This window comes from Balaenoptera physalus, assembly GCF_965194825.1.
Source record: "Balaenoptera physalus genome assembly, chromosome: 1".
NCBI lineage: Eukaryota > Metazoa > Chordata > Mammalia > Artiodactyla > Balaenopteridae > Balaenoptera > Balaenoptera physalus.
The window spans coordinates 43175935-43464292 of NC_138882.1; the positions used below are offsets into that span (position 1 = coordinate 43175935).

The window sequence follows — 288358 nt, forward strand, 5'->3', positions numbered from 1 at the left end:
ACTCGTGATTTGAAAGGGGAGCCCACAAATGTCTCCCCAAACCCCCTGTATATGTCTCTCTTTTCTTGTCCTCCTGGGGGGACCACAGAAGACAGAGTCATGGACAGACCCTTGGCTCAGCCAGTGACCCTGTGTGGCTTCCCCTTTCTCTCCTGTGTTTCCTCAGCTATAAGACAAAAAAGATGATTTCTGGGGCTTTCCCAGCAATCACATCGATGATATTCTCTCTGAATTCCGACTTTGCCCTCCCTCCATCTTCTCACTCTCTTCTCCTTTCCTCATTATCTTCCTTTTTGTTATCAGTTTTTTTTAAATCCTCTTTCCCCTTCCCCTCCCCCTCCTGTCTGTCTCCCAGGCCTTCTGTATCACAGACTCACTTCCCTCTCCTCATTCTCTCTACCCTTGCCCCACCCCCCATACACGCACATACGCACACATACTGCTGGAACTAACACTGGCCCTTAATTAGAAACTCCCTCAATAAAACAAAGAAAGAGGGAATCCCCTGGCGGTCCAGTGGTTAGGACTCAGCGCTTTCACTGTGACGGGCCTGGGTTCGATCCCTGGTGCGGGACCTAAGATCCCGCAAGCTGTGTGGCGTGGCCTGGCCGATAAATAAATAAGTAAATAAATAAATAAAATTTTAAAAGCAAAACAAAACAGAAAAAACGCAAAAAACAAAGAAAGAAACTAGAAGAGCTCATGGCAGACGCTGCCCCGATGCAAAGGCAGATCTCCTCCCGAGCACTCACCTCCCCAATGTTACTCTTCTATTCGTATATATTAACTCTGCCCTTTTCTCTTTTATCTGGAGAGCTCTTTGCCAGCCACACAAACAAAAGATTATGCAGATTATCATAAGTATAAAGAAAAAAAATTGTCTTAACTAAACATCCCAAAACGTAAGCCCTTGAATGGGAAAACTTGGGCTTCCAGAGGCCACGAGCATCCTGCAGGATGAAAAGGGCTCTGCCCTTCGCCCCTTCCCCCTCATGGTGGGCAGCACAGAACCCCAAGAGGCAAGTGTGCTCGGAGATTTCCCAGCTTGCTGGAAACTCTGAAAGCAATTGAGAGCCCTCAAGGCTCATTAGACCTATTTATACAGTTCTTCATCGGGAAAAATTAAATCTTCCAAACACAGATAAATACACCTCTGTGACAAATGAACTAGCTAGTCACGTTTAAACCCCAGCTCCAGCACTGACAAATGTGCTACTTGAGCCCCCCAGGCAAGGTAAACATCTTTCTTTATCTTGAATTCCCTTTAGTTGGGAGAAAAGGAACACAGGGGCTACCGCAAGTCATGTAGGGATGGAGGCTGGGAATGGGGAGAGGGTGCGAGGGGGCCGTGTTGGTAGGAAAAGCTCGTGAAGGTCACCTTCTCAGCCAGGTAGTCGAACCACAACACGTCTCCCTGTCTAGCTCTGCCCAGGCCTTCTGCTAACCTTGAGGGTTTGTCAAGCCAGCTGTGCTGGCTACCAGCTGTGCTGTACAATATCCTCAGAGACTCCAACAGCGCAGAGTGACGCAGAATGCCCTCAAGATGGCTCACTGCCTGCCCCTCTGTATTTCTCAATAGGGCCTATCTTTTCCAGGAAACACTCTTTTTCTGGGAAAGGTTGGCAACATCAGAGAATGATCCTAGCAGGAAATGGCCAGTCACATCTGAGGACCTTTGAGAAGAAATAGAGATAAGATAGAAGAGAAGAAAGAGAAAGCTTTGGCTGACTCTCAGGAACCTCCATTCCTGGAGTGGCAATGGCGTGGTCTAGAGCTGCGCTCTCCAGGACCGTGGCCACTGTCCCCAGGGGCTGTTGAGCATTTGAAAGGTGACTAGCCTGAATTGAGATGTCCTGTAAACGTAAAATACACACTGAATGTTGAAGGCTTGGTACAAAAAGCAAAAGGAATGTGAACCATCTCATTCACAATCTTTTTGTACCAACTACATATTGAAATGATAATTTGAATATATGCATTGGGTTAAACAAAATATATTATTAAAATTAATGTCGCTTTTTTTTTCTTTTAAATCGTGACTACTAGAAGATTTAAAATTGCACAGAACCCATATTCTATTTCTATTAGATAGTGTCCCTCAAGAGAATTTTTAGCTTCAACACATTTGAATCCAGCTTCTCTCAAGAGCACATTTTCAGATTGTGGAATTGATTTGTGTTTTCCTTCTTCTCAGCACAGGGTCCCTAAAGTTACCCTCATCCCAAGCCATGAAATGGAAAGGTGGCTCAGAGGTTCCTCACAGCAGCACCTGGACGTCTTTGGTTGTCTAAGCTCTCTGCCTCTTCCCATCACCTCTCACTCTTGCTATCTCCCACCCTTGCCCTCAGAACACTGGCTCTTACCTGCTGGCCCTCGGTTTAGAAATAGCAGAATAAAAAGGCTGATAAGAAACTGAGGAGACCATCAGACCCATTCAAACTGGTCCACTTGACCCAACCCCAGTGAAACACAGCTGCATTGGTCTAACATTTTTTAAAAAAACAATAACTCTCATTTGTTTTCATGTAGTAAATAATACTTATTCATTGTAGAAAAATGGTGAAATAGAAACCAAAAGAAGAAAATAGAAATCATCCACAATCCCAAGCCTCGGGCTAGCCATTACTGATTTTTGAGGGTATATCCCACCAAAGTCTTACTTTAGACAACGAAAATAATTGTCACATTTATTGAGCACTTACTATGCCCAGGCACCATGCTAAGTGTTTTTAACATAGTTTTCTTCGTAAGAATCCTAAGGTAGGTTCTATTATTATCCTCATGTTGAGAAAAACTGAGACTTAGCAAGCTTAAATATCATGTCCAAAGCAGACAGCTCATAGTGACCAAAAGAGTTAAACACAGGTCCAAAGGGAATAGGACAGGAAACCCTCGGCCCCCTGCCTGTGGCTGCAGTTCTCCAAGGAGAGACGTGCTATCACCTCCCTCATGAATTTGTTCTCTTGAAGGCATCCATCTCTTCCTAACCCTCCTAAATTCACAGCGCCTGCCTCTGTCCATTCAGGCTGCATTAACAGAGTACCATAGACTGAGTGACTCGTAAATAACAGGACCTTATTTCTCACAGTTCTGGAGGCTGGGAAGTCCAAGATCAGATTCAGGGTCTGGTGAGAACCCACTTCCTGATTCATCTTCTCCCTGTGTCCTCACATGGAGGAAGGGGTGAGGGAGCATCCTGGGGTCTCTTTAATAATGGGCACTAACCCACCATGAGAGCTCTGCCCTCATGACCTAATCACCTCCCGGAGGGCCCACTTCCAAATATCATCACATTGCGAGCTAGGCTTGGAGGGACACAAACACTCAGTATGTAGCAGTGTCATTCTTTATGCATGTCCTTATCTATCAGCAACTGCTCTCTTTTTGTTTATATATTCACTTATCCAACAGATGCTCATTGGGCACTTACTTTGTGCCGGTGATATGCTAGGCAACTGGAAAATAGCAATGAACGCAATCAACAAATTTCTTTTACTCTTGTGGCACTTATATTTCAGTTTAGGGAGACAGACGATAAACAGACAAGCAAATACATATGATGTCAGATAGTAAGTGAGACAAACCAATATGAGGAGAAAACTGAGTAGTGTGAGGGGGACACACAGTGATGGGAAGGGGAGTAGTGCTAAGCATCACGTGTAGGTTGCATTATTATTTATAATTATTCCTGCCTTACATAGAAAAACCTGGCTAAGACAGATTGCTATTTTTTAGGGCGGTCAGGGAAGACCTCACAGGTAAGGTCCTTGAGCAGAGACCTTGAAAGAAGTGAGGAAACAAGCTATCAAGTTATCTGGGAGAAGAACTTTCTAGGGCTGAATGTGCAACAAAACCAAAAGCCCAGAGATTGGAGTGTGACTGGTGTGTCTGAGGAAGTCCGGGGTTTACTAGAGGAAGACAGTGGTGGAGATTAGGCTAGAGAGTTTCCCAGGATGAGATTAGACTACATAGAACCTTGAGGGCCACTGCAAAACTCTGGCTGTTGCCCAGTGAGATGGAAAGCCACTGGAAGGTTTTTAGCGGAGATGTGACATATCTGTTAAAAGGTTCACTACAACTACTGTCCTGAGACTATATTTGGGGGGCAAGTGATCTATTTGGAACCCACAGGATTTTGCTGATGGATCAAATAATGGGGTATGAGAGAAAGGGTCAAGGAGGACCCTTTTCAGCTTTGAGCAACTAGAAAGAGGGGATTACCATTAACTAGGATGGAAAAACTACAAGGAGATTTTTTTGAGGGAGTGTAGAAATCAGGGACTTATTTTGGGGTACATTAAGTTTGAGATACCTCTCAGACATCAAAGTAAGTGTGCAAGTAAAAAGTTCTATATTATCTGAGTTCAGGGAACAGTCTAGGAATTAGATATGAATTTGGAAGTTTGGAGAAGATAGATGGTATTTAAAATCATGACCCTGAATGAGGTTATCTTGGTGGTGATTAGCTATTGATACAAGAGGGATGATATCTTTGGACCAAATCCTTGGACCTTCCTGTTGAAAGATCTTGCAGAGGTGAGGAGCAAACAGCAAAGGAGACTGGGAGGGAAAAGCCAGTGAAATAAATCAATAACCAGAAGAGAGGGGTAGCCAGGCCAGGTGAGGAAAACTTTGCAAATTGATGGGAGCGCCCAATCCTGTCAACTGCTGCTGCTAGAGTGTGATATGGACTGAGAATTGGCCATTGGATTTGGCAATTTGGAGAGCACGTATATTACCAATATAAGCAAGTGAAATAAACCAAAAGATCACTGTTAAAGGGCACTGGGTAGGGGAGGCAGTGAACCTACACCTTTTCATTCTTCTTGTCTCACGGTTCTTAGGGACACCAGGCGGTTAATTAGCTTCTTTAAACTGTTCTTACTAGTCTAATTTGGCTTCTCTCATTGTCATCCTAGAAATATTGGAGACAAAATGATGAGCAAGTGATAGTTTTTAAAAAGCTAATGATGATTGATGGTGAGTTTCCTATCTGAACATCTCAGGACCCAATGCACTTTCCAAACTTTGGTGAGTCGACAACTCTTGGAAGAAGGAATACATTTTCCAGCCTTTCATGGACTTACAAAGCAGAATATTATCAGGTGATCGTGCCTATACTCAGAAGAGGATTCATCTCAACAGCAGAATATTATAACATGTATGTGGCCGATGCCTTGTTAGCAAGTATTAACATTAGGTGAAGCAGTCATAATAGAATTAAATTGTCTGGATTCCATAAATAGACTACTAACCCCAACAACTGCAAATTAACTCGAATTGTCTCATTTTTTCTCTGTCTTCTGACAATAACAAGATGGTGCTTTTCTGTCAAATTCCATCTTAAAAATACGTCTAAAGACTTATAGACTGTTGGCCTGCCAATTGCATGTATATATGATGTGTCAAGCCTATTTTTTTGCATCTAACCCATTTTGCAGAGTCCAACTTGATTCTCAAGATCTACCTCTTGGTCTTCCTTTGCCATCTTCTTACATAATCCATCCACTTGGAATTCACTCAGTCCTTCAGTGTTAAGAGCAGGCGGGAGAGGTTTGATCCAGATGGTGATGGAGGAAAAGTTCCAGAGCCTGAAGGAAGTGCTTCAGGCTTCGTTCCTCCAAGAACAAGAAAAGTTGGCTCTGGGAAAAAGCCAGACAGACCTGCTCTATTTGTATCTGAAGCCTTGTCTTCTAAATACTGAGGCCTCCAGAAGCTTTCCAGAAGCAACATGACTAAGGATATAGACTCCTCTCAAAAATAGTCATTTTAAGTAATTACAGTTTTCCCGCTCTGAAACTTCACGTGCTCTTTCAATGAACTGGGCTGCTTTTCCAGCCATCTGAAGAGGTGCAGGAGTGCTCTCTTTATCCATTGCATCCACACTGCTCTAGAAGGCTCTTTTTTCATAAAGGGCAGCTCCTTTAAAAGGTCCAGGTTAGAGTTTACATATGTGAAGCTTTTGAAAAGTTTGAGAACTGTTGAGGACCTCGGCTGCCCATTAGTACAACAACTTCACAATCTATATGCTCTATAAACAAGTTTCTCAAAGCGTAGTCTGCGTTCATTCGTTCAAGAAATCTTCACTGAGCCCTTTTTGTCCAAGGCATCATTCCAGACCCTGGAGAGTACAGCAGTGAAGAAAGCAGATAAAAGTTATTTTTCTCATGGAGTTTACCTTCCAGTGGACAAGACTAAAAACAAACAAAATAAATAAGTGGAATATATTTAGTTAGGCGGTGATAAGTGATATGGAGAAAAACAACCAGGGAAGGAGGAGAGGGAGTACCCTAGATGAAGGGGTGGAAAGAGGGCTATAATTTGCAATAAAGGGGTCAGGGAAGAGAAGAGTTAGTTGAAAATGTGTCATCTGAGCAAACACCAGAAGGCAGAAATCTGGGAGGAGAGCCGACCAGGAAAAAGGAACTACAGTAGAACAAGTCCTGAGGTTAGAGTGTGCCTGAGATGTTCAAGTTCCAACAAGAAGGCCAGTGTGGCCTGCGTAGAGTGAACGGGGGAGTGAGTAGGAGGAGGGAGGTAGTAGGGACCCAAATCATTCAAGTCTCTCTCAGTAGGGACTTGAGCTTTTGCGCTAGTGTGATGGGGACCCACTGGAGGATTTTGAGTAACTGAGTGACATATTCTAACTTACATTTTAATTCCAACTTATATTGTAACTTATATTTCACACTTGGCTGTTGTGTGAAAAATAGATGATACCAGGGCCATCAGTTAATAGGGTACTGCAATAATCCAAGTGAATATTGATGGTAGCAGATCACCCATTAAAATGATAGAATGCCTACAAAGTTCAGAGTCAAACTTAGATCCACTAATCCAGGATGGGGGTCCGCAGGACTCTGAAGTTTTCACAAGTACTCCCCAGGTATTGCTTAAGTATGCTAGAGTTTAAAAACCTTACTTCTATAATATACCATTTATCAATTTATTGCCTCTCAGCTCCAAATTCATCCTTCACTGCCTGCTCTGCAAAAAATAGATCTGGGCCCTTTAAATATTTTTCCTTCACCAGCTGTCACAATGTTAAGCCTTGTCAGGAGAGAGCACTAGAGAGGCACTGCAGTAGGAAGAGGACTTCCATCCCGGTTCTGGTGTTCTGGTTCAGCAGGCTCCTGCGGCACCAGCATCTTCTCCATTGTCCCACTTCTGCACATGCAGGGTTTCCCCAGTAGCCAGTTCCTGTGGTACAGACACCTCCTCCAGCACCAGGGTCTTACAGCACATGTGGCTTTCCCAGCACACAGTTCCTGCTGGGTGGGCAGTTTCTTCAGTGCCAAACTCCTGCAGTACAGGCAGAAGTACAGGTGGCTTCTCAAGCATCCAGTTCCTTCAGTGCATGGCAGCCGGTCATACTTCACATCCAGAAGCTTCCCCAGTACCAGATAATTTCATACTAAGTGCCTTCAGAGAGACTCCACCTCTTGCACAACTTCCCCTGCATCCTAGAAAACAGATTTACAAGTTCCACAGGGCAAATATCCAGCAAATTCCATTGATGCAGCTACTCCTCTTCCATCCATTGGGCCATAGCCACATCCAGTGGGCCGTTCTCCAACAATGTCCCTCAATGACTTGAGGGAGGGTGGCAGGAAGGGGCAGTAGTGGGGAGGTGATCTTCCGTGGGCTTCTGTCTCAGTCCTGGGTGTAATAGCTGCTCCTTATATCTGCTATGCCTATATCTTACAGTGCTCTTTACTTATTCCTAGCCAACACTGTTACAGTTAATTTTTATATTAACTCTTTCATGTTTAAATTATTCTGTAGCTTCTCTTTCCTGATTGGAACTTGACTGATACATACAGCATCACACATTTGGAAGGAAATTTAAAAATCCAGTCTCTAAATTGCCCAACCTGAACGTTTGGAAATGGTTGGATAGTAGAGACAAACCTCCCAGTTTTCACCCAACTTCTTGGTAGAGTTTTGTGCATGGTAAATAATTCTATTTGCCTCGCTGCTGTTTGTCTTCAGCTGAAGAACCTAGAACTCTCCAAACTGCTGGGATGCAGAGCCCAGTGGAGCACTTCTGCCTGAGGGGCAGATAATGATGGACAAGCCCTTCAAGATGTATATTGGGTTGGCCAAAAAGTTCGTTCGGGTTTTCCGTATTGTTTTCCGTAACATCTTCTGGGAAAACTCAAACTTTGTGGCCAACCCAATAAATAACCCCTGAGCAGAATCAGGGACCTTCTGGAGGTTGCTCCAGTACCAATATCATTTCCACAAAGCAGATGCTTTTTCCTACTTTCCACCTGGTTACAACTGGAGAACCTGAGACCACTTGGATTAGGTGATATTACCTAACAATTACAAATTAAGCTTTTGAGTCAGATACACTTATCACTAACTAGCTCTATGGTCTTGGGCAGGTTACTTAACCTTTTCTGAACCTCAGTTTATCATCCGTAAAATCTGCATAATAGTAGAACTGATTTCCATTGGCCTGTTGTGAGGATTAAATGAAATTGTCCGTTTGGTAAAGAATTATGTACATGGTCGAGAATTTCACCTGGCACCTGTAAATGTGATGGTGGTTGTGTTTGCTGAAAAATGCAAAACTACATTCGTATTTGTTTGTTCCATCAATGTGCTGTCAAGTACAAGTCTGTTGTAACCAAGTTGAGTGACCAGTTTGGGTCTCAATAGTGAAGCTTGAGCCATTTCCAGGGGTGGCTCTTGCAGTGTCTGCGTTTTCCCCCTCAGCCTTGGTTCCTACTCTCATCACCAACTCCAGACATGACAAGTCATAAAGAAACGTAGTAAGTCCCCTACATACGAACCTTCAAGTTGCAAACTTCAAAGATGTGAACGTGCGTTCACATGTCCAATCACATAAGTTAGTTCAAATATCTGGCATATATTGTCACGTACGTGCATCCTCTACAAGTGGCTGTGTTTTTGTGTACTTTACTGTACAGTACTGTATAGAGTACAGTAGTACAGTATCTTTATTTCAAGCCCAGGAAGTCTGGAAGCAAGCGTAAAACACCAGTGATATAGCTGGTACTGCTAAGAAGCACCAGTTGTTGTACTACTGCACTACTGTACTTTTCAAGGTATTGTACTGTAAGATTAAAAATGTTTTCTTTATTTTTTACATTTGTTTTTTATGTATTATTGGTGTGAAAAGTATTTTAAACCTATTACAGTACAGTACTATATATCCAATTGTGTTAGTTGGGTACCTAGTCTGACTTTGATGGACTTACGAACAAATTGGACTCAGGAACACACTCTTGGAACAGAACTCATTCATATATAGGGGACTTACTGTATCAATTCTTGAGACACATGTCCTCTGGAGACAATCTATTAGAAAAAATCTAGAAAGCACCCTTCCATAGAAAAATAATGTGAGCCACGCATGTAACTTTAAATGTTCTACTAGCCATATTTTTTAAAGTAAAAATAAACAGGTAAAATGATTTTTAATAATATAGTTTATTTAAACATATATATGCAATGTGTATATAAATTATCATTTATATAAAATGTAATATTGATTAAAATGTAATCAATATTTAAAATACTAGTGGGATAGCTCACATTCTTCTTTCTAGTCTTTGAAATTCAGTATGTATTGTACACTTACAACCATTCTCAATTCAGGCCAGCCACATCAAGTGCTCAAAAGCCACATGTGACAAGTAACCACCTTATTGGACAGAGTAGTTCTAGACCATCTAGCCCAGCCGCCTCATATTTAGAAGAGGACACAGAGGCTCAAACAAGTTTTTTGAGTTGTTCTTTCTAAGTCACAAAATCAGGACTAGAATCCAAGGTAACTGACACCTGGGTTTAAACCCAGTCCTGCCCTTTATTAGCTGTGTGACACAGGGCAACTTTCCTTACCTCTCTGAGCTTCAACTCCCTTTTCTATAATATAGATATAATAAGTCCTCAAGAGTTGTGGTGAGGATTAAATAAGGGAATGGATGTAAAGCACTTAGCCCACAGCAAGCACTGGCTAAACGGAGGAATAAATGATCATAATGGACTTCACCGAGCACACTGCCTGCCTTTCATCCAACCTCAGCCTAATCTAGCAGGAGGCAGACAAGGGGCAGCCCCCATTCCACACCACTCGCTTTGGATGTGGCCTTAGACTAACCAGCAAAAGCAATGTCATGATACTACAAATGCCCATCAAAGCTTTAGCACAGCTCTTCTCTGTTTCCAAGTTAGACAATGGAAAGGTGATTTTCAAGATTCTCCTTGTAAAAGAACCATGATGAATGTTTAAAATTTCAGCGAGAAAAACAGTTATAGGGAGAAGGTCATTGTCATTACGTGCCACACCCATCCCAGTCCCTGGTGACCCTGAGGGCCCCTGACTCACCTGGCTTCCCTGTTGACCCTCTTTGCCCAACCAGGAGCCACAATGGTTGCTCAGAAGGAGATAACGTCATTTGTTGACATTTCCCAGGTGACAACAAAGTCAAGCCTTCTTTTAGGTATCTGAGTCTTTGCATATAATTAGCTGATCAAATTACCCTCAGGGAATTGAGGCTTGACATTCCTCATTGTCTAGAGGAACCACAGCCTTCAGAGAAAGGGGGTGGAGACAACCACCTACACTCCTTTGGGCCTTTCTTCATTTAAGGATCTCAAATGGAGTCAGGGCTCCAGGTTCTACTTCTCCTTTATCTTAAAAACTTACTTCCGAGGACATGTACTCTGCAAGTTAGAGCATAAACTTTCAAGTAACAGGTATCTTCAGGCATCCTACCATTTGTAAAATACTTGGCTAAGAATTATTATTATTATTTTTTGGCCTTGCTGTGAGGCTTTTGGGATCTGAGTTCCCCAACCGGGGATCAAACCCGGGCCCTCAGCAGTGAAAGCGCGGAGTCCTAACCGCTGGACCTCCAGGGAATTCCCTAAAAATTATTTTTAAATTTCAAGAAATGTAAGATCTATTTCGGAAGAAAATATAGAAGAAATAGGTTTACATAATATAGATGGCAATATGATATAATATGTATCATATATGATACATATTATTGGTATATAATTATATCTATGCAATTACTAATAGAATATTTGATTATTAATTAGGAGAACTAAAGATCTTCTACCACAGTACTTAGGAAAGAAGAGGTATGAAATGACATTGCACGGGAGGGGTTTTTTGTTTGTTTGTTTTCAACTTGTAAAATGTGATATATTTATAAATTACAATGTATTCAGCTTTAAACAGGAAGGAAATTTTGACACAGGCTGTAAAATGCATGAACCTTGAAGATATTATGCTAAGTGAAATAAAGCCAGTCTCAAAAAGAAAAATACACTACCATCCCACTCACATAGATACTTAGGGGTGTCCAATCTATATAGACAGAAAGAATGGCGGTTGCCAGGGGCTGGGAATTGGTGTAAACAGTTATTCTTTAATGGGTAAATGGGTACAGAGGTTTTTTGCAAGACAAAAGACATAGGGAAAAACTTTAGGGAGGAGGTAGCGTTTGAAACATCAGTTGAGTTTAAATGAGTTGGAAGGAAATTCCAGGGGAGTGAGTGTAGAGGGGACTACAAGTGAAGGTCAAAGGAAGGAAAGTTGTGGCACGTGTGGGAGATTGAGGTAAGGTTGATGGGAAGTGGGCGGTGGGAGCACATTGGAGAGGTGGGTTGTGCCCTGTTTTGTCAATGGGTGGTTTTAACACCCGCTCCATGCCCGATCCTAAATTTGGCCATGGAGAGGGAGTTGTTTGCAAAGCCTCCGCAAGACCCCTGCCCCAGCCTGAAGGCCAGGCTTCCGGGTACGGTCGCAGATTTTAATTTTCTGGTACCAGCCTTCACACTGGGAGACTTGTGACAGGGGACACCTGACCCTTCCTCTCATAGTTCCTGCCATGCAGAGACTAGCCTGACAATGGAGTGATTTGACCTTGAAGTACAGAATCAATAGCAGGAACAAGAAGAATGAAGGTGAAGAGTGGGAGAAGATACATTGGAAGTTGTCTAAGAATCATTGCCACTAGGGTCTTGGGAATCTGAGAGCTTTTAATAAATGTCATCTTACTGCATTGACACCCTGGGCTTGGCTTACCGAAGAGCACGTTATGCAGTGTCTGTGAAACCCAGGAACTAATGCACAGGCCTCCTCCACAAAACTAGAGGCAGTTTTAGCTATATTGACTTTTAATTCACCCAGGGTATTTTGTCTCACACTTTATTGTACTGAGAGCTGCTTTACCTGGTTTTGCAAAATAAATAACCATCACAGTAGCTGATCCTAAGTACCTTTTGCCCTTTGGATACCTTATTTATGGCCCCTCAATTTTTTTTAAGTTAAGTTTTATTGGAGTATAGTTGCTTCACAATATTGTGCTAGTTTCTGCTGTAGCCCCCTCTTTTAAATAACGTTTGCACTTTCAGACTTCTCTTTTCCTTCTTACAGAGTTTTTCTTAAGAGTCTAGCAGGATTCTTTAAAAAAGAAAATTTAAAAGCAAACTTATCTATTTAGTTGCCTTGGGCCTTAAAAATCCTCCCAATGAATCTTCTCTAATTCCCTGACAAACTTCTTTGCTATCTGTAAATGGTGCCGACCAAGGAAAATCAAATTAAGTGTTATTCCCGGAATTCCATCACCTGAGTGTGCTTGAGTGGCTTCTTCATCCTCAGACTGGGATCCTGCTTGAGCCATTAGCACTTTCCCTAAGAGTAGACAACTTTCTGAAGTTACACCTGAAACAGAAAAAGCTGGTGTCAGCTGAAGGCTGTCATTCGTCATGGGTTGTCTTTCCCTTTGCTAAAGAACTGAAATCAGATGAGTTGCTGACATCTGGTGGTTACTAAGCAGAGTGTAAGCTCAGTCTTAGGAGGACTTCCACCTCAGATTACAATAAACTCCCCAGCCACCAATTTTTGGAGGCCTCCTCTTGAACTAAGAATGTTTTTGTATCCAAAAGGAAAGCAAAGATGCAAACTAAGAAGCAAAGGAAACAATTGGCACCAAGAAGAGACATGCTGGCTACCAGAATGAAAAGTGAAAAGTCACCTTCCCTGGAAGCGACTTCCAGGATTTTGACAAAGATTTGACTTGGTCCCAACATACCTGATGAGTCACGGAAGGGGAATAACACAGGAGATCCCTTTTGGGTTGAAGGTAACATTTTTGTCGCAGCTGGAAATAATTCTACTTCTATTCATTTTCCCGTTGTCACTCAAATATTTTAAAAAGCTCTCCATTTGTTTGAGGCCATAGACTGGAAAGTGTCTTCCAGAGCATTCTGAATTCTTCTACTCTTCTGTCTCTCAGCACACTGAGTGAGACCAGGAGCTGGTGGAAGTGTCCTGTGCCTCAGATCTTGCTCACAGAAGTTTTTTGAACTCCATCTTCAGGGAAGTAACGCGGAATCTTGGCTCTGGATGGGACAAAGGCATCCACCAATGAGAGTCCCAGAGCCCAGAAGTATGTCAGTAACTCCAAAATTAAAGGTTGGAGAGGGAGGCTTCCCAAAACCTGCAGACAGAAAGGAGATTAGTTGCTCTTCTAAAATGCTATTTGATTTCATCATAGCTCATCACTAAATAAACGTATTTTGTTCATTTATTTGCTTTCTTGGTTTTTGTGTTACCTACTCTTTTTTTTTTTTTTTTTTAATGGTGGACTTTGGTTCCACCAAATCTTCCAGTGATCTTTTTTTTCAATTTATTTATTTATTTATTTATTTATTTATGTCTGTGTCTGATCTTAGTGCGGCACACAGGATCTTCATTGCGGCATGTGGGATCTTCCACTGTAGCTCATGGGCTCCTCTCTAGTTGTGGCGTGTGGGCTCCAGAGCACATGGGCTCAGTAGTTGTGGCGTGCGGGCTTAGTTGCCCCTGAGGCATGTGGGGTCCTAGTTCCCCGACCAGGAATCGAACCTGCATCCCCTGCATTGGAAGGTAGATTCTTAACCAGTGGACCACCAGGGAAGTCCCCGTGTTACCTACTCTTGATTTTGCCTTCTCTCCTCAACACTCCTGCCCCCTAAACTAGAAAGTAAACTTGAGAGCAGGAACTTTGCCTTGTTCACCATTTATATCCCCAGCATCTGAAACATTGTTTAGTACCTGGTAAAATTCTCAAATATTTGTTCAATGAAAAGAATGACAACAAACTCCCATAGTTCCTCCTAAAATCAGCTGGGAGTCCCTACTTTACCTTCCTTTACTTTAGAAAGCCCACAGATGGTCATGTCCAGGGACACCATGGAAGTGCCATAATGACTCTGTATTTGCCTCATTGATTGACAGTCTGGAGCAAAGGGCAGACACCCAGGGGCCAACCTGAGTGCCTCCAAGGGTTCCTGGCTGGTGACTGGTGTTAGCAGGGTTGAAGGCTGCCTTCACCGCAAGGCCTTCCAAATGCTCCAGAGAACTGGAGACAGAAATCTTTAGGGGCAAGGCTGAGTACATCGCAACATATGTCCTCGGTGCTAAGCTTCTCTCTGGGTATGCATGAGTCTGTAGGGGCTTGGGGGAAGTGTGTTGGAAAACTTTCCCTCTGTCTCCAACTAAATGGTTTCCTGAGGAAATGAGAAATGGAGGTGGGGTGGGTGGGAAGGAATGAAAAAATTCCAGTAAGGAAAAAAAAATGACTTTTTTTTCTTTGGAACAGGGTGAGTTATTGGCAGATCTGAAATTCCAGGATCTGTGTGTATTAGAAATACAAAAGGCTCTTTAAAATTTTTTTTTTTTAGTTTTAAACATGGGGTATGAGATGCTAGAGTGAACACTTGAAGGATAACACTTCTGAATTGAGGGGTTTGGGGAAGCTTGGCCCAGAGTGATCTGGACCCAGGGTTCATGCCCCTCCCCACAGAGCCCGGCAGAGCAGGTACTTTCTGGTATCCATTAATATAGTTTACGGTTAAATTGCTGGACCCCATGTGGACTGAAAGGGCCTCTTTATCTTTAAACAAACAGATGAGGAAGGAGAATCTCCCCCACCCCAGCCTAGACCTGGATTTGTGAGGCCACACCATGGGTTTTTCCATTCCAGCTATCAATCTTCCCTTGTTTGTGGTTCCAGAGGAAAAAAGAGAAGTACAGGAGAAGGGAGGTGTAATCAGAAAGGTAACTCAGCTCTGTTTTAGCAGACCTTGAAATAAGTAACTTGGTCTGACTCTTCCTGAATGTCGGGTGGAAATTGAGAGTATCCAGGATTTGTGGGGACTCTCTGAATCTCCCGCTGCCCAAAACACCACCATCGAGTTTCCTATAACACTCAGGCTGGCGCTTGTGTGCGGGGTCCCTGCCTATAGGCCATGTCTGAGGTTACAGCTTAGAGTGTCATCAACAACGACAGTCACAGGTGGAACAGAAAGCCTTTATTAAGTGTCTTCTGCACATAGCACCCTGCTAGATGGTGTAGCAAAAAATCACAGCCACAGCTCTGTCACCTTAGAGTTTATGGTCTAAGAATAACCTACTAGCCTTCTCAGGGAATATGGAGTAATGCTAATGACAAGGTTATTTTTGCTTTGTTTTCTTTGTTTTTATCACAGTGCCATGTGGAGGGGAAGATCACAAGCTTTTGTGTCAGACAAACCGGGTTAGAATCCCAGCTCTTTCACTCATCATTGTGTGACCTTGAGCCAATTGTGGAAATTCTCTGTGCCTCTCTTTTCTCATCTATGAAATGGGGGTGAATATAACTATCACATAGAGTTGTTGTCAGGATAAAATATCCATAACAAGTTTAACATGGTGCCTGCCACATAGCAAATTTTCAATAAATGACTGCTATTGGTATTGGGTGTAGAAAACCAATTTGCTGAGGACCAGCTACGTGTAAGACACTGTGTTAAGCTCTTTGCCTGTATTCTTCACTTTTCCTCATACGAATTCTATGTGGTAAATGCTACTCTTATTCTCGTTTTATATACATGAGGAAACTGAGGCACACACATCCATGATCACATAGTTAGTAATGGTGAACCCAAGTTGTCTGGCTCTAGACGCTTCCTCAGAAAGGAAGGTCTAGTGTTTGGACTAAATAGCTGAGCTGCCATTTTTGCCTAAAACACCTGAGTGGAAAATTTCATCACTATCCCTCTCATTTGCTGACACCACTCAGTGAACATCCAACATCAATTGGACTCTGTCTCCTTGGATGGGCCTCAGGCTCAACATGGACGGATGACCTCTAAGAACAGTTACCCTTGCCCTGGTCTCCCAACTGAAAACAAAAAAGGGGACGGTTACATAAAGTAATACTGACCTATATTCTTGACACTCTAAGTTGTTTCTGGTTCTCCAGCGCAAACACAGATGTTCACTAGGAGAGAAGCACAAACTAATGTTCGAGTCACTCTTACCCCTCAGATGCCCTGCCATAAGCCCAGCTGGGCTGAGATCAGTGGATATTGACTGATTTGGTTTTGCTACCCATGTTCCCTCAGGGGAAGAACAGCTCTCTAAACATCAACCCAAACCAAACAAAACAAAACACATAGGCTAGACAAAAGTTTATAATTTCAGATTTTTATGGAAAAAATAAGTTTGCAAAAGGCTGGTGAGAGTAATTACAGACGAGTTCTTTAAAGAAATTGCTTACTTTTTAAACATTTAAACACCATCAAATAAGAGTATTGCTAAATGGGTTTCTGGAGACTAGTTTTAATGAACAAGTGATAAAATCTTATAAATTTTTCATTCCATACATATATTATTTGTATAGATAAAGTTTGGCTCCTCAAGTAATTAAACACCGAGCCCTGCAAGCTTGTTTTGCTAATTGGCTTAGGAGACATTGTTTCAAAATAAAAAACAAATCAGATTTTTTTCATGTAAATTATCCGAATTAGCTATCTTATTACTAAAGTGTTATGGTTATTAGTTTTAAAATTGTTGTTTTATTTTTCTTTAAAGGATACTTGAAAAATCTACTGACTAAATCTCTTCTGGAGCCATTAGCATCTGACAAACAAAAGCAGTGATTTGGGGAATTCCCTGGTGGTCCAGTGGTTAGGACTCCTGGCTTTCACCGCCAAGGGCGAGGGTTCAATTCCAGGTCAGGGAACTAAGATCCTGTAAACTGTGTGGAGAGACCAAAAAAAGAAAGGAGTGACTGATAGCCAGGGTTATCAATGCTGGTTTTTTTTTTGTTTTTGTTTTTTTTCTTTTTTAATATTTATTTGTTTATTTATTTTTGGCTGTGTTGGGTCTTCGTTTCTGTGCGAGGGCTTTCTCTCCTTGCGGCAAGCGGGGGCCACTCTTCATCGCGGTGCGCGGGCCTCTCACTATCGCGGCCTCTCTTTTTGCGGAGCACAGGCTCCAGACGCGCAGGCTCAGTAGTTGTGGCTCACGGGCCTAGTTGCACCACGGCATGTGGGATCTTCCCAGACCAGGGCTCGAACCCGTGTGCCCTGCATTGGCAGGCAGATTCTCAACCACCGCACCACCAGGGAAGCCCTATCAATGCTGTTTTAATACATGGCCCATTCCTTACAATGTCCCCAAACCACTCCATCATAGTTCCCCAGTAGGAGTCAGAAGTCCAGGTTCAAATACAGAACTATCACTGAATTATTTAGGGACAACCAAAACATCACTTAAATTACCCAGGCCTTGGTTTCCTATCTCCTGTAGATAATTGAACCATTTCCATAGGTTCCTCAGAGATGATGATGATGATGATGTTGATGGCAATGATGGTGGTGATGACAGCAGCTGCTGTTTATTGAGTCTTATCATATACCAAAGGACTATTTTAAGCCTTTGACTTGAATTAACTCGCAACATACTTCTGGAAACCCTGGACCGGGGATCTCCTCCCAAATCCCTGTCCATTGTGCACTCTTGAGCAGGGAACACTGTGGCAGATTGCATTTTCAAAAAGTACCCTCAACAATATCTTTCATCCCACAGGCCCTTTGTACAATATGTTTTTGACACTTTTCGCATCAATAAGTGAGGTCTATGTTTCCTCCGCTTGAATCTGCATGGGTTGGTAACTGTGGCAGAAGTGGTGCCATGTGACTTCCAAGAATAGGTCATAAAATGCGTAACAGCTCCTCAGAGCTCCTGCCTGGTTCTTTTTGAGATGCTTACCCTCGAACCCAGCCACGAGGCTGTGAGGATCTATGGCCACAGGGAGAAGCCCCGTGTAAATGCTACAGCTGGCAACCCCAGTGGGTTCCCCGCTACCAACATCAATTGCCAAATGGGTGAGTGAGGGTGTCTTCAGAGACTCTAGTCCCCAGCCACTGAGTCACCTTCAAGTCTTACCAGTGGAGTTCTCAGACATCAAGGCTCTGTCCCTGTTCTGGGTCCATTCTGAATTTCTGATCCACAAAACTGGTGAACCTAACAAATCATTGGTTTTAGGTCTCTGAGTTTGGAGTGTCTTGTTATCACCAATATAGGCTTTGCTCTCTGAGACCCTAGACAAGAGCCAGATCTAGGACCTCTTTGTTCCTACTCCTAACGTGTGGGGTCTGTGGCAAAATCAGACAGAGCCCCACGTACTGTATGTCTGAGGTTTGAAACGCTATAAATCAAGCTAAAACACTTTTTTTAACAAATAAATTTGTGGGCTTCCCTGGTGGCGCAGTGGTTGAGAATCTGCCTGCCAATGCAGGGGACACGGGTTCGAGCCCCGGTCTGGGAAGATCCCACATGCCGCAGAGCAACTGGGCCTGTGAGCCACAATTACTGAGCCTGCGCGTCTGGAGCCTGTGCTCCTCAACAAGAGAGGCCGCAATAATGAGAGGCCCACGCACCGCGATGAAGAGTGGTCCCCACTTGCCGCAACTAGAGAAAGCCCTCGCACAGAAGACCCAACACAGCCATAAATAAATAAATAAATTTAAAAGTTCTTCTATAAAAATAAATAAATAAATAAATAAATAAATTTGTTTATTTATTTATTTATTTTTGGCTGCGTTGGGTCTTTGTTGCTGCACACGGGTTTTCTCTAGTTGTGGCGAGAGGGGGCTACTCTTCATTGAGGTGCGCGGGCTTCTCATTGTTGTGGCTTCTCTTGTTGCGGAGCATGGGCTCTAGGTGCGCGAGCTTCAGTAGTTGTGGCTCGCGGGCTCAGTAGTTGTGGCTCGCGGGCTCTCGAGCGCAGGCTCAGTAGTTGTGGTGCAGGGGCTTAGTTGCTCCATGGCATGTGGGATCTTCCCCAGCCAGGGCTCGAACCCGTGTCCCTTGCATTGGCAGGCAGATTCTTAACCACTGCGCCACCAGGGAAGCCCTAACAATCTATTAAGTAAAATATGCTCTGTCTTCCTACATAAATATACCTTTATAACAACCTGAAAGATTCTAATTAAAAATTCCCATGCTCCTCAGAGCTTTGTCCTGGAACATGGGCTTCTGGGACAACTGGCCACCAGCCTGTGGTTTGCTCACTTCCCTTCTCCATCCTCCATCTCCACCCTACGCCGCAATGTTGCAACCCCAGCTGAAAAGTGTATTCCTCAGTTCTACACACAAGTGGCATGACCCCACCTCAGGGCAGGGGGCATGAGCAGGAGGACAGACACCTACCAGCCTACCGAGGTAGAAGCCCACAAACACCCTGGGGTCGTCTCAGGGCCATTTGAGCAGGAAGCTCCCAAGGAGGGTGTGGTCTTGGGATGGGCCCCTCCTCTTGTCCCATGGGAAAGGGCACTGCCAGAGGAGGGCCAGAGCAGGGTCCTCTAGAGCACAGGGCCTAGGGCAGGGGTCTAAGACAGCACTGCTCCTGGGCCTTCCCTCCACAGTTGCTCAGAACTGAAGAGGCTGTAGTAGACATACCCAACCTGACTTCTTCCTGTAGCAGCACGAGAAGAGGAAAGAATGTGCAAGGGTTTCTGGAATCGCTTTACTCCTTCACCAGAGGTTCTATCCCCACACCCATACCAGGCTCAGGAGAAGGATTGGAGGGACATTGCTAGATTGTGTCCAATGTCTCTTAACCCTCATTCTCTTGGACCTTTCTGTTTTTAAAGAGCACGCACATCCTGCTGTGTTCTTCCATCCAGCTTTGCCATCAATAAAGCCAGGAAACATATTTTGATACCCGTTTGCCTCCTTATCTATAATTATCAGTTGGTTCGAACTAAAGAAAGAAAGAGTAGCTCTGGAGATTGATTAGCATCCCAAATCTCCAACAACAAGCAACTCTCAAGAATTCACATCTTTGGCTCCCCTACCCTTGCCCCCTTCTGAACTACGAATTTCAGAGTCCCGAAGAGACAAGTAAACTGGAAGATCCTTCCAAGAATTATGCATCAGATGGGGAATGGGAAAGAAACATCAATATCTGGATTTTTCTAAACCAGGGGTCCCCAACCCCCGGGGCTATGGACCGGAACCGGTCCGTGGCCTGTTAGGAACCAGGCTGCACAGCAGGAGGTAAGTGTTGGGTGAGCGAGTGAAGCTTCATCTGTATTTACAGCTGCTCCCCATTGCTTGCATCCCTGCCTGAGCTCCACCTCCTGTCAGATCAGCGGCAGCATTAGATTCTCATAGGAGCGTGAACCCTACTGTGAACTGCGCATGTGAGGGATCTAGGTTGTTCACTCCTTATGAGAATCTAATGCCTGATGATCTGAGGTGGAGCTGAGGCAGTGATACTAATGCTGGGGAGTGGCTGCAAGTACAGATTATCATTAGCAGAGAGGTTTGACTGCACAGAGACCATAATAAATCAATTGCTTGCACACTCATATCAAAACGCTATCATTGAGGAGCAAGTGAAAACAAGCTCAGGGCTCCCACTGATTCTGCATCGTGGTGAGTTGTATAATTATTTCATTATATATTACAATATAATAATAATAGAAATAAAGTGCACACAAACGTTATGTGCGTGAATCATCCTGAAACCATCCCCCCACCCCCCGGTGCATGGAAAAATTGTCTTCCACGAAACCGATCCCTGGTGCCAAGAAGGTTGGGAACCGCTGCTGTAAACTGTTTACCTCAGGTGTACGTATTCTAAAATGTGAAGGTGTTAAGATGATGAAAAGACCGGGAATTGGTAAGATGGAGGAATAGACTTACAAAGGAAACAATGGAAAATTATTTAGGGGATGGGGGCCAGATTAAGAATCGAGAACCAGAATCTCCAGCACATGCTATGGCTGTCCTTCAACAGCACTCCTATTCACTACCATAAGGTCAGGAGGCAAGAGGGGAATAAAGAGCATGGTCTATTCTGTTGGTGGGCCTAAGGAGAGCACAAGAAAATTCCACTAAGGATGAAATTTGGCTCACTGTCACCCTTTCTGTCACCAGCCCCATCACCACCAGACTCCCTCCCAAAGCAAATTCCAATTGACTAGTTAACTTGTGTGCACATTATAAGTTACTGGAAGCAGGCATTGCCCAGCCTGAACAATTTAGGTGGAAATTCAGCTGCATTACACTTATTAAAATTATCAGATTACAGAATTGTTTAAGGTTAAGCTACATTATAAAGTTACAATAACAGTAGGGTCAAATTAATGTGCTGACATTAGTGAAAGAACTCGTTAGTTCTTTGCAAGTGATTAGCAAAATGATGTCCTAAATATGTACACATGTGTATAAATATACATTTCACATGAACATACATATCTGTAAGAGAAGTTGGGCTGTATGTATGTTTTAGAACCCAAGCAGTAGGCAATGGAGAAATTAGTTTGCAAAGAGGTTTTCATTACTCCCCACTGTTTTTAATGACTTGTATCCTGAAAACACCTTCTACTTAGACAGATGTGACCTGGCAGTGACCTTTGCTTAAACATTATTTTGGTTTTCTGGGAAATTTGTTTAACTGGTTGAGATTTTGAATGAGGGAGGTAACTGTGAACTCAAAACCAATTAAATGCTGAGCTATCGAGAAACCCTGGCTCCCAAAGCTACAAAAAGACAGGACAACGGTGGGTGAAATGGAATTTGGGAAACTTCACTGCATTCAAGTCGGGAGGTTAATGGAAAGAATGGGAGCCAGAAGAGAAGGCTCCTTGTGTAGGTTCTGCCACTTAGTAGCCATGTGACCTTGGACAAGTCACCTGACTTCTCTGAGCTTCCCTTACCTCCTCCATAAAATTGTGATAATAAGTCGGTCTTCCCTGCATCAACAAATGGTAGAAAAATGGTGAAAAGGATGAAAAGTTCCTTTTTAAATACAAAATGTACAGTATTAGGCTCCATGCCTAATTTACTTGACGTGTAATTTAATTTTCCCTGTGTGTTGTGTCTGAGGTTCTCCACCAGATTGTAAGTTCCATCCGCACAGGAAACAGGTGTATCATAGCACTGGCTCTGTCCATACTGGCATTCTATAACACCTCTGAATAAATACTTGTGAATGACTAGAGAATCAGGTATTTACTTCTTCACCCTTGAAACTTAAGCACTGTTGGGGCACAAAGAATGTGTGCTCTTTCATAGAGGGCAAAGCAACCTATGTCATTGAGATAAACATCAAGCTGTTTTGGAACAATTACTGGTGACTTCCTCTGTCCCTTCCTGGAGATTCTTGGCTTGTTGTTTTGGTGGTGGTGGTTGTTTTCATCTTCTCTCCCTCTATTTTCCCTTCACTCTTCTCCCCTCATCTACGCTCTGATGTTTCCCATCTCTCCCTTTTCCTGTGGGCCCGTTAATGGCCTTCCGGGTTAGAAGGTTACAGCATCGTGCTCTAACACCTCTGAAACCATGGTGCTCAGACCAGCAGCCATGGCATCACCTGCAAGCTGTTGGCAATGCAGAATCTCATCAACCACTGTCCACCCCACCACAAGATCCTGAGTGATTGGTGTGCACATTAAAATTTGGTAAGCACTGCTCTACAGTGCACACACACACACACACACACACACACAGAGAACTAGCTCTTTGCTAACTCACTGACCAAACTTAATTATTGTGTGCTGATTGTCAGTTTATCCCATTATACCAGTTGTTTCTCTCTTCCTTAATTTGATTCTCTCTTGTGTTTATCTTGTTCCTCTCTAGCACCTCCTCATAAGGCCTGGGGATGGCAATTAAGTAGAAGCAGTATCAAAACTATTCTTTTCAGCAAGTTGGGTAAAAAGTTTAGTGAGGAAAGGGTTACGAAGCATATTCTTAAGAGGATTTTTGAGTTTTCGAGTGCAACCCAGATGTCAGCTGCCGTCACCCCATCACATGAGGTTTGGGTTAAATTAGCTCAAGCTGACTCTGCGATGTCCTGCAGGAACCTGAACGCCTTCCTCAAGACTGCACATTCCTGAGGGCGGACCTCTCAGGACCACATCGACCTCCAAGCTTGCGTTCAATAAGCCCCTGACCTTACTCCTCTTTTTAGCCGGCTTCTCTCCTCTGGACTCCTCACCAACTTGGACTTCGAAAGGCTGCTCTGCCCTTGATCTCTCTCCTCCCAAACAGTGTGTACGAAAGGCATAGATGTTCAGAAGCCTTAACTGAAAGTTGGGAGATGGAGATGGTTTACACCCCAAGTAATTTAAAATGGCCACTGGGCACACTTGTTCTTAAGTTCCTTCTCCAGGGCTCCACTTTGCAGGTCCAGGTGCCCACCTTGCTGCCTCATCCAGCCTCTTTCTTCTCTACCTCCCTCCCTTTGTCCCTGCTCTTTCCTCCCCCAAATTCAAGTTCAAGTTCTTATGTGTGACACTCCGGCAATTTTGTTCTGTTTTGCAGGCATCTTTTAACCCATAACCTCAAGTTTTCAAATTGTTTTCCTGAGCAAATTTTCTCCCCTACAAAGCTGCCTGGTTACAGCTGTTTCAATGATAATTTGGGGCCGGCGGGGGGGAGGTTATTGAAGTATAGTTGATTTACAATATTATTTTAGTTTCAGGTGTACAGCATTGTGATTCAGTATTTTTACAGGTTATATGCCATTAAAAGTTACTACAAATAATGGCTACAATTTCCTGTGCTATACAGTATATCCTTGCGGCTTACCTATTTCATACATAGGAGTTTGTGTCTCTTAATCCCATACCCCTAATTTGCCCCCCACCCTTCCCTCTCCCCTATGGTAACCACTAGTTTGTTTTCTATATTTGTGAGTCTGTTTCTGTTTTGCATATACATTTGTTTGTACTATTTTTTAGATTCCACATATAAGTGATACTATATACTATTTGTCTTTGTCTGACTTATTTCATTAAGCATAATATCCACATTACTGCAAATGGCAGAATTTCATACTTTTCTGGCTAATATTCCATTATACACACACACACACACACATACACACACACACCCCTTATCTTCTTTATCCATTCGTCTGTTGATGGGCACTTGCGTTGCTTCCATATCTTGGCTATTGTAAATAATGCTGCTATGAACATTGGAGCTCACACATCTTTTCAAATTAGTGTTTTTGTTTTTTTCCAGATATATATCCAGGAGTGGAATTGCTGGATCATACAGTAGTTTTATTTTTAGTTTTTTGAAGAACCACCATACTGTTTTCTATAGTGGCTGTACCAATTTACATTCCCACCAACAGTGTAGGAGGGTTCCCTTTTCTCCACACCCTCTCCAGCATTTATTTGTAGACTTTTTGATGATAGCCATTCTGATAGGTGTGTGGTGATACCTCATTGTTGTTTTGACTTGCATTTCTCTGATAATTAGTGATGTTGAGCATCTTTTCACGAACCTGTTGGCCTTCTGTATGTCTTCTTTGGAAAAATGTCTATTCAGGTCTTCTGCCTATTTTTAATCTTTTTTTTTTTTTATATTGAGTTGTATGTACTGTTTATATATTTTGGATATTAACCCCTTGTCAACCATATCATTTGCAAATATTTTCTCCCATTCCGTAAGTTGTCTTTTCATTTTGTCAATGATTTCCTTTGTTGTGCAAAAGCTTTTAAGTTTACCTGGGTCCCATTTGTTTATTTTTGCTTTTATTTCTTTTGACCTGGGAGACAGATTCAGAAAAATGTCACGTGGTCCTTCCCTCCCATGTCCTCCACCTGCCTTTTGTCTGTAGAAAAACTTTAGTCAAAAAATAAGTTTAATCAGAGAAGTGAGAAAATGCAGAAACAAAGGAAAACAGTCAAATGAGACCAAATAATAATAGTTTAGTCATTAAAGTCAAGGACCTTTAGTTCCTCCTCAAGGGTTACAGATAAAATTCTGAGCCATATCCTTTGAACTGTTTTGTAGGTACTGAAACCCCTACCAGGTGGAAGAAGTTAACTACATGATAACCAGACTGTAGCCATGACATAAGCTGCCACAGTTCTGAGAACTGGCCTCAAAGAAATGGGAACAAACCAACCCTGGAACTGAAGACTAACTGTACTTAATCAACATGACACCGATCAGACCACTGCATGACCAATTTCAAGATGACGTCAGAGCTGACCGTACTATTTCTGCATGTAGCCCCCTCCCTCCACCTATAAAATCTCTTGCCCACTGATTGTCAGTGGGGGGAGTTGGCCTTTGGATATCAGTCCGCCCTCCCCGCCCCAGTTGCCAGCCTCTGAAATAAACCAAACTTTCCTTTCCACCAGTTTTCTCTCTTTATTGGCTTTTGAGCAGCAAGCAGCCAGACCCCACTTTTGGTAACAAGGAAACCCATGGAAGCTAGTGAAGAGTAAATTTATCAAGTTCTTGGGAGCAAATGGCCCGTGTTGCCTGACTCTTGCCTGAAAAAAACCTAAGACTAGAGTCTGGTTAAGGCTTCCTCTCATGACAAAGCAAGTAAGAGGGCCATGGGGGAGTAGGGGAGCAGCCAGCCCTTCCAGCTTTCAGTGGAGGAAGGATGCTGAGTTTTCCTGTGGATGAGGCTTGAATCATCAAAGGACGCTGCCCAAGAGGACTCACCATGCCTGTCTTGAATGGCAGGGTGAGATAACTCTAGCAGAAAAAGGCTTGGATGTGCCTGTAGATGCAGAAGGGGAGTGAGTGTCACATAGAGTCAGCTAGAAGGTGACTCACTATGCCAAGGAGTGGCACCATGAGAGGTCCCTGCTGGGGGAAACAGTATCTCTAGATGACCCACCCAGATGCCTAAGGAGGAAAAGAGCCAGCACCGGGGCCATGCATGGAGCCAACCTCAGATTACAAACCATTGGAAGACATTGTTTTTTCCCTCTACTCATTTTTTGCCTCCTTGGGGAAATCAGATTTAGCAGATGTGAGTGATGAGGAAGAAGAAAAGAAACTAGCCAAGTCACCTTTCTCTGAAGGGAGTGAAGAATCTCATCACCCACCACCCACCCACCACAAGATCCTTACTCCAATCATGTGTGCCATTCCTGGGCATGCAGGAAGACTTCTTTCCCAACTTCATTTGGCAGTTAATCTGGCTTCTGATGCCTAAATTCTGGGCAATGGAATACAAGTGAGAGTGTTATGGGCCTAGCCACAAAATCCCCTGCATGATCCTCCACTATTTGTCTTCTCCTCCAAGGGTGAACATGGAGGCCACAGGCTGAAGATGGCAGAGCCACAAGATGGAAGGGGCCTGGATCCCTGAGTCACTGCCTGGAGGAGAGCTGCCCTACCCTCGATGGACGTAAGTGACAAAGGACTTTTTTATGCTAAAGTACCAAAATTTCAGGGATTTTTTTGTTTTGTTTTTTCTTTTATTAGTACAGCATGGCTTAGCCTGCCCTAATAATGCAGTGGAGGCTGGAGCAGGCCTGACCTGGCAGTGCTAGGGAGGGGAGAAGCTCTGCTTCTTGAATTCAGCTCCCTCTGAATATAAGATGAGATATTAAAGTTTTTATATGACACTGGAAAGTAATGCTTCATACTGAAAGATGCATTATTTTATTTTCTATTTTTAATTTTGAAATAATTATAGATTCACAGGAAGTTGTAAAGATAGTACAGAGTTCTCAGGTTTTCTTCATCCAGTTTCTTCAATGGTTACCTGTGACATAACTATAGTACAGTATCAAACCAGGACACTGACATTGGTGCATTGTGTTTGTATAGTGCTGAATCATTTTATCACACATGTAAATTCATGTAAATACCAGCTACCAGAGATCTCCCTGGGGCTACCCCTTTCTAGTCACACCCACCTCCCTCATCACTCCCCTTCCTCCCATTTCTAATCCCTGACAACCACTAATTTGTTCTCCATCTCCATAATTTTGTCATTTTAAGACTGTTATAGAAATACAATCATACCTCTTATGACCTTTGGAGATTGGCTTTTTTTTAAATCAGCATAAAGCCCTTGAGATCCATCCAAGTTGTTGGGTGTATCAATAGTTCATTCCCTTTTATTTCAAGGTATGGATGTAACACTTTTGTTTAACCATTCACTTATTGTAGAACGTTGATTGTTTCCACTTTTGGACCAAAAAGTAAACAAATAAAAATGCTGTGAACAATCATGTATAGGTTTTATGTGGACATGTTTCATTTTTCCAGTATAAATGCCCAGGAGTGTGATGGTGTGATTGTATGGTAAGTCTATGTTTAGTTTTCTTTTTTTTTTTTTAAGAAACTGTCAAGCTATTTTCCAGAGTGTCTGCAACATTTTAAATTTCCGCCAGCAATGTGTGAGAGACCCAGATTCTCCACATCCTTGCCAGCATTTTGTAGTCTCACTACTTTTTAATTTTAGTTGTTCTAATAGGTGTATAGTAAAATCTCATTATGATCTTAATTTTCACTTGCCTGATGGCTGGTGATGGTGAACATCTTTTCATGTGCTCATTTGTCATCATACATCTTCTTTAGTAAATGTTTCTTCATGACATTTGTCCATTTTATAATTGAATGGTTTGTTTGCTTTTTAACTGCTGAGTTTTGAGAGTTTTTTATATATTCTAAATACGAGTCTATTTCCAGATATGTGGTTTGCAAATATTTTCTCCCAGTCTGTAGTTTGTCTTTCATCCAATTTATCAATTTTTTTTCTTTTATGGATCATGCTTTGGTGTCATGTCTAAAAACTCTTCACCAAATCCTAGGTCTCAAAGACTTTCTCCTAAGTTTTCTTCTAAAAGTGTTATAGTTTTACATTTAAATATATGAGATAATTTTTGTAAAAGGTGTGAAATTTAGGTTGGTTCATTTTTGCCTGTGGATGTCCAATTGCTCCAACACCGTTTGTTGAAAAGGCTCTCCTTCCAGTTAATTGCTTTTGCACCCTCAAAAATCAATTGGTTGTTCTTGTGTAGGGCTATTTCTGGGTTGAATATTTTGTTCCATTGATCTAGGTACCTATCCTTCTGCCAGTATTGCACTGTCTTGACTGATATTATTTTCTAATATGTGAAAGTGGCTAGCCCAGGTTATGGATCTGCCTAACTTATTAGCCAGTAGGAAGGAAAGTGATCCAACGGTGTTTGGAGAGAGTGGTGAAAAAGAGTAAGTTTTCTATCTGCCAAAATCTCACCAAGTTCAGTTTGTTCAATAGGCAATTATAATTATCCACTTCTTGGAGGGTTTGTGTTTTCATTTTGTTTTTTGTTTCAAATTTGTTTAGGTTTTTTTTTTGGTGCATCATATATAAGAAGCATTTAACATTGTATCTAGTACATTGTAAGTCTTCAATTATATTGTTTGTCCTCAGTATTCAGCATATCATCCTCTGCCTCACCCATGCTCCTCTCTGAACCCCTTGTAACAGTTACACAGGGAAGCTAGCTTTTCTATCCCTCGAATACATCTCTCACTTATACCTAGAAGTTAAAAATTGCCTTAAGGTAAAAACAAAAATCTTGCTGGTTAGCCTTTTTCACCCACCTTGAATGAAAGGGAAATTTATCTAGACAGGGAACAGACCTCAGAGGTGAACAGAGGTGAGCTTCCTGACCTTCACAGCTACGCACCTGCCTTGTGCTTTTTCAGGTAAGGAGAGCAAGCTGAGCACCTGTGCCCAGGGCCGGCCTCCTGGGTGGTCCATGGCACGTTCAGGGCCCCATGACAGCCAAGGCAGAGGGCTTGAGGGAACGGAGGAGCAAAGAAGGGAAGTCGCACATGTCCTTCAAGCCCTCCTCTGAGCCCTCCAGCACAGATCTCCGGGATCTAAATTGGGAATCCCTGAAGCTTAGCCAACCCCACAATGGCCTGGCTTAGATCTCCCAGCTGAGGACCGGCCTGGAGCCCACACTAATCAATGGGTTAAGAAGGATTTTGCGGGCTGGGGAAGTCAGGGTTGCGGCAGCTGGGGTGAGGAAAGGGAGCATCATTATTTTTAATTTCAGCCAGTCAATGTGTTAATAAAGGAGTTGGATAAAATGTGAGGATGGTGGTGATTGCGGGTGGGGAGGAGGTGAGAGAAAAGCCCATCACTTTCTAAATGTTTGCCTGCAAGGGCAGCCTGATCTTTGAAATCAGAGTAGAGAATTCTTCAAGTCTGGTAATAGCAAACACTCTTCATCATGCCCTTCAGTGGCTGCTGACTGCAGACAGCTTTTTTTCCCTTCAACAATAGAAGAGATGGGAAAGAAAAGGCAAGCTTTTGGCCTCAGGGTTTTTTTTTTTTTAACCACGGCTCTTTCCGCTCCAACCTACATCTAAGAGGGAGGGAAACTATCTTTTGTTATCACTCAATCTCCCTTAAATTTAAGAACAGCTGGGGATATTTTTCATGATTCATTAAATTCACATCATTCCAAAGAAATCTTCCTGCCGATTTATCTTTGCCTCAGCAGTTGGGGCTCCAAGAGTGAGCAGTTTCCTGAATGCCATCAACCTGGGTCCACTGTTTTGGGCTGAGTCTGTGATCTTTCATGCTGGAATATCTTTTTTTGAGGGTGAAAGAGAGCAGGAAAGGAATCAAGGTATTGAAATGAATCTTTCCAGTCAATTTTTCCCTTTCTGGAGCTAAGGAGAAAGTCGTGTGTCTGTCACAGCTAAAGACTAAACCCCAGCTAATATCCTCAGCGGGGAAGAATAATTAGTAAATTCTCTAATTAGAGTCCTGTTTACATTTCTCTTTTCATAGAGGCTAATCCTTGTGTTTAAAGAAGATATTCTGCCTTGATTAAAACCATTGGTTTTAATCGGAGTCACAGTAGAATCCATGGTAAATGCAAATGGGCTTGAGTTCCATAGGTATTCATTCATTCAATCATTCATTCATTGAAGACCAGCTATATACTTAGCACTAATACAAATACAACAAGATCTCTACCCCCCTGTGGTCTAGGGCAAGCATAACAAACAAGTTTCATCCCCCATGCCAACTGTCATTCACTGGAGGTGACTTTCTAGAGGATTCTGAGGCCGTTTCCTTGTTCAAGAGAAAGGATAGCTTTACTGGATTATTGACATTCATCAAGAGGGCAGGAAGGTGGGGGAGACTAGAGAGAGGACTCCTCCCAAGCAGGTTATCTGTTGAACACCAGGCAGTACAAACCACTGTATGAATGGCTTTCAAATACTCTCCTGTGATCCTCACACAGGCACACAAATGCAAGTTTGGGCATGATGAGAGAAGTGGTTGGTGCAGCCCTGTGAGAACCCATGGCTTCCTGAGCCCTGCCTTTTCCCTCTCGTTGTCTATATTCAAGTGACACAAGGGGCCAGGCTTAGGAAGTCACTGTGCTACCTGGGCAACACAGCACAGAGATGAGGAGCTCAGATTCTGGAAACAGCTCTCTGGGTCACACACTGGCTCTGCTATTTGTGGCTGAGGAAAATTAGACAAATTACCTAACTTCTCTGTGCCACAGTTTTCTCATCTGTAAAGTGGGGAGAAGAGTACCTACTATTGGATTGTTAGGAGAATTAAAAGAATTCCCATGGCGTCTGGCTCCTAGTAAGTGCCAGTGCGTGTGATCATTGGAGATGTTGTGGTTGTCATTGCTGAGGACCAGGCCTGGTCGGACACAGCTGAACAGTTCCACTCTCCTTCCACTCTCTCTCTTTTGGTTTCTCCTTTCTAATAGAATTATGTGCAAGTAGGAAAAAAGAGAAAAAAGAAAAAATTTGCATTTCTCTACGTTTAAAGTTAAGGAGAGCCCCACATCCTGAGAGATTTGCGTAGGACTCTTCTACAAAAATCGAGTGTAAACACATCTGCCTCTTCTGGAATGAAGAACAGTAAGCTTGTATTTCAACAAGTTTTCGAGGAACTCAAAAATGGTGATACATGAACTGATAAATAAGAAGCCATGGGCACAGTCACGAGCCCTGAATAAGCATAAAATAAAAAACTTAAAGAATTCTGGTGAATTATTATTTCATTAACATTAATGGTGGGAAACTATCCAGTCCCCTCCACATTATATGTGCCCTTTCCTGATGGCCGATGAATGCTACATTTGTGACTTTCCTTCTTTATAAAGTCCCCTGTAGTGGACACTGTAGGATATTTAAAGAATTTATGACACTTGGCTTCTGCCCCCAAGGAGCCTGACTGGGGAGGTTCCTAATACACACATCAAAAAGAGTAAAATCATTTCCAAAGTCAGGCATTACCATGGGGCCTCTGATTACTGAAGGGACATAGAGTGGAGAGGGATCTGGGTCAGGGAAGTTCATGAGGACAGATGGTAGATTTGAGAGAAATGTTAGATGGGCAAGGCCCTTGAACTGAGGTCTCAGTTGGAAGGAAGGAAATAGAACCAACCAGCTGGTAACCTACAAGAGACCAAGTCGTCTCAAATACTTTGTCTCATTTAGTCCCTAGCAAACCTTCTGGGTGGACACTAACATTTTTATAATGAGGATATGGAGCCCTTGAGGTCAAAGTTTCCTGAGACTTGAACCCAGTTATGGTAGACCCCCAAAGCACTTTCCACTTGATCATGCTATTCCTCTGAAAGCACAAAAGTTGAGAACATCAGGTACCAAAGGTCTCAGAGATGAAAAGACAGTGTCCCCTGGAAAAAGCTATAAGGGGGGAGGTTGACATGGTGGATGGAGAATCCGTCAAGGAAGTTTGGAAAGGAAGTGCCAGGTAGAAAATACCCCGTGTAAGAAACGGAAGGCAGAGGGGCAAGATTATAGAGTTTTTTTTACTTGATTTTTATTTTATTTGTGTGTTTTGTTTTATTTATGTGTTTATTTTTACTGAATTTTGTGAGGCTCTGTGAGGACTTAATTTTTTTAATTACACAAGGAAAATTACCATTTGGGATCATTTTATTTCTTGTCTTACGTATATCAGCCTGCAATATAGAGATAATTCTCCATAATGAGGCTGAACCACTACAGACAAACTAGGATCTTCATTTCCAGCCTTGAGTTCCATGGTCTGCCCCACCTAATTTTATCTAGTTTCCCATTAGAAATCAAGATGACCAGTTTGGGCTTCTTTGCCTCTTTTAGGCTCCAAAAAGTAGGCCAGAGAAGAAAGAAGGCAAAGCAATAGTCCATCAATTGAAAAAATGAACCCTAGAATCATTTAATGAAACTCAGAGTGTTGTAGCCAGAAATACAAAGCTCTGTCACCTGATGTTTAAAATCCTTTAATAATTTCACATTTCTTTAAGATTAAAGTCCAAATTTCTTAACCACGTGATACATTGGTTTGGGACCCTGACCTTGTGAAGAGACACATCTGCATTTGAATCCTAATTCTACAATTTACTAGCGACATTACCTTGGGCAAGTTACCTCATCTGAGTCACAGTTTCCTCCTCTGTAAAATGGGGTTGACAACTGGCCCTATCCTATCCATAAGGTCGTTGTGAGGATGAAATGATATAGTGCATGCAAAGCCATTAATTAGTTCTGTGGTCTACTGAAATGGTCACTATGAGATCTATCTTTTATAACTTATGAGCCCCATCTGTGACCTTACTCCTATCTACCTCTCCACAGTAATCTCTTAACACTCCCACTACCCCTGGCATTTACAGCCACACTGAGCTTCATTTCATTTCCTCTAAGGCAGTTTTCTCTCTCGTGCCCCTGTGCCTTTGCACATGCCACTCCCTCTCTCTAGGATATTCTAATTTTCCTCTTTGCATGGCCAATTGCTAGATATCCTTCTATCTGAGCATAAACATCCTGTCTTCCCTGACCCTGGCAAGTTGAGTTAGATGCCCTTGTATGGTATTCCCATGGCATCTCATACATTCTATGCCATAGCACTTTCCCCAGGTGATTGTGGTTGACTGTCTCCCTGCTAAGTGTGTGCTCCATGACGGCTTAGTATGACATCCCGTGTTTAGCCTAGTGCCAGTCTTATAGTTGGCCCTTGGTCAATATTTGTCAATGAACAATTGTCCACAATGTTATTGTAGGATAGAGATGGCACCATATATGCCCTCCTAAGATCCCTCGGTAATAGTGGGTGTTTGCCTAAGCCCCTCATCTCTCGATACTTGCAGCCACAGGGACTCTAGTCCTTCCATGGGTCTCACAACTCTTTCTCTCTCTCCGAGTTTGAGGGATTCAAATAGATGCTCTGTGGCTTCATATTAGTAAAGAATTAGAAATCTTCCATCAGAACACCTATATGCAAGCAAGTCAAACAATGGAGTCTCGAAATGCAAATATTAGACTGCTATAACAGATACTCAGGGATAACAGAATGCCATGTGATTTCGGAATATACTATATTTCGCTGGTTCTCAACCCTGTCTGCTCATTAGAATCACTTTGGTAAGCTTCTAGAACACTGAGGCTTGGGGTCCAGATCAACTGAATCAAAATTTCCAGAACTGTGGCTGGGGCACCAGTAGTCTGTAAAGCTCTCCAGGTGGTTCACATGTGCCGCAGAGTGAGAACCACTGCCCTGGCTGGACGGGTTCAGTGACAGGTGCAGGCATTCCTGAAATGCAGATTGAAGTGTTGTCAGTTGAACCTCAATCAGAAGGTGATGAAAATCACGTGCTGTTTAATAGCCCATTAATTTAAATCCACACACAAGGAGGAAAGTATGCTCCCTTCAACCGTCACTATTAAATATTTGAAAGCAGTGAAATCCCTTCACAAAAAAAAAGATTCTCCCTCAAGCCTTAAAATCAATAAAATAGAATATCAATTTCATTCTATGGTACAAATCCCAATTTCCACTGAAAACCGCCTGACCCTAAAATATGTCAGGAGCTCGTTCTAATCACAGGAGATGTGTTCTGAATAAGTCCCCTCTTTTGGGGATGGGTAAGTCTGCAAGTCACTGTTTTTACTGTAGCTGAAAAATTAATTCCTTTTCAGAAATATTCTCATCTTCTCCAAAAAGAAAAAAAAAGGCTTTTTTGATGTAGAGTGACAGGATTATGAAGTGACCCTCTAGGTCAGAAGGAGACTTTTCTTTTTCTCATCAAGGAAATCAATTTCTAAGTCCAAGTCTCTTAAAATAATATATTCTTGTGGCACGCACACAGCTTTTTTGATCTGCTATGAAAAGAATAAGAGGTAAAGAGGATCAGGGGTGGCAATAGAATATTATAATCTGCCACACTCACACATCAGTCTTTCACTAAGTAATTCCAGATAAATTGAGGATTTACATATTTAAGATTAAATGGGAGAAAGAGTAGCTGATGCATAAATATAGGAATACAAAGATATAACTGAAGCAAGTTAACTCTTAAAACTTAGTTACTTGGTGCTTTTTTATTGCTCTACTTGGAAGTTTAAGGTTTATTAGCGACTAACCAAGATAATCTCTTTCAGATCAATTGAACTGACAACCCACCCTTAGGGAGTTTTTTTTCCCTGTCCTCAGTAAAATCCCAATTACACCGACAAGCAACAGTTAAATGCATACAAAGATGCAAAAATGCAGCAGATGGAAAACAGGAGGAAGCAGCTGGAAGTGTGTTTCCCTCAGAACTGTTTTTAACAGCCTGTGCACAAATAATGCCTCTCTAATACAGAGATAAAAATAAAACACAAATATTGAAAAGGTGACTGGTCACAACAACAAGATGGCATGAGGCTCTGTTATCTTCCCTGATTCTATTACCCTTGGATCATTCTAGATATTTGCCTGCTTTGGGGCTTCTGAGAAGTCCTGAAAATCGGATTCAACCTCAGGATCCCGATTTTGCTGGGAGCACAATTACAGCCTGAATCCTTCCCTGTCACCATTCCCAAGAATCAGGTGCCTGCGTGGCTCTTGTTAGGGCCCCATTAGAGCCCCACCCCCAGGGAGCCACTATTTCTCTCTCACTTTCTGACAGCTCAGAACACCATTTAACAAAGCCGTGCCTTTCCTTGCTCAGGACTTTGATCCCATGTCGCTGAGCATGCGTCTCCCTGTAGGTGCTCCTTAAATAACAACCATGAGCGCAGGATATGCAACTTTCACATATGAAGAGAATTCTCACCCACCATGGAGCAGGGAGTGAAGTTCGGACCCTTTTTCCAGTGATGATAATGAATTCAGCTGATGTTTCTTCAGGCTGCATCTACCTTGTCATCTGTTCGTCCATCCTTCAAGCATTTCCTGACCACTTGCTAAGCCCAAGCTTCCATGGCAGGTGCTAAAGAGGAGAAAGAAATGAATATGGTGGAGGGAGGAAGAAGGGGCACATGGGGGCAAATGATGGGGGCTTCAAAGGTATTGGCAATATTTTATTTCTTGACCTGGGTGCTGGTTACTTGCTGTTTTCTTTGTAATAATGTATTAGACAATATATTTAGGTTATGTGCACTTTTATAGCCATGGGCTGTTTCACAATAAAAAGTGAAAGAAAGAAAAAAAAAAAGGCAAATATGAAAGGTCCAGTCAAGCAGTTTTCAATCTAGTAGAAAAGATACTATACAAAGCAATCTTTTTTACAATGCAAGAGGAGGTATGATCAATGCTGTAATTTATATAAAGATAATAATTCTAGATAAATACAATCATTTATCCACATTATATAGTTAATTAATTAGCTACATAATTATTTATCTACATAAATATAATTATTTCTCTACCTAAATAAGTATAAATAATTTAAAATAATGCTAGATAAGTAGAAATTGCTATAGGAATTCAAAGATCCATCAGGATAGATCAAGGTTTTCAGATAAGACATCAGATGGCAATAGTTGAAATAGGGCTTGAAAGATGGGCAAGAATTCAACAGCACGGCTGGAGCCCCTGGAAGGCGGGCATGGATCAGGAAGGAAGATCAGGAGGAAAGAGTCCAGGGAGGAACTTCTTAGTCAATGGAAAGCAGGTCGTTTAACTAAAGCACAGAGAAGAATGTATAGAGCTAGAAAAGTATTTTATTTGGTGGACAGAGGAGACCCATGGAAGAATTGTGAGCAAGAAATCATTTTATATTAGGACTGTGTTTAGGAGAGTTAATTTGGTGGTGATCTGCTGAGTGAATTGAAGGGAAGAGAGCATGGAGAGAGGAAGGCATTAGGTTATGTAGATCATCCTTGGCCTTCAGAATAGCAGGGTCGGGGAGAGGTGGCCCTCTGGAGGCTCAGGAGCTCAGGACTCTACGTCCATATTGGTTTGAAGCCCTTCCATCACATAACATCCCCTTGGCCCCTCTTGAAATCAATTCCTCATTAATGTTGTCATTTGTCTCCCTTGGTTTCTTTCCTATGTTCATTCTGTGAGTCCTGTAAAAGCTTTCAATGTGGGAAACATATTATTCCCCCAAAATAACCTTGTAAGATTACAGAGGAAAGTTATAACTATGAGTAGCCAATTTGAACAATGCAACACCCAAATTACATTGTTTTTCTTTCTGCTTCTGAGTTTAACTTTCCCTTTCCCTTTGCCTTTGTCAACACAGTCTCTGTTGGTGGGTGGACTCTCATGAGGGTGTGTGTGTGTGTTTGGGGGGGGTGGTGCGTGTGCACCCATGTGACTACCTCTGTCTTTTACTGAGTTCTTGGTGCTTCTCTTTTTTTTTAAATAAATTTATTTATTTTATTTATTTATTTTTGGCTGCATTAGGTCTTAGCTGATGTGCACGGGCTTTCTCTAGTGGCGGCAAGCAGGGGCTACTCTTCGTTGTGGTGCGCAGGCTTCTCATTGCGGTGGCTTCTCTTGTTGCAGAGCACGGGCTCTAGGGGCATGGACTTCAGTAGTTGTGGCTCACTGGCTCAGTAGTTGTGGCTCGCGGGCTCTAGAGCACAGGCTCAGTAGTTGTGGTGCACGGGCTTAGTTGCTCCACGGCATGTGGTATCTTCCTGGACCAGGACTCGAACCCATATCCCCTGCATTGGCAGGCGGGTTCTTAACCACTGTGCCACCAGGGAAGCTCTCTTGGTGCTTCTTTATAAAAGTTTTGTTTGGTCCTACTAGGGTTTCTGGTAATTCAAAACTGTTGGCTACCTTACTACTTTTCACAGCTGGAACTAGGGCAGCTGTTAGGATGATAAGAAACAGATATAACACCACTCACTTGGCTGCCATGGGTTTCTCTTTCTTGAGCACCATCACAATGTGTCAGAAACATGAACAACACTTAATGGTCTATTTGGTGTGTTTATCTTTTTTAAATTATGGATGAACTGGAGCATTCAAAAGTGGGTCAAAGGAGATGAAGGCATCACCTCTACTGTTTGTTTACCCTCATCAAATGCTTTTAGAGGACCCAGAATTGGTGCATTTTCTAAATTGCACATCCGTCTTTATTGCTTTTCTTGCAGTGGAATAGTTGTTCCCTATCTCATTCTGAGGTCTGTTGTTTTAGATGGCTGATGCACAGCGTTCTGTTACTTATTCTCTTCGGCTTCTGGGACACTGCATTTATCAAATAAGGACAGTTTGAGGAAGGTCAAGGTTCAAAAGGACTCGATGCCAATAGGAAATAAACCTTCTCCCTCCCTTTACACAGGCTTGCTCACACCCCACAGCTGGGTCGGGTTTATGGCTGAAGGGAAGCTTATCATTGTTGGCTGGCTGGGTAACCAACCCTCGATTTACACATATAGCTGTCACCATTCCCCACTGTGTTTCCCCTGTGACTCATTTATTTCAAGTGCTATAGCAACAGGTCTGGGATGTGCACATGGTGAACTCAAGTTCCTCTCCAGACTGAGTTCAAAACACCTCTTGCCCTTCTATGGACCAGAAGAAATGTTCTTTTTAAATCTCTACCAGCTGACCCAGAGATGGCCAACATGAGAGGGAATTTCCATCAGGACTTAGGAGGATCTTGGGAACTTCTTTCAGAAGAACTTAGTGTGTTGAGTTGGAAAAAGCTTTTTTGTGAGTCAGAGCTTGGATTGTAGTTCTAGATCTATCAGAATGAGGGAAAACACTTTCTGAAGCTGGAAAATCTCAGTGGCGCACGGTCCAGGTTGCATTGAAGTTGCCATGGAGAAGTGAGAAAAATGGGAAGAATGCAGTAAAGTTTTCATTAAGCTAAATTATTTCATCAAAGGTGCTATCCTTTATTTTAAATGTTCTACTTCTCTGATGTTAAAAAACCCATCATTCATAGCCTAGTTCAACAATTAGTGTCTCTCAGAATCCTGTTATGATATTCTCAATATATCTCAATGGCTCTTTTAATTCCCATAGTACTTGATATTTATCTTACCCAATGATGTTAAAAAGCCACTTTTTCTGTAAAATGCTAATGATGGGTTTTTGAGTCCATACTTGAGTTTAGAAAAAGGTCAGCGGGCTGACCCAGAGTATGAGACTTTTTATTTTTTCAGTTCACCCATCTATCCTTAAACCCATCTATGAAATCCACCACCACTGGGCCAGATAAATCCTAAGGATCATTCCAGACCAACAGCCTTTAAAGTCTCAGTGAGCATTTATGCCTGTTATCTGAAGTTATCTCCACAAAATCCCAGCAAAGCAGCTAGTACAGAGATGGTCCATGTATATTCATTCATCCATCCCACCAGGAGAGATGCCTACTGTGTGCTAAGTGATAATTACTGCCCTTGGGGGACTCACAGTTCAGTCCTGGGTAAGCGATGTTTATGCAAAAATATAGTAAAAATATATGTGTGTTCATATATATATACATGACTTAATATGAAACACATGATCATCAGAGAACAATGCAAAGCTCTTCCTCTCTCCTCTCTGTAATCAACCTTCTTAAAGTCTATCCTTCCATTCATTTGAATGTGTTCTTGCAAAATATATATTGCTGGTTCCTGTGAATGTTTCTAATTTTGCAAGTGATATTCTTACGTATCAAAGTCTGTTTTCTACTTTTTTTCCCACTCCTCAGATCCATCCATGTTGCTGGCATACATCTAACTTGGATGAAATCAATTTCATCTTTTGGTGGGGGGGCCTTAAAGTTTGTGTTTTGACATTTGTTTAAAGACCTTTCTCATCCCTAATCACAGGGATATTCTCTTGAACATTCTTCTATAAATTTATAATTTAATCTTTCTCATTTAGGAATTTAATGCATCTAGTGACCTTATGTGAAGATCTAGTTTTATTTTCCTCCACAGACTGAACCAGTTTTCCCAATATTATCTGCATGCAATCCACACTTCACCTCTTGATTTGTAGTGCCTCCTTTATTATATAATAAGTGCCTGCATGTACATGTGTGTGTCTCTGAGGTAGGTATTTTTAGAGTGACTTTCCCAAGGTCACTCAGTCTGAAGGCAGCTTAGCTGAGATTACATGCTCTCTAGTACATTTGATCACATTGTTCTTTTAAGATTAATAAAGCTTACTCAGAAGTCACAGGATGTTACAGCCAGAAAGGAATCTAGGGGTTCTAGGCTAACTCTTTTATTTTCTATCTGATACCTTGGGCCCAGAGAGGCTGAGTGACTTGCCTGAGTCAGAGCAAGAGAGCCAGAGCTCATATGCATTTCAACTCTAGTGATTTCAAGTCTTCTGCTGTTTTCACTGCACTTAGAGCTATTTAAATAGAATTTGAGGGCCTAGACACAGAGCCATGTGGAAAAACCTGTACCCCACATACATTTGGTGTTCACATTTAAAACATACATTTGACCTAAACGATTCAGTACCATTGTGAAACTAGAGAATAGGTGAAAAACAGGAAGTAAGAAATAGAAGAAGAGAAGGAGATTTTTCTGCATAGTCAAAAATTGGTATTACAAGATTCGCTTTATTTACTGGAGTGAATCTCAGATCTTTACTCAGTTCCTCTTTGCTTTTACTTCATGAACAGGCTGACCAAACTTGGTTATCTGATTACTAGGACAGAGCAGAATACAAACAGTAAACTAGAGGTGAGGAGAGGAGGTTATTAAAGACACCACGAGGAAATAAATTAGAAAGATTACAAAAAGCCAGAACAGAATTCTAATGGCACAATAACATGGCGCTGTGGTGTATGAACAGTCTTTCAAAGCTTCTGAGGGGCTGAGGGCAATCACTGTATCATGGTCAAATAACCATCATTCAAGACAATACTTGAGATCCCAAGAACAGGTTAAACTATGTTGATTATTCAGATATACACTACTATATATAAAATAGGTATACAACAAGGAACTACTGTACAGCACAAGGAACTATATTCAACATCTTATAATACCTATAATGGAAAAGAATCTGAAAAAGAATATATATATGTGTGTGTGTGTGTGTGTGTGTATATATATATAATTTAATCACTTTGCTTTATACCTGAAACATTGCAAACCAAATATACTTCAATACAAAAATAAAAATATTAACATCACCAGAAAAATTATGTTGATTGTATTCTGTTACTGAACGCAGGAAAGTGCAGAATATATTTTATATATTTTTTCATTCAAAATGTCTAAAATAGTAATCAAATTCAAGGGCCTAAATGCAATGACACCCCCATAGCAACAAACACACTTAGCACCTATATCATGATTTCTAATAACATTCTCCAATAAAAGGAACCAGGGATGCTTGGAGGAATGGCTGATTCTAGGACTCAGGCAGGAAATATGCAAGATGAGCCTGAGCAATTTGTAGAGCCAGAAAATAAAGAAGAGCTCAAAAACAAACCAAAAAACCCACAATGATGTGTGACTACTGTGAAGGGACACAGGAGACAGCTAAAAGAGCTCCTGACAGCCAGAGCTGGAACAATTTCAGCAACAAAATAAATAAAGTAGTGCTAGATTATGACCCAAGGTATAAAATAAATAAATATAAATAAAAACTCATGGTATATATTTTATATATAAATAAAATATATAATAAAATATCATAAAATATTATAAAATATAAAATATTATATAATAAAATATTAATTTTATTATATAAATAAGTGATTGGATAAATAAATCTGAGAGAAGAAGCAGGTCTCCCATGCAGAAGAATTCCAAATAATTTATGTAGATAACCACCCTCAAGGAGAGGACATCTTGTGATACTCTTCCTTCCAAAGAGTACAGTAGACAAAGAGGGGAAGAAAGAGTAACCTTACAGTAGAGAAACATGACCAAAACGACCTCAGCTAAGCAATCCAGGTCAACATCAGCAGTGACACACTGATTGTATCCTTGATGTGATGTGATGAAAATTCATTTTACCTCTCTGACCTTCCTCCCCAAAACCCATAACCTCAGTCTAATCATGAGAAAATCATCAGACAAGTCCCAGTAGAGAAACATTCTACAAAATAGCTGACCAGTACTCCTAAATCTGTCAAGGTCATCAAAAACAAGGAAAGTCTGAGAAACTGTCACAATCAATAAGAGCTTAAGGAAAAATGCCAATTACATGCAATGTGGTGTCCTAGATGGGAATTTTGGAACAGAAATAGACATTAGGTAAAAATTAGGAAAATCTGAGCAGAGTGTGGATTAATAATAATCTATCAATATTGGTTCATTAATTGTAACAAATGTACGATACTAATGAAAGATGTTAATGATAGGGTTTGGGATTTATGGGAACTCACTATACTAACTTTGTAGTAAATCTAAAAGATAAAGTTTATTAAAAAAAAAATAAGCGAAGGGCCTATAGAGTCAAGACCTCATGTATCCAGAGAATTTGGGTTTCTAGGAGTAAGAATTTCAGGGTCCTGTATAATTAAGCTTTTGTCTTACACAATTTAAATGATGATATTTTCAAATGTAGCTATAAATGGGATAATTTATACCTTTGGGTAACAAAGCACCATAATTATATGCTATGTGACCAAATTCAACCTTGAATTCTACTCATGAGGATGTTCCAGCACCTAGGACAGTAGCTGGCACATGCTGGGCCATCTACTTGAAGGCTGATAAATAAAGGAATGAAGAAATTCAAAATGACAGAATCAAGTCTATTTAATGTGGCAAAAATTGTGTTTTGAAGGTGAAAATTAATTGAGACATATGGAAGACTAACACAAAAACTGAACCATTCAAAAATTCAGTGACCTACTTCACATTCGTTAGGAAAGCTATTTAAAAAAAAAAAAAGAAGATCAGATGACACCTTCAAGATGGCGGAGGAGTAAGACATGGAGATCACCTTCCTCCCCACAAATACATCAGAAATACATCTACATGTGGAACAACTCCTACAGAACACCTACTGAACGCTGGCAGAAGACCTCAGACTTCCCAAAAGGCAAGAAACTTCCCACGTACCTGGCCGTGTGGCTGACAGGGTCTTGGTGCTCTGGCCAGGTGTCAGGCCTGTACCTCTGAGGTGGGAGAGCCAAGTTCAGGACATTGGTCTACCAGAGACATCCTGGATCGACGTACAATCAAACAGTGAAAGCTCTCCCAGAGATCTCCATCTCAACGCTAAGACCCAGCTCCACTCAATGACCAGCAAGCTACAGTGCTGGACACCCTATGCCAAACAACTAGCAAGACAGGAACACACCCCACCCACTAGCAGAGAAGCTGTCTAAAGTCATAATAAGGTCACAGACACCCCAAAACACACCAGTGGACGCAGTCCTGCCCACCAGAAAGACAAGACCCAGACTCATCCACCAGAACACAGGCACCAGTCCCCTCCGCCAGGAAGCCTACACAACACACTGAACCAACCCTAGCCACTGGGGGCAGACACCAAAAGCAACAGGAAATATGAACCTGCAGCCTGCGGAAAGGAGACCCCAAACACAGTAAGTTAAGCAAAATGAGGAGACAGAGAAACACACAGCAGATGAAGGAGCAAGGAAAAAACCCACCAGACCAAACAAATGAAGAGGAAAGAGGCAGTCTACCTGAAAAAGAATTCAGAGAAATGATAGTAAAGATGATCCAAAATCTTGGAAAAAGAATGGAGAAAATACAAGAAACGATTAACAAGGACCTAGAAGAAATAAAGAGCAAACAATGATGAACAACAAAATAATTGAAATTAAAAATTCTCTAGAAGGAATCAATAGCAGAATAACTGAGGCAGAACAATGGATAAGTGACCTGGAAGATAAACTAGTGGAAATAACTACCGCAGAACAGAATAAAGAAAAAAGAATGAAAAGAATTGAGGACAGTCTCAAAGACTTCTGGGGCAACATTAAATGCACCAACATTCGAATTATAGGGGTCCCAGAAGAAGAAGAGAAAAAGAAAGGGACAGAGAAAATATTTCAAGAGATCATAGTTGAAAACTTCCCTAATATGGGAAAGGAAATAGGCAATCAAGTCCAGGAAGCACAGAGAGTCCCATATAGGATAAATCCAAGGAAAAACGCACCAAGACAGATATTAATCAAACTATCAAAAATTAAATACAAAGAAAAAATGTTAAAAGCAGCAAGGGAAAAGCAACAAATAACATACAAGGAATACCCATAAGGTTAACAGCTGATCTTTCAGCAGAAACTCTGCAAGCCAGAAGGGAATGGCAGTATATATTTAAAATGATGAAAGGCAAAAACCTACAACAAATATTACTCTACCCAACAAGGATCTCATTCAGATTTGACAGAGAAATTAAAACCTTTACAGACAAGCAAAAGCTAAGAGAATTCAGCACCACCAAACCAGCTTTAAAACAAATGCTAAAGGAACTTCTCTAGGCAGGAAACACAAGGGAAAGAAAAGGCCTACAAAAACAAACCCCAAACAATTAAGAAAATGGTAATAAGAACATACATATTGATAACTACCTTAAATGTAAAAGGATTAAATGCTCCCACCAAAAGACATAGACTGGCTGAATGGATACAAAAACAAAGCCCATATATATGCTGTCTACAAGAGACCCACTTCAGACCTAGGGACACATACAGACTGAAAGTGAGGGGAAGGAAAAAGATATTCCATGAAAATGGAAATTAAAAGAAACCTGGAGTAGCAATTCTCATATCAGACAAAATAGACTTTAAAATAAAGACTATTACCAGAGACAAAGAAGGACACTACATAATGATCAAGGGATCAATCCAAGAAGAAGATATAACAATTGTAAATATTTATGCACCCAGCATAGGAGCAGCTCAATACATAAGGCAAATGCTAACAGCCATAAAAGGGGAAATTGACAGTAACATAATCATACTAGGGGACTTTAACACCCCACTTTCCCTAATGGAGAGATCATCCAAAATGAAAATAAGGAAAAACAATCTTTAAATGATGCATTAAACAAGATGGAATTAATTGATATTTACAGGACATTCCTTCCAAAGACAACAGAATACACTTTCTTCTCAAGTGCTCATGGAACATTGTCCAGGATAGATCATATCTTGGGTCACAAATCAAGCCTTGGTAAATTTAAGAAAATTGAAATCATATCAAGTATCTTTTCAGACCACAACGCTATGAGACTAGTTATCAATAACAGGGAAAAAACTGTAAAAAATACAAACACATGAAGGCTAAACAATACACTACTAAATAACCAAGAGATCACTGAAGAAATCAAAGAGGAAATCAAAAAATACTTAGAAACAAATGACAATGAAAACACGATGACCCAAAACCTATGGGATGCCTCATCCAACAGAAGGCAGACAGCAGAAGCAAGAAGAACTACAATCCTGTAGCCTGTGGAACAAAAACCACATTCAAGGAAAGATAGACAAGATGAAAAGGCAGAGGGCTATGTACCAGATGAAGGAACAAGATAAAACCCCCGAAAAACAACTAAATGAAGTGGAGATAGGCAACCTTCCAGAAAAAGAATTCAGAATAATGATAGTGAACATGATCCAGGACCTTGGGAAAAGAATGGAGGCAAAGATCGAGGAGATGCAAGAAATGTTTAACAAAGACCTAGAAGAATTAAAGGACAAATACCTAGAACAACTAAAGAACAAACAGAGACGAACAATACAATAACTGAAATGAAAAATACACTAGAAGGAATCAATAGCAGAATTACTGAGGCAGAAGAATGGATAAGAGACCTGGAAGACAGGATGGTGGAATTCACTGCCATGGAACAGAATAAAGAAAAAAGAATGAAAAGAAATGAAGACAGCCTAAGAGACCTCTGGGACAATGCTAAATGGAACAACATTCTCATTATAGGGGTCCCAGAAGGAGAAGTGAGAGAGAAAGGACCTGAGAAAATATTTGAAGAGATTATAACATGGGAAAGGAAATAGCCTAACATGGGAAAGGAAATAGCCACCCAAGTCCAGGAAGCACAGAGAGTCCCAGGCAGGATAAACCCAAGGAGAAACAGGCCAAGACACATAGTAATCACGTTGACAAGAATTAAAAGCAAAGAAAAATTATGGAAAACAACAAGGGAAAAATGACAAATAACATATGAGGGAAATCCCATAATGTTAACAGCTGATTTCTCAGCAGAAACTCTGCAAGACAGAAGGAAGTGGCATAACATATTTAAAGTGATGAAAGGGAAAAACCTACAACCAAGATTATTCTACCCAGCAAGGATCTCATTCAGATTCGATAGAGAAATCAAAAGCTTTACAGAGAAGCAAAAGCTAAGAGAATTCAGCATCACCAAACCAGCTCTACAACAAATGCTAAAGGAACTTCTCTAAATGGGAAACACAAGAGAAGAAAAGCACCTACAAAAACAAACCCATAACAATTAAGAAAATGGTAATGTGAACATACATATCGATAATTACCTTAAAAGTGAATGGATTAAATGCTCCAACCAAAAGACACAGGATCGCTGAATGCACACAAAAACTAGACCCATATATATGCTGTGTACAAGAGACCCACTTGAGACCTAGGGACACATACAGACTGAAAGTGATGGGATGGAAAAACATATTCCATGCAAATGGAAATCAAAAGAAAGCTGGAGTAGCAATACTCATATCGGATAAAATAGACTTGAAAATAAAGGATGTTACAAGAGACAAGGAAGGACACTACATAATGAACAAGGGATCACACCAAGAAGAAGATATAACAATTATAAATATATATGCACCCAACATAGGGGCACCTCAATACATAAGGCAACTACTAACAGCTATAAAAGAGGAAATCGACAGAAACACAATAATAGTTGGGGAGCACCTCACTTACATCAATGGACAGATCATCCAAACAGAAAATGAATAAGGAAACACAGGCTTTAAATGACACAATAGACCAGATAGATTTAAATGATATTTATAGGACATTCCATCCAAAAACAACAGATTACACTTTCTCCTCAAGCGCACATGGAACATTATCCAGGACAGATCACATCTTGGGTCACAAATCAAGCCTCAATTAATTAAAGAAAACTGAAATCATACCAAGCATCTTTTCTGACCACAATGCTATGAAATTAGAAATCAATTACAGGGAAATAAACGTAAAAAACACAAACACATGGAAGCTAAACAGTATGTTACTATATAACCAAGAGAGCACTGAAGAAATCAAAGAGGAAATCAAAAAATACCTAGAGACAAATGACAACGAAAACATGATGATCCAAAACCTATGGGATGCAGCAAAAGCAGATCTAAGAGGGAAGATTATTGCAATACAAGCCTACCTCAAGAAAAAAGAAAAATCTCAAATAAACAATCTAACACCTGATTAGTGTTAACTAACACCTCTAGTTCCTGACACCTAAAGGAACTAGAGAAAGAAGAACAAACAAAACCCAAAGTTAACAGAAGGAAACAAATCATAAAGATCAGAGCAGAAATAAATGAAATAGAAACAAAGAAAACAATAGCAAGGATCAATAAAACTAAAAGCTGGTTCTTTGAGAAGATAAACAAAATTGATAAACCATTAGCCAGACTCATCAAGAAAAAAAGGGAGAAGACCCAAATCAATAGAATTAAAAATGAAAAAGGGGAAGTAACAACTGACGCTGCAGAAATACAAAGGATCATGAGAGATTACTACAAGCAATTATATGTCAATAAAATGGACAACTTGGAAGAAATGGACAAATTCTTAGAAATGCATAACCTTCCAAGACTGAACCAGGAAGAAATACAAAATATGAACAGACCAATCACAAGCACTGAAATTGAAACTGTGATTAAAAATCTTCCAACAAACAAAAGTCCAGGACCAGATGGCTTCACAGGTGAATTCAATCAAACATTTAGAGAAGAGCTAACAACAATCCTTCTCAAACTCTTCCAAAAAATTGCAGAAGTAGGAACACTCCCAAACTCATGCTATGAGGCCACCATCACCCTGATACCAAAACAAAGATACTAGAAAAAAAGAAAATTACAGACCAATATCACTGATGAATATAGATGCAAAAATCCTCAACAAAATACTAGCAAACAGAATCCAACAGCAGATCAAAAGGATCATACACCATGATCAAGTGGGATTTATCCCAGGGATGCAAGGATTCTTCAATATATGCAAATCAATCAATGTGATACACCATATTAACAAACTGAAGAATAAAAACCATATGATCATCTCAATAGATGCAGAAAAAGCTTTTGATAAAATTCAACACTCATTTATGATAAAAACTCTCCAGAAAATGGGCGTACAGTGAACCTACCTCAACATAATAAGGGCCATATATGAAAAACTCACAGCAAACATCATTGTCAATGGTGAAAAAATTAAGCATTTCCTCTAAGATCAGGAACAAGACAAGGTTGTCCACTCTCACCACTATTTTTCAACATAGTTTTGGAAGTCCTAGCCATGGCAATCAGAGAAGAAACAGAAATAAAAGGAATCCAAATTGGAAAAGAAGAAGTAAAACTGTCACTGCTTGCAGATGACATGATACTATACATAGAGAATCCTAAAGATGCCACCAGAAAACTACTAGAGCTAATCAATGAATTTGGTAAAGTTGTTGGATACAAAATTAATGCACAAAAATCTCTTGCATTCCCATCCACTAATGATGGAAAATCTGAAAGAGGAATTAAGGAAACATTCCCATTTACCATTGCAACAAAAAGAATAAAATACCTAGGAATAAACCTACCTAAGGAGACAAAAGACCTGTATGCAGAAAATTATAAGACACTGATGAAAGAAATTAAAGATGATACAAACAGATGGAGAGATATACCATGTTCTTGGATTGGAAGAATCAACATTGTGAAAATGACTACACTACCCAAAGCAATCTACAGATTCAATGCAATCCCTATCAAACTACCAATGGCATTTTTCACAGAACTAGAACAAAAAATTTCACAATTTGTATGGAAACACAAAAGACTCCAAATAGCCAAAGCAATCTTGAGAAAGAAAAACGGAACTGGAGAAATCAGGCTCCTGGACTTCAGACTATACTACAGAGCTACAGTAATCAAGACAGTATGGCACTGGGACAAAAACAGAAATATAGATCAATGGAACAGGATAGAAAGCCCAGAGATAAACCCATGCACATATGGTCACCTTATCTTTGATAAAGGAGGCAAGAATATACAATGGAGAAAAGACAGCCTCTTCAATAAGTTGTGCCTGGAAAACTGGGCAGCTACATGTAAAAGAATGAAATTAGAACACTCCCTAACACCATACACAAAAAGAAACTCAAAATGGATTAAAGACCTAAATGTAAGGCCAGACGCTATCAAACTCTTAGAGGAAAACATAGGCAGAACACTCTATGACATAAATCACAGCAAGATCCTTTTTGACCCACCTCCTAGAGAAATGGAAATAAAAACAAAAACAAATGGGACCTAATGAAACTTAAAAGCTTTTGCATAGCAAAGGAAACCATCAACAAGACGAAAAGGCATCCCTCAGAATGGGAGAAAATATTTGCAAATGAAGCCACTGACAAAGGATTAATCTCCAAAATTTACAAGCAGCTCATGCAGCTCAATATCAAAAAAACAAACAACCCAATCCAAAAATGGGCAGAAGACCTAAATAGGCATTTCTCCAAAGAAGATATACAGATTGCCAACAAACACATGAAAGGATGCTCAACATCACTAATCATTAGAGAAATGCAAATCAAAACTACAATGAGGTATCACTTCTGTCAGGATGGCCATCATCAAAAAATCTACAAACAATAAATGCTGGAGAGGGTGTGGAGAAAAGGGAACCCTCTTGCACTCTTGGTGGGAATGTAAATTGATACAGCCATTGTGGAGAACAGTATGGAGTTTCCTTAAAAAACTAAAAATAGAATTACCATATGACCCAGCAATCCCACTCCTGGGCATATACCCTGAGAAAACCATAATTCAAAAAGAGTCATGTACCACAATGTTCATTGCAGCTCTATTTACAATAGCCAGGACATGGAAGCAACCTAAGTGTCCATCAACAGATGAATAGATAAAGAAGATGTGGCACATATATACAATGGAATATTACTCAGCCATAAAAAGAAATGAAATTGAGTCATTTGTAGTGAGGTGGATGGACCTAGAGACTGTCATACAGAGTAAAGTAAGTCAGAAAGAGAAAAACAAATACCGTATACTAACACATATATATAGAATCTAAAAAAAAATGGTTCTGAAGAACCTAAGGGCAGGACAGGAACAAAGACACAGACATAGAGAATGGACTTGAGGACACAGGGAGGGGGAATGGTAGACTGGGACGAAGTGAGAGAGTGGCACAGACATATGTACACTACCAAATGTAAAATTGATAGCTAGTGGGAAGCAGCCACAGAGCACAGGGAGATTAGCTCGGTGCTTTGTGACCACCTAGAGGGCTGGGATAGGGAGGGTGGGAGGGAGATGCAAGAGGGAGGAGATATGGGGATATATGTATATGTATAGCTGATTCCCTTTGTTATAAAGCAGAAACTAACACACCATTGCAAAGCAATTATACTCCAATAAAGATGTTAATCGAAAGAAAGAACAGAAAATAGCAGGTGTTGATGAAGATACAGAGAAATTGGAACTCTTGTTCACTGCTGGTGGGAATGTAAAGTGGTGCAGCTGCTGTGGAAAATGGTTTCATGGTTCCTCAAAAAATTAAAAATAGAATTACCATATGATCCAGCAATTCCACTGCTAGGTATATACCCAAAAGAACTGAAACACAGACTCAGACAGATATTTGTACTCCCATGTTCATAGCAGTGTTATGCACAATAGCCGAAAGTGGAAGCAACCTAAGTGTCCATTCACAGATGGATGGATAAGCAAAGTGTGGTATACACACACACACATATAATATTATTCAGCCTTTTAAAAAATGAAATTCTGATACATGCTACAACATGGATAAATCTTGAAGACATTATGCTAAGTGAAATAAGCCAGTCACATAAGCATAAATACTGTATTATTCCACTTATATGAGTCACCTAGAGTAGTCAAATTCATAGAAACAGAAAGTAGAATGGTGGTTTCCAGGGCCTGGGGAAGAGGAAAAAGATAGTTATTGTTTAATGGGTACAAAGTTTCCATTTTGGAAGATGAAAAATCTTCTGGAGATGATGGATGGTAGCAATGGTTACACAATATGAAAGTACTTAATGCCACTGAACTTTACAGCAAAAATAATAAACTTTATGTCTATTTTACCACCATTTTAAAAAAATTGTTTTATTTATTTATTTTTGGCTGCATTGGGTCTTTGTTGGGCACGCGGGCTGTCTCTATTTGCAGTGAGCAGGGGCTACTCTTCGTTGTGGTGCATGGGGTTCTCATTGCGGTGGCTTCTCTTGTTGTGGAGCACGGGCTCTAGGAGTGCGGGCTCCAGTAATTGTGGTGCACAGCCTCAGTAGTTGTGGCTCGTGGGCTCTAGAGTGCAGGCTCAGTAGTTGTGGCGCATGGGCTTAGTTGCTCCACAGCATGTGGGATCTTCCCGGACCAGGGCTCAAACCTGTGTCCCCTGCATTGGCAGGCGGATTCTTAACCACAGCAGGGAAACCCCACTACAATTTTTAAAAATAGAAAATAAAAGAAATACAATGTTTTAAAAAAAAAAATAAGAAAAAATTCAGAGTGAGATTGAAGCAAAGATTGTCCAGATATCATTAACCTAAAAGTTTGGCAGGGGGTCAAAAAGAAGTCTAGAAATCTGTGAGTCATTTCATAGAGCATTTACAAAACTGCCCAAGAACAGATGGTGAATATTTTCATAGATGCTTCTTTAACTATGTTCTAGACATTTCTACTTTCATTGTCATTAAAAATATTTAATTATAACAATAAGCTGTAAGTGCTTATTGCTTTTTCATTATAAGCACCCTCACACCCATTTTGACTTGCTTCTCAGAACAACCCTTTTTGTGAGCGGACAGGCAGAAAGCCCCATCCACAGATTTGCCCACTTCTGCAACATTTGCTGTGCTCTCCAACATGCAAGCACCAGGCAGCCCTGAGAGGCCATGGGTACAGATAGTGGGACAGGAGTTAATTGACTGCATTCAGATGCTGACCACCCCACCTCCCACCTGTATGACTTTGGACCTATTGACTTAATTCTGTATGCCTCAGCTTCCTCATCTGTAAAATGGGTTGTTTGAGGTTGAAATGAGTTCATTAATGTCACACCTCTAGAGCAGTGCCTGGCCCGTAATGGATCCTCAGCAGATGTTAGTTGCATTATGATTGCTGTGGATGTAGAGAGGCATGCAGCATAGACAGGATAACAGGACAGGCTGGAATGAGGTTGTAGACAGAGGGGCACAAACAAAGGGGGAGGGATTCTGCCCAGGAAGATCAGGGAACATTTCATGCAGAAGTGGGCATGTGAGCCTTGAGTACAGAAAAGGGGAACAAGGAAAGTGGGACTTAAATAAAATGAAGTAGCTGCAGGTCTGTCCCCACCAATGGCAACACCCAACACTTATCTAACCCCTCACGGTTTTCAAAGCGTTACCACATCCCCCTTTCTGCTGCCCTACAGAGAAACAGGCCAAATGAGGTCATGTCAATCCCCGTCTTAGGGCTGAGGATCTGTCAGCTCAGAGAGTTTAAACAGTTGGTCAAAGGTCTTAAATGTGTGGTGGCTTCCATATGGCTGAGTCAGCACAAACCTAATTCCTTCACCTTCTAGTCTAAGACCCTTCCATTGTGCTACAGAGACAGTCCTTCAACCCCCAGATTCATTCCTTTGTTCAGCGCCTGCCAGGGGCGCTGTCCTAAGCACGTCCGTGCATGGAGATCCATCGTGGTGCTTACATTCTAGCAGGGGAGACAGAAAAGAAGCAGTAGACAAGTTAAATGAGTGAAGGCCCTAGCACGCTAAAAGCTGAGATGTGCAATGTGAGGAACAAACATAGAGGCGGGCAGGGAGGGGCAGGGCAGCCTGAAGCACGAATTAGGATGCCAGGCTGAGAAGGGGAGATTCCTCATGGCTCCACTGAGTTCTGAAATCGTGTTCTAACATAGCGTTGCTTGACTTTCCTGTACCCTGTCTCCAGCACTCACGTAGGATGGATCCTACCTCCACCGCCACCCCCCCCCCAGGGGATGATGGACTCAGGGGGCAGTGTCTCTCCCCACCTGGGGTCTGTAGGGTACAAAGTGGCCCAGAATCCCATCCCAACTCTCGTCCTCCTCCTTGACAGAGAATCAGCATTTCATCCTCCAAACCCTCACCATCTTCCTCTCTCACCCATTGCTCCCCTTGATCTTTCTCTGCCCCTGAAATCTTTGGGAAGGAAAAATGAATGGTGGTTTTCTTTCATCAGCAATAAGCAAGACTTCATGTGCTCGTGCTATGAAACAAGAAGGTTTTGTGTCTGGCCCATTGGAGTCCCTGCATTGGGGGCTGTTCAGTCTTGGTATGGGTCCAGTTAGGACAAGGAGAAGGTCACTTTAGTCCCAAAAGTAGTGGTCCATTTGGAGTTGTTCTATGTTCCAAAGCAGACCAGGAAATTGCCTGGTTCCTTCCTCGGTCTTTACTCAAATGCAAAGCCTCTTTTTTTTTTTTTTTTAACATCTTTATTGGAGTATAATTGCTTTACAATGGTGTGTTAGTTTCTGCTTTATAACAAAGTGAATCAGTTATACATATACGTATGTTCCCATATCTCTTCCCTCTTGCATCTCCCTCCCTCGCACCCTCCCTATCCCACCCCGATAGCAAAGCCTCTTTTATACCAGGACAGCGTTGACACGTCCAGATTGAGGGAGGGAGAGGAGTGAAAGGGCGTTCCTGAAAGTCAGAGGGGATGGCTGACTGGAGGGGCTTCCCCCAGGGGAGCTGGGAAGGGCATGAGTGGAGGAGATCCCTCACTAGCCCATGGCCTTGGTCAGGTACATCTGTCCCGGAGGGGTCCTTCTCTGCCTCACCTCTGCACACTGCTTCTGGAAACAAGGAGTGGTGATGTTAGGAAGTCACTCTGCATCCACAGGTGGGTGTGGCCATCCAGACAGAGAAGGGCTCAGCACAGGCCCCAGCCCTGGGCCGTCTCCACGGCCCCAAGTTCAAGCAGAGCCATGAAAGAGGAGCCCAGCTGTAAAAGAAAGCCCAAGGCAAACCCCTAAATCACCACGCCCGGGGGCGACCTCCCGAATATCCAACCTCAATAAAACCTACTTCCTGACAGATCACAAAGGAAAGCCAGCATTTCGGGGAGGAGCAGGCTTTTCTTCCGCGTGTCTGCTTTCATTTCTGGCAGTCTTTGATTCGAGCTGAATAAGCAATGCCAATGCCCGGTGTGGGCAATTTGAAAAGACTTTGGTGCAAGATACCACACGTGCCCAGTAACAGAACCGGCAGCTACATTTTAAATCCCTACTACTCCGCCGCAGTCCGGTTTCTTAGAACTGTTCTAGGGGAGCGACAACTAAAGAGAACTTCCATCTTCCTCTGACCCTGCTGGCCTTCGCAGCTGGAAAGTGCTGGGAATCACGTCTGGCACTGAAAAGGTTAATTGTCTCCTGCTGCGAAGTAGAAGCTGAGAATAGGGTCCTGGGCAGGCGAGGAATTATGGTAAATGAGGTCTTCTTTATAGTACTGCTCATTCTCAACATGCTGAAAGGGCATTAGTTCACAGTCACTTTCTGTGGAATTACCAAATCTGCTCAGAAGCCGTCATTAGGATATTAAACAAGATTTAATAAGTGAAAGTGATTTGCATCGCTGATAATCGTGGGCATTAATCAAGACGGCTTCTGTCTCTCTCCCTGCAATATGTTCCATGTTCCACTGTAAAGCCCCTTTAATTCTGGAGGGCTTCTTAAAAGGGAAATATTACATTTAGAAAGCCATTTTTAAAATGATTTACTTAGCAAAGATGACTATAAATAACGTTCCACTCTCTTGCCAGCTTTAACTATCTGAATACTGGGAGGTTTGTGTTGTTGATGGAGCCAGATGTGATCCCATTTATCAGACAGGGGTTGCACTTATTCTAATAAACGCTTCAGCCTTTAAAAAGAACTTTGAGTATGACTCGAAATCAAATGACCACAGTTTGTGCTTCTACCTGAAGTCACACGTTGGGGCCACGTTCCACGTCACTCCAGGGACAGATGCCACCCACGTTAACTTCCATGCTGCACAGAAACCTTAGATTGTAAGTGGTAGAATATAGCAACCTGCTTGTGGTGGTCAATAAAATGAGAAACAAAAGCAAAGCTCTTGAAGAGTGCGGCTGCTTTCTTTATAAGGCAGCTGTCTCTTGTTAAAACCAGTGGCTTCAGAGTAAAGGGGCTTCCATCCAGAGGAAGCTCATTTTATGACTATTAGAAAAGAGAGAAACAAGAGTTAATACTTTGGTTTAGGCAAGTGAAACACCAAGGGTTGGGTTTTTTTTCCCTTTTCTTTTCCTTTCTTTTTTTTTCTTTTCAATTCCTGGTTTTCAGCTTCACAAATGGATTATTTTTCAAGGCTTTCCGAACAAAAGATCAAGGCAATCTTGTTACTTTTCATGGTTTAAAACAGTGTGGGAGACATAGGTTTTCTGTATCAAAAGGAATGTAAGTCAAGGGCAGGAGGAAGAGAGGAGAGGAGGTTGAAGTCTCCAACCTACACCGGTGTCTACAATTCAGGGCTACGGTCTCACCACTCCCCTTCATCCTTACTCCCTCCTCAATCTCTCCCATGACCGTCCTGCTAGAGCTGCCTGTGGCGGGGACGTGTGTGTCTTCATGGGTTTAACATAAACACACACACGCAGAGTTTATATATAGATGTGCACACACACCCAAAGTCATTGTTCCATTGAGAGGTCTCAAATCTCTTGGCATATTTGACTGCTGCTTCTGCCCTACTTAATGTGATCGCATGTACTCTCTCCTTCTCCCTTCAGTTCAGGCAGCCTCATTTGTTGTGTCTCTACTAAAATTAACTCCACGTTAATTTCTGGAGGCTTTGGAGTTTATTGCTGGAAATAAAAGGTTATTCGCTGGCAGTGACGAGGGACATGATTGTTCTCAGGCACTAGGGCTCAGCACACTATTTAAATGAAGCTCAAGAGATGAGCTTCTGTGAAGCAGAGGAGACTTGATCCATCCTAATGGACTGCAACACGAATTATATGCCCTATTTCACCACCTCCCTGCTTCACTAATCTGGGATACTTCACATGGAACCATTTATCCAGGAGGGAGAATATATCATTCCCAACTGAGATCTCTCTCTCTTCCTTTTCTTGTTATTCTTTTTCTTTTTTTCTTTTCTTCCTAGACCTTGCATCCCCAAGCTACTTTGTATATTTCTCTAGCCCAGGAGGGGAAATCGACTCATATTCTTGTGAGACATCTCCATGTGTTTGCCCACCACCATAATAACCTAACAGCTACCTCTCCCTGGGCACTTGGTAAGTGTGAGACATTATGCTGGCAGATTTACAAACCGTGTCTCTAATCCTTCCAAGAAGATGTTATTGTTCTTAATATACGGAGCAGGAGGTGCAGCTCAGAGCCGCTAAGTAGCTAGTACTAACCTACGTGGCGATTCAACGATGGAGCCGGAAGTTGAATTGTGGTCGTCTAGGTCTGTGTGATGCCAAATCTCACACACTTTTCCAAGATCACCCCTTCCTCTGATGCTCTTCTAGGCTAAAGAATGATGCATGTTGAGGGGCAATGTCATTTCCCTTGAGACACTTCAGCGAGCATGTGAATCCTGGAAATTTGGGTGCCGCTTAATCTGGCAGGTTTATTATTATTGTCACAGGCTCAAGTTTTCTATCTCTTCTTCTGACTAAAGAGAAAAGCCACACAGCCACGGGCATGTGTTCTGCAACCCCAGGAACGACATGGCAACTTCTATACTTATTTTCAGGGCCACTAACCAAGGTCAGACAGTTTAAAAAGCAGAGTTTTCAAGTTTTTTCCTCCTAAATATTTCATAATGCCAGCAAACGAACAAACAAACAAAAAAGCTGTGCAAGCTGTACAAGCTTCAGTGTTCAGATCTAGTTTTCACTTGTTAATCCTCTAAAATGTTAGATATAGTCACATTTAAGTAATTCAAGAGGAGATCACTGAGTCTGGGGATGAACTAGTTCCCATCCGTGTTCTTCCTCCTTCCCTCTACAAGGCACACACTGGCTTTTAAAGTTCAAAAGCGCTCTGCTCGGCTTAGAGCACAAGCTTATGGTTACCGGGAAGAGGGTGGGGGGAGGGAGAATCAGGCGTTTGGGATCGACATGCACACACTGCTGTATTTAAAATAGATAAGAACAAGGACCTGCTGTACAGCACAGGGAACTCTGTTCAATATTATGTAACAACCTAAATAGGAAAAGAATATGAAAAAGAATAGATACATGTATATGTATACCTGTATCACTTTGCTGTACACATGAAACTAACACAATATTGTTAATCAACTACACTCCAATATAAAAGAAAAAGTTAAAAAAAGAAAAAAGGAAAAAAAGCACTCTGCTAGAAGAAAAAAAAGATAACATTTTAGAAATGACATTTAAATTAGATAACTGCACTGCTTCTTAATTTTTGAAGGATTATGGGGAGGAAAAGTAAAGAAAGGGTTAAAGCTACTTGTTTAAAATAATTTGAGAGGCCTAAAATTAGCTGTTAAAGATAGCAATTGAATACATGCATTGAATCTCTGCTTCCTTCAGAATCTCCACTAATGTAACAGACACAAGGATTTTTTTTTAAGGAATAAACCCACTAGGACAAATAAAATGGGGAAATAAGACAAAACAATATTTTGGAATCTGGAAAGCAGATGTCCAAGTAATAACTTACAGCCAATTCAAGAAAACTGCATCTTTACCCCAAAGTAAGGAAAGCCCCAGAAGTAACCTGATTTTAACTCAGATCCTAGGCAGATTGATGAGTTGGTGGAATCAGGTACCTCTGGATGTAGGGGTTGAAGGTAGGTCTGAAAAAGGCGGATTGGTAGAAAGTCTACTTGGGAAGCACAAATCTCGTCCATACAACTGCCCTTCCCCACAGAAACCAGCAGAGGACTGAAGGCTTATTCTCTAAAGAAAACTTCTGGTCTAGGGACAGGGAGAACATGGGAGGTTGGGGGTAGTGCAGTGAAAAGATAAGGACCAGGAAATGGTTCCTGTAGTGAATGCTCAGATCCACCTGCTCTGCCTCTTCAGCCCTCCTCCTTCCCCACTGGGCTCCCAGAGTACCAGAAGCAGGAAATTGGAAGACTCTTTTCTAGGGGATCTGATCAGCCTAACAGAAAGGACCTAAAAGTACTGACATCCGGGTTTCCCCAAAGAAAAGTCCCAACCAGCTCACCCTAAAGGGAAGCCCTCTAGCTTCACAGTTTCCATGTGGAGTTTTATAGTTCCATTCTAGAGTGTGAACAGACAGCCAAGAGTCACCAGATCTTTGAGAAAATCATCTAAAATGAAGTCAGAGAACAAAACAACCAGGAGAAAAGCAACTCGAAGGAAGCAGAGACCATACTAGAAGAAACAACAAACAAACCACCAAGGAAGCACTAAAATCTTCACAGAGATAAGGCAGACCCAAGCAGGATGCTCTAAAAAAGGAACATTCAAAGAACGAAAGAGAGAGAGAAAGAGAGAGATATCTCTGAAAATTTTTTTAAAATCTGATGGCAGAAAAAAAAAATCAGAGATGTTAAAATATGAAGTTGAGGCAAAAGATGAAAAATAGCAGAAAAAAAACTATAAAATTAGAGAGGAGTTTCAAGATGGCAGAAGAATAAGACATGGAGATCACCTTCCTCCCCACAAATACATCAGAAATACATCTACATGTGGAACAACTCCTACAGAACACCTACTGAATGCTGGCAGAAGACCTCAGACCTCCCAAAAGGCAAGAAACTCCCCACATACCTGGGTAGGGCAAAAGAAAAAATAAAAAACAGAGACAAAAGAATAGGGATGGCACCTGCACCTCTGAGAGGGAGTTGTGAAGGAGGAAAGGTTTCCACACACTAGAAGCCCCTTCGTGGGTGGAGACTGCGGGTGGCAGAAGGGGGAAGCTGGAGCCAGGGAGGGGAGCGCAGCCACAGGGGTGCGGAGGGCAAAGCGGAGAGATTCCCACACAGAGGATCGGAGCCGACCAGCACTCACCAGCCCGAGAGGCTGTCTGCTCACCCGCCGGGGCGCCCGGGAGGGGGCTGGGAGCTGAGGCTCGGGCTTCGGAGGTCGGATCCCAGGGAGAGGACTGGGGTTGACAGCATGAACACAGCCTGAAGGGGCTAGGGCGCCACAGCTAGCCAGGAGGGAGTCCGAGAAAAGGTCTGGAGCTGCCAAAGAGGCAAGAGACTTTTTCTTTTTCCTGGTGCGCGAGGAGAGGGGATTCAGAGTGCCGCCTAAACAAGCTCCAGAGACGGGCGTGAGCCGCAGCTATCAGCGCGGACCCCAGAGACGGGCATGAGGCGCTAAGGCTGCTGCTGCCGCCACCAAGAAGCCTGTGTGCAAGCACAGGTCACTCTCCACACCGCCCCTCCCGGGAGCCTGTGCAGCCCGCCACTGCCAGGGTCCCGTGATCCAGGGACAACTTCCCCAGGAGAATGCACGGCGCGCCTCAGGCTGGTGCAATGTCATGCCGGTCTCTGCCGCTGCAGGCTCGCCCCGCATCCGTACCCCTGCCTCCCCCCGGCCTGAGTGAGCCAGAGCCCCCTAATCAGCTGCTCCTTTAACCCCGTCCTGTCTGAGCAAAGAACAGACGCCTTCAGGCGACCTACATGCAGAGGCAGGTCCAAATCCAAAGCTGAACCCTGGGAGCTGTGCGAATAAAGAAGAGAAAGGGAAATCTCTCCCGGCAGCCTCAGGAACAGCGGGTTAAATCTCCACAATCAACTTGATGTACCTGCATCTGTGGAATACCTGAATAGACAACGAATCATCCCAAATTGAGGAGGTGGACTTTGGGAGCAACGATATATATATTTTTTTTCCTTTTTTCGCTTTTTGTGAGTGTGTATGTATACGCTTCTGTGTGTGATTTTGTCTGTATAGCTTTGCTTTTACCATTTGTCCTAGGATTCTGTCTGTCCTTTTTTTTTTTTTTTTTTTTTTTTTTAGTATAGTTTTCACAGCTTGTTATCATTGGTGGATTTGATTTTTGGTTTGGTTGTTCTCTTCTTTCTTTCTTTCCTTTTTTTAAATCACTTAAATTTTTTTTTAATAATTATTTTTTATTTTAATAACTTTTTTATTTTATTTTATTTTATCTTTTTCTTTCTTTCCTTCTTTCTCCTTTTTATTCTGAGCTGTGTGGATGACAGGCTCTTGGTGTTCCAGCCAGGTGTCAAGGCTGTGCCTCTGAGGTGGGAGAGCCAAGTTCAGGACAATGGTGCATCAGAAACCTCACAGCTCCACGTAATATCAAATGGTGGAAATCTCCCAGAGATCTCCATCTCAACACCAAGACCCAGCTCCACTCAACGAACAGCAAGCTACAGTGCTGGACACCCTATGCCAAACAACTAACAAGACAGGAACACAACCCCATCCATTAGCAGAGAGGCTGCCTAAAATTATAATAAGGTCACAGACACCCCAAAACACACCACCAGACGTGGACCTGCCCACCAGAAAGACAAGATCCAGCCTCATCAACCAGAAGACAGGCACTAGTCCCCTACACCAGGAAACCTACACAACCCACTGAACCAACCTTAGCCACTGGGGACAGACACCAAAAACAATGGAAACTACGAACCTGCAGCCTGTGAAAAGGAGACCCCAAACACAGTAAGTTAAGCAAAATGAGAAGACAGAGAAATACAGAGCAGATGAAGGAGCAAGGCAAAAACCCACCAGACCTAACAAATGAAGAGGAAATAGGCAGTCTACCTGAAAAAGAATTCAGAATAATGATAGTAAAGATGATCGAAAATCTTGGAAAAAGAATAGACAAAATGCAAGAAACGTTTCATAAGGACCTAGAAGAACTAATGAGCAAACAGTGATGAACAACACAATAAATGAAATTAAAATTTCTCTAGAAGGGATCAATAGCAGAATAACTGAGGCAGAAGAACGGATAAGTGACCTGGAAGATAAAATAGTGGAAATAATTACCGCAGAGCAGAATTAAGAAAAAAGAATGAAAAGAATTGAGGGCAGTCTCAGAGACCTCTGGGACAATATTAAACACACCAATATTCAAATTATAGGGGTCCCAGAGGAAGAAGAGAAAAAGAAAGGGACTGAGAAAATATTGGAAGAGATTATAGTTGAAAACTTCCCTAATATGGGAAAGGAAATAGTTAATCAAGTCCAGGAAGAACAGAGAGTCCCATACAGGATAAATCCAAGGGGAAACATGCCAAGACACATATTAATCAAACTATCAAAAATTAAATACAAAGAAAAAATATCAAAAGCAGCAAGGGAAAAACAACAAATAACATACAAGGGAATCCCCAAAAGGTTAACAGCTGATCTTTCAGCAGTAACTCGGCAAGCCAGAAGGGAGTGGCAGGACATATTTAAAGTGATGAAAGGGAAAAACCTACAACCAAGATTACTCTATCCAGCAAGGATCTCATTCAGATTCGACAGAGAAATTTAAACCTTTACAGACAAGCAAAAGCTAAGAGAATTCAGCACCACCAAACCAGCTTTACAACAAATGCTAAAGGAACTTCTCTAGCCAGGAAATACAAGAGAAGGAAAAGACCTACAATAACAAACCCAAAACAATTAAGAAAATGGTAATAGGAACATACATATTGATAATTACCTTAAACGTAAATGGATTAAATACTCCCACCAAAAGACATAGACTGGCTGAATGGATACAAAAACAAGACCCATATATATGCTGTCTACAAGAGACCCACTTCAGACCTAGGGATACATACAGACTGAAAGTGAGGGTATGGAAAAAGATATTCCATGCAAATGGAAATCAAAAGAAAGCTGGAGTAGCAATTCTCATATCAGACAAAATAGACTTTAAAATAAAGACTATTACAAGAGACAAAGGAGGACACTACATAATGATCAAGGGATCAATCCAAGAAGAAAATATAACAGTTGTAAATATTTATGCACCCAACATAGGAACACCTCAATACATAAGGCAAATACTAACAGCCATAAAAGGGGAAATCAACAGTAACACAATCATAGGAGGGGACTTTAACACCCCACTTTCACCAATGGGCAGAGTATCCAAAATGAAAATAAATAAGGAAACACAAGCTTTAAATGATACATTAAACAAGATGCACTTAATTGATATTTACAGGACATTCCATCCAAAAACAACAGAATACGCTTCCTTCTCAAGTGCTCATGGAACATTGTCCAGGATAGATCATATCTTGGGTCACAAATCAAGCCTTGGTAAATTTAAGAAAATTGAAATCAGATCAAGTATCTTCTCTGAGCACAACGCTATGAGACTAGATACCAATTACAGGAAAAAATCTGTAAAAAATCCAAACACATGGAGGCTAAACAATACACTACATAATAACCAAGAGATCACTGAAGAAATCAAAGAGGAAATTTAAAAATACCTGGAAACAAATGACAATGAAAACACAATGACTCAAAACCTATGGGATGTAACAAAAGCAGTTGTAGGAGGGAAGTTTATAGCAATACAATCCTACCTCAAGAAGCAAGAAACACCTCAAATAAACAACCTAACCTTACATCTAAAGCAATTAGAGAAAGAAGAACAAAACAATGCCAAAGCTAGCAGAAGGAAGGAAATCATAAAGATCAGATTAGAAATAAATGAAAAAGAAATGAAGGAAACGATAGCAAAGATAAATAAAACTAAAAGCTGGTTGTTTGAGAAGATAAACAAAATTGATAAACCATTAGCCAGACTCATCAAGAAAAAAAGGGAGAAGACTCAAATCAATAGAATTAAAAGTGAAAAAGGGGAAGTAACAACTAACACTGCAGAAATACAAAGGATCATAAGAGGTTACTACAAGCAATTATATGCCAATAAAATGGACAACCTGGAAGAAATGGAAAAATTCTTAGAAATGCACAACCTTCCAAGACTGAACCAGGAAGAAATAGAAAATATGAACAGACCAATCACAAGCACTGAAATTGAAAGTGTGATTTAAACTCTTCCAAGAAACAAAAGCCCAGGACCAGATGGCTTCACATGTGAATTCTATCAAACATTTAGAGAATAGCTAACACCCATCCTTCTCAAACTCTTCCAAAAAATTATGGAGGAAGGAACACTCCCAAACTCATTCTACGAGGCCACCATCACCCAGATACCAAAACCAGACAAAGATGTCACAAAAAAAGAAAACTACAGGCCAATATCACTGATGAACATAGATGCAAAAATCCTCAACAAAATACTAGCAAACAGAATCCAACAGCACATTAAAAGGATCATACACCATGATCAAGTGGGGTTTATCCCAGGAATGCAAGGATTCTTCAATATACACAAATCAATCAATGTGATACACCATATTAACAAATTGAAGGAGAAAAAACATATGATCGTCTCAATAGATGCAGAGAAAGCTTTTGACAAAATTCAACACCCGTTTATGATAAAAACCTTCCAGAAAGAAGGCCTAGAGGGAACATACCTCAACATAATAAAGGCCATATATGACAAACCCACAGCTAACATCGTTCTCAATGGTGAAAAAGTGAAACCATTTCCACTAAGATTAGGAACAAGACAAGGCCCACGCTCACCACTGTTATTCAGCATAGTTTTGGAAGTTTTAGCCACAGCAATCAGAGAAGAAATAAAAGGAATCCAAATCAGAAAAGAAGAAGTAAAGCTGTCACTGTTTGCAGATGACATGATACTATACATAGAGAATCCTAAAGGTGCTACCAGGAAACTACTAGAGATAATCAATGAATTTGGTAAAGTTGTCAGATACAAAATTAATGCACAGAAGTCTCTTGCATTCCTATACACTAATGATGGAAAATATGAAAGAGAAATTAAAGAAACACTCCCATTTACCATTGCAACAAAAAGAATAAAATACCTAGGAATAAACCTACCTAAGGAGACAAAAGACCTGTATGCAGAAAATTTTAAGACACTGATGAAAGAAACTAACGATGATACAAATAGATGGAGAGACACATCATGTTCTTGGATTGGAAGAATCAACATTGTGAAAATGATTATACTACCTAAAGCAATCTACAGATTCAATGCAATCCCTATCAAACTACCAATGGCATTTTTCACAGAACTAGAACAAAAAATTTCACAATTTGTATGGAAACACAAAAGACCCCGAATAGCCAAAGAAATCTTGAGAAAGAAAAACGGAGCTGGAGGATTCAGGCTCCCTGACTTCACACTATACTACAAAGCTATAGTAATCAAGACAGTATGGTACTCACACAGAAACAGAAATATAGATCAATGGAACAGGATAGAAAGCCCAGAGATAAACCCACACACATATGGTCACCTTATCTTTGATAAAGGAGGCAAGAATATACAATGGAGAAAAGACAGCCTCTTCAATAAGTTGTGCCTGGAAAACTGGGCAGCTACATGTAAAAGAATGAAATTAGAACACTCCCTAACACCATACACAAAAAGAAACTCAAAATGGATTAAAGACCTAAATGTAAGGCCAGACACTATCAAACTCTTAGAGGAAAACATAGGCAGAACACTCTATGACATAAATCACAGCAAGATCCTTTTTGTCCCACCTCCTAGAGAAATGGAAATAAAAACAAAAATAAACAAATGGGACCTAATGAAACTTAAAAGCTTTTGCACAGCAAAGGAAACCATAAACAAGACAAAAAGACAACCCTCAGAATGGGAGAAAATATTTGCAAATGAAGCCACTGACAAAGGATTAACCTCCAAAATTTACAAGCAGCTCATGCAGCTCAATATCAAAAAAAAACAAGCAACCCAATCCAAAAATAAGCAGAAGACCTAAATAGACATTTCTCCAAAGAAGATATACAGATTGCCAACAAACACATGAAAGAATGCTCAACATCATTAATCATTAGAGAAATGTAACTCAAAACTACAATGCGATATCATCTCACACCAGTCAGAATGGCTTTCATCAAAAAATCTACAAACAATAAATGCTGGAGAAGGTGTGGAGAAAAGGGAACCCTCATACACTGTTGGTGGGAATGTAAATTGATACAGCCACTATGGAGAACAGTATGGAGGTTCCTTAAAAAACTAAAAATAGAACTACCATATGACCCAGCAATCCCACTCCTGGGCATATATCCTGAGAAAACCATAATTCAAAAAGAGTCATGTACCACAATGTTCATTGCAGCTCTATTTACAATAGCCAGGACATGGAAGCAACCTAAGTGTCCATCAACAGATGAATGGATAAAGAAGATGTGGCACACATACACAATGGAATATTACTCAGCCATAAAAAGAAATGAAATTGAGTTATTTGTAGTGAGGTGGATGAACCTAGAGTCTCTCGTACAGAGTGAAGTAAATCAGAAAGAGAAAAACAAATACCGTATGCTGACACATATATATGGAATCTAAAAACAAACAAACAAAAAAAATGGTTGTGAAGAACCTAGTGGCAAGACAGGAATAAAGACGCAGACCTACTAGAGAATGAACTTGAGGACACGGGGAAGGGTAAGCTGGAACAAAGTGAGAGCATAATAGTGTATTTATGGACATACATACACTACCAAATGTAAAATAGATAGCTAGTGGGAAGCAGTCGCATAGCACAGGGAGATCAGGTCAGTGCTCTGTGACCATCTAGAAGGGTGGGATAGGGAGGGTGGGAGGGAGGGAGATGCAAGAGGGAAGACATATGGGGATATATGTATATGTATAACTGATTCACTTTGTTATAAAGCAGAAACTAACACACCATTGTAAAGCAATTACACTCCAATAAAAATGCTTAAAAAATTATAAAATTAAAAGACTAGTCCATGAGCTCAAATATAATAACAGAGTTCAAAAAAGGGAGAACAGAGCAAAATGAAGGGAGAAAATAATTAATAAAGTAATGGTAGAAAGTATTCCAGGAAGAAAAGGATGTGATTCTCCAGACTTATAAGATCCACTGAGAGCTCCCAACAATGAATAAACATAGATGCACACCAAAGCATGCCATTGTAAGATTTCAGCACGCTGAAGACAAAGAGAATGCTTACAAACTTCCAGAGACAAAAGCCAGGTTCCTTCACAGGATCAAGCATCAGAATAGTACCAGACTTCTCAGCAACTCCGAAGCCTAGAAAACAATGGAGGAATATCTCCAATATTTTGAAGGAAAATTATTCCTAACCTAGAATATTATGTCCAACCAAACTAAGAATTGTGTGAAAGTCGAATGAAGATATTTTCAAACATGCAAGACCTCAGTGCATTTATTTAACCTACAACCTTGTTCAGGTAGTTGCTGGAGGATATGCTCCACTGGAATGAAGCAGTAAAAAAAAAAAAAAAGGAAGACAACTGTTATCCCAAAAACAGTGTATCCAACAGATGAGGGAGTTGGAAGGAATACCTAAGATGATGGTAAAGGAAGAACCTGAAATAATATCTATGCAGCTCTTCTAGAGAACCAGATTGGGGCAGATCAGAAGACTCTGGGAAATTTTCCTTCAAGAAGATGAAATTAATGCAATACCTGATATGTTTGAAAGTATTGAGTGGAGATTTATATAACCGGGAGGAGAACTGGGGGATGAACAAATAATAAGTACATAGAGCTTTAAATAAATTTTTAGAAAAGACAGTAACAAGAATATACAAAAGATTGTCCAAGAAAGAAAATTAAGCCTAGGAAAATACATGGAACAGCTGTGAATTAATTTGCATATTCATAATAATGTAAATACTGAATCCTGATCTAACCAAAATTATGATTAACTACATTGGAAATTTGAAAGGATAAGATGTGTAGGGTAGGGAGTAAGGGGCAGAGGGAGGTGGGGAATCCTCATTTATTATGGTGGGAAATCAACATATATTGCTTAAAACTAACAGACCACATAGTAGAAATATAAACCTGTTCTATGAATATATGGAGTAAATATCAAGAGTTGAAAACGGTAGCATCCCAGAAGTAAGAAACTGAAGATGAGAGTTAGGAATGATTGGGGTACTTGCAATTCTATTTGAGCCTACAAATTCTGTGCTTGTATAACTTTGGTAAAAATGAAAACTAGCTAGTAATTTCCCTGGTGGTCCAGTGGTTAAGACTCCAGGCTTCCCACACAGGTGGCATGGGTTCGATCCCTGGTTGGGGAAGTTCCGTGTGGTGCAGCCAAAAAAATAACAAGAAAACTAGCTAAAATATCAATAGTATTTTCAGTGTATCTTTTTAAAAATTCCTCCTGGTAAAATTATTTATAATATGTAGCCTACTATACTTCAGGATAATGATTTTAAAGCTGCATGTTGTCGCTAATTAGTGGCTTATGAAACCAATTTACTAGGTAGCCATGAGCAAGTCTGGGATGAAATGAAAAGGAACTAGTGGAACACCACTACTTTTTAACAAGTAGTCCTTCACTCTTTATCCTTCTAGAAATACATCCTGAGTTTTAGCTAGACATATGACTACAAGCTAGGATAAATTTGCAGATATTGCCACATGGTTACATTTGCACCAGTGAGATGTGGGAAGAAGCAATGTGTATGTAACTTCCAGGCCATTCCCTTAAAGACACAAATATTTGGTCTGGACTTTCACTTTTTCCTCCCTGTAGGCTAGAACCTGGATGTGCAGGTGAACCAAATTCAACCAACTCAGTAAGCGCACCCCCTAGAAATAGGAGACCAACCAAATAGAAGGAACTATGCCCACAAATACCCTTGTCAGGCAAAGCCATCCAGCCAGTCCCAAATTACTCATAACTGAATTATTCCATGAGAAAAAAATCAACTTCTATCTTATTTAAGGCCGGGATTTTGGATTTCTGTGCTACAGCACCTAACGTGTACTTAAGACAGGAATGGAAAACAGAAAAGTGTACCACTTGTTGTAAGGGTATATATGGTTTTGTGAAATTTTTTGTTTCATTACATATGGGCTTGATCATATATGTGTTTATCCGTACTGAATGGCAGTCAAAAAGTTCTAAAACCACTGCTTAGGGTATAAATCTCTTACGCTTAATAAACAATGGTTAGTTGAACAAAGTAATGGTGTTTTAGGATGAGGCCTCTGAGTAGAAGGGAATGGAAACTGTGTGTCTTTGGGTTAGTTATCCGGGTCTCAGTTTCCTAACATGCAAACATGGCAGTTTGAGTAAATGATACTTCTATCCCATTCACGTCTAACATTTTGCTATTCAGCTGGCCTGTGATTCAAGTCAATGTTCTTTAACATTGGTAGGTATCCAAACAGCTAAAAAAAACTACAGGCCCTTCATGTCACAAGCTGGGGACAGAGGGGTGGAGAAAGCTAGGTGAGCATGACTTACTTTTACTTGGCTCCTCTTTGAATAAAGATCCCCTTATTCAGATTTGGAAGATGCAGCAAAATGAAAAGCTACTACAGAGGTAGATGGAAACCTATGCTGGGGCGTAATCACCTAAACTAGACAATTTAACAGTGACAACTGGGCCCAGTTGTTCCCCAAATCTGGGGAGAAATAAGAAAGGATCCACAGGTGTAATAACAATTATGGAGAGGTGGCAAAAATACAACCTACAAGGAAGTGGGAATGTTTACTCTTGAAGAAGCCTGGGGGTCATTGAATAATTATTTCTTAGGAACAGCAGCAGTGCAATTCTAAACAAAGTGATGGTCAACGTAGTCTTGATATAGAGCCGTGATTTTCAAACTTTATTTAGAAGCAGAATGGTTTCTCCAAATGAAATTTTATGCAGTACCCCCAATACATAAAACAACAGAAAAAGAATTTTTTAATGGTGGAACCAGTGATGAGGACTTCCTACCTTCCAACCACCTCGAGCACCTTTTTCTGGAACCCTAAAGTTTGAGGAACATAATTTTAAAGCAAGTTGTTTAAATCAGTGTTTTTCAGATATTTTCACCATGATCCGCAGGACTATACGTCCTCCCAGTAAACACACACCCACACACACACACACACACACCCTTGAAAGAAAGTTCTGCAAGACAATTTTACATTTTGTAGTCTATCTCATTCAATTCCATTTCTTTTCTTTAAATGCCAACCATGATTCACTTAATTGACTTCAACACCCACAAATGAATATGTTGCAACTCACAGTTGAAAAACACCAATTTATATTGAGAACAGATGGATTCAAATTGGCCAAAAAATTATGTTAAATTTCTTCATTGTAAACGTGATTAATTGGAACAGGTAATCATCTGTGATTATTGATTTGTCACTTTTGAAATCTAAGAACAGAAGCAACTCCTTGTCTGAAATAACTTGGAATGGGAGAAGTTGAACATTTGGCTGTACCTTCCACCTCCGGAATTCTCTCCGCGGCAACAGGGGCCCCGGTGGGTGGGGATGGATAGTGGAGATGTGGGTGGAAAATGATTCCTATTTCTTAAACTGTGTTAATGAGAGAAATATTACATAGAAGGCCCAGATGATCTGCTGTGTAATTATACAATGAAAAAAAAACAAAACAAAACTAAGAAGGGCATAGAAACTATGACTAACAGTTTAACCTAGTTAAAGAAATGCTCCTTTCAACAATCCTTTATTCGTCAAAAAGCCATTTAGAAAAAATTTAAAAGTCAATAAGAAAAATAAGTCATTTAGGATCTGAGAAAGAAAGGATAAACCTTGCAAGTGATTCACAAACTATTTCATAATTCATATGGAAAAGAAAAGAAGAATCAAATGACAAGTGAGAAGGAGTCGTGAATTCTGACAAAATTTTAGTTGATATACAAAAGAATTTAAATACTGAATGTACTGCAATTCTTTTTAAAGCTGATGTTTAAAATTGAACCTCTTTCCCTATACTTACAGTAGAAGCAGTAAGTATGCAAAAATCTCTAATAATAATAACAGCTCATTTTTGTGCTGTAACCCCACGTTTATGACGTGCCTTAAAGGAACCAATCCACGTGCAGCTTCAGTAGTTAAGAAGAACCCTGGCTGCAGGAAGGCCGAGCAGCCCAAAGAGCCCTCTGCCCCTGTAAGCTGGGGGTGATGAGGCTCTTTGCTCTTACTGAAAAGGGATAGAAACAGCTAGAGAATTCGAAAAAGTCAGGACGAGCACACTGCCCTTCAAGCACCTGTAAATAGAAGATCTGGGCACGCTTTGGAATTAGTCTATCAGCTACATTTTAGAAAGTAACCAACGCTGTATGACTCGGCCACACACAGAACCAAAATAATGAATGGGTCTGAAAGGGGGGAAAGTGGTGGGGTGGGGGGATGAATTCGGAGATTGGGATTGACATGTATACACTAATATGTATAAAATGGATGACTAATAAGAACCTGCTGTATAAATAATAAAATAAAGTTCAAAAATTCAAAAACAAATACAAAAACAAAATGAATGGGTCTGAGACAGGGGCGTGTCATAGATGAGGGGTTTTATGGCACGCAAGAGGAGAGGAAGTGGGAATCGGCAAGGCCACACTACTGAGTCCTGAGTATTATTCGGAATTTTATGTATTCAGAGGGTTTTTTTTTTTTTTTGAGTGTTTAAGTTGCTTTCTGTAACTTTATCTTGGTTCATTCCATTGTATTACTTCTTCCCAAATAGCTCTTTAATTTCATTATAAAGTTTCAAACTAAGATAACCTCCAGAATACTTGGTGCTCAGTAAATGGTCATTCTTTATCTTCTTCCCTTCCAAAGTGATATTTCAGGAAAGGTAGGTAGATGAGATTCTGGGATAATGGCTTTACCTGGCAACCTATTTTACAACTGAAGAGGAAAAGGTGAACACTTGGTGGACCTATGGCACCTGAAAAAATCAAGCAGTCATAAAGGATGGGAAATTGACATGATAATGAGCTCATTTGTATTCCTGTTCATGGCCTTCCACTGCCTTGGTCTTGGACTGCTTAGCCAAATCCTTTTGATAGAGTCTGACACAGCCTCTGCAATCTGGAGGGTTTTGTTTTTCTATTACGGTGATCCCAAAACCCATTACAATTCACCATTTCTGCCATATCTGTCCTTTGAGAGAAATTAAAAGAAGACGGGGAGCAGTTTCAGAGAAATGAACTTCGGGAGAAACATTAATACTCAAAAATGGGAAAACTTCCTTAATTTAAACTAATTAGGTATGAAGGTCAATATGAATTATAGCTGACTTTATGTAGAAAAGTTGTTTTATAAAAACCCCTCGAATCTTTTTGGGAATGAAATGGGATATAAATAAGATTTTTTAAAATACTAATGGTTGCAAGAAACTAAATATTAAATGATTTTCAGATAGAGAAGCTGCTTAAATGAATAGCTAAGGCTACATCATAATATACAGCAATTATGGTATTTGTATGCAGACAATTTAAGGTACAAAGTCATTGGGCTCAGTTCTTCATAAGGTAACAGCAACAATATTTTCGTAGTGGTTCTTAGCCAGAGCTGTTCACCAAAATTACCCAAGGTGTTGTCACAATACAGAAACCCAGTCTCTCTCCAAATATCCTCCATAAGGACACTTGCAGAAGGACAGGGAAAGGATGAGGTGGTACATTTAGAAAAAAACTCCCATGTTGATTGTTACCAACACCCTTAGCCAAACACATGAGTTTATTGAACACTGGCTGTCTTATAAGGATTTTGCTTAAGATGATCTTACAGATGGGGAATCCTAAGAAGTTACACAGACAGAATTTGGAATATCTGGTTCCAAACTCAGTGTTTTGTCCTTCGCACCACATGCTGTATAAGGTGATGTCAAGGAAGCGTATATATACCTTCCAGTTAATAAGGTTTAACTACAAGTTAAGAAATGGGTGCTGATTCCAAATAAAAATGTGCTAATCCCTGGATGCTTAGAGAACCAAGCGCATACCAAGCTCCCCCCGGGTGTGCAGAGCTGGGAAACATATTGTTCCCATAGGGAGAAAAGGCAGTGGCATCGTTAACCAGCTTGCGGTTCTCTCTTCCTACACATGTGGTAGGAATTGTCACCTACCCCAGAGCCATATTTTATACCTGAACAAGCCTTTGTCCAAACATGTAGTGTTTCCTTGCTAGGACACATCTGGCCTGTTCCTTGAACTGGAGCTCTGAGATTAGCTGGCCAGATTCCAACAGAGAAGGCCTTTTATCTTTCTCACGGTGACAGGCAGCATTTGGAAGCCCCAGAGATGAGGCTCAGGAAGGATGCTGATGGTACTGTGGACCGTGTTGCTGCTGTTATCTAAGGGACTCATCGTCCTAGAGTGCCATGGCGTTCATCACACTGTCAAGACCCCTGCAGCAGTCTCTACTGCTTGTCACATCTAGTCTCAGTCTCTCAGCTGTCTCCAAGAGCCCTCCACCAATTTGCCACCCCGTGTTGCCCACCACTTCTGTCATCTTTTTAACCTGACACGTCCTTTCCACCAGAGATGGCCAGGTTCTTAACCCACCCCTATTCACAGTGGACATTTTTTTTTTTTTTTTTTTGGCCGTGCCGTGCAGCATGTGGGATCTTAGTTCCCCGACCAGGGATCGAACACTGCAATGCAAGCGGGGAGTCTTAACCACTGGACCACCAGGGAAGTCTCTCACAGTGGACTTCATTTGGGGAGAGCACCATCCTAGTGGTCCTCTGTCACGTGACCCTTCATCAACACAGTGGCCCTGGGAGCAGCTCACAGGAACAGGCAACACACATTTGGGAGACAGATAACCGGGTTTGCACCCTGCCTCTGGGGAAGGCATTTAACTTCATAGAACCTCCATTTTCTTACCTGCAAATGGGCATGATTACACCTGCCCTGCCTGCCTACCTCCCGGATCAGTGGTAAGGATCAAAAGATCTGGCTGGGAGAGTACTTTAAGGGTTTCAGCAGTGGATTCTATAACAAGAGAACTGAATCAGATGAGATCATAGACTGAAATTGCAATGCATAGGCTGGAGGTCTCATCTTCTTTATTTTTTTTTCATCTTCACTAAGTACGAGGGAGATGATGAATTAGTGCAAGTTATCAAGTTAGTTGGTTATCCATTGTCCACACTTAGAATCTCCCTAATGATGGCAGATGCCCTGAGAATGAGTCTCTGTCACCTCCCAGAAGCACGTCCCTGGGAGAGTATGTTCTGATTATTACCCTAACCCTCTCCCAACACTTTCAGCCCCTTTCTCATCTTTTTTTTTTTTTTTTTTTTTTTTAAAGGGAAGCATAGTCACTACCCACTGTAACGGAGGACTTCTTGGAACTGAAGACACCATGTGCCTGTATTCACATCCCTTCCCATTGTGGGGTGTGGAAGAGCTACAGATTAGGGAAGAATTTTGACACCTTGATGTAACACAGGAAGCATGGCAAAGAGAGTGGGCACCAGACTGGGAATCAGGATCCCTGACACCCACCCCGACTCTGCCACTCACTAAACCTTCCCTCACACAAGCCACTGTCTTCGCTGTTCCTCAGTTGTGGCTTCTACAACATGAGGGGGTTGACTAGAGAATCTCTAAGGTCCCTTCAAGCCAGAATATTCTGTGATCTAGGTAAATGCTGCTTATTAGCAATGCAGTAATTGCATTGTTGTATATCATCTTTATGAAACTGTATCTGTCGCAACAGTTTCATATACTGCACATCTTTTTGGTAACAGAAAAAAAATCACAAGTCTCCGATCGGTAGAAGGAAGCCTCGAGGAATATATCCACAAGAAAAAGCCTTCTTCAGGCCTGTAGAGTGACTGAATCGGGGCCCTAATTACGAAAGACTGGTTCAGCCTCGAAGCACCATCCTTTCTTCATGTTTACGTAATAACATAATGCTACCTTGGACCCCTGCCCATCTCTCTCTCTCTCTCTCTCTCTCTCTCTCTCTCTCTCTCTCCTCCCCCCCCTCCACCTTCCCTCCCTCCCTCCCTCCTCCTCTCTTTCTGCCAGAAAAGAGAGAAATCTTAGGAATTTTGCTATTTTGGAGCTTGAAAAATCCCTTTGTATGATCCTTTCACACCACCACCAATACATAGAGCAATACTGAGCCTAGATCTAATTTTTTTTTTTAAAAAAAAGAATGTTCTATGTTCTTCAAAGCAACTTTTCTTTCAAAAATATATATTCAGCTGGTCATTCCCACCACCTTCTTGTGCACCTCTAATTTTTTGTGGGACAGATTTATACACTCCAGATGCTGAGCTGGAGCTGCTATAATTCCACCTGCCACATCTGGCTCTTTGGCACACCAGGCCAGAAGCTTCAAAGTTGCATCTCTGTGCTGTACATGGTTAGACCGCTGGCTGCTGCTTTATCTCCTTGGATGTAATTTTCCTTTGATTCACCTATAATTCTGAAGAATTGATGCATTTGTATCCATTTTGAATAAGGTTCTATACAAATGCTTCATTTGATCTCTGAGCAGACCCTTTCATTTCCTCTTATGTGGCCTCGCCTTTAATTCAAGCGAGGGCCTTAGAGCAACTCGGAGCCACTCTGCCTGATTCTTTGCACAAGCAGTTTTGTTTGTCCCAAGTGCTCTGCTTCTTGTTCTTGGAGGGAAAAAAGAAAGTGATGGAGAGAGAGGAGCCATTCGTGCTCCTGCATTTGAGAAGGGAAGGGACAGACAGTGGGGTCAGTGATTTCTATTCCACCCCTTTCTCATACAGGTGCTGCCTTAATATTTACACTCCCTATTTTTTTCAAGCAACCGGCTTGGTTTGGGGGGATACACTATGAAATATGAAGTGTTACTGCAAAGCATCATTCCTCAAAGTGTGTTCCACAGAAAATTCATCAGCTACACATCTTGAAAAATCCCCTGCCGAGATCACAGCACCCATTAACATACTAAATGTTCTGATAAGTCCTGCGGCATAGGGGAATACACACATTTGACTTTTTCAAGCAGTGTTCTCCAAATTCATTAGAACACAAACCCTTTTTTCATGCAACACGCATTACCCTCCCATCAGAGACCAGTCCATAGATGCTGCTGTGAAGGAATGTTCTCCATTCCCCTTAATGAGTGCTCCAGCACTGACATAGCCCAGTGGCTCCTGCAGTCACGTTGGGCAGCTAGACGTTTACCCCGCAACGATGATGTCATTGTTCAAAACAACTGGGGTCAAAAGAGGGAGTGTTTCTGGAATAGAACCAATTTTCCTAAGCTTCTCAAACACCAGCAGAAATAAACCCCCCAAACCTGGCTCCAAATATCAGAAGAATTCCAGAATAATATCTCCAGGAGAAATATCATTTAAATAAAGTTAAGTAAGGAACAAGGGTGTGGTATCCTAACATATTTACTTGGGGGAAATTTTTATTTAAGTGCCTAAATTCTGGTTCATTTACCTCAAAGCTTGTGCCCATCTTTTTACTTACACATCCAATGGTCAATATATAGATATGATTAACAAATTCAGTTACACACAAGACACCACAAGGGTCCATGCCATTTAGTACTTTTCCAATCTGCCAAGACCCGTAAATAACTGAGTAGCACACATTAATCACTGTTCTCTTTCTAGTGACTGAACCCAAATGACCACCAGCATCCATATGTGTATGAAGTTTGTTTCTCTTCCTTCCATAGGCAGAAATTATACGGAAAATATAAAAGTTTTCAGATTAAGATGAATGTATATTTCGGCTCACTACTCTTTTTTTTTTAACTTATTTATTTTATTTTATTTATTTTTGGCTGTGTTGGGTCTTCATTTCTGTGCGAGGGCTTTCTCTAGCTGTGGCAAGCGGGGGCACTCTTCATCGCGGTGCGCGGGCCTCTCACTATCACGGCCTCTCTTGTTGCGGAGCACAGGCTCCAGACGCGCAGGCTCAGTAATTGTGGCTCACGGGCCCAGGTGCTCCGCGGCATGTGGGATCTTCCCAGACCAGGGCTCGAACCCGTGTCCCCTGAGTTGGCAGGCAGATTCTCAACCACTGCACCACCAGGGAAGCTCCCGCTCACTACTCTTAACAATATAATGTAGAGTTGCCAGGACAGACTTTTAAAGTAACTTTATAAATTATGTGTCTTTTTCTAAAATCATTGAGGGTCTGAGGGGAGCTTAAATGTTTTAGTTATTCATTACTGCATTTTATTAGAAAAAATATGCACTGTATTTTGTAAATTTGGGGTTTTTAAGGACTACGGATCTCTATCCCCCGCAATTTTTGAGCTACTCATCTGATTTGCAATTGGTATTTATCTGATTTTTCATTGGTTCATCTCATAATATTTTTCTATTTCTTCCACAAACCAAATCAAATTAGTAGACCTTGAGATCACTTGAAGTACCAAGAATATATTAAAAGAAATTTTTGCATTGAGCTATATGACCTATGATATTTGTTCTAACACATAGATCAGATTCATCTCCAGTCAAACCTTTGAATAGTTTTTACAAAGCAATAATGATAACTGAAGTTTTCAAGATCAATTTTCTATTTACACCATGAACTCCAGCAAGACATAAATTCACAAAGCCCTAACTCTTTTTTTTTTTTTTTTTAATTTTTATTTATTTATTTATGGCTGTGTTGGGTCTTCGTTTCTGTGCGAGGGCTTTCTCTAGTTGTGGCAAGCGGGGCCCACTCTTCATCGCGGTGCGCGGGCCTCTCACTATCGCGGCCTCTCTTGTTGCGGAGCACAGGCTCCAGACGCGCAGGCTCAGTAATTGTGGCTCACGGGCCCAGCTGCTCCGCGGCATGTGGGATCTTCCCAGACCAGGGCTCGAACCCGTGTCCCCTGCATTGGCAGGCGGATTCTCAACCACTGCGCCACCAGGGAAGCCCAGCCCTAACTCTTATATAAGGAGTTGGAAGGCAAGAATTCTACCATCAAGCTAACAATGCAGATGCGGCATATGTTATAACAAGTATCCAAAAGTTAAAACCTTCACAAACTATGGATAAACATGGCAGTATACCCGATATGTACTTTGTGGTTTACAAAATACAAGTCAGACTGCCTGGGTTCAAATCACATCGCCACCATTTATTAGCTGTGTGGCCTTGGGTAAGTTACTAACCTTTCTATGCCTCAATTCCCTCATCTATAAAATGGGGACAATAATAGTACTACCTCCTAGGGTTGTTGCAATGCTTAAAGAGGTAATAAATAGCACACAATCGGCATAAAAGGTATGTGTTGTTACTGCTGCTATCATCATCATCATCACCACCACCACCATCATCATCATCATCATCACCACCACCACCATCATCATCATCATTATCATCACCACCACCACCATCATCATCATCATTATCATCACCACCACCACCACCATCATCATCATCATTATCATCACCACCACCACCGTCATCATCATCATTATCATCACCACCACCACCATCATCATCATCATTATCATCACCACCACCATCATCATCATCATCACTATCATCATCTCAGCTGATTTTCAAAACAACCCTAAGAGACAAGTGGGTAAGATATCATAAACCTACATATGGGAGATATGAGTTTCAGGGAAATTTGGTGATTTGCTCGAGATGACACAGCTGGTAAGAGGCAAAGTACTGTCTCAAAAATGGTCCTTCTGACCAAGGACACCTCTATTACCTGCAAGGTCTGGGACAAGTGAAGGCCTACTTAACTGTAAATCTAAATATTGAAACGTTATAAGTCAAGCTAACAAACTTTTAAATGCAATATGCTCTAGCCTCCTACTTTGACAGACATTTCTTCATAACAACAACATTGAAAGGCGTGTGTAAAGTTAAAATTTATACACACACAAACACACAAAACTAGTTTAAATATCAGATAGCAAATTACTATTGAGCATGTCTAGATCGAGGGGTCAGAAATATTTGGGTTAGTAATAAAGATATATATTGCATACATTATTTATATTCATTCATAAAATTTATTTTTCTTACCATCATTTCAGCAAAATCACAAATTAATCGCTAAATCAATATTTTCACATAATTTATGTTCTATTTTTAGTAATACCAAATTAGATAACTTTTCTTAAGCCATTGTTATTCTTAAATCATTTTTTAAATTAATTTCAATTTGGAAAAACTTTGCAGTAGTAAGTGGAATTGTCAGTAAAAGATGCTTGAAGTGATACTTAGATTCAAAAGTGCACCATGAATTTTTACATATTACATGTAAACATTATAATGGAGTCATATATGAGAATTATCTTCATTGCAGAACATATTATGAAATACATTAAGTTTATCATATAAATTGTTATCACTCATATTGCAGTTTTCATCATTCCATAGAGTATTATCTGAAGTGATACATTGTTTCTTAGGTTTTTTTCAAATTTTCCATGTTTGGAAATTTAAAGAAAAAAACATTTTGATATATTGCTCAATGTATGCAAGTCATTTTTCAATTGAAAGTATATCTTGTTTCTTCTTTTCCATAGTCATGCAAAGGTTTTCCTTTCCTTGTTCTTTTTCCCCTATTTTTAAGTTGAAATGTCACTTTTGTTGCATATATCCCATGTAGTTCCAATAAAGAAAAATTACTTTCTCCATAATTTAAAATATATTTTTAGTCATTTAAAAAATGAAATAGCCAAATGTATCTATTTGAGTGTTTTGCAACCTTTTATGACAGTAACAGCAATTTATAATTTATACCAAATAACCATACATACCAAAAATTCAAAATTAATTTCATTCCTACCAAAGTCTACAATTTGCTTTTCATTTGAGGATTTTCTATTGTTTTGTTCAACTCTTCTAGTGAATCTCATATCCTGTCTAAATTAAATCTAATTACTTTAACAACATTTGGTTAGCATTCCCATTGTGAGTCTAAGAGTAGATCTCAAAAAAAATAAAAAATAAAAAAAATAAGAGTAGATCTCAGGCCAAATTTTATATTTTCTACCAAGATGTTTCATCTTCAGACGGATCTAGAAAATGTAATAGTACATAATCTTGGAAGTGTTCCAAAGAATGTCATTGTCATCAGCTGAGGTCATGTCTCCTAGTAACAAATTCAAGCTATGTAAGCAACATGACAGAATGTATTTGGATTATCAGGAATACTGGCTTGCATACCTTTTTCTAGAAAACCATGTTAGTTCCATTATAATGGGCTTCCCCTTGACAACCTTTTAAATTAGTGCCTAACATTAAAAGACGTTTTCTCTAAAAGCAAACCCTCCTACACTTTTGGTGGGGATGTAAGTTGGTGCAGCAGCCACTATGGAAAACAGTATGAAGGTTCCTCAGAAAACTAAAAATAGAATTACCATATGACCCAGCAATCTCACTCCTGGACATATATCCAGACAAAACTATAATTCAAAAAGATACATGCACCCCTATGTTCATAGCAGCACTATTCACAGTAGCCAAGTCATGGAAACAACCAAAATGTCCATCAACAGACGAACGTATAAAAAAGATGTGGTACATATATACAATGGAATACTACTCAGCCATAAAAAAGAATGAAATAATGCCATTTGCAGCAACATGGATGGAACTAGGGATTATCATACTAAGTGAAGTAAGTCAGAAAGATAAAGATAAATACCATATGATATCACTTATATGTGAATTTAAAATATGACACAAATGAACCTACCTACTAAACAGAAACATACTCACAGACATAGAGAACAGACTTGTGGTTGCCAAGGGAGGTGGGGGGAGGGATGGAGTGGGAGGTTGGGGTTAGTAGATGCAAACTATTATATATAGAATGGGTAAACAACAAGGTCCTACTGTATAGCACAGGGAACTATATTCAATATCCTGTGATAAACCATAATGGAAAAGAATATGAAAAAGAATGTATGTATATGAATAACTGAATCACTTTGCTGTACAGCAGAAATTAACACAACATTGTAAATCAACTATACTTTTATAAAAAAATAACAAGATGCTCTAATTGAAACATGGAAGAAAAAAAGATGTTTTCTCCAGTTCTTCAATTAAATTTATATTTCAGATATAAAATCAATGAAATTTTCATCTCTTTTTATTTTCTTGTTTTGTTCCTTAGGTAGCTCAGCAATTACATGTAATAAATGTAAGACTTCAACATGATTTCGGTTTCTTGCACAATCTAGTTGATTTGCATAATATTTTCTTTTTCTGTTTAATATATGATTTCTTCTCATTTTATAATCTCTGGTAGTAGTCAGTTTTTGCTACAACAACAAACAACCCCCCAATCTCAGTTCCTTGAAAGAATAAACACTTACTTTTGGCTCACAGAGGTCTGACATAAGGCTGTGACCATGCTGGGCCTCTCTGAGGTCATAATCTCATTATGAATTCTCCATTCTAGACAGTGACAATTTGTTTCATATATATGCTTTCTGTATACATATACATAACTGACATTAGGTTCCTTAGTGTTAAGAGCAGGCAGGAAAGGCTAGATCCTGATGGGGATGGAGGACAAACTCCAGAGACTGAAGAAGTGCCTGTCACAAGCATACTTACTTCAGTTTCTATACTTCTCTCCTCATGCACCAGCTGCCAACATTGTGCAGGCTGGCACCAGCCATAAACTGTACTTCTCTACAATGTAAACCTGAGTGGCTGTTAAATATACGGGTTAACAGCAGCTATCTGGATTAGGGCAACAAGATTAATTCCAGACCTATCCCTGAGGGGATCCAACCTCCTACTAAAGGTTTTCAGTGAGGACCAGAGTGCAGGGGGGAAGCCTACAGTGAAGGAGAGGGAAACGGAGACACAGAGAGTGAGTGGGTGAGTGCACCCCAGAGAAACACAGAGAAGGTTCAGGGATAAGAGGAGGACTTGAGTATCCTCAGGATTCTAGAGAGGAAATAGTTTTAAGAAGGTTGATCAGCACTGAGAAATTTCACCTTGAGTTAAAGGATAATGAAGAACATTGGGTCAGATTAGCAGAAGCCTATTGTCAAATTTGGATATTTTCCTAAGAGATAGAACATATTCATAACCATTTCCATGTTCACTAATTCCTAAATTTGTGATGGTGGACATGACAAGCAAATGTTGCCATTTATTGGAGAGGATGAGGCAAGATCAAAAGCCTGGAAAGGGACTTCCCTTGTGGCGCTGTGGTTAAGAATCCACCTGCCAATGCAGGGGACACAGGTTCAAGCCCTGGTCTGGGAAGATCCCACATGCCGCAGAGCAGCTAAGCCCATGCACCACAGCTACTGAGCCTGCGCTCTAGAGCCCGCGAGCCACAACTACTGAGCCCACGTGCCTAGAGCCCGTGCTCCACAACAAGAGAAACCACTGCAATGAGAAGCCAGCGCATCGCAACAAAGAGTAGCCCCCGCTCGCCACAACAAGAGAAAGCCCGTGCGCAGCAACGAAGACCCTATGCAGCTCCCCACCAAAATAAATAAATAAATAAGTTAAAAAAAAAAAAAAGAAAAGCCTGGAAAGAGGGCCCTGCTTGGCTGTTCTCTGTCCTGAAGGCCATGGTGACCAAAGGTCACCATGAGAGCTCTGTGAACATGGACATGGCCAAAGGGCCCAGGAGACAACAAAAGCAGAGGTGGAGAGACTAGGGTGTTAAAACACACTTGGCCTACCTCACAGTCTCAGGTCAAGGAACATCCTAAAAGGCTTTATCTTTTAGTTATGTTGCAGGTGATTTGAGCAAGGCATAGCTAAAACATAGGCGTTCTCAAAATATGTTGTATCTGATTTCTGCTGTTCCCATTCTTCTCTGCTAGGAAAGTTTTGATATAAATAACCTAAAACACTTCACAGAGATAGGGAAGTGATGATCATTATATTCTCTCACTGGCCCTCACAGATTCAAAGCCTCTTCACAATTGCCATACAGCAAGCAGTTGACCCAGAAATACAAAGACTGACTTGCTAAACCATCATTACCCTTATTTGAGGAAAAACCTTGCTAAATATTAAACCAAGAGTGAAACCTGTGTCTCACAATTCACTCCATGGTCAAACAGCCTTACCAGGTGGAACTTGTGTTATAGCATTTGAGGTCTAAAAGGTATCTTATGGATAGTGTGACCATATAATTTATCATCCAAACCAAAACAACTTTGAGAGTAAAGGGGGAGTGCTATTAATTACTGCAGGACAATGGACATAAACCAGGATGATCCCGAGCAAACCAGGATGGTTCCCTGGATGCATGAACATTAATCTCCAAAGATGGTCTCCCTTCTATAGTCTATGCACATACTGCTTCTCCTATTGAGAGATGGAAACTATTTCCCTTCCCCTTGAATCCTGGGCTAGCCTTGTGACTTTCTTTAACCAATAGAATGCAGTGGAAGTAATGCCATTTGCAGGCCCAGCTTAAGTTTGGCAGCCACTGCTTTTGCTCTCTTGGAACTCAGTAGCCATGTTATAAAGAAGCCCAGGCCCCAAAGGATGCAAGCATATGAGGGATTCCCAGATAAGACCATGTGGAGCAGAAGAATCACCCTGCTAAAGTAGAGAATCATTAGAAATAAGAAATTATTGGTTTAATATATTAACTTTTGGGATGGTTTGTTAGGCAGCAATAGATAACAGGTCACCCTCCTTGTAGGTAATATGGTTCCCCATCCCACACACAATACTGCTTAAAATAGTATCAGCCCATAAGAACCTCACATTCAATTTCAGCACAATTTGACACTTCTTACAGAGGTAAAACCAAAATGATCTGAAAACATAGGTTACAGAAGCCAGATATATAAGTCATGTGAACCTGAACACAGTCAGCTACATTTAGAAAGTGATCCTCAATGATTTCTTTGGAGTTTAAAAGAGAGACATGTTAATGTTTTCATTGACCTCTCTTTCTACTCATTTTTTCTTTTCCAATATCTTGATCAAATGTTTCTGGTAACTAGAATACCTTTGGATCTTCAGGTATCTGCAAACTTCGTATCTTAGTTGTTAGGTAGTTTGAAAAGTCAGATAAATCTCTCTTTTCCAGAGCTCTTTGAAATTCTCAGCAACAAAGTTCTGAAAAACTTGCCTATTCAGCCACACAGTATGTTAGTCCTGCTGGATGGTCATGACATTCAATAAGATGATTGTAACAGGGAAGAAATGGGGAACCGAGAACAGCCTCTGCTGACACAGGAGACGCTGAGACTCATATCTGTCTGATGCTTCCAGAAACAGCCAATAAAACAAAACTCTGAAAATCCATGGCAAGCTTTATGAATCCAAGTCTCCCCTTCAGCAGAATGGAGTTTCGTCTGGGAGGTGATAGCATTCAGAGACAAACTATGTTATAATGCAAGTTCAAATCACTTCTACAAGACTCTAAACATAGCAAAGTACCAATATGTGGTCTGACGAGGAAGAAGGACAAGTATGACCTAGTGAAAAGTCTTCATGTAAGAATATTTTTAATAAATAATACCTTGGTTGTTTGCTCTAAAGGAAATTTTCAAGTAGAAGTCATTTGAGTAATGGCTTTAATGAGTAGATAAACATAATTTGAAATTATCAGAGAGAATGGGTGCTTCTACCTGATCAACAAATCCTTAACAAATACAACAAAAGTAAACTTAAACACAGACATTTTTGCTATTATCAGAATTTTTAAGTTAGGGCTGCCTGATTTATTCCAGTTAATACTATTTGAGTCAGCCAGCCTAAAACAGTGAACAACAACAACACTAAAGAGAAGTAGCGGTAGTGATTCCTAATGCAATCTACATATCGTCAGTGACCATCAAAATAGCATCATTGTCTTAAACTCTTTGGGAAGAAGCACTTCAGGATGCGTGTTTGATCTACCAAGCAAATATCTACAGCATTATTTTTTCAACCAGCCACCTTAATATTTCTATGTTGCCTATTAGGAAGCTATGAATTTACAGTATTGAAAGGTAATCTGGTAATCCCACCTATTATGTATGTTCCCATTCCTTCCTATTATTATCTTTTCACTTAGTACTTGTCTGTAAACTCAGTTATTTGATCTTCTTTGGCGAGTGAGCCCTTAATAATTTGCACAGTCACTTTATTCAGATTATAAGGCATTTCATTCATATGACCTCTAATTCCTGTAGTCTACAAGACCAGTGTGAATTGCCCTGTGATGTGGTTAGGAAAAAGAGCATGGGCTCTGGACACTCACAGCCCTTGGCTTGAATGTGCACTCTGTCATGTGCCAAATGTGTGATCTTGAGTTTATACAAAAGAACAAAACAGATTTCTTCCTGGGGGAATTTTCTGGACTGCAGTGCAAGGAAGGGGTACCAAAGGAGATCATAACAATCAAACTGAGTAGAGGAGGCAGAGATAAGCGTTCAGGGAAGGTGAAGCAGCTAGAATGTATAGAGCAGAATACCAAAGAGGAGGGAACAATTCAGAAAAAGAGCTAAAGGTATCTGCATAGGCGACCTCTTGAATCTGTTCCTGGAGAATATGCTACTTATACATAGGGTGAAAATCCACAAGGCCAGGTGAAGAAAAACTTGGAAAATGTAGTTTTCCTTGGAAAGTTTTCAGATTTCAAACACTGCTGGAAGAATTTTAAGTTCTGGCCAGCCAAAATGGAGAGATCTTGTTGAAGACTTAGTTCATTCAAGACTTTGTATAGATTTTAGAAATGTCTCATCTAGTAGGAGACCTAAATTTGCCTTAGAGTAAAAACGACTCTAGACCAGCCCTTTAAAAATTTAAAAATAAACTCCAAAAAAATCAAGGTGATCCTCAGTTAACTTAATTGTCAGACCAGAAGCCTATGCTATTTAAAGAGAGACAATGAAAATCAGACTTTCAACAACATAAGATTAAACAATGTCCAGCACTCAATCAATAATACAAGAAATACTAACAAGCAAGAAAATGTGATTGGTAACAGGAGGAAAACAAGTTGATAGAAATAGATGCAGAAATGACAGAGATAATGTAATTAGTAAAAAGGAACAATAAAACAGCTTTTATAAATATGCCCAAGAATTTAAAGAAATATATATAATAAGGAGATAAATGGAAGATTAGAAAAAAAATGAAATGAAACTTCTCTCACTGAAATATACATCTGAAATGAAAATTCACTGGGTGGAGTTATCAGCAGTTTGGATACTGAAGAATAAAGTCAGTGAACTTTAGGACAGAGAAATATAAACTATCCAAAATAAAACCTAGAAAAAAAATTACAAAAAAACAAAACAAAAAAGAGTTTCAGTGACTGTGAAACTACATCAAGTAGTGTAACATATGTGTAACTAAAGCGTCAGGGAAGAGCACAAAAATATCTGAAGAAATAATGATCAGAATTTTCAACATACCCCAAGGAAGAGAAACAAAATTACATCACGGTATAACATAATCAAATGGGAAAAAAAGAAAAAAAAAGACACTGAAAAAGAGAAAATCTTAAAAAGGAGTCAGTGAAGGTTTCCCTGGTGGTGCAGTGGTTAAGAATCCACCTGCCAATTCATGGGATGTGGGTTCGAGCCCTGGTCCGGGAAGATCCCACATGCCACGTGGGATCCCACAACTACTGAGCCCGTGTGCCACAACTACTGAAGCCCGCGTGCCTAGAGCCCATGCTCCTCAACAAGAGAAGCCACGGCAAAGAGAAACATGCACACAGCAACAAAGAGTAGCCCCCACTCACCACAACTAGAGAAGAACCTGCGCACAGCAATGAAGGCCCAATGCAGGCAAAAATAAAATAAATAAAATTTTTTTAAAAAAGAATCAGTGCAAAAAGACACATCACAAACTGAGAAACAAAAATTAAAATGACTGCACACTTCATAACAAGACAATGAAAACTAGAAGACAACATAATGATATTTTTAACATGCAGAAAGAAAAATACCTGTTAACCTAAAATTCTATATCCAGTGAAAATAACCATCAGAAATTAAGATGAAGTAAAGAGTTTACAAAAGGAAGTATTTCAGAATGGAGGAACAGAGTGCTGAAAATAAGTATATGAGTACATATAAAATACTTTTTTCGTATTTTAATTTCATTACAACATAAATGACTGCTCATAACAAAAACAAAAATGTATTGTGGGATTTATAACATATGTATAAATAAAATGAATGTCAAAATAGTACAAAGAAAGAAAGAATGAAATGGAAGTATATTTTTGTAATGTCCTTACATTATGCATGAAATGGTAAGATAGTATTTGAAGGTAGACAGTGGTAAGTTAAATTACATAGGGCAACCCCTAAAGCAATCACTAAAAACAGTAAAATGAAGAGGTGTAGCTAATAAGCCAATGATGGAGATTAAATGGAATATTCAAAAATAGTCAATTTTTTGAAAAGAAATTAAGAAAAGAGGAAATAAAAGAGAGCTAAATTGACAAACAGGAAACAAATCGTAAGATGGTATATTAAAATACAACTATATCAATAATTACATTAAATATAAATGATCTACATATTACAAATAAAATGCTGAGATTAATCAGTCTGAAAAAGAGGTCAGGACCCAAGTATATGCTGCTTGCAAGTAACACATGTTAGATACAAAGACACAAATAGGTAAAAATTAAGAGTGAAAAAAATGCATACCAAGAGTATACCTATCAGAATAACTTGGAGTAGCTATATTAATATTACACAAAATATACTACTGGACAAAAAATATGCCTGGGATAAAAAATGTCATTTTATAATAATAACCATCTTATGTATTTTTGGGTACTCACTAAGAATACATAAATATCTTAAATATATGTGCACCCAATCAAGTTTCAAGATGCATTAAAGCAAAAGCTGACAGAACTGAAAGGAGAAGACAAATCCACATCTAGAGTTGATTTCAACACTCCTCTCAGTGATTGATAGAGTGAGAGAAAAACCAATAAAGATATAGATTACTTAAACAACACTATTAACTAAATTCATATAATTTAAATGTACTGAATGCTTTGCTAAGAGCAGCAGAATACAAATTCTTTTCAAGCGTATGTTGACCATTGATTCAGTTAGACCATGTGCTGAATCATAAAACTCGATGACTTTAAAGGGATTTATCTCTTGCCACAATAAAATCAAGCTATAAATCAATAACAAAGAGATATTTGGAAAATATTTAAATATTTGGAAATTAAAAAACATACCTTTAAATGCCAATGGGTCAAAAAAGAAATCACATAGGAAGTTAGAAAATATTTTGGAATAAATGAAAATGATAATGCAACACATCCAAATGTCTAAGATGTAACTAAGGTAATGTTTAGAGAAAAACGTATAGTTGCACATGCATATATTGGAAAAGAAAAACAGTCTAAAATCAATTATCTAACTTTCTACTATAAGAATTAGCCAAAGAAGAATACACTAAACCCAAAGGAAGTAGAAAGAAGAAATAATAAAGGTAAGAATGAAAATCAATAAACTAGCACAGGCAAACAATACAGGAAATCAATAAATCCAAAAGTTGGTTCTATGAAAAGATTAATAAAATTTATTAAACTCTAACCAGACTTATTGAAAAAAAAGAGAAATGATACAAATGGAGGAAACATCATTAAAAATCATGCACACATTAAATGGACAATAATAGAATATTATAAACAACTTTATGCCAATAAATTATACAATTTAGATGAAACACACAAATTTCTTGAATGATAAGAACTACCAAAACTGACACTAGAAGAAATAGATTCCTAAATAGTTCTATATAAATAAAATACATTGAATTAATAATTAAAACCTTCCACACAAAGAAAATTTTGGACCCAGTTTGTTTCTCTGGTGAATTCTATCAAGCATTTATGAAACAAATCATATCAATCCTACACAAACTCTTAAAGAAAATGAAGAAGGAAGAAACACTTCCCAACTCATTTTGTGAAAACTTGATATAACACCAAAGACAAAACATGACAAAAAAACTGCAGACCAGTATCTCTCATTTACAGAAATACAAAAATCCTTAACAAAATTTTAACAAAAAGAATCTAACAATATATAAAATATATTGTACATTTGACAAAGTTGAGGTCATGCCAGAATTGCTAACTTGATATAAGATTCAAAGATGAATCAATGAAATTCACCACATTAATAGACTAAAAAGAAAAAGGCAAGTAATCTTATCAAGATGCAATGAAAATATTTGACAAAACTCAACATCCATTTATGATTAAAAATAAATATCAAGAAATGAGAAATAGAAGAAACTTCTTAACTTGAGATAATGGATATCTTCAGAAAATCTAAAGCTAATATCCTACATCATAGTAGAAGACTGAATGCTTCCTGTATAAGATTGGGAACAAGGCAAGGCTGCCCACTCTCACAAATATTCAACTTTGTACTGGAGTCCCTAGCCAGAGCAATAAAGAAAGTGAAAAAAAACAAACAAGCCCATAATTGTGTTCATTTAAAAATTCTAAGAAATCTTCAAAAATGGTACTTGAAACAATAAGACAAATTTCACATGGTCACAGAATACAAGTTCAGTGCACAAAAATCAATTTGTTTCTACATATGAGCAACAAACAAATGCAAAAGGAAATTTAAAAATCAATGCCATTACAATCACATCAAAAACATGAACTACTCAGGGATATGTTTAACAAAGGTGCACAAGATCTATACACTGAAAACTAGAAAACAGTCTGATAGAAGTTTTTAAATCCCTAAATAACTGAAAAGATATACCATATTCATGGACTAGAAAACCCAATGTTATTGTATTAGTTTACTAGGGCTCCCATAACAAAATACAACAAACTGGTTGACTTACACAACAAAAGTTTATTGTCTCACAGATCTGGGAATCAAGCTGTCAGCAGGGTTAGTTCCTTCTTAGGGCTGTGAGGAAGGATCTGTTTCATGCCTCTCCTCTAGCTTCTGCTGCTTTGCTGGCAATCTTTGTCATTCCTTGACTTTTAGAAGCATCACCCCAATTTCTGCCCTCTTCACATGGCATTCTTCCTGTATATGTGTCTCTGTGTTCAAATTTCTACCTTTTTGTAAGGACACCAGTCAGATTGATTTAGGGGCCTGCCTTTCTCTAGTATGACCTCATCTTAACTAATTAAATCTGCAATTTTCCTTTTTCCAAATAAGATCACAACCTGAGGTTATAAGGGTTAGGATTTCAACATATGAATTTTGGAGGGACACAGTTCAACCCATAACAAATATTGAGATATCAATTATATTCAAATCGATCTGTATATTCAACACCATCCAATTAAAATCCCAGAAGTCTTTTTTTTTTTATTTACAAGCTGAATCTAAAATTAATATGAAAATGCAATGAACCTAGACTATTCAATGCATTCTGATTAGGAGATTTATACTACCTGACTTTAATACTTACTATAAAATTTCAATAATAAAAACCACCATAGGCAAAATTAATTCTACTGTTAAGTGAGGCTCATAGTAACTTAGGGCTTCAAGAATGTCAATTTCATCTGGATCCAACAAGAGTCCATGTTTCAGGATCCTTCTCTTTACCAATTAATGCCCTAACTTTCACTCAAGTAATTTGGTGAGACACAAATTCAACTGTCTTTGTAATTCAGCAAACCATCCAATTAAATCTGTGTTTGATTTTCAGCACTATCTGGCTTTAATTACAATAAATAAGATTCTCTCTTAGGTCTGTCATGGGAACTCTCTGATTCTCAGACCATGACCTGAGCTAAGAGTTATTGGATCTGAGCCTGACATTTTCTCCTTGTTGTCACTTAAGTGCACTCAGAAAAATTCACTCCATACCACAGTTGTTAGTCATCATTTTTGGCATAATGGTCAACTTCAGCCACTTGGGCTCCCAAAGCATGTGTTTTTGTTGGCATTTCATCACAATCAACCACAGATGACAGCTTAAGGATGAGATCATTGCATGATGTAGATTGCTATCATCCCATTTCCCATTGGCAAGGAAGATCAGCATTGCACTCAAACCCAAGGATATGACCAGGCCAAACCCAAGATCCTGTATTGCCAGTTTATCTTCTGAGACCACTCCTGGTACCAATTCTGTGTCAATCAGGGGTCCAATCAAGAAATAGAAAACCTCACTGTGATTTGAACAGGAAAAGTTTAATATAAAAAAATTATTAACTATTACTGAGAATTGGAGTAACGAGGCATCGGCTAGTAAAAATAAAGAGAACTTTAAAGAATATAGGAATAACAGATATAAAGAGCAGCCCTTAGCACCCCCCCCCCACCAAGGGCTGAGACAGAGTGCCCAAGGAGGAGTCCCTGCTCATAGCTGAGATTCAGATATTTTAGAGTGGGCATGTTTGTGGCTCATTGAGTGGCAGAGAAGTCACTGTGGTGCTACACTGATGGAGCTTGCTAGAAATCTACCTTCTAGAGTTCCAGGAGACGATGTCCATGATGAAGTGTTTCATTAGAGGCACATCACTACAGAACTGTCCAAAGGAGTTTCTAAGAGAAACTGATGGCCTCTTAGTGTCACATGTCACCATGCACTGCAGGAGCCAAGCAGTAAAGAAGTCGTGAGTACTGCAGAAGCCTGGTGCTGGAGAAACTGCCCACTCTGTTGATATGGGGCACTTAGGAGGTACATATGCTGCAGATATACAGTGCTAGACAAGCTGAAAGAACTACAAGAGCCTGCCTGGAGAGCAAGTACAGGGGAACCAGGAAGCAAAATCCTTCCTGCCTGCAAAATCTTTCCTGTGTCCTCTACTAGTAAAATGTAACACTGTGCCAGCTGGCAAAGGAAAAATATTTTAAGGGCCTATCTCCCCTTTTTTGCAGAGCACGCAATGAAAGGTGAAGTTGGAGCTAAGAATCAAGAAACTGATAACTGACACACAATGTTTTAAGATGACAGAGAAAGTCAGTGTGGCTATATAGCATAGTAAGAAAGCTAAATGACATTAAATGATGTTAGAGAAGTTGAGTAGGGGAACAGATCATGTAGATCCTTATAAGACATATTATTAATTGTTATTTTAAGTGCAATATTAAGGTATTAAAGAATTTTAAGCAGGAGCATGACTTTATTTACATCTTAAGGAAATTCCTATGACCGAGTGGAGAAAGGATTCAAGGAGAAATAAGTGAATGCAAGGAGTCTAGTTAAGCTACTGCAGAAGTCTAAATGATACATGAGGGTGGTTTGGATGAGAGTGGTGGCACAAAAGATAAGTGAAGAGGACAGATTCAACACTATTTTAAAAGTGTAAAAGGTATAACATTTCTAAGAATCTGCCTGCCAATGCAGGGGACACGGATTCGAGCCCTGGTCCGGGAAGATCCCACATGCCGTGGAGCAACTAAGCCCATGTGCCACAACTACTGAGCCTATGCTCTAGAGCCTGCGAGCCACACTACTGAGCCCACTTGCCACAACTACTGAAGCCCGTGCGCCTAGAGCCTGTGCTCCACAACAAGAGAAGCCACGACAATGGGAAGCCTGCACACCACAACAAAGAGTAGCTCCCGCTTGCTGCAACTAAAGAAAGCCTGCACAGCAACGAAGACCCAACGCAGCCAAAAATAAAAATTTAAAATTTAAAAAAAGGTACAACATTTTGATTGATCAGATATGCAGTTCAGGGAGATGTACAAAACATGACTCCTAGGTTTCTAGTATGAATAACTGGGTGGGAAAGGAGCCATTATCTGAAGTGAGTGAAGACTAGAAGATAAATAGCTTAAATCTGAGATATCCAAAGGGAAATGGCAAAAAAGCAAATAAATCTACAAGCCAAAAGAGAATAAAGAAAGAGCAGAAAATAAAATTCAGGAGTCATCCACATGGAAATGGAATTAAATGCAGAAAATAGATGAATTCACCTAGAAAGAGAAGATAGAATGATTAAGTCCTGTCACACCCTGAAATTTGGAAGTAGACCAGAGGAGAAGTAGATAGAAATTAACAGACATGAAAGATAAAATGAAAAGGTTTTGCATACATCTAATTAGATTTCCAGAGGAAAACATACAGACAATGTGAGAGAGAAAATAATAGTATCTGCTTACTTTCCAGACTTGATGATACATTTGAGTCTTCAGATCTCAACAAATCTCCAGCAAAAATAAGAAGAAATCCTCAACTAGAGATATCATGATAAAACATCAAACACAAAAATAAATTCTTAAAAACAACCACAGAGAAAGGACAGACTAATCACAAGGGAATGATAATTAGATTGATCATACACTTTTTAACAGCAGCAATGGAAATCAAAATCAACGGAACAATATGTTACACAATGCTGAAGGAAAATAACCATCAAGGTATAACTATAGATTCAGCTAAATCATTATTTAAGAGAAAAAAAAAGACATTTTTAGAAAAAGAAAAGTAAATACATAAAAATATCCAAGAAAATTCTTCAAAGAAAAAATAATTGAGTAACTAATGCTGCCAAATATAAAACAATAATTAAAACACTGGGTAATGGCACAAGATTAAGAACACATAAATAGAACAGTAAATAGCACCAGAAATAGACCCAAATACATAGAGGACTGTAAGTTCTAATTTTTTATTTTCATGAATATATCCCACTATGTTCTAATGAGTGGCTTTTTTAAAATTAATTTATTAATTAATTTATTTATTTTTGGCTCCGTTGGGTCTTCATTGCTGCACGTGGGCTTTCTCTAGTTGTGGTGAGCAGGGGTTACTCTTCATTGCAGTGCATGGGTTTCTCACTGCAGGGGCTTCTCTTGTTGCAGAGCACGGGCTCTAGGCACACGGGCTTCAGTAGTTGAGGTGCATGGGCTTAGTAGTTGTGGCTCGCAGGCTCTAGAGCACAGGCTTCGTAGTTGTGGTTCACAGGTTTAGCTGCTCCATGGCATGTGGGATCTTCCCAGACCAGGGATTGAACTCACGTCCCCTGCATTGGCAGGCAGATTCTTAACCACTGTGCCACCAGGGAAGTCCCGAGGACTGTAATTTCTAAAGAAGTTAGCCATGACATTCAGTGGTTAAATGATAAATTATTTGATAAAATTACCAAGACAACTGGATAGACATCTTAAAAAGGAATTAAGTTATTTGAGTTATATCACCAAGATGACAAGATAGGAGACTCCTGACTTTCTCTCCTCCCGCAGATGCACAGAATAGACAGCTATACATGGATCCAGCCCCTTTGAAAGAAATCCAGAAGCTGGTTGGGCAACTTCTACACATCAGGCATCTGAGAAAATACCAACATCAAAAAGAGTGGGAAAAACCAAGAAACATTCTCGTCATAAACCCCACCTCTGCCACAGCACCTTACAATCTGGACAGAACTTCCAAATCCAATTTTCTCCCTCAGTCAGGATGGAACTTCCAAATCCCAGCTTCTCCCTGAGGAGCAAAAAGCTTGGGACACACAATTAGAACTCCTACCTTTAATGTTGCCACCCAAGCAATGGGCCCCCAAATCACCCAGCTTTGAGAGCCAGTGAGGATTGTGTTCACAAGTCCCATGGGGATAGAGCAAACAAAGAAGCAGTTTTTAAACAGATAAGCAAGAACTTCCCACAGCTACCCACCCAGGTGCACTGAAGAGGAAGCAGACAAAAATGCCCATCTCCCAGTTTCTCCCTGGAAGGGGTTTGACTGTATGTTTTTCCAGCTGCTGCCTGAGGGTACAGCTTCTAATCAGACTGCATCTGAGAGCTGACTGGAATCCTCCCATGAACCTGAAAGAGTCAGTGGGCACTGCAACTACCTTCTCCCTCCAGCTTGCTTCAACAATAAAACCAAGTGACCAGCTTCTCCTTGAAAGGAGGTTGTCCACACAACTAGTGCCCTAACTTTTGCAGCTGCCACCTGAGGGATGGACCCTCAGTCACCTAGCTCTGATAGCCAATGGAGCTGGGCATTCATGAGTCTCGCAGGACCATATTAAACAAAGAAGCAGTTGTTAAACAGGAGCATAAGCATTTCCTGCATCTCTCCCTTGCCAGGCTGGGTAGAGAGTGAATAGGCAAAAATGCCAATCTCCCAGTTTCTCCCTGTAAGAGAATTGACTACATACATTTCCAACTGCTAGATGAGGTTTCTGGCTTCTAATAAGCCTGCATCTGAGAGCTGACTGGGATCCTCCTGGGAACCTGGGTCGGTGGGCACATTGCCTGCTGCCTCCCCCTGTGTCACTCCAATAATAAAATCAACTCTCTAGCTTCTTGCTGGAAAGAGCTTGTCCACACTTCTACCATTCCAACTCGGGTTATGGCTACCACCCGAGAAACTGGCTCCCAAATCACCTACATCTGGGAGCTGATGAGGCTCAACGTTCATGAATCCCCCAGACCACACAAAATAAAGAGGCAGTTCTACTTGATATACAAGCACTCCCTGCAACTATCCCCTCTGACTCAGCACAGAGTGAGTAGGAAAAGAACACCCAGCTCCTGTTTTTTTCCTGATAGGGGCTAGACCGCATATCTAATGCTCTGAATTTCCCAGCTGCTGCCTGAAGGACTGGCTTCCAATTAGCCTGCATCAGGGAGCTGAAGAAGCAGATAACTAATAGTCCTCTGGGAGCATAAACAGTTGTGTGGGCATTTCCCATGCCTTTGGGGCACACCTACTGGGAGTCACTAAGAATAAAGACATTGACTTGGACAACCACAAAGGTTTAGAGGCCACTAGGAGCTCAGGCCAAGCTGATTGATGAGGTTCATCTCTTACATTAGGCCAATCTCTCAAGACTGCAAGAGGTGACTTTTTTATCTAATGTGCAGAAACCAGCACAGAGAGAAAAAAAACAGAAGAAATAGGAGAGTATTTTCCAAACAAAAGAACAAGATAAATCCCCAGAAACTGACTTTATTGAAACAGAGAAAAATGATTTACTCAACAGAGAGTTCAAAATAATGGTTGTAAAGATGAACACCGAGGTTAAGACACCAAGGCATGAACAAGGTGAGAATTTCAACAAAGAGATAGAAAGTATTTTTTTTAAATTACCAAACAGAAATCATAGAACTGAAGAATAAAAGAACTGAACTAAAGATTTTAATAGAGGGTTCCAACAGCAGACTAGATCAAGTGGAATAAAGGATTAGCTAATGCAAAGACAAGGCAGTGAAATCATCCAGTCAGAGGAACAAAAAGAAAAAGAATGAAAAAAAGTGAAGATAGCTAAAAATACATATGGGACAGCATCAAGTGGACTGATATACACATTATAGGTGTTCCAGGAGGAAAAGGAGCAGAAAGCTTATTCAAAGAAATAATGGCTGAAATTTTTACAAACCTAGGGAAGGAAACAGACATGCAGATCCATAAAGACCAGAGAGGTCCAAACGAGATGAATCCAAAGATGCTCAACCAAGACACATTACAATTAAATTGTCAAAATGTAAAGACAAGCAAAGAATCTTAAAAGCAGCAAGAGAAAAGCAATTGTTACATACAAGGGAACCCCAAAAAAATTATCAGCAGATTTTTCAGCAGAAATCTTGCAGACAGAGGGATGAGATGTTCAAAGGGCTGGGGGGGAAATTGCCAACCAAGAATATTCTACCCAGCAAACTTGTCCTTTGGAATTGAAGGAGAGCTAGAGAATTTCTCAGACAAACAGAAGTTGAAGAAATTCAACACCACTAGACCAGCCTTACAAGAGGTGTTAAAGGGAGTTTTTCAGGTTGAAACGAAAGGACACTAATTAGCAACATGAAAACATAAGAAAGTACAAAACTCACTGGTAGATAAATATATAGTTAAATTCAAGATGCTCTAATATTGTAATGGTGATGCGTAGATCACTTATAACTCTACTGTAAATTTTAAAATAACTATACCTATAATAATTTGTTAATAAATACACAATATAAAAAGATGTAAATTGTGACATAAAAACATAAAATGGGGGAGTATAAAAATGTAGAACTTCTGTATATGTTCAAAATTAAGTTGTTATCAGCTTAAAATAGACCGTTATAACTATAAGATGTTTTATGTAAGCCTCATGGTAACTTCAAAACAAAAACCTATAGTAAATACATAAAGGATAAAAGCATACCACTACAAAAAATTATCAAATCACAAAAGAAGTGAGCAAGGGAGGAAAAAAAGAAAAAAGGAATTATAAAACAACCATAAAACAATGAACAAAATAGCAATAGTAAGTCCATATCTATCTATAATTACTATAAATGTAAATGAACTAAAATTCTCCAGTCAAAAGATATAGAATGGCTTAATGGATTAAAAAAATAAGAATCTACTGTATGCTACTTAAAAGAGACTCACTTCAGCTTTAAGGATGCACATAGAGGAGGACCTCCAAAATGGTGGAGGAGTAAGACGTGGAGATCACCTTCCTCCCTACAAATACATCAAAAATACATCTACATGTGGAACAACTCCTACAGAACACCTACTGAATGCTGGCAGAAGACCTCAGACCTCCCAAAAGGCAAGGAACTCCCCACGTACCTGGGTAGGGCAAAAGATAAAAGAAAAAAAAGAGACAAAAGAATAGGGACAGGACCTGCACCTCTGGGAGGGAGTTGTGAAGGAGGAAAAGTTTCCACACACTGGGAAGCCCATTCGCTCGTGGAAAGGGGGGGTGGAGTTTTGCAGCCACAGAGGAGAGCACAGCAACAAGGGTGCAGAGGGCAAAGTGGAGAGATTCCCGCACAGAGGATCAGTGCCAACCAGCACTCACCAGCCTGAGAGGCTTGTCTGCTCACCCACTGGGACAGGTGGGGGCTGGGAGCTGAGGCTCGGGCTTCAGATGTTGGATCCCAGGGAGAGGACTGGGGTTGGCTGCGTGAACACAGCCTGAAAGGGGCTAGTGCACCACAGCTAGCCAGGAGGGAGTTCGGGAAAAAGTCTGGACCTGCCTGAGAGTCAAGAGACCATTGTTTCAGGGTGCGCAAGGAGAGGGGATTCAGAGCACCGCCTAAATGAGCTCCAGAGATGGGTGCGAGCCACAGCTATCAGTGCAAACACCAGAGACGGGCATGAAATGCTAAGGCTGCTGTTGCAGCCACCAAGAAGCCTGCGTGCAAGCACAGGTCACTATCCACACCTCCCCTCCTGGGAGCCTGTGCAGCCCGCCACTGCCAGGGTACCATGATCCAGGGACAACTTCTCCAGGAGGACACACGGTGCACCTCACGCTGTTGCAACATCACTCCAGCCTCTGCCACTGCAGGCTTGACCCGCATTCTGTACCCCTCCCTCCCCCCAGCCTGAGTGAGCCACAGCCCCCTAATCAGCCAATCCCTTAACCCCCTCCTATCTGGGCGAAGAACAGACGCCAGAGGGCACCTACATGCAAATGCGGGGCCATATCCAAATCTGAACCTCAGGAGCTGTGCGAACAAAGAAGAGAAAGGGAAATTTCTCCATGCAGCCTCAGGAGCAGCGGATTAAATCTCCACAGTCAACTTGATGTACCCTGCATCTGTGGAATACCTGAATAGACAATGAATCATCCCAAAATTGAAGTGGTGGACTTTGGGAGCTACTGTAGACCTGGGGTTTGCTATATGGGACTGACTAGTTTCTGATTTATATGTTTATCTTAGTTTACTTTTTGGCACTTGTTATCACTGGTGGATTTGTTTATTGGTCTGGTTGCTCTCTTCTTTTTCTTTATTATTTTTTATTTTAATAATATTTTTTATTTTAATAACTTTATTTTATTATTTTTTTCTTTCTTTCTTTTTTCTTTCTCCCTTTTCTTCTGAGCCATGTGGCTGATGGGGTCTTGGTGCTCCGGCCGGCTGCCAGGCCTGAGCCTCGGAGGTGGGAGAGTCGAGTTGTGAGTTCAGTACATTTGACCACCAGAGACCTCCCAGCCCCACATAATATCAATCGGTGAGACCTCTCCCAGAGATCTGTGTCTCAACGCTAAGACCCAGCTCCACTCAATGACCAGCAAGCTCCAGTGCTGGACACCCCATGCCAAACAACTAACAAGACAGGAACACAAACCCACCCATTAGCAGAGAGGCTGCCTAAAATCATAATAAGTTCACAGACACCCCGAAACACACAACCGGACACAGTCCTCTCCACCAGAAAGAAAAGATCCAGCCTTATCCACCAGAACACAGGCACCAATCCCCTCCAACAGGAAGCCTACACAACCCATTGAACCAACTTTAGCCACTGGGGCAGACACTAAAAACAATGGGAACTACGAACCTGCAGCCTGCGAAAAGGAGACCCCAAACGCAGTAAGTTAAGCAAAATTAGAAGACAGAAATACACAGTAGATGAAGGAGCAAGGTAAAAACCCACCAGACCAAACAAATGAAGAGAAAATAGACAGCCTACCTGAAAAAGAATTCAGAGTAATGACAGTAAAGATGATCCAAAACCTTGGAAATAGAGTGGAGAAAATACAAGAAGTGTTCAACAAGGACCTAGAAGAACTAAAGAGCAAACAAACAATGATGAACGACAAAATAAATGAAATTAAAAACTCTCTAAAAGGAATCAATAGGAGAAAAACTAAGGCAGAAAACGGATAAGTTATCTGGAAGATAAAATAGTGGAAATACTACCACAGAATAAAGACAAAAAAATGAAAAGAATGGGGACAGTTTCAGAGACCTCTGAGACAACATTAAACACACCAACATTTGAATTATAGGGGTCCCAGAAGAAGAAGAGAAAAAGAAAGGGACTGAGAAAATATTTGAAGAGATTATAGTTGAAAACTTCCCTAATATGGGAAAGGAAATAGTCAATCAAGTCCAGGAACACAGAGAGTCCCATACAGGATAAATCCAAGGAGAAACAGGCCAACACACATATTAACCAAACTATCAAAAATTACATACAAAGAAAAACTATTAAAAGCAGCAAGGGAAAAACAACAAATAAAATACAAGGGAATTCCCACATGGTTAACAGCTGATTTCTCAGCAGAAACTCTGCAAGCCAGAAGGGTGTGGCAGGACATATTTAAAGTGATGAAAGGGAAAAACCTACAACCAAGATTACTCTACCCAGCAAGGATCTCATTCAGATTTGACAGAGAAATTAAAACCTTTACAGACAAGCAAAAGCTAAGAGAATTCAGCACCACCAAACCAGCTTTACAACAAATGCTAAAGGAACTTCTCTAGGCAGGAAACACAAGAGAAGGAAAAGACCTACAAAACAAACCCAAAACAATTAAGAAAATGGTAATAGGAACAAACATACCGATAATTACTTTAAATGTGAATGGATTAAATGCTCCAATCAAAAGACATAGACTGGCTGAATGGACACAAAAACAAGACCCGTATATATGTTGTCTACAAGAGACCCATTTCAGACCTAGGGACACATATAGACTGAATGTGAGGTGATGGAAAAAGATATTCCATGCAAATGGAAAACAAAAGAAAGCTGGAGTAGCAATTCTCATATCAGAAAAAATAGACTTTAAAATAAAGACTATTACAAGAGACAAAGAAAGACACTACATAATGATCAAGGGATCAATCCAAGAAGAAGATATAACAATTGTAAATATTTATGCACCCAACATAGGAACACCTCAATACATAAGGCAATTGCTAACAGCAATAAAAGGGGAAATTGACAGTAACATAATCATACTAGGGGACTTTAACACCCCACTGTCACCAATGGACAGATCATCCAAAATGAAAATAAATAAGGAAACACAAGCTTCAAATGATACTTTAAACAAGATGCACTTAATTGATATTTATAGGACATTCCAACCAAAAACAACAGAATACGCTTTCTTCTCAAGTGCTCATGGAACATTGTCCAGGATAGATCATATCTTGGGTCACAAATCAAGCCTTGGTAAATTTAAGAAAATTGAAATCATATCAAGTATCTTTTCAGACCACAACGCTATGAGACTAGATATCAATTACTGGAAAAAATCTGTAAAAAATACAAACACATGGAGGCTAAACAATACACTACTAAATAATCAAGAGATCACAGAAGAAATCAGAGGAAATCAAAAAATACCTAGAAACAAATGACAATGAAAACACGACAACCCAAAACCTATGGGATGCAGCAAAAGCAGTTCTAAGAGAGAAGATTATAGCAATACAATCATACCTCAAGAAACAAGAAACATCTCAAATAAACAACCTAAGCTTACACCTAAAGCAATTAGAGAAAGGAGAACAAAAAAAAACCCCAAAGTTACCAGAAGGAAAGTAATCATAAAGATCAGAACAGAAAGAAATGAAAAAGAAATGAAGGAAATGATAGCAAAGATCAATAAGACTAAAGCCTGGTTTTTTGAGAAGATGAACAAAATTGATAAACCATTAGCCAGACTCATAAAGAATAAAAGGGAGAAGACTCAAATCAATAGAATTAGAAATGAAAAAGGAGAAGTAACAACTGACAATGCAGAAATACAAAGGATCATGAGAGATTACGATCAGCAACTATATGCCAATAAAATGGACAACCTGGAAGAAGTGGACAAATTCTTAGAAAAGCACAACTTTCTGAGACTGAACTAGGAAGAAATAGAAAATATGAACAGACCAATCACAAGCACTGAACTTGAAATTGTGATTAAGAATCTTCCAACAAACAAAAGCCCAGGTCCACATGGTTCACAGGTGAATTCTATCAAACATTTAGAGAAGAGTTAACACCTATCCTTCTCAAACTCTTCCAAAATATAGCAGAGGGAGGAACACTCCCAAACGCATTCTACAAGGCCACCATCACCCTGATACCAAAATCAGGCAAAGATGTCACAAAAAAAGAAAACTTCAGGCCAGTATCACTGCTGAATATAGATGCAAATATCCTCAACAAAACACTAGCAAATAGAATCCAATAGCACATTAAAAGGATCATATACCATGATCAAGTGGTGTTTATCCCAGAAATGCAAGGGTTCTTCAATATACGCAAATCAATCAATCTGACAAACCATATTAACAAATTGAAGGAGAAAAAATATATTATCATCACAATAGATGCAGAGAAAGCTTTCGACAAAATTCAACACCCATTTATGATAAAAACCCTCCAGAAAGTAGGCATAGAGGGAACTTACCTCAACATAATAAAGGCCATATATGACAAACCCACAGCCAACATCTTTCTCAATGGTGAAAAACTGAAACCATTTCCTCTAAGATCAGGAACAAGACAAGGTTGCCCACTCTCACCACTATTATTCAACATAGTTTTGGAAGTTTTAGCCACAGCAATCAGAAAAGAAAAAGAAATAAAAGGAATCCAAATTGGAAAAGAAGTAAAGCTGTCACTGTTTGCAGATGACATGATACTACACATAGAGAATCCTAAAGATGCTACCAGAAAACTACTAGAGCTAATCAATGAATTTGGTAAAGTAGCAGGATACAAAATTAATGCACAGAAATCTCTTGCATTCTTATACACTAATGATGAAAAATCTGAAAGAGAAGTTAAGGAAACACTGCCATTTACCATTGCAACAAAAAGAATAAAATACCTAGGAATAAACCTACCTAGGGAGAAAAGACCTGTATGCAGAAAACTATAAGACACAGATGAAAGAAATTAAAGATGATACAAACAGATGGAGAGATATACCATGTTCTTGGATTGGAAGAATCAACATTGTGAAAATGACTATACTACCCAAAGCAATCTACAGATTCAATGCAATCCCTATCAAACTACCACTGGCATTTTTCACAGAACTAGAACAAAAAATTTCACAATTTTTATGGAAACACAAAAGAACCCGAATCACCAAAGCAATCTTGAGAAAGAAAAATGGAGCTGGAGGAATCAGGCTCCCTGACTTCACACTATACTACAAAGCTACAGTATTCAAGACAGTTTGGTACTGGCACAAAAACAGAAATATAGATCAATGGAACAGGATAGAAAGCCCAGCAATAAACCCACGCACATATGGTCACCTTATCTTTGATAAAGGAGGCAAGAATATACAATGGAGAAAAGACAGTCTCTTCAATAGTGGTGCTGGGAAAACTGGACAGCTACATGTAAAAGAATGAAATTAGAACACTCCCTAACACCATACACAAAAAGAAACTCAAAATGGATTAAAGACCTAATTGTAAGGCCAGACACTATAAAGCTCTTAGAGGAAAACATAGGCAGAACACTCTATGACATAAATCACTGCAAGATCCTTTTTGACCCACCTCCTAGAGAAATGGAAATAAAAACAAAAATAAACAAATGGGACCTAATGAAACTTAAAAGCTTTTGCACAGCAAAGAAAACCATAAACAAGATGAAAAGACAACCCTCAGAATGCGAGAAAATATTTGCAAATGAAGCAACTGACAAAGGATTAATCTCCAAAATTTACAAGCAGCTCATGCAGCTCAATATCAAAAAAACAAACAACCCAATCCAAAAATGGGCAGAAGACCTAAATAGACATTTCTCCAAAGAAGATATACAGATTGCCAACAAACACATGAAAGGATGCTCAACATCACTAATCATTAGAGAAATGCAAATCAAAACTACAATGAGGTATCACTTCACACCTGTCTGGATGGCCATCATCAAAAAATCTACAAACAATAAGTGCTGGAGAGGGTGTGGAGAAAAGGGAACCCTCTTGCACTGTTGGTGGGAATGTAAATTGATACAGCTACTATGTAGAACATTATGGAGGTTCCTTAAAAAACTAAAAATAGAACTACCATATGACCCAGCAATCCCACTACTGGGCATTTACCCTGGGAAAACCGTAATTCAAAAAAGTCATGTACCACAATGTTCATTGCAGCTCTATTTACAATGGCCAGGATATGGAAGCAACCTAAGTGTCCTTCGACAGATGAATGGATAAAGAATATGTGGCACATATGTACAAAGGAATATTACTCAGCAATAAAAAGGAACGAAATTGAGTTATTTGTAGTGAGGTTGTTGGACCTGGAGACTGTCATACAGAGTGAAGTGATTCAGAAAGAGAAAAACAAATACCTTATGCTAACACATATATATGGAATCTAAAAAACAAACAAACAAAAAAAAAGGTTCTGAAGAACCTAGCGGCAGGGCAGGAATAAAGACGCAGATGTAGAGAACAGGCTTGAGGACACAGGGAGGGGGAAGGGTAAGCTGGGACGAAGTGAGAGAGTGGCATAGACATATATACACTACCAAATGTAAAATTGATAGCTAATGGGAAGCAGTCACATAGCACAGGGAGATCAGCTCGGTGCTTTGTGAACACCTAGAAGGGTGGGATAGGGAGGGTGGGAGGGAGATGCAAGAGGTAGGAGATATGGGGTTATATGTATATGTATAGCTGATTCACTTTGTTATAAAGCAGAAACTAAAACACCATTGTAAAGCAATTATACTACAATAAAGATGTTAAAAAAAAAATAAGGATGCACATAGACTGAAAGTGAAGGGATGGAAAAAGTTATTCCATGCAAATGGAAACCTGAAGAAAGAAGGGGTAGCTATACTTACATCAGACAAAACAGACTTTAAGCCAAAAACTGTAACAAGATACAAAAGAGGTCATCATATAATGATAAGGGATCAATTCATTAAGAAGGTATAACAATTGTAAATATATATGCATCCAACTTGGAGTTCCTAAATACGTAAAGCAAATATTAACAGATTTGGAGGGAGAAACAGACTGCAATACAATAATAGTAGGGGATGTCAATACCTCACTTTAAACAATGGATAGACTATCCAGACAGAAAATCAAGAGCAAACAAACAAACAAACAACTAACCCCATTAAAAATGGATAAAGGACCTGCATAGACATTTTTCCAGAGAAGACATACAAATGGCCAACAGGTACATAAAATGGTGCTCAACATCACTAATCATCAGGAGAATGCAAATCAAAACCGCAATGAAATGTCACCTCACACTTGTTAGGATGTCTGTTATCAAAAAGATTAGAGATATGAAATGCTTGTGAGGATTTGGAGAAAAGGGAACACTTGTGCACTATTATTGGGAATGTAAACTGTTATAGCCACTATGAAAAACAGTATGGAGGTTCCTCAAAAAATTAAAAATAGAACTACCATATGATCCAGCAATCACACTTCTGTGTATATAAAAGGAAGTGAAATCACTATCTTGAAAAGCTATCTGTACTCCCGTGTTCATTACAACATTATTCACAAAAGCCCAATAAGGAAATAATCTACGTGTCCGTCGATGGATAAACAGATAAAGAAGATGTGGTACGTATATACACACGCCCACACACACACAGTGGAATATTATTCGCCCTTACAAAGACTGAAATATGAAATCCTGCCATTTACAACAAAATGGATCAACCTGGAGGACATTATGCTACGAGAAAAAGCTAGAGAGAGAAACACAAATACCGCATGGTGTCACTTATACGTAGGATTTAAAAAAGAAAGTTGAACTCCTAGAAACAGAGAACAGAATGGTTGTTACAAAGAGCTGGGCGTGGAGGAAATAGGGAGAGTTTGGTAAAAGGGTACAAACTTTTGGTTATAAGTCTGAGGATCTAATGGATAACATAGTGACTGTAGTTGGTAATATTGTATTGTATAATTTAAATTTTCTATGAGAGTACACCTTAAGTGTTCTCACCAAAAATAAATAAATAAAGGTAACTATGTAAGGTGACAGATGTGTTAATTAACTTGGTTGTGGAAACTCTTTCACAATGTATATATTTATCTGATCATCAGGTTGTACACTTTAAATAAATTACAATTTTATGTGTTAATTTTACCTAATAAAGCTGGGGAAAAAAAGGAATCAAGTTGGTTCTCTACCATTTTATACCAAAAATAATTTCCAGATAGATCAAACATCTAGAATGTAAAAAATGAAACCTTAAAAGTACCAGGAAAAAAAGAATTTTTTTTAGGGCAGTGAAAATACTCTGTATGATATTATAATGATGGATGACATTATACATTTGTCCAAACCCACAGAATGTACTAGGAGTATGGGGCGGGAGGGATAAATAGGCAGAGCACAGAGGAGTTTTAGGGCAGTGAAACTACTCTGTATGATACTGTAATGGTGGCTACAAGTCGCACTTTTGTCAAAACCCATAGAATGTACAACACCAAGAGTGAACCCTAATGTAAACTATGGACTTTGGGGGATAATAATGTGTCAATGTAAGTTCATCAGTTGTGACAAATGTACCACGTGGGTGAGTGATGTTGGTGATGGGGGACGCTCTGCGTGTGTGAAATCAAGGAATATACGGGAAATATACGCAACTTCCATTCAATTTTGCTGTGAACCTCAAATTGCTCTAAAAAAAAAAAGTCCTTTAAATAAAACCAATTGACACTTTTTAAAATATCAGGAGAAAAGCTTAATCATGACCCAATCCTAGAAACCATAAAAAAAATAATAATAATAATAAATTTGACTCTGTAAAAATTAAAAAGTTCTACAAGGAAAAGAAACACCATAAACTACATAAAGAAACCAACTACGTAGGAAAAAATGTTTACAATACACAGTCACGAGTGTTGAAGTCTTTGGGGAGCCCAATCGGTGGCAGTCCTCTACCTTGCTTAGTTCTGAACAAACTGAGAAATAAAACAATAGAATGGCACGTAGAGGTCAAAACAACAACTTTATTTCTGGTGAAGACTTGGTTGTAATACACTGCTTAGTGTGAGAGCCAAATGGGCTGGCTAACAGGACCCCAGACTAAGACAGGTCACAGAAAGTATAAGACATTCCCGGTACACAAGCTACAGTGGCTTTTTTTTTTGTCTTGGAACACCCCAACCTTGTTCCTACCTCAGAGACTTTGTGCTCGTTTTCTCCTCTTTTGCATATGGAATGACTTTTAACTAGATATTCTTGGACTGGCCTCTTATTATTCATACATCAGCTCAACGTGATCTCCTGACAGAGACCTTACCTCAACACCCTACTTAAGTGGGCCATTCTTCCCCATCCGAGTGACCACAATCACAAATTGCCTTATTTATTTATTTCCTTACTTATATGAACAGTTATGCTGTGTTTATTTTCCTCCACCAAAATACAAGCTCCGTTAGAATATAGATCTCTCTTGTTCATCCTTATATCCCCAGAACAGTACTTGGCACATAGTAAATGCTCAATAAATATTCACTGACTGAAAGAGGCCTGTCACTGAAATGAACAGAGCATGCACTGTGAGAGCTTAGAAGAGTCTACAGTTTGGAAGAGTTAGAGAATACTTCCAAAAAGATGTGAAAGGGTGATTTTTTTTTTTGATGAATTCATAAGTAATAACTAGGGTGGCCTTTGACTCAAACTGAGGAAAAGGGGAAAGAGATCTTCCAAGGACTGAGACTAAAAAGCCACATTTTTGGGGGGGAAAGTGAGGAATAAAATGGTCCTTTGGCTAGGGTCAGGGCCTGTATAAATAGTCCAATATAGCTGGAAATCAGATTGATGGTAAAAGAAGGTGAATGTTGAGGCTGGAAATGTAAACAGAGGGGAAGATCATGAAAGGGTTTTGCACCAGATTAAGGAATTTGGATTTTATCTTAAAGATGGTAAGAGACTATTGAAAGAATTGAGCTTGAAAATAGATGATCAGATTTATGTTCTGTAAAGATCTCGTGTTCCTAACACCTAATACAGTCTGTGGTCAGGCTAATTCCTCAAAAAGCCAACAAATGAACTCTACGTGGAGAATGGGTTTGAGAGGAGCAATACCAGAGGCAGAAGGACCAGCAGGGAAGCTTCTGCAGTGCCCCAGGTGAGAAATGATGTTGGCTGGCTTCAGGAAGGGCCTTGCAGTGGAGAGAAGAGCTTGGGTATTTTGCTGCATCTGCCTGCAAAGGCTTCTCTCCCACTCCTCTCCCCTATGGTCCTGACCGTGCAATCTCCACCCTGCAGGTATGTTATCCGCTTTGGCAGAAGGGCAGAAGACATCATCTGGATTCTCCATGCCCCCAATTCCCACCTGTTTATCCCCTCACATTTGGGGAAATCACAGAGTAAAAGGAGTCTCCTAGGAAAGAGAAGAAGAGCATTGGGAGAGGGGGTGTTGGGTCTGGGATACAGGAAGTGGGGTGGGGGAGATCCCTCACCAGGTGGTGCTACTGGAGCCGGTCATCTACCCTTCCTTAGCAACTGCCCAGGTTCCTTAAGGACAGGGGAGGGAAGGTGAACAGATTTTTCTTTGGTGTCCCTTACTCTTCCCTCAACTCAATTGTCAAGGTCTCTTTCAGATTTCTGCAACCTTACCATTAGCCCTAGACATCCTGTGAGCACGTGCCTGTCTTTCAAACAAAAGCCTGAAAAGGAAATAGCAAGAACCACTCAACTGAATCCTTTGGCAAGTATACAGAGTCTCATTTCCCTCACGGAGGAGGGCTCATTAAATAAGACCCTACATTCAGCCAGGGCCCTTGTTTACTAAAAACTAAAGAGGAAAAACTGTACAAAGCCAGCTCCGGAAAGAGGTGAGTCCATCCCATGTCAAACCACAATCCTGGAAATTGAATGTTTAATTCATAAAGTAAATTATAAGAGATTACTTGTACAAGTAGCTGCAATGTCCTTAAAATTATTCTTTAACTGAGGAAAAGTTTTTTGACCTTTGGAGAAAATGCTTGCTTCTAGCTATGACTAAAAAGAGATTTCCTTCTTTCTCTGTTGTGTTAAGAATCTTTTCTTCTTATAAAGAAGGCACCACAGTGATTTATAACTGTCATAAAAGCCTGGAATCCTTTTGAGGTTAAGCTACTCAGCTATTCAACTTTTACTACAGAAACTTTGAAATTCAAAAAGAAAAAATAATGTAAGTTTTTGAAGGACATGTGTTGCTGTAGGTGATCCCGTTAATTAAAAGTGATTGCCTGCTAGGAAATCATACTTTAAAAAGTTTCATGAATTTATTAGAACCCTGAAGTTATCTTTGTATGCACAGAGCTTTACATGCCATTTATGCAATTTTGTTTCAGATCTGCTTAAAGTCTTGCTGACACTCCCAGAGCAGGGAACAGCGCTGCTAGCATGCGTATGTGTTTTGGCTAATTGAATTATGTGAAAATACATACTAATGAAGCTTCAGCAGAGGTGTTTGTTGAGTAGACTCTGCCGCTAATTTCTTCTAAATTAGGAGCATCTTTTTGCAGCAGATTAATGTTTTAGGAAAGGCTGCCTTGATATAGAAAAATAGCACATTGTCTAATACTGTGATTCCTTTTTGCATGTTAAAAAGCTCTCTGCACACCTGATGTGCACATTGCACGGGAGAAATCTAAAAGGCACTTTTAGTTTAAAAACTGCACGACTCTGGAAAGACCAATGATGAGTCATTATCCAATAAAATTAATGAACAAATTATTAATCTTCTCAAAACATTTTGGTGTTTTCCCTCTAATACACTTTTAAGAACGATTGCGTTTGGGTTGGTTTGGTTTTAATGAGGATGATTATTTAATGGTCCTATTTGGATTCTTTTTCCGCCTGTCTATTTGGAAATGGCACCTCGTAACATTTGTTGCTGTAATTCTGCAATCCCCTGCTGCCGGTATTTGAGAAATACGCTACGGAAAGGCTGTGGTTGTTTTTCACAGGAACCCAGGGAGCTATCAAAGTCGGAGAACGTGCCTGTATTTGCAGTAGAGACAGGCAGGCAGTCCAGTCCCCGCGCACCGCTCAGGCTGCAAGCAATCAGCTAATTGCCTGATAGGAGTGTAGCGGATGCCCGCGCTCCGAGGTCGCCCATCGGGTCACAGACACCAGAGAGCGGCGTGTTTGCTCTCAACATGCTCGTACCCGATGTGGTCTGTTGCAGGAGAAGGGCCGAGCTGGACCAGCAGGAAGGCGGCGAGCGGTACATCCCGAAAGAAAACTGCCTGTTTGCCTGTGACTTGCGGCTCGGGGGCCAAAAGGAAGGCAGCTTCGGGAGGAGAGGAAACCGTGAGAAAACTTGGGCTGGCCGCGCTGTGCTCTAATGTGCATGTTTCGAACACACAGAAATACGTTAGAAATACCTGTAATCTGAGACTAAGCTGGAAGTGGTCCATGCAGCTACAACACTGGATGCTTGGAAGAGAGCTTGCAGGAAAATAGCCATAAAAGTGACTGGTGGGGGGAAAATTACATATATATGGTATACAATTATATATATAATATAAAAATTTATATGTGTATTTTGAGTGACCAAAAAAGAGAATTATTCTTTGTTATCAAAAGACTAACATATTGACCGACAGAAATGGTGTGATTCATGTAGGACCATAGAATCCTGCACAGGAAATTTGCTTTTCAGTTTGGGGTTAGAGCTACCAATCTCAGAAACTGTCACCAGATCTCTTTCACTTTTCACCTCAGAGAGGGGGACGTATCCTCAACGATCCTCTCCCTGCATCTCCACCATCCCTGAGGACCGCCCCCCGCCCAGGTTCCCACCCCCAGCTGACATTGCCACTGCTGCAACTTTCCATGGTTACACATCTATGCCATACTGTTTGTACTTCAGTAAATCCTTATAGCAATTCTCCTGCCTCCCTGCTGGTGGTGTCCCCATAAATCCCCATCTTTTTTTTTTTAGGACAGTCCCATTTTCAGATATTTTATAAGGGTAGTAAACCAGGAATCAAAAGAGTTCAAAGTCCCGGGGCTTCCCTGGTGGCGCAGTGGTTGAGAATCTGCCTGCCAATGCAGGGGACACGGGTTCGAGCCCTGGTCTGGGAAGATCCCACATGCCGCGGAGCAAATGGGCCCATGAGCCACAATTACTGAGCCTGCGCGTCTGGAGCCTGTGCTCCGCAGCAGGAGAGGCTGCAATAGTGAGACGCCCGCGTACCGCAATGAAGAGTGGCCCCCGCTTGCCACAACTAGAGAAAGCCCTCGCACAGAAACGAAGACCCAACACAGCCATAAATTAATTAATTAATTAATTTTTTTTAAAAAAAGAGTTCAAAGTCCCTATTCTGCCACTTATAGTCATGGATTCTTGTTCATGTCAGTAACCCTCAGTTAGCATTGGTTTCCAAATCTGTAAAATGGGGGGGGGGGGGGGAGGAACCACTGTCCCACCTACCTCACAAGGTCGTTGAGATGATCAAAGCCTTGTAGGAAAAGTTTTGAAAATTTAAAGTGAGCTGATAATATTATCACAGAGCAAAATGACCTTCACACCATGTTGTCAAACTATTGTGACCCTTTAATAGAGGTGGAGCAGGTGCGCAGCCAGTTAGCGCAAGACCATCAGTGCGAGACTTGGTAGCCCGAGACTGTTAGCGAGAGACCCTTGGCGCCCGGTGGTTAGCAGTACCGCCCTGCCAACAGTCAGCATCGCGGTGGTCATGGCATTGACAGTCACCCTGGGTCGCAGTCCGTGGAACCTGGCCCTCTTTGGGTGGCCTGAGGAACCTCAGGGCTGGCTGGGTCCTGGGCGCCTGGCTCCCTCAGTGATGACGGCTGGGCGGGGTCTGGGCACCTGGCCCCCAGGGCACCACCAGCTGAGATCTGCCTCTTCAGCCAGGTCTGCGCACTGGCGAGAGGACCCAGAATGGGTGCTAGAAGAACGTTCTGGGGCAGGGTAACCAGCGTGTGAAGGGAACCCCTCCTCTTAGCCAGGGCCTGGACCTCAGAGGGAGAAAGTCAAGCCTTGGGACATTGAACAACTAAAATGAGGGGTAATGGTGTCTCTTTGCTTATTCTCAAGGCTATGACCTTTAAGAGCATTACACCTTTAGATAAAAAGTTGTAGAACACTCAACAACAACAAAAACAACAATCGAAAAATGGGCAGAAGACCTAAATAGACATCTCTCCAAAGAAGACATACAGATGGCCAAGAGGCACATGAAAAGATGCTCAACATCGCTAATTATTAGAGAAATGCAAATCAAAACTACATTGAGGTACCACCTCACACCAGTCAGAATGGCCATCATTAAAAAGTCTATAGATAACAAATGCTGGAGAGGGTATGGAGAAAAGGGAACCCTCCTTCACTGTTGGTGGGAATGTAAGTTGATGTAATGTAAGCAGCCACTATAAAAAATAGTATGGAGACTAAAAATAGAATTACCATATGATCCAGCAATCCCACTCCTGGGTGCATATCCAGACAAAACTATAGTTCAAAAAGATACCCCTATGTTCATAGCAGCACTATTCACAGTAGCCAAGATGTGGAAACAACCTAAATGTCCATCAAGAGATGAATGGGTAAAGAAGATGTGGTACATATATACAAAGGAATAGTACTCAGCCATAAAAAAGAATGAAATAATGCCATTTGCAGCAACATGGATGGAACTAGAGATTATCATACTAAGTGAATCAAGTCAGACAGAGAAAGACAAATACCATATGATATCACTTATATGTGGAATCTAAAATATGACACAAATGAACCTATCTATGAAACAGAAACAGAATCACAGACATAGAGAACAGATTGGTGGTTGCCAAGGGGGAGGGGGTTGGGGAAAGATGGAGTGGAAGGTTGGGGTCAGCAGATGTAAGCTTTTATATATAGAATGAGTGAACAACAAGGTTCTACTGTATAGCACAGAGAACTATATTCAATATCGTGTGAGAAACCATAACAGAAAAGAATATTAAAAAAACAATGTATATGTATGTATAACTGAATCACTTTGCTGTACAGCAGAAATTAATACAACATTGTAAATCAACTATACTTCAATAAAAAGAATTTTTTAATTAAAAAAAGTTGCGGAACAGAGAATAACATTTGTTTTGGGTGGAGGTTTACAGGAAATTCATGACCTGACCGTGACCTGACCTCCTCCGCAGACAGCTGCAAGAACAAAGGACGTGACACCAAGAGGTTTGCAACAACTAACCACACCCCTCCCTCACCTTTCCTATAAAACGGATTTGCTGAAAGCCTTCTAAGAGTTTGGGGTTTTTAAGGCATGAGTCACCGTCTCCTTGCATGGCCCTGTAATAAACCTTTCTCTGCTCCAAGCTCTGACGTTTCTGTATTGCTTGGCCTCGCTGTGCGTCAGGCACACAGACTTGCGTTCGGTAACAACCCCAGTCTCCTGGAAGACAAGTTGACTGTCAGCCAGAGCAGATCCTGGGAAACAGACTCTGAGATGGTGATTAGCTTTCAGGGCTCAACACCTGCAAAAGAAAAGAGAAGGAAGCAGAAAGGAGCTGGGATATTCTCAACGCAGTCCCCAACCAGTCGTACATGGTCCTCTGAAGCAGGGGTGACCTTTCAAAATAGCTCCAAGTTGTCAGAGGGGCCCATACCTTTATTCTCCTTTGAGTCATTGGATTCAGGCTATCTGGGAAAGGATTTCTTCAGCAGAGACAGTTGCCTGGAAGCAGCTGACAGCCTGGGGTCTTCCAGGCGGGGAATCAGTCCTCTCTTCCTGGACAGGGGTCAGGGTGGTGGCCATCACATCCACCACACTGACCTTTGGCTTTTGACGTGTGCTTCTGGAACATGCTCAGAACAGTGTCCTGCTGGCAGAATGTGTTGACTTTTTGTGTGGCTTTTAGAAATTACGTAGGAGTCAGAACACCCAAGCTCTAGGTGTGATTCTGCACTTGTCAGAACTAGCTGACCATATTTACAGACTGGCCAGCTGGTCCCTGGTAAAAAAAGTTCTCACTCTCTCCCTCTCTCTCTTCACTCTTTCTGCAGTGTTGTTTCGGGAATCCCTCCTGGATCTGCCTCCACCCTATCCTAACTTCCGCCAAGCTCTTAGACTTGACCCTTTAGACTACCGTTACTGGGACTCAGACTTGCCACCCCTGGCCTGGAACCACATACCACTTCTGTCCACTCACCCACCCTGAACAGGCTCCTGGACTCCAGCCTCAGTCAGAGCCCTGGACCCCCCCAGGAAGCCTTTAAGGGAAGTCAGACATGGCTAATCTGCTGTGTTGCCCGAAGCCATCACTCAACATCTCTCTTCAACTGTAAAACAAGAAGGTCTGTTCTTTCTGAATTTACCTCAAAATTACTGGTTTTTATAATCAAACCAGGTAGTAGGAATATATGTTGTGTGTGTAGGTATGTGTGTATATGTGTGTGTGTTTAGAGTTTTTCATAGTAAGTGAATTTCTATGACCTGTCACACATGCTACTTCTACCTCCACCCCCAGCAATCTGATAACAACTCTCTTAGCTTGTCTGCAGCCTGTGTGATTATTAAAGTGATTAGTGATATGTATCAATTTATGTGAATTGCAGATTAAATAGGACTCCTATGAACCCAAGGTCTCAATTTGTCAAACACCAGGATACAGTTCAAACTCTATAATCTGGCCTACTTCCTACTTGTTACTAATTGCTTGAAATTTTTGAAATTGTTTCCTATTTTAAGGAGTATTTGTAAATTCCCTTGTGTATCTTGAAACATATTATAGGCAACAAATAAGTATTTGCCTTTAGTGCTCCACCAGAGCATTATTATCTTACAACCTGAAAAGAAGACATTTTTAGCCAGCAAACAAGAGGCAGGAAGCTTAATTTTCAACAGCTGGGCTGGCCCATTTCACTACAACCCAGGGAACTTGCCCTAATCTTGCGCCCTGGGTAGACACTGAACACAGCCTGCCACCTGTAAAAGCCTCAGAGGCCAGAGCAGCGGGAGAGGTAGCCAACAGCCTGGCAGGAGATGAAGTGGCTGCGGGACCGGCACTCCCTTCTCCCCCAGCCTTAATGCTCCCCTCCTCCAGAAAGCCCTCCCTGATCAATCAAATTCCTTTCTTTACCTTAAATTCCTCCAGCTTTTTCATGGGAAGTAACCACAAAATGCCCACACTACAGTGTTAAATGAAAAAATAAAAGAAAATCAGCCAACAAAACTGTATGCACAGATTTATTTTCATGAGATCATTCACAAAATAATCCGAAAGGAAAAGGCATTTGATACCTTTGATATAATTTTGTCTTTATAAATTGAAACCCTAATGCTGCATACATACATACCTATACAATACTTGTATTCACGTGGAAAAAGGCTGGAAGGATAACCAGTAAAATTTAATTTATTAGTGTTAGATAATGTTTTATTCTAAGTTTTCTGTATTGAACATGGATTATTTTTGATACTGGGAAAAAACATTACTTATAAAAATAAATATAATCAAAAAGCTATCATATCCATGTATATGCGTCTTTTTAAAAAGATCTGAATTTTGTTGCACAACGAGAATGTGCTTAACGCTACTGCACACTGTTTTTTAAAAAAAGAATACATAGAGAATGAGTGAAGTACTCTTCTACAAATAAAGTCTACAAGCTTAAAAAAAAAAAGATGAGAAATAATTGCAGTAAAATGTTGTGACTGCTTTTCTTTGCCCTGAGTGGTGGATCCCAGTTAATAGTTATTTTTATCTTTATTATTTTATGTATTCTTAAATTTATATAGCATAATTAATGTTACTCTTCAAATAATTAATTCCATGATTTCAAAACTACTAAATAAACATAGTGACTGTGTATATCCATTTGTCCATTACGGCATGTTGTTTGGTATTTATTTTCACATTGTTTCATGTGCAGATTTTATCTCCTCAAGGGGACTGAAGATTGCTAGTGGGTCTTGTTGTTTTGCTGTCTTCAGAAAAATTAAAATTAAAAACATTAAAATTTGCCTGTCCATCCATGATACTTTTCATCCACTCAAATAAAGGAGAGAGAAGCCTGCTTGGACCAAATCTTGACTTCTTGTGTTGCATTTTTTCCACAAGTGCAAATATCTGATCATAAGACTATATGAAACATACTAAGTTGGTCAAAAACAAGACAGACATGTGAGTCACTCTTACTGTTGTCAATGTGCTCATTTTGGGTCTGAAAGCTCACCGATGTTAAGTGTGACCAGGGTTCCCATCCTCCGTCTCTAGGCACAGACTACACACTGAGCTGGCATCCTTGCTGTGGGAAGGACAAAGCAATTTATTGATACTGGCAAGTTGGCCAATTTCATCATTAATCGATCATTCGCTTTTTCCAGTGTGGTCCTGAGGCGTTCCTCTAGGGAGCAGAGGGAGAAAGCAGGACTTACTCGGTTGGGCATGGCAGCAACAGACTGTGAAAGAAATTTTCAAGGTATTTCATCAACAAAGGAAGGTCACTTGCCTTTGCAACAGCATGCGTTTCAAACCAAAGGAAAATCAGGCCTAGGATTTCCATCAGTTTAAACTTTTCAGTGAGAGTTTTTGTTATTAACATTCTTACGAGGCTGCAAATGCTTCCCCCAGAGGGATGCAGCATAATTTTCCTATTAGAGGAAAAGGGACTGGGGACACTGAGTGTCCTGTCCCTTCAGCTGTTTTGCCCTCTCTGTGACTCTGTTCTCAGTTGTCACTTCATCTGGAGGCAGCAGGTTGGAGGAGAAGGCAGCCTGGCATCCCAGGTCTAGAACACCAAGGACCTCACTGAGATGCAGACGATAGCTCCTGGCTCCTTTTTATTGTTGCAAGTCCCAGGCTCTGGAGAGTATTGATAAGGGGCCAGAACAGACACGAAGTCAAGGCCTGGGGAGTAAGAGGACTTTGAATCTTAGTCGCTATCAAATTTACAAATAACTCCAGTGAACCTTTTAAGGAAAACTGGAGAGAAGAAATGAGATTTTGATCCATTTTGGACACATCATGGCTCTCAGGAGAAAAGGCTCTTCTGAACAGTCATGTTCCCTAATCAGGGTTTATCAGTCACCATTCCATGCAAAGGCCCCATGGAGGGAGGCACCACCTGGCCTGTGGCCCTGATCATCAAACGCTGTATCCAAGAAGCAGGTGGCTAGTCTCCTCATGTATGTGGCCAGATCACTACCTTACTTTGCATCTCATATTCTAGTAAATCACAATAGCACGTTAAATATAATTGTGCCTTCTAGCCCCTCATACACAGGGCTTAAGACAGAGGAAAAAATGTATTTTCTCCTTCCAACTCCTTTTCCTAAAAACCACAAAACTACAACAACAAAAACCACAGTATCACTCCCTGTTTCACTTTTAATTCCTTATGTCATCAACTTGAGCTGATTGTCAATATCTTAAGGGTAGGAACCAAGTCTTTCATGTAATTTGTCTCCACCATAGTGCCTAATCTTACCATGTGCTCTGTGCACAATGCATGCTTATGAAATTAATGGAAGCTAGCATGTGCATAGCATGTTTTCCTCTTCACAACACATCTGGGCACATCTCATTGTGTCCTGCTGAGCAGAGAGGAGGAAATTGAAGCCCCAGAAGGTTGACTTGTCCCATATTGTAGAGGAAGCGTGATGGGGTTGGAACCAGAACGCAGGTTCTACTTTTGCTCATATTTTTATTGTCCCCTGAGATTATGAGTTTCCCACTTTGAAACTACAAAAGTGGTAAGAAGGTAGTGCTGAGAAGCTGATTGAGCTAAGAAGTGATTTCAAGACTTGGGGCAGCAATTGGTTCTGAAAGTGTCCAAGTCATCTTGTCAGAGTCAAAATAGGGAAAGAAAGATGTGTCCACATATTTGAAATGATCCAAATCATTGATTTGGGAGAGTCCAGGCTTTCTGAATACAATATACATAGCTCATCTTGGTATGTCAAATGGAAAGTTGGACTACTCAGACGTCTTGGTAGACTTTTAGACTTTTTGAGGACAGTGAAACAAACATGTCAAACAAGATGACCTTCATTTACACATTACACCTGACTCAGAGTAATTCTTGCATGAATTTCCAAAGTTAATTTCATGGAAAATTGACAAGTTGCTTCTTGTACTCATCTTGTTAGGAAGATCAGAACTATAGAATGAACACTCTTACCATAAGGTAATACTAAAAGATTTAATTAAAGTGCTATTCTCTAATTTCCTGATAGAATGAAGTTCTACAAGGGAAGTGACAAAGATTCTCTTCTTGACCAAACTCTGGTCAGTTTCTCCTCTGAGCCCTCTTCTGGATTAGTCCTCAACCTCAGCCTAGAAAGACTTGAAGAAACACTAATATAGTTTCTAACAGCTTAAGGCCACACCCCTAAGATGACCCCAGCCCCTTAAAGTGCCTGCCTGGGAAAATTCAAGGCTGCCAAAAGAATTCATTATTTGTTCCAGCCAACACCTATCTCTATGGGAGAATAGGAGCGTATCTGTGATAAACACCAGTTAGCAAACCCAGATGGCTTTCCCACGGACCAACCTCTCTTCCTTCTCTTTGCAAGTTTTCACTTCCTTGACTCCGCTGAGCCCCCACTCACTTCTCACCCTACTCCCCCATTCTCCCTTTAAAATATACAGTCACCTCTGTACAGATCGAACCAGAGTTCAGTTCATGCTGGACTCTTTTCCCCATTGCAACAGTTATTTCTGGTTAAATTCTGTCCTTCCCACTTTAACTAGTATCCAGCTTTGTTTATCTTTGATGAAAGGGACACTTCTGCCTTGCTACCTCTGTATTTCCCATGTTTGTGCAATGTTTGTTCACAGCATGGGCTCGATGGCTATTTGTTAAAAGAATGAATGAATACATATAGTGAGTATTCACTGTGGAGAGCTCAGTCTACAAAACACATTCACCTCATCTACAACCCCTGATGTACTCCTTTCCCATGTTAGCACATAGGTCCACTGCTTCAGAATTCCACTTCTCGGCTCTCCCAGAATGTCATTCCTGGGTGGATTTCTGCCATGACCTGACCTACTGGACATCTCCTGACTGGCCTTGCAGTTCTTTCCCTCCTCAGAACACATACTTGTCTAAGATGACCATCCTATTCCAAGCATGGCCTCTGAGTGAATTTGCAGGGAGAATGGATTTTACTGGCACAATGACTCACTCAAGGTTGTGGGTTCCAAATTTGAAGCTGAACTTGAGCTTCTCTCAGTTCATGTTGCAATGAGCACTGGCAAAAATGTGACCTCCTCGTTCAAGAATAAAGTCTCCGGGGGTTTCTGAGCTCTCAAGTTGCTCTTACAAAAGAAGATTCTGATGAGTCAAGTGTAAAAGAATCAGAGTCTAAAGGATTTAATTTCTCTTGAAATATTTGATGGTTTCATGGTGAAGGAGGCATTTATTTAGCATTATGCATGTGGAATCTCATCATCTCAAAATGTTTGAAACAGAGATGAAGATATTTTTCCAGTATCACAATCTTGCTGGCCCTCTCTTCCTTTTCCTTTTTGACTAGAAAGTCTGAAAAGGTGTACTGAATATTCCCAGGCTAATTCCTGCACCATCTAGAAACCAACATTATCCTAAGTAAGACAAATTCAGGACATAGCAATGAAGCAGAACTTAAGTTCAAATATCATTACTAAAAAAATGAAAGCAATCAAGACAAAGAAAAACTTAAAGTTGCCTAAATTCATGAGTCCTGTTGGAATTAGCACTCCTAAAACATGGACCTGGTTAGAACTTGGAAAATGTATAGTTTCTTTTTAATGCTATTTGTTGAAAAAGAGTTTGCCTATAGCTATAAATATTTCTTATTACCATCTCAGAAAGTTCCAGAGGCCCTGGCCTTTCCAACCAAATATGGGATTCTTCTGGGTTCAGAACTGTCATTTACCTTTACACTTTTACTACCTGGAATGTTTCAGGGAAATGTTCTGAAACACCATGAGCTCTCTGGGCTCCAATAACACCCTAATTCCAACAATTAAGAAATACATAATTATTAAAAGTTTACTCTCTGCTTATTGAGCTACGAAATACAGAAGAGAGAGAAACAGTCTCTACTCACAAGAAGTTTATAATCTGGGATCAGAGACAAGACTCACACAGATGGAAGAATTTGTAAGTGAGGCCATAATAATAATAATAATATCAACAGCTAATATTTGGCATGTATTCCCTAGTGAAAGGGATTGTTCTAAGTGCTTTACATGTATTATATCATTTTATTCTGACAACTGTCTTACAAGAGAGATGCTAGCATCATCCCAGTTATATAAGAGAATACCTAAATAAGGTAGGTTGAAAACCTTGACCAAGATCACACAGCTGGATGGTGATAAACCTGAGATTCAAAGCCCAGGCAGGCAGGTCCAGAGCCTGAATGCCAAACCTCTACCCACCACTGCCTTCAAATACATGTGCACATGTAAAGCTTAACACACGTGTGTGTGCATATGGGAATATCTGTGTGATCATTACAAACTGAGAGCAGAGCTTACCAACAGTCCAAATAGACTCAGTACTTCAAGATCTTCCATGCATTTTAATCTATATTTGATTCGAAAGTATGTATTAGGTACTTGTTACAGGCAAGTGAAAAAGAGCTAAGGCATAATCTCTGCCCACAAAGAGTATAAGACAAGGCTGAAAATGCTCTCACAGTGGAAGGAAGGAGAACATCACACACTGCTGGGGACACAGAAAAGCCAGGATAATTGAGCTGGGTCAGAATTTCACAGGGATGGGAATTTGGGAGAGTGGGATGGCATTATTTATGTGTGTTTATCTATAAACTGAGGGAAACCATTTCCATATCACAGTTTTGTTCTATTACTTTCCTTCATGTTATTTTTCTGTACACCCTCTCAATTGTTTACTACACCTGGCCGGGTCTCATTCACCAAAATGGAAAAAGCAGTTGATCAGGACAAAAGAGGAAGACAGACTTTCATCCAGAACCTACGATGGACCAGTTTCAAGAACACCAAGAGGGTCAGATATGGACAAGTTCAGGGCAGCAGCTTCCCCAAAATAAGCATCCGTTTCATAATAACTTACCAGCACTCGCACTTTCTCCATTCAATTCCTCCATTCCTGCCTCGCAGCCTCCTCTCCCCCTGCACACTCTGCCAGTTAGAAGGTCCCCTTTATCTGAGCAGTTTCTGAAATCTCACTCCTTGCAAATCATCATTCCTAATATGAGAACATTGGCAAATTCCCCTTTGCCTCTCTCCCTCTAACCATGAACCTTTCAAAACAACCTACTATCAGGACATCCAGTTTTTAAAACTATTCCCCCCACCATCCAAATGTAATTCTAATATACTATCAGAACAACAGAGGCCTTCAAAAGCGAAAAAAGCAAAAAATAACAGTAGTAATAGATTTTAATAAAAGTCAAATCTAAACAAGCCTGGGGAACCCATCCGAGACTTGGAAGGCCAGTGGTCCCATTACTCTCAAGCCCAATTCCCTAAAATGAACCACTGTATTTATGTTTTAGCTCTTAGGTCATCCCTCTGCCCCAACCTTGTTTTTAAAAACACATATTCCTCCTGAAACACATCTTCAGTACGTCTACTGTTCATTCATTATTTCTTCCACTAGCCGTGATTTCTCCACCTTTCTAACCACCTCGACTCTCTGTACTAAATTTTACTGCCACACTATGTGTCTCTACTCTGTGTTACTGGATCCTATATGTTGAAAGCCCCTTGCTTCTTTGATGGGGCCCAGGTCAACTTGTGTAATAAAAGGGGAAGGCTGATAGACGCATCATAAAAGCAGAAGATGTTATTAAAAATGTTTTTTCACTAAGTAGATACATCCCCAAAACACACACAGGGAAGATAAATAAGTGTGTGGCTCTGGAAAAGGAAATGAAACAAATATGGAGATTTGGAGACATCAAAGGAAAGCTTGCTATCATGTCGAGAATGGGAGAGCTGGGCAGAAACAACTTAAACATCAGAAGAAGGGCAAAATTCACTATGCATTTCTCTCAGATCAGAATCTTATACTTCTGGACACCTGATGCATAACTAAGACATTTGCTTTTCAACAATGGGTGGTGAAATGTACCTGGCTTACCCCATACCGGTTTAACACGTGAAGACCACATTGGAGTCCACATTAATTACAATGTGTCACGTACTCTGCTAGACCTGGATTACTGGGAAAAGTAAATGTACAATACCTAGTGGAGGCAAAACAATGTTTTGAATATATTCTGATTTTCTGTCTCCAACAAGAGATCACTTAACAAAATGGAATGTGATCTCTCGGCAAGTAAATTATCCAGCAGCAAGTTCTGAAGAAGGGAGTTTACCCATCCTCATTTTAAGAAGGAAAAATGGATTCAGTAAGTATGGACGTTCATGTGCCCTAAACAATGAAAAGTAGAAAGTAAGAAAATTAATGGCCACAAGTAAGGAAATAACTAGCAAGTTTTATCCGAATCATGCTGATAACTGTCATCAAAAGAGAATGAAGCAACCAAGAGATAAAGGGAAGATAATGATCTTCCTCAGATATATATAAAGAAAGCAAAGGTTATGTAAACCCCACTCAGGGGAGTAGCAAGGATACTTTATTTACACTTAGGAGTTTAGTTTTCTATCTTTGTTCAGTGACATTATATTCTACTAGTGCAAAAAGTGCTGAAATTAATTATAAAAACTCATTGCTACAAATAAATAGGGAGAAATTGGGTAAAAAAAGATTACTTCGTAAAGAATTATATTTTTGTAGAACAAATACAAATGAATATTTTAAATTCTGGTTCCCTAAATTATGCTGAAAGAAAGCTTAAGACCTAAGTGGTAATAACAATTAAATGGATGATCACAACCACCTGAAAAAGAAGGCAACCTCAGCCAACAACCTATTCATTTCCTTAGGGCTAACCTTTCACCCTTCTACTATTCTGTTAACAGAACTCGTCATTGACTTATTCAGTTAAAACACTGTCTTATCTGGTCACTTTGGGAGGCAACAGTATTTCATGAAATTGCCTAGGTTTTGAAAAAGCAGATGGATTCTAATGAGGGAGCTGCCATTTTCTTACCCAACAACCTTGAGAAATTTCTATAAACTCACCGTTTCCCCACATGCAAACTAAAGGTGATGAGACCTTGAGAGTGTGTTTGGAGGTTCTAGCAGGGGAGCACAGGGGCTTGTATACCCTTGACTGAAGAATGGTCCTCCTCTATCAGGGAAGGGCATCCTCGTCAACAAGGCACATACGTGGAGCAGTGAGGGAGGAAACGGGCACCCGCCTAGCCAGCCGGATCAGCTGAATCAACCCCGGTGATCAATGGGGGGACAGATGTCATTTAAGGGTACAAACTTACAATTACTAGATAACTAAGTTCTGGAGATCTAATGCACAGCATAGTGATTATAGTCAACAATACGGTGTTATAAACCTCAAAGCTGGCAAGAGACTAGATCTTAATTGTTCTCACCATGAAAAAGAATTTACAATTGTGTGTCATATTAGAGGTATTAGCTAATGCTATGGTGGCAATCACACTGAAATATATAAATGTATCAAATCAACACTTTGCACATCTTAAACTTACAAAAGGTTATATGTCAATTATATCTCAATAAAATTAAAAAATAAGACCACCGTGCAGGATTCATCTCAGGCTGAAATTAGATAAATACTTACAACATAGCACTTAGCACAGGATAGGTAGTAAATATTACTTAATTTTTTTCTTTCAATATCTTGCATTCCCAACATGATAAAGTCAAAATTCCATTCTAGGGCATTCAAGATGCTTCCAAACGCAGTACTGGCCAACCAGGCCTGGAAAATGCTTTGCAATATTAGCTGATGTTTTCCCTGCATTTTTTAATATGTTGGACCTTTTTCAATACTATGCTTGATCCTGACTACAGTTACAATCTGCTGGGGAGCCAGTTAAATAACACCAATGTCTGTGCTCTACCCCAGGCCAATTAAATCAGAAGCTCAGGAAGAAGACCTACTGCATTTGTATTCGTTTTTAAGCACTCAGAGTGATGGTAACGTGCAGCTGCAATTGAGAACCCTGATCTAGACCTTTGTAGATCCTTTACCTTAGGAAAAGAATTATAAGGTAGAAAACAGGGAAGAATGGAATCTGTTATTGGCTTTTGGGTTTCAAAAGCTTAGCCTTCAGAAGGGATGAAAAAAAACACAGAACAACATTGCAGCACTATTTACAATAGCCAGGTCACGGAAGCAACCTAAATGCCCATCGACAGACGAATGGATAAAGAAGATGTGGTACATATATACAATGGAATATTACTCAGCCATAATGAAACTGGGTCGTTCGTAGAGACGTGGATGGACCTAGAGACTGTCATACATAGTGAAGTAAGTCAGAAAGAGAAAAACAAATATGGTATATTAATGCATGTATGTGGAATCTAGAAAAATGGTACAGATGAACCAGTTTGCAACGCACAGATGTAGACTTTCTTTGGAAAAACTCACCACTCTTCCTCCACACTCCCCTCACAGGACTCCCCTATCCCCTTAGAAAACTGTAAACTACGTTCACCCAAATGGCTGGGAAGGGGAGCCATTAAACATTATATATACATTATATATGAATATATGCATTTATATATGAATGTATACATGAATATATATACATTCATATATAATATATATACGTATACATATACATAGGTTTGTATATATGGCCACAAAAACACTTATCACATCATGTAGTATCTGGATGTTTGCCTGTCTCCTCCACTAAATTGTGAGCCCTTTGAAGGCTGGGATCATGTCACTCTCAACTTTATATTCCAGCATCTTGCACATAAGAAGTGCTCAACAGTTTGCTAAATGAATGAACAAAATCATTAATTAATATAATAAATAGTTATCACACGCAAGCCACAGTGCTACTTTTTCAAAATAATAGAAATTTTTCCAGAGTGTTACCTTTGGCAAAGATTGAAACGGAGCAGGACCTTATGGCCCTTGCCCCCGCCCCATGTCCTCAGCCTGCCTTTTGTCTGTGGTAAAACTTTAGCCAAAGAATAAGTTTAATCAGAGAAGTGAGAACCTGCAGAAACAAAGGAAAACAGTCAAAGGAGACCAAGTAATAATAGTTTAGTCATTAAGCATAGTCAATGACCTTTAGTTCCTCCTTAAGGGCTATAGATAATATTCTGAGCCATATCTTGTGAGCTGTCTTATAGATACTGAGGCCTCCACCAGGTGGAAGAAGTTAACTACATGATGACCTGACTGTAACCATGACACAAGCTGCCACAATTCCAAGAATTGGCCTCAAGGGAATGGAAACAAATCGAACCTGGAACTGAAGATTAACTGTACCTAAAACAGTCAGGATGACCCTGGTCAGACAACTGATGACCAATTTCAAGAATACTGTCAGAGCTGACTATTGTTTCTGCGTTTAGCCGCCTCCCTCTGTCTATAAAAGCTCTTGCCCCCTGATTGTTGGTGGGAGGGTGGAGCCAGCCTTTGGACAGGCGTCTGCCCTCCCCCCTGTCCCCGGTTCCTGGCATCGAAAATAAAGCAAACTTTCCTTTTCCACCAACCTGGCCTCGTTATTGACTTTTGAGCGGTGCGCAGCTGGACCCCACTTTCAGTTACAAGATCACTTGTAATATCCCTGAAAATATATGAGATCATCCTCCTCATTGACATCTTTCCTTATAATCACATCTACAATTGTAAACTGTGTCTACTTTAATCAGAATAGATGAACTAGCTAGGTAATCAAATCCCAAGAAAATCATTTCCATGTTGCCTCTTTAGGCTAAATGGAAGTTATTTCCATAGTTATATGTAATGCTTCTGCCTTTCATCCATCAGTAGAATACCAATTGAGTAACTGACTATAACATGGGATTCAAGAGTGGTAAATGCCTAATTTGCACCCAGTAGCAAACAAACAAATTTGCTCCATGAAATAGCCATACAGCGGCTGCATACCCTCAAAATTCAATTGAATTGTTAAAACATGTGTAGTGTCTTTTTTATGTTTTGAGTTCAAGGAATTAGCCAAAGTGATAAATATGACCACCATGTATACAAAAGCAAACTACACCCTAAATGAAGTAAATAAAATGGAAACAGAACATTAAACCAGCTTCAGAGGGAAAATGTCTATTTATTCGAGATATTAAGAGTGGAAAGGTGGTGTACGCACAAAGGCTGAAGGATTCATTCTTTTTAACAGGCTACTATAAAACGACTAGATTGGATCATCTAACTTTCAAACTGAGGTACCTTTGAGATATTCCACGTAACTTTGCGTTTGTTGTAATGGAGACACAATCATAAGCTCCAAGTCCCAATTGTCAATAGTAACTTCTTTCATCCCCAGCTGGCCCCAAACTGTACCCTGTCCTTCAGGATGAAGATCTCACCTCTCTGATTCACCCTGGTCATCCCTCTGGCCTGGGAAGTGTCAGTTCTAATGAACAGGAGGAGAAGGACCGGGATTCTTCAATGAGCATGGGAGAATGGAGGAGCGCCTGTTACATGCCATTCCTGGCTCTAAAGAGCCATTCAGATTAGTGGCCTTGGTTCCTAAAGGATGGGTCCCACACTGATGTGTGTGCAGACCCCTTTCAAGGTCAGTGATCCATGCAACTTGAGTGGTAATGGGATCCGACCCTTAGTGTTGAAACCTGCACCTGTTAGGCTCGGAACAATGGGTCATTCTGAAGTCAGCCAGTGCAACTTGCTCTTTTCCAGACCCGTGAAAAGAATTTCATTTCTCTTGGAACTTGGCGATCACCAAGTAAAATACTTTGGCACTATTTGCAAAATAGCATACAAGCCGTGAAAACGATGCTCTTACAAATGTAACACCACAGACCTGCTAGCCTCACATTATGAGAATAATGCACATTAATCATGTCTTCCTTCCGTTTCAGTGGACTGTGAATTAAACTCACATGAATGACTTGGAAGAGGAGCATGAATGTATATAGTGTACACGGCAGGGGGAGGTGGAGCGGGCTAATTAAAAATATGTGAAGCGCACATTGACTCATAATTTGAAGCACTGGGCCCCAGTCTCACTTCCCTCAGTAGGTGTGTGACCTTGGGTAAGTCACACCATTATGCTTCCCCGTGGAATGGAGAGAGTTTGACCTCAGAGCGCTGTCAGAGCTCAGGAAAAGTACCTTCCCTCTGCTTTGCTTTCAGTTTTATCATCTATTAAAGCTTTGGATTAAATCATTTCTAAACTTTCTTCTACTCCTAAATTCTGTGTATTTAGTTCTTTGCTTTATTCTATGATTCAAAACAGTCTTAAAAAACCAATCCACACACTTCTTACCACTCAGCAGAATTCTACCCCTATAGTACACCATTCATTAAAATTTATATCAAGTAGTCATCTGAATCAGTATTTTCTAATTTTTCTAAAATGAGCATTGACTATTTGTGTCATTTTTAATTGGCTTAAGAAGCCAACAGCTTCAACCAGCATGCTCTGAAGTAAAAGAAAAAGAATAATCTTGCAATACTAATTTTGAGGAATGACGATTCCACATCTTCGCTTCATAGTTGGTATTAGTTTGTAGTCACACTTCAGCACAGACTGGCTGAACCTTCACAGTCCTGTTTCCCTTTTCTTTCTGGTAGCAAACTAGACTGCATTTCCTAGACTCCCTTGCACTTGGGCACAGTCATGTGACTTAGTTTTGGCCAGTAGAATGTGGGTGAGTGTGATGTGTGCGTCTTCTAGTTCTGCCCCATAAAATCCTCTCATGTGTAATCCTCCACTCTAACTGTGTGTTTAATGAAGAGGATTCCAAGGACCTCAAGAGACACAACCACAAGACGGAGGGTTCCCGTGTCCCCTTTGAGCTTTGAGGAGAGCTACCCAGGAAAGCTGCGTGACAAGGAACATCCCTGTTGGATTGTTGTTGAGCAAAATTAGAGTCTGTTAAACCTCTTAAATTGGGGAGTTATTACCAGCATTGAATAACCCTGATTAATGCTGTCGTATTAAAGGGAAATTACTTTGATGCATTGGTAGCCTCCAAGTATGTTACCAGACAAACTACCTTTGAGATCGTAGAACAGAAAGACTCACAGAGCAAGCTAACATGTTCCAATCATGTGGTTTATTGAATTAATTTAAAACACACAGGGAGAAGCAAGGAGAAAAGAGAGGGGGTAAAGATTGGGGCCATACTAACTAAATCTCGGGGTCCATGAAATTCCTATGTCCTGCCTCTATCTCTGCTTCAGCAAGCTCCCCTGTTGTGATGTGGTCATGAGGACCAGAGCTGGGGTTCAAACAACCCTCTCACTGAACCCTCTCCGGAGCCCACACACTGCCCAAAGGACCCTCATTGCTCCCTTCTCCTTTGGAACCAACCACTTGATTTACCAAAGCCAATCATAGGAAACATCTAGGCCCAAGCCTTGCCACCCAAAAAATTTGAAGATGAAAGGAGAAAGGAGATATGAGGGCCCTAAGTCATCAAACCTCCCTCTAATTTCTCCTAGTCCTGAAGAAAGGGTCCAGAAGATGTGCCATGCAGTTCTTTTGCCAATAGCTAATGTTCCACCAAATATCAAGGAGGTGGCCCCTTCCTGTCATGAAATATTGTCTATTATTTTCTTCCCTGTTAGCACAGTGAAACCCTCTAGAAAGCCTTCTGTCATCTGCAGCTTCTTTCCTCAAGACAAGTCAAAGTATAATAAATGGTGTTTTGCATATTGAGAGGACCACGGCAATTGCCCAGAAATTCCTCTTTAAATTATTCTAAGTTAACCTAATTTACGTGCCTTTATTAAGATGGGAGTTTATAAGAAATTACTCACCCTGCTATTAGAGTTTGCTCAGGAATCTAAACTTATATCATTGGTGTGGCCTTCTTTAAGAAAAACTCCATTTTTAAAAGATCTTATTTTTGCAAATTTACGGGACCGTGTGAATACACTGGTAGGCCCCCTCTCAGGACCTTGAAAGCCGCCTATAAAAATGAGAAGCTCCGGGGCTTCCCTGGTGGCGCAGTGGTTGAGAATCTGCCTGCCAATGCAGGGGACACGGGTTCGAGCCCTGGTCCAGGAAGATCCCACATGCCGCGGAGCAACTAAGCCTGTGGGCCACAACTACTGAGCCTGTGCTCCACAACAAGAGAGGCTGCGATAGTGAGAGACCCGCACACTGCGATGAAGAGTGGCCCCCGCTTGCCGCAACTAGAGAAAGCCCTCACACAGAAACGAAGACCCAACACAGCCAAAAATAAATTAAATAAATAATTAAGTTTTTTAAAAAAAGAGAAGCTCCGAAGCTTAAGCTTAATTCATTCACGGTAAATCCACCTCTGACTGAGGGGCTTCTTGAGTGGCAGATTTATTCTACAAGTATTTGGAGTTCTGTCTCTTCCTGCAAAGGAAGCCTGAAGAGAAAGTGCCAGGAAGAGAGACAGTCTGGAAATTTAAAAACTGAACTTCCATATTTCCAAGCAATTAAAATCACAGCTGAAAATGGATATTTCAATAACATTCAGTTCACAGCTATCCTTTATTCCTCAGAAATAACCAGATAACCAGATGATATTTAAAACGCCTTCAGCAAAACTGTTGGTGGGCGGGTGGAAGGTTGACATCTCCAACTCCTAGGAAACAGACTTTGCGTTCTGCTTTGTGACACTGTCTGAGGTATGACACACACACATTCATTATGCCTCAGAAATTAACCTGAGAAGAAAATGTGAGGGCTGCAAAGGTATTCGCTTTCTCAGCATAACTCCTTTCCAAGCTCGCCTGCCCCCGTCCCAGGGCTACTCACAGGCGGCGGGGCTATGGGAAGGAGACCAGGCACCAGGTGGACCAGGTCATTTTCCTGGTGCTTTGTCCCTGGCTTTTATTTTCTGGGAATCCCACAGAGTCAGCACAATCAGGGTAAGCTGAGCTCATGTGCAGACAAAGAGCAGACTTAGTCCCCTGGGTGCAGGGCTCTCCCATTTCCTTGACGTGCTCCTGATGGGAATGGCAGGGAAAGGTGGGAGATGAACGTTAGAGAAAAAACCTTGGGTGCCTCTATCATTCAGCCCAGATCAATTCTTCACATCTGAAAGCAAACGTGATAGAAGAACAGACCAGTGACTCCAGAACAATCGGATGGGAAGTGCGACAAAGAGGTGGCTTTGTCTTCCCAGTGGCAAACTTCTGTGTGTGTGGAAACATCTGGAGAGATGACTGAACTCAGTTTTGAACCAGATGTTAGACATTGTGTCGATGTGGCCTCTACCACCATCCTCCATTTCCGTATCCGATGGTTTACCTAGATCCTCCCAAGGGACCTGGTACCCGAGCCCTGCAGCAGCTCAGTCCTTGCTTGCTGTGTGGAGAGGGTGCGGCTGGGGAGACGCACAACGGCGGCTCCATCAGAAGTGAGACTGGCACTGGGGTTGCACCGCACGACTGTCCCCTTTCTTCCAAAGGGCAGTCTAAAAACGACGGCGTCTCACTCTCCTGGCAGAGCATCAGTCCTTCATGGAAGGGATCTACTGTCGGGACAACTCAGCAGCTTCAAAGGCCTGAGGGTTCCTGCGGCTGAGAGCAGCCCCGTGCATGCGAACTCCAGGTCACCCCGCAGTGGCGAGCACGCTTGTTCAGCTCCTCGCTGGCTGCCCGGCCCTAGCGGAGGAAAGCGAGTCCCCGCTTTTAAGCCAGAGGAACACAATTACCTCCTTATCCATTTTTAAACAGCCTCTTCCCTTGCAAATCTCTGCTAATAAGCACAGCTTATCTTTATTTACCAGGTAGCTCCTTTCTCTTCGGAGATACCACCAGGCCCGATGAAGGGAAGCAGACAGAAAAGCATTTCCTACAAAATGACAAGGAGACAGCACTTTTCTATCTAAAAATACACAGATGTCCTTCTCCTTGGTGGATGCTGACTTGCCATAGACAGTAGGAGACAGCGTTGGAAGAAGTCTTAAGAGAACTCTGTGTGGTCTGTAATTGACGGGCGTCCCCATTTAACTGTTCTGGGTCCTGTTCATCCTTCCACCAAATGAGCTAAACAGCATAAGGCAAAAGAAACTTGAAAGCCAACTGGTCTAGCCCCTGCCTCTGAGCAGAGAGTTACACTTCACCCTTCAAAATTCTTAGATTAAAGGCTCTTGTTAAGGATGCATGGTTTTTGTTTTGTTTTGTTTTGTTTTGTTTCCTTTTCTTTCTCATAAACCGGGAGTGAAAGCCCTTATCCTGAGTTCAGATACTAGAAATTCCTTTTACTGAAGCATGCACTTCATGACTTTTATGCCACTTTTATGCTAAAAATGCTACTTCCCTAATTAGGTGATTCCTATGCAGTATAATAACAGCTCTGTCATATTTTATTTTATGGATCTTTAGAATACCCTGGAATATACAAACCACAGCCACATGCATGAAATATATATTAAAGGATACAGCAAGTTGGGACCCCTAATCTCTAAATCTGTCCATTTGCATCATTATAAAGACTGAACAAGATAAGTTTCAGTCCTGTAAAACCCATAGACCTAGTAAAGACTCAAACCTCCGTCTCAATTTCACGGGGAGCTCGAGGGAAGCACATTCCCAAAGTGGGTGTCGTTAAGGGAAAGTAAATACCCTCCTCTAGGTCAAAGTATTGCTAATTTCCTAGGCAAAAATTTTTTTTTCCCATTCTAGGAAAATAGCCTATATTCTGCCTAGCTTACCTACAAAAGGCTTCAAAGATCAGAAATGGTCCCAGGATGACCTGAACTGTGAAGTGCTCGGGGGGAAGGAAATGTATCTTATTCGTTTTTTTTAAATCCCTGACATTGCATAGAGACTGGTGGTGGTGATATGATAATGATTATGACAGCAACTATGCTTTGTTCCGCATTTACAGTGTGCCAAGGAGTTTGCTACATCCTTTATGTGCGTTAATTCATTTATTCCTCACAGCAACCTGTGAGGCAGGTACTATTAACAACCTTATTCTATAAACTCAGAGTGTCTGTTAAGTAGCTTCCCAAAATCACACCTCTAGTAAGTGACAGAGATGGGATTGAAACCCAGATCTTTCTCCAGAACCTGTGAACTGAACTACTCTGATAACATAGCCTGGTGCATGTTAGATGCTTAATAAATGTATGTTGAAGAAAACTGAGCAGATGTAATGGAATTTGGTGGAATGCTTCTCTCCCTACTTCAAACTCCTGTCTGACTTGCAAAGGCATTGTTTGTTACAGGTCACATTACTGTGATTATTATTATAGTCTTAGCACTCCAAACTAGACTACAATTTCCCTGAGGGCAAGGCAATATATTCTTCATAATAATAATAGGTATTGTACCAAGCTCCATCCTTTATATATATTTTTTAATCCTTATAATTCTGAAAGTAATATATTATTATCCCCATTTTTCAGATGAGTAGACAAATGCAGAGAGGTGAATGAAGGCTACAAAGCTGGTAGTGGGAGACTTAAACACCCTCTGTCCGCCTCCAAAGCCAGTGCAATTTCCACTCTGACCCGTGGCCACTTTTTTGACCTTTGTGTCCTCCAGGTGGCATAGAATACAATGCTGTAGCAAGCATGAATCAGAGAGTCACCATCAGATATATGCAAAATAAGAATCAGTTTTATTTTTCAACTTTGCTCTCCTGAGAGTAGACATCTTACATTATCCAAGTCTTGAAATTCACCATGATCCAGGAAATTTGGGTATTATCACCTCCATTCATAGCTCTGTCTCCTTGTTGGCCTTGTCAAAATCATGGAACTCTTGTTGAGAGGAGGAGAGGAGCTGGAATGTTATCCTCTTGGTCTGGTCTGGCCTGGTTCTCTGCCTGATCTCATTTGCTTGGAAGGGCTACAGAAGGTCAGCTGGTTGGAGGTCAGAGTCTGTTTATCTGAGAGGGCTAGACATAGAAGGAAACCCTTCATTTTTTTTTTTTTGGAAGATAATATATTGAATAGAAGAATATCTTTATTAACTTGGAGCTGTAGAAAGATATCTTAGATAAGACAAAGATGTCTATATATTAAGGAAAATGATAAATCCAACTGCAGTAAGATTCAGTGTTCCCAATTGTCAGAAAACACAATAAAGAGATAAAAGCCAAAGAATGGGAGAGAATATTTTACAATTCATAGGACCAATAAAAGACTTGCATATGGAATATTTACCAAACAATGTTTTTTAAAAAGAAAAACCAATAGAAATATGGACCAAATATTTAAACGGGCACTTCACAGAAGAGTAAATCTAAATGATCAATAAAAATAAGTGAAAGTACTCAATTTCAATAGTAAATCAAATTTAAAACCACAGCCACCAGATTGTCGAACATTAAAAATGAGGATGTAGAGCAATAGGAATTTTCATATGCTGCAATATAATGTGTAAATTGGAGGAAACCCTTCACTATCTCGGTCCTGTCTACTCTGTATCCCAGGGCTGGCACCGCATCACTGCTAACATTTACAGCATCTGTTGGCTCGGCTAACATGTGGTTTCCATGGCTTTGATGTCCTTGAGGGAGCCAGACCAATTTCTCTAGCAGCTCCAGCTCCCAGAGGGACAACAGTGGTTTCCTAGATCCTAACACTGTCACGTGCTACGTCCACTTCCGAGGTTAGGGTGTTCTCCCAGAATCCCCACCCCATCTGGCCATCCAGTCCCACCTCCCTACAAGCCTGAGGATGGATGTCTGGCACAAGGCAAGGGTGCTTCTTTGTTAGACTGTAAAGATGTACCACTTCTATCCTCAGTTGAGGACTTTCTCCTTGGGGTAATGACCAGCCACTAGCGGGGGGTATGAGGAAGGCTACCTTTCCTTGATACTTGGTCACTTTTTATGAAAGAATGCAAGAGTTAACCTCAAAACAAGAAAGATCTGAAAGAGTGATAGATTCCTTGGCCAATCAGCCCCTTCATGTCTGAAATCCTTAAAAGAGATCTACCTAAAAAAATATTTTAGTTGAGTTCTCTGAGGACCTCCATGCAATGCATTTAAATAACAAACCCAGTTTAAACCAAGCCCTCCAAACTGACTGATATCACTTAGTGCTCGTCCGTGCAGTTGACTTTCCACTTGGACATAAGGAAGAGGACAGGAACCATACCTTCCCTGCACTCCCAGCCCTCTGTGTGTCCCATAGTAGGTACTCAATAAGCATTTGTTGAATGAATATTGAAAGTCATCAAAGAGTCTCATTTGGCCTCCAGGAATAAAGTATACTGAGTGATAGAGGGTAACAGAATAAAGGCACCCACGTGGTCCCTGGCTCTCTGTGGAGCTAGGCTCTTAGTACCTAATAAAAAGTAACAGGGCTCATTTGCAGCTACATGGATGGACTTAGAAATTATCATGCTAAGTGAAGTAAGTCAGAAAAAGAAAGACAAATATCATACGATATCACTTACCTGTGGTGTCTAAAATATGACACAAATAAACTCATCTATGAAACAGAAATAGATTCACAGACATAGAAAACAGACTTGTGGTTGCCAAGGGAGAAGGAGACTGGGGGAAGGTGGATTGGGAAGTTGGGATTAGCAGATGCAAAGTATTATATATAGGATGGATAAAAAAACAAGGTCCTATTGTGTGGCACAGGGACTTATATTCAATATCCTGTAATAAACCATAATGGAAAAGAAAAAAGAATGATTAAAAAAAAAGTAACAGGGCTCTTCTGACAGGACCATTTGGCTTCTTGACAATTACAAGTGAGTTTTGGGAATAAATATTTTGACGTCTAGACCCGAAGCACTAGTCATTTGAGAACAAGTGAGATTGACAATCTATGATGGGAGAGCAGAAATTAGGAACTTGGCATTAGGTTGTGAGAATGCAGTTCAGTAGGAGTTGGATGAGGCATGGAAGCCAGAAGACCAGCTTCAGACGTGAACCTTTCTTCCAAGTCCCACCAAAATCAGCCTCAGCCTGTAGCTCCTGTGCACATGGGCTGAGGGTGAGCCTTGCTCCCCAGTGTAGTTGCTTTATTCCCCTTCGTGTACATCTTGGCCTGGCAAAGTCCCCAGCTCTACCTGGTCCCATTGAAACCTAGTCCCAGCTCTACCATCCCATTTCTTGTGGGGCAAGTCACTCAATTCCTCATCTATAGAATGGGCAAAATTCATATCTGCTGTACTTGACTCAGTGTTCCTGAGGGAAATCATATGAGATTATTCATTCATCCTCTCAACAAATATTTATTGAGCAGTTGCCAAATAACATCATACTGTGAGAGAGATTGTGAGAGACACAATGATGAATCAGACTGGCTCCTTCCCTCGGGGATCCAGGCAATGTGCGTGGCAAGGCAGGTCTATATTCCAAGGTGGAAATCATTAGTCCAAGAGAGGTCTCGATTCTGGGCTATGGGAGCTCAGAGGGAAGATGGATTATTCCAGAAGGAGGTATGAAGGAAGGCTTCAGAATGGAAGCTGCAGCTTTTGAGCTGAATCTCAAGAGTTAAAGTGGAAGCAGTTTGGAAACAAAATTCCTATGCAAACATTGGGCATAGGTTATAAATAATAACTAATTTATGAAATTCACTGTGTTCCAAAGTAACACCTGCCTAAACCTACACAGACTTCAAGCAAATGATAGATAGCATTTATCAAGAGCTTGCGAGGCACCAGTTACTGTATGCTTTACATTTGAGAGCTCATGTCATATGAGCCAAAACCCTGTGGAGCAAGGTCTAGTATTATCCCCACGTTACAAACAAGGAAGCTGCGGCTCTGAGAAGTTGAGTTTCTTTTCCATGGTCACACAGACGATAAATCGTAGAGCCAAGATTTAAACTCAGATGGTCAGAATTCAAATATTGCCTCTCCGACAAAGGAAAATAATAATAATAAATAATTATATAATAAAATATTATATTATAATATTATATATATTATTATATTATATTATACATATAATATTATAATATAATATTATAAAATAATAATAAATAAAAAATAATAATAAAGTGACTGCTCAGATAATTCAGTCCCCTCAGAACTGTGATTTTGAGAGATATGCATTTTGGATCCTGGTGAATTACAGCACAACCTATCCGGGAAATTACATTTCAGACTGGGAAGGTACGGGAAGAAAACGCCCTTCCTCACGCGTATCATCTCAAGGAACTCCGGAGTAATTTGCACTGTGGCCAGTAGATGGCGGAAAGTGACAAGAAAAGGACTGGAAACCACAGCGGGACACCCAGCTGGCTCCCAGTTTGCATCACAAAGTGTATTTTGCCTACAGTACGGTTTGTTTAAAGTAACAATTTTTTTCCTCAGAGCGAGCTAGCTCCCGAGTACAAACTGTAATTGATTGAAACTCTCCAGTCACGGAGTCCCAGTACCATGAGGAGGGACTACCTCAGCAGCTTCCTCTATAAAACTTTCGTCCGCCTCTGGTCAGTGCTGACCAAGCCACCCCGGGCATCACCCCCAGCCTCTTTCTTTCCTGCAGGAAATCTTGGGGCTGTGCAAGTGATAATGTCTGGAAAGTACTTGGCAACATCTGAAGAGCTCTATGCCTGTTGAGTTAAGACAAAAGCCAGCAGTGTATTCCTTCAAAGAGGTGTGTTAAGCCCCTATTATGGGCCAGGCTCTAGTTTCAACCCAAAGCTTGCGGTTGCTATATATCTCCTCCTGGTTCCCCTGCTGTTCACTACTGCAAAATGAGCTAGGAAAGTTAGTTCTGTGGATTCATTTCCTGAGTAGCTCTGCCACAAAAATAGGAGAAACCAAAGATATCCTGGAAACTTTAAAAGAATTACAAAAAATCTGATTGTCATCTTAGATGATAAAAGACCTAATTATTAAAAAAAAATTAGCATTCAGAAGCTATAAAGGAAAGTATATTATTAAACTTGATTATATAAACATTTTACTCTTCTGAACTGCAAAAAGCATTTTAAAATTCTAAAGAAAAAGACTGCAAAACATGACAAAGAACTAATATTCTTAAATACAAATATGCTAAGAACTCATAAATTAATAAAATTTGTATATCAGTAACCCTTCTAAGATCAGTAATATGGGAAAAGGCAGGCAGGTCACAGGATTTTTTAAAAAATGAGAAAACAGCCAATAAAATGTTGGAAATTGGCTCAATTTCATTTATAACTAAATAAATGCACATTTAAATAGCTTACTTTTGAGTGTAGTCCTCTCTCAGGCTATTGATAAGTATAAATTAGCAAAACTTTTTCAAGAGCAATTTGACAGCATTTAGAAACATGTCTGCATGGCCTTGACTCAGAAATCTCAGTTTTCTCTGCTTCCCTCTCTCCCTGGGTGCACTCACCCAGTCCCATATTTTTAAACATGTCCTATAAGCCAATGATGCCCAAACTAGCCAGTCCTGACCACTCCTCTGCCCCAGGCTCCTTTCTGAACCGGTCCCCCAGCTGTGTGATAGACACAGAAAGCCTCAGTCCACACAGGGACTCTTCTTCCCTGCCCCACCTCCTCAAACTTGTCCTTCCTGGCCCCCTCTCTCCACCCCCCCCCCCCTCAGTAAATAAGCATTTTAGCAAAGTCTCCAGACCCAGGAGTCATCCTTGATACTCCTTTCTCTCTTTGATGATGACAGAAACATTTTCGTTTTGGGACCTTTGCGCTTGCCGTTCTAGAATGTTCTCTCCCTCGCTGTGTGATGGGAGCTCAGATGTTCAGCCCAATGTTCAGGTCTCTCATCAGAGAAGCCTTCCCTGACAACCCTCTCTGAAACAGCAGCCCTATTGCCCTCCACTTCCTCGCCCTGCTTTGTTGTTCTTAGCACACATTTTGACATATATTTGCCTATTTATTATCTTTCTATCCACTAGCAGGTAAATACCGTTAAAACAGGACCCTTATCTGTCTTCAATGCAGTGTTCCTAGTACCTAAAACATTTCCTGGCACATAGCAAGTTCTCAAAAATAGGTGTGGAATAAGTGAATCTAGGACTTTATCCTACAGATGCTCATTGCAGACTATATATATATATATATATATATAATATTTATAAATAATATGTGATAATATTTAATATATATTCAATTAAATGTGCCTTAATAGGGACTAGTTAACAATTAAATGAATTATAATTTTTTTAAAAAAACTTCCATTTCTTCATATGGAATATAGAGGGGATAGAAGTACCTACCTCATGTGGTTTTTGTGAAACTAAAATAAAATGATGCCCAGTAGTTGGTACATAGACACACTCAATAAATGCCAGTCACTGCTTAGCAGCCATTTTTTAAAAATGAGTGAAATCAAATGTCCTGATGTGGAAGACGTCCACAGCATGTCATTAAATAAAAAAACTAAAGTTGCAAAGAAGTATGAATACTAATATGATGCTAGAACAAAGCCCAGAAAATATCTAGGAACCACCCCCCAAGCCGATGATGACTGTGGCAGCTACCTATTGCAAATAAAGTTCTCAGAGAAAGACCTGGGGAAGAGAGCAGGAACCAGGCACATTACTATTTTATTTAAATATACTTCTGTACTGTTTGAATGTTTTGCAAAACATATTTACTACTTCTACAATACATATTTTTTTAGCTTTGAAAGAAGATGGTACATGGAAACCAGAGGAGTCAGAGCTTCTCAGAGAACCACTCCATTGTTAGGCTGCAAGAGGGAAATGCGTTGACCTTCCAGAAAGCTGAAGTCAGCTAGTAAAGGGATTTTGACCCCAACTTGACTTGCATTTTCATAGATGAAATCTGATACTATACTAAAAGTTTGAGACAAATACATTCCACTCAAGGCTGGTGAGAAAATTTTAATTGTTAGATTTGAATTTGAAGCAAGCTCACAGGATGTCTATGAGGATTAAATGAACTAACAAGTTTGAAACACAGAGCCTTGTACTCAATGAATGTCCATTAAATACCAGCTGTGTCAGAATCTGATGCAGAGAGGAACATGTGTAAGGACCGGAGAGAGTTATTAAACTACATTTACTGTTTGCTTCTTTCACTGAACAAATGATAATTGAGCATCTACTATGTACAAGGCACTGGGGCAGGTATAGGACAGAGCAGACAGACTTCTTCTTTGCCCTCTGGAGAATGCCTTCTCTTAGTTCTTTCTTATACAGCTGCAGGGCTCCCAGGACTTGGGGAAGCTTGGTTATTCAAGTATCATGCTGTATTTTTTTGTCTACAATTAAGTATATAAATTGATAGAAACTCAATGGCTATCTTTACGTTTAGAAACTTAATCGGTGTCACAAGTGTTTTCTTGAGCAATGAAATGGCATGAAAGTTGTCCCTAAACAGCAGTATTCCAGAAGGGTAATTTGGATGAAATAACATACTTCACAAATGCCAACAGGTTTTTTGAACCGTTCATGTAGCAGAAATGGCAACTATGAGGGCTCTAAGGAGACAGGTCCACACTTGTGGTGTAAAGTAACCCATTACCTAAGGAGGGGACTCTCTACAAGTAAAATTGAAACTCAAGTTGCTACACCCATGTAAGAGAGTCAAGGTTCCCATGGACCCTTCTGGAACATTGTTTACTTGAAGAGGCCCATGCATCCCAAGCACCAGCCCAGGGAGGAGGCATCAATGGGGGGAGGCAGATTGGGATACAATTTCAACGTAACCTCCCTGAGCAGCTTCCCAGGTCCAAACTTGGGGGACTCTCCCAGAAAGAGCGTAGTCTGCACAAAAAATCATACACATTTGCAACTGTCTGCTTACATGAGTTTGTTGTGTTGGCCCTCCATCCACTCATTTCACAAGAATTTCTTTAGAATCACTGCCATTCACCTTTTTGACTCCTCTCATAGGGAACAATCCAGCACCATGCTCAGAGTGGATGCTCCCAAAACCATCTGTAGATGTTCAGAACAAAAACAAGGGGGCTTGAAAAAAATTTAGATAACTCCTTTGAACCACAGAAAACATTCTAGAGCTTTGCTCTGTGTTTCCTCCACACTACCTTGTGCTCAAGCAAAGCACTGAACGGAGGACACGGCAATAGCAAGGTTGGCCATGTTATTAATATTTGTGGAAGGGGACTGAGCAAGACTAAATTGAAGGCCATTGAGACCCACAATTTTGGGATGGCTTCTGTGGAAGCAGGAGACAGACAGCTAGTTCTGGTTGCCCAGTTTTGGTGATGCTTCAGAACTAACCTAATCCCATCAGCTGCTGTTCTTTATGGGGTGTCCTTTCTACCTTTGGTTTAAACTAAACCAGATCTCACCAAAAGTTGGTTTTGTTTTAAATCTTCTCCCTTCTTTCAGATAATGAGCTAAGTCCATATCACCTGATATAGGAAGTTGCCCCCAAAGACACTCAGTAAAACTCAACAATAAGAAAATAAACAACCCAGTTAAAAGATATACACCCATTTGGTGTATGCTTTCACCAAAGAAGACATAAAGATGGAATACGAAAAAATACATCATATGTCATCGGGGAAATGAAAATTAAAAGAACAATTTTCCACACCTATTAGAATGGCTAAAATCACTGACAACGCCAACTGCTGGCAAAGATGTGGAGCAACAGGAACTCTCATTCATCGCTGGTAGGAATGCAAAGTAGTACAGCCACTCTAGAGGTCACTTCGACAAGTTTTTTACAAAACTAAACATACTCTTCCCATAAGATCAAGCAATTGCACTCTTCGGTATTTACCCAAAGGAATTGAAAACTTATATCCACAGGAAAAAAAAAAAAAACCTGCACATGGATGTTTATAGCAGCTTTATTTATAATTGCTAAAACTTGGAAGCAATCAAGATAACCTTCAGGAGGGGAAAATATAAACTCATAAGCATCCCAAAGGATTTCCATTTAAATTAAGCAATTCCTGCATTTAACCTTCATTTCTTTGGATTTTCCCGACAGGGCTGCACATCATTTCCGGCCCTACCCTCAACTCAAGTCTCTCCCAGCCATCTGTATCTGTCTTAGCAGGCAGTTCTTTCTAAGGGCAGGTCAGACAGGAAAAGCTTCCATCAACTCAGCAGGAAACTGGTAGACTCATGTTCTACCTCCTTCCTCGACCACCACTTTCCCCCATGCCCCCAGCATGGAAAATCCAGCATAATTGTGGGAAGAGATGGAGAAGGATGAGTTAGCTGTGGAGGAATACTTCACGGGAAAGTTATGGGAGGTCTGGGAGCATTCATATTACGAGGTAGTCAGTCATTCTACAATCGGGCTCTACAGGGTCCTTAGATGGGATAAGAGGTCATCAGCTGAGTCAGTCACTCAATACTCTGATCATCTATCTTGTGCCTTTGCTGATGCACGTCAGAAGTATCATCATAGATTTAATCTGGAAGACTTAAACTTTGCAAGAAGCTTATTTCAATTGGATTCATTTTACTACAGTTGTTGAGTACCATTTTAGCAGATGCCTGGTGCTATTGCTAAAGTGCTGGCAGTGTAAAGATGAATTTAAACAAAAAGATTTTTTTTTTTTTTTTTTGTTGCCTTATGGAAACTAAGAAACTCCAGGCTACTGTTCTGAAAAAGTCTCTTCCGGAGGAAATCATCATAGAAATAGTTTAGAAAATTTAGGACAGTAGAAGAAAATAACCAACACGAGGCTCATCCTGGTAAAATTTCAGAATACTGGGGGCTAAGAGAAGATCCTAAAATTGTCTAGGAATGGGGGAAAACAGAGGATGTATTTATAATGTAATAATACTTATTAAGAAGGTTCAGGAGTGTTGTATGAAAGGGGAGAAGGTTAGCACTCCCCTTGACAAGGATGGAAGAGGCCTTCGGGCCTAACAACATGCATACGGTTAAGGCATTGCCACTTACTTCATGGCATCTAACCACTGTTTTTCATCAGATGAATGGATAAAGAAGATGTGGCACATATATACAATGGAATATTACTCAGCCATAAAAAGAAATGAAATGGAGGTATTTGTAGTGAGGTGGATGGAGTTAGAGTCTGTCATACAGAGTGAAGTAAGTCCGAAAGAGAAAAACAAATACAGTATGCTAACACATATATATGGAATCTAAGGGGAAAAAAAAAAAAAAAAAGGTCATGAAGAACCTAGTGGCAAGACGGGAATAAAGACACAGACCTACTAGAGAATGGACTTGAGGATATGGGGAGGGGGAGGGTTAAGATGTGACAGGGTGAGAGAGTGGCATGGACATATATACACTACCAAATGTAAAATAGATAGCTAGTGGGAAGCAGCCGCATAGCACAGGGAGATCAGCTCGGTGCTTTGTGACCACCTAGAGGGGTGGGATAGGGAAGGTGGGAGGGAGGGAGATGCAAGAGGGAAGAGAGATGGGAACATATGTATATGTATAACTGATTCACTTTGTTATAAAGCAGAAACTAACACACCATTGTAAAGCAATTATACTCCAATAAAGATGTTTAAAAAAAAAAAAAAAAAGAAGGTTCAGGAATCATTGTAGGACAGTAGTGTAATGCTTCAAAATTCTGAGGGAAAAATATTTCCAGCCCAGAATTCTCTACCCAGTTTGAAACTAACAAACAGATATGAGGATAGGAAAAAGACATATTTAGACATACAAGGTCTCAGAATTTTCCTTCCATGCACCCTTTCTCAGGAAGTTTCTATATCAAGGAAAAGGAAGATGATGGATCCATGAAGAGGGGGATCTAACTCAGGAGGGACACAAAGGGAATCCCCAACATGTTGGTGAAAGAAAATTCCAGGATGACAGCTCTGCCCCAGCTCAGAATGCAGCAGGTCAGAATGTCCTCAGAGAGCTGTCTCCTAGAAGAAATGGACAGAATTCCTGGTGTGTTTGAAGGAAAACCAGTCACGCAAGAAAAGAAACATAATAATGATATACTATATAGCTGATGTGTGAATGCCATTCGTATAGTCAAAATAATGTAAATACTGGATGTGGATCTAAACCAAAGTGTGATTTAACTATACTGGGAAAGTGAGTGGGCAGGAAGCAATAAGTGTATGATAGAGGTGAACAGTCTTCCATGGTGAGAATTCACTGGATGATGCCTAACTGAAAAATTAAGAAGTCGATGAAAATAAGAAAGGAAAAGCCAAATAAGCTGAAAGTGGTTAACAGGGAATGGTAAATAAAGAGAGAAATGGGGAAGGCATTGGTGGCTTTTGTAATAAGCTTTGCAGAACCATCTGACTTTTACACTATGTGTGTGTATCTTTTGTTAAAAAAATAAAAATATTTTAAGGACACATTGTCTTCTAGAGAAATTTCCATCTTCAATGGCCTAGAACCACTGCTATAGTTTTAGAAAGACCACATAAAGTAGCAATTAAAGCATGAGTTTTGAGTCAGGCATAAATCCTGGACTCAAATCCTAGAGTGGCCAGCTAGTAAATTGTGACCTTAGGAAAGTTAGTCAACATTTTGAGCCACAATTTCCTCATCTGTAAAGTGAGGATATTATTATTGTCATTGATAAGGAAGTGGGTAAATGAATAGAGAAGATCTAAATAATGGAAATAAAGTCTTAGCTGTGAATTCACTTATCTGACTTTCTGAAGCCTGCTGCCCTTCATAATTCAGCACCTAGTACCTTGCCTGGCACAGAGGAATGGCTCAATGAGTACTTGTAGAACAAATGAATGAGTGAGTGAATGAATGCATACATGTATACAACTGAGCCCCAAGCCTCTCTGGATATCCTAGAACTAGTTCAACCACAGGGAGAGGAAATGCCATGAACCCTAGACTCATGGACTTAGTACCTGGGGCAGAATTCATTAATTGCCAACAAATAATGTATCTTTCATTCCTTAATATTTGAATTTCAAGTTTTAGCCAGGCACATGGTTGCCCTTGTGGAGGCTACATTTCTCTCCTGCTGGCACTTCTTATCTTGTGCTATTAGGATTTCCGGCAACACTGCTTCTTCTTTACCTGTTTAGTCTCCTTTTCCTGGCCTCCAAAGGCAAACTCATCCCACTATTGACTGAGCCCTGTTTTGATGTGCTGCCTTCAGTTGTGATGGGGCCAATATATTGGGAAGATAAGCAATTCCAGGGGAAATGGACATCTGGCTGGTGTCATTGGGGACTTCTAGATTGAGCCACATGTTGGTGTCTATCCCAACAGATGTTTTAAAAATGTCCTTTGGAGGTTTATGGCTAAATACAGTAATACAGGTGACTTTTACCCAAAGTAGAACTAAATGATCTAATTCCTTGGTTGCTTTACTAGTTTGTCTATTGAAAAATCTCTATTCCTAAAATGTATTTTAAAATAGGCTAGGTGTCTAGGAAGGTTTTAAGGATTTCTCTTCGTCACACATTGAGAATACTAGGATTCAAGTTGCAGGCCAGCTCATCCACATACCAACTCAAGCCTCTGGAACTCTTCAATATATCCATGACTGTAGAAGTAATAAAACTGATAAGAACTACAAAATGGATAGAATCCCGATGGGAAAGTGACAAAGAATCATTTTAGTAGGAAAATCTCTTCCTATAAAGTTTTCCTACATCAAACCTAAAGACAAAAACCATAGAAATCTACTAGACCCTTCTGTGTCATTCACTAGATACCACTTTCAAAGAATAGATTCTATTTAAAACAGAAAACTTTCTTCTCCACTGTGTTAGTTTCCTAGGGCTGCCATGACAAAGTACCACAGACTGGGTGGCTTAAACAACAGAAACTTATCTTCTCACAGTTCTGGAGGCTGGAAACCCAAGATCAAGGTGTAGGCAGAGTTGTTACTTCTAGGCATCTCCCCTTGGCTTGCAAACAGCCCCTTCTTGTTGTGTCCTCACATGGTCTTTCCTCTGTGCACTCACATCCCTGCTGTCTCTTTGTGTATGAAAATTTCCTTATCTTACAAGGACACCAATCACAATAAATTAGGACCCACCCTAACAGCCTCATTTAACCTTAACCTTAATTATCTCTATAAAGGTCTTATCTCCAGACTCACATTCTGCGGTACTGGAATACCTGGGGGTTAGGGCTTCAACATTTGAACTGGGGAGGGGACACAATTCAGTCCATAACATGCACTTTTCCTCGCTAAGTGAATAACTGGGATCCTTCAACATATGGAGAAGCAAGAAGGTCATTTCACTCACAGGAAGCAGTGAGAAAACCTTGAGCACTAGAATGTGAAATGTTGGAGTCTGTGTGACAAATGGCAAGAAGTGACATGCCCAGAGTATCAGATGCCCGAAGAAGAGGAAATCATGGGAGAGAGGAGTGGTTTGTAACCAGATCCTGGAAGGTAAGGAATTGGAACATAGGTTTTTAGGCCAGGAGTGGTGAACTCAAATGTTTGTGAGGCCCAGGGAGGTTATGCAAATGGATGGAGCTGGGAAGTGATGCAGGTGCTTGTGTACAGTTAGAGTATGATGGAGACAGTGGATGCACATCACACAAAAAGGCGGTGCCCTCACTAAACAGGAAAGGAGCTGCTCAGCTCCAAGCAGGCCCAGTGGCAGCCATTATCACCAGGCCTTGATATTCTCCCAAGAAGCCAAAATCCATGAGAATGTAAGTTGGTGCAGTCACTGTGGAAAACAGTATGGAGGTTCCTCAAAAAACTAAAAATAGATTTGCCATGTGACCCAGCAATCCCACTCCCGAGCATATACCTAGAGAAAACCATAATTCAAAAAGATACATGCACCCCTATGTTCATAGCAGTACTATTTACAATAGCCAGGTCATGGAAGCAACCTAAATGTTCATTGATAAATGAATCAATAAAGAAGATATTATATATATATATACACATACATACATACACACAATGGAATATTACTCAGCCATAAAAAAAGAACAGAATAATGCCATTTGCAGCAACATGGATGGAACTAGAGGTTATCATACTAAGTGACGTAAGTCAGACAAAGACAAATACCATATGATATCACTTATATGTGGAATCTAAAATATGATACAAATGAACCTAACTATGAAACAGAAACAGACTCACAGACATAGAGAACAGACTTGTGGTTGCCAAGGCATAGGGGGAGTGGAGGAATGATGGATTGGGAGTTTGGGGTTATACTATGTAAAATATTATACATAGCATGGATAAACAACAAGGTCCTACTGTTTAGCACAGGGAACTATATTCAATATCCTGTGATAAACCATAATGGAAAAGAATATAAAAAAGAATATATATATAACTGAATCATGTTGCTGTACAGCAGAAATTAACACAATATTATAAATCAACTATACTTCAATATAAAGAAGGCAAAATCTAGATTTTTCTTTAAAATAAAAATCTAGATTTTTCTTTTTATTTTCCAGATGTTTAAATGAGAGCTTAAAATTTTTTTAAATATTATTCCAGTCAATCAAAACTCATTTGCTGACCAAATTTGGACCACAAATCATGAGTTTTAATCTTGCTCTAGATGCTTCTGAGTTAGAAAGTAACATGAGGGGAAAGAATAAATACTTATATATACCTAGCACTGTTTTAGGTACTGAACACAATTTATTTTAATTAAGCCTTACAATTCTAAGAGGGAGGTATTAGTATCCTTTATTCTAATGGATGAGAAAACTGAAGCTCAGATAGTCAGGAGCTAAGGCTACCTGGCCAGTCAATGGAAGAACCAGATTCAAACCCAGGATGTATTGGCTACAAGGCCCTTGCACTTCCACACCAACATTCCGTCTTCTATATTAGCTCTTCTCGACACTGGCTGGCACATGGAAATCACCTGGGGAGCTTTTAAAACTCTCCATGCCCAGATCACACCTAAATCAGATAAATCAGAATCTTTGGTGGTAGGACCCAGGCAACAGAATGTTTTTAGACCTCTTCAAGGTGATTCAAGGGGAATCAAAAACAATAATCTAAGACCAGCACTGGCATCACCTGAGATCTTGTTCAAAATGCACCCCAGATCTACTACATCAGAATCTGCATTTAACAAGAGCTCCATGCAATTTGAATGCACATTAAAATTTGGGAAAGATGGATCTAGGAGGGAAGCAATGAGAGCCTAAAGTAGGCTTCAAAAGTCTGGCTTCATCTTCAAAATTTTGCATTTATTAATTATGCCAACTTGGGGGCTGGAGGAGAGAGAGGATTGGTGGGGGAGAACAGGAAAGAGAGAAGAGGAATTTACAGTACCACAATGAGTAAAACACACCCTTGGGTCTGAATGCTATGCTTTTACTTCTAGTGAGTTCTTGGGTGCCTCGTTTCACTTCATTTGCTTTTGCTTTTGTTTTTTCCTCAGATTATCAGAAGATAACTGGCCCTCTCCTCTGTGAAAGAAAAAATTATTCATGATACTCACTAAAACAACAGGGTAGACTTTATTCAGGGGGCCTATTAAGATAGATATGGGGACTACTGCATTGGGGGTTTTGCAGTAAGGGAGAGAGATGAGCTCAACTCTGAATGCAATAAGGAAAATGGAGATTTTGTAGTCAAAGAGGAGGAAGTGGTGGAGCGGGGAGGGGGAGGGGGGAGGGGGTGGAAATTTACTAAGAGGAACCGTCACAGGTAAGAGGGGATTCTGGCTAAATCAACCTAACAAGGTACTTGCTGAAGGCAGGTCAGGGTAATCAGACGTCACCTGGGGGATGGTGGGGACTGAGGGATTTGGTTAGATATCAGGGGTGATCAGGTGGGGGATTCTGCTAAATCAGCTTGACAGGAAAAGTCCAGGCCTAGTTGGGAAGAGAATTCAGAGGAGCCTGTCTAAAGTTCAGACAAGGAGAGATGGTCACTTCCCAGCCTCAGACTCTTGTCTTGAGAATAAGGAAGCAGAGAAATGACCATCAGTTAGGTTTCAACTAAATGTGGGCCCAACTTCATACAAACAACTGGCATCCCACAGACATTCACCACTCTCTTTGGGCCACTTAATCATCTGGGAGGCAGGTGAAAAGAGAAAAGGATGACGGCCTGTCCAGAGCAGGCAATGCGGCCCAGCTTTGCAGGCCCTTCACCTCTTCAGCCCTCTAGGTTTCCCATGTGGATATGGAGTAAATGAAATCTGGAGCACATTTGATTCTCGGGTTCTCTTCTCAGTTACAGCCTCACTCACACGGCCCAGCACCTGCTCCTTGCACCCCTCCTGATACCCCTGCTCTTACCCCTCACTTCACCCTCCTCATCCTCCTTTTCCTCCTAGTTAGGGGCCAGGAGGCCTGGCTCTGGGGAGACACCCGTACTGTGTGTTTTCAGCTCTTTAATTCTGCCTCATTATCCTCTGTTCCTACAACCAAGGTCTTTGACTGCTGCTTTCATTGTGTTGTCAGGTTCCCCTTTGATGCCTAAATTAATACTAATGGGAAGCCGTCTCAGTCTCAGTAAGCTGTGTGCTTACTTTCCTTTCTGCTCAGTTTCTCCCAGTTGAATATTCCTCAGTCTGTGCTGTGTGCTCATCTGTCAGCCCTTTCTTGGCTCCATCTTAAAAGAAACCTGAACGTCTTACACATGGTTTGCCACTCTAGGGCCTGGTAATTCAGAAAGGGGTAAGAAAGAAAATTATACTGAAACCTACCTGATTAGCCATCAGGACTCAGCCCACTTGAAACTGCAGACCACTGGCTTTGCCCCTTTGCCTTGGGTTGAATGAGTGTGCCCTCCAAACTTGCTAGTGTTTCTTATTAAAGGACTCTTCTAGGGGTCAGTCCCTGTCATTTGAGGAGCTCACCAAAGGCTCACCTAACCCCAAAAACTTTCTTTCGTGTCTGATAATACCTGAAATTTTACCTCTTTAGAAGATGTTCTTTTAGGGTTGTTTTTGTTTGTTTTTATTTTTGTTTTTATTTTTTTAGATTTGAACCAAAGGAATGAACACAGTCAGCGTTGGGATGGTTTGCATATGAAAGTAATGATTAGTATTTATTTGGATTGGGGGACTCTGTTGACAGATAGTGAGAGCAAGACAGAGGAAGAAGTTTTAAGTGCTAATGCGGGGATGGGTGAGTGGGTAGGTGGGGACCAAGTGCCACTTCACAACTTTGCCTGTGAAGGAGGCAGCTGTGACCTTAAGGAAAAAAATATTAGCCTCTCCCACTCCCCAAGATCATCTCTCATGTTTTCTTTCCCTCCCCAGGCAGCCAATATTCAATAAATACACATTAAAGGCTGAAAGTTATGGCCAGAAAATGAAGAGAAAGTGCAACAGAGGGGTAAAAGTGAGAGTAAATTGGTCACCAATCTTAAATACCTTTTAGGTTCAGAGATATGAGCCACCACAGAACACAAACATACAGATCTTGCCTTTAAACTTACAGTTCAAGGTAGGAGGAGACACAGAAGTGAGACAGGGAGGGGAGAGCATACAAATATATATATATATATATATATATATATATATATATATATATATACACACACCACATATATATACACATACACTCACATATAGTAATACATATTATATATGTATATTTCTCCTCATATGTCTCTTCATACCTTAGACTGTAAGTTTATACACATACATACACATAGTGTTCAATACATAGAAAGTCAAAATAATCACCTCTCTATCATTACTGATCAAAGTCTGAATCTCATGGGCTAGAGGAACTGCCCATCACTCACTATCTCCTGTTAGATTCCTTTAACAGCCTCAGCTCAGCACAACTATCTCCTATTGTTTTATTATTGATTCTCCTCCGTCTTTTCTGTTTTGCCTTATATTCCTTAGTCACATGTTAACCATCCAGGATCTGTCCTCCAAGTCTCTTATCTTTTCCCTCATGATTGTCTTTTCTGTGTTTTTGTTTTAGGTGGTTGGCTTTTATTTTTTGCTTTAAGATTTTTTCTTCCACCTGGTCTTCCAAATTATTCAGTTGAGTATCAACAGTGTCCATCCTCTCCTTCAAATTGTCTACCTAGCATTTTGGCTCACAAATCATAGTTTTTAGCTGGAAATTCTTTTTTGAGCTATCCTTGAATTCCCTTAAGTGGTCTTATCTTCTTCATTAAAGTGGGTAAATATCTCCCAGGCTGCTCTACTTTGCTCCCATTGTTCTATTTGATCTTCACCTATTTGGCTGAGGGGTGCCCTTGTATGTGTTATTTTTCTTTGTCTGCTCTTTGTGACCTCTCCCAGTTGTTGGAACTCCCATGGAGACTAAAGTCTTAATTGCTCTGAGCTGCCTGCCAGTCTGGCAGCTATTTGAATCAGGACTGACAGCTAGGTTTAGTGTTGGGAATGATGAGTAAGTGGGACGAAGTCAGGCTGCCATCTGCCCCAAATCCCCTAGAAATCTAGGGGAACTGAGTATTTAAATCACACTCCACTGTATTTTCAAGAATCCTGAACTTACAGTCAATGATCTGGATTTGAATGCAGTGTTTTCTTCACCATCTGAGTGATCTTGAGTGTGTCCTTCAAAACACAGGGTTCCACTTCCTCATGTATAAATTCAAGATTAACCATACTGCCCTACTTGCCTCTAAGGGTTTGTTATGAGGATCAGGTAAACCAGTAACTATCAATTGTAAACATTGATATGTCTTTGTGATTGCTACTATTCCCAATTCTAGCTCTTTTTCTTTCTTTGACTAAAGTAATAAGGATGGAAGAGTAAAGCACCTGAAAAAAATTTGAAATACATGCAGCTCCTAGAATTCTACGGAGAAATGCCTACAAACAGAACAATCATAACATGTTTTTCAGAGAACTGCTAATTTACCTCTTTAGCACAAACTGAAGACAGGGAGAAGGCAGAAGAAAGGCAACTGCAGAAACACACCAATGCCTGCTCCCTCCCTCCTTATAAAACAGGGAGCAGGAAAGATAAGAGGAAGTGGGGAAGAGGAGAGGACAGAGATTAGTATAGCAGTTTGGGGATCAGAGAGATGATCTTGCACACCAGTTACCATTTATGTGAACTTGGGCAAGCTGTTTTATCTCTCTGAACCTATTTTCTCTTTCGTAAAAAGGGCAAATAATATACTAGTATTGCCATAAGGGTTTTGTGAAAATAAAGCCAAATTCCTGACATCATTAAATTCTCCATAAATGGGATTAAATCGTATATGTATTTCCTTTTTCAGACTGCTCACACTACATATGCTTGACTTTACAGACTAACCTTTTTTCCTTTTTTTAACTTAAACCCTCAACCCATTAGTTGCAGTCTAAGGTGGGAGTGGGGGGTGGAGAGGATCCCTTTCTTAAGTTATAAAACGACAGCCCTTCTGTGATGAGCCTTTCCTCTGTCAAGAATAAAAATAACACGAAATGAACATTCCCATTAGCTGAATACAGGCCCCAGAGAGACTGGCATCTGTCACTACGTCATTGTGAGGACACATTGACAAGCAGGGACACAGAGTGCCTGGTGCAACACTGTAGGTCTAATTATAGAATCTTTACTTCCCTGGCCTATTTTGGTAGAGTTGGCCCCCAACACAGATTTGTGCAGACAAATAAAGCTTCTGCATCTTAACACTTGGCTTGACAGCCAACAAGTCTTACTGAACACCTGCTTAGTGCTAAGTACCGAGCATTAGAGGGAATCAAAAGAAATTAAAGAGACGGTCAGTGCCCTTGAAGAGCTTATGGTCTGCGAGGTCAAATTGCTTCTATAGTCTTGCCTTAAAAAATATATACATACATATTTTTCACACAATTTGGATTTTGCAGGCGCTTATTTTAAAAACCTTCAATTTTGTTATTCGATCCTCTCCATTTCATAGTTTAGGGAACTATGAGGCCTGCAGAGTATGTGTAGCTTGTTTATGCAAAAATTATATTATTTAAGGGACTAGAATAACTAAATGATATTTTCTGAGTACAGATCTAGTAGAGTTCTTAACAATCGTACTAGCATCCTTCAGGCAGGCCAAATTGGGCTTGTGACCCAGTATTTATCACATCTTTGTTTTCCTTTGCACCACACACAGATACAGAAGACTGGCTTAAAGGAAAAAAGGGAAGCCTTTTCCAAAGGTGACAGTGCGTGAGCCAGCAGCCAGCCCCTGTGGTGGTGGTGGGAGATGTATTGACCCCTGGGGTCTCAGTCAGCAGCAGCCTGGCATCCACGCCCTTCCCCTCTCGTGGAAGAGCTTCATGGAGTTGCTCCATCTCAGACCCTCTGAGCGATCATCCCTGAAATAGCAGGTGGAGGGTAAGCTCCCTGAGGAGGGGGTCTATCTTATGAACTTTTCTGGCTGAGGCATTAGAAAAAGATAATAACAATTTTCTTGCAGAAACTCATCCAAAGCCTTCAAAAGGTTTTATTTTATTTAATCCAAACATCCATACCACCGTTAACTCCCCGTCCTCAGAACTCTCCATTCTTCCTCTCACTCGGGCTGTAACTAAGTACGCCAAGCAATGAGTGATGCCTGCAGTAGGATAGACGTTTCCACACTGATTGGTTCTGTGACCAATTGCTTTAGACTCATCACTGAACCACTCCCACTGAAAGTTTCCTAGTCTGCAAAGTTGGGATCACAATTCCTTCTCCAGGGACATTGCCTTGAGGGAGAAAAGGACCTGGCAGGAGGAGGCATTCAGGGAATGGCAGGACTTCTTTCCTCTTCACCTTGGTTTTCCCAGGTGACCTTCGTGTTGTGAGAGAAGTAGGTTCCCTTCTGGGGTTCTTAGTAGAAGTGTGCAGAGAAGCTCCAGGAAACCGCTGCAAACAAGGGCTGCCGAGTTCAACGTTATGCTCAGAATCACACAGCCCTGGATGGTACTTAACAGTCACCTGGACTTTTCCAGATGTGAAACCTTGGGCAAGTGCTGTAGACTGAATGTGTGCGTCCTCCCAAATGCATATGTTAAAACCTAACCCCAAGAGGATGGTATTTGGAGGTGGGACCTGTGGGAGGTGCTTAGGTCATGAGAGCTCTGCCTTGTCATGTCCCATGTCATGACGGGATTAGCGCACTCATAAAAGAGCCCCCAGAGAGCTCTGTCACTCCTTCCTCATGTGAGGAGACAGTGAGAGGAAGGCTGTCTGTGAACCAGGAAGCAGGCCCTCACCAGACATTGAATCTGCTGGTGCCCTGATCTTCTACTTCTAGCTTCCAGAACTGTGAAAAATAAATGTTTGCTGTTTAAACCACTCAGTCTACGGTATTTTTGTGATAGCATCCCGAACAGACTAATTAACTTTCAAATGGAGAAAGTAGTAGCGAGACTACATCAAGAGGTTATTACAAGGGTTTAAAGGAGTTCACTTACGCAGTGTTTAGAACGGTGCCTGGAGCAGGGCACTCGCCAGGCCAGTGTTACTCTTAGTGCCATGTCTCCAGGCTCAACAAAGGGAGCTGCTGGTGGAGATGCAGCTGGACACAGATCTGATTTCTTGCCCAGTGCTTTTCCCCAGACCCTGTGACTCAACTTTCCTAAAATGCACATTCCTAGCTCTTTCTCTTAACTTGGAGAGGAATTAGATTTATTTCATGTAGCAGGGTAAATCGCCAGGTATAAATTTCCCATTGTCTGCAAATCTATGATGAAATGTTAGCCCTAATCTGAATTAGGATTTAATCTAATTACATACAATTTTTTTCAAGATATAGTTTTGAAAATATTAAGATGGTAATAAGAATTTAAGCAGTATACTGTGGAGGAAAGAATGATGTAGCTCATATTTTATGCAGGTAGCCAGAAAGGAATTATAACATCTAAAAAATATGATCAAATTAGTGCCCTGAAGCCTTAAAAGTTTGGTTAATCACCATTTGCATTAAATTTCCCAAGTCTTACAGAAGAGCGTATCAGGTTCAGCCCAACTTCTTCATGCCCAAGTGATGGGCATGACTGCCTTGGTCTTGGCCTTGGTTTGGAAGGACAAGCCAATTTAAAAATGGGCAGAGGATCTGAAGAACATCTTTCCAAAGAAGACATACAGATGGGCAACAGGTACATGAAGAGATGCTCAATATCCCTAATCATGAGGGAAATGCAAATCAAAACAACGAGATACCATCTCACACCTGTTAGAATGGATGTTATCAAAAAGATAAGAGAAAGGCCGGCGAGGATGTGAAGGAAAGGCAATCCTTGTGCACTGTTAGTGGGAACGTAAATTGGTGCAACCACTATGGAAAACAGTATGGAGGTTCTTAAAAAAACTAAAAATGGAACTACCATGTGATCCAACAATTCCACGTCCAGGCATTTATTCAAAGAAAATGAAAATACTAACTTGAATAGATATATGTACCCCCAGGTTCACTGCAGCATTATTTACAATAGCCAAGATATGGAAACATCTAAGTGTCCATCAATGGATAAATGGATAAAGAAAATATGGTGTGTGTGTGTGTGTGTGTGTCTGTGTGTGTGTGTGTGTGTGATATGGAATATTATTAAGCCATAAAAAAGAATGAAATCTTGCCATTTGCAACAACCTTGAGGTCATTATACTAAGTAAAACAAGTCAGAGAAAGACAAATACTGTATGATCTCATGTATATGTGGAATCAAAAAAAAACAAAAAAAAGCTTATAGATTCAGAGAACACATTGGTGGTTACCAGAGGCCCAGGGGGGCAGGTAGGTGAAATGGGTGCAGGGAGTTAAAAGGTACAAACTTCCGGTTATAAAATAAATAAGTCATGGGTAATACTGTATCATATATTTGAAAGTTGCTAAGAGAGTAGATCTTAAATGTTTTATCAAATCATTACAATGTATACCTTAAACTTGTGCAATATTAAATGTCAATTACATCTCAATAAAACTGGAAAGGGAAAAAAATCCTTATTATGGACTAAATTGTGTTTCCCCCCTCCACCTGCCCAGTTCATATGTTGAAGCCCTAACCCCCAACCTGACTTTATTTGGAGGTAGTTCCTTTAATGAGGTAATTAAGGTTAAATGAGGTCCTAAGTGTGGAGCCCTAATCCAAAAGAACTTCTGTGCTTATAAGAAGAGGAAGAGACACCAGAAGCACATGCAAAGGCCATGAGGACACAGCAAGAAGGTGGCCATCTGCAAGGAGAGAGGCCTCAGGAGAGACTAAGCCATCAACACTTTGATCTTGGACTCCCAGCCTCCAGAACTGTGAGGAAAGAAATTTCCATTGCTGTGGTCCCCCATCTACAGTACTTTGTTATTAGCTGACTAATACTAATCCCAGCTGTGCCCTGAACTCTTTACCTTTCCTGATCTTGAGAGTAAAAACACTAACATGCATACATGTATCACGGAGTGGGAACCATGAAAATAGTCACTATTTCCAGCAACATAGAGAGTGCTTAAAATCATTTACATTAACAAAAAGGAAAAAAAGAAGTTCTGCAAGGTCTTGCAAGTTTTATGTAAAGAAGGAGGAAGTATAACTGAGGTATCTATCACCTATTTTTTAAATTCATTTGAGTAACAAATGAAAAAGTCCATTTTGATGTTCAGAGGTGAAAAATAAGTTGTTGTTTTGCACTATATTTCCTGTTATATTTCCAGTTAGGATGTAAAATCTTGGGAATAAAGTGTTGGTTTTCCCAAGTGTTCATTTCATTCAAAGCAAATTAGTCAAAGAATCACAACCTGTATAAATCCATCATCATCAGGACCCTTGATCTCAGAACACTACTGTGCTGAATCCTGAGATAAATCTTCATGCCAGAAATCCTATTATTTAGAAGTAGAACAAAAATAACAATCGGAGATGACATCAGGACGGTGAGAACATTACACCCTTCTTCTTTGCGTATCAGAAGAAGCTAACATCCGCTCATCACTGGCTGAAGCGACAGTACAGGAGCCTGAGAAATATCTGGTTGGCTCCAACATAAATAATCTTCTGTCCTCTGGGAAAAAAAATCTTTTTTTCACTCCATGGCTTTAGAAAGACCATTGACATGGGCACACAAACATCTTCTGGAGATGGCATGGAAATATCATTCAGTGAGTTGAGGACAGATAAGGATGTGTGTTTACACTTGTGAAGTAGATCCTGCTTGGAGTATACCCAACACTTTTGTCAACACATCCCTTCTCAATCCTTGGCCTCTGGCTTATTTAAAGGCTTTAGAGAGAGTATTGGTTGAGGGTGAGGGAAGTGAGCAGTTAGGTAGAAGAAATTGGCAAGAGTTCAATACAGATAAAACCGAAGAGATGAGACAAGGCGAGAGGAAACATCTGGAGCACCTGGCAGGGGTCGTTTTAGGCTCCTCGCCTGAAGTAACTCATTACTGACTCTTCTTCATTGTTGGCTTGTAATCTGGTTTTTCCTGCTATTGCAGATTTGTCTAAAAACAATAGGATAAGAGCAAACATTACCCTTTGTTTTTAAGATTCACAAGATGTCCTCTCATATCTCACATGGAGATCCTACTTCAGTCATTCACAGCTAGCTGGGGTTTCTACTTAAACTGCCTCTCAAAATACCACTTAACTTGGAGAACATGTAACAGGGAAACTACGCAGGGTCTCTCCGGGTCACTCATACCTGATCCCAAATCTATGAGAAATCCCTGCAACTGTGTTCCTTGGGCCTGACTAGACTGAGTCAAGAGACAGTACATTTACCTGGAATGTTCAGAGAAAGGAGTTGTTTAAAAATATATATATAGGGCTTCCCTGGTGGCGCGGTGGTTGAGAATCTGCCTGCCAATGCAGGGGACACGGGTTCGAGCCCTGGTCTGGGAAGATCCCACATGCCGGGGAGCAACCGGGCCCGTGAGCCACAACTACTGAGCCTGCGCATCTGGAGCCTGTGCTCCGCAACAGGAGAGGCCGCGATAGTGAGAGGCCCACGCACCGCAGTGAAGAGTGACCCCCGCTTGCCGCAACTGGAGAAAGCCCTCGCACAGAAATGAAGACCCAACACAGCTAAAATAAATAAATAAATAAATTTATTTTAAAAAAATATATATATATATATATTTTGTGTGTGTGTGTGTTAAGAACACTTTACCCTCTCAAATTTTAAGTATACGATATAGTTTTGTTAACTGTAGATACGTTGTACAGCAGATCTCTAGAACTTAATCATCTTGCTTAACTTAGATTTTACGCCTATGAGTTAGCAACTCTCCAATTTCCCCCTCACTCCAGCCCCTGGAAACCACCTTTTCTCTCTTTGATTCTATGAATTTGACTATGTTAGATACCTCTTGTAAGTGGAATCATGTAATAGTTATCCGACTGGCTTATTTCACTTAGCATAATGTCCTCTAGGTTCATCCATGTGACTTGGAATATGGATGTTTCAATCGGTAGAATCAAGATCCATTGGATACTGAAGCCCTGTGAACACAGGTAGACCTCTCCAGGCTCATCTAGCAGATGTTTTTAAGTCTCAGAGAAAGTCGGGCTCTAATGCTGACCTTCAGTCAACCATGGAGCAATTACATAGAAGTAAGTTTAATTGACTCATCATAGACATTGCTTTAGAGAACAAGTTTCAATGTCTTTTTGTCATCCTTTTCTTTTTATTTACTTTCTAAAAAATGAAAAATTTAGATACTTTTGTGACCCTTATCCCTTCCCTCCAATTCAGTTACCAATTTCTGTGGACATTTCAATCCCAATATGTCAATCCTAATATATATATAAATATAGCTCTCTGGTGACTAAATTAATTAAGTGGACACTTTATTAATAGCAAGAATAAGAAAAAGGGGTTCATGGGGATTTCAGTTTCAACCAATATCACTTTACACTTAATTACACATAGAGCCAAGATGAAATTTATACCTATATATCTTTTACCATATGTTTTCAAGGCATTTCTTACAAAATATTCTCTATACCACACACAATTTCTATTCATAAATTACTGAATCAAAACAGGTCTCAGCAAATTCCCAACTCTCTATTTCATTGGAATGTTAGTATACAAAAGAGGTCCTAAAGTAAGTCGGCAATTAGCTTACACTTGAAGATCCATTTTGGATATCAGAGATGTTAACTTTAGTCCTATTTGTTGTAATAGCTCCAGTTGAATTTTTCTTTTGTACAGATACCATTTTTATGGAATAAGTCGTTCTGTAAAAATAGACTTTATTTTTTAATGAAAATTAAATTATAATAAAATACATCAATCTTCCTCTTTAATCTGCTCATAAACTATAAAAGTATTAAATAACTGTTACGTTACCTTCTTTCTCTGTCAGTCTCATTTATTTTAGAAGACTGGCTTTTTTATTAAAACAATATTATTTTACTTAGAAATGAGTGGTAATTGTGGGGATAGAACAGGCTGGATAGGACCCCATTAGGACTGATGATACAACACTGTCTGGGTACAAATAATCCCTCCTCTGCTACATAATGATGCTGGTGGGCTACGACTTCTCAGTCAAGGACACAACCCATATTAATAACAGCTATCAACGTTGAGTGCTCACCTGGAGCCATGCAGTGGTATTTATGTACACTATTCATTGAATATTAACACCAAACCTACAAGAAGACACTATTATACATATTTTAAGATGAGGAAACTGAATCCTAGTGAGATTAAGCAACTTGGTCAGTTAGTAAGCGACAGAGCCAGAATTTGAACCATAATAACAGGGGTTCTCATTATAGCAATGAGCGTCTCTGTGACCAAAAACTATTTTCATAATAATAATACTAATACTTTTTTTTTACTTTATTTCATGAATATACAGTCAAGTTTTCCAGAAGCTATGCACTGACAGCAGTACTCTAAAGGCTAATAGAATGTGGACTTGTGTATTCTTGTATGTAAAAATTATCAGTTTTAATTTCCAATATCCATTCATAGAAATAACCCAAAAAACAAAAGCTCTTTGGAGTCCTCAATAATTTTTAAGAGTGTGTAAAGCAGTTCTGAGACCAGAGAGCTTGAGAAACAAAGAATTATATTGGACCACCTTCCACAGATCAAAGATACTCCAACTTCAGATTTCAAGTAGCCTAGTAAAAAACAGTGATCAAACTAAGGAAACCTAGTCAATAAGGTATTACCAAAATTAGCAAACAAACAAACAAAAACACAAGGGTTTGTGTTATATTTTATGTGGTGAGAATTTTTCATTTCAAGGTTGAAGAGAAATGGTGGGTTGCTTCCCATAGTTTCATGGCAGATTTTCATTGAATCATTGATTCTCATTGAGATGCCAAATGAGCTATCCTTGTGAGCCTCCACCTTGATGTCTAACAGAGCATTCCCTCCTCCTTGGGACACAAGTATAAAGCTTAACAGCCAAGGGGGAAGGTGGGGAGGGATAAACTAGGAGTTTGGGATTAACAGATACACACTAATATATATAAAATAGAAGAACAACAAGGACCTACTGGATAGCACAGGGAACTATATTCAATATCTTGTAATAACCTATAATGGAAAACAATCTGAAAAAGAATATATGTATATATAAGACTCAATCACTTGGCTGTACACCTGAAACTAGCACAGCATTGTGAATCAGCTATACTTCAATATGAAAAAAATATGCAAGGGGAAAAAATTTTTTTTAAAAAAGCCTGGTTAAGGATCCAGACTCAGACTGCCTGGTTTCAAATTCTGGCCTATCAGCTATGAAAGCAGAGGCAAGTTATACTTACCCTGTCTGAACCCATCTACTCATCTACAATGTATAATAACACATGTTATTACAACTATAATAATATGTTATGAGGTTATTAGGAGGATTAAATGAGATAATGCTTCTCAAAAGTGAATGAAATAGGGCTTCCCTGGTGGCTCAGTGGTTAAGAATCTGCCTGCCAATGCAGGGAACACAGGTTCAAGCCCTGGTCCAGGAAGATCCCACATGCTGCGGAGCACCTAAGCCCATGCGCCACAACTACTGAGCCTGTGCTCTAGAGCCCACGAGCCGCAACTACTGAGCCCACGTGTCAGAACTACTGAAGTCCATGTGCCTAGAGCCCATGCTCCACAACAAGAGAAGCCACCACAATGAGAAGCCTGCGCACCACAATGAAGAGTAGCCCCCGCTCGCCACAACTAGGGAAAGCCCACGCACAGCAACAAAGACTCAACACAGCCAAAAATAAATAAATAAATAAATTTATTTTTTTTTAAAGTGAATGAAATAAAAATCATTTAAAATGTTTAGTACATAGTAAACGATCAATGCATTTCAGTTATCATTACTGTTATTTTTGAGTCAGTTGGTAGCTACAATGTGGTCTTATTTTTTTTCTTAAACTCCATGCGGGCTTCAGTGAACAGTTGGTTCTTTCTACAGCAAGGAATTAATTCTTCCTCTTCTATCACATTTTTAGCGATAAAAAGTGACAAAATAATCAGGAAAATTTCAAGAGGCAGCTTAGCTGGTTGCTTCTCCCTTTTGAAGAACCATCTGTCAAAGATGGTGATTGTGGAGAAGATATAAATTATGGGCCTCACACTAAGACCATCTGCTGAGAACTATGGGTATGATGCAGAGTAGATCTCATCCTCCTCTGAGCCTCATTTTCCCTTATGAAAAGGAAGGGTTTTTTGTACAAAGTTTATAAAGATCTTTGCCACTGCGTCATTCCATGATTATATACTTTCAGAGGTAAGCATTATTTCCCCCCTTAAAAATCAACAGACTATCCAATGTGTTCATGGAATTATTCTATGATATTATATTTAAATAAAACTGAGTAAAATTTGCAACAAGAATTACAAGTATTACAAAATATCAACATAAATGTATCGTTCCTCACATTTTCCAGATAATACACAGATTTTTTTTTTTTTTTAATTTACTTATTTATTTATTTATTTTTGGCTGTGTTGGGTCTTCGTTTCTGTGCGAGGGCCCTCTCCAGCTGTGGCAAGCGGGGGCCACTCTTCATCGCGGTGCACGGGCCTCTCACTATCGCGGCTTCTCTTGTTGCGGAGCACAGGCTCCAGACGCGCAGGCTCAGCAGCCGTGGCTCACGGGCCCAGTCGCTCCGCGGCATGTGGGATCCTCCCAGACCAGGGCTCGAACCCGTGTCCGCTGCATTGGCAGGCAGACTCTCAACCACTGCACCACCAGGGAAGCCCAATACACAGATTTTAATATGTGCATGGTGTTTTATCCATTTTCTTGAGAATTTCTGATTTATCATAGGAACATAATCTAATCCTAGACTGATTTCCCTAAGGGATTAGTCAACATTTATTTTAATGCCTTTTAAATCTTTAGGTTCATAAAATCTTACATCTCTCAATTTGAATCCAATCTTAATTTCCTAGAAATCCTGGTTAATGTCAACAATCCCTTGAGTCCTTAAAGAGTAGCTGATAACTTGTGGAAATGTTGGAAACAGATTAATTTTTAGTGATCACAGCTTTCCCACATGGAGAGCAGTATATATATATATATATTTTTTTTTTTTTTTAAATATTGATTTATTTTTTTATTTGGTTGCACCAGGTCTTAGTTGGGGCTCCCTGGCTCCTTAGTTGCGGCATGCATGTGGGATCTAGTTCCGTGACCAGGGATCGAATCCAGGCTCCCTGCATTGTGAGTGCGGAGTCTTATCCACTGCGCCACCAGGGAAATCACCGAGAGCAACATATTTTTAGCTTTGTTTATTCACACATTTTAATAAGAAAAACAAACTTTTCAGTAAGTCAGTCATCAAATATTCATTGAGCACTTTCTGTTTTATGATGTTACAATATTAATAGGCTAATTTATTCAATTCTTAATCCCATGAATCTAAATGGTGTAAATCTTTCCTTTGTTTTTTTCCTCCAGACCATTGTTATTTATAGAGATTGCATTTAGACTCATTCATTCATAAATGTTCTTTGGAGCATTTCTATTCCAGCTTTCTATCAAGCTGTCTTATATTTATTATACAACTTCCTCCCTCCCATCTCTCATGGGATAATAATGCTCTGCACATTGGGAGAGGAATAACCATCACTGACTTATTGCTGCCATTTTGGATAGCAGAGCACCAGTGCTAAAGTACTGAACCCAATCTATGACATTTAGAGGGAGGCTCTGGTGGCATTAGGCAGACATTATGGGGTAATAAACATTTACCATCATCACCATTATCATCATTGAAATTATCATCAATCAATTGTAGTGATCTGGGAACTCCCTGGGTGGGCTATCCTAGGATGACATTTGGGTCTGATTTGTTCATTTGTGTTCCTCTATTCAGGGAGGCTGTAGGGGCAGAAGATCATGGAAAAGAAGACAGCCCTATAGTCAGGCCTCTTCTCCGTGGTTTTTAGAAATATCCCCAGAAGCTCCTTTTTTGAGAACTGGTAAAAGCCTGGAAGAGGGGAAAGTGAGAAAACACATAAAGATGTAAAAAAGAATTTGCAAAACAGAATGGCGATCATTTGAACAAGAGAATTCTAACAGAAGACAATGAGAGAGGGAAAAAGAGAAGAGAAGAGGAAAAGTATGCAAGGAAACCTGGGAAGGAAGTGGACAGATGGAAGCAAAAGGTAAGCTTGCAGGCCTTCTTCCAGTGTCTCAACGCCAGTGTGGCTTGGTGTATGCAAAATGAGAATTCTGTGGAGTAATTATAACACCATACCCTCAGAAATCTTAGTTTAGACCTCTAACACTCTCTTCTATAGACTTTGAAATAATTTTAAATAGAAACTGGGTCTAAAATTGTACAAGAAAATGTTTGGAGATTTTGACTTGCTGCCTATAAATAAGAAAAGCCCCTGTTTAATTAGGAATTGTCTACATGGCCAACAGGGCCAATCAGATCAGAACAGAAAAACCACCAAAGCAGAATTTCCCCGAGGTAACATGAGTCTAAGTTCTTATTCACCCCACAAATGTCTAGGACCCCTTTGACCTTGAGAAAATGCTAGGCCTCCCCTCATCACCACCCTACAAACCAAGTGACTATGGTTCTCCAATGAACAGCAGCTTTGATGTCAAGGACCAGCCTTAAAGGCAGCATCAAAAGATGCAGTAGTTCTTGGCTGATGATAAACTATGCCTGGAAATAGGTATCAAGCATTCTTGTTTCATGCCCTAAAGCACTACGTAGATGATAAAATAGAGTGTGCACCAGAATTTCCCAGGTTGCTTATTGAAACTGAAGATTGCTTAGAACTCCCCGCCCACTTGCCAACCCATCCCCCACCTATTGATTCCTCAGGTCTGGAGTGGGTCTAAGAATCTGCACTTTAATTAACCTGTCCAGGTGATTTTGATGCAGATGATCTAAACACTTGCAGAAATATTGCAGGCATAGCCCCAGCATCTTTTTTTAATGTCTTGCTGTCTTAATGTTTGCCACATTTTAGGTTTTTCAAATCTATAAAACTTAACCCTAGGAAATCAAAATCTTTACCATAGACACTAAACCCTCGTGTCAACTTCAAGGAAAATGTGTGTGAGTGTGTGTGTGTGTGTGTGTGTGTAGAGAGGGAGAGATTAGTGCAGAAAATAAACCATTCAGAGTCCCTTCAATTGGGTTCCTTGTGACTTCACATTTGGACTGTTCTCTAGCTGCCCCTGGTGTTATGGGAGGAGAAATACACTTCCCAAAGTGATAGCTCTGCATGAGGGAAATTAAAGCATTATTGCCTGGGCATGGAACCACATTAGTAATTCAAAGTGATGTCAAAAGGGAAGGATTATGGCTATTTCTATTTCCTGAAGGTAAACAAGCTAATTTACATTAGAAAAGATGACTTTTCCCAAGGACAGCCTGAAAAAATATATATCTATAAAAACAACGTGTTGGTTTCCCTTCCTTCATTCACACCGCACTCAGAGGAAGAGTGCAGGAAGTCGGCTGCGGACATGTCTCTGGGCCTCGGTTCTGTGGTGACAGCGTGTGTCTCCAGGCTCTCTGTGGTTAGGGCTGAGGACCCACCTGGGAGAAGCTTGTGTGTCTGCCTAGATGTGACAGAACAGGGAGCTTGGGCACTGCTGCCTGCCCAAAAGCTAGGAAAGTGCCCGGCACATAATAGGTTCTCAATCAATATTTGCTGAATGAATTAATTAACTCTCTGATTCTTTGGTTGTTTATGCTCTTTTTAAAAAGAACTTAAAATTTTAAGATCTTTGTGCATGTACACATACACACACACAAACACACACAAGAAATTTGAAATTTTTTATACCATTCTAAAGTTCCCCCACTGTGTTAGTGTAGACACAGATATTTTCATATGGTTGTAATTGAGTGTGTGCTATTTACAATTCAAAGGTTATTTCATGAATCTGGGTTTCTTCTCCAAGAATGTTCTCCATGGGCTCCAGGAGGCCTTTTTTTTCTCTCATCCATCCATGACTTCCTCTTCCACCTCCAGGACAGATGCTGCTCTCCTCCAGACCTCCAAGAGGCTCATGTCCACCTGTCCACAGCCTGTGGCTTTCAGAACACTTCTCCATAAAACCGTATCTCCAGAGAATAAAGAGGAAAGAGCTTATTTCACTTGCCTTAGGGCTGCCTGGGAATTTTCCTTGGGTACATCTAGCCAAAGTGACTTTGTAACCCTTTCCTCCTCCTGTGAAGCTATGTGAGTTTTAAGAAAGACTGGTCACCCTCTCTCCTCAGCTCACCTGCTGTCCCCCAAACATACGCATGCACACACACACACATACACACACACACACACCCCGTACCTGTCCAAGACAAGGTCTAATTAATTGCCTCTGGGAATATCCCCCCAAACCTTCATCTTTCCTTCAGAAACATTCTCACCTGATCTTGCCATCAGTGACAAAAACTGTTTCCCCAATTCAAAACAAAAACAAACCAAAAAACCCTTCTGTTTCCTGTTTTCTTGGCTGTAGCTCCTTTCTAGTTTTTATTTTTTATTTAATGTAGTTTTAAATCCAAAGTGGTCCACACTATATTCATTTAAAAAGAAAGGAAAGTGACTTCCCTGGTGGCTCAGTGGGTAAGAATCCGCCTGCCAATGCAGAGAACACAGGTTCGAGCCCTGGTCCGGGAAGATCCCACATGCCGTGGAGCCAGCTGAGCCTGTGCACCACAACTACTGAGTCTGTGCTCTAGAGTTCATGTGCCACAATTACTGAAGCCTGGGCGCCTGGAGCCCGTGCTCCGCAACAAGAGAAGCCACCGCAATGAGAAGCCCACGCACCACAACGAAGAGTAGCCCCCGCTCACCGCAACTAGAGAAAGCCCGCATGCAGCAATGAAGACCCAATGCAGCCAAAAATAAATTAATTAATTAATTTAAAAAAAAAAATATATATATATATATATATAAAGAAAGGAAAAGCTGGCGTTTTCATCTCAGATTGTATATTTTTAAAAATCTTCATTAATAGTAATTTCCATCCCATGTGACTTTATCAGGTCCTGTCTGGAATCTTGCCCTCTACCTGTCACAACTGCCCAGAAGGCCCAGCAGTGTCCCTGTGGTGAAAACAATCTAGTGTGACTCCAAATTTTCCTATTTAAGAAGGACAGAAGTCACCATCTAATTATCAACGATGGCAAGAAAGCTGCTGGGTAAACGTGGCTCATTCAGGTAAGACGCACAACTACAAATTTCCAAATTACAATTAGCTAGAAGACTAACAATATGAAAATCCCATAATGACCAGAAGAATCAAATATGCTACCTCTTGCAGTTCTTTGCTCTGTGTTTTGACTCCTTTGCTTCTCTCCTCTCTGACCTGTCAGTGTGAGTCTCAGAAGACAAACATAATGGGGATGGGGAGAATTATTGTGAAAAACCACACAAGATGATGAGACAAAGCCACACAGCACACAAATGCAAGAGATTACAACAATAGTCACTGCTTCCTCTGAAAAGTGTAAAAACAGTATTGTAAACCAAGCATGATTTTTTTTGCCTTACATGATCATTTCAAAGATGCATTCTCTGTACTTCTAACAGGTAAAATCTTGAAAACTCCCATGTCCTTACTTAGCTGTCAGAGAGTTAATGCTAAATAAACACTTAAAAGTATTAAAGGAGCTTTTGATCTTAGAGATTCTTGCAGATGGAAGGGTCTTCAGAGCTCATCTAGTCCACTGGTTCTCAAACCTGCTTTTGCTGGACCCGCAACTAGAGACCTGATTATGTGTACGGGGCAGCAGGCTGGGAGTGAGTTCATTTAAAAAGCCCAGAGTTGATCTGATATCCAGCCAAGGTGGACAAATTGAGTCCAGACATCTTATTTTTTTATATGAGAAACAGAGAAACTAAATGAATTGTTAATGAGACATTTGAATCTCTCCTGAAACAAAATAAAGAGTTTTCATTATTCAATGAACATTTATCACATGCCCACCATGTGCTCTGCTCTGTATTAGGCAATGATAGGATGAAGACAAACAAGATGTGAACTTTGCTCTCAATCATCTTATCTTGTCAAAGCAAATAATCACCCTCTAGTTATTAAATGAGTTAACACATTTTAAAAACATTTGCACACAGTGAAGGTTAGGGAGATATAATGTGTAATTATGGCTTGTCTGCATTTGGACCATGGAATTCTATGTAAAGCAAATACCTCTGCACTGCTTTTTCTTTGCAGGAAATTGTGGTAACCGTTTTAACACGTAACCAAACACCTAAGGCATCCATATCCCCGATTTGAGAAGATTGATAAATAACTTCTGTATAGCCACTGAACTAACCAGCCAGAAACCACCGTGGTCTTACCCCAGTTGACCTTTGTAAATAGACTTGCTCATCAATGCAGAGAAGGGCAAATGAAGAGACTGTAGGCTTCAACCTCTCCAGAACTGTTCTGCTGCCCCTCTGCAGAGGACATACGGGAACAACCATCTCGGTATGTGTTGAGATTCTGAACATGGATGTCTTTCCAACAACAAATCAATGCTTCTGCTCAGTACTATCGTCTCAACTGCCCCATTTCTACTAACAGGCTCCACTGTGGAAACTATGCTGCTTTGGGTATTGAGCTGGCCAGCCCTTGAGTCACCTTTGCATTCCTGTGGCTAGTGCGGATGCATTTACTCCATAAGAGAGTGCTCTGGAAGATTAGGAAAGGCATTCATTTTCCGCTAATTGCACAGAAACACTGCTGAGCCAGCTCGGGCTCACTGACGCCTGACAGTTCTGTCACCCAAGTTTGCTTCTCACTCTTCTATGTCTTTTCTTGTGCCATTTGGCACAGTGACTCAACTCCGTGAGATCGAGAGCCAGCTAACTTTTGGATTTTTTTCATTTATCTTTAGATGCTCTTGTTTTCCATTTGGGGCAGAATTTTCCTAATAAATGGTTAAACAGCAACTCCAGAGTTTCAAGTGATTTTTCTATGCCAGAATAAACTCTGACCAAGTAGTTATATGAGTTGGCCCTTGACTGGCTTAGGAAAAGTTCATTTTATTGTTAAGAACAAATGATAGAAGGAAAATTCCATGCTGACAGAACCATAATGCTCAATAAGGGAGCATTAGGGATATTATATTTTGGGGTACACTGCTAACATTTTGAGAACAGCATCCCAAAAGATGATAATCATCCTCTTCTACAAATTATCCTTGTGTTCCATTTTCTAAGAAAAATCCTGGGAGGGATGGACCATAAGTCTCACTTAAAATTGCCCAATGTGCTTGTTTTTATGAAGGGATATAGATATAAATATAGACTTCAGGCTCCCCAGAGGTGAATGACTTATGGGTTTATGAGGTTCAGTTACCCTACAGTTGAATTTGCTCACTTCTTTATTCTTGTCTGTATTCAAGATGAATTAAACATAAATGAAATTACCCCAGACTAGGATGTGGTGGAAAGTTTAGCCTCATGACAAGGAATCCTTTTCACAGCAGTTTAATCATGCATTCCCCCCTAGAGGCAGAGTGTGGAGATGGAGAAGCCTCCTCAGTGACAATTCCTCCATCGGTCACTCTCCCAGAGCCAAGGTCTTATCTCAACTTCGCTCTCCAACATGATGTACCAAGCATCCGTGGCCATCTTTCAAGCTCTTTTCCTGTTTATTGACTTAAAACTGGGAAATGGCTCGCGGAACAAAGGCAGTTCCCCAAGGCCAAGCAGTAATAAATATTCAAGCCAATGTCTTTCAAATGCTATTGTGAATCATCTTTCCCTCCTTCCTTCCCATGGTTCAGTCATCTTGCTGGCTCCAAATGTTCACCTTTTGTGTCAGGCCTCAGCTGCCTTCAGTTTACTGCCTAGGACTGCAATTGTCTTTGTCTCCTTTATCCGCTTCACTGTGTCTTGTTTTCCTAAAGTATCTGGCACCCACTTTTCCACAACATTGTTCCTTTGTTCCAGGAAAAAAAAAATAATCTGGGGAGGCAGCAGAAATACAGTTCCAAAGGCCACAGGGTGACATCCTCTCTCACCTGATCTTTATTCATATCTGGGTTTTAATTGCATTTTTTTTTCCATTTCTCAAGCACCAGACACCTCCCTTCCTCCCTGACAGGAAGGAACATTTTATTTCTCATTCAAAATGCTTTCCTACTGATCCCTATTCTTCAGAAGCTCCAGAGGCCCCTTGTTACCTGTTGGTTTTTCTCATGTTGGTTGATCTGTTGGCCTTGCTGTAGTTTATTACCTTTTCAACCTTTTTTATTTTATTTTTTGCCTCTTTCCGAACTTAGGCCAGAACTTACAACCTGCTGTCTTTTCTCATCTCCACTATCATTATCCCCAGACCGAGTCTTCCCAAAACGGATTTTTTTTTTTTTTTTTTTTTAACCAACCCCGTGCTCTTTAAAGAAACAAAGAGGAGAATTATGCGATGGTTTCCACCGTCGGAGCGTCTGTGGCTTTGTTTGAGCGAGAGCTTCAAATCCAAAGCTAAACCTTGACTTAACACACAAACCCAATTGAGGAGAGGAGTACCCGTGTTGAAGCCCACCCATTGGCCGAGGACACAATCAGAGGGTTATTGGCAGGTATCTTCTTATCTCCCTGGTGCACTGAAAAAACTCAATTCATTAAAATAATAAAAAAAGATCTTGGTCCCTCATGTGAGCGGCATGTGATTTTTCCATGAACGTTCGGCTCAGAAGGCATCGTGCCTATTATACATTCCATTTATAAATCAAACGCCCCTCGCCCAGCGGCTGCACGCTGACATGTCAGCGAGGTTTGGGTCAGCCGCATACACTTCCACGTGCACAGTAGATTAAGGCAAAGAGACAGAGAAGCGGCTCTTTTTTGCCCCCCTTTTCCACCAGTAATAGGCAGCTTGAACGTTAAAATTGGGCTGAGACTCCAAAACCAAAGTCCCATGAACCATAGAAGCAAAGCGACTTGAGATAAAAGAATCTGTCTGTTCTCTGGGATCCATCACCTTCCTTTCTCTCGCCTTCATCATGTTCGCTGGAAAGGAAAGGATACGTGTGTGTGTGAATTAAAGAATATATCTAGGAAAAGATGGGATCAAACCTAGCCCAAGAAAGACTTTGGTTTCTAAAGCTTGGGAAGGTGGTTTGGGGGCTGGAGTCTAGGTCTCTGTCCATGCCCGGAAATGAAAACAGAAAGAAGACTTGCAGGTGGCCCATCAGAAGGCCGTGAGGGCCCTGCTGAGTAGCTCCACCATGAAGGCAGCAACTTCCAAGTCAGCCCTGCCAGCTTGTAAGTCACTCAGCTGTTCCTCACTTTCACGTGGAACTAGTTTCATCTCATAGCCTCCCAACCATGTTAAAGGCAGGCGATTCACCAAGACCCGCTGGGGAGAAGATTTTGTTAAAAAAATTTCCTACCCAACAAAGTCCATCAAAACTTTCCAGTCTTTGCTCCCTTGCCCTCATTCCCAACACCCATTTCCCTATTACCTTTCGTCATGAATAATAGAAAACAAAATGAGAGGGGAGCAAAGGAGAAGAAATCTACTTGTAATCTGTATTTCCTTTGGACTTTTTTACCCACTGTACTCTGAATGAACAGGGAAGAAATGAGTTCAGGGGATTTAAAAATCTACAAAAAAAAAAAAGTGAGATTCTGAAATTGTACAGTATCTTTGGAAAATGACTACATATGATGGGTATTGATCCTACGTATAAATGAGGGAAAGCCAAAGGGGGAAATGAGATATTGAAAAGTGGTGGTAACATAATTTATTACCTACTTTTTTCATATGTCATGTCCTAAGACATGGATCTCCCTGTTCCCCATGCTTTGAGGGATATAGAATAAATAATTCAGTAAAACCTCTTCAAAAGGAAAAACAATGAAGATGATTAAAATAGACTATAACAAATTATTTTCCTTAAAACAATGAAATACTGTCAAAACAAGTAGCCCATGGCTTGGTAAGCTAACAGGGTATATCTCTGACATTTTCCTCCCAAAGACCCTAGAGTAGTGGTCTAGAATTCAGATAGATTTTAAGGTAAATTGGTCATGTCAGAAATGTTTCGTTGAAGAGTTTAATTATCATATAAACCAGTCTTTTTCATCTTTGGTTGATAGTAGAACCAGCATTTAATGTAGTTTTCAAAAAATATAGATTCTAGACAGATTGAACAAAACATCAAGGGATAGGGTTTGGGAAACATGAATCTGATAATAAAAAACCTCAGACTGTTGCAGTGTATATCAAAAGGTGAAAACCATTGAGGTAATGACTTGGCCTATGTACAATTTAAGGGCTTTAAATAATAAATCATGTGTGATTACTTGAACATGTGGTTGACATTTCAGCTTACTTCTCCTAATAACAGGAGTGGATCAATGTTTTCACCTGGTTCCCTTTTATGGCATGACATTTGCTAAAAGTGGTAGAACTGAGGAAGGAAAAGCTGGTTGTCCTCTAACTGGAGGTCAACTCCCCACCAGCAGAGAGAGATTATATAGCCTGGACTCACCAAACAAAGCAAGCACAGTATGACCTGCCTCATTCTTTAAGGCCTTTTAGAGCTGGCGCAACTCTTAGTATTAGAGGCAATGTTTATTACTGTTTTCATTAAATACAGTAACTGAAATGAGGATATTTTTCTTAGATGGTACATTATGTATATCCACTGAGCATTTTTATGTTATAATCTGACATCATTTTCAGGATAGTTTCTAATTCTTTAGTTAACTGAGTATAGATGACTTATGTTTTCAAGGCAGTTATTCATCCAGTTTTGCAAAATCAGCTTCTGACTTGGCTGGCGACCTCACAGAGTACATAAAACAAGCAGCGATAGTTGTGGCAGAATAAAATCCAGTGGATTAATATTTAAAGTAATTAATTTGATGAGACGTAATGTTTAGAAACATAGAATATATGTCCTATTCACTCACAAATGTGCTGCAACTAGTCAAGAAGCATTTATCCCTAGAATATCATGCTACACACACCAGTATAGATAGAACACAATGTTAATATTGTTCTTTACTTTAAAGAATTGTGTGTGCTCTTTACCCATATATTTCCTTCGTCCAGTGACTTAAGTCTATCTGGCTCTTTCCTTCAAGTCCTTATTTGTCAACCTATTACACACACTGATAATCACAGCTTTATAAAAAAAAAAGTCCTAAGTTGTTCATACTATGATTTAATCTTGTAATAAAGCCTTTAGATAAATGCATATGCCCAGAATCATACAATATTGTAACTGTTAGATGCCTTAGAGAGCTTCTATTCTAAATTTTTCCATCAAGAAGTGAGAAAACTATGGTACAGAGAGGTAAGACACTCAGATGGCCCAGCTTGGATAAGAATCAAGTCTCCTGATTCCTGGTCCAGTGTTTTTCCCATTAAACCATGCTGCCCTGATAGTTACTAATTAACAGGGTTCAGATTAATTAAGAACTGGGAGATGCTGACTCTTGACTAACAAATCTCATCCACCAACCTACAACTAACATAAGATGTGAGCAGAGGAAAAAGAACCCACAAAGAGGTAATCAACCACAAGGGATGAAGATTGATCTGCAAACTATATGAAGGAGAAAACTTTGGGGATGACTAAAAGCCCAGCCAGTCATGATTACTAACATGCAGAAAGGTGGAAATAATTCAAGCTATAAATGCCTTCATTAATAAAATATTTAGACAGAAAGTTTTTCATTTCTACATATTTTGGGTAAGATTATATCTGAACCAAATACAAAAATTCACTTTCAATAACAACACAGAAGATCTCTTTCTTAGTTTAGTCTAACTCCATAAGAGTAATAGGCCTATAGTGTACAGTGTGTCACATCTGGTGTATTATGTTTGCCACTAGAAAATTATTCCTGAGAGTCAACAAAATATGGAATGTAATAAATTATGATTATATTTATTTTTTTGAACATTTTGTTTTCCTTAGAGTTATTATTTCATTGTTTTCATTTGTACTGTTTTCTAAATGTTTATCACAAATTCATCCACAGATTGTTCTCTAAAAGTATAAATCTCTGAAAGAAATCAAGATCAGAAATACTCCCCGTTTCACAACTGATTAGTTGCAATCTGAACTGGGTCCTCTGATGTCTATTGCACAGCTGATGCCCTGTGATCCTCCATCACTAGCATCCTAGGAAACGTCTTTCTCCTTGTGTATGTGTCCTAGATAACATATCATTCCCTTTGATTTATTTCCTTATTTTGGTATACCACATCCCCTAGTTAGTTCTGGGCAAAGGATTCATAGACTTCATATTTTTTGAGAACTTCTATGTCAGAAAATATCTTTACTCTGAATGATAGTATGGCAGGATATAAAATTCCAGGTTGGAAATCATTTGCCCTCACACTTTTTACATTAGTCCATTCTCTTCTAACTTCTGGTGTTATTATTATTAACTCAAATGCTATTCTGACCTTCTTTGTATGTGACTTGGTCCCCACCTTCCACTCCCTCTGGAAGCTTTATGGTTTTCTCTTTGTCTCCAGTGTACTAAAACTTTATGGTGATCTCTCATAATGTAGATAGATCTATTTTCATCCATTATGCGAGGCTCTTGGTGGGTTCATTCAATTAATAGTAGAAAATTTCATGTTTCTCTGCTGATTTCTATTTCTTATGTTTGTTTATTTTCTCTTTCTGGAACTCCTATTATTTAAACATGGGAATTCCTAGACGGATATTCTAAATTTAAAAACATTTTTCTATGTCTTGTCTTGTCTAATTTTTCTCCTCACAGCTTTCTTCTCTACACATGGTCTCTATTTCCTCCACATTTCTTTCTCAGTTATTTGGTCTGTCTTTCCTGTTAGAAGTTTTCCTCAAATGTATCTGTTCATACCTTATAATGGAGAACGAAAAAAAAAAAACAAATTGGAAGTTGTAAGAGAGCAAGGCTTCATGAATGATGGACTTCAATCTAAGATAATTGTTCTTGGCCTTTTCATTAAGGGATGCTATAAATACTTATGAGTCTGTGCTCTTGGGCTAGTCAGATTCCTCAGAGAAAGGACTTCCAATCTCCTGCCTGGCTTCTGGCATTTATCCCCTGTTGAGGGGATAAAGCTGAGATTCTCTCCTTTTTTATGATCATTCTAATCATCTGTTTTTAGAGGTTACCCCTCCCCTCAGCTGTGCTGGTGTCCTCCAGTCCAGAGCTCCTTGGGTTCACCTCTTCAGAAAATAAAACTCTTCCCTTCATATTATGGTGTGGAGGAATGGAGAAGGGGGGCAATAGTCAGTATGAGAATACTGATCTGGGGCTTAACTGATTCTTTAACAGCCTTGCAAACAATTCTGTTCTCAGCCCCATCTATACCTTAACTTTCAAAGACACCTTGTACTGCCAGCTCCTGCGCCTTTTGTGGTTTGGAAGTTCAAATCCAGTTGCTTCTGTGCTTTTTTCCACTGCAAACTTTCAGTTTTCATGGTCTAATACCTGTGCGTTGCCTTTCTAACTTCCAACATTGCGTCATTGTTGTTATCTGCTCTCATGTTCTCTATGTCCTTGATGATCTATGCCTTTAAAAACACCTTTATTTTCATTTTAGTATCATTTTTGGAGGAAGCTGTGGTAATCACATATGTTCAATTCATCAACTAGTTGAAGCCTCCTCTCTCCCATTAAACTGTGACATAAATATGATGTCTTTCTCCGAATCACCTATATAATGAAACTTGAAGGTGTCAGAAATAAGCTTCTATCATAAAAATTTGTTAAACAACATCAGTGACAGAGAAATGCTCATATAAAAAGGATTTTATGTATCTGTTGCTCTGGTAACAGAAAAAAACAAGGACATTATAGATGCAACAAAGACATTCTCTAGAGACGCAACAAGGCATTGACTGTTTATATTGACTAGTAGATGAGGAAAAGTAAAAGTTTTTCCTCTTGTCTATGTCTCCTGAGTTTTAGTTAAATTTTTTTTCATAACTAGACATAGTCGGTTTTCTGTCACTACCAAGTGGAGAAAGGCCCTGAGCGAGAGAAATACAGTCAAGGTTAGGAAGCTGAGTCTCAACAATAAATCAAAGTGGAGCATCTGTCAAGTCTGTACCATCTGGATGATTCAGACCCATAGATTTTCTGTGATGACTGTCTGCCCAACAACGTGCCACTCCACCCCTGCTATGTAGCAGCCCACGTGCTTCAAAGGGCATTGACCCCACTGACATCTCCAAAGATGTAAACAAGTCAAGGGAATCCGATCCCTGGGTCACTGAGTGACCTGGGCCTTAACACCATCATCACATGGCATTCTACTGGTCACAAGGATTGACACTAAGCTCTCACTTGCCTACTAACTGAAGAAGGCATTCCTTCTCCTGAGGCATTTTCAAGAAAGCAAATAGCCTAGCTATTTTGGCAGCCTCTCTAGGCCTGTCAAGAAAGCCAGCTTTGGGTTGAAGATGATACATTGGATGGCAGAGCAGAGAGGCAAGAAAAACCCCAATAGTAGAGTTTTGATAAACAAACCCAGAAGCCTGACTACCTCCATATTTTCTATTATACATGGGTCAGTAAACTCCCTTATTTTTAAAGTTGGTTGAGTTTGGGTTTTTCTTTATCTTATCACATGCTTATGTTTTCTAGATTGCCTAACCACTATTATACAGTTCATTATGAAAAAAAAAAAATGCTCCTGAACTTGCCCATATTTACCCAATTAACTATAAAAGAGTATAAAAATAGTTCTGACATTAAAATTCAGATCTTGACAAAATGTATTTATGCCATGGGCTTATTTGCAGTTGAGTGAACTCTTCATCTTCATGAATTGTCTTTATTAGATAAAACAACAAATATGTTTACATATTTTTATCTTTGCCTGGAGACAGCATTTCCTTCTCTCCCCCTCTCTCTCTCTCTCCTTGATTAGTAGTAGTTCTGCTCAGGCAAAACTTTTAGAAGCCATTTACTATATCATCAAAATGAGAACTGTCAAGTCATAAGCATTAGAAAGTGAGGAAACGATAATCATATTCCAACAAAACATTTTATTTAAATTCAGAAAATAAATACAGATGAGGATTACTCCACCTCAAGGTTTACTTGAAAACATTTCTGAACTTTACTGCCCTAAAGATGAATATATTATTGATTAAATAACACTAGTCTAAAGCAGTTCAAATTGTAGCTGTCCTAGTGTCTGAATAATGCTGACATTTATAGAAAATCAAACCAGATAATGGATGAAAGTTAATATATTTTGCAAATGTAATTATTTGATGGACTATCTTCAGTAATTTAGGTAACTGTCAACTTTCCCTTTTATTTTGTGCAGTGTAATATTTTTCTAAACAAAATGAGAAACAAAACAAGTATAAACACATAAAACAGAATATTCCAAGGCACAGTCCTTAATATTCTTCTCTTCTCTATTCACACTCACTGTCTTGGTGATCATACCCAGGCTCATGGCTTTAAATAACATTTGTACACCAATTATGAGCAGTTTTAAATCCCCACCCCTGACCTCTCTCCAATCTCACAACTTCTGTCTCCAAATACCTTTTTGACATCTCCATCTGGATGTCTACTCGTTTAAACTCAGCACGACCAAAACTCAACTCTTGCTCTTCCCCCTCAAAATCTGTCTGACTTTCGTCTTCCCTATTTCAGTGCAAGGCAACTTCATTTTTCCAGTTACTCAGGACAGAATACTGAGTCACCCTTGACTCATCTCTTTCTCCCAAACACAACATCTAATTTATCAGTAAATCTTTCCTGTTGGCTCTACCATCAAAATATACCCAGAATTGGATCACATCTCTCCACCACCAATTCCATTTGCCTATGTGGAGTCACTGTCACCTCTTGCTTGGATCATTGCAATAGCCTCCTAATTGGGGACCCTGCTCCCACCTTTGTCTCATAACTTACAAGATAGATCCTTTTCAATGTTAAGTCACGTCATGTCAATTCTCAGCTCAAAATCATCCATGGCTTCCTATTTTTACTCAGCATGAAAACCAGCACCTTCATAATGACCTCTATGCATAGCCCTCTACTTCCTCTCTGACTTCATATCCTTCTATGCATTCCCCCTTGATCACTCAGCTCCAGCCGCACCAGGCACACCCTCAGCTTTGATGGTCTTTCTTCCCTTTCTTCCACTTTCCTTCCAGATCATTGTGAGGTCATATTTGAATGAAACCCACCCTGGGGAGCCTATTTAAAATCGCAAACTCTCTTCTCTGCAACCACCTGTTCCAATTTCCTGCCACACTGTTCTATTTTTCTACTTTTCCTTGGCACTATCACTGTCTAACATTCTCTGCACTTTACTTAGTTATCATGTTTATTGTCTCTCTCTCCTGTCAGAAGATAAGCGCCATGCATTTAGGGATCTTGGTGTGTCCACTTGTGTATCTCAAACACCTTGATCAGTGCCTGGAAGATGGTGAACATGCAATACATATTTCCTGAACAAATAAATAGGAAACATAGACTACTATACATGCCTTACTTGTTGGTGACAAAAATGGAACAATTCTAAGACTGAAATTAGACCTTTTTTAGTTTTATAAAGGGCTTTACAATTTGCTTTATTTATTTGCCATTGCATGGAAACATGAATATTTTTTGAAAATACATACTGATGCATGTAATACTAGTACTAATAGAAACTCATTAATAAATAAGCTTTAACATCTCGTACACCCACACATAACACATGTCTACAGATTTCAAAGCTTGCCTATGGGTTCCAACCCCAGCACACTTCTCTCATTTGTCCTAACTCAGTCCAGGCAGATATATTGGCTATATCCTTGGCTGGATTTTATCTTGAGATGAAGTTTATTTCTCCTCTAATTTTTACTCCCCAAATTCTAAACCTACAAAAAAGTTTTTAAAATAGTATATACCCCTTTATCTATTGTTGCCAATTTTTAACATTTGCCACATTTGCTTTCTTTCTTTCTTGTATATATTTTAATTTTTTTCCTGAACCCTTTGATAGCAATTTGCTGATATCATGATATTTCACCCTAAAATACTTCATTGAGCATCACTTAAGAACAAGAACATATCCTATATCACCACAATAAATGAATCATACTCAAGGAATTTTAACATTAATATAATATTTTTACCCAATATAGTCCATATCAAAATTTCCTCAATTTCCCAGTAATGTTGTTTGTAGTCTTGTTTTTTATATTTAGGATATAACCATAGACTCTGCATTATATTTAGATGCCATATCTTTAAAATAGTTCCTCCTCCCTCTCGCCTTCTCCCTCCTCCTATGCCTCTCCTCCCTCTTCTCCTTTTCCTCCTTTTTTGTCTGTGATGTCATTGACATTTCAAAAGTGTCCAAGCCAGTCACTTCCTCATTACTAGATTCAGGTTAAAGATTTTCAGCAAAACCTCTCCCTTAAAATTAGGCTCTTGATGGATACTTTAATAGCTATAAAAGTGGCAGTTCAATGAAGTGGTTACAAGCCTAGATCATGCAGTTACACATACCTGGGTTTAAATCCAGCTCTACCACTCATGTACTGTGACAAATACTTAATAGTTTTTTGCTTCAGCTCCCCTATTAGATGGAGATGATCATGTTACTCATAGTGTTATGTAAACTAAATAGGTTAGTGTATGGGAAGCACTTAAATAGTACCTGGCATTTGGCAAATGCTCTGTGTTAGCTCTACTTATAGTTTTCAAAAAATCTGGACTGATTTCTATTTAGTGGCTGAGAGGGGGACACAGGAAAACTATGAAAGGCCTAGCTTAGAATTTAATTGTCCCATTATTGTTTCTGGAAGTTCAGAGCGTTTTTTACCTCATCCCCTCTTGACAAATGGCATTGGTTGGAGATTCAGAAAGGAGAGTAAGGGTGGCATGTGTGTGTAACCCAGGGGAAAGGTTCAGAGATGAGCTGTCATCATCTGACACGCCTCTAGAGGGCAGCAGAGGCACTAGCGGCTCTCGGCTCGTTGCGAGCGAACCCCACGTGAGTCACTCCGTAACCGGGGTAGGAGGTCGGCTGTACTTAACAGAATAAAGAGGTGTGCGATTCTTTACTTGGGAGATGAAGCAAATAACCACAAGTAACACCGACGTACATTATCATTTTGGTAAGAAAGCTAAGCTTAGATTTAACTGTTTCCAAGACTAAATATATCACACTAGTGTGCATGCCTCATCCAAACCATGGTAACATGAAACTCACTAGGTCTGGTTCCAGCAATTTAATTCTTAGCAAGCAGCTGAGTGTTAAGAGTGACTCTGATATAATTGCTGCCAGTGCCAACTCCCCATGGGCAGGGAATACCATCCTCTCCCAGCAGAACAGAGAGCCCATCGGCACGACTGCCACCTCTTCTTCTTTAGTTTCCAAACATGTACAGGGGTTTTCTACTTCATATCAACTTTGACCTCACGGTTAATGTTTCTAACTATCAGAATTCAAGTGTTCTCCTATAGCTTAAGCTATTTCCAAGTGCTGAAATAGAGGCCTCCTAAAAATCTTTCAGAGCATTCAAAAATTGACTAAACTACAAATAATTAATTATCAGCAACATTCTTAGCACATTCTCAGCATTTCAGATGGGCAGTACAGGGTCATGGGTAAGGTCATGGACTGTGAAAGCAGATAACCTGGGTGTGAATCTCAGCTCCACAACTAACTAGCTGTGTGGTCTTGAACAAGTTAATCTCTCTGTACCTCAGTTTCCTCTTCTGTAAAATGGGGATATTGATAGTACCTACCTCATAGCGTTGTTAGGAATATTTAAGGAGTTAATATATGTAAAACTCTTCGAACAGTCCCTTGTACTTAATAAGCACCATAGAAGTGTTAACATTTATTAGCTAGGGTCTCAGGATCTTTGCCAAGCATTCAAGCCTTTCCCTGCCCCCTTCTCCCCTTCTCAACAACCATGGTGGCAGAGCAGCAACTGGGATTCAACGCACCCACAGAGCATTACTCTGCACAGGTATCTGCAGAAAAAGGAGCATTTCTCCTTTCACCCAAAACACACGGGAAGACAACTGTACAACTTCAGCATCTCCTAAGCCTTCTCCTTTAAGTGCCCTTGATCCATCTAAGTCCCTTTCCATAGGCTCTGCATCATCTTCTCTGGACCAGCAAGGTTCTGGCTGATTTTCTTGATGCAGGTTTGGTTACCACTTGTTTCTCTCTTGATCACCTGCTCTAGCACAGCCATTCTAACCTCTTGAGGGAATACTTAATTGGTCACCCACAACTATGCACAAGCTTTTCCCCGCGTTTAACCGAGCGGAAAGAGATAGACAAGAATTATACATATTCCCCATGTTAAAACAGAAAAATAGAGTTCCTTTAGTAAAAATAAAGTGAACTCTTTTAAAGTTTAAAAAAAGAATTTAAAAATGTTTTGGAAAACAGATATTGTTACACCAAAACCAAAAAAAAAAATCACTTTAGTGATTTGGAGAGGAAAATAAACTTTGTTTAAAAAATAGGAGATTAAGAGGATGATGATGAATATATAGAAAATCATATCAGCATTTTAAACTGACATCATCTTATGTAAAAACAGGATCTGTGTGAGTACATCTTGTTAAGAAAGACTTGTGGAATCACTTTTTACATAATTTTCTGAGAACCAGGCAGGTTCCATTGCTTAGAGTGGTTTGGGAGCAGTACAAATACACCAATTGTCTAGTTTTTTAGTCTGTCCTCTGAGCTTACCTTAGGCTTGCGGGCTTGGGTATCTGAAGCTTAGTTCAACAAATTATTGATTGCTCCTCAGACATACTTTCAGCACTTCTAGAAACCCAATGAAATCAAAATAGTTTGTGCTATATAGTCCATTGTGAAAACTGTAGAAAATTGTAATAATACCATAGCACACTGTAAAGGTATGATCTTTCCATTGTAACATAGTGGTTTAAGCACGTGGCATTTGGAATCGAACTGCAGCGTTTCAAATCCCATCTGTTCCACTTACAAGCTTTGAGATCTTGGGCAAGACTCAGTGGCCTCAACTGTCCCATGGAGATAATAGTACAGACATACCTCGTTTTATTGTGCTTTGTTTTATTGTGCTTTGCAGATATTGTGTTTTTTACAAACTGAAGGTTTGTGGCAACCCTTCCTTGAGCAAGTCTATTGGCGCCATTTTCCAACAGCATTATTTTTAAATTAAGGTATGTATTATACGTTGTCTTTTTAGATATAATGCTACTGCACACATAAAAGACTCCAGTAGAGTGTAAGCATAACTTTTATATGCACTGGGAAGCCAAATAATTTGTGTGCCTCACTTTGTTGCAATATCTGCTTTATTGCAGTGGTCTGGAACTGAACCCACAACATCTCCGAAGTATGCCTGTACCTACCTGTAGCAGACAATGGAGGAGTTTCCGACCCATCGCCTTTGGTAAGCAGCTGATGCTCTTCCTTCATGGATTCTCCCTCCACCCCACATTCCTTGCCACTCCTGTTGGTTGTTAACTAATAACTCTGGGGGAGGGTGGAAGCCAAGCTCCCTTTCCTAGCAGTTACCCCAGAGTTGCCCCTTAAAGACTTTGGCCTGATATGCATCCTTCCTTGGCTCAACTCCATTTCCTGTCCTGCTTCCCTCACTCCGTACTGGTCTCTTCTGGGGCCACCTCAGGGATAAATCCCTTGCATTTGAACCTCATCTCAGTATCTGCTTCTGGGGACCTAGGACTTCACATTTAACCCTCGCAGAGTTTAGAAAGGATAGAGGAGGATAATACACCCAAAGCACCTAAAACAGCATCTGGCATATCGTGAGTGCTGTGTAAGTGTTAGCTATTGCTCTTATCTGAGGTTGGACCTCTAGTACCAAGAAAAGCCGAGGGAGCCGTATAAGGACTTCAACCTAACATAAGGCCACAAACATACAACCGCTTGAGAATTGTTGAGGGAACTGAATAATCCACACAACTGCTTTCATTTGCATCACTGGTTGCACCCTTGGCCTTAATTACAAGGGAATAAGTGCTTCTGGCTGAGTTGTAATATAAAGAGGCTGCCACTGTGTGCTCCCAAGAGACCCACCACAGGCATTCAATTTAGTTAATAAGTATGGGTACTGAAGACTTGAACGTTCTCACTCCCATGTGCTACTTTTTTTTTCTTTATAAGTGGAAAGTCTTTGGTTCCTCCTTTAACTGGGTTTCACGGAGTAGTTTCAAGGTTGCTTGTCTGAAGGTAAACAGCAGGAGTCTTAAGAACTTAATTTTAAGAAATTCAAAGAGCAAAGGATGCACTTTGTTCTTCGAGTTTCTTAAACCTATATTTCATATCCTTTCATAATAATTTGTCTTTTATGGATAAAATATACACAAATTACTTAGAAAAAAAGACATCTAAAATGACCTTGGGAGACCAAGTTCTGTTTTTAAATGGCAGGCACAGGGTATATTATTAAGATTTCTATATGGCAGCATTTCTAGCACAGCTCAGAAAGAGCATTTACCATTTCTTTATTATTCAGTTCAAATATAAGGGCAAAGAAAGTTACTCATAGGATTTCTTTTTTCATGGTTTTCATTTATCAGCTCCTGGAAAAAAAAAAAAAATGATATAGGCAAAAATCCCAACATGATAAAACCAGAACTAAAGTAATAGTGGTTGGGGGGAACCTCTAAGTGAATTATTATGATCCTAGGTCCTAAAAAAAATTATTCTTCTCTGCTTCTCTCATCTGACCCCACTACAGACTGGCTTTTGTCCACTTCACAGCACTTGAGCCATTAATGATCTCTTCCAGGACAAATGGAATGTTCTCTCTTCTACCCTTATTCACTTTAATCTATTTGTCGCCTTTGTTCGACTCAACCACTATCTTCCTCCTCCTCCATAAGCCTCTCTTCTCCTAATTTTGTCTGATCCTTTAGTATTTCCTTTCTTTTCAATTTTATTATACATTTTAAAAATAAAAATGAAAATGACAATTAGAGGTGAGGGGAAAAAACACCCCCCCGCCACAAGCCAAACACTGTTATTTCATTGGATTCCTCAGGTTTTTTTCTTATTGGTTTCACGTACTATGTATAGGATTTTGTAATCTTTTTCTACCCAATTTTTATTTTAATTATTTCACATGTTGCCATATAATCTCCATAACCTCCATCCTTAATTCCTTTGAATAATTTCATCTCTTTCTTTGACTCGCTCCTCTCCCCAACAAATCTGCTGATGAACAAAAGACTACTTTATATCCCACATTCTCCTTTTACATTCAACTCTCTCTTTTGTTCTAATGATATGAATACTATTAAGGAAACAAAACTCCAGGGTCCCACCAAAATACTTGTACCAAAATACTACTTATTCTGAAACTTAATCGGGCAATTCAGATCAAAGATGTAATCTTCTGAAATGCCTAAAACATAGGCATTTCTTTCTCTAAACAAACAAACAAAAAAAAAAATCCCAAGATTTTTTCAGAGTTCCTAGAAAAATGACAGGTAGGTACAGGCACTTAATTAGTAGTTTTTAACAAGATACTAGATTAGCACTTTTGAAATTCTGCTCCAGATAAAATCAGTGAAATATTAGTAGATGTTCTACTTTAAAAAGAGGAAGGGAGTGAGAGGAATTTCCATTATTAAAAAAAAGTTGGAAAATCTTAAATTAAAAATAAAATTAAAGGGTTTCCTTACTGAGAGAATTTTCAGAGCCTTTACTATGTTAATCCCAGCACCTAGCACAGTTGGTAGGTGCCCAATAAGTATTTGCTTAATACATGAATGTGCACTGTGAATCTCCAAGAAATAATACTACATGTGACATGTACATTGCTAAAGAAAAGCAATTTATTTATTTGAGATATTTAAACAACTATTTAAAAGATTGTTTATTGCGGCATTGTTTAGACGAATTAAAAACTCCAAACAACCCTAACGTCCATCAACTTAGAGGTTGGTTGAATGAATTATGGTGCAATAAAAGGCCATGTAGCCATGACAAATTATAAGTTAATATTTATTGACACTAAAAGATGTCAACGACATATGAGAAAAAGTAGATTCTAGAACACTATGAAATTTTGTATGCTATCTGTCTAAATAGACAGATATATCATATATACATATTATATATATATATATGATGACAAGGATATATACCAAAAAGCTTATAGTAATTATTTTTGGTTGGTGCAATGATTTTCACTTTGTATTTTATATCTTTATTATTGTGTATGATGGTTTGTGCAATGAACATGTCTTATTTAGTCAGAAAATGCAATAAAGCTATTTCAATATTTAAACAATAAATAAATATAAGCAGCATCGATTGAATGGAATTACACAGCACTTGGTGGCCATCAGTATAAAACTGCAGATAATAAACCAACCTTTTAGAAAGCTTTTCCAAGCTGAAAACTTTCATCACAAAATTATTTTTCAATACTCTATCTTGCTAATAGCAGCAATAACAAAATTAGTGGTGAAACTTATACTTATCTATTTACTTCCTTGTATCCCAATTCTCAGTGTTACTTGAATATCTAAAGAACAACTTGAACTTCAGTGAACACCTTGGGAGCAGAAGACAGTACCTGGGGCCAGGATTGGATTGGCTCTCTCCTTGTTAACTATTACTGTGAAGAGGATCTGTAACAACTTTAGCCTCAATTTCCTGAACTCTAGAATAAAGCTTAGGGACCAGATGATATGTAGGATTCCTTTAGCCAAAGTTGTATGATTTTATCTAAGATGTCTCATCTTAACTGTAATGAAATGCAGGGAATGCTATACAATGATTTAAATTATTTTTCTATCCTCTTCACCGATGGTAAACATTACAATAAATCATCAAATAAATATATATGCATATTTTTACATCAGTTTCACACAATGTATCAAAAGTTTTATAAATTTGTATGTGCTTTACCCAGCAATTCCACTTTTAGGATTTATCCTAATGAATTATTCAAGAATGTATATAAAGATTTAATTTGACAAAGATGTTCATTTCAAGATTACAATAGAAAAAAAAGAAACAACGGACATCGACAGTGTCCAACGGGATACTAATCTATACTAATAGATTACTGTACATTATAGGATACCACAATAGTCATTAAAATGATGTAGAAAAATATTTGTCATAGAAAGAGATTTACAACACATTTTTAGGTTGAAAAAGCAGGTTATAAAACAGCATTTACAATATAATCCGTATTTGTTGTAAAATATTTATATGTTCATAAACAAAGGTATGGAAGGATCTACAACAAGATTTTACCTGACAATCACTGGGTTTATATGTGTTTTATAAACTTTATAAAGTTAATATACATTGCTTATCTAGCATTACAATCAGTGGACTTATGAATTTTTTCCATAGTTTGTTTCCCTTAGCACTCTGGATAACATAAATAAATCACTTATTGTCAAAAAAAATATGACTCAATAAAACTATATCAGTAAATTCTTGCTTAAAATGGTAATGTTAATAACACCATCATCAAAGATGCCTAATCACTTTTCTAAAAATAATAAAATTGTGATAAGCACAGAAGTGAATTTTTAAAATGCCTTTGAAGAAATGATAGTTTCAACTGAACGTGGCCTTATATTTCTTGATCCACAGTAGTCTGTACATTAGATGGTACAGACAAGCCCCAGGGTCCATGACCAAGAGGAAAATAAAGAAAATCAAGGTGCCGTAATTCTGAATACTTAGCATTGGGTTATTTGAAGACTCACCATTCTGCACTAAGGAATAATTCCAAGTAGTCTCTGAAATGACACTGTAAAGCCCTGCTTAACATTCACACCTCTAAATTTCACAAAATAGTATAATTTATTAAAAAGCTGATGGGATCCCCAGAAGACTGACAATTTTTATTTTGCCTAGAATATTCTAAAGAATATCACTTACAAATATTTGCAAATGAAGCAACTGACAAAGGATTAATCTCCAAAATTTACAAGCAGCTCATGCAGCTCAATATCAAAAAAACAAATAACCCAATCCAAAAATGGGCAGAAGACCTAAATAGACATTTCTCCAAAGAAGATATACAGATGGCCAACAAACACATGAAAGGATGCTCAACATCACTAATCATTAGAGAAATGCAAATCAAAACTACAACGAGATATCATCTCACACCGGTCAGAATGGCCATCATCAAAAAATCTACAAACAATAAATGCTGGAGAGGGTGTGGAGAAAAGGGAACCCTCTTGCACTGTTGGTGGGAATGTAAATTGATACAGCCACTATGGAGAACAGTATGGAGGTTCCTTAAAAAACTACAAATAGAACTACCATATGACCCAGCAATCCCACTACTGGGCATATACCCTGAGAAAACCATAATTCAAAAAGAGTCATGTACCAAAATGTTCATTACAGCTCTATTTACAATAGCCAGGACATGGAAGCAACCTAAGTGTCCATCAACAGATGAATGGATAAAGAAGATGTGGTACATATATACAATGGAATATTACTCAGCCATAAAAAGGAATGAAACTGAGTTATTTGTAGTGAGGTGGATGGACCTAGAGAGTGTCATACAGAGTGAAGTAAGTAAGTCAGAAAGAGAAAAACAAATACCGTATGCTAACACATATACATGGAATCTTAAAAAAAAAAAAAAAAGGTCATGAAGAACCTAGTGGCAAGATAGGAATAAAGATGCAGACCTACTAGAGAATGGACTTGAGGATACGGGGAGGGGGAAGGGTAAGCTGGGACAAAGTGAGAGAGTGGCATGGACATATATACACTATCAAACGTGAAATAGATAGCCAGTGGGAAGCAGCGCATAGCATAGGGAGATCAGCTCGGTGCTTTGTGACCACCTAGAGGGGTGGGATAGGGAGGGTGGGAGGGAAGGAGACTCAAGAGGGAAGAGATATGGGGACATATGTATATGTATAACTGATTCACTTTGTTATAAAGCAGAAACTAACACACCATTGTAAAGCAATTATACTCCAATAAAGATGTTAAAAAAAAAAAAGAATATCACTTACAGCCTCCATCATTTAAAAAGAAAAGATATTCTAAACTTAAAAAGATCCTAACCTCAGATTTTTTTTTAAGTCCTTTAGGAAAAGTCACTTTAGCTTTATAAATATAAGCAGTACATTGTTCGTGTTTGTCTCATTTTACTATAGACTGGTGAAAGTTGAGCAGGCACTAGCACTGCTTTTTGAGTCAGTTATCTAGTAAAGAGGTTCCTGTTTAAAAAAAAAAAAAAAAAACCCAGGACAAACAAACACTATGTGTATTTAGTCAACTATTCAGAAAGTTGTTGAGAAACAATTCAGAAGATTTAAGAAAGTGAACTAAGTTTAGTATTATTTAGATTAGATAAGGACAATTTTTTTTCCACTTGAAGTTCATTTAAATAACAATACAGTAAAACTAAAATGAACTTAATCATCTTTCTTCCCATTTCCCAAACATGTCATTTATGTTTTGTATTTACAAGGTTTGTCATATTTGCATAACACCTCTACTATAATTCATTAATTATTTTTCCTTTCAGCCTCTCTCCTAGGCAATAATACCTATGAAACCAGAGATCTGATGGGCAAGTGTACACATTTAACCGTTCTGCCATCTAAAGGATCTTGCATATTTGTCTCCACAAACACTCACCTAGTCTAACTTCCTCATTTCACTGAGGAGCAGCATGTTAAATAGTGTGCTTTTTACTTATGTGTTCATGATCTTACTTGAAGAGGATGGCAGAGCAGTTGATGGACTTGAAAAACGATAGCAATGCACAGAATCTCTTCATGGCCTGTCAGCTTAATTGTCTGTAAGATACATGTATAATTTTAAAGATACTGCAAGTTGACCTAACTCTCCTATTATCAATTTCAATTTTTTTATGGTTCTTAAATGGCTCAGCACTCTCTACCTGGTATTATCCATTCATCCAACAAATATTTCTTGGGTGCCCAACTTGTATATGGCACTGCCTGGGTAAAGCAGTTGGCAGAACAGACAACATTCCTTGCCCTCATGAGGCTTACACTGTAGTAGATTTTTGTTGCTTTCTAAGTATATGTCATGTTTCCTCTTCTAGATTCTAAGTCCCTAGAGAACAAGATCTGGGTCTAATTTAACTTTGACTCCTCCATAGCACCCAAGGGAGCGCTTTGCACTGTTATATCAGTAAATAATTGACTAGGGAAAGGATGCATAGCTCTTTGGTCTGTTTGACACTTTGACCCTGAGAACCACACTTATTAATCATTTTCCCTTTTTTCCACTTAATCTATTCTTTTTTCAGTTTTCAATTTTTCTGATTTCAATTTACAAAATGCTGAAGATGAGAAAAAACAGAGAGAAGGCTTGTGGTAGAGGAAAGCTAGCAAATGATGGAGCAAAAATGCACATTTCATCTGTTGCATTCAAAGTGCTATAATTCAGAAATGTGTCCGTGAAATAAATGCCTGAATGTTTAAATTTTCATAAAAAGTAGCCTTTAAAATATACTCAGATAAGAAAATGTTTTGACCTGTGTATACTTTCCAAAGTCATTCAAAAAATTATTGGGGTCTTAACTTTGCTGTATTTAAAAACACTGTTGCATACATTCATTTTGTATCAAGTAAAGTCACAAATCCTCTTTTTCCAGCTTAAGAAAATATATTGTATTTACCTTAAATTTTCATGATTCAATAAACATTTAACCTTACTAATTTTTAATGCTTAATAGGAAAGAAAACTAAACCAAAGTTTTTTTTCAAAGTGTTGCCATAGCTCGCAGTTGAGATGATGACAGTCATTTTTGCACGGATTCTTCCTCAAGAATTCAATTCACAGCTATCGACTTTTTCCTCCTGTATTTTTCTCCCCTCTTATAAAAGAAATAAACTATACTGATATATTCAAATTCTGTGTAAAGATTAAACCTATAAGAGGGGTAGACTCAGGCTTTAAGGCTTTAAATATCATATCTCATCTCTTTTTTTGGTGAAACTCTTCTGCCCTCACATAAATCGGTGGGGATTTTACACGTAGCGCAAAACCCTGAAAATCTGGCTCCAGAGGAGTTGCTCAAGGTCATGGGCCTTTGGTAACAAGTCAAATTCTGTACCCAGCACCCCTCCTCCAGCCAGAGACACTGCTTCCCCCAAAATAAGGAAGTTGTTAACAGTTCTCAGTAAGACGGAAGTATGCAAAACCTCTAAACTTTGTTACAGTCAGTACTTTTTTTAAATGGGGAAAAAAAGGTAGCAAGAGATAAAGAAAAAAGTTTACTAGTCTAGATCAGGACCAACTATGTCAGTAATGGGCCTTTTCTTGGGTCTTTGCTGCCTTTTTTTTTTTTCTAATTTATTTTATTGAAGTATACTTGATTCTTAACCACTGCGCCATCAGGGAAGTCCCTTGTGAAGACTCTCGTGATTGCATTGAGGGCCCACCTGGATAATCCAAGACAATCCCGCCACTCAAGATCCTCAATTTAACACATCTGCGAGACCCTATTAAACCACAGAAGGTAACATTTACAGGTTCCAGGGATTTGGGCCTAATATCTTTGGATGCCATGATTCAGCTACTACAGAACTGCTTGCATGTGTGTTGGTCTTTTCACCTTTGTATAATAAGGGTCTCTCACAGTGTAAGCACATCATGTGTAGTCAATAAATGAAATACACGCAGAGGTATAGTGGTATAGGCTAGGGGTCCACTATCAGTGGTCATTGGTATTCCTGCTTTGCTAAGGCTTTATTTCCCCAGGCCAGAGTTATTTCTTTTATGTGCTAATCTGTGGTTGGAAGGATATTTTACTCATGAATCAGATCAACTTATAGGTTAGAGAAATTAAGTGAAGGGGGCCTTCATGCTCTCATGGCTTCTTCTGAGCTATGGTGAGGCAAAGTAACCAAAAAACTCCGTTCAAACTCCATTCCTTCCAAGCCGTGGGGTGGGAGGTAGTGGAAAATGTGGAGGGGCCCTGGCAGCTGAATGGCGACTTTCCCAGAATGTGAGAATGCGGTGTAGCTGTCTGACAAGCATGAGCTGCATTAAGAGTTCTGTCATCGGTCTACGGGGCTGGTGAGTTACCATTCCTTGGCAGTTTATTTTAAACACAGTATTCTTCATAAGCTAAGCTCCTAAATTCATGGCTATTACTTAACTGACCATTTCTCCATCTCGAGTCATTTGAGTTCAGTACAGGCATTTTTCTGAAATGAGGCTGTTTCTTTTCCAGTGTTCTTAAAATCATAGCCACCTTCACCATAAGAATAAGTCTGTTCCAGCCACCACTCACTTGGAAAGACAACTCAGGGGTTACACGATTGTTTTGCTCAGCTGTTGGAAATCTTTCTCAGTGAAAGAGGAAAAAATGACTTGCAATAAAGTAAACAAGCAGATTACTTTGCACAAGTAATCCTTGAAACAGTCAATTGTTTACTGCATTATAATTGTTTGTTTACTTCTATGTCGGTCTTTTCATCTTTGTGCTGGTTAGAGCTTCCAGAAATCAGAAAGTTAAAAAAACCAGAGTCCCCAAATTTATCCAAGATTTGCCCAGGGAGGTGTGTATTTGGAAACTTCTGAGGCCTGAGAAAATTCTTTCATTAACATACAACATCCATCTGTCATAAAACACAATTGTCAAAATCGATTTAGGTGAAGGCGACTGGCATAAAGCTCATCTAACGTAGTCTGGCATCTGCCAGAGGCTTTTTTCATCAGAGTGGACTCCTTGTAGGTTGTCCAACAGGACCTACTTACCTCCTAAAATCATCTAGAACAACACTCTCCCTCTAGCCCTGCTCTAGTCACCCTTTCATGGAGGTCATACTTCTTGCAATCAATGAAACTTCGGACATGTGTTTCTAAACCAAACTTGGATCTGCTCGCCCATGCACCATAAAGCCAATCTACTGATACTGGGTTGTGGTGGAGGAAAGTGCAGCATTTATTGCAGGGTGCCAAGCAAGGAGTCTGGGTAGCTAGTGCTCAAAAGGCCTGAACTCTCCAGTGGCTTTCAGGGAAAGGTTTTTAAAGGTGGGGGCGTTGCGGTTGTGGGGATGCATGCTAGTGGACATTCTTCTGATTGGTTGGTGGTGAGGTGATCAGGAGTCAACATCATCAACTTCCTGGTTCCAACCAGTCTGGAGTCCACGTGCTTGTGGTGAGCATGAAGTTAACTAACTTCTTCTACCTGGTAGGGATTTCTGTATCTGCAAAGCAGCCCAGAGGATATGGCTCAGAATATTATCTATGTTCCTTGAGAAAGAACTAAAGATCCTTGACTTTGTTTAATGGCTAAACTATTATTATTTTGTCTTGCTTGACTGTTTTCCTTTCTTTCTGCATTTTCTCGCTTCTCTGATTAAATTTACTGGGAGAAGGCCTAGGAGGCTAAAGTTTTTCTACAGACAAGAGGCAGGCAGGGGACCCTGTGGGGGTGGGGTCTGTTCTGAGAAGGCCCCATAGGGTCCTGCTCGATTACACACGCTGTTCTCTCTGCTTACAATGCTTGTCCCTCCTCCTCTTCTCTTGATTAAGTTCTATTCATCCTTCAGATCTTAGTTCAGTCATTACTCTCTCTGAAAAGCATTCCTAGATTAGGTCATATCCTCTAAGCACTGCCCTAGCACTTGAGACTGTTGACAGTTTGTATTTGTTTATGTGATTGTCTGATTAATGTCTGCTTCCTCTGCCAGACTGTACAAAGCTCCGTGAGGACAGGGAATAAGTCAGTATTTTTTTGTTGTTGTTGTTACCGTTATATCGCCAGCCTTTATCACTGTTGCTGGAACACAGTAAGCATATCATAAATATTTAAATGTTGAATGAATATGTCATGGAATCTCACACTAGCTCTGCCACTGGGTTATTAGGCAACTTATTTAACTTCACAGGGCCTCACTTTCCTCATTAGTAAGAAAATGCCTCTTACATTCCCCAAACTCTAGGATATTTATGGTTCCTGTTTTGAGCCTACAAGATTTACTAGGCTAGAAAGCCAGCACTGTTATCTGCCTGCCATGGAGAAGCCATATGCCAAGCTAGAAATTAAAATTACCCTCGACACCTTTGCCTTTTTCCCTAATGCCACCGCCCTGATTCCAGCTTTCTTCCACTCTCATTTAAAATACTGCAACTGCTCTCTTTACTGGTGGTCCTGTGTTTGGTCCTCTCTTCTTCCAGTCTATCTGCAAAGCTGCCAGCAGAACTGTCTGTAACACTGGACTGATCGTGGCGCCCCTCTGCTTAAACACTTTCAGTGACTTCAACACCACCTGGGACAAAACTCACCCCTTGAGAAGATGCCCTTCCACTGCTCCTGCTTCACCTCCTGCCCTCTCCTTGAGAACTCATGCTCCACTCAGAACTCCTCAGGGGGCTGCAACTAGACACCTGTTTCCCATGCAATTCTCTCAGCCTGGAAAACTCTCCTCTTCTCCTGCACTTACAAAGTCCCATCTATCTTTTAGACTCAGCTCAAACGTTACTGGAATGTGGCCCCCGCCTTGACCAAACCCTCATTCTCCAGGCAGAGTTTGTCACTCCCTGCCTGTATTCCCACAGAACACTTTGTACAATCCACCATAACACTTAGAGAGCTGTCTTTGTTTGCAGAGGGACATTTGGGTTAAGTGCATGGGTCTCAAATTCAGACTGCCTGGAGGCTGAAACCGAATTCTGCAACCTAGTTGTGTGGCCTTGGAAATTATTCTGAGTTTTAGTTTCCTAGTTTTGGAAATGGGAGATATATAACACCTACCTCATTGGGCAGTTGGAATTACAGATTAAATGGGATAATGTGTTTAAGGCACTTAGCACAATGCCTGGCCCATAATGTTCAATAACTAAGGGTAATTGTTGTTGGATTGCGAACATGTCAGATGCAAAGAACCAGGCCTACATTTTGCCCATCTTTGTACCCCAGCAACTGGCCATAGTGGATGCTCAGTGAATGCTTCTTGAAGTGCCTAAATGGGAAAGTATCCATGATTTTTTTTTTTTTTCAGGTAGGCCAGAGGCTTATTCATTTTAGGAATTTTATTGATGTGTCAAAAATTCTACTAACCTTATGACATACTCCAAATCACATTTATCTTTCCCTTTGCTAAACCAGTCCTTAACTTACACATGCAACGTAATGAGATCAAACGTGAGTTTTAAGTATTAGTGTTTTTTGCTAAATTCTCTCTTCATACATTGAGTCCTTACTGCATGCACATCAATTTCAGCCTTTACACACTCCTCGGTGAAACAGATTATATCCTTCTTTCTCATATCGCATGCAAGTGTATAGGACTTACGTGCTCAGCCCTGTTCTATGAGCTTTGCGTGTCTTAAATCCTCTATGAGACTTATAACCTAATTGACTTTTCTAAGATGACAGTGCGTGGTCAAACCGATTAGAATCACAGCAAATTCTAGCCGTGTGTTCTGGCCACAGCATGGCATCGCCCCAACAAGTCTAAGTTCCTTGACTGCAAGGTTATCTCCTTCCTTCTCCGCATCGCTGCCTGTATGCAGAGACTGAGTGAGCAAGCCTGACCAGTGCATTTCCTTTTCCGTCTACGTAAGTAACTTCCACCAGAGGGGCAGAGGCAGAGTAGGTTCACAATGAATACTTGAGAGACTCTCTGGAAGGTTTGAAGTCTCACAGGGTTTAAACACCTTTAACCTTGGGGAAGCACCCTTTAACCCTCAGCACATCAAACTTTGCTACTGCGGTTTCTCTTCGGTGTCCCCCGAGGACTCCTTCTAGGGCCCTTGACAAGGACAGAGGAACTGAACTTAAAGTTGAGAAACATCTTGGGCCCCCCCCTTCAATTAACCAAGCGCGGGTCACGCTACGGGATTCTCCGGGAGGCGTTGGATATCTGACCCCCGGGCGACCCCATCCCGCCCACCGGAAAGCCGGCAGCGTCCAGCGCTCTCCGTGGAGACGCCGCGGAGGCGCAGACGCCTCCCGCCCTCCTTCCAGGAGCCGCCTGGGATGCAGCTCCCCGCGGCTGCCACACCGGAAGCGGCCCCGGGCGCGTGCGGGGCGGCAGCCGAGGGTCCCGCACCCGGGGCGGGGCCACCGGGCAGGTCCCCCGCCTCCCGGGGGCGCGCGAGGACCGGGCGGGGCCGCCGTCCCTTCCGGGGAGCGGTGGCCGCCGCCGCCGCGTCCGCCGGGCAGCTTCCCACCCCGCCCCCCCGCGGCTCTGGGTGACGCTTCTCCAATAACAGCTCGCGGGGAGCCGTAGCTGGGGGCTCCGCCGGCGCCAGGGCCCCTCCGCGCCAGCCCGGCCGCCGGCATGAGGGCCGAGGGCGACGGCGGTTTGGAGCGCTTCTGCAGCCCCGGCAAGGGCCGGGGGCTGCGGGCCCTGCAGTCCTTCCAGGTGGGGGACTTGCTCTTCTCCTGCCCGGCCTACGCCTACGTGCTCACGGTCAACGAGCGGGGCAACCACTGCGAGTTTTGCTTCGCCAGGTAGGGCGGTGCGCGCGGGCGGCGGCGGCGGCGGCGGCGGGCGGGAGCCGGGGGTGCCGCACGGACGGGCGGGCGGACCGCGGCGGGAGGAAGTGCGTCCGGCCCGCGGGGTCCTAGCGCCGGCGGCTCGTGGGGGAGGGGGCGGGCTGCTCCCTTGAACCCCGGGCCGGCTGTGCCACGTGCGTTAGAAAGGACCAGCCAAGTTCCCGCCGCACGTCCTGCACGGCATGTTTTCCGACTCGCTCCCGCGGGATGTGCAAACTGGCGAGGGGCAGGGTCCTGCCCTCACACGTGGGCTTGGAGCCAGGCTTGCTCCCAGCGCTGGCACGCACTGCCCACTCGGTGCGTTGCCAGCGGGGCCCCAGGTTCGCGCAGCCACAGCCTGTCACCTTTAACTTGTGCTTCCTGCGGTGTGTTCTGTGCCCCACAGTCTCTTCTGCCGCAGACTTGTCGTGTTTCCTCCAAGGAACTTAATGACACTTAATATTTCATGTAAAGTACATGGCCCCTCTTCTTTCTTGTCACCCTTTGCACTTGGTATTTGGAGAGAAGCCAGAGGAGTACTGACCACACACCCGTGGTTCAGAGGGGCTGCACTGGTGGGACGTATCTAGCCCTGGTTTGGGATTGGGAAAACATGGCTGCTGGGGGGATGAGGCAAAACGTATGGCTGGAATTGGTATTTAATTGTAGCATATCATGTATGTGTGTATATGTGTATATTTTCACATACACCAACACATAATTGTATCTTCAAGCCTTATGATAGTTTCAGACCTGAAAGTCACGTTAGAAATCATGAATGCAACACTCTTTCCATTTCACAGGGGAGAAAACTAATGCCCAGAGAGGAAGTGTCACTGTGTATGTATAGTCACACCTGTAGTTAAGAAAATGAAGTCTGGTGTCTTCAGTTCTGCCCATTTCCTACCTAGTTAAGTGCTCAATAAAATTACTGAGGCAGCAAGCATGGCATTGGAGTTAAGTTTGTACAGGGCCTTCCAGGACCCTGCTTTACTTTCTTTGAACCTCAGTTTCTTCATCTTTGAAGTGGAGAGTCCTGGGCTAGATTAAGCCCACCTGAGGTCCTGCGGGTACCTTTGGAATACAGGTCTCAAGTCCAACACACGCTGAAGTACTCAATCTCCGAGACGTGTTCCTCTCATTCCACGGTAAGACAGAGCAAAAGAAGGGACAAAAGCTAAATACTATAGTAGTCTTGTCCAGACTCCCTGCCAGAGCTGTCTTCCGCTTGGGGGGACCTGGAAAGGAACTAGACACAGAATCATGCCGTGGGCAGCTTAAGGGCTGTATGTGATGTGGCTCTTTGAATTGGTGAGCCAAGAGCTAAAGGGTCATGGCACCACTTTGCGACGTTTGAGTGAAGTGAGCATTGGGTTTTCCCAAAGTTAAAAAGGCTGCTGTGTCTGGTCCCTTGATCTTCTGAGCCTTGCTGTGGCTCAGAGTCTGAAGCAGTGTGGGTGTCTGGAGTGGCAGGAGCAAAGCAAGGTCACCCAGCACAGAAGGGACCTCCCTCCATCAGGGATCCTGGTGATTCCTGGGGTCCATCGTGGGAGAGAAGACTGCGGTACCAGGCACATAGTAGGTGCTCAGATGGTAGTTACCTGACCACTCCTCTAGTGAATTAAAGATCAAATCCAGCTGGGTTCTCAGTGGAGAAGCAGAGCTGAGAGATTCTTCTCTTTTGCTGTGAGCCTCCAAACTCTATCTACTACACACACCCCCGACCTTAGAACAGGAAGGTAGAGTCAGGTGCAACTTGGCAAATCACCCTGCCGCATGGGACAGTGTTTGCCTTTGTTTTCCCTTTTTCTGAATGACATTCATCAGTGTCACTGTTGCCTTAGATCCCTCACCAGGGCTACCCCCTGCATTGGGGTGGGACTGCTGCACCTCCCCCCGCTTTTCTCTGGCTTAGGTGAACTTCTGTCAACATCCACAGCTCCTTTCCTCTCTCTCCCCAAGGACTCATTTGAAATCAACTAAAATAACACACAAGAAATGATGACATCATGATACCTGTGAAATTAGAAATATATTTGTACTTCACTCTGTGGTTTCCATTAAATGCGATTAGTTTGGAATTAGTGGCTAGATCATTCTCATAGATTTAGCACCATTTCCTCTGTCAATTGTCTGTATAGACCGAGGACAAATTATTCTGTCCAGCTGTACTAGAGGAACGCATATATGTCCCCACGGTTCCCCCAGGGGGTAGGAGCAGAATTCTCACATACTGAAGCATACAGGGCAAAATCCATGACTTCCCCTCCCCTCCCATAAAAAGAAAACTACACCTTATCGTTTCTTGTGCCAGAAGCTGAAGGTAAATAATGTTGCTTAAGACAAATGAGCCACTACAGATCTCCCCTATCATATTAATTGTATCAGGGTTTGACTTATTTTGAAGGAAAGTAAGTGATTTTTTTCAGGAATAAGTATGTTCTATAAGTTGAAAAATAATGGGAATTCTCTTAAGTCACAGTGGAGTGGGATTCTTACTGTCAGGGCAATGCAGACAAAAGTTTGTATTTGTATCACATTTTCTCAGGGTGACACTTGGGAAGATGTGTATCTTGCCTCAGCTGCTAGAAGGCAGCCCCTAAAAATATAAATGTCTTCCAGTTGGGAGCTGTCCTCATCAGACCTCTCAGAGGCGTTTTATGCACACACGCGCGCGCACACACACACACACACACACACACACACACACACACGTTGGCCTGGCCAACATTTTGTGGCACATTTTTTACATTATATTTCACTTGGTATTTGACATATTTTAACACTTGCTAGTATTTGTCTCAGGGAAAAATCTGTAACCCTGGGTTCCATCTGAACATTCATTGTGTGTGCAGTTCCTCAGGAGGGCGGATGTATCCCTCTTGATCTTTCATTCTCTTGGCTCATGGGTCATTTAAAGGCAGGAATATTGTCTTTTTTGTCTGTTTGTTCAGAGAATCGGGGCAAAGTAGGAAGGCCCACTTCACCTCCTTGGACTAGAGCTGTTCGAACCTGGTTTCAGGAAATTTATATTCTGTCTGGCTCAGTCAGAGCGGTTGACTTAAATATTAAACTGTTTGCGCGATCAAAATACTGTGATTGAGATGGCCTATTTCAGCAGTTATACAGGTGTAACGTCCCCCCGATTTTTTTCCTGTAGCAGCATTCATCTCTTCCCCACTGTTTTACCAAACTGAAGTCATCTTTAGTTGATCTTAATCAGTATTAAGAGATGTGAACCCTTGATCCTGTTCTTAAGGTTCTCTGAGAGAGACCTGGGCCTGAAGCTGCTGTCAGAAGAGGGTGTCATCCCCACGGCTGCTGTGATTCTGCTTATTCCGAGAACATTCTCTGAGACTTGGAGAGTCTCTGAGGAGAGAAATGGCTTCAGATTGTTCTCAAATTATCTTGTTCTGTGAATGAAAAATTGGACACACGTGCTCCAATGCAGGATTCCCTCCATCTTTTTACATGTATTTTTAAGAAATGGGTAGGAAGATTAAAATACACAGACAACAGATTTCCTCTAAAAAGTTACATTAAAGAATATAAAGTTAAGCCATCTGTACAGTAGATAATGAGGTATTGGGTTGCCATTTTCAACATTTCAGTATTTCAAGTTTTTCGTTTATTTAGAGACTACAAAGGAGGGACTTTGGGGCCAGATTGACTGGGTTTGAATTCTGGCTTCATCCCTTCCCGATGGTTTGTCTTGAGGCAAATTATTTAAGCTCTCTGAACTCCCGGGTTCCCTTATCTGTAGACTGTGCACATTAACACCCACCTACTGAGCTGGCCCTGAGACAGTGAAGTCAAGTGCCTAGCACGGCCCGGACACTTCGGGAGCTGTCAGAATTGGCCCCGTGTCTCGCTTGTATGGACGTGTTTGATAAGCTCTCTTGGCTAAATGTTAAATAGTGTGATAACATAGTCTCACTTCAGGGGAATTTTTTTGTGGTGGTGGCATTGGGGTGGAGAAAACTGGGAAGGAGACACTGTACCTTGTTGGCTAGTGGAGTCATCATTCAGATGGCATGTTGACCCAGAGTTAAAAGTGGCAGTTCTCAACCTCGGGTCCCCCAGCATAATAATGGGTGTCTGGGATCAATTTTCAGTATTTTTCGAAACCTGACAGAACTGATATGATTAGCGTACACAGATAAAGCTTTTTGAAGAAAATGAGCCTCGTGTAGCTCCAAAGTGCTTAGATACTTTAATATTCTTTTACCGTGGGATTAAACAAATGTTTGAAAAGAGAAATGGAGGAAAACAGAATTTTCCACCTAGCAAGGATACCATGGCTCCTCTCTGCTCTTTGCTTCCAGCATGATTCTTTCAGCTGTGGCAAGGAGCTGTCCTGCAAGACTTCAGATGTGCCGAGTGCCAGAACACGCACATTTTTCATACGCGGGAGCATAATTTCTGTTATAGCTTATCAGGGCTCAGTGACCAAGCTGCACATTTGGAAACGATTTGAGATGAAAGAGAACGGCAGCAGGGTATCCTGAAGTGAAATTCAAACCCTGGTGAGTTAAAACCACCATCTAACACCTTTCCCTCCCAAAAGCAATTGCACAAAATCCTCTCACAAAAATTTGAAGATCCCATATAAAATGACGTTCCTTTAAATCGTGTTGCTCTTAGCAGCTCATAAAGCATTTCCAGATACATTCTTATTTTGATCCTCCCAAGGATGGCTTGTGTAGAGAAGACCTTATCCCATTTTATGTAGGAAGTAACTGAGTGCTGGAAAGGTTGTTTCCTTGAATTTCACATTTTTGGGGTCAGATATTTATTGAGCGCGTCCTACGGCCAGCGTCTGTGTCCTTCATGGAGGGAACCATGTCTTCCTATTCTGAGTGTTGTTTTCCTTCCCTGCCCCTTTTGACCTGAATCTACCGTGTGGTTCACACCTGGACACCAGGACTTAATTCACTTCGGATTTCTCCTCAAGTGAATGCAATTTTTATCACCTCTTTTCTTTTGCTTCCCCTTCCCCCAAGAGATAATTCAACAGATTAATGCATTGTTTCTAAAAGTTCAACAAATAAATTGATCCAGCTGTCTTGTATCTTGTGCTGCTTTGGGTTCAGAGGTTTTTTATTCCAATGCTTTGGAATTTGCATAAGAGCTACATATATTCTTCTGTATTATCCACTATTACCTGATAAAATGTAAAAAGAAATACAAGGCTTTGGTCCTTTTGTGGGTTTGGGACATTTTTCAATATGCTTGAGTTATTTAAGACGAGTTGAGCATCTTAGTCTTTATAGCTACGTATAAAGAGTTTGTTTCTGTGCCCTCTGGTAGGGCAGCATGAGAGTATAAACCCCCTGTCCTTTTTTTTCCTTAAACGTACCCAGTCTTCAGAACTCTACTCTGTGCAAGGTTAAATGGGCATGGTTTGGAAACAGAATTCATGGTGCAGCTGTGCTAAGAGGCCCCAGGATGGTATTCCTGTAGGACAAGCATATGGCACACTATCTGTCAGAAGATTCTTTAAAAAATCCTCAGAAATGTCTTAAATTTCTTTGGGAAGATCCAGGGCTCAGGGCTGTAGTTTGGCAGCAGCTGGTCTTCAGGAGAACTCAGAACGGGTGAGAACCTGGGACAGTGAAGTTGTCTGTTACAGAACTTGAAATAGAAAAATGCAAAGAAAGTTTCTACTTGATTTTGGTGTTTGAGACGTACCTCTTTTGCCTGAGGTTATCATCCCCTTTCTTTTTCTTGCCAACATAAAGAAAATATGAAATAATTACAATTTTAAGCCACTTTATTTCTGCTTCCCAAGGAGGCAATCAATAATTACAAATATCCCTTATGTAATTGGAATCATCAATAATAACTAAGGTCACTCCCACCATACACACACCTTGTTTTCTGAACGTCAGATGTGGAGTAATCACATTTCTCAGTTCAAGGCATGCTTTCATCTGATCCGCATAAGGACAATTTGACAGAAACGAATTTCTCCTCTGTTATTGATTCTGCATTCCCATTTCCTGTTGTCTCACAGACAACCCCTCTCTGGGTTTGCCTACTTGTCTTTGCACCTGTGAGTATATATGTCCTGATCACCTCCAGGGAGCTAGACAGACCTGGAACAGGCCACCCTGATTGTACTTGACCAGATGCAGACTTTGCGCCGTCCTTTGGTCAGCCTGGCGGCTAGGTGGTTTCTGGAGCGGTCCTCTTGCCCTGGAGAGGGGCCAGCTCTGGCACTAGAGGTCTCTCTGTCCCCTCTCAAGGGATTCACAATATCAGCCTCTGTACACCACCATCACTCTCTCGCTCACATCCCCAACCCTTGCATCTCTGGATTTCTAGCAAATCTGTGGTAGTTTAGGGGTGCAGCCCTCCAGCAGGGAATTGACTGAAGTAACTGCCTTTTCAGGGGCTGAACCCATGACCTTGGCCTCATTAGCACAGGCGCTCTAACCAGCCACAAAGCCACACACCTCACTTTGTGTAACTTCTGCTGACTCTGTTCCTACCACCCTCGGAGGCCTCCTTTTCAATTGCAAAGGCGTTCACACCAACACAATAGAACAGAAGGAAACCAGATCTCTTCTAGACTTCTCTGAAGGCCAGAAATATGCAATTTAGCAGGAAAATAATACCAAAACGTCTTGAGGGTTCAGGAAAAAACAACTTATCTTTCTAGTCCATGCACTTGCTGAGAATCCAGCTGTGTGTCTCAGATTTTTCTTCAGTCAAAAATTTAAAAATACTATGGAACTCCCTGTGCCAATTTATTAACGTAAAATCTAGGGACAAAGTGGAAGGTTTCAGATGACTGAGTGGAAATATGGCATGTATGTGATTAACATGGATTGGGTTTGCTTTTTAAAGAAGGAGAATCCATAAGTGCTTATCTTTGGCAAGTTTATAGTCCCTAGAAACCAAAATAAATGCTCGCTGTGATAGCTGAGACACCGGTGTGTATCAGCAAGTGCACTATGACGAACTAGGCGTCTCAGAGCCCCGGGAATCTGCAGTCACCGTGGGGGAGAGGAAAAACAAGGGCGACTCGCTTACCAAGAAGCAAATTTCACACTGAGGCCTGAAGACATAGGCATATATCCTGGGGGGAGAGGTGGAAAGAAACTGGCTGACCAACAAGATGCAGTTTTTCCTCTGAGTCAAGTAAAATCTCAAGGATTTTATATCCAGGCACTTGAAAGGAGTTATGTTGCCATCTGTGGCAGAATGAAAAGATCTTGGACAGGAGGAGCTCTTTCTCTTCAGTCTGTGAGGACCAGGAAACGCTCTTCAAGGGATGTGGGCCCTGGGCTCACATCTTGTTGATTTTCCTCACCACAGCAATGTTTGTATAGGAAGCACCCTTGTGCAAACCGAAAAATCTCTTATCTGTCAGTTGCACAGATCTGTAACAGAGCGATGATTGCTGTTCACAGTGATAGCGTCACATGTTCTTAAAACCTCAACAGTAAGAGACATTTAATTATGAACAGATGGTAAACTCCCTGAGAGCAGGGATTCTGTTTTTAATGTATTCAGCAAATATTTATATTTATGGAGCCCTCGCTGAGTTCTGAATCCCTAGGAAACAACCGTGAAGAAAAGCAACACCCTCCCCTCCACAGAGCTTATATTCCAGTAGGTTTTATTCATCTTTATAAACCCGTTGTCGACTGAAAAAAAGCACAACATGAGAGTTAAGTTTTATTTGGGGCAAAATGAGGACTGTAGTCCGGGAGACAGCCTCTCAGAGAGCTCTGAGGAACTGCTCTTGGGAGGTGGGGTGTGAGAAGGTCAGTGTATATGCGATTTTGGTGAAGGGGCGGACATGCAGTCAAGCACACATTTTGGCAGAAGGTTCCTGCCAGCCTCAGGAAGGTTGCTGCGAGTCACGGCGAGCACATGTCTCTGTTAATCGTTTCAGTGCTTTTCTGGATATGAGAAGGTGTCAGAAATTGGGCTCATAAGATCTTCTGAACATTTCTAACTATCCGAAGGCCTGTTCTGCCGGTTCTTTCTAGAGCACAGAGTGCCTCATTCCTGATCTCCAGCCTGAACTCCTTTCGGGGGTGTCGAAGGTCAGCGACTGCAGTGGCTAGTGACTTCATCCTTGTAGAGGCAGATGGCAAGTGACAGTTTTTAGTTGACACTGTAGTGCATTGAACTTTGTCATTTTAGCAGATTTTTTGTGAAAGGCAGTAAGGTTTTGTATTGAGTGTTTTCTTTTTCTTTTATGGAACACTGATAATGTATGTCATAAAGAAAACTCTTAACACAGAAGTTTAACCACACACGCCGGTTCATGACTTATGCAAACTAAGGGAGGGCTTTGATCAGATAATAGTATGGTCTAATAAAATTGTGGCATCCCTGCATTGTGTTAAAATAGCAGCACTTTGGGTAGACATTTTTTAGAAGTTGATGAAATTTAGTCTACTCATACACCTGAATAAATATTTCTAAATACTACTTAAAAAAAAAACCTTTAGGGTTTTTTCACCTTAAAAACTTTCAGGCTCACAAAGTAGTAGAGATTTAGAAACAGTCTACTTATTTCACTCAATATTTAATTGATTTCGGCACGTGTTCGGGCCTTTCAAGACACCTAGCTGCTAAATATTTTCTAGGCACAGAGGGGGAGAGCAGCCCACTGCCACCTTCTCTTTCTGTGCGTCTTCAGAGAGCGGCCCTGGTAGAACTCCACTGCAGGGTCAGTGCTGCCTGCTGGCACGCTCCCAGGGCTGGGCATCTGGGGTGATGTTGGGGTCCAGCTTGCTCTGCAGTGTTAGTTTCATTCCAGCAGCTCCAAACTGCTTATAATGGTACATAGACACACACACACACACACACACACACACACACACACACACTCACGTGTCTTTGCACCCATAGCACCTTGTGCATACTTCCTTCATCACACTCACTCCTTGACTGCAGGAACCAGGTCTTACTCAACTTTGTAGCCTAGCATTTAGCCTGAGGCCTGGCACCCCATAACCTCAGTAAATATTTATTAAATGAATAGTCGCATTTCTGCAACTTATTTTACTAGCGGTTCTTTGGACAGACCTCATCACCTATCTATATATGTACATCACGTACCAATATATGTACAGCTCTGCTTGTTCTTGGAAATGAATCCTTATAAATAACCGCAGAACCCTTCATTGATCACTCTTTTCTTCAGGACAAAATCTTGACTGCTCAGGTCCTCCGTATTCAGTGCTCTTCCTACGCTGTTTAGCGTTATCCCTTGCTACTTTTTCATTTAAACCCTAAACAAAGTCTGAGTGGTCTTTCCAGTACCCCACAACGGTGCTGTGTCATTCCTCACTCTTCCCAATGTCCTCTTGAACCAGGAGTGCTCCTCTGTGCATTATTCCCCTACTTACCCTCTGCCTTCTTCCCTGGTAAGGCCTCCTACTCTAAGTCTGTTCATCCTGAACAGAGACCCAGCTCAAATTGCATCTCTTTTTTTTTCTCTTTCTGGCCTCACCATGAGGCTTGCAGAGGCGGGGGGTGGGGGGGGGGTGGTCTTAGTTCTCTGACCAGGGATTGAACCTGGGCCACAGCAGTGAAAACGCCAAGTCGTAACCACTGGACCACAGGGAACTCCGCACATTGCATCTCTTTTTATGAAGCTTCCTCTTCAATACTTCAGCCCACAATCTCTTCATTTTATTTAGTTAGTACTTTATATTTATTTGACAGGAGTTTACTATTTACTATTTAGAGTTTATTTATATCTGTTCAAACGATATGTAAGTTTGAGTTATCAGGGTCCAGTCCAAAATTGGGGTAATTCACCTAAGTAAATTGACAATTCGATTTTTTATTGTTTGACTGTGGGAAAATGAAATGAAGAGGATGGGAGTGTCACCTCTTAAAATTCTTCTGTAACCAGTTAAGGTGCACTTTCTTGCAAGATTTAGAGCAGATCACATGTTTCTTGGGCCAGAAGTTAATGCTCGTGTTTGGCTGCAGAGGGCCTGACCATATTCTGGAACTTAGGTTTATCATTAGGTTATAAAGGTAGTTTTACATGGTCTATTTCTATTCTGTGGCCAGAATGTTGAAGTGAGGGATATTGTTAGGAGCATTTTAAGCTTTTAAATAGTTACATTTGTATGACTTTGATTTTGTCCTTTTCCTTGATATTTAATCACCTAGGTGTTGTAGAACTTAGGGCAACAGCAGTCATAGGAGAATCTAGTATTGTGTTCGTTACAAAGTACTGTTGCTAACGTCTGTCATTTATTGTACCATTGGAAGAAATGGTGGCTGTTACTTATTGTCAGTTCCTATATGAGAGAACTCATTCGTTGTTTCTTTCCTTTTTTTTCTTGTTTAAATTGCATATTTATTTTTTCAGCTTTAAAAAAAGCTTTAAAATATACATAAAACTTAAGCATTTTTAATGCTTTACCATCAGTGGTATTAAGTAAATTTGTGTAACCATCACCACTATCCATGTCCAGAATGTGTATCCATCACCCCAGACAGAAATTTTCTATCCTCTAAACATAACTTCCCATCACCCCAACCCGAGGGGCCGATCTGAGAAGGGTCGCTCTGGAGGGAAGCCCCTCCTCAGGGCCCTGCCTTTCCCCAGGACCCGGTGCCCCACTCGGCTGGCACCCACCAGACGCAACACCAAAACGCAGCCCCCAGCAGAGCCTACACCCTAGCATTTTCTCAGACTTAAAGTCGAGAACGAGTTAAGCAATTATGTGCTTCTTTAACCTCCTCTCTCAATACTGCACGTTCAGAATGAAAAAGTGAGGTGGACAGTTACATGTGATGTAGTATCCTTGATGGGATCCTGACACAGAAGAAACACATGAGGGAAAAACTAAGAAACTCTGAACAAACTATGGACTCTAGTTAATAATGTATCAATATCATTTCCTCAATTGTAGCAAATGTACAACTAATGTAAGATGTTAACAATAAAGGAAATTGTGTGTGTGCGCGGGTGTATGTGTGTATGTGGGGGGCTGTAATGAGGGCACTCCGTACTCTTAACTTTTCAGTAAATCTGAAACTTATTGATTGCCACGTTGCAGGGTGTGCGGGATCTTCGTTCCCCACCAGGGTTGGAACCCGTGCCCCCTGCAGTGGAAGCTCGGAGTCTTAATCACTGGACTGCCAGGGAAGTCCCTAAAACTGTGTTTTTGTTTTTGTTTTTTTTTCTTAATATAGTCTATTAACAAAGAAAGTGAGGCAGGTCTGTTGTGATGATCTCGTGTTTCAGAGAACCTCTCTTCTTGAGGGCCAGACATCCTAACGGGCGGTGGGTGGCTTAGGTTCTGGGGTAAAGGATCCCGACGTGGCCATGCCTAGACTGCCCAGGGGCAGGCCCCGCCCTGTACGGTGAAACTCACAACTCTGGGCCCGTGGTTCCAGCATCCTAAGTATGCTCCCAGAACACCACGGGCCTGTTAAGGTTTTCCAGACACTGGGGCTGATGGTGGAAACGGGACACGAGTGACGGGTGGGTCTCATGGACGAGGGCCGAGTCCCTTCTGGAGGCGCGGCACAGGCCCCCTTGGGGTGCAGGAACCACCTGCTGGAAGGCCTGCGGGTTGAGCAGATTGATGCCTGGGTCCAACCCCGGCTCCTTCACTCCAGGCTGTGCGGCCTCAGCAAAGTCTCCCCGTCTACAACACTGACCCCACACGGCTGTTGGAAAGATCTAGTAAGACAGCAAAAGTCAAGTGGTTCGCACCCAGAGGGTGCACGCCCGCCGCATACCCACTCTCTAGGGCTGGTCCCTGAAGTCAGCCGAGGAGAGGGGCGCTGCTCGGCTCAGCACGTGATCCACTGCCAGCTCTCTGGGCAGATGAACGGGGTGCCCACTTCCCCGGGCCGCTGCGTCCTGCCAGGCCTTCACCCCGCTTCTTACTTGGCAGGGCATTCCGTGCACCCTGCCTTACCTAGGCCTGAGGCAACCCTGTTCCCCCGGTAACACTGTACCCATGTCACAGGCGAGGAAACTGAGGGCCAGATCACGTTTTAGGCGGGCTCTTTATTCAGCACGTGTTCGAACTTCACTTGCCCACGGCCGTGTGCGGAGGCCGAGACGGGCGGCAGCCTGCGAGCTTCTGAGTTTAGGTCTCTCCGGCCCTTCGCACCTGTTCAAAGACGCCGCCGTCACCTCGGTCAAGTACCCGGGAGTTGGCTCGGTCACGTGCCCCGTGGCCCCTGTTTCTTTCCTTTTGACTTCCCAATTGGTAGGCATCAGAGAAGTCAAAGGCAAATTGCAAGGAAGTGTCATTCTCATCTCCCACAAAAGTTGATATAAAGAGTTTCAGAGGAGAATGTTAAATTCAAAAGCGCAGACATCTGTTCTTCTGGCAGGCTTCAACTGTTAGGGATTTTACAGGGCCTGCAAGATGAGGCTTGGTTGTAGGTATTGTCCAGTGGCTGAAAAGAGTAATATAATGTTCATTGTTCTGTAGGGTCAGTAGTTCTCTGCTCTGTCCATAAGCCTCATGAATTTTTTTCCTTCTAAGGCAAAGGTAAATTTCATCTCAGTTAGAGCCTGCATTAAAACAAATCCTAAATCAGCATCCTCACCGTTTTTTCATTGCTGAGCCTGACTTTTCATGAACCAGTGATGTGGAGAGTCATGTCTACAGTATTTCTTTAGCTTTATTGAGGAATAATTGACAAATATGATTGTATTTAAAGTGTACAGTATGATTATCTGATATACACAGAGGTTGTAGAATGATTACTAAGATCAAGATAATCAACACATCCATCACCTCACCTAGGTAACTTCCTTTTGTGTGGCAAGAATGCTTAAGCTCAGCTCTTAGCAACTTTCAAGCATACAATACTGTATTATTATTTTTTAAATTAATTAATTTATTTATTTATATTTTTGGCTGTGTTGGGTCTTCGTTTCTGTGCGAGGGCTTTCTCTAGCTGCGGCAAGCGGGGGCCACTCTTCATCGCGGTGCGCGGGCCTCTCACTATCGTGGCCTCTCTTGTTGTGGAGCACAGGCTCCAGACGCGCAGGCTCAATAGTTGTGGCTCACGGGCCTAGTTGCTGTATTATTAACTGTAGTGACTGTGCTGTACCGTAGATCCTCAGACCTTATTCTTCCTACAACCGAAACTATACCCTTTGACCTGCATCACCCCATTTCCCCCAGGGTCATCGTTTTATAACAGGGTCAACCATTCAGTGCTGACCACCAAGCCCAGCTTTCTCCTTGTAAATCACAGCTCCTATTCCAATATTGGGGAAAACCTATTAGTTGCTGCCTTACTGCCCTAAATATTTCCCGCCTCCCCGGGCGGCCCTGGGCTCTAACTTTTAACAAGCCTCAGAACAAAGCCCGATGCCCAGGGGAAGGTTCAGCCCTGCTCTGGGAAGACGCTCCCACAGCAAGTGGTCCCATTTTCACTGTTACATTGTGGATTAAAGTGCTATGTGGAGCATCTTTCACTCTTACACAAAAACCAGTACCCTGAATATTATGCTTGTCCCCTGACCGGGGTTATAATAGGGTTCTGCCACAATTTCTCCCATTTGTATTTCTCTCAAATAGAAATTTGCTAGTGTAACCACTCTCTCTGGGTGGGAGGCTAACTTTGTTTCTGATTGTCTTATTTCAACCCGCGGAGAAGTTACATTGCGCCACTGGGGCTTTTTTCCTTTTCTCTTTTTCATTTGGCCGGGACTGCCTCTGTTCAACAGAGCCAACTTGTCATTTCTTCTGTCACCATTAGTTAAAAGTAATTGTTATTGCAAACCCACTCCATGCCAGTATCATTCTCTTTCATGGGGAAAACCCACGAAGCATTCATTTCAGTAGCAGAAAGGAGGGAGCTTGCAGGATCAAATCCTTTTGATCTCCACCAACAGCGCCTGTGGCAACACATTAACTAGCACGAGTTGTTAATTACAACCCTAACTTGTTGATCTTCCTGGCTTCTGAATTTTAAAAGCAAGAAAATTAATCACTGCCTGTGTCTCCTCCAGTAGAAAATGACAGGAGTGTGTCTTCTAAGTTCCGTCCCAGTCACCAATAATCAGATAGTTGCATTTTCCTGTAACATTTCTTTCCTCCCTTTGTGGATAGAACCATTTCTTAAGTTCAAAGAGCCCTTCCATTCACAGCAGGGTAGATGTTTGCCTGTAAAACAAAGGCTTTAGAAGCATAAATCCTCTGACTATGAGTCTGAGTGACATTGTACTGAAGATATTTCAGGAATTGACATCACTTAAAAAAAAAAAAAAAGAATGAAGGCTAATTAAAAGTCTAGTAGTCGCAGGCTTCACGGGTTATTTTCTCATTTAATTTGCATAACAAACCTATGAGGTAGAAACTGTATCTTTACAGTGGAGGAAACAGGTTCAGAAAGGATTAATAATTTGCCCAAGATCACACAGCACCTCAAGCACCAGAAAGAAAAAAGGACTTGAGATAGGGAAGAAGGAAAAGTAACTCATCATTTTCATCCAACATTGTGAAGCGGGAATCAGGAGGAGGCAGAAAGAAAGCTGAGCCTTTCTTTTTTAAAATTTGCACTTGGCTTCTAGCATATTTGCTTGTCATAGTTAGAAAATACGGTGTCTGCCACTTTATTCTGACCATCATCAAGGTAGCTAAACAACCTAATACATCCTGTGTGTGCCAGTCATTCTTAAGAAGAGTTACATTGTAAAGTCTGCACTGCAGAGAAGAATGCTTCAGCACTCTTCTTCAGCAAATTCAGCACTCAGAAACACTCAACCCAAATGGATGACCAGAGGCCTAGGCCAGTGGGTCTGCATTCTGGAAGCACGTTAGATCCGGGTAGTTCTCTAAAACTCCCAACACACGTCAGTCTGATGAGAATTGCTAGACACAACCCCACCCCCAGACGGGCACATGCAGCCGAGGTTGAGAGCCACTCCAAGAGGTTATGAGTGATTCACCAGTAACTTTCCTTTAGTTCCCTTCCTTTTCAGTTATGTCACTTCATTCCTCCAAATGACCTTTATTAATCTTTTCTTTGAGGGCAGTTTTCTTTTCTTGGTTTTTGCAGTCTTTCCCCAAACCTCCTGGACAATTCAGATCAGGTTACATTGCAAATGAAAGATTTACAGCTATGTCTTCTGCAGGAACAAGAGTGTATTCTAAAAGCCTGTATATTCGTACAGTGAAAATGGATCTCCCATATGAAGTTTCCCTCTGGCTAAACTTTGCAGTCAGCAATAGTCACACTCTCACAGGAGCTCTCTCTTTCTCTCTCAAACACATACACAGTGCACGTGCCGGCTCAGCAAATTTTAGTTTGGGTTTCAACCATTAGACTTATGAAACGTGTGCATCTCTCCCTATGAAAAGCTATGGGAAAAACTGAAGCACGTATCAGGATAATTGAAACAGAGCTCCCATCCCTACCCCATTTCATCGCAAACTGCTATTACCAAATAGATCAAAGTAGACTCTTATGCTATTCACTCTCCGTAACTGGCTTAGCTTCTCTCCTTTTCTATTGTGAAGGCAGTTTGGCTCAGGAGAATCTTTGCTAAGAAAATTCACATGTAGCCAGGTAGATGACTCCATAAGCATATATATATACAGTAAAATCTGCCTCTGAGTCAGGCAAGACTTTTCTGTTGTTTGTGAGAGCTGCAGTGTTCTATCACCCAGTTCCCAGAGGACACAGGCCTGCTTGGACTGGCCCAGTGTCTGAGAAACACCTGGATTTAGCACACTGAATGAGACAGAGGGACCTTCTTTGCACAGACTGAATACAAAATGAATCCTTATTTTATTCCAGTCTGCTTCAGGTGATATTGATTCCTCTGGAGTAGCTGATTGAGAGACCCTCTGTGGGGATGCTTCCTCCCCAGATCTCATTTTCAGAAATGATCCTGGATTCTCCCCATTGCATCTTTGAAGCCAAGTAGCATTAATGGGATACCATTGGAGCTGGGACATTATGCAGACCAGAGTAAAGAATGCCTCTATTTACACTTTGTTATTACTGTTATCCAGACACATAGATTATTTTTGTTTCATGTCACAGTACTCAAAGAAGGATATTTTTGCACGATGGAGACATAGTACGTACCTTGATGTGTGAATTCTGATTCTGCTACCTACCTTCTGAATGACCACGTTGGGTTAGATATTTCACCTCTAGGATCCTCAATATCTTCATTTGAAAAGCGGGAATAATAACTTCTTCACAGCTGATGGAATTATTGCAAGAGATCAGTTTTCAAACTTTTTGGTCTTTTTTTTATTGGAGTATAGTTGCTTCACAGTATTCTGTTAGTTTATACTGTACAGCAAAGTGAATCAGCTATATGTATACATATATCCCCTCTTTTTTGGATTTCCTTCTCATTTAGGTCACCACAGAGCACTGAATAAAGATCCCTGTGCTATACAGTAGGTTCTCATTAGTTATCTATTTTATACGTAGTCTTAATAGTGTATGTATGTCAATCCCAGTCTCCCAAATCATCCCACCCCCACCCTTCCCCCTTGGTATCCATATGTTTGTTCTCTAAGTGTGTGTCTCTATTTCTGCTTTGTAAATAAGATCGTCTGTACCAATTTCAGATTCCACATATATGCGTTAATATACGATATTTGTTTTTCTCTTTCTGACTTACTTCACTCTGTATGATAGTCTCTATGTCCATCCATGTCTCTACAAATGACCCAATTTCGTTCCTTTTTATGGCTGAGTAATATTCCATTGTATATATGTATAACGGAGGTCTTAAGAGCCCTCGCTACCCTTAGAAATTGAGAACTCCAAAGAGCTTTTTTTATTTACCTTGGTATTTATCAATACCATATTTGTATTAATAATTAAAAATAAAGAATATTATAAAGCATTGATTTATTTTAAAATGACAGCAACCATTACTGTTAATGTAACATTTTTTTTTATGAGGACTGTTTTCCAGAGCAAAAGAATTAATGAGAATAGTGGTGTTTTACAGTTGTGCAAATCTCTTTAATGTCTGGATTTCCAGAAAACAAGTGGATTCTCAGATATGCTTCTGAATTCAGTCTGGAGAATTATGTAGTTTTGGTTGAAGTATGTGAAGGAAATCTGGCCTCAAATAAATACGTAATTGGAAGGGAAGGAGTATTTTAATAGCCTTTTCAGCTAATTGCGGATATTCTTTGATTCAACACTAGATAGAACTCAGTAAGTGATTTTGTCTTAAAGACTAGTTGTAATGTGCAATCTGAAGCCATCTGTGAATTTTATGTACTCTGGTACGTAAAATCCCTTAGTCTGTCTTGTACTTTGAATGACTTTTTTACCCATGTGTAATTTTTAAAACATCATACACTGGTCATTTGGAAAACATTGGTTCACTAAATTATGTAGACCTTCTAAAACGTTATTTCATCGAACCATATCAAAAAATCATAATTATGAAAACCACCACCAGTCTCATCAGACAAGAGACTGTCAAGCCTAGGGCGGCAGATGTATGTTCCGAAATTTTAATTTTTGCTCAAAAGCCCAAATTTTATCATTGGTAACAAACACTGCTAGTTATTTTCCTTGATGTGATGGGCTCACTTCATTCATTTCCATAATATAGCTGCCAGATACACAAGTCTGAATAACCAGTTTGTCTAAAGTTGTTCTTTCAGGTAAAAGTGGTATTTCAAGAAAACAGTGGCTAGTTCAGCTTACGGCTCCAGGATTGGCCAAGAGCTCTTCCTTGAGACAGCCCTCATCCTTCAGTAGGAGCAGAAACGCTTCCTGCCTTCTTCCCATTTCATCTCAGGATGTCAAAAAAAACACATACCAAAGAGTTGAGGTTTAGTGACGTTAATATTTGTTACTGCTTCATTAGGGACATTCTTTTTTTTTTAAATTTATTCAAGTATAATTGATTTACAGTGTTGTGTTAATTTCTGCTGTATAACAGTAATTCCGAGATGTATATATATATATATATATATATATATATATGTATATATATATACATTCTTTTTCATATTCTTTTCCGTTATGGTTTATCACAGGATATTGAATATAGTTCTCTGTGCTATACAGTAGGACCTTGTTGTTTATCCATTCTGTATATAATAATTTGCATCTATTCATCCCAAACTCCCAATCCATTTCTCTCCCACCCCTCCGCCCCTGTTGGCAACCACAAGTCTGTTTTCTATGTCTGTGAGTCTGTTTCGTAAGTAAGTTCATTTGTGTCATATTTTCGATTTCATTAGGGACATTCTTAAGTGATACTGGCTTTCCCCCCCTTGCTATAGTGTGTGGAAGTGAGGAATACAATGACCACTCGGACAGTTTGGTGCCGCTGCTTTGACTTGAACTAAAGCATCGCAGGTTTCATCCTCCAGGCACCTTACACCTTCTAGAGCACAGATGTCAAGACAGAAAAGGCAGTAGTAGTAGTCTGGAAATAGTTTTCACCTCACAGACTCCCTGAAAGGGTCTCCGGGCCCCCAGTAGTCTACAGACCACATCTTGGGAACCACTGGGGTGGACAGTAGGAATTATGTAACCTCTCACCAATCCTGACAAGTTAACTCTTTCTCCCTGATCTTCATTGTTTGTGGCCGTGGACTTGGTGACTGGCTGGGCTGAATGAAACCTGGCCTTTGGGAGATTTATCATGTTGATGTAATCCCACTAGAGTTCTTCCCGAGCTCACCAGAGCCCAATTGCTTTTTTTCTCTCTGAGATGTTACCTTGAAACTGAAAACAAACCTTGGTTTCATGTTAGCTTTACTGCTGGCATCTGTGCAGGAAGATCTCTATATATAATCCTTGTCTTTTTGTATGGTGTAAAGCTAATAAAGACGTTATTGTTATAATTTCCTAATCTTTTATATCAAGGGGTCTTAACTCTAGTTTCAGAGACTCTTCACTAGTCCATGTATAGACTTTAGGTGACTCGTGAGCCCTTGAAATTTCATAAAATTTTCTGTTGTTTTTTGGGGGTTGGGGAGAAGGTGGGTTGTTGGGGAGAGTTAATAGCTTCAGATTCTCAGAGAGATTTTTTGTGACCTCCCCCCCTGCAAAACCAAACCTTAACTAATGGTTGTTTCAGATGGACATTGTTATGGGTGGCACCTACCCATCCATTGTCCATTTCCAAACGCACTTCTTTTTGGAAAGAATTTTCAAAGTTCCCTCCTTGGCTTTGCCCGTCTGTACTTGCCATCCCTTTGGCATTCCTTCACGGTCCATGTCACTTAGCACTTGCTCATGACTCCCTTCACAGCTGTCTTCATGCGCATCATCTGTCCTTTTCCTCTTGACATAAAATGCAGGAGAGCAGGGACTGTGCATCTCGTCCAGATGCATCTCCTCGGAGGGTATTTCAGGCCGGAGAATACACTCAGCCAAATCAGTGGGTTCCTTTTTGAACCACTGAGATGTGCAAACTTGGAACATTTATTTATACCTCAACCGCAAGATGCGTTTTTCTCCCACACATTCTTCAGTCTGCTTCTTGGAACCCAAGCGCTGTCATGAAAACTGCAAGGCAGTCTGTTTCGTTCCAACAGTAGCATTTTTGGAACACTTTCCCGATTCCGTGGGAGTAGTGTGGTGACTACCACTTGCTGACGAGACGCAGAGGAGGACTCTGCAGCGCGATTATATGTATATCACGAAATATCAGCTCTCCCGGGAAGCTGCAGAAGGGGTGGGGGTGAGGGGGCTCCGCTGCAGGGCAGGGGGCATCCCTGACGGTAGCAAGAGTGCTCTTCGCGACATCAGCATTTCTGTACGTCAGGAAGCTGGCTTCAGTGTGGTGGGTGAGAATCAGACAGCGGGCTTTACAGATAGCGCTCTGATTCAACCATGTGGTGGTTCCCCACCTCAAAAAAATTTCTAAGAGTTCTATCGTATGTGGTTTAACTTAGTGGCTTCACAGTTTTTGAAAAAACTGTGGCTTGTCTAATGCAGCAAACACACCAGCACCTAACAGTTGGGAAACAACAAATATCCCCGTCCTGTGTGGGAAGCAGGAAGATAAATAATATGGCAGTGAACAGGGAGGACTGACCTAATTATGATGAGGCAGAAGAATCGCTCAGTTAGGATACCGACAAGGTGGATGTGTGTACCAATCAGATCTGGGACTAGTTTATTCAGGAATATGTTCCCACTTGCTGGGTTGCACTGTGTTTAAGCTTAGCTTCCCGGACAACATTTGAGTTACTGACATCCTCCATCCTATCTTCTGCATCACTTGCGTCTCTAAATACTAGAAGTTGCCACTCACAGTGCATTTTCACCAGTGTGGGTGGACCCCAGTCCTCCATCTGTACAGACTCAGACTTCCAAGATGGCTTTGTTTATTTCCGTCCCTGTCTAGCAGGTGAGAAAATCAGGACATAAGAGCCTTTGACTTGCCCCAAACTATTGAATGATGGTGCAGGTGATGGTAACAGCTGTGGTGTCCCAGGCCAGGCTCATGAGTCAAAGAGTGTGTCATTCGCCTCTTTGGAAAGTGCCTTTCATGCTGTCGGGGTCGGTAAATGTCGGTGCGTGTCCTCTTTGACTAACTCACTCCTACTCAAGGGCTGAATCTGGTCAAACTCTCCTTTGGGAAATTGCCACCTATCAGTGGGAGAGCAAGGTAAGGTGACTCTTGGCTCTGCTTTCGGACCAGATGGCTGTTGCTACTGCATGATAAAATGTGCAGCTTCACGTTTCCCTGCCTCTCGATACTACAGTGCCCTTTCTGTTTTTTAAGGAAAGAAGGATTGTCCAAATGTGGAAGATGCAAGCAGGCATTTTACTGCAATGTGGAGTGTCAGGTAGGTGTTGGGCCAGCTGGCAGGGAGGGCCTTGTTTCCTCGGCAGATCGGGACCCAACAGCCTTCTCGTCCTTGTCACGGCATCCCAGAGCCCTCCTGCAGCCAGAGCTACAAAGCCTCCTTGTGGCGTAGGAAGTGGCTGGGTCCCCCTGTGTGCTGGCCCGGGGCTGACGGGCAGCCAGTGATGGGCAGTAGCATTTTGGGGCCACACAGAAGATCAAAAATAAGGGAGCCATGTTGGATACAGGCATGTGTATCACTAAGGTCGACAGTCTGCCCCCCAAGGCTACCAGCAACAGACGGAACATGCAAAGATGACCAGTGAAAACTGTTAAAATGCTATCTTTAAAATTGTTTAATCTTTACTATCACAGGTCTGTATTTGTATATGTTCCTCTAGCAGGCCACACGTTGCCCTTGGGCTGGTCTAACCCAGCCTGATTCCAGCTAGACTTAGGTGAGCCCCTGGCACAGCCTTTGTACAGCCAGAGGCGAGCTGCTCTGAACTTGGACCTGGAGACTTGGGGATGGTGCCTCGGCAGCAGTCGGGGCTGAGTGGGTTCCGGAGGCGGGTTGCATGTAGACCATGGGCCATCTGGCTTGATGGGTACGTCTCAAGGGAGTCTCGTAACACGGGACTGGGAAGCTCAAGGGGGAGTTTGGAGGAGCTCTTGGTAGATTCTTTGAGGCACGAGGAGTGGTGTTTTCCAGACTTTTCTACTTGATACTATATAGTTACACAAAATGTTCATAGATATTTTACAGAAAAAGTGTTCCATGTTCCAGCAATTTGAATTTGGGGAGAATATGATCTTCGACTTCAGTATACCCTCCCCAATCTGTTTTTTTTAATGGAAACCTGCTGATACTCCTTGGGAAATGCTGATGCCATTAAACAATGGCTCTATATGACGGGGAGGATTTTCAATATATCTGTACCTATTTTTGTTGTTGTTCTTCCCATACTTGGTGTCATTCCCCTCTGTCCCCTCCTCCCTCCCTGGTCTGCCTCATTACCCACGATTTCATTTTTTTCTCTCTCTCTTCTCCCTATGCAGCTGGTCTCTGAAAGTCTCCAAAGGGCGTTATTTGGCAGTGGGAGAGGTTGCTAAGCTCCGATGTCTAGCATGTCAGTGTCATCTAACCGTAGAGCTCCTGTCACAGGGGCCCTGGCGAGAATGAAACACAGGCTGAGCCACTGGCTTGGGAAGGTCAGCCTTGGTTCTGAAGGCCACGTACATGGTCCCTCTCCCTGTGGGCTTCCGGAGACTGTCAGCCTGTGGGGCAGTGAGAATATAGATGGGTTTGTCGTTGAGTTTTTAGGGAGTGTGGCTTCTTTTGAAGAGGAGAGGTCATACTTTGCTCCTACTAATCGTAGACAGAGAACGCTGTGGTTAGATTGCTGCGACATGGGAGAGATCAGTGAGCCCTGGAATGACATGATTTGGTTCCAGGCCTGATAAGTTAGCTGTTTCTATATTTAAGTTAAACACTCCTAGAAGAAATAACTCATGACGTTCTGGTTCTTTAAAGAAGCAAGCTAGTAACTCACAGACAGTTCAGACTATTGAAACACAGAAGAGTAGGAGGACATGGTCCCAGCTCTGCAAATGACTAGCTCTAGGAACTTCATAGGACATAGGCAATTCAAAGGACATCTCAGAGTCTCCATTTCTTTAAATGTAAATGAGGACAGTGGCCCCTGTCTTGATGAATTATAAGGACCAAATGATTTGACAGATATGAAAGTTCTATGTAAACTGTAATGCTGTGTACAGGCGTGAGGGCTTATAAATAGTAACATTACAGTAATTCAGGCTGGACTGAAGCTTAGCTCTATGCAGAGAATAAAGTACACAGCATATGTTAGATTTAAGGGGCTTGTTTTTTTCTTTTTTAACTTTTTATCTTATCTTGGAGTATAGCCGATTAACAATGTTGTGATAGTTTCAGGTGCACAGCAGAGCGACTCAGCCATATAGATACACGTATCCAATCTCCCCCAGACTGTCCTCCCATCCAGGCTGCCACATAACGTTGAGCAGAGTTCACTGTGCTCTACAGCAGGTCCTTGTTGGTTATCCATCTTAAATATAGCAGCGTGTACATGTCGATCCCAAGCTCCCTGACTGTCCCTTCCCCCCACCCGAGGGGCTTGTTTTTTCTCACCTGAGAGAATGGATGGTTTCTAAGAACTTGAGATCCGTAATGGTGTACATTGTATGAGTAATGCTTGTTACAAAAGGCTTGTTAACTTCCCTGATGAACTGTAAGCTCCGCATTAACATAAAATATGAGACTCTGAGATGCTGAGCTACCTCTGGGTCTCCTGAGCGTGCCGCTGAGCTGTCTTCCATTAGGCCTCACCAGGTGGTATTATTCTGATGAGTCATCGTGGTCCAGGTTGGGGTCTTGAGGTGGCCATTGTGGTCCCCCTGCCTTTAGGACCTAGTCTCCCGGATTTGCACACTCAACAGTAATGGGTGCCCTGCCTCGGGAGGTTCACAATGATCGAGTTCATCAACCCATGTTAACCAGAATGCCTCTTTTTTCTTTTCTTCTTCTTTTTTTTTTTTAAAGAAGGTTTTCTTTTCTTTTTTGAATTTTTTGGCCGTGCAGCGCGGCATGCGTGATCTTGGTTCCCCCATCAGGGATCGAACCCATGACCCCTGCAGTGGAAGCGAGGAGTCTTAACCACTGGACCACCAGGGAAGCCCCCCCAGAATGCCTCTTTATTACTTTACAGCAAGCAGCTTGAAGTCTGTACATTCTCCTCTTATAGACAAATTGTACAGGTTAAAGCATAATGCGATTGCTTGTATCAGGGAATCCCAGGATGGGGGATACAGTGCTGTGACTGTAAGTCACGTTGAAGGTCTGGGCCAAGACAGCTTGCTGTGTCCAGCCTCGTGATGCGTAGTCTTCCCTGCGTCTCGCCCAGTTTCTGTGCTAGGACACCCTCAGTCCTGGAGAGCACTTCTGCAATTCAGTTTTCCTGTGCTCTGTGAAGTATCTCTCGTGACAGAAGTAGCCTCCTAGAGGACAAGTGATAACACAGCTCCCAGAGCCACTCGTTTTCTAGAGGTGAGGCTGGATTTGACCTGTAAGTTTCGTTTTTGTTTCATCTCTCTCCTGTTGTGGAAGGAAGAGGCGAATAGTCATTAAGGTGTTCTGTCCGACGGTACTGAAGAACTGAATAAGTGCAGGACACTGTATTACAATGAGATAGAATGGTCATAAAGTTTTAAAGTAAGTGCCTAGAAATAAATGGCTGTATAAGGGCTTCATCCATAAAATCATTAGGGAGGAATCTGGGGCATTTGCTCCAGATAAAAATGTATTCAGGGTTCTGCCCAAGGGACTGCTTGGATAGGATCAAAGTGGAGACTCTGCTGCAAGTGGCACAGAACAAGAGCAGCGACGAAGAAGGTAAATGAGTGATTCTCCGCCTAAGAAAGCATGGCCCTCAGCTGCTAGTCATTTACTGGGCCTTCTTCAAAGGCAGACCCCACCCACCTGGAGTCACCAGGGGGTCGGTACCACACATCAGATGATGGGGTTGGAAAGGAGGTTATCAGTAGATAAGAAAACAGTGTCCACATTGATTGGGTGACCCACCCAAGGGGACACAACAGCAGAACCGAGACCAGACTGTGCAGACTGCCTGGGGAGGGCTTTCACTGCTTTCCAACACCGTGCTTGGGGGAGCTGAGGACCCTCCAGGAGAAGAGGCACTGTGGGAATGTGTCAGAGACTGAGAAGTGGCCTTTCATTGAGGTGAAAGGGAAGACCCCTTCCCAGTGGTGTTGTCTTTCCAGAAACCTCTCCACGAGTGTAAGGCGCACATCCTTCCACAAACGCAGCATCTCAGGAGACCCTCAGCACTGTGTTTACTCTCCCCGGGCCCTCCTCTCTTAATTGCAGGGCTTTAGGACCGTGCTTTGTTGTATACAGTTTGGCTCTGTCTTGTCCCATTTCCTTTCCTCTTCATTCACTTGGCTCAGTGTGATCCTGCCAGAGGAAAGATTTTAATTGACGATGCATGAAAGGGTAATGGGAGGAAATATAAAAGAAATAGGAATTCCTTTTTAGTTAGGCTTGGTTTGTAACCTGTGTGTTTTAATGAACTATATTTATTTTTATAAATACGCCTGGAAAGCTAAGTGTGTTATTCACTCACTTAAGACTTTTTCATTAAATCGTACTATGACACGTTGAAGAGAATAGTTTTAGAAAGTTATTAACCTAGAGGAATTGCGGAGTAGAACTTTCTAGGGTATTATTTCTTAACATTAACAAATAGAAGAAAACGATTTGTGTTTTGTAAATAGAGGTGATAGGATTATGAGTGTGCTTTTGAAAGTAGGAAGGGGCATATCCCAATGGAGATTTTAAAAAGCATGTGTGAGGAGCTTGTGATCAAAGATTCGAGAACATTCTTGACTTTTATCATCGATTAGAAAGTAACTGAAGTGTAGAAAGTGTCCAAGAAATGCTCCCATGACCCTGTCGTTGTTTGGGTGATTAGTGAATGGGGCCAGAGTCATAGGTTTAGTCCTGGTTAAATTCGCTTTGTCCTCTTAACCCAGACACAGGAACCGTCTTCAACAGAGCCACTCTTTTTTCTAAATGGTTAATATCACCAGTAGGAAAAAACGTGTAGGAATGAATGAGTGCATCCCAATCACTCTTTTATGGGACGAGAAAACAAAGCAGATGTCCTTGTGACGGGGGCTCAGCAGTGTCTGTCATCTTGGTGTGAGATGGTCTCTAAGCCCCTGATTCCCTCTTCATTCTTCCTCTCACAGAGGATGGCAGTAGAGAGCAGCAAGCCTGACATTTTCTTAACTATTCCACATTTTAAGAAATCACCTCCGCATGCTGCTCCACATTTCAGGAAATCACCTATGCGTGTGTACAAGTAGACATGGTCTAGATTGAAAGCCCCATTAGAACAAGAGAAACACCAAATGCGAGAGTTAGAAAAGGGGACGTCACAATAAAAATCTGGTCTCCTTATGCAGGGAGGCAATATATCGTTTGCTCAGCAGAAAACTGGATGACATAGCAATCACTCTTTTCTTCCAGTGTTGGAAGTGCCGATGTACCATGAAACAATTTTGCAACTCTCTTTACGCATCTTTAAGCACTTTTGTCCATGCACAAAAAGGAAAGTCATGCAGAGCTGTTATTACATTGGCTGAAAATGAACTAGACGTTTAAAAAGTGTACCAAAAAATTCCCTATCTTACTTTTACAATAGATTTAAGTGTTCAAATGTATTGCACGAATAATCTGTGCTCAACATAGAAAAATCAGAAAGTAAAGACTGAAAGAAGAACAGAAAGAGTAGCCATACTTCATAATTTTATCCTTCCAGAGAAAATCACTAGTAACACTTTGGCATGTGTCTTTCTGAACCCTTCCTGTGCATTTATTTGTATATTACTTTCCTGGGAAATGGGATCCATTTGAGTTTACATAAAATTTTATAAAGATTGCAGTCAGGCAAGGAGTAACAGCTTGAATTTTGAAGAAAACTAGTAGAGAAAGTTTTGGAAAAATGGGCAAAAATATTTTTAAAAGCATAAAGGGTTGCAAAATCATTCTGTGTACAATGAAACTGCCAGTGCTAAAAAACAAAACAAAACACAAATAAAGCACTATTAATTGATAAGACTTATTCCTATCCATCAGGTTAGCTTAATTTTTTGTTTCAGTTTTGTCCAATCTGATTGTTTATAATTTCTTATGGGCAAAATTGGGGCAGATTATATCAGGGTATGCTCAGAACCTATCTGACATTTCTACCAGATGTTCTTCCCCCCCCTCCACACCGTTTTTTTTTTTTTTTAAGAATTAAAACCGAGTAGTACCATTGTGGCACATCTCTGTCATTTCCACCTTCTGACAGAAAGTGAAAACTTCTTATTACCTAGTAAATTTCCCTTGATGAAACTTATATGATTCTGCACGTCCTTGAATTTACCCAGCTCTCTGATTTAACTGCTCTGTGTGGGGCTGTATCACATTCTAGGTGCTCTTACTTTTACCTTGTGTTCCGATATAGTCATAAGCTTCTTGAAGTCAAAGACTGCATCTCCCACCTCTGCCTCTACGGTCAGTCGAGGGCTTACTGGATGAATGAAAGAACCGGTAAATGAACAGTTACTAGCATTTGTTGAGAGCGCAGTGTGTGCCAGGCGCTGGTCTGAATGCTTCTTGTGGGTTAGCTTATTTGCTGGATACCCACAATGACCCTTTGTGGTTGGTTGCATGAATGCCTAATTATCCCATTTGAAGGTCCTATATTTGTTGGTAGTCTTCAAGCTTTTGTGTCTGATTATCACTGTTGGAAGGCATAAAATCATAGACTCAAGAATTCTGGACCTGCTAAATAACTTAGGGATCATGTTATTCACAGCCAAGGATATGGATGCAGAGGGATTAAGAGGCCTGCCTGGTGTCACATAGCTGCTTCGCTGCAGAGCCGGGGTGAGAATGCAGGTCTCCCCGAGCCCCAAACCAGTGTCCTCTTACTTCACAGCACTCTGCTCGCCCCCAGACCGCGCCCTGTAGTTCGGTTCCCTTCCCTTTGAGGACATTAACGTCAATAAATGTCTACATTGTATGTTACTTTTTATTCACATTAATTTGACATTAATTCTATTAATAATATGTAAGTCATATTAAGAAATGTTAGCATTCAACTTATTTCTCCCAGGAGCTCATTGTTAAACACCAAAAGACACCACCTACAATTCAGAAAACTAGCATCTTCAAGGCCCTGCAGAGACCTTGTATTAGCGTTCCTGGGGTCATAGTGGACACGTGTGTGTTCCTAGTTGTCAGTTATCCATCTGTCCCCAGCTGGTGGTCCTCACTTCCCTTGGCTATCCCAAGGCCAGGCTTGAAGCCCTCTTTGACTTTCCCTTTCTGCCTTGCATCTGGGGAGGGAGCTGGTTTGTCGGCTGGGAGCTAGACCCACCTGCCCCTACCACGTTGCCTCATCACCGTGCTCTCCTTTTAGGCTTTGGCTAAAAACAGATCCTCTTCTTCCCTGTGCATATCTTGTCATTTCTTTCTCCCCCTGTTCTTAGCTATATTTGGCATGGTGTTATTTAACACTGCAGAACATCTTGGCACAGAACTTGAGCCAAGGGTCTGTGCCACGGGCTGCCTTAAATCACTGTGACATCGTGTCTTTCCTTCTTGGCACGGGGGAGGGCAGAGAGACATCTTCATTCATTCAACAGCTTTATTGAGTGCCCAGTAAATACCAGGCACTGTTCTAGGTTCTGGGGTAACAGGCGTACACAAAACAGACTAATAAGGTCCTTTATTTTAGTGGGAGCAGGAGGGAGACATAGTAAACCAAACAACTAATCAATGTGTAATATGTCAGGTGGTGAGAAGTCCTAAGAAGAAACATAAAAGCAAGGAAAGGGAGAGTGTTGGGGAGAGTGCTGGTTTTGATAGGGTATTCATGGCAGGTACCTTGAAAAGGGGCATCTGAGCAGAGACGTGGAGGAGGGAGGGAGCGAGGTGGATGTCTAGGGGAAGAGGCGTCTAGCCAGGAAATACCGCAAGTGCCAAAGATCTCCTGGCAGGAGCAAGCATGGTCTGTTCAGGGAGCAGCAAGGAGACGTGGTGGCCAGCGTGGAGTGAGGTGAGGGAGCATGGTGGTGGTGATGAGCTCAGAGCAGTGGAAGCGGGGGGGCTCCTACCACATGTAGCCTCACGGGTCATCTTTAAGTCTTGGCCTTTCGCTCTGAGGTGAGAAGTCATTAGAAGGTGCTGAGCTGAGAAATGGCAGGATCTGAGTTGTGTTTTGCAGAATCAGTTACTCTGGCTGCTCTCTGGAGCAGAGTCGGGTGGGGGCAGAAGCAGGTGTCCAGGTAGAAGACGAGCAGACACGGGGTGAGGTGTCGGGTCTGCACACCCAGTAGAAAGGTGGGGGGAGGTGAGGCAAGAAGTAATGAGAGGCTAGGTGTATTCTGCAGGCAGACAGGATGGATTTGCCAGGGAGATGAATGCGGAGTGGGAAGGAGAGAAGAGAGGCAGCCAGGAGGATTCCAGGGTTCTGGCCTGAGCACCTAAACCATCAGACTTGCCATTTTCTGAGGCAGGAAAGGCGGAGGGGAGAACACGACAGTACCCAGTTCCGTTGCGGCAAAGAGTGTCTGCAGACTCCCACGGAGTCCTCTCCCACAGCCTCTCAGCCCCATCACGCCACCGCGGTGGGCTTTTATTGGAGCCCGTGTGGTCCAGGCAGTTCCCAGTCACCCCACGCTAACCCTGTCGCTGGCGCCGGCATCATGCTTTATGCCCGGTGCTCAGTGCCTTCCTCCACGGCACCCGCGTCCTCCTACTTCCTCAGCCTTCCCGTCTCGAAGGGGGGCATCTCCACCCTTCCAGGAGTGAGCACACGCCCTTTACCCCCCAACCTGGGGCAGAAAGCTTCGAGACAAGTGATAGAAAGGAGTACAGTTTTCCTCTTCTATCAAATGACTCTTCAGGAAGTCTGTGTTCCTAAATATTCCCAAGAGTTGCCCTGGCCAGACTCTTAGAGGGCCCTTGACAAGGCCCTCATTTGTGTTTTGTTTCTATCACCTGTAAAAGGGTGCTGTGCTGTGTCTGTGTAGACACACACAGACTAGGTGCTGCGTATATGTCACTTCTCGGTTATTTGCCCTGAAGTGAGAACAGAGCCAGGACAGAGCCGTAGGGAGCAGAGCCAAACCAATGGCTAATGCCCAAGTCACTCACCCCTGTGACTTGACAGCGACCACAGATAATGGAAAGGTGTGTGTGTTGTTTGGAATGATGAGGGGCACGAGATGCTTGATGAAACAACACAAAGCAGATTTTCTCTTGCCAACGACCTTGGCCAGGCCTGAGTCAAGGTTATACAGCCACAGCTATCTTAAAGGATGTTTTCGTCTCTAGCTTTTGTGAGCATCGTCGTGTTTTCCAAAAGGAAACATATTTCACTTGACCTTAGTAGGACTTACTGCATCCTCTCTTCTCGAACTTTATTGCAGTATGTGTGTGTGTGTGTGTGTGTGTGTGTGTGTGTGTGTAATAATTGTTTTTTTAACTTTCCCAGAGAGAAGATTGGCCCATGCACAAGCTGGAATGTTCTCCCATGGTTGTTTTGGGGGAAAACTGGAATCCCTCAGAGACGGTAAGGCTGACTGCAAGGATTCTGGCCAAACAGGTGAGGAACTGGGATCATGTTCAAGTGTGTTTTATTTTTATTTTTCTTAAAGGTCAGAAAGATGAGTGAGTGGCCCATGGTGATCATCTCTCGTTAAGTGTCCTGGGACCCCATTTCCGGTCCCATCCATATGGATGGGGTTGGGAACAATGCTGCAGGTGTGCGCTGGTTGGTTTGACCTGTGCAGCTAGGATGTTACTCACCCCAGGCCAGGAACGTAGCCACAGTTACTAAATTCTGAGCTTTTTATGAGACAGGTTTACGTAGAAAAATATGGCCTTTCAGGGCCTGAAAACCTGACTGACAATAATTGGAGCGTCCTAGGGAACCAGACTGGCCTTCGAAGCTTTGCACTGTTCCCGTCTTTCCCCAGACACAGAGTGCACACTGCTCCCCCCTCCCTCCGCCTCTGTCCTGGGCTGGGTCCTGCTCCTCCCTGTCTCGTTATTCACCCTGCCTTGGCAGGCGGGGAGTGGGGTAGAACAACCAGCATGGCATGTGCAAGGAGAGGAGAACGAGAAGGAGCGGAAAAGTAGGAATCGAGGCAAGGGGGGAGGGGAGGAGGGTGGGGATGACGACAGCCATCAACAGTTTCCTCCAAAGAGGAATCCGGGGCTGGTTGTCCTGACCCCTTGTTTGCTCAGGCCTTATTGATTGCATGATAATAAGACGCCTGATCTTGACAGGACCAAACTGAAAGGAGGGGCGGAAAATGCCGTAGCACTTGTCCTTGTGACACGATGACATTGGCGGCACGGAGCTTAGAAGGTGTATGTCCACGGAGCTGCTTGCTAGTGATAAGCTGCGGGCAGGGCCTCTGTACTGTAACTCTTTTAAAGCTGAAATTTCATCTGCCTTTTCTTTCTGTCTTCCCCCACCCCACCTCCCTCCGTTTAAAACTTTGTTTTTTCCTTCATCGAAACCAGATGTGATCATGACCAGCTCATATCTGTCCCCAGACCAAGTTAGGCTCCTCGGCATCGTAAACAGAAGAAGAACATTTCTCACCTCTGAGGTCATGCTTCTGTTATGTTCAGCCTGGGTCAGGTGCTTGCAGACATGCCCCTTCGCCGGCTCAGCGTAACCGCAGGCATCAGGGCTGGCCTGTAGAGTGAGACCGAAAAATCAGAATGCTTTTTTGCTGGAGGAGGTTAACTTTTGGGTCCTTACTAAGTGTCGTCTTTAAATGTATGCCAAGTACTTGGTCGGAAGGAAAGGGTAGGAGAAAATGGTGTGACTGGGTGAGGTGTCAGGGTAAGGAAGCCATCCGATTTGATCCGTAAGCATCTTGGGAGGATTGGGTGACCAGTCTGCTGGTTCCCCCCCAGCCCCACCTCCCGATGTTATTGAAAATGTGGTGTTTAAGAATTCAGAAGGAGCAGGTGCCCTTTCTGAATGAAAAGTTTTCCCAGGCAAAATGACTTACTAATCTTATAGAAATGGATCCTGTGAATGGGAAGATTTCGGCTCTAAAAAAGAACTATTGAAATGTTTTGGCACCAGGAGGGTAGTCTGAAAGCTGTGATGAGTTTATACCAGTTTCATTCAACTTTTATTATAATTACTACTATGAGTAATAGTCTGTTAAATGAAAAGTTACCTGGCCATCTTTTCATCCCTATAGGACTTGATGATTAAAAAACCAGACCATTTGTATTCTAGTCACTTGCAAAGGATTCGGGGAGACAGGCTACCCAACTACCAGGGGGAAGCGTAGCATGTTAACTAGGGAGGTGAGAGCGCCCGGCTGGACCACCTGTATACCCAAGTTGAATAGCCCGATTACAAAGACACGGCCTTGGGCCAGCTCTTGAGCTCTGCGTTTGAACTCTTGTCAACACCAAGTTTATTCATGTTCTCAAAGCCTGGCGGGTTTACTATTGTCAGCTCCTCTTGGGGTGTCTAGAACAAAGCTGGCAACACGTTTCAAGTGAATCTGGGCTCACGGATACAACCGAAAGTGTTCTTTTTAAAACATGGAATTTGAGATCATTTTAGCCTATGCTTAAAGAAAGTGTAAAATGGCTGGGGGGTTTGATTTTGTTCCTTTTTAGAAGGAGAAATAATAAATGGGATGGTTCATCTGTAGACTAGGTCCTTTTAAGTCAGGGACCTAAAAAGTTGTTTTCCAGCCACCGTTCTTTCCCATAACAAGCATTTTTGAGCCTACTGTGTGCATAGCATTATCAGGGTGTTAAGAACGTGGCAGATGCTTTTAAAAGCTTTTCAAAAGAGTCCTTTGGATTTGGATGTTAGGCAAACGCTCTCAGAGCCCAAATGGCAGACTCCTTGGCTAGCTCTCTTTACTTCATTCAGAACTATTGCCTTTTTCTTCATGTTGATGTACAAGTGAAAGCACTGTTTTTTGCACTAGGTGTTGAAATCTGTGTCTGTGTGATTTCTTCCCCAATTACTAGAAAATCCACCCAGAGAGAACACCTTCAGAGAAATTGTTAGCCGTGAAGGAGTTTGAATCACGTAAGTCTCCCTGTGACTGGCTGAGGAGTTGTCTTACCCACACATTATCTGTGAATTAGACAGGATTGAGGAAAGGAAGAGATAGCTGGATTCTTAGTGGTGGTGGGGATTTTACAATTACCAGTTTTTATTTTGACTTGTGTGCTGTTTTGAAAAATGAATATAACTTTTTTTTTCTGAGTTGCTAGGACTGCTAGGAAATAATTAAGGGGAAGTAGGAACTTACAGGATGAATTATTACATCCCACGCTATCTCCTGCTGGCTCTCCTGGCATGCTGAGTATTTTTTGGATCTTTGCTGAATTGCAGTCCCGTAAACAGCTGACGTCCTTACTGAAAGGCATTAAATCAGGGGCTGTCCACTTTCTCGATCATGACATAGACTCCAGGGCCAATCGGGGGGCCCTTGACTTGACCAAGCTAGTTATCAGTCATCGCCACTCATTCCTGACCTTGTTGCTAATGGTCGGTTGAAATTCCCTGTCCTGAGTGACTTCCAGATGTCAGAGGAAGAGAAGAAAGAAATGGCACGCTTTTCTTGCCCTAGGGTTTATCAATTAGACCAAATGAGGAGGAGGAGTATTTCCTGGGGGCTCCACGTATTTTTTTCTGCCGTTTCATGCCATTTACAGTACCAAAAGGATATAGCTAGAAATCCAGAGTTTTCTACCAGCTGAATAATGGTTTATCCACAGATCTGGATAAATTAGACAATGAGAAGAAGGATTTGATTCAGAGTGACATTGCTGCTCTCCATCACTTTTACTCCAAGCACCTTGAGTTCCCTGACAACCATAGCCTGGTAGTCCTCTTCGCACAGGTAAGAATGGGAGCATCAGGTGACACTTAGTCTAACTTTTCCCTGCCTGAGTCCCTCTCCCCAGCACGTGGTCGGTGAAGATGAACGAAAGTAGAATGATGGCATCTACTTGGCAACATGGTTCTTGACCTGTTGGGCCCTGTTTTGCATAACCTTGCTAGGTGACCTTGAGCAGATCAGGGTCCTGTCTGTGCTGGCCCTCACTGATGGTGGCACATAGGAAATTCGCCCTACCTCTGCCTCTTGCTGCAGGAAGGGTTTATGAAAACAGAGGAGTTGCCAGTGCCCCAGTACCATGGCATACTGGAAACTCTTTGGATAGAAAAGACCATTTGAGGTTCCTACATTAAATTTTACTCTTCTCTTAAACCTTCCCTTCTGACAGTAGTGGGCTGTTTTTGGTTGTTTGTTTTTGTTTTGTTTTGTTTTTTTACTCCTACCAACACTGTATTGATAAATAGAGGCAAACACAGACGGCCCCAGGAAGGATAGTCACCACGGAGAGGAGCCCAAGTGGGTCTACGTACAGGAAGTCTTTCCTGATGGCTGTGAAGAAATCCTATTTAGAGGAGCCTAGGTTTACCAAAATCAGATATGATAAAAAAAAAAATTAAAGAGGCTTCTAGACAAGAGCAACTTAAAGGCGCTAAGGAACTGGCAGCCAGCCATTTGGAAAGGCCGAGGCTCCGTTGGGCATGGCTAGGACATGAGAAGACAGTGCGGCCGGCACCCTTTGGCTGGACACAGTCTGGCTGCATCAGTCTTCCTGTTACCGTGAGGGTGGCTCCTCTGGCATGACTTGCCAGATCGGATTTCTCTCCCTAACGTACCCTTGCGTTTTCCCCTCCAAGCTGAACGTGTAGTTGAAGGTGACCTTCCCAGAAGGAGAGATGCTGGGATACTGCTCTGTGGGCACAAGTAGTTAACATTCCCCTGCCAGAGCCTTCAGTGCCTCGATGGATAAAAGAGCTTGGGTAGATACTTACACATTTTCATCTTAGAACAGAGTAAGCGTCGCCTATATACCCCTTGACCCACTAATTCCATTTTTAGGGATTTAGCCTAAGGAGGTATTCAGAGATTATGGACAGAAATTGACATGCAAATTGTTTATTGCGTGGTTCTTTTAAAACCAAAAATAAAAAAGAAAAGTAAAAAAAAGAGAAAAAGAAAAGGAAGTACATATTATAAATGGTCAGCAGTAGGAGTCTGGTAAATAAATTTTGGCTTAGCCTTACGATGGAAGGTTATGTAACCTTCATAAATTACATTTCAAAGAATATCTGAAGATGTGAAAAGCGTTGACGATATAACATTAAGTGTAAGAGCAGGGGAATGTGTAATATGAAAATTTACTTACGTAAAAAAAAAAGTTGAAATGGTAGTTCACTGTTGGTTATCTCCTGAGTTGTGGAAAATTTTTGCTTTTTTGTTGGACGATTTTTCTGGATTTTCTACAATGAGCATGGATAACTTAAGAAAATACTAAAAAGAAGAAAAGATGAAAAGCACCCATAGTTCTCCCACTTTAAAAATTGCACATATCAAGAAAGAAAGTGAGTCATCACCACTTCATTCACCTACTTCAGCCCCTCCGTGAGAAACACTGCGAACAGTTTGATGAGTTCCTTGATAGACTTTATGTTTATATGGATATATTTCTACTGTGTGACTGTCATAATCAGAAAAAAATGCTGTTCTCGGTAAAAGAAAAAATGGGTTCAAGTTATGAGTGTTAACAGACATAATGAAAAACCTTCCTGATTTCATTATATGATCCTGGGATTATTGCAGCATATTTCCCTAAGCATCCTAAGACAGTGGATTTGGGTGACAGTACAAAGTTGAGGAATTGACTTCTCTTCCATTTTTTAAAAAGCTAGATACATGACTTCTTTTCTGGATTAGATGAGGCATGGTTCTGTGAGAAAGCAAGAGAGATGAAATATATATAGGTACCTTTTCACTGCTAGCTGTGGAAAAAATAACTTTTTTCCAACACAGTAATGCATGCTGATGGGACTTCTTAATGTTGACATAGTAGATATGGGACCATAGTTACCAAAACTCAAGGCACTTGGTGTCACAAGCAGAAATATATTTGTGCTGAAAATGACTCAGAGTCCTTGAAATTTGGACTGACTCAGAAAATCCAGGAGATAGATACAGATATATATATATATATATACACACACGCACACACACACACATATATAACTATAGATAATTAATTCCTTGAAAGACTTTATACTTATCAAATCATAATACCCACTCTGAGATTGTGTGTGTACACATAGGTGCACATATACGCACACATACATATCTTTTTTCCATATATAAATTTGAAAAGGGACATTCAGTACCCTCAAAGACAACTCTAAAGCAAAACTGAAAAGTGCTGTTCCAGCCCCATGCCACCTTCTGGTCCTGCCTTTCAGCCCTCAGCTGCCTGTCTGCTATTCCAGCCTCTGAGCCCTTTCCTCTCTCTGGTTCGTGGGAGGGTGTTGTGGGTTAACTCGTGGCCCAGCAGCAGCTGGCCGCAGAAGGTGACTGCACTCCTTCGGCAGCACTGAGGTGCATTTTAATCACCGGGAACATATGCATGGTTGGGAAATGTATTTTTGGTGTGCAGCCTACATCTAGTCTAAATGCTGATTGTGAGAATAGCTTCAGTAAGGCACTTAGGCCTGATTTGACTTGGAAAAAAAGCACGATGGCCCATGCATCTCTCTTAACAGGCAAGTTCACTTTTCTTCCCTAGGGATATTTCAGAAGGGAGGGAAAGCTAGCAGGCAAATTGCTATGCAAGTTGGCTTAAACACCATTGCCACCCACCTCCAGGAAAGGAACAGTGATGACACTTTTGCTCACAGGAGCCGTTCTTTGCAATGAAGAAACACACTCTCTCCTCCACAGTGAGAGGAGGGCGGCAGAGGGAATAAAGCCGACCAGTGGTCGTGCAGCATTGAAGCCTGAAAGCATTTGGAGTCATAGACAGTCCAGCTGAGAACCTCGAAGAGGAAGAGATTACGAAGCAAAGGGGCAAGTCTCCTACCCCGACCCCCCAAAGCTAGTCAGGACCTGTCGGTTCCTAGATCAGTTGTAAAATTGCTAAATTCTCTCATTCGTTCTTCCACTTTGCAGACGTTTGTTGTCATCCTGTGGGTACCAGCCACTGCTGAGGCATGTTAGTATCCAATCTGAGACTGGGTATAGATCATTCAGTTCCTAGTATGGTGCAGGACGCATACTTCATGCTCCAGTAAATTTTGTTGAATAAATGAAGGTGCTGATTTCCTCTTAACATAATGTTTGTTGATGGTCACTGATTAATGATAGTTGGTTGATGTCCTGATGACAGAATAGGTTAGAGTACCTGAAGCTGGCACAAAAAATAGTATGCTAAGTCTTCTACATAAAAATACCCAACACCTCAGGATTTCAAAAACTGTATATTGTTCTACTAACCTACAGTCGTCTCTTTTTATGTTGAAAATTGTAAATACTGATGGTAAATGTGTTGAATTGTAAAAACTGCAAGTCAAACCCATCATAGCCTTTACTTCTCTAGGTACCAAGATTTCCAAGCCTTTGACACTGGCCCTTCAATTTTAAGTAAAATTGCAACATTAAGAATCAGAGATCAGAACAATTTTAAAAGAAGCATGGTACAGTGAAAAGAAATACTTGTGTTTATGACGGCTTTGCTATCAGAATGTCTAGTTTGAATTTTGACTCCTGTTCTGCCACTTGCTACTTATATGGCCTTGCACAAGTCACTTAATCATTGACTTCCCTGAACCTCAGTTTCCCCATCTGTAAAATGGGTTATGCCAGAGTAGTATTATGGATTTATGAGAGGGTGAATATGCAGCACCCAGCCCAGATGCCTAGCCCAGAGTAAGTGCTCGGTGGGTGCTAGTTTTAAAAAGCCCATCCTTTGGCCTGAAATGCGCCAATGTGGTGTGTCTGGTAGGAAGGAGCCTGACTGCAGCTCACGGGGTGAAATCATTCAGCATGCGGGCTTCACAGACAACCTCATAGCAGTGGGGGAGAGCAGGGCTCTCAGCCTTTGCCACTGGCTTTGGGTGAGTCACTGCCCCTCTCTGACCTTATTTTCGTCATCTGAAAAGTAAAGCGACCGAGTCCCCTTCCAGCTGTGACGTTTTAGATCCAAATGAAAAACACCCACCGAATTAACTGTCTCCCGGGAGCCTGGGTGTTCCTAGAGAGCACAGATTTTGGCCCGTTCTTCCTTCTCTGCACAGTGCCCAACATATAAGGGTTCCTCGGTGGATGTTTGTGGAAAGAGTGAGTTTATGAAACAGCCTGAAATTGGGGAAGTATAGTCCTTATTTTCAGCCTATGAGCTCTAAATTAGACTTCCAGGATGTTGAGAGCTGCCCTTGGTGATTTTCAATGTAATATTTCTTTTCAAAGATGAACAAGTGGCCAGTGGTTGATGTGGCTGAGGCATGAAGGAACATTCTCAGTCCCAAGTAGCTTCAGGGCCTTGGTCCCCCTGCCTCTCAAGGGGATGGACGGCAGTTGGATTAGCTATGTAAAGGCTTCATATTTGCCGCCTCACCTTATGAGCTAGGTACCAGGTTAAGTGACTCCTTTTTTTAATGGAGGAAAACCGAGGGCAGAGGGACACGGTGATGGGCTTAAGATCCCACACCAGGTCTGTGGCGTAATTAGGATTAGAGTGCAGATGTCCTGACTCCCGTGCAGATCTGCAGACTTCAATCCTTGGAGCCTCAGTGGTTTGTTGTGCTCTTGGGCTACCATGGGCAGGTGGGCAGGTGGGCTAGATTAAGGGTGCTTCAGCCCTGACAGTTCTGCTTATATTTGTTTACACATGAGACTGATCTGTAAGCTGTGTTTGAACATAAGATACCTTGGCCAGAAGAAAGGTTTTCAAATCACTAAACCAAGCATCTTCCTAGTTAATTTGTTAAAGGTCAAAATTAAAGAAATGATTTCTATCCAGAGAGAAGCTTTAGCTCATTTTTTTTTTTTCTTTCTCTCTCCCCCTCCTTTCTCACTGCAGGTTAACTGTAATGGCTTCACAATTGAAGATGAAGAACTTTCTCATCTGGGATCAGCAATATTTCCTGAGTAGGCTGAGTGTGACTTCGTTTCTTTTCTTTTTACTTATTTATCACTAATTTGAATTTTTTTTTGATTTTTAAATAACCTCCCTAACTGCATGTGGCAGACATGAAACTCCAAGTGAATTAAGTCCCCTTTTTAATTATGCCAGATCTCAAAATATTTCCCCTGCATTTAAGGATCTGAAGGTAGTAGTTAAGACAACAGTTGCTTGTTAAGTCCTGCTAGGTAGAGAGTTGTTATTAAAGAATATTTTAGAGTGTGCATAGAAGGAACAGCCCAGGCCCTGCTGAGAAATTTGCTTTTTGCATGTCTGTGGTTCTGGGAATCTTTGGGTTTCTTCCACTCAAAGGAAAACATTAATTGCCAAGAATTGGCTGTAGACTTATGTAGAGACTATGTAAGCTTCTTGCCCATCTGTCCTTTTTGAAAAATACCAGTATAGAAACAGCACATTTTGGAGGGAGAATATGCTAAAGTAGTGAACTAGGGAAAAATTTCAAAGAACTATAGGATTTTTCTTTATGTTAGGAATACTCAAGAAATTCAAGAAAGGCCAGCCAGTTGAGCAACGGAGATCATTATAGCTGTGATTGTCATGGACTGCCAAGCATGGCTTTGCCGTTATCTATTTGATGGACAGGATAGTCTCCAAATGCGTCAGTCCCCTGACATCAAGCCCTGGCTTCACAGATGGAGCAAAGGAGCCCTTCCTGCATCCCCTGTCTTGAGTTCCTCCACATTGTAGATTAGTTTCATCTAAAGGGATGTTGCTTAATATAAACTACAGGAGCCTGTGCCTCTAGGTTGAAGCGATCGCAGGAAACCCTTAACACCCACGCTTTGGCCGTGGATGGCACGTGAGCCCTGTCTGTTGCTGCCCAGCTCTGTGCATCGTACGGGTCTGAAAGAGAAGAATCTGTTCAGGTCCATGTCCCCTGATCAGCTGTCACAGGCTTTCTTGAACCAGAGAAACAAAATGTTTATTCCCATAGTAGTATTACTGTTTCTGTGGCCAAAATGGTGTCATCCGCAGTTTGAATTCTGATGGTGAGGAAAGAAGTGGTTTGGGGATAGGTTCTTTGGGACCTTTGCCCTTGGGAAAAGGAATGAGAAAAAGAGAAAGGTGATTAGACCCTCTTTAGAAGGCTCATCTTGACATCTTCAGCCCTGAAATGAGCTCTGGAATGTCTGCCCTTGGTACGTGAAAGGTCGAAAGCAAGGCTAAGAGTGGTGGTGCTTGAGGTTTCACCCTGTCCAGCAGTTGCCGAGAGAACGGCGGTACCAAGAGCGTGAGTTGTGATAGATGTCCTGCCTTCGGGCAGCTCCCCTGCCTTCATGAGAAAGATCGCCAGGAGTCTGTCTTGAAATGAGTTACTTAATACTTCTGCAAAATAGTTCTAGAAACCTGCTCTTCCACTAAGAACAACCTCTGGTGCCTTTCTTTATCAGATTTCCTAGGGCCTGATTCCCTGTGCATGACTTGCCGGGAAGCAGGGTGGAGGTGACCCTCCCCACGGACAAGACAGAGAAGCCGCCGCATGGCCCTGCCCGTGGCAGCAACCCCCTTCACCCAGACCTCTAGCAGCCGCTCCCCTGGTACACGACAATCTGGGGGCAGCTCCTCTGCATCAGGCTCTCCAACCCCCTTGCTTTTTTGTGATCGTGGAGCAAACAGGAGAAGGGGTTTTGGTCATTGAGGGTCAGGCAAGTCACACCGGCCACCAGAGCCATGATGCACAGGGATGTGAGTGCCCATCTGAGCCCCAGTTTGGATCCAGGCAGTTTTAATTGGAGGGAAAAAAATCCCTTTGGCAGAAATCATATCAGCATTGTGATTTCCAAGGCAGCATTTTCAGAGATCAAGCACTTTTCCCCTGTAGTTTAGAAATTTCTGTTCTCAGAACTTTGACCTTGATATAATCAGAAAGCTCAAAGCCCTCGCATAGGCGACTCTCTCTGTCCTCGCCGTCCCTGTAAAGCAGACCGCAAGCAGCAGGAGCAGCAATGTCCCAATTTTCCAGATGAGGAAATTGAGGTGCAGAGACTCAGACGGGCTCCTCCAGGTCTCTCAGGGGATCACACACCCTCACTCAGGAAGCCGGCATCTCCCGCGGTGGCGATTTCTCAGCATCTGAAGACGGCATGTTAGAAATCATCACTCTGATATAAAAAGCTGCCTGGCAGTGACAGCCCATTTGCCTTGTACGGTGTCCAGTGGAGAGGCAGTTCACTGTAGGTGTTGAGTTTTGAGTCCTGCATCTAACAGGAAGGAATTTGTTGTTGTTGCTGTTTTTATCGTTGTGTGGGGGGTATTTTTTGTTTTGTTTTTGGCTTAGATATCACCGTTTTGGATTGCAGATTTCACTTTTCAGTACTGTTCAAATTTAAGATGTTAGATATTGTCATAATTGCATGCACAACAACCTCTTAGACTCTGATGGCCACCTGTTAGATTTTTTTTTTTTTTTTTTAATGTCCTACAAAGATCCAGTTTCTGTAACTTAGCAAGTAAGTGGCCAAGGAGTTACCTAACAGTCCGCCTGCCTTCCTGAGAACATTGGGTTTTCTCTTCTGATTGACAGTGTTGCACTGATGAATCATAGTTGTTGCCCCAATGTCATTGTGACCTACAAGGGGACCCTGGCAGAAGTCAGAGCTGTACAGGAAATCCACCCAGGAGAGGAGGTGAGTGCATGGCCGAGGGCAGCCGTGGTGGTGGGTACCATCCTCAGTCCCTCCAGGGTTCAGGATCAGACCTGTGGCATGATCCAAACTTTCGGCTTCCATTTGGCGCTCGCCATGCCCATCTGTGGCCAAGAAAAAGAAACCAGGGATGAATAAATTCGAGTAAGTTTGCTCACAAAGATTTATAGAAAAATGAGACTGCCAAAATGACCAAAATGCCATCTTAGAGTCTGTGTATTCCCATTTCCAAATAATTGGGTTTGAGTTTGTTTCTGATTCATGAATTTTGGCCTGTTCCCCCCCTGGCCCGCAAAGAGAAAAGCAACCCAGCAGTAGCTAACGAGTTACAACTCCAAGTGACATCAACGGTTCACGTCGTATCAGTTCCACATCTGAACTTGGGAGGGTTCACTTTCTAGGAATGGAATGCTGATGGCCAGGTGTACACACTGATGGGACAGAGAGGCAGTCTGTGGCCAAGGGCCACCATTAGCTTCCCTCCCTAACTTAGGGATATGGAGCGAATCTGGTCAGCGATTCCCTTCTCCTTTCCTGTGCTGTGGGTCCATGACTACCATGTCAGGTGCCTTGAGAACTCTGGCCAGGCCTTGCCAGATGTATGCTATACTTTCTTAAAGTAAATCCTAATATCCCTAGCAAGACACATGAATTTTTAGGGAATGTAATCACCCACTTTAGGTACATTTCAGTTTAAATAATCTCTAATGCTATTTTTTAAGTTGCATGTCTGGATATTTAGAATTGTTTAAATATCATGATTAGTGTGTGAAATGATATGGGCCTCGGTTTCTCGGGACGTTATTAACTAATCCACAGCTAAACTGAGAGCCCCACGCCCCAGGTACAGATCAGACTTTCCACCCTTTGTGGAATTCTTCCTGAGGAAGGCATCTTGTTTTGAGTCAGGGTATCTTGGTTTCCGAATGTCTTGTGGAGGCTGCCCAGTGCCTCTTTTGTTAAAACAGCCGATTGCAGTCAGTAGGAACCTAAGTCACCAGGACCCATGCTTGGGGCTGCCTGGAGCAGTTTGTCACCTGGACTGGCTGTGTCTGGGCCACGAGCGGCCTTTGTCGCCATCTTCTGGGCCCTTCTGTCTGTTGCACCATGTGCCCATCAGTCATTTCAAAGAGATGAGGCAGGCTCTGGCCACTGGGGCAGGGCAAGGCTTGCTCCTGTTGTTTTGCCCTCCTGCTGTCACAAATCAGAAATGCAATCTCCTCCTTTTGGGCAAGTCACTGTTTTGGGGGTTACCTGCCCTACAAAGGGGAAAAAGCCACTCCCTGGGGTGTCAGATGAGCCACAGGGTTTCTGTTACTGCCTGTTGCACTGAGGAGAGCTCAGGGCACCTGCAAGCACCTAGCCTGTGTGGGTCCCCCACCCTCGCCTGCCTGCCAGCGCCCGAGGTTACTGGCACAGTGACGGCTTTGGGACATCCATCTGTTCAGTCAGACGTTTGCCTGATGGTGTGGGATGAGCAGCGAGTGCCATCCCAGTGAGTAGATAATGGACAGTTAAATGCCGGCCTCCTCCATATGCTCCAAGTCTCAGTTATAGAGCCCGTTAGAAAAAAGCAAGGACGGGAGAACTTGATGAGCCCAAAGGTATGACTCTTCCAAGTACTCTGGCCCGGCTGGGTAAGGCAGCAGCTTGCTGGTGGCCCAGGAGCTGCATCCTCCCTGTGCTGGCCTGTCCCGGCCTGCTGAGCCGAGCTTCCTGCTCCATTGCCGGCTGATGGCAGGGTAAAGGGAAACATGCCGTGTGTGTGTTCATGTTCCCCCTGCACCCACCCAGCAGTGCATCTAGGCTGTCCCAGGTTGTGAGATCAAAGAGGCTAAACAAAGACCAGGAAGAGATAGTGCAGGGCCAATCCCAAGGATGAGTAAGCTCTTTGCCCATCATGGCCTTTGCTTCTATGCACAAGACAAGGGCATCTACTGCTGGGCCAGAGTCACAGCTTGCTCTCTGGGGAGGAAGGAAGCAGGATGCTTTCAACCTTCCAAATTACCGTTTTAGGGATTCCTTGATTGTGTAGGAGATGGGTAGAGAAGCCCTTTCTCTCCACCACAAGGAGGTGAACAACACAAGCGGACGCTCAGTTTAAGGAATTTGGTGTGTTAAGGTAAAGACTGTATCCTGAGCTCTGGCCCTCCTGTCCGCCTGCACGGTCACCATCAGGAATGTTTGCAGAGCGACAGGCAGGATAAGGCGTGAGTTGGCCTGTAGCAATCTGCAGCATCAACTTTTTGGACCCCCTTAGGTTTTTACCAGCTACATTGACCTCCTGTACCCGACAGAAGACAGGAATGACCGGTTAAGAGATTCTTATTTCTTCACCTGTGAGTGCCAGGAGTGCACCACCAAAGACAAGGTAAACTCCCCAACCCAGCACAAGTGCCGACTGTGCTCTCTCTCTCAGGGCCTCCGTGCCAAGCGAGCGCCCCTGTCTGACTTGGGGCGTCTCCTCCTGTCGTATTTTTGAGGCTTTAAACCCGCCTTACTAGCATAGCCCCAGGGGAATCCAGTTAGACCAGATCTTTGTTCAAACCTGATTCTCGCAGCTGATTAAAACATTTCCATCACATTGTTCAAGTAAGAGAAGGATTTGCCAAATTGCTATGTCTTGAAAAGAAATGGCTGCTCAAAAGAGAGGGAAGGGAAAAAGCACATGAGAAACATGTTCAAGCTTTCCCACCTATTCACCAGAATCTGAAGAATTTTCTCTGGCACTGTGCAAATTATTTTGTCAGTGCCACCCCTCCTTATTCTATTCTCTTGATTTCACAGATGTCTGAACACACATATCTGCCCCCAGCAAACATATTCTCGGTGTCTTGCCTGGATAAGGAGGGTCTAGAAAATTAATTTTTTTGTAAAAAAGTAATGAGTATTGAACTTCTCTTAGATCCCCTGCCTGATTCCCTTTCATTCTTTTGTAACTTTAGAATGGGTAAGCCTCTACCTCTGCATGGGAAAACATGCTATTTGAGAGGTCTCCCCATCAGTATGGTTTCCATGGGAAGTAACCTGTGGGCATTTCCCTCAGGATAAGGCCAAGGTGGAAATCCGGAAGCTCAGTGACCCCCCAAAGGCAGAAGCCATCCGTGACATGGTCAGATACGCACGCAATGTCATTGAGGAGTTCCGGCGGGCCAAGCACTACAAATATATCCTTTACAACCATCCCTCCCTTACAGGGGGTGTTGGGGAGTTGGGCACGGGGAACAGGAGAAGAACGGGTTTCAGATTCTGAATATTGGAGGAAGGATGTGTCCTGGTAAATGTTTAAAGACTTACTCGCCATCCATCACTTGGAGTCAACTACATCAGCATTTCATGATGTTGACCTTATCCATTTCTCCTCGTTTGACTAGTTTGCTCAGGAGCGCATCCTTGTGGAAGACTTTTATTGTCTAAAACTGCAGAACAGTTCCTTGAAGACCCTCACTGACTGGGTATCTTCCTTTGGGCAAGGCACCTCACCAAGGGCTTTGCTGTGTAACAGATGGAAACAGGCTCATAGATAGCAAGTAACTTGCCCAAGGGACACCGTTCACCAGGGCAGAGCCAGGTTTTGCCCCAGGTCTGCTAGCACAATCGCTACGGTATAGCATTTTCTTGGGTGTTGAAAAGGCATTAGATTCGTACTGAAGAAAAGAAGAAAACCAGTGACAGGAAATGGGAGAAAGGCACTTTTTTTTCTGAGTGTAAAAAAGAACGTTCCCATGGTGGGGACTTTTTCCTTAAGAACTTTAGCAAAAGTTCTCAGCTTGGGTGAGGATTTAAATTTAACTAGAAAATTGAAAATTTTTGATTCTAATCAACATTGTTTACAGCTGAAAGGAGGCTCTGTTCCCTGTGGCTAAACTTCTTTGTGTTTAACAGCTGAGGTCTCCAGTTTTTCCTAGTCTTTTTCCTCCAGAAAAATATGACTCCTTTCACCTTTGCCCGGCTTTCTGTAATTTACTTTTTCGGAGGGTGAAGGTAGGGGTGGAGTGAACAAAATAGTTTAACTCCTTGCCCCTGGGGCCTTGGGAAGCCTCCTGGCTGATCTGCCAGGCCTGTCCTTTCCTTGACTCCAGAGCACCCCCTAGTGAGCTGCTGGAGATCTGCGAGCTCAGCCAGGAGAAGATGAGCTGCGTGTTTGAGGACAGTAACGTGTACATGCTGCACATGATGTACCAGGCCATGGGCGTCTGCTTGTACATGCAGGACTGGGAGGGAGCCCTGCGGTACGGACGGAAAATCATCCAGCCCTACAGGTGATCGCAGTGGCTCTTCCCATCATCTTAGCACAGAATGGAAGTGGGTGATTCAGAATGGTCCCTTGGCTGTTCCGTCTTGACGCTGTCATGTTGGAGCATGCCAGGAGCAGCTTTCTCTCCTCCGTACACATCTGGAGGTGCAGGCGCAGGGTGCTTCCACTGGGCCCGGCCTGTGCCCTCCACCACCCAGAAGAGGCACCCGGGGAGGCAGGTTGAGGTGCCGCAGGGGTTGCTGGGGCAGGATCCCTCCCAGGACCCGTCCAGGGTGCTCCGTCCACAGTAGTTAATTCAGACCAGTATTAAAAAGCCACCGGTTTGGGGCTTCCCTGGTGGCGCAGTGGTTGAGAATCTGCCTGCCAATGCAGGGGACACGGGTTCGAGCCCTGGTCTGGGAAGATCCCCCATGCCGCGGAGCAACTGGGCCCGTGAGCCACAATTACTGAGCCTGCGCGTCTGGAGCCTGTGCCCCGCAACAAGAGAGGCCGCGATAACGAGAGGCCCACGCACCGCGTTGAAGAGTGGCCCCCACTTGCCGCAGCTAGAGAAGGCCCTCGCACAGAAACGAAGACCCAACACAGCCATAGATAGATAAATAAATAAATAAATAAACCCAAAAAAAAGGTTAAAAAAAAAAAAAAAAAAGAAAAGGAAACAAACAAACAAAAAAAAAAGCCACCGGTTTGTTTCGTTTCCCTCCCATGCCTTGCAAGTTAAATGGCACTTAGTAATCCATTAGTGGTGGTCTCAGAAACCCTGCTTTTCTGTCCCCTTCTTTTGCTTTTTTCAGGGTGCAGCATCAGTTTTGCAAATGGGGAAACTCTGGGACCGGTGTGTTGTCTGTGGTTATTTAATATCCTCCCCTAGATTTGAATAAAATAAGTGGGATTTTAACTCGTAGTAATAATGAATGTTAACCGTGGGGAAGTTCCCATGTCGAGAGGGTTAGTAAACCTTAAAGTGGGTGACAGAAGGAGGCTCTGAGTAGCCACTTCAGGGCCTGGCTGGCCTAGATCAGATCACTGGGGCGTCTGTTAAACACATTGACATTATGCATTTACAGGGTCCTCTCCAGGACCAAGTGGATCAGAATCTCTGGGTATTGGACTTGAAATCTCTGTGTTCCAGAAGCACCCTGAGGGCTTTTGAGAAGCCCTCAGTACTTCTTCAAGTTCTAAGATTGGGGACTGTAAAGTTTACGTCCAGTCTGAATTTCCACTGCCCAGTCGGCCCTCCACTTACCGCACAGTGCCCTGATTAGCCAGCAGGGGGAGCCCATGGGGGAAGCCAGCTCCTAAAATCTGCTCCTGGAAACAGAATTTGACACTTTAGGGATAATCTCAAAGCCTATCCTTCTTCCTGAGGCGGGTGAGGAAGTCCTCTGGGCCATGTACACTTCCCTCTGTAGATCGGGCCATGTACACTTCCCTCTGTAGATCTGTAGGGAGAGAGACAGAGAATGAGAGTGAATGTTGGCCTTGTGGTTGCCCTCCCAGCAGGGCTTGCTGTGCTGGACCCTCTGTTAGCTTAGGGAGCTCTTCCGGGGGGCCCAGCCCTGGCCTTCTCTTGGTTGCTGGCTCTAGGGATCCCTCTGGGCAGCGAGCTGCCCGCTGCCTAGGAATACAGCTAGAATGTGTCTGTTTTGGATGGACTTTGAGGATAGAGCAGGTAGAACAGATCAGCCTGTAAATAAACACCTCGAACACACACACGTGTGTGTACACACACACACACGCACACACACCAGCTGCCTCCTGGTCTCTGTTCCTAGGGAGATGGCTCCTTCCTAGGCAGGCCCCATCAGTCAGCCTTCAGTTAAAACCAGAGAGAACACCTGCTGTCTACAAAGCCTTCTCCTGGGCAATAGAGAAGGAATATCTAGAAGAAGTAGGAGGTGTGTACCTGACTTCAGAGAGCTTATAATTTTGCCAAACCAACTGATATCATAGAGTGTGACAGAAAGCCAAGGTCTTGAGACATTGGTATGTTTGTATCTCTAAGTATACTATCTTTTTAATATGAGGGGCTAGGCCTGTTGTCCTCATAAAAAGGGGATTTTCCCAATGCCCTGCAATGCGTGCACCTAAAAGACAAAAATCTGGGGCTGGGACCGAATGCTGTGTTTATACATGTTTCTCCATAGGATCTCCCCTGTAGTTTTTATGTGGTTTTTCAGAAACACACGAACTGCATAAAATGAAGTGCATCCACAATGGGTAGACAGGGTTGAACCATCCATGCCCTCCACCCAGCACCTGCCGGGGTCTGGAGGAGCCTGCCTGCTGTGGAGAGTGTGGCCGTCAACTGGGCGACCACAGCTCACTGCACCCGGCCTGTGGGCTCCCGGCAGCCGTTGACAAGGTGGCCTGTTGTCTCTTCTCTTCTTCCAGTAAGCACTATCCTCTGTACTCCCTCAACGTGGCCTCCATGTGGCTGAAGCTGGGAAGATTGTACATGGGCCTGGAAAACAAACCTGCTGGGGAGAGAGCTCTGAAGAAGGTATGTGTGTGATGGGAGGTTAGGACGCCCAGTGCCTGACGGACTCCTCACACTTCCCTTCCTGCAGGACTCGGGTGACTGACGGGGTCGTAGAGAAAGACTAGCCCTTGGCCGCCCTCCGGCCATAGGAGTGGGAGGGGGTGGATTCGGCAGGGGGCAGGGTGGTAAGTAACTGAGCCTTTGGCAAGTTTGCATCCTGACCCTTCTGTTGGGAAAGGGGTGTCCACATTGTGGTTACAGGTTCACGGCTGTGGGGAAAGGGGTACTGCCCTTTGTCCCCTGGGAAGCCATGGAAGTGCTATAAGTATGTGATCATGATACGAGGCTGGCATTATTAAAATGTCTTTTCTGGTCCACTATTACCGATAAAAAGAAAGAAAAAATTAAAAAGAGGCCATGGATAGGTCAGGAGACCGTAGTGAGGGAATTCTCCAAATTTCTGCCCTTTAGGATTTACAGATTCGTGATGCCTGATTGTGGTGAAATCAAGGCAGTTGGGTCTGGAGAGGCCCTCAGCCTGAGGATTATCCATTTGCAGTTTCTAAAATAGGCTTAATAATCATTGTCAGCGTTCATTGAGTATGGTTATGTGCCAGGACCTGCCAGTGGGCCAGGGGCCAGGCCCTGCCACTCACAGAAGCACAGCCACTATGCCAAGTATTGGTTCTCATTGCTGTTTATATAGGAATCAACAGTTGATAAAATACAATCTTTGGGACAATTATTATTTATGTAGAAGACAAAAGTTGTTAAAATATAACCTTTGGGACAGTCTGTTTACACCTGTTAAGAGAATCTTTGTGAAAGTTGGGGCCGTGGACTAGGCCTGGATGCCTAATTCTCCAGATTCCCCAAATCTTCCCAATACAGTATACAGAAAGATGGAGTAAGGTCCGACATCCCAAATGGAAGGGCCAGGGCTGAGCCAGCCTAGAAGTGGGAGTTAAGAATAAAATTTTCTGTTTTTAAACTGTGGAATTTGTCTTCTAAGATGACATTTATTGCCTTGGTGAGGTTGGAAAAAAATTAACCAGTTAGGTCTCAACGGTAGAGTGCTGTTAAGTAACTAATTGCTGATCACTGAAGGATAGAGTAGATCTGAGGAAGGAACACGAGTCCTGACGTGAATGCAGAGGGCAAGGAGAGACATTTAAACCAGGAGATTCCTGAAGGCTTGCACTCCTGTTGGTTTGAGATCTAGGAATAGAATGGTAGAATAGAAGGGAAGGCCCGTCAGAGTCACAGGCCATCAAAAATTCCCTGTTTGGGGGACGTGGGAATAATTTAAGTTTTTCGATCTGTGAAGAATACAGTTGAATACAAAAGAGCAAAATAAATTATTATGGAATACATTAGATATGTAATTCCTATATGCCAGGCACTATTCTAAACACTTTATGTGTATCAACAACTCTGAGAGGTATGTATTATTCCTATTTTACAGATGAGGAAAGTGAGGCACAGAGTAGTTAAGTAAATTGCCCAAGGTCACACAGCTAGAAAGTAATGGAGCCACTGGAAACTCTTGCACTTAAAGAAACCTTATTAAATATGTGCTCCCTGGATTCCTCACATGAAACTTGTGCCTATTTTTAAGATTTTAAAGAATATGTATAAAGATGTAAGCATGCACTTTTTGAAAGGGAAGAACAGTTTAGTCATGTCTTACACATTAGTAATATGAACTAAAATCAAAAAGGTTTGTCCCTAAATCAATTTCTCTATCATTTCTTCAGCTACTGAAGAATGTTTTCCTCAGCAGTCGAGACTGGGTGACTAGTTGGATGTGAGAGAATCTTGTCCTTTTTTCTTTTTTTAAAAAAAAGCCAGACTCTGGAGGCTAACACAGGCTCTGAAAGCCAGTTTGCATCCTATGCCTTCAAGCAGAGAGGTCCAGCCTGAATTAAAGTTAACCCCGGGGGAGGGGCAAGGGGACTGGCTTCAGGCTCTCAACCCCTGTTCTCTCTCTCCTAGGCCATTGCCATCATGGAAGTAGCTCATGGCAAAGACCACCCATACATTTCTGAGATCAAACAGGAAATTGAAAGCCACTGAAACTACGCTGACACTTTAGTTTTTACTTAAATCCAAGTGCAGAAACCTTCGAGGATTTGACTGTTTCAAATCATACACGTCATGCCAGCATCTCTGTAAACTCATCGGAATGAAAACACGACTTGCACTTAACCTTACAAATGGCTTACTTGGATGTTGGTCTTAATCTTTAACCTTAACATCAAATTAATTTTTGAATGCTTTTTTCCCCTAAAAGATAACGGCATGGTTTCATATATTATAATATACTTTGGACAGATTGCATTTAAAAATGCAGTTATTTTTCCCTTCGTGCCTACTGTAATGTTCTAAACATACATGAATTATGAAAGAGAATTAAAAAAGGTAATAGTATATGAAGTTTGTGTTTTCCTCTGTCGGTCATGGGGGGGGGATGTCGAAGTGGTGATGGAGCCGGGTCTTGGCACGGATGTTGCACCTGTTCTGCATCAGGCAGGGAGCCCCGGCACGCCCACCCCCAGGAGTGGGCTCTGCGGCCTCCTTAGCCTGCAGCTGCTTTCCCTGTACAGTGCCCGTGGAGGACAGCAAGACCCAGGACTGAGAAGGTGCAAGAGGGAAGAAAGGTATCAGTAGCTGGGAGCAGTTGAGTGATATGGGCGCCCCTCCCTGGCAGGAGAATGCATCAGTTTCAGTTTTTCTGTCCAGTGTCTGGTATCCCTTCAGTGCATAATGATTCTGTGCAGTACTCTCCTTGTTTGGAAATACTCCGGGGTAAGCCTGAGCAGGAAAAACATTTTTTCCTTACCGACTCCATGTTGTTCAGCAAACGCTGATCTCTCCCTGCACGGCAGGGAATCCAGCTTCGCCACAGCCTGGACCACAGCAGCCTGCGAATTTCTCAGCAGCTGCTTCAGAGAGGGGCACAGCCCTGAGCACCACGGCGCAGGGATGTTTCTTGGATGAAGTTTCTTCTGATCCAAAGAGAGGAACCTCCCCATTAGGTAATAATTAAAGCCTGATGGAGTTTACACTCAGCTTTCTTTCAGATTCATGATCTGCAAACAGCTTGGAAGCAGCTGTGAATCTGGTCTGTTACCCTTCCTTCCTCATCTACAGACACCCACACACATCTCTCACTCGCAGTTAACTGCACACGGCGGATTCAGCAGGTAGAATGCCTTCTCTTGTTCAGTGAAGTGTGTTAAGATGTTTACTGAACACCTACTATATGCAAAACATGCTCCAAGTGCATAGAGATGAAGAAGGCATAGTCCTGGCTCTGGGGAGCTTAGTGTTTTCAGAATGCAAATTTACACTGTAGCTAGGCCTAAAATAAGCTTAGCCCAACATCTGTCTAGGTTTTATAAGATTTGTAAAGGTAATAATACTTTCTCAATAAATTTAAATTATATGAAAAAGTGAGCTGTTCCTTCTTTCTCAGCAGTCCTACCACCCAGAGGTAACCACTGTGATAGTTTGCTTATGTGGCCCCAGTGTTTTCCACGCCCGTGTAGCATATCTGTGTAAATAGATTTAGAAAAACAAAGGCAGAATGGTACTGACATATTTTGTAGTCTGCTTCTCTGACCTAACAATAGGGACCCTTTTCATTTCAGCATTACAGATTTGCTTCATTCTTTTTAGAGGCAGAACATTGCATGGAATGTGTATGTCATAATCTACTCAGCCGTTCTCTTATTTATGGACATGTGGGTTTTCCACTATGCTGCTATTATAAATGACACCACAGTGAACAGTCTTAGACATATAACTTTGCTGACATGGGGTACCATTTTTGGAAACAGATTCCTAGAAGTGGAATTTCAGGATCAAATAATGGAAACTTTTTTTTTTTTTTAATACTTTAGAAACTGTAGTCCTTAATTTTCCAGTCTGTGTGTGTGTGAGGGAACAATGTGGGTTTACTATAGTGTTCAGAAATGTTGTTCTTTTTTTTTTTTTTTAATTTATTTATTTATTTTTAGCTGTGGTGGGTCTTCGTTTCTGTGCGAGGGCTTTCTCTAGTTGCAGCAAGCGGGGGCCACACTTCATCGCGGTGCACGGGCCTCTCACTATCGCGGCCTCTCTTGTTGCGGAGCACAGGTTCCAGACGCGCAGGCTCAGTAGTTGTGGCTCACGGGCCTAGTTGCTCTGCGGCACGTGGGATCTTCCCAGACCAGGGCTCGAACCCGTGTCCCCTGCATTGGCAGGCAGATTCTCAATCACTGCGCCACCAGGGAAGCCCCCGAAACTTTTTTTTTTATTTGAATAAGTATGGCCACATTTCCTTTTTAAAAAACTGCATCAGGTACCAATAGAATATAATATTTATAGTATTTGTTTTCCTCTACCCTCATAACACTGTATTGTTTAAAATTTTTTTGCCAATATAATGTGTGAACTATTTTGTTTATATGCATTTATTAATGAAGTTGGGCACTTTTTCATATACTTAGGAATTATTGTATTTCTTCTGTGAGTTGATATTCACAGCCATTGCCTATTTTGCTATTTATGCCGTTCATAATAATTTCTAAGATCTCAATGTATATTGGGATATTAGCTCTTTGTCATGTGTTGAAAATATTTTCCCCTGGCTGTCCATTAACTTTATTTTTCATGACACTTGTACTAAGGCAGATTATTTTTCCATTTTTGAATGAAGAAAAGAAACAACTTTGATCTGTCTGGAATCGTTTTATTTAATACATTGTTTAATGGTTAAGGGATCTAATAGTACTCTAAACTTTTTAATGTTCAAAATTGCTAGCCACTTATGCCAGCATTGTTATGGAATGATTTCTTTTCCCCTGCTGATTTGAAATGATACCATTATCATTTCCCTAAGACTTAGGTTTATTTCTGCAGTGTTTCATTCCATTGATCCGTCTACTATAGAAGTAAAGTACTTTTAATTATTGTTGCACTGCAGAACTTTTAGTATCTACTACAGCTAATCCTTTTGCATTCTCTGGAGTTTTTCTGACCATTCTCCCATGTTTAACCCTACAAAGTACTTTAGAATCACTTGGCCAAGTCCTCTCATGGCCTTTTCCTACTCCCCCAGCAAAAGTACTCCTGGAATATTTATTAGAATTGCATTGAACTCATTGGTACTCAGAGAACTGACCTCTTCATGAGTCTTTCTATCCAAGAATGTTATGAGTTTATCAATTTGTCTACATTTTGCCTCTAAAGTAGTTTAGTTATGTTTATACAGGTCCTGCACATTCTTCTTAATTCCTAGATTTTATGTTTTCTGTAGCTATTAGGAAAGAGCTCTTTTCTTCTATATATTTCTTAACTGTTAAGTCTGACAAGTTTTCCCTGTTTGTTGTTAAAGATAGTAAAAAGTAAAATCACATGAAATTGATGTGTTTGATCCTGTTTTTGTCATTTTATTGCATATTTGTGTTTTTCTTATATTTATCTTTTGCTCTTTTGAGTTTTCTTTTCTCTCTCTTTTAATTTGCTTCCTGCTAATAGAGTATTTGGAAATAAACAGGCTGTCTACTCATGGTTAGTTTTATGTCTAAACTATAGGGTAAGACTACTTTTTCTGTTCATCAACCAAAGAAACTGAGTCCATTTACTCATTCCATGAATGACAAAACAAATTAGTGTGTGTACCTATTCTCTTGCCATTCTACTTGACTTCTCTCCATGTTCACTGGTATTTTGTCTAGTATCATCTTTTTTTTTCTATTAAAGTAGATGCTGTACAATATAAGTTATAGATATACAATACAGTGATTCACAGTTTTTAAAGGTTTTACTCAATTTATAGTTATTATAAAATGTTGGCTATATTTCCTGTTTTACAATATATGCTTGTAGCTTATTTTATACCTAATAGTTTGTACCTCTTAATCCCCTACCCCTATATTGCCCTCCCCATTCCCTCTCCACATTGGTAACCACTAGTTGGTTCTCTATATCTCTGAGTCTGCTTTTTGTTGTTGTTGTTGTTATATTCATTAGTTTGTTGTATTTTTTTTTTATTATTTATTTATTTATTATTTTTATTTTTGGCTGTGTTGGGTCTTCGTTTCTGTGTGAGGGCTTTCTCCAGTTGCGGCGAGTGGGGGCCACTCTTCATCGCGGTGCGCGGGCCTTTCACTATCGTGGCCTCTCTTGTTGCGGAGCACAGGCTCCAGACGCTCAGGCTCAGTAGTTGTGGCTCACGGGCCCAGTTGCTCTGTGGCATGTGGGATCTTCCCAGACCAGGGCTCGAACCCATGTCCCCTGCATTGGCAGGCAGATTCTCAACCACTGCGCCACCAGGGAAGCCCTGTTGTGTTTTTTAAATTCCACATATAAGTGATTTCACACAGTATTTGTTTTTGTCTAACTTATTTCACCAAGCGTAATGCCCTCCAAGTCCATCCATGTTGCTGAAAATGGCAAAATTTTGTTCTTTTTTATGGCTGAGTAGTATTCCATTATATATATGTACCACATATTCTTTATCCATTCATCTGTTGATGGACACTTAGGTTGCTTCCACATCTTGGCAATTGTAAGTAATGCTGCTATGAACGTTGGGGTGCATGTATCTTTTCAAATTAGAGTTTTTGTTTTCTTCAGATATATACCCAGGAGTGGAATGTAGTTCTATTTTTAGTTTTTTACGAAACCTCCATGCTGTTTTCCACAGTGGATGCAACAATTTACATTCCTACCAACAGTGCACAAGGGTTCCTTTTTCTCCACATCCTCGCCAGCATTTGTTATTTGTGTTATTTTTGATAATAGCCATTCCGACAGGTGTGAGGCGATATCTCAGTGTAGTTTTGATTTGCATTTCCCTGATGATTAGCGATGTTGAGCATCTTTTCATGTGCCTGTTGGCCATCTGCATTTCCTTTGGGAAAAAAGCCAGCTCTTCTGCCCATTTTTTAATAGGGTTTTTTTTTGACATTTGAGTTGTATGAGCTGTTTATATATATTGGATATTAATCCCTTATTGGTCATTAACATTTGCAAATGTTTTCTTCCATTCAGTAGGTTGTCATTTCGTTTTATCAGTGGTTGCCTTTACTGTATAAAAAGCTTCTAAGTTTAATTAGGTCCCATTTGTTTATTTTTGCTTTTATTTCCTTTAGGAGACGATCCAAAAAAATATTGCTGTGATTTATGTAAAAGAGTGTTCTGCCTTTGTTTTCCTCTAGGATTTTTATAGTATCTGGCCTTACATTTAGGTCTTTAATCCATTTTGAGTTTATTTTTGTAAATGGTGTTAAAGAATGTCCTAGTTTCATCTCTTACATGTAGCTGCCCAGTTTTCCAAGCACCGCTTATTGAAGAGACTATCTTTCTCCATTGCATATTCTTGCCTCTTAATTGACCAAAAGTGTGTGGGTTTATTTCTGGGCTTTCTATCATGTACCATTGATCTCTATATGTTTTTGTGCCAGTACCATACTGTTTTGATTACTGTAGCTTTGTAGTATAGTCTAAAGTCAGGGAGCATGATTCCTCCAGCTCTGTTCTTCTTAAGATTGTTTTGGCAATCTGGGGTCTTTTTTGTTTCTATACAAATTTTAAAATTATTTGTTCTAGTTCTGTGAAAAATGCCATTGGTAATTTGATAGGGATTGCATTGAATCTGTAGATTGCCTTGGGTAGTATGGTCATTTTAACAATATTGATTTTTCCAATCCAAGAACATGGTATATCTTTTCATCTGTTTCTGTTGTCTTCAATTTCATTCATCTGCATCTCATACTTTTCAGGGTACAGGTCTTTTGCCTCCTTAAGTAGGTTTATTCCTAGGTATTTTATTATTTTTGATGTGATGGTAAATGGGATTGTTTCCTTAATTCTGTTTTTGCTAGTTCATTGTTAGTGTATAGAAATGCAACAGATTTCTGTATATTAATTTTGTATCCTGCTACTTTCCCAAATTCATTGATGAGCTCTAGTAATTTTCTGGTGGTGTCTTTAGGAATGTCTATGTATAGTATCATGTCATCTGCAGACAGTGACAGTTTTACTTCTTCTTTTCCAATTTGGATTCCTTTTATTTTATTTGTTTTCCTTCTCTGGTGTGGCTAGGACTTCAAAACTATGTTGAATAGAAGTGGCAAGAGTGGGCACCTTTGTCTTGTTCCTGATGTTGGAGGAAATGCTTTCAGTTTTTCACCATTGAGTATGATATTAGCTATGGGTTTGTCATTTATAGCCTTTATTATGTTGAGGTAGGTTCCCTCTGTGCCCACTTTCTGGAGAGTTTTTATCATAAATTGATGTTGAATTTTATCAAAAGCTTTTTCTGCATCTATTGAGATGATCATATGGTTTTTATTCACTTTGTTAATGTGGTGTATCACAATGATTGACTTATGGATATTGAAAAATCCTTGCATCCCTGAGATATCAATAAATACCACTTGATCGTGGTGTATGATCTTTTTAATGTACTGTTGGATTCAGTGTGCTAATATATTGTTGAGGATTTTTGCGTCTTTGTTCATCAGTGATATTGGCCTGTAATTTTCTTTTTTGTGATATCTTTGGTTTTGGTATCTGGGTGATGCTGGCCTCATAGAATGAGTTTGGAAGTGTTCCTTCCTCTGCAGTTTTTTGGAATAGTTTCAGAAGGATAGGTGTTAATTCTTCTCTAAATGTTTGGTATAATTCACCTGTGAAGTCATCTGGTCCTGGACTTCTGTTTGTTGGGAGTTTTAAAACTACTGATTCAATTTCATTACTGGTAATTGGTCTGTTCATATTTTCTATTTCTTCCTAGTTCAATCTTGTGGTGTTGTACCTTTCTAAGAATTTGTCCATTTCTTCTAGGTTGTCCATCTTATTGCCATGTAGTTGCTCATAGTAGTCTCTTATGATCGTTTGTATTTCTGTGGTGTTGATTATAACTTCTCCTTTTTCATTTCTGATTTCATTGATTTGGGCCTTCTCCTCTTTTTTCTTGATGAGTCTGGCTAAAGGTTTATCACTTTCATTTATCTTTTTAAAGACCCAGCTTTTTGTTTCATTGATTTTTTTCTATTTTTTTACATCTGTATTTAATTTATTTCTGCTTTGATATTTATGATTTTTTTTTCTTTTACTAATTTTGGGTTTTGTTTGTTCTTCTATCTCTAGTTGCTTTAGGTATCAAGTTAGGTTGTTTGAGATTTTTCTTGTTTCCTGAGGTAAACTTGTATCACTATAAACTTCCCTTTTGCTTTTTGCTTTTGCTGTGTCCCATAGGTTTTGGATCGTCATGTTTTCATTCTCATTTGTCTCTAGGTATTTTTTGTTATCCTTTTTTATTTCTTCAGTGATCCAATAGTTCTTAAGTAGCATATTGTTCAGCCTCCATGTGTTTGTGTTTTTTCAATTTTTTTCTTGTAGTTGATTTCTAGTCTCATACCATTGGGATCAGAAAAGATGCTTGATATGATTTCAGTTTTCTTAAATATACCGAGGCTTGTTTTGTGGCCTAGCATGTGATCTGTCCTGGGGAGTGTTCCACGTGCACTTGAAAAGAATGTGTATTCTACTGCTTTTGAATGGAGTGCTCTATACATACCAGTTAATCCATTTGGTCTAATGTGTTATTTAAGGTCTGTGTTTCCTTGTTGATTTTCTGTCTGGATGATCTGTCCATTGATATAAGTGGGGTGTTAAAAATCCCTTACTATTATTGTGTTACTGTCGATTTCTCGTTTTATGTCCATTCATATTTGCCTTCTATATTTCAGGTGCTCCTGTGTTGCATGCATATATTGGGTTGGCCAAAATGTTCATTTGGGTTTTTCCGTAAGATGTTACAGAAAAACCCAATGGAACATTTTGGCCAACCCAATATATTTACAATTGTTATATCTACTTCTTGGATTGATCCCTTGATCATTATGTAGTGTCCTTCTTTGTCTCTTTTAACAGTCTTTATTTTAAAGTCTATTGTGTCTGATAATAAGTTTGCTACTCTGGCTCTCTTTCAATTTCTTTTGCATGGAATACCTTTTTCTATCCCCTCACTTTTAGTCTGTGTGTGTCTCTAGATTTGAAGTGAGTCTCTTGTAGGCAGCATATGCTAATATATGGATCTTGTTTTTGTATCCATTCAGCCACTCTGTGTCTTTTGGTTGGAGCATTTAGTCTGTTTACATTTAAGGTAATTATCAATATGTATGTTCTTATTGGCCATTTTGTTAATTGTTTTGAATTTGTTTTTGCAGGTCTTTTTTTTTTCTTCTTTTGTTCTCTTGTGATTTGATGACTGTCTTTAGTGTTATGTTTGTATTCATTTTTGTGTGTATCTATTATAGAATTTTGGTTTGTGGTTACAATGAGGTTTTTATCTAGCAGTCTATATATATATATATATATATATATATATATATATATATATATATATATATATATATATACACACACACACACACACACACACACACACTCTCCTCCCCTCACGATGTTTTTGATATCATATTTTTTATCTAATTGTTTGTGTATCCCTTAACTGCTTATTGTGGATCTAGGTGATTTTACTACTTTTGTCTTTTAACTTCCCTACTAGCTTTCTGTGTGGGTGATTTCCTACTTTTACTGTATGTTTGCCTTTACCAGTGAGCTTTTTCATTTCATAATTTTCTTGTTTCTAGTTGTGGCCTTTCCTTTTTAACCTAGAGAAGTTCCTTTAACATTTCTTGTAAAAGTGATTTGGTGGTGCTGAACTCTCTTAGCTTTTTCTTGTCTATAAAGCTTTTGATCTCTCCGTAAGATCTGAAGGAGAGCCTGGCTGCGTAGAGTATTCTTGGTTGAAGGTTTTTCCCTTTCATCATTTAAAATATCTTGTGCCACTCCCTTCTGGCCTGCAGAGTTTCTGCTGAAAAATCAGCTGATAGCCTTCTGGAGATTCCCTTCTGTGTTATTTGTTATTTCCCTTGCTGCTTTTAATATTCTGTCTTTATCTTTAATTTTTGCCATTTTGATTATAGTGTGTCTTGGTGTGTGTGTTCCTCTTTGGGTTAATCCTGTATGGGACTCGCTGCACTTCCTGGACTTGGGTGACTGTTTCCTTTACCAGGTTAGGGAAGTTTCCAGCTGTTATCTCTTCAAATATTTTCTTGGGCCCTTTCTCTCTTCTTCTGGGACCCCCCCTATAATGTGAACATTAGTGTGCTTGATGTTGTCCCAGAGGTCTCTTAAAATGTCATTTCTCTTCATTATTTTTTTTTCTGTTCAGCAGCAGTGATGTCCACTACTCTGTCTTCCAACTCACTGATCTGTTCCTCTGTATCATGTAGTCTACTGTTCATTTCTTCTAGTGTATTTTTCATTTCAGTTATTGTATTCTTCATCTCTGTTTGGTTATTCTTCATATTTTCTAATTCTTTGTTAAAAACTTGGAACTACTTGCTCTGTGCATCCATTCTTTTGAGTTCTTTGATCATCTTTATGATCATTACTCTGACCTCTTTCTCTGGTAGATTGCCTATCTCCCTTTCACTTAGTTCTTCTTCTGGCATTTTTATCTTGTTCTTTTGTCTAGAACATGTTTGTCTCCCAACTCATTTTGTCTAAGTTGCTATATGTATTTTTACATATGTGGTAGATTAGTTATGTTTCTCGACCTTGGAGAAGTGGCCCTCTGTAGCAGATATGCTGTGTGTCCCAGCAGCACACTCCCCTCTTGTCACCCAAGCTATATACTCTAGGGGTTCCCCCTAAGAGGGCTGTGTGGGTCCTTCTGTTGGGGCGGGCTGGCTATGTGGGTGGTCTGGTAGGCTTGGTTGGTCCCTAGCCCGGTTGGTTGCCAAGCCCTGCCTTGTGTGGATGCTGCTGGCTGCTGGTTAGCGGGGCTTGGTTGCAAGGCAGCTGGCTGCAGAACCTTAGGCAGCCCAGGCTAGTGCTGGTACACTGGTGGGCAGAGTCAGGGTGCAGAAGACTCCAGGGCTGTTGCCTGCCCACTGGTGGGTGAAGCAAGGCTTCACTGGCAGGCAGGGCTGGGTCCTGGAGTTTGGCCGCAGGGCCCAGGGATCCTAGAGCTGGTGTCAGACTGCTGTTTGGGGTGGGTGGGGCAGAGGTGGAGACCAGTTACTGACACAGTTAGGTATGTGGTCTGGGGTGTCCCAAAGCTTGTGTTGCCCTGCTAGTAGGCAGTGCCAGGGCCCAGCTGGTCCCAGGGCAGGGTCTGGCCTCTTTTGGGCAGGCTTGGTCTGCAGGCTGCAGGACTGTGGTTTTCTTATGTCTGGTGCCTGTCCAGTGGTGGGTGGAGCTGGGTCCTTCCCCTCTGGTGGGCAGGGCCCTGTCTAAAGGCATGTCTAGAGGTAGCTGTGGCCTCAGGAAGCTTTTAGGCAGCCTCTCTACTGATGGATGGGGCTGTGTCCCTGCCCAGTTAGTTGTTTGGCCTGAGGCATCCCAGCACTGGCACCTACAGGCTGTTGGCTGGGGCCAGGTTTTGGCACTAATGAGCTGGATGTAGGATACCATGATGGTACGAGCCCCAGTGTCCACACAGCAGAATACACCTTGCTATGGCTGCCACCAGTGTCTGTGTCCCAAGGGTGAGCCACAGCCACCCCTGCCTCTCCAGGAGACTCTCCAAGACCAGCAGGTAGGTTTGGCCCAGGGTCCTATCAAATTACTGCTTTTGCCCTGGGTCCCAATGTGCGAGAGATTTTGTGTGTGCCCTTTAAAAGTGAAGTCTATTTCCCCCAGTCCTGTGGGCCTCCAGAAATTAAGCCCCACTGCCCTTCAAAGCCAAATGCTCTGGGGGGCTCATCTTCCCAATGCAGGGCCCCTGGGCTGGGGAGCCTGATGTGGGGCTCAGACCCCTCACTCCTGTGGGAGCACCTCTGCAGTATAATTATTCTCCAATTTGTGGGTCACCCCACCTGGGGCGGTTATGGGACTCGGTTATATCGTGAGTCTGCCCCTCCTACCCTTCACATTGTGGTTCCTTATTTATGTCTTTAGTTGTAGAAGATCTTTTCTGGTATGTTCTGATCTTGTTCATCAATGGTTGTTCTGCAGATACTCGTGATCTTGGTGTGCTCGTGAGAGGAGGTAAGCTCAGAGTCTTTCTACTCTGCCATCTTGCTGGGCTCTCCTATCATCTTTTTTTTCCAAACTTGATGTAGTTTTTCTTTTAAAAAACTATCATCATCATTGTTTTGTTGCCACAGTCAACTTACGTACAGCACAATCTATGTGTTTAGTGAAATCTGCTTGCCATCTCCTTTCACCCCAGTGTGGTTTACAGTATCCTCATTTTCATGATGTGAAACAAGCCGGGACCCCTGTAGGTGAATGATTCCTTGCACAGTGATAGGGCTGAAAGTGGGCTCCTCTATGAAGTGGTTATAGTGCCCCACTGCTCATCAAAGGGACATAAAGTAAAGTATCCGCCCTCATCACCCGGGGTTCACCATGTGTGTCTGTGGCAGTTGTTGAGTGGCTGAAAATATGGGGCAGGGCAGCCACCTTTAAACCTAGAGATGAATTGTGCTGTTGATAAAGTTGAAAGACAAAAGCAACGATTTGGGTCTTCTATAGCAGCCTGCTGCTTGGCTTTTCTGGGCCAGCAGTTTGTGCTCTGAATAAATGACAGCTGCGGGGAGGGGGGGGGACTTGGCATTTAATAAGGGTTGTCACTGCAGCTGTGAGTAAGCTCCACTTCTAGGTTCTTCACTCCATTTACCTAACAAACAATCACCCCTTTCAGCTTTTTCCTAACAAACAATGATGACTTCTGGAAATTTCAAACTGATTCTTCAGTGTGATCCAGTTATACAGGAATGAAAAGTGGGTAGAAATAAATGGGCTTTAAAGAAGTGAAAAGGCAGATTTTCCCAGATACGTTTGCCTATGAAAATAATCCTAAGAGAGAAGATGCTTTCAATTAATGCAAACATACATAGGACAGAAAAGATTCAGCTGTTTTCTCTGGAAAAAAAAAAAAAAGTTTATTGCATTTGGAAGTCAATAGATATCTTTTACAAAAAAGGTTAGAATAAAGATCTCACATTTGTAAAGGCACATATGAAACATTTTACAGCAATAACAAGGGCAGTGAGAACATAAACAATACACAACTAGGACCAATAGCTAAAGACTTTATAGAAACAGATAGGAACAGTGCAAAAATACTGTCAAAAGTCAGTTTCATACACCTCTCAACTGTGTATAAAACTGGCAAGCATAAGCTTATTTACTGATATAAAAAAGCACATAGAATAGCATGCATAATTTTATTTAAGGCTTTTAATATTATTAAATTGAGAGGGAGTCTACACCAAAGTAAAGTTGACATGTGACTATTAATCACTCCCCAACTTAGGGAACGTCCTATAATTGTCTCACTCCCTCTCTCCCCTTACAATTAGTTTGTAGTGAAGAGACTGGACCTCCATCTTGCAAGGTAGCAAGTGCCCACCACTGGGAGAAGAATGTGTTCTCAGGATCCCAAGCCCCTATCTGGAATGCATTTCTCACAGCAACAATATGATAGGTGGTTAAATGTCCAGGTCAGCCCATGCCAGCCAGATCTGGCGGACACCGCCCTGCTATTCAGCCGTGTTGGACATCAGAAGGCTTCTGTGGGCTGACCTAAGACCCTTAAGAACAAACTGCTTTCTACATTAGGGACTTGTCTGTACGTTCGAAATGAGACCTATTAAATGTCAGTTGGTTTGAATGATAAAACAGTTCACAACATTTTATAAAACACAGACCAAGGAAAGCATCAAAATACTGAATTAAGTCTCACAACAATAGTCCAGTGAAACAAAATAGATCAGCATGTTACATGATGTAACACAAATTACCTAAGGTTATCTAATAGTCATCTGCATATGTAAACCTTTCTTTCCCCATTTACATATCCTCAAGCAAGTTAGCCGACTATTGAAGGAACAAAGGACATACACAGGAAAGCATCTCTGATGCAGAGCAACCTTACTTTTGAAAGGATAAGGTTAATAGATTTTTAAGATTTCAAACTGGCAAGAAAGTTCAGTCAAAGGAAGTTGCAATAACATTTTACGGTACTCCAAGTTGGGGGGAAAAATGGCTCTGAATGACAGCTCTCAGCTCTAAGCTGAAGGTATTTATTAGCTAACACTACATACAGTTCAGGGAGGTGGGAGGCCCCTGAGAAATGCTGAGAATGCCAAGCACCTCTGCTCTGAGAGCCAGCTGAGCTCAATGCAGAGCAGGGTTCCTGAGATGTTAGCAAACTAGTTCCACCCTAAGGCACAAAAAGACTCCAATCTAATGTTTTCAGCTTTTCCCCAAAACCTCTGTCAGGTGAGGCAGCCTCTGTGTGTGTTTCCCTGAAGGAGGAGGTTAGGAAGAAAAAATGGGACACATTGCAGACTGGATGAATAGCGTGTCCTGCCCCTCCCTAGACAGTGGAGAATGGATCGCAAGGCAACGTATAAATGTCCCTGCGGGGCCCAGAGCTTCACCCATTTCACCAGATTGGCCAGGCTGCGTAGAGGTGACGGTGAAGGGAACAGAGTCAGCAGGAGGAGGCTAGAAACAAATTAATCCGACTACACGTGTCATGATGCCAAACGCAGCCGCTATGGCTCCAAGTCAGTTCGCCTCAAAAGAAGCCTGAGGGAGTGGTGCAACCTTTGTCCTAAACGGGACTGACCATCGATCCAGCTCGTCTTCCACTCCTAGTACTGAGTGACAGTGCCCGTCGCCAAGGGGAGAAAGGGGGTAAAGACAGCTTCCTGGTTGCCGACAGCACCTAGCTATTTTCATTATGGTTCTTTCCCTTTGCCAGATTTCATTCCTTGAAACTACATAAATGCCAAATTTTATTTTTTGAAACTATATAGGCTTTTCTGGATTCAAATTAGATTTCCGAACTACATAATTTGGAGAGATTTAAGAGAGTGATTCCCTATGACTAGATTCTGCTGCTTTGTAGGGGTTCCTAAAAGGGTAGGGAAAGGAAAGGTGTGCTGTCGAGAGCCGATCCATAAAGCAAATGAAAAACAAGGAAAGGCCGGCGTAGCCCTAAGTGAATGGGGCGCTCTTGGAAGAGGGTGACCCCACAAAGGAGTCCCACCTGTGCCCTCAAGTGAGACAACGAACTGCCGTTACTGCTGATATACTGACGTCTTCCTGGGTTTTATGCCCTGATTAGAAACACGATGTGCTGGGAAGGGGGATCCGCTCTGCAGCCCCACCGGGCCGGAGGAGAGGCGCAATCAAGATGCACAGGAGCTGTGATAGCTGACTCCAGAGCCGTGTGGTTGAGCAAATCTTCTGCTAATAAGCTTGCAAGGAAAGGGAGGGCCACCAGCAAGTGAGGGGAGGTGGTCTTTCTGAGCAGCGAATCTAGGCAGGCATCAGAATCCAGAACATACGTCAAGCTCCACTGCAACAGTGAGGACACGGTTTAAAACTACGAGCGAGGGTGCGGACTTCCCTGGTGGCGCAGTGGTTAAGAATCTGCCTGCCAATGCAGGGGACACGGGTTCGAGCCCTGGTCCGGGAAGATCCCACATGCCGTGGAGCAACTAAGCCCATGTGCCACTACTACTGAGCCTTCGCTCTAGAGCCCGTGAGCCACAACTACTGAGACCACATGCCACAACTACTGAAGCCTGTGTGCCTAGAGTCCGTGCTCCGCAGCAAGAGAAGCCACTGCAATGAGAAACCTGTGCACGCAACGAACAGTAGCCCCCGGTCGCCGCAACTACAGAAAGCCCGCACGCAGCAACGAAGACCCAACGCAGCCAAAAATAAAATAAAATAAAAAAACAACTATGTGTGAGGGTGAAACAGATCTCCCCACTGCAGCGCGGTCTTTCCCAGGAGCACCACCTCATCTCCATCCCTCTGGCCTTATAGAAAGGGAGGGAGTAGGAGAGACATCCCCGAGTTCAGAAAATTGTTTGTGAATCAAGAACTGTTCGATAGAAACTTCAAGGCTGGTCTGAAAAGCCTTCCTCTTTCTCTTCCCATTTATAGCTCTTCTCTGGGCAAGCTTATGGCATTTTTTGGAAAGAATGATCTTGATGGCCCAAAGCGTGGCAGAAGGAACAGTGACTTTTTAGATAGATGCGTTCTCATGTTCAGGCTGCCCATCAGCTTTTGCCCTCCTGTCTTAAAACGAAACGTCCTTGAATTTATTTTTAAAATGAGAGGGCTGATCAAAGCTCTAAACAGTAGGAACTGATGCACGTCCTCCTTTTTACTGCACCAACCAACAATAAATTATGCAGTCCTGTGAAATCGATTGATGCCAGATATTCAATGCCAGGCTCATGGACATTTTAATAGAGAACCTTTTAGTTTGGCCTTGAGGAAGAAGACACAGCTATTTTAAGCTGGAAAAAAATAAGTAAGGTAGTAAGCTGGATAAAAACACTCACGCATCTGAGTTTCTAACGGAAATGCAAAGCTGGGAGCAGGCAAGATAAAGGTTGAGTGTTGGGCAAGCAGGCCATCGAGTTCCTCAGGACCCCATGAAGAACAGCGATTTTCGGGGCAACTCATATGAGTTGGCAGAATTTGATTGGATATACCTGCCCGTTTCTCCCAGGCATGTTGCTGTTACTTTCAATAGATGATGCATCAGTAAGGTCTTTTGCCCCAAATGTCTTAGAAGCTGAGGCAAAGACAAGAACCATTGTGCTTGCTTGCTCAGCGTTCACGGGAAGTGTCAAACATAATTCAACATCCTAGAGATTTCCACCCTATAGGGCCGAGTAGGATTATTTCAACCCTACAGGGCCAACTAATTTGTCACCCGTAAAGCTCTAGACCAATGGAAAATTTTTGCAGTCTCCATGAAAACCCCAAATTTCTCCATTTGGAATCAGTGCTAGCTGAGTTGTTACTTTGCTCACAAAAAGAAATCACTAAGTAAGAGCATGATGAGTGTCTGATAAAATCCATAGGCAATAAAATAAAACACAGTTGCAGAAGTATCTTTGGTAAAACAAGAGGGAACTGTATTCCCACAAAGAGCCATCTTAAGAGCCCAACAGTAATTACTTGGTGCTTCTGGAAATTTCTTACTCTGGGATCCTGACAGTTACTCCCGACACAAAGAAGGAATGAAGGGTAGATTCACACTAATATGGCTCTGACTAAATCCCCAACCCTTGAGTCTAAGCTCCCTGGCACACCTCTTAGAAGGTCCCTGCATTTGCCCACCCCCTGACCTCAAGGGATTGACAGATCTACCCCCCAAAGAAAATCAATAACTATAACCCACTTTTTCCATCCCACACACCACTGGAAGTGGGGAGGAGAGATTCAAAAGCACATTCTGCTTTGTGACTCTGGACACCTCGGGCCCATATACTGTGTTCCATAACCACTGGGCTGAGGTCAGCTAATACAGACTGTACATCAAGAAAGGATGGCAGCTGAAAACCCCCTAGTCATGGGCCTGATGGCCAACCCTGCCTATGAGAATCCAAAGTGCACTAACATCTCTGCAAAGAGTGACTCCAAGCCCCAGGAGATGGCCCACTCAAGTGAGGCAAGGGTTGCCGTAGCAAGGCAGTGAGTTCACAAAAAGAGCCAAGCCGCCCATGCTTTCGTGTTCATTAGCACTTGAGAAATGACATATGGTGCGTTGGGATCCATACTAATCGGGGAGGAGAAACAAACTGTACGTGTTAGGTTGATCCATGTGAATTTTCTGTTATCGTAAGTAAAATATGGTCCAAATATTGGAAATTTCATATGGGTCAAACTATATTAAGCTGGAAAAGATAAGAAAGGTAGGCAGTTGGATAAAAGTGCTGACTTACTGTACCCACTGGTGTTTATTACAGAACCACAAAAGCTAAGTGTAGGCAGGATAAAGGTTAAGTGAGTCCTGGGCAAGCCAGTGGGCAAGTCCCACAGGATGTCACCCAGCGGAGCCCACAGAGACCCTCTCTCCACGCCGAAGGGGGAAGGGGCCAGAGATGGCCACAGGACTTGGAGGCAAACAATCACTGACTAATTACAGTCCAAAAATAGTTCCTCTTCTCAATCTAGGACCACAAAGGTTGTAGAAGTAAAATTCTCTCTATTTAGGGTTCTCGGAAGTTTATTACTCAGAATATTCCACGTTTGACATACCTGCCTAAAGCTGCCAAATCCTCCTTTACTTCCTATCCAGGGAAAGTGGTGTCTAAATGTAAATGAGACCAAAAGGTGGTGTCCCCTTAAAGCCCAAGGAATCCAGGAAAGCACAACAGGACACGGTTCGGCTTTGCAAGCAGGCTCAGCTCAGCTCAAGGATGAAGACGTCAAACTCAGCGCCCCTGGTTCAGGGACCACAGTAAACAAGGAGGAACACTGGGTCAATATATCCAAATGGGAGTGGATGAAAGAAACAAAACATTTCAACTGGAAAAACTTCAAAACCAGAGGCCTGAAAGTGTTGGATGGCTTTGTTGTAAGATGGTATCTTTTTTTTTTTCCCCTCCATTTTTGATTTTCTCCCTTCAAGTCGAAACTGCAGCAACAGACCCCGATAGCTCCAGCTTCAGGCTTGATACATCATCAGGAACTCACTCCAAAAGCTCTAACTAGATAACTAATTTAATACACTTTGCCTCAAGGTTTATTCCTTGGCTTGCTTCCCAGATATAAAGCATCTCTGGGCAATTATTATGCAGATGCCACTGAAAGGACTTTAAATGGCGGCTGCTAATTTAACAGGGGATAGGTTGGCATTTACTGGAGATGTGAAAAGGAAGGCAAAATGGGCTCAAGGGCCAAAAGCACTTGTTTTTAAAAACAAAATATGGGGAATCACTTTTAAATGTTTTCCTTTGAGTTTCAATACAAACTTTGGCTAAGAAATTGGATACTGAACCTACTTCTTTGCATTTTGTGCATTCATGAATATTCCCAGAGCACCAAGTGGCAACAGTGGATGAGTTGAAAGGAGGGCCGTGAGTGATAAGCTCAAAGAGTCAGCAGATCTACACGCTGCCCACACGAGACATTTTAACACTGCCCACATTGGGGCCTGAGAGACAAAAGAGAAATACCGAAGTGGTTCCTCAAACAATAAACCAGTAACGGCAGACCAACCGTTAAAACATCCCTAACAGCAGAATATCCCAAGGATGGAAAGTCCCTAAGGAAAAGGAAACAATACCTCTTTGCTTGCTGATGATCCGATTTCTGAGCGTCTCCTAGTGAGGGTTACGAGCTCTGATCCACTGAAAATACACGTCATACTAGTGGTTTTCTTTTTCAGATCACACAGCAAAATTCCAGAATCTATGGCGCTCAGCTGAAGTTCCACTCCTTGACTGATTCTTTAGACCTTGAAAGAGAAGGTAGGAGGCCCTCCATCGCCAGATACTGAGTCCAAATACAGAGAACCACCACCATAACACCTGGCCAGATGTGAAACCAAGTTGATTCATACTCCAAAGTAGTTCATCAGGAATCTGCTTCCACACCCGCCTGGTGTGGTGACCGGAAGCCACAAAGGCGCACTCTTTCTGGTCGATTGGATGCCATTCTTTCTTTGCATTTGCAGCTCAGGAGGCAAAAAAAAAAAGGTAGCAGTGGAAGAAGGCATCATGGAACACCCGCAAAAGTCAATTTTAAGAACAAAGCCACAATTAAAAGTTGCATCAAGAAAAACTAGACAGTAGAGGGAAGAATTCCCCAGAAGTCAGCAAGAGGGAAAATGTGCAGAACATTTATTTATTGTGTACTAACCTACAAAATTCAGAAGGACGATGACCAATGAAGGCACAGAAGGAGACGAACTAAGGACTGAGCTTCAAACTGAGGGCAGGGTTAATACCACAACTGACCAGAGTGGGCTGTATGGAGAAAAGGAAAGCAGCACACATCTCACCATCTTTCAGCAGGTGGGCCAAGATTTGGACTGCAAGGTCCTGGGTGGGCTTAGTTCTGCTCCTGCAGGCCAAAGGCTGGAGGTGCTAGCAGCACAGCGGGGATGACACTTGGGGTGGCTCCTGGCAGGGGCCCTGCCACCTGAGTGCCAAAGAGCCCCCATGCATCAGCTTTTCCAACCGTTTCCTTTATAACCTTTCCATGGCACCCAGCACCTTGACCTTCAGATCCCCATGAGCACACACTTCATATTTAAATAAGAAACAATATCAAGGGCCTGCCTGTCTCCTCTCTTTTGCACACTCGTCTATTATCTTCTCTCAATCAGGCAAGAAGCGGAGCTGCACAGACAGCCTGGCCCAGGGCCTCGAAGGCCACCAGACTAGGGTCCACTGAGCCAACAGGGAGAAGCAGCAAATATCAAGGGTGCAGTCTCCAGCAGGGGAACAGGCTCCGGAGCCCAGAATAAGGAGTGGTTGAGAAAGATACAACACAGAGTCCTCATTCATCCCGGGCAATGGCAATCACTGCATTGGAAAGGGAGCATTTCCTCTAGCTGTTCCTGTCTTTAACTCAAGCCTGGGAGGAAAAAAAGAGACTACTGAGGGAGAGGGCAAAAAGGGGAAAGGGAGGGAACTGCCCATCAAGCCGCAGGAGCCCCCAAATATAAGAAAAGAGTGTTGTTCTTCTCCTTCAGGAAAGGGTCTTAGCCCTTACCTTTATATTTTAGGATGAATTCATTTTCTTGCCATCTTTGATTTGGATGTGAGCAATCAGGCTGACAAATTTCAGGGCTGGTTACAAATCTGGCTGCAACTTCACTAGAGATGTCTTCCCTTATGCCTCTGTCCCCCAAATAATCCACCAGGCAACACTCCCTACTGACCTATTACAATGCAGATCGGTCAAAATGTGGTTCAGATGAAAAGTACTACATTATTGTGAAAACTGCATTACGATGATTCACAAAGGTTATTCCAAAGAGGGGAAAAAAATAAATTATCTCATATAAAATAATACGTGATGTTTGTGAATGATCGTGGCTCCTGTCTCCAGGGAGCCCGTGGCCTGCCTGCTCCGGCCATCCGCGCCCTGCTGGGGGAGCAGATGTTGTCTGGAGGTGCTTCCCCATCTCTAAGATGGAGCTGGGTGCCTCTTCCGGGGGGTTAAATGAGTCTGGAGTTTTGGAGGAACTGGATGAGGACCTGGTAGACAAACTTGTACTGAGCGATGGTCTGGATCATGAACATCCTTTGCTCCCTGAGGAGCCTCAGCATCATGGGCACTTCCACCTTCTGCAAGAAAAGAGAAGAAGATCCTGAGATGGGGGGGGGGGGGTCCCCTTGGCTCCTTCCTCATTCCCTCACCCAGGAAGCACTCACTCGCTGCCCCTGTGCAGGTACAGGAGAAAGCCAAAGACAGCCCCCTCTGGGTTATCCCAAATCAAAGACCCTAACAGCAACTGGAGAAGCTGGTCGTTATGTACCCCTGGTGTGATATTTTAAGTACAGACCAGTCCACTAGAGAAAACAGAGAGGCTGGAGTTAAACCCGATTGGTACTCTTAACGCTACCATGGCCCAATGGTAGGATTTAAGCCCTTTCTGGGTCTTCGTTTCTTCATCTGTAAAATAAGGGTAATGATGCTTTCCTCCAACGGCAGTGTGGCCTGGGCCAAGTTAGTGACGTTTCCTCGGCAGTAACACGGGGTGATAAACAGTACCCTCCTCAGAGGATCAAATGAAGAAATGCATGTAAAGCATTTAACACAGTGTCTGGCACATAGTAGGCTCTTAATAAAGACTACTCACTGTCTCATTAATATTAATGAAATAAGAACACTCATGCCCCTCCTGCTACCCCACAGGATCGCAGGCATAACCAAGTGAGATAATTTATGTGTAAACCTTTAAAACATCAAAGCACAATCTCTGGACACCAGTCATGCATGTTTGGAGTGAAAGTCTTTAACTAACGATATCTTGAGTATGAAATGAGATTGCCAATGTGTAAATTCTTTGAAGATCTCCAATGGAAAGGAATTAGTACAACGGATCATTGGTGCCATGGTGTCCCCTCACTCGTGTCACGTTCATCCTCCTGGACCAGCCAAGGCAGAAGCACCATGGAGTCAATGTGCCATCATGGCCTTGGTATACTTCCCCCTGCTCTGGGAGCCCTTAATCCAGGCAAACGACCACACCCATGTAGTCACCAATGACTGAGCAAGCATCAGAAATAAAATAATAAAAACTCAACTGTATGTCTTTTCTTACTTTACTTTCAAAAGTCATTTCAGCTATTTCCAAACTTTGTGTAGCTACAATACCATACATGCCATCCTGTTTAGTCGCTCTTCTCCAAAACTAGTTAAGTAATACCACAGATTTAAAAGGGACAAGTCCCTGGTAATAAGCAAAGAGAAAAAGGCATGTGAATCCTTAAACTATTCGTCAAAATACAGAGCCTGGACCATAAGCTTCTGATGGTAACTAGTGGTTCTGTGCCTAAACTCTACTCCAAAGTGACTGACATCATGATACACAACACAGAGCACCTAATAATGAACTGAACATAATGCATGATAAGCATTACTCTGTGTTGGGCACTGAATATAAGGATAGAATAAGGCTGCTCCTACCTCATACCCATCAAAGGCTTTGACAAGAGAGGCAGGGTCACGCAGAAGCTAAGAGCTCATCTCCCTGTGCCTCAGTTTCTCTTTGTTAGATGAGGGTACTAACAGAACCTCTCTCGTAGGGTCATTGTGAAGGCTACGAGCTGTAAGGCTCTTGAAATAGTGTTGCCACATGGTGAACACTACATACACGTTAGCTGTGGTTATTATATTTTCATTCTCGTCATCATCACAACCACCACCACCTCCTCTCCCACCACCATCTCCTTTACCTCTACCCTCTCCTCCACTTCCATCTCTGCCACCACCACTATCATCATGGTCATCACCATCTCAATAGCCTGTAAGACTCAGCCCCCTCAGGCTGACTCAAGGACAGTATACTAGCTGATACAGGGCAGTTTGGAGACAAGACAAAGTTCCCCCTGGTCCTCAATGAAAGAATCCTTCAGCTTGCCTTGAAGATGCACTTCCACAGGCCCTGCTGCCCACTGTCCCTAACCCAAGGAATCCGGAAGCAGCTGATGCTTGCTCCATCTTGCTCAGAAGACTTCGCCCCCACCCCCCTTCTCTATGACGGAGGGATAACCAATTCAGAAAAGCAGCAAGATCAAGACATCTTGCTCTCTGGGTAGTGAGAACCTGACCTTTTGTAATTTAGCTAATCTGGGACAGGTGGCCAAGAAAGAGTACCACAAACCATGAAACTGGTGCGTTCTGAAAACAAATGTATGGGCATTAAAATGTTATAGCTAACATTCAGTGACCAAAAACAACAGGGCACAAAGAAGCTTCTCAGGGCAGCCCAGGAGAATCCCCCCTCGCAGCTCCCCGACTTCACGGTCAAGCATCTTTGCTCCAGGAAAAAGAAAAGGCATTTCACTGACAAAACTAAAACTCTATGGATTATATACCAAAACATAAAGTATCCTAAATCCAGAAGCCATGGAAAGAAGATGGGAAAGTTTAGACAGGAGAAAAATGGGACAACCAATTTTATATTGATTTAGCAAAATCTTTTGTTTAAAAAACAAAGAAACATGGTTCCACGCCTCTTCTAAAATAAGGGTTTGAATTTTACTAGCCAGGTCTGAAGCAGAACAAGTAGAGACCTTTTTTCTCCCTAGCCGTCTACCAACAGCAATGATGGGAAATGGGACGATAAGGCTGGCTACATGTGCTAGGGGAAGGGAAGTGAAAAATATGAGTCATCTTGCTATCTTTGAATATCAATGGGAACAGAAGTCCTTTTTGGACTGACCACATTCCAGTAAATGTTCTGGCATACAAGTGGGCATTGAGGAAATCTGCTATGTCTGGATACACCCTAGAGAATTTAATCACCCTGAGCCCTCACCGAGTCCACTCAAGGCCCTAGTGGCTGAAGCCCTTACTCTGTACCACGCTGGCTCTGACATCTGTTGTGTTCCACTGGGCCAGTGACATCTGGTGATCGATGAGCCTTCATGTCATCGTGTTACTGAGGCTCAGCCTTTGATGGGTCTCCAGAGAGCTCTCAGAACACAGCGATCCTTCATGTCAGACCAGACTGACAAAACAGCTTCTCAAGTTGAAAAGGAGGAAGGGGGAACAGAGGAAGAGCGCACGGGGAATGCAGCAAAGAAGGGGAATTTGGCGAAGAAAGTGACATGAGGAAAAGATCTCTAAGTGGGGAGGGGATGGTGAGGCCCTTCTTCCTCCCCAGGAACCCACGGGTGCTGCCAGCGGAGCTCGGATGTGCTTGAGCCACGTGTACCCAGATTCCACTGCATCTTAGTCCATCTTTCCAGCAGTGAGTGGATCTGGGACTTACTGCCGAGCTATTCACTCTACTAGAAACTCCTAGAGACTTCTAGTAGTGACAGAGAAGCAATCAAGAAATCTCATGTGAGACAAAATGATAAAAACTCATAGAAGATGACGAGATTTCTGTTATGTAGACTCAAGTGATTCCATGATGGGCATTTTGTTCCCCAACAGAATGTTTGTTTGTTTGAACAATAGGCCACATGTGATATAACTCCTCTTCTACTTTTTAGCAGCACAAACATTCATATGTACAGACTGAAAGCTTCCAAAATTAACTTTTTATAGGCAGGGAACTTAAAAATCCTTTGAACATATTTAAACTGGGCATTTATTGTTTTCTGAGAAGTTTGAATATAACAAGCTCCATGGGGCAATATTTAATCTGATCTTCAAACCATTGAGTAAATACATATATTGTTATATAAATTCCTTCACAGAACATGCATTATAACATTTCCTGATTTTAAAACTATCAAACCGCTTCAAAAGTTTCCTTTGATTCTCCAAGCTGTACAATTTGGAAATTGAACAAGAATCAAATGACACTTGGCATTTGGAGGCAGAGTGAAGACAGGAAACAATTCAGGGCCAGGAGGTGAAAGACCTCACTTCAAACCTTGGCACCACTGCTTAAGAGCCACCTGGCACTGGACAAGCCACTAGATTGTTTCTGGACCTCAGCATCCTCATCTGTAAAACCGGAACGGGACGTGTGCTGCTAGTGGTGATTAAAGAGCCTAAGAAAAAAAAAGTGAAAGCCATCTAAAACCCCTAAAGCCGCCTGTGAGAATAGAAGGCAGAAGAATTGTTCTTTAGCCTTTGATTGCTATTTGTCTCATCTCTACAAAATCAAAAGCCCCTCGGTGTAACTCCCTGACCTACAGCAAGAAGGGAATGCCACACACCGTGTGGGCACAAATTCAGCCGCAGCCCGCGTCTATGGGAGAAAAGCTGGGCCTCCAGCCTCAGCAAAGGCAGGCCACGTCTGTGCCCTCGGATTATCTACCCGGCTCTGCTACACACCACTGCCAGTCTAGACAAGAGCAAAGAGCCCCCTCAATAAAACTCCCCACTAAAGAATGAAAAATGTTTTTAAAGTACACACATTTTCACGTAGGAGTTAGGCCAAAACACATCCCAGAAATGCAAGACGCATCTATACTATATGCGACCCAATAACCCGCTGTGGAAGATTACCCACAATAAAACCAGACCTTCTATGAAACACTGCAGACTTCTGGAAGTTGATGCCAGCGAAGATCAGATTTTCTAAATGTTGCCTTTCTCACAGTTTCAACTCTTTTTCTATATTATCTGGGTCTCTACACAGAGCAGTGAAAGGCAAAAGATCAGGAAGGTTGTAAATGTCAGAGTCCAACTAGGAATCACGGGTCTGGAAAACTCTCGTCAGGAGAGAGGAAGTTAAACAGTGGAAATAGAAGGGCACAGGTGAAGGTTTGGCCATGGTGTAGCTTGGTCCCCAAGGTGGAGGATTCAGAAGCCCAGGATGACTTACTTCATTATGCTCCAGGCAGTAGATCATCAGCTCAGAAAGGATGACCACGCCGGTCCTTCCCACCCCAGCACTGCAGTGGACCACGATCGGGGGGTGCTGGTTCTTGGTGCTTTCCAGCATGCTGTTGGTATGGCGACGGACCGACTGGATCTCCTCCAAGTAGGCTGCAAGACAAAATGCAGATCTTGTCACTGATGTCCTGCATCCCTTTGCATACAAGTGAGGGGAAAAAAAAACTGACTGTGAATTTTTTTTTTTAAAGTGACAATAATTTACAGTACTTACAAGACACTAATTATTTGGCTGGTACCCACGCTACAGTCCTGGATCCAGAAAGGACCAGCTGGGAGTCAATTAGTCCATGGGAGAATTTGTTCTTTAAATTAAATAGTTCTTTTTTAAAAATTAAATTCTGTCTTCCCCTCTGCAAATCCCAAAGTCCCCCAAGCAGATGATTCTCGACATTACTTACAGCAATTCCTACTATTAACAGACTGGGATCAGACACCAGCTAGGTCCCCTTGAAATGCCCGCCTGTCAGAGCCAATTTCTGGTGGGAAGAGCGTCCATCTGCCCTTTCTTCCTTCCCCTCACTGAATGAGTGAATGTCAGCTGAGGCTTGACTCCATTTTTAGATTATAAAATAGACTTTGGGGAGCCTGGTTTTCAGCTTGGATCCCACGTGGTTATGTGAGTAGCTCCAGATAACCCCCCTTTCCTGGAGGCAACATGTGGGTGGGGTGTGTGCCACGTGCCCCGTCAACATCTGCTTAGCCCCGCAGGGCTGTGCAGGAGACTGTTCGCTACTCCAACTGGACACAAATGGAAAATTGCTCAACCCGAGCCTTAAAGACTATTTTTTTTTAATGGTCATGAAAAAAAAGGAAAAGTATATAAATGTAATCCTCAAACAATCCAAGAACTGGAAAAAGTCAATTAGTAACTGAGATTTTATAGTAGCTAGTTCAGGGGAGAAGCAGATTTGAAGGTTCCTGATACTCAGAAAATCTCATCCCAGTGCAGCAGTGTAAAACCAAATGAGGAGAAAAACTCAAACTGCTGAAGAGAAAACAGCATTCAAACCATTCTCGTAATTTTTTTAAATTAATTAATTAATTTATTTATTTATTTATGTTTGGCTGTGTTGGGTCTTCGTTGCTGTGTGCGGGCTTTCTCTAGTTGCCGCGAGAGGGGGCTACTCTTTGTTGTGGTGCGTGGGATCTAGGCGTGCGGGCTCAGTAGTTGCGGCTCGCGGGCTCTAGAGCGCAAGCTCAGTAGTTGTGGCTCATGGGCTTAGTTGCTCTGAGGCATGTGGGATCTTCCCGGACTAGGGCTCGAACCAAGGTCCCCTGCATTGGCAGGCGGATTCTTAACCACTGCGCCACCGGGGAAGTCCCCATTCTCATAATTTAAAAGCACCTGTTTACACACAATGACTAAGAACTCCAATTTCTTTTATAACCTCATTTAATTAGTAATCTGAAATAGTTTACCCAAATAAACGTTTACTACCACCACCATCACCACCACTAATAATGTAAAGTGAGATAGAACAAAACAAAAGAGGGAAGGCAATCTGAGGTGACTAGATAAGGTAGCTGCTATTGGTACCAACATGAGCTAAATACTGAGCATGGAATTCCCTTCACAATTTTTTTTTCCAAAGGGGAAAAGGTACTAGGCAATAACATTTTCTGACGGCAGGCAATGTTCACATACAAGAGACAAGGTTTTTCTTGTGCTAAATTTAAGGAGAGAAGTAAAAGGAATATTGATCAATAAAGAAGATGCCACCATCACAGGGAATTTCATGAAACACAGAGAAATTAGATTTAAGCAGATTCTTTCTCTAGCAATCATATTAATAAAGTTCCTTAAGGTGTAACTCAGTGAAGACCTCTGGAAGACAGTTTGACCCAGTTCCTCTGCATCCAAGTAATCTCATTTAAACACAAACAAAAATCTCCTAAAATTCTCAAAAACCTAAAGAGCCAACATTTCTAAGACCCTGCTCAGCACACTTGTCCTGAGTTTCTTAGAAAGGTAAATTAATAAATACTGTTTAAAAATATGCTCTATATTTTTCAGTAATTTAGATTGGCTTTCCTTAAATTGGTTCTGATTTAAAAGATTTGATTATAATTTTAACTATCTTATAAACTCAACCTTTTATCAGATCTGTTAGCCAGTCATCAAACGGATCTACTTTTATTGTTTCCATTTTCTGAGTCTTGCTTCTAATAAAGCAATTAGCAAAACAGTACCAGAAAGGAATAAAAAGAACACTGTTATGAGGAAAGAAAGTTCTGCAAAGGTCACTGTGCTCATTAATATTTTGAGCTGCAGGTAACTGTTTGACCTCAGGCCAACCACCAACCTGCCCTAGATCTCGTTCTAGATCCTTTGATTCCAATCATCGTTCTTACTCTCAGTGTCCGACTCCTTAAGAACCGTCATCACTTTAATGAAAAATGAAACAGCTGCATTGATAAATAAGTGTGCATCAGAATCTTTCTGTTGGGACTTGTGAAATGGTACTTTTAGGTACTTGAAAACCTATTCTCTCTTCTCTCCCCCACCCCTCCTACTCTAAATGAATGTCAAAATAAAAATCAAGGTTTTGACCTTCTCCAACCTCCCTTTGTTGTGGCCACAGGTCTTCTGCCAGCTGGTGAGTCAACAACATAGAAAGTGTAGTACATGTGCAGGGCACCCTCAGGCCTCCTTCCTAGCTGGGTAAGGAAGGAGTGGGGTATCCCGCAAGTGCAGGATGTTTAGGCAAGTCTGTGGAAGGGAAGGAGGCTGCTGCAGCCATCCCCAAAAGCATCAGATCTCACCTCTGAACTATGATCACCGGCCTGTCTTCGTCATGAGACCGCAAGAGCCTTTAAAACAAAGACTGCTTCATTTCTGCGTTCTAAGAGCCCGATTCAGTGCTTGGCATGTGGCACACACACACCCAGTTTTTGGCCTTACAAATAAAGTACTGCATACAATCTGGATGAATTAGTTTCTAAGATAACCATAGCTTGAAAAATACACATAAATTAATGAATCCAAAAATGATAGTTTCAAATACTACAAGTTGATTTCAATAATTCTTAGTATCTTTAATCGTAGGTTTGAGAAACTACTAATTGGGATTTACTGCTGTAGGAAATACAGGGCTTCCAAGATATAAATTTTCATGAGAAATTTTTAAAGTTGTTTTTTCTTTATTTTATTGCTTTGTGTGTGTGTGTTTTTTTTTTTTTTTGGTTGTGGTAAAATATACATAAAATTTACCATTTTAATCATTTTAGTGTACATTACATTAAGTGTACAGTGGCATTAAGTATATTCACAGTGTTGTGCAAGCATCACCACTATCCACTTCTAGAAATTTTTCATGGTCCCAAACAGAAACTTTCTATCCATCAAACAGTAACTTCCTATTCCCCTTCCCCCTTGCCCCTGGTAACCTCTATTATACTTTCTATCTCTATGAAGTTGCCTATTTTGGATAACTCATGTAAGTGGAATCACACAACATCTGTCCTTTTGTGTCTGGTTTATTTTATTTAGCATAATGTTTTCAAGGTTCAGACACGTGACATGTATCAGAATACTAAAGGTCTAAATCAAGGTAGAACCAATTAGTTTACCATATTAGCTCATCTGCATAAATGGTAAAGAGAATATGATAAATGCCATGTATTAGTCTTCTCTGTTCTACACATACCACTGAAGTATTATATGCTGAATGTTGTAATACTTTTGCCACTTAAGAGAAAGTAGACTCTCTTTCCATTTCACCTCCAACTGATAAGACCATTATTACTGTTGGTAAAACCCCGACAGGGAAGAAAAGACTTACACAAAAATCCTTGGACATCCTCTGGGCATCCGTGATCTGGCCAATCAGTATATTGCAAATGCCACACTGTCCTTTCCTGCCCGGACAAAAGGTGCTTGACCTTCAAGCCTGTGGTTGCATAGCAACCGGAATCTGTTCGGAACTTTGTGGTGACCTTGAACTTGCCATAGGTGGCTGAGCTGTGCTTGGAACCCAGTTTGGGCCAGTATCGGTGGCTCTTGGTTCGTCCGCCTTCCTGAATCAGACACAGAAGCAAAATTGGACATGAGTCAGGGGAAGCTCTTATCCTCTTAATCTTAAAATCTTAAGGACAGCGGAAAACTTGAATGGCTTCTAAGTCACTGACTCAGTAGCGTCATGCAGTGTCTATCCCAGAGTAGATACCCATACATCTTAGCTAACACCAATAATAAGATTTACCACGCAGTTATAGCAATGGAAAAATTTAAAGATTCACAACTGGGCTGCAGTTGAATGTTAGAGAGAAGAGCCAGGGTGAAGACCAGAGGCGGGAACAAGCTAGGTGTGTTCAAGAAACAGAAAGGTCTTCAGTGTGGATGGCAGAGAAGAGGTTAGAAGGCCTCCTGGTCCACGGTAGGGAGTTTGGATTTCACCCCACGGTCAGTGGGAAGCCATCCAAAGGTGATGAAGTGACTTTAAGCAGAGGAGTGACAGATCCCAATAATTGTTCTAGGTCATGCTTCTCATGTCGGATGCTCGGCCCTGGGCTCTCTCTGTTACACCCCACCAGCCACTGACGCTGTCTTTATCGTCTAGTGTCAATCTCACGTTTTTTTCAGCCTGACCCATTTGTTTTAGTTCCATTGACAACTGAAGCAGAGGAAAACTGGCTTTACCCCTCTTCTCTCTCCCTTAATTTTATCATCTTTTCTGGGGGTATGCATTCTCAACCATTTACAAAATGGGGTCTATTTTAAAGTTGTGCACAGTTTTGGTATCATAGGAGTGGGAGCGGGGGTGGATGAGATGGCAGCTTAGCAGCGGACCCAGCGGAAGTGGGTGGAGCGAGAGGAGAAATGCCCAGTGTACGGAGCTGGGGGAATGAGTAGCAAGTGAAGGCTGGCCTGCTCACAAAGCAATACATCTCTGGGTGACACAAGTCATCTTGCCCTGATTCTTTTGGTTGAATTGAGTCTTCTTAAATTTGAAGCACACCTGCCTCTTTTATTTAACCATCCTGTGAAAGCAGGTTTGTCTGAGGCCTTTAATTTATATAACTGCTGAGTACCTACATCAATTACAGATTTCAAAAGACTGTAAGTCTCTGGCTGCCTCACAGATCACTGGATTTTGTTCCTAAGACTGGTCCCTTCTTGTCACTCAGGTTTCAGCTCAAATGCAACCTCCTCAGAGGGCCCTGGGCTGCAGTCTAGTCTAAAGTAGCCCCACGGCCACCCTCCATCCCATTACTGGTTTCATTTTTTTTCCATGGCACTTAGCACTATCCGAGCTGACTCTGTTCACTTTTTACTGTAAATCCCACTGGGATGTAAGCTCCCTGGGGACAAGGATCATGTCTGTTGTGTTTACCCTGGGGTCAGCACAGATGGTAAGTACACACTGTTTTAAGTTGAATGAATCCCTTCCAAGGATGTAATTCGATAAAGTGATAAAACTAGAGATTTTCAGGAACATTTACTCTTTGTGGGAAGGTGGGACAGAAGGTCAGCCTAGAGAAGTACAACTGGCCTGAAAGAGCCCAAAGTCTTTCATCACTACCTTCTAATGGGCTGTTCTGGAAAGCATCTGCTCAAAAGAGTTAATGAAGGGAACATGACTTTTTTTTGTTTTCAGTTCTTTCTGTTCCCCATCCTTTTAAAGTTGTTAGGAAAGGGATATGCAATACCATACATATGGTAAAAAACAAACAAACAAACAAAAAACTCTTTTTCCTTAAATGACTTCAAAACATAAGTTAAAATTTAATGAAAGGAACAAAAGGAAGTGGTTAAAATAAAATTTTAAAAAAATCGAGACTGTGACAAGAAAAGAAACCCAAAATATCTTCCCCCAAAGACAGCAAGCTCCAAGCGAACTGCTAGACGGAATGGGGGTATATGCCAGTTTTTGGAACACCACGTAGACTTCTCTAGTTACAAGGGAAAAACTATGTTTGACTTGGCAAAGGAAGAAAAAGACTTTTTTTTTCTCTCCCCAAAGAAAGAGGCCTCCACAGGAACAACAGCTCTGGTCTCTTTTCAGCTGATAAGCAGGAAGGCATGTGAGCTGGCCACGCCCGGGCTTGGGAATATATGCCGATTTACCCAGAGCAGCCCCAAAGTTCTCAAACTCCAGTGGAAAGATCATTGCTTTGTTTGGCACACAGAAGTGAGCTGGCTGAACTGAAGTTTGGTTCTTTTTTGTTTGTTTGTTTGTTTAATTTTAGTTCATGGTGATCCAAGGAAAAGAGTTAAGAGCTGGATAAAAACGGGACATAACAATAAATTATCTTTGGAAAACAAAACAAACCTATATGGAAGTAAGGAGAGAAAAGAGATGCACGTCAGAGAGAAAAGGATTTGCAGAGAAATGGTGCTGCCGCAAGGAGGATGAGGCAGCAAAGTCATCGACACAAAGCCCATCTTCTGCCCCCACCCCCACTGGGACAGATGGCCGTACGGCCATTCCCCCTTACCTCCTCTGCGGTGACCATGGCGATCACATTCGCTCCCTGCTCCCACACCATCTGCCAGAAGTCATGGCATGTGTGTGGCAGAGGCCCCTGAGTGGCGATGTAGTGCCATTCTGCCCCACCAACCACCACCTGGAAACCAAGGCAAGCATTAGTGAATAAACCCCAAATCCAGGACAGAATTACATGCTGACCACGGGTCCTTTTGTAGCCACCTGAAAACCCTGAATAATATTTTTAGGCCAAATGTGTTAGTGCCGTCATCAAAAGCCCTGACACCGTGGATGGCTGGTGACACATGCTCACATGAAAATACTTTTTGCCACTCAAGCTTATTAAAATATACCTCATCAATTTTGGTCTACAACCCACAGTAATTATGCACAAACCAGTGCATATTAAAAACATATATATACATATATCTACCCACATATACAATATTACATGAATATATGTATATAACCTAACGATTTGTTACAGAAATAATAGTTATGTTTCCAATGTGCAATGTACTGATAATTGCCATTCTTTTCTCCTTTTTCTAGTCTATTCCATTAAAAAACAAAAGAAAACAAAACAAAAAAACCCCAAACTGCTCCCGACTACTAAACTGATTTCATATACCACTACCATATTGTGGTCCACAGTCTGAGAAACAGTACTCCATGGCATGCTTTTAAATAATAGAAAAGTCTACCATGGAATAACACGCCTTTGGGAGCAATGTCTTTCTACCACTGCCCTGGTATGAAGTGTGTCCTAAACCTCTGTTGTACCCGCTACTCTGTACCACATACAGTAGAAGTATCATGAATGTACTTAAGCCAACAGCACACGATATTTTATCATCACCTTCCCCTCGTACAATACCACAGCATCCAACTGAACTTTGGAGTCATGAGATGATTTTGGATAATAAAATCATTACCCCACACAGCTCAGGGTGATCTTGGGAGGATAATTCTGCAGCTGTAAATATTAGCAGCAGAGACGCATCAATAAAAAGTCATGCCTCAAGTGTGGAAGCTCATGCTATCAGGGTGAAATGGTGGCCTTTGGAGGGATTCTTTCTGGGTTTGCCTCCATTCCTGTGCCTTGATACTGCCAAGTCAGGCTCCCTTACACGTTCACCAGTGGGGATCTCAAGATGGTGCTAGGGGCAATGAAGTGATCACTTTTTGAAACTTTTTCTCTCATTTATTTTATGAAGCTATATACTAACTTGATTCAAACAAAAACAATGTCAGTTATTGTCTCGTTACACAAGGCATGTTTAGGTCAAAGCTGGCAAGCAAAATCCATTTTCCGAGTACTGGTGGGAGATAACAGTCATACATTTGCTGGCTGGCTGGCTAGGAGTTTGGCTTATCTGTGGAATTGTGATTTTAAACATTAGCCTCTCTGGCACCCAACATATAGGAGCCATAAATACTTCCAGAGTATGCTGCTGCCTGGGGCCTTTCAGCATATTCCCAAGTATTGACAGGAGGGTATTAAAAACTGCATTAAAAACACAACCACCAAAGCTACTGAGGTAGATTTCACAGATGTGATTCCACGTCTGGAGCAAATAAATCTCTGTTCTGTGTTAACGGCTGCTTGGAACCCAGGGAGAAAACATTGGCAAGACATACAACTCTATTCCAAAAACACAAGGACACGTTCTTGCAAGCTCTCTGGGTCTATTAAACACACCCATGTCTAACCCGGATCCACAAGATGAAATGTGGGCCTCAGAGAATATGGAGGAAGGGGTGGAAGAGATGTTGACACCACCCACTGGTCACAGCGCATGCAAGACTGACAGCTTTTTCCAGAGAGCAGATGGAAAATGGGGGAGGCGATCTGGCCAAAAGAAGAACATAGTATATTACAGCTGTGGAAGCTTTTCTCAGACAGTCTAGCAAGATGCAGCTGTGTGATCTGCATCTTTGCATGCATTATTTTGGTCATTGTTTCGTTATCTAAACTAAGCCCATGAAATTCACCACCGTCAGTTTCCTTCAGAGTTTCCTGGGGCTCAGTTTTTACTGTTTCATTGTTTTGAGAGTTCTCACTCTGAAAAATAAGAGTAGAATACACAATATGATCCATGAGAGTTACGCCATCCTATTTCTTTGGACAGGACTTTCTGACACTTAAAAAATATATGTGGTTATCTATGCTCGGTGAACAAAAACACTACACCCAACCATGGTACACTTCCCATATTCTGTATCAAAACCGTTAGAACTGATACATGGGCCAGACATCTGGCTGTATTTTAAAGGCTCAAAGGAACCTACCTATAATTTGGCTACAGTTGAAAAGTCCAATGAAGAAAGGAAATAATGCCAGATACAGGTTTTCTAAGGTTATTGATCACAGCAGACTATGAATCTGAACCTTGTTATTGTTGAAAAGCATCCTGTAACAACTGTAACAATTATACTAATACAATTCACATTAGTACACAGATAATTCCCCTGCTTCAGAGGTCAGAGCAAATGGTGACATTCTAAACAAATATGTTCTGTCATTAGGAGCCCTGAGGAAGGTAAGCTATTTAGGAAACACTTCACTGCATGCACACGTGTATCCATAACTCTAAATTCTAACTGAAGTAAAGCTAAGCTGACCAACTTTAAAGTCTATGAAATACTGAGATATGAAGATTTGGAGTACTTGAAATAGTAACAAAAATTTAATGACCCAAATGCATTGAATAATGTGGCACATTTTGCAAGATTCATTATCAACCACACCGTTACGGCTTATGTTTAAATTAGCCCACTCTTCTAAATATCATGCAAATTTGGGACTTCAGCTCTGGGACTTCAGCTCTAAAATGCCTAACCAGTAGTATTACAAGGGAGAAACAGTAAGTTTCTGTTGTCTTGAACATCATAACTCCAGTGACAGAAATATAATGCCTGTGATTTCCAAATTCTCCATCACCTGCAAATGACAAACTGCAAGGGCTAATCCTCAGCTTTACCTGTGAGTTTTCGGGAGAGTTACAACGCACAGAGAGAAGAAAAAGTTAAATCCTCCGTAATGAGCAAGCTTCAGAAATAGCTGACCTGAGGTTTTTTTTCCCTGAGGCCGCTGGGCTTCCTTCTCTCTGTGTGATAGGCATGGCCTTCCAGTTGACTAAGAAAAGCACAGGAGTTCAAAAACATTCCCTTGCGGTTTGGGGACAAGCCAAGATGCACAGTGGCAGCCCGTATGTTTTCTCCTCCCTGCCCTTTTGCCGTTAACCCAGCAATCTTCAACCAGCCTTCCCAACACGCCCCTCTCCACCCCCCACTTCCTACCTTGATGTGGGAGGCGTTGATGTAGCCTGTGTTATTTTCTTTGGTCGGTATGAGCTCTACGCGGTTCTCCTCATAGGGGACAACCTCGCGGATACGGCTGCGCTCAGCATTCTCTGGCAGAGCCGCTGTGCTGAAAACGCCATTTGCCTTTTTCTTTGGAATCTGCTCATATTCTGTGAACACCATTCCCTCTTCGAGCTTCTTCTTCAGGGTTCTGAACTGCAACAGAAATTGATCTCCAGCTCTCTGAATTATCTTAACCAAACACTCCAACCAAACCACCAGATTTCTTAAAATATTTACAGTGACGGTGTTAATAAGTAGTTTCAAGATGGACAAACTAATGTTTGATTATTTGGTCTCATTACTGACCATACTGCTAGTGTCTCTTTTCCAATAACCAATTTCCTTCTCACTCATACCTTAAACAGAACAAATCTGCCAGACCAGGCAAGAGCTGAAATTCAAAATTAGTATTTTTGTTATTATCACCTCTGTTTAAAGTTCTAGTGATAAGGAGATTGTTAATCTTAATTACCCAAACGTCCTTCCCTCCACTTACACAGCTGTTCTTAGCTAAATTTTAAGATGATACTGGCCCACAGTCCTCTAGTTGTGAGGATTAGACGCCCCATCTTTTATTTTTCCCATGGTCAAGCTACTAATAACAAAATATGGTATTAATTAGATTAAATGATCCCTCTACAGACCCTTCTGGCTCTAAGAGCATGCTAATACTTCATACATGCTGGCAAAAACCTAAAACCCTAATCTTATTGTAATGCACTCTATTACATTTACATGACCTGTTTCTTAACCTGACAGCAATTTCAGGAACTAAAAGAACATGCTTCCTCACCTCTGAAACACTACCACGCAACTTCTGGTTACTTTTCAAAACCAAAGTTCCCACAATGCATTACCCTAACAATTATAAATCAGCCATATGTTATAGCCAAACAAGGGGCCAGCGTATTAAAGGATTCTATAAATGCGTGGGTAAAAGAATCACTCCCTAATAAAGGGTATTTGTTCACAAAAATCACAGAAATTGAGAGCTACAGCAACTGCTTAACATCTTCATTTTGCAAAAGAAATAAAGACACAGGCCCAGAGAAATTGAATGACTTGACCAAGGCCACACAGCTAGGTAGGGGCTGGTGTCTTTAGGGGTCATCATGGCACCAACCTGACAAAGAAACATGAGATGTTGAAAAGGATCAATTTAATACAGCACAGACCAGGTCTTGCTAAGCTTCAAATTGAAGAATGAATTCGTCAAACACGCCTTCATGCTGGCATGTCTGGGCGAGGAGAGAGCGTTGGAATCCTAAGACCACAGAGAATGAGTCACATGTTTGACAAGCCCAGCGCTTACCCTCTCGTCCATGGGAACTCGGGTGGCATCAACGCGACTTTCTTCCCGCCCCGAGCCCCGAGCAACCGAGAGTCCGTTCAAGGCTGCCAACATCAGTGGTCTCTTCTGTGCCTCCAGGCCTGCCATCTTCTGCTTCTCTAGATTCTTGCGGCAAGAAAAGGCATGTTCTCATTGTTTGTAATACCAGGAGAATGCTGGAATGTGTTTTAATCTCCCCAAATCTGTAACTCCCCAGCCAAGGAATGCAGACAATCACCATTAGCAGGGCAAATTCAAACACAGTCTTCCCATTATTCCCACCGGCTCGTCCAGGCCTCCTGAGCTTTTATTTAAAATAGAGGAATGAACGAACAAACAAACAAACAAGAGCAAAGACTCCATACAAATACGCCCTGCCACGGGGCTCACAAGAAAACAGCGTACACGAGACACTTTAGGAAGATAAGGGCTGAAGGAAGACAGGACAAGGAAAAGAGACACAGAGATTCATGAATAATCAAACTTAATCACAATGATGGACCTTTTATACAGATTAAACAGTAAAAACCTTATAAAAACTGTTGGTTGCATTCTTAAGAGGTTGGATACATGCATAAATAGACAAAAACCTTCCCAAGTTTCCATTCAGAGGGGCTAAGACTGAGGGTGTTAATCCTGTATTGACTCTCTCTGGTCCCCGGGATATCATCCCCAAAATGAGAGCTGCTGTGGTTTAGCAAAGTCACTAATACCACAGCCTGGGGCCACCGGAGATGACCTACACAGCAGCACCCTTCATGCTTCATCCGGAAGACCCACAGGAATGGACACCATGGCTCCCAGCGACCATGGTGAAGAACCACCGGATGTGACTAAGCCATGGGAGAATATGGATCTAGGGGCCGAGCAGAGCACTTAGGGGAAGGTTTGGTTGTTAACACCTGGCCCTTGTTTGTGGCTTTTCAACTCCTCTCTATCCTCAGCTGCACAGACACTCTGAAACTGCATCAGTCAGGGCTCCTGTTATTTGGCCTATGGCTGTGCTTCCTCACGCCCTCTAAGCTGATTGAGGTACCAACAAACCTCCATTTACTCATTTCAGGCAAGACAATGGGAGCATTTTCCACCAAATAATTTTGTCTTAGAAGACAAAAGAACAGAGAGACTTCATAAAGCATAGAAACAGACGAGTTTTACAGAGTTTATGATTTTGATCCACACGAAAGTGAAACCAATTTGCAGGTTCCTTTGGTTGCCACAGATGAAGGAGTCATCTTATTCCTGTTTTCTTTTTTCAAACCTTTAGGTATTTTTTTTCTTAGTCTGTCATTTAGAAATTTACTCCCCAGAGAAGTATCTTGATGGAGCCACGGTGCAGATTATTCTAATTGTGGATATAGGGGATGGCATTATACCCCTACATGCATCCCCTCAATGCCACCTACAGTCAGAATGGAGCCTTGGGAACTATATCCAATATCCTGGGATAAACCATAATGGAAAAGAATATGAAAAAGAATATATATGTATATAAATATATCCGAGTCACTTTGCTGTACAGCAGAAATTAAGCACAACATTGTAAATCAACTATACTTCAATAAAGTTAAAAAAAAAAGAATGGAGCCCTGGCCTTTATGAGTGATTCTGTCAATAAGATGCTTGGTCCAGTGACAGGGCTGACCCATCAGACAAACCAAAGGAGCATCTCAGAGGAAGGTTAACTGTGAGAAAGTGAGAAAGGTCCCAAAGGTATAATATTCTTAAGAATGGCCCTGGTTTCTCAACCCCAGACAGATTTTGAAATTTTTGGATTTAAATGTGGTGGTGGTGGTGTGTGTGTGTGTGTGGAGGTGTTAGTTTACTTGCTTATTAGTTTGTTTTTGTGAATCTTCCCCCCATTATCTCTTTTAGTTGAGCAAAGTTTTAAGAGAGCAAAATTTTTTTCTGTAAATGGTCCTAAAGTCCTCCCGACAGCCCTTCTGCTTCCTTCCCACCTGCACCATAAGGTAACCCCAACTGGGCCCAAAGCCAAAAGAAACCTATTTGTCTTTCTTGGGAAAGGATTACTACTTACCTAATGAAAACTGAAACCCCAGTGATAACCTGTTTCTCTTAGCTCCTCCTCACTTATCCTATCAGCTTATTACCAGAGATCAAAAATAATTAATTCAAAGATCTGATTTGGCCTTTTCTCTTCCCAGTACCTGATTTTGGGTTAGGTGACTACAGACAGTGAAATGCCTTCCAGGCAGCAGGAGGAGCCAGGAGAAGCTATCAAGACAACAGGCCTGAACTATCCATCAAATGGACCCGCAGCTCCAGAATTGGAGGGAGGGAGTTGCCTGCGGGGCAAATTCTCACCATAGCTGTCTCCCTCCAGCTCCTATTTGGTTACATTTTCTCATTTTCTTATCCTAGGGAGGCCCTGACAGCCTTCTCTTCTTAGCCATGCCTAACAAGCCAGGCAAAAGCTACCCATGGTGGGGGGCAGGGAATAGACAGCCATCTGAGATGCGGGGAGGTCATTGGGGTGAGTTTCTTCATAAAGACAATAGAGACCCATCCCAAGCATCAGTGCCAGTGGCGTGGTCACCATCTTGCCTGGCTCACTGAAGACCCTCCAAGTCCTACTCTGAGGTTGGGACACCAGCCAAGGGCGGCAGCCCTTGAGATCACAAGTGTGTAGGATTTGGGAAAAAATCAGGGAAGGGGCTTCCCTGGCGGTCCAGTGGTTAAGACTCCGTGCTTCCAATGCATGGGACCAGGATCTTAGCGGCTGGTCGAGGAACTAAGATCCCACATGCTACGAGGCGTAGCCAAGAAATAAACATTTTTTAAAATTAAGAAAAAGATAGAAGAAGAAGGTACACATTTAAAAAAAAAAAAATCAGGGAAAATGACATAGGGCTGGGGTAATGATGTTCCTGAACTAGTTAAGGGGTAAAATTGGCTATTCGCTCTTACCCAATGGATGGGATGGGAAGACACATGGAAACAGTGGAAAAGGCCCTTGCTCCTTTGTGATAACGCCTGAAGCACTATGTAGGGAACCAGCGCCATGAATTTGGCTACAGGCTTTTGTTTAATACAGGTAACAAGAGAAGAGAATGAATACGACCTAAGTGAGGCTAGGGGACCATGCAGGCAGCAGCTGAACGCTTAGACTGATGGGTTCTTGATACCAAGTTGTGTTAAAGGGGTGTGAGGCCAAGAAGTGCTGAAAATCCCTTTCTACCAGTGATTACTTTTCCCAAACTCAGAAAGCTCTCCCCCCCAGGCACCCAGCCCCGCATCTCATTCCAGCATCTCATTCCATCCCCCGGAAAAAGCTCCCCCGCAAGGCATCTAGCCTCACATCTCAGCCCAACGGTCTTATTTCCCACAGGCACAGCACAACTTTCACAATTTCCCTCTAGGTGGAAAAAGTTACGCCTGTACCAAATTCTTAGCAATACTCCACGGATGGCCAGAACCGTGAGGCTAAGAATGTTCTTAAGGTTTGTCTAAAGTAGGAACATTGCTATGGACTAGACTTCTAAACCAAGGGACTTGGCTTCCTTAAAACTTTGGCTCTTTACTCTTCTTTACAGGTTGATTCCCTCTAGAGAATTGGGAGACTTATAAATGAAGAAAGTCTAATGAACTCCATCAAAGCTCATTTTAAGTTACAACTGCTCTGGAGTTCCTAAAATAAGCCCTGGCTACCTTATAGTTCAGCTGTGGTACATGCAGAGGAGAAGTCAATCTAGGTTTGAATGGTTATAATGAGAGGAATTTTTAATTTTTTAACGGAGTGAATACTTCCAGGACAAGTGTGGTGTCTGTATAAATATGCATGTGTGAATTCTCGATAGAATAAGAATGTCTAATGGAAGCTCAACGGTAACCTTCTGGGTTCATTGTAATTTTCTTGGATTTGTGTTAAACATCTCTCGAAAGAAGATTTGAAAATAAAGCTGGATACATCATGGACAATATTGATGAACGATCCTGACATCTAGATCTACACAGAAAGCTGTGCTCTGAAGGGATGTTGCTCTTTTAATATCTAATGGGGGGGGGGAAGGGCTTTCCCCTGGAAAAACCAAAGTACCAGGAGATGGAGGAAGGTGAGCTCCTGGCAGCTCATGCAATGGGAAGTCTGACCCTGAATAAACAGCAAATGCTGGCCCAGACACCAATCTCGACACCACCAACCTGTAAGATCCTGACTCTATCACAGCACTTTGCACCAAGCGCACCTATGAGAAGCCATGAATGAGAATGGAAGGTTTATGTGAAAAACAAAGTTTTGTGAAATGAAACACTACCTGTTCATATGCCAAGTGAGTTTTAAATCCCTACCACATTCCCTGAATAAGCCTTGCGCTTTCTTCAGTGCCCAGAGGATGTATGTCTGAATCATGGAAAAGGAGCAGAGGGGGCTGCGGGCGAGGGTGGAAATCAGCCCGTTTAACTGTCCCTCGAAAGATGCCCTGGGAGAGGAAGCCACTTACCCGGATCATCATCTCTCTTTCTATAATGCTGTCCTCCAGGGAGAACATTTCAGACACGGGTCTCTCCTTCACAGGCTCTTTCTTGACCCGCTCCTTCACACTTGTCAGGTCGGGCTCTGAGATGGATGGACCAAGAGGGGACCCGTTGATGGCTGTCTGGTCAGCCCGGGAGACACTGATGGCCTTGGCTGGCCCCTGCCTCAGGACCCTGGCCCTGGCGATGGCGGGAGGAAGGCACACCTGGTCTTGCCCCAGCGCCCCGTTGCTCACACTCTTCCTGGGTCCGGGGTACTCGGGCGGGGGCTTGTTTGGAATCCGGGCTAAGGCGGCCTGTAGCTGGGCGCTGTACTCCATCTCCTCCCGGAGCGCGGGGATCTGGGGCACCGGTTCCGGAGCTTCCTCCTCCTCCTCCTCGCTCTCGCTGCTGTGGATCAGCATCGTGGCATCTGAGAAAGTCTTCTTGTGGTGATACTCGGGAAGCTGGGGCACCTCGTGGCTCCCCGGCACCTCCTCGGGCGGCCCCGGCTCTCGCAGGGTGTTGCGGCGGGCCATGGGGATGTTGAGCGACTTCAAGGTCATGGCTTCCATGCCCCGCACCATGCTGCTCATCACCTCCAGGCTGTGGCGCTTGTGCACCGCGCCGTGGTGCTTGGTGGCCGTGAGGGGCTCGCTCACCTCCTGGAGAGACTGATGCACCACCGGGGAGCTGTCCTCCTGGAAGGTCTTCACGGACAGCTGCACTTTGCGAGTCACCAGGTCGGGGCTACTGCCGCTGACGTACTTGTGGCGGTGGCTGGCGAGGTCCGGCGTGCTGGTGGCGGGGCGGGGCCGTGGGTAGGGGGGTGGTGGCCGGAAGAGATAGTTTTTGAGCATGTGGGCCGCGTTGTAGTTATAGGTGCCCTGCAGCTGCATGTTGGCCAACTCCGGGGTGCTCACCGTGTGTGAGATGGCGCTCGCCCCGGGCTTGCTTGGCACCGTGGTATTCTTTGGGTTGATCTGGTCCGATGGACTGACCAGTTTGTTACCGTAGCCCCCCTGGGGCCCATAAGGGACAGTGTAGGGGTGCCTCTCCCGCATCTCGGGCTGGCTGTACACCAGATCCTCTGGCTGGTTGTAGGCGTGGGCGTTGATGATATTGAGGTTTCGCAGGGACTGGCTCTGGCTGTCCGTGTGCACGACCCCCCTCTTCATCTGCCGCATGACCGTCTCATAATCGGGGGTCGGCCGGTAGGATGGCACGATGATGGCGCTGTGCCGGTGGCTCGGGATGTAGTCGGCCCGCATGATGTCACTCCCAGGGATGCTGAGGTTGGAGGACACGGGAGAAGCCTGGATGAAGCTTTGGGAGCAACTGAGGGAGTTGACGCTGTGAATGCTACACACACTGCCGTTGGTGACGGTGCCGTTTATATAACTTAAGTCCAGGCTGTTGTGCGAGTTGCAATACAAGGCTTCTTCATTCCCATGGAAGATGCTGTCTGCAAGGAGACACACAGAGGCACATGAACGTCCACACCGTCCTGCTTCAATCAAGTTCATCCTCACACTTACAGAAGTCGTAAAAAGGGAAATCCCACGGTCTCCACCCACATATTCCATGGAAACACTGGTAATTTCTTGGGCAAGATGCCAACATATGGAAGGAACATTTTAAAGCACACTAAAGAGGAAAAGTGAATCTAAACCAAGAAAGCTATGCACATACGGAAGCGTTATCACCTGGGTTAAGTTCTCGATTTGGCCATGAGCTTTTAAATCAGGCACCAACAATGGCCCTCACATTGGGAGACCTGTCCTCCTGTTCAGGGCTCAGCGACAGAACTGGATGTTTGGGCCAGGAAGTCAAGAACTTTAATAGGGCAATAGATTTGAAGTTATTGAGTCCTGGGAGCTGACCTTCCTGACTGCAATGGGAAAACTCCCTGTATCCGAGGGACTGCTGAGCGTCCGTCAAGGCACAAGGCAAATAACACAGTCAGGATGTCAGCATGCGTGGCTGCTTCATTCTGATCAGCAGCCAACGGAGGGCAAAATAAGAATCAGGAGGTTTTTCTAGCCACTGTCTAAAACCCTCCTCTAGAGTTGGTTTCATCACTGAGGTCAGTTTCACATTAAAATTAATAATACTTTAAAGAGGTACCTAAAGAGATAAAAAGCAGATTTCTAAAGTAAGGCCCGTTCTGGGTGTCCAGTGTTCCTTTAACACACACATACACAGACACCCCTAGGCAGGCAACCTCTTGCCAACACACTTTTCTGTGGGCAAAGTATATTCATTTTTTACACTACAGATTCAAGCATGAGCAGAGTAGAAGAAAGCAAAGGCAGAAAAGATTAAAAAACAGAAAAGGTGACTGAAAACACTTGGCTGCCTGAAGAGGAGGGGCGGGAACATAGACCAGATGAGATGATATAGGCAAGAAAAACTAGGAGAACATGTTGCCTTTATCCACCTTAATGGGGTTTGGTGCCCTCCCATAGAAGCAGGGTAACTTTGCTAGTCTGCTTATAAAAAGTAGTGTTTTATTAAATTACATCATCTTGATTATCTTAGTCTCCATGCTCACATTTAGACAGTGCAGAGAGATTCAAAACAGCTAGCAAATGATAACCCAGAAACAAATTATCCATTTACCATACTGTCAACATCCAATGTTTAATCCCATTCCTTTTTTGAGATAGTTAGTGTAATGATTACAGAGCCTGGCTCAAGAGTCAAGACACCAATTTTCGTATCCAAGCTCCCCAGTACCCCTTCTGTACCCCAGTTTCTGTATCTGTCAAATGGAAATAATAACAGTACGTATCTCCTAGGTTTATTTTGAGGATTAAATGAGACAATACAGTGCAAGTGCTCAGAACAAGTGCTTAAGGGGAGGAATTGCTCTATAAATGCTCATTCTCAGAATAATTATTATTGGAATGGGTTTTTTTTACACACTTTGCATGGGAGTGTTTAGGGAGAAAAAGAGGAATAAAAGAGTTTAACAAGTGCACTGAGAAAGGGGCCAGTGGGAGAGATGGGAAAGGAGAGTTACAATGAGGGGCTGAGATTTTGTGTGTATTTCTTTCAGTTACTCTGGATGCCTGTGTTCTCTGTCACCTTGAAAACCTGCTTGACTGTTACAAGCTCTCTGACACTGACAAGGAGGGTGAAGAGTATTCTATGGGGCTTAGCTGTCACTCTCCTCTCTACCCCACTTACAAGAAGGAGGAGGAGAAAGGAACTTGCTCACTGCCTTCCCCCAAGTCCCTCTGCAGTCAATTCTGGGGAAATTTTCCTCCCAGGGGTAAATGACATTCTATGCCTTTCACAAATCCAAGCTGTTGCCTGCTGCCACTCAGACAAAGTTAAAATGAAAGTATCACGGTCATCCCCCATAAAAAGTCTCAGTACCGATCACCAGTTCTCAACTTTGCGTCTTAAGAAGGGACAGCGGCAAGCCAGTTACCTTGAGAAGTGTGTGTTTCCGAGTAGTGTTCGCCACACTGGACATGCATGGGAGGCAAGATGTACGGTTGTTGCCGGGGCTGAAACAGAGAACACAGCGCAGGTGGGAGGCCTTGGCACAAACGGCCGTAACACTCACAAGCACCAGCGCGAGCACACGATGGTCCCCATCGCTCACCCCGCCTGCAGGGAGGCACGCTGCAGACGCTCTGCCCTCCACACTCAACCCAACCCTTCCCTAAGCGTCTGCACCCCCATCTCATCACCAAGCTTAGGACTGGAGAAACAAGAAGGGGGGAATGGGGAGGCTGGTTCAAGGTGAGAAAGAGGCTGTAATCAACATGAAGGCACCTATTTAGAACGTATTTTCTAACACACCTGCAAAGCTCCCAATGCCTCTTTTAAAGGAATAACTCAGAAGATGTATTTTATTATGTTCCACCTAAAACATAATGAGAGTAAGGGGGAAGCCTGTTTCCTTCTATTCAAAATTGGGTCCCTCCTGAAGTTCGTACCCATCAGCATAGTTGTACCTATGACCCTAGTTCACAGTGCCACATCGCCTCAAATAGGGACAGGGGAGTGTTAAGATGGGCCCACTTGCAAATTTATATAAAATCTGAAATGTGATCCCTAACAATGAGCGTGCAGTTCCCAGGACCACTTATTGACCCTCCCATTGCAGAGGATCCAGTTCAACCATCTAGCCCTTCAGTGAGGACTCTTCGCCATAAGACTCTTAAAGATGGACATTTAGACGCAACCTGAATAACTCCATGCTGCAGAGGAAGGTAAAACTTTTAGAGAAAACACCAAAATGCTTAGAGAGCTTCACTAACTGGGGAGCCGAGAAAGGATATATGATTAATGGCTAATACGGTCTAGAGCAAGTCATTTAACCTCAGTAGGTCCCAGCTTCCTGTCACTCAAATCAGTCTCCTCCCTCCAACATTATCCATTTTATTCATGTATTAGGGTTCCAGGTAAAAATGTGTTTGAAGGAAGAGTTTTGATACTAAAAGATAAAGTTTAAGCTTGTAACCCACCAAACAGGATGATCTCTTATATTTCTATTTGATTATTTTAAAATTAATCTTATAGATATTAGTTTAAATGTTACTGCTTTGGGACAGAAGCTGAGATCAAGTCAAAAAAAAAAAAAAACCCCACAAAGCCAGCAGGGGTCACACTTTCTCAGTATTCCTCAACAGAAGAAGAACACTACGCAGAGTCCAAGGCTGGGCAAATAACTCATCTACTCTTTCCTTTGCTACAAATAATGTTTAAGCATCAAAAGGGCAAATAAAGAAGGTAATGAAGACAAGAAATCCAAAAATTAAAGAGAATCAGGGTAGAAGAAATAAAGAATTGAAATTAATCTAAGAAAGTAGTTCAGAGTATCAGCTCTTCTAAATATTCCCAAATCTCTCTTGGCTGGTTTTTGAGTAGCAATTTAAAAATATTTTTCCTCTTTTTGGTAATACCTAATTCAACTCAATTTTTCCATGATTGGACAGCCAGTTTTTAGGTTTCAAAAAACAAAACAGAACAAAACAGAACAGTAGGGAGGGATTCATACAAGGGAACAGAAATCTACAGCAAGGCAAAGTTGGCTCACCTCTGCCTTCTCTTGCTCTTATTTAAAAAAAAAAAAAAGAAAAATCCTATAAGTAGGTGACTGTTTATGAACTGCCATAAGTGTGTAAGCAATACAAGTGAGAAATAGTAATAGCTAATCCTCCAAATACCATTTCAGGATTATTTATTCTGTCTCTTTATATATTCCAATATACTATTCTGTTTCTCTCCAGATCTGCCAACACAAAAACAAATTAGATGCCGTAATAAAGGAGCCAGAAGGGCAAGAGAAAAACAACAATCAGGAGCCCTTGTTATCAGCCAGGAAGCCCAAAGGAGACAATGTTCTCTGGTTTTACTCTCACTCATCCCAAGGAACTCTTGCTGAAATGGTTTAATCCTAAGGGGCAGAGGAAAGGGAGAAGCCAGGAATCTGGCTTCCTGTAGATTATCTTCATCCAAACAGAACAGGAAAGCCTCTGTATCTTCTCTAGATAATTAGGATGAGATCAAATCACAAGATAGCCCTAAAACACTTTGCTTCCCCTGGTGTTTCATGGACACAAGTGAACATTTATCTCACTAGTAAAGACATGTGGACTCTAAGGAAGGGAAAAGGAAAATAATATCAACAAAGGAGAAGAATAAGGAAACCAGTGCCGTGAACAAATCTATTGGTACTTCAGGGGAGAAGCCCAAAGCAGCCCTCTACATCTCCAAGGCAAAGACCTCTCGTGAGATGTTGCACATTAACACAGAGATTAATAATATTCACATGGGTTCGCAGGAATTATCAATATTATGTGATATGATGACCAAACTCTAGAATTCTAAGAGTTCATGTCAATGCATTTTCCAGAAGAAAAAAAAAAAAAACCCTCAAACAGTTCCTTTTAAAAGACAAGTTAAAGATGTGTTATAGGATATATATTGTGTATAAAGAAAAATTCAATTTTATTCTCCCATCAACTCAAAGGAACTGTTCAACCTACAAACATTTAAAGGTCACATGTTTATTTTGATTTTGTGTAAAATAAATCATAATCTAAAATAAAAGAATTATGACGTAAAACAAGTAGACAGTTTAAAGGAAACTAACTCTCCCACGTCTTGCTATGATATCATCCTTAAGTAATTCTCAAAATAAAACACAGTCTAAGACAGAACACATGCATTGAAATGAGTTGTGTTTCCTTATTCACATGATTAGTAGGGCAGTTTGTAAAGAAAGGCTAATGGTAGGTAGAAAAGTGGATCAACTCAAATTCTGTTGGCCTTAAAATTAGGAAATTAATTAATTTTAATTTTCTTCCCCACTGAATACTCTACCTAAGACCATCAACTAGACTCCTTCAATTTTTGCTCATTTAAAGTAGACATTTTCTGACTAGTTTATTAAACTCTGTCTATGGCAGTGAATATAAAAGAATTTGTGGAGATTATAACTGAAGACATGTCTATATGCAAAAATCAGAAATAGTGGATAAAGATAGATAGATAGATAAAGCAAGTGGAGAAAAACACACAGTAGGTTGCGTGCTCAAGGAACATGGTCTCATCGGCCCAGACTAAAATTCATGGGGGTGAACCCTGAGTCACACTTAGAAAAGTGACGGACATGGGCGGGCACAAGAGGGACAAAATGGGTGTGCATCACACC

At 41.5% G+C, this 288358-nt stretch overlaps 2 protein-coding genes and 2 long non-coding RNA genes across 11 annotated transcripts in view; 2 read left to right on the plus strand and 2 right to left on the minus strand.

The window, feature by feature from the left end:
• Positions 1-18857: 18857 nt before the first annotated feature.
• Positions 18858-212055, minus strand: LOC309665710. Of its 2 annotated transcripts, XR_014266644.1 has the most exons (3): positions 208345-212055; positions 204186-207240; positions 18858-47554 (listed from the first exon to the last, which is right to left on the minus strand). It is a non-coding gene; the product is annotated as an uncharacterized lncRNA (long non-coding RNA). The 2 variants fall into 2 exon arrangements; XR_014266645.1 differs by lacking the exon at positions 18858-47554 and having other exon boundaries at positions 204181-207240.
• On the plus strand, positions 190829-241635 carry SMYD2 (SET and MYND domain containing 2). 2 transcript variants are annotated; one of them, XM_082471886.1, is made up of 12 exons: positions 190831-191334; positions 212063-212126; positions 221236-221346; positions 223764-223824; positions 224520-224644; positions 229698-229765; positions 232345-232447; positions 234726-234836; positions 235512-235632; positions 236553-236727; positions 239118-239226; positions 241201-241635. In XM_082471886.1, exons 1-12 carry the CDS (start codon positions 191162-191164, stop codon positions 241279-241281), a joined length of 1302 nt encoding a protein of 433 aa, XP_082328012.1. In that variant the 5' UTR covers positions 190831-191161; the 3' UTR covers positions 241282-241635. The 2 variants fall into 2 exon arrangements, with proteins under 2 accessions (XP_082328013.1, XP_082328012.1); XM_082471887.1 differs by lacking the exons at positions 223764-223824; positions 224520-224644 and having other exon boundaries at positions 190829-191334.
• On the plus strand, positions 191375-195885 carry LOC309665694. Its single transcript, XR_014266641.1, has 2 exons — positions 191375-192506; positions 193274-195885. It is a non-coding gene; the product is annotated as an uncharacterized lncRNA (long non-coding RNA).
• A 16995-nt stretch (positions 241636-258630) lies between the features above and the next one.
• Positions 258631-288358, minus strand: part of PTPN14 (protein tyrosine phosphatase non-receptor type 14) — a 168910-nt gene continuing 139182 nt past the window's right edge. For 5 of the 6 annotated variants that reach the window (XM_082471428.1, XM_082471427.1, XM_082471429.1 and 2 more), the window contains 8 exons: positions 285122-285200; positions 281670-283147; positions 277192-277335; positions 275814-276032; positions 272521-272649; positions 269865-270099; positions 266009-266172; positions 258631-261341 (listed from right to left, as the gene is read on the minus strand). In XM_082471428.1, the coding sequence (XP_082327554.1) occupies positions 261213-261341; positions 266009-266172; positions 269865-270099; positions 272521-272649; positions 275814-276032; positions 277192-277335; positions 281670-283147; positions 285122-285200 (2577 nt within the window). In that variant the 3' untranslated portion in view covers positions 258631-261212. Of the gene's footprint in view, positions 261342-261361; positions 265230-266008; positions 266173-269864; positions 270100-272520; positions 272650-275813; positions 276033-277191; positions 277336-281669; positions 283148-285121; positions 285201-288358 lie in introns of those variants that run through there. The other variant, XM_082471431.1, reaches the window with a different exon arrangement.

Coding starts and splice junctions, on each gene's coding strand:
- SMYD2 (XM_082471886.1), top strand. CDS start 191,162: ATGAGGGCCGAGGGCGACGGCGGTTTGGAGCGCTTCTGCAGCCCCGGC. Junction 236,728..239,117: donor AAAATCATCCAGCCCTACAG/GTGATCGCAGTG, acceptor CTCTTCTTCCAG/TAAGCACTATCCTCTGTACT. Junction 239,227..241,200: donor GGGAGAGAGCTCTGAAGAAG/GTATGTGTGTGA, acceptor TCTCTCTCCTAG/GCCATTGCCATCATGGAAGT.